The sequence below is a fragment of the Haliotis rufescens genome, unplaced genomic scaffold (assembly GCF_023055435.1).
Source record: "Haliotis rufescens isolate VD_foot unplaced genomic scaffold, xgHalRufe1.0.p SCAF_12, whole genome shotgun sequence".
NCBI lineage: Eukaryota > Metazoa > Mollusca > Gastropoda > Lepetellida > Haliotidae > Haliotis > Haliotis rufescens.
In genome coordinates this window covers 35,018,296-35,295,643 of record NW_025963802.1, presented here as the reverse complement: position 1 = coordinate 35,295,643, position 277,348 = coordinate 35,018,296, and the positions used below count along the sequence as shown (strand labels likewise).

The 277,348-nt window shown below is 41.5% G+C and overlaps 6 protein-coding genes and 139 non-coding genes across 146 annotated transcripts in view; 2 read left to right on the top strand and 143 right to left on the bottom strand.

Moving 5' to 3' along the window:
* LOC124136624 (mucin-12-like) overlaps positions 1–15,678 on the top strand; it is a 25,957-nt gene extending 10,279 nt beyond the window's left edge. Inside the window, exons 3-6 of the mRNA XM_048393747.1 lie at positions 1–176; positions 9,001–9,210; positions 10,325–14,458; positions 15,320–15,678. The exon at positions 1–176 is cut by the window's left edge and continues 160 nt beyond it. Coding sequence (XP_048249704.1) covers positions 1–176; positions 9,001–9,210; positions 10,325–14,458; positions 15,320–15,678 — 4,879 coding nt within the window. The remainder of the gene's footprint in view (positions 177–9,000; positions 9,211–10,324; positions 14,459–15,319) is intronic.
* A 674-nt stretch (positions 15,679–16,352) lies between these two features.
* On the bottom strand, positions 16,353–16,448 carry Trnak-uuu. Its single transcript has 2 exons — positions 16,412–16,448; positions 16,353–16,388 (listed from the first exon to the last, which is right to left on the bottom strand). It is a non-coding gene; the product is annotated as a tRNA-Lys (tRNA).
* Positions 16,449–17,022: 574 nt separating this feature from the next.
* Positions 17,023–17,118, bottom strand: Trnak-uuu. Its single transcript has 2 exons — positions 17,082–17,118; positions 17,023–17,058 (listed from the first exon to the last, which is right to left on the bottom strand). It is a non-coding gene; the product is annotated as a tRNA-Lys (tRNA).
* A 305-nt stretch (positions 17,119–17,423) lies between these two features.
* Positions 17,424–17,519, bottom strand: Trnak-uuu. Its single transcript has 2 exons — positions 17,483–17,519; positions 17,424–17,459 (listed from the first exon to the last, which is right to left on the bottom strand). It is a non-coding gene; the product is annotated as a tRNA-Lys (tRNA).
* A 574-nt stretch (positions 17,520–18,093) lies between these two features.
* Trnak-uuu lies at positions 18,094–18,189 on the bottom strand. The gene is made up of 2 exons: positions 18,153–18,189; positions 18,094–18,129 (listed from the first exon to the last, which is right to left on the bottom strand). It is a non-coding gene; the product is annotated as a tRNA-Lys (tRNA).
* A 305-nt stretch (positions 18,190–18,494) lies between these two features.
* Trnak-uuu lies at positions 18,495–18,590 on the bottom strand. The gene is made up of 2 exons: positions 18,554–18,590; positions 18,495–18,530 (listed from the first exon to the last, which is right to left on the bottom strand). It is a non-coding gene; the product is annotated as a tRNA-Lys (tRNA).
* Positions 18,591–19,164: 574 nt separating this feature from the next.
* Trnak-uuu lies at positions 19,165–19,260 on the bottom strand. Its single transcript has 2 exons — positions 19,224–19,260; positions 19,165–19,200 (listed from the first exon to the last, which is right to left on the bottom strand). It is a non-coding gene; the product is annotated as a tRNA-Lys (tRNA).
* A 305-nt stretch (positions 19,261–19,565) lies between these two features.
* Trnak-uuu lies at positions 19,566–19,661 on the bottom strand. Its single transcript has 2 exons — positions 19,625–19,661; positions 19,566–19,601 (listed from the first exon to the last, which is right to left on the bottom strand). It is a non-coding gene; the product is annotated as a tRNA-Lys (tRNA).
* Positions 19,662–20,235: 574 nt separating this feature from the next.
* On the bottom strand, positions 20,236–20,331 carry Trnak-uuu. The gene is made up of 2 exons: positions 20,295–20,331; positions 20,236–20,271 (listed from the first exon to the last, which is right to left on the bottom strand). It is a non-coding gene; the product is annotated as a tRNA-Lys (tRNA).
* A 305-nt stretch (positions 20,332–20,636) lies between these two features.
* On the bottom strand, positions 20,637–20,732 carry Trnak-uuu. The gene is made up of 2 exons: positions 20,696–20,732; positions 20,637–20,672 (listed from the first exon to the last, which is right to left on the bottom strand). It is a non-coding gene; the product is annotated as a tRNA-Lys (tRNA).
* A 574-nt stretch (positions 20,733–21,306) lies between these two features.
* Trnak-uuu lies at positions 21,307–21,402 on the bottom strand. Its single transcript has 2 exons — positions 21,366–21,402; positions 21,307–21,342 (listed from the first exon to the last, which is right to left on the bottom strand). It is a non-coding gene; the product is annotated as a tRNA-Lys (tRNA).
* A 305-nt stretch (positions 21,403–21,707) lies between these two features.
* On the bottom strand, positions 21,708–21,803 carry Trnak-uuu. The gene is made up of 2 exons: positions 21,767–21,803; positions 21,708–21,743 (listed from the first exon to the last, which is right to left on the bottom strand). It is a non-coding gene; the product is annotated as a tRNA-Lys (tRNA).
* Positions 21,804–22,377: 574 nt separating this feature from the next.
* Trnak-uuu lies at positions 22,378–22,473 on the bottom strand. Its single transcript has 2 exons — positions 22,437–22,473; positions 22,378–22,413 (listed from the first exon to the last, which is right to left on the bottom strand). It is a non-coding gene; the product is annotated as a tRNA-Lys (tRNA).
* Positions 22,474–22,778: 305 nt separating this feature from the next.
* Positions 22,779–22,874, bottom strand: Trnak-uuu. Its single transcript has 2 exons — positions 22,838–22,874; positions 22,779–22,814 (listed from the first exon to the last, which is right to left on the bottom strand). It is a non-coding gene; the product is annotated as a tRNA-Lys (tRNA).
* Positions 22,875–23,448: 574 nt separating this feature from the next.
* On the bottom strand, positions 23,449–23,544 carry Trnak-uuu. The gene is made up of 2 exons: positions 23,508–23,544; positions 23,449–23,484 (listed from the first exon to the last, which is right to left on the bottom strand). It is a non-coding gene; the product is annotated as a tRNA-Lys (tRNA).
* Positions 23,545–23,849: 305 nt separating this feature from the next.
* Trnak-uuu lies at positions 23,850–23,945 on the bottom strand. The gene is made up of 2 exons: positions 23,909–23,945; positions 23,850–23,885 (listed from the first exon to the last, which is right to left on the bottom strand). It is a non-coding gene; the product is annotated as a tRNA-Lys (tRNA).
* Positions 23,946–24,519: 574 nt separating this feature from the next.
* Positions 24,520–24,615, bottom strand: Trnak-uuu. The gene is made up of 2 exons: positions 24,579–24,615; positions 24,520–24,555 (listed from the first exon to the last, which is right to left on the bottom strand). It is a non-coding gene; the product is annotated as a tRNA-Lys (tRNA).
* A 305-nt stretch (positions 24,616–24,920) lies between these two features.
* Positions 24,921–25,016, bottom strand: Trnak-uuu. Its single transcript has 2 exons — positions 24,980–25,016; positions 24,921–24,956 (listed from the first exon to the last, which is right to left on the bottom strand). It is a non-coding gene; the product is annotated as a tRNA-Lys (tRNA).
* Positions 25,017–25,590: 574 nt separating this feature from the next.
* Trnak-uuu lies at positions 25,591–25,686 on the bottom strand. The gene is made up of 2 exons: positions 25,650–25,686; positions 25,591–25,626 (listed from the first exon to the last, which is right to left on the bottom strand). It is a non-coding gene; the product is annotated as a tRNA-Lys (tRNA).
* A 305-nt stretch (positions 25,687–25,991) lies between these two features.
* Trnak-uuu lies at positions 25,992–26,087 on the bottom strand. Its single transcript has 2 exons — positions 26,051–26,087; positions 25,992–26,027 (listed from the first exon to the last, which is right to left on the bottom strand). It is a non-coding gene; the product is annotated as a tRNA-Lys (tRNA).
* Positions 26,088–26,661: 574 nt separating this feature from the next.
* On the bottom strand, positions 26,662–26,757 carry Trnak-uuu. The gene is made up of 2 exons: positions 26,721–26,757; positions 26,662–26,697 (listed from the first exon to the last, which is right to left on the bottom strand). It is a non-coding gene; the product is annotated as a tRNA-Lys (tRNA).
* A 305-nt stretch (positions 26,758–27,062) lies between these two features.
* Trnak-uuu lies at positions 27,063–27,158 on the bottom strand. The gene is made up of 2 exons: positions 27,122–27,158; positions 27,063–27,098 (listed from the first exon to the last, which is right to left on the bottom strand). It is a non-coding gene; the product is annotated as a tRNA-Lys (tRNA).
* Positions 27,159–27,732: 574 nt separating this feature from the next.
* Positions 27,733–27,828, bottom strand: Trnak-uuu. Its single transcript has 2 exons — positions 27,792–27,828; positions 27,733–27,768 (listed from the first exon to the last, which is right to left on the bottom strand). It is a non-coding gene; the product is annotated as a tRNA-Lys (tRNA).
* Positions 27,829–28,134: 306 nt separating this feature from the next.
* On the bottom strand, positions 28,135–28,230 carry Trnak-uuu. The gene is made up of 2 exons: positions 28,194–28,230; positions 28,135–28,170 (listed from the first exon to the last, which is right to left on the bottom strand). It is a non-coding gene; the product is annotated as a tRNA-Lys (tRNA).
* A 574-nt stretch (positions 28,231–28,804) lies between these two features.
* Positions 28,805–28,900, bottom strand: Trnak-uuu. The gene is made up of 2 exons: positions 28,864–28,900; positions 28,805–28,840 (listed from the first exon to the last, which is right to left on the bottom strand). It is a non-coding gene; the product is annotated as a tRNA-Lys (tRNA).
* Positions 28,901–29,205: 305 nt separating this feature from the next.
* Positions 29,206–29,301, bottom strand: Trnak-uuu. The gene is made up of 2 exons: positions 29,265–29,301; positions 29,206–29,241 (listed from the first exon to the last, which is right to left on the bottom strand). It is a non-coding gene; the product is annotated as a tRNA-Lys (tRNA).
* A 574-nt stretch (positions 29,302–29,875) lies between these two features.
* On the bottom strand, positions 29,876–29,971 carry Trnak-uuu. The gene is made up of 2 exons: positions 29,935–29,971; positions 29,876–29,911 (listed from the first exon to the last, which is right to left on the bottom strand). It is a non-coding gene; the product is annotated as a tRNA-Lys (tRNA).
* Positions 29,972–30,276: 305 nt separating this feature from the next.
* On the bottom strand, positions 30,277–30,372 carry Trnak-uuu. The gene is made up of 2 exons: positions 30,336–30,372; positions 30,277–30,312 (listed from the first exon to the last, which is right to left on the bottom strand). It is a non-coding gene; the product is annotated as a tRNA-Lys (tRNA).
* Positions 30,373–30,677: 305 nt separating this feature from the next.
* On the bottom strand, positions 30,678–30,773 carry Trnak-uuu. The gene is made up of 2 exons: positions 30,737–30,773; positions 30,678–30,713 (listed from the first exon to the last, which is right to left on the bottom strand). It is a non-coding gene; the product is annotated as a tRNA-Lys (tRNA).
* A 574-nt stretch (positions 30,774–31,347) lies between these two features.
* Positions 31,348–31,443, bottom strand: Trnak-uuu. The gene is made up of 2 exons: positions 31,407–31,443; positions 31,348–31,383 (listed from the first exon to the last, which is right to left on the bottom strand). It is a non-coding gene; the product is annotated as a tRNA-Lys (tRNA).
* Positions 31,444–31,748: 305 nt separating this feature from the next.
* Positions 31,749–31,844, bottom strand: Trnak-uuu. Its single transcript has 2 exons — positions 31,808–31,844; positions 31,749–31,784 (listed from the first exon to the last, which is right to left on the bottom strand). It is a non-coding gene; the product is annotated as a tRNA-Lys (tRNA).
* A 574-nt stretch (positions 31,845–32,418) lies between these two features.
* Trnak-uuu lies at positions 32,419–32,514 on the bottom strand. The gene is made up of 2 exons: positions 32,478–32,514; positions 32,419–32,454 (listed from the first exon to the last, which is right to left on the bottom strand). It is a non-coding gene; the product is annotated as a tRNA-Lys (tRNA).
* A 305-nt stretch (positions 32,515–32,819) lies between these two features.
* Trnak-uuu lies at positions 32,820–32,915 on the bottom strand. Its single transcript has 2 exons — positions 32,879–32,915; positions 32,820–32,855 (listed from the first exon to the last, which is right to left on the bottom strand). It is a non-coding gene; the product is annotated as a tRNA-Lys (tRNA).
* Positions 32,916–33,220: 305 nt separating this feature from the next.
* Positions 33,221–33,316, bottom strand: Trnak-uuu. Its single transcript has 2 exons — positions 33,280–33,316; positions 33,221–33,256 (listed from the first exon to the last, which is right to left on the bottom strand). It is a non-coding gene; the product is annotated as a tRNA-Lys (tRNA).
* Positions 33,317–33,890: 574 nt separating this feature from the next.
* Trnak-uuu lies at positions 33,891–33,986 on the bottom strand. Its single transcript has 2 exons — positions 33,950–33,986; positions 33,891–33,926 (listed from the first exon to the last, which is right to left on the bottom strand). It is a non-coding gene; the product is annotated as a tRNA-Lys (tRNA).
* A 305-nt stretch (positions 33,987–34,291) lies between these two features.
* On the bottom strand, positions 34,292–34,387 carry Trnak-uuu. Its single transcript has 2 exons — positions 34,351–34,387; positions 34,292–34,327 (listed from the first exon to the last, which is right to left on the bottom strand). It is a non-coding gene; the product is annotated as a tRNA-Lys (tRNA).
* Positions 34,388–34,961: 574 nt separating this feature from the next.
* On the bottom strand, positions 34,962–35,057 carry Trnak-uuu. Its single transcript has 2 exons — positions 35,021–35,057; positions 34,962–34,997 (listed from the first exon to the last, which is right to left on the bottom strand). It is a non-coding gene; the product is annotated as a tRNA-Lys (tRNA).
* Positions 35,058–35,362: 305 nt separating this feature from the next.
* Positions 35,363–35,458, bottom strand: Trnak-uuu. The gene is made up of 2 exons: positions 35,422–35,458; positions 35,363–35,398 (listed from the first exon to the last, which is right to left on the bottom strand). It is a non-coding gene; the product is annotated as a tRNA-Lys (tRNA).
* Positions 35,459–36,032: 574 nt separating this feature from the next.
* Trnak-uuu lies at positions 36,033–36,128 on the bottom strand. Its single transcript has 2 exons — positions 36,092–36,128; positions 36,033–36,068 (listed from the first exon to the last, which is right to left on the bottom strand). It is a non-coding gene; the product is annotated as a tRNA-Lys (tRNA).
* Positions 36,129–36,433: 305 nt separating this feature from the next.
* On the bottom strand, positions 36,434–36,529 carry Trnak-uuu. The gene is made up of 2 exons: positions 36,493–36,529; positions 36,434–36,469 (listed from the first exon to the last, which is right to left on the bottom strand). It is a non-coding gene; the product is annotated as a tRNA-Lys (tRNA).
* A 305-nt stretch (positions 36,530–36,834) lies between these two features.
* Positions 36,835–36,930, bottom strand: Trnak-uuu. The gene is made up of 2 exons: positions 36,894–36,930; positions 36,835–36,870 (listed from the first exon to the last, which is right to left on the bottom strand). It is a non-coding gene; the product is annotated as a tRNA-Lys (tRNA).
* Positions 36,931–37,504: 574 nt separating this feature from the next.
* Positions 37,505–37,600, bottom strand: Trnak-uuu. Its single transcript has 2 exons — positions 37,564–37,600; positions 37,505–37,540 (listed from the first exon to the last, which is right to left on the bottom strand). It is a non-coding gene; the product is annotated as a tRNA-Lys (tRNA).
* A 305-nt stretch (positions 37,601–37,905) lies between these two features.
* Trnak-uuu lies at positions 37,906–38,001 on the bottom strand. Its single transcript has 2 exons — positions 37,965–38,001; positions 37,906–37,941 (listed from the first exon to the last, which is right to left on the bottom strand). It is a non-coding gene; the product is annotated as a tRNA-Lys (tRNA).
* Positions 38,002–38,575: 574 nt separating this feature from the next.
* Trnak-uuu lies at positions 38,576–38,671 on the bottom strand. The gene is made up of 2 exons: positions 38,635–38,671; positions 38,576–38,611 (listed from the first exon to the last, which is right to left on the bottom strand). It is a non-coding gene; the product is annotated as a tRNA-Lys (tRNA).
* A 305-nt stretch (positions 38,672–38,976) lies between these two features.
* On the bottom strand, positions 38,977–39,072 carry Trnak-uuu. Its single transcript has 2 exons — positions 39,036–39,072; positions 38,977–39,012 (listed from the first exon to the last, which is right to left on the bottom strand). It is a non-coding gene; the product is annotated as a tRNA-Lys (tRNA).
* A 574-nt stretch (positions 39,073–39,646) lies between these two features.
* On the bottom strand, positions 39,647–39,742 carry Trnak-uuu. Its single transcript has 2 exons — positions 39,706–39,742; positions 39,647–39,682 (listed from the first exon to the last, which is right to left on the bottom strand). It is a non-coding gene; the product is annotated as a tRNA-Lys (tRNA).
* Positions 39,743–40,047: 305 nt separating this feature from the next.
* Positions 40,048–40,143, bottom strand: Trnak-uuu. Its single transcript has 2 exons — positions 40,107–40,143; positions 40,048–40,083 (listed from the first exon to the last, which is right to left on the bottom strand). It is a non-coding gene; the product is annotated as a tRNA-Lys (tRNA).
* A 574-nt stretch (positions 40,144–40,717) lies between these two features.
* Positions 40,718–40,813, bottom strand: Trnak-uuu. Its single transcript has 2 exons — positions 40,777–40,813; positions 40,718–40,753 (listed from the first exon to the last, which is right to left on the bottom strand). It is a non-coding gene; the product is annotated as a tRNA-Lys (tRNA).
* Positions 40,814–41,118: 305 nt separating this feature from the next.
* Positions 41,119–41,214, bottom strand: Trnak-uuu. The gene is made up of 2 exons: positions 41,178–41,214; positions 41,119–41,154 (listed from the first exon to the last, which is right to left on the bottom strand). It is a non-coding gene; the product is annotated as a tRNA-Lys (tRNA).
* Positions 41,215–47,669: 6,455 nt separating this feature from the next.
* Positions 47,670–47,765, bottom strand: Trnak-uuu. Its single transcript has 2 exons — positions 47,729–47,765; positions 47,670–47,705 (listed from the first exon to the last, which is right to left on the bottom strand). It is a non-coding gene; the product is annotated as a tRNA-Lys (tRNA).
* A 573-nt stretch (positions 47,766–48,338) lies between these two features.
* On the bottom strand, positions 48,339–48,434 carry Trnak-uuu. The gene is made up of 2 exons: positions 48,398–48,434; positions 48,339–48,374 (listed from the first exon to the last, which is right to left on the bottom strand). It is a non-coding gene; the product is annotated as a tRNA-Lys (tRNA).
* A 305-nt stretch (positions 48,435–48,739) lies between these two features.
* Positions 48,740–48,835, bottom strand: Trnak-uuu. Its single transcript has 2 exons — positions 48,799–48,835; positions 48,740–48,775 (listed from the first exon to the last, which is right to left on the bottom strand). It is a non-coding gene; the product is annotated as a tRNA-Lys (tRNA).
* Positions 48,836–49,409: 574 nt separating this feature from the next.
* Positions 49,410–49,505, bottom strand: Trnak-uuu. The gene is made up of 2 exons: positions 49,469–49,505; positions 49,410–49,445 (listed from the first exon to the last, which is right to left on the bottom strand). It is a non-coding gene; the product is annotated as a tRNA-Lys (tRNA).
* Positions 49,506–49,810: 305 nt separating this feature from the next.
* Positions 49,811–49,906, bottom strand: Trnak-uuu. Its single transcript has 2 exons — positions 49,870–49,906; positions 49,811–49,846 (listed from the first exon to the last, which is right to left on the bottom strand). It is a non-coding gene; the product is annotated as a tRNA-Lys (tRNA).
* A 947-nt stretch (positions 49,907–50,853) lies between these two features.
* Positions 50,854–50,949, bottom strand: Trnak-uuu. The gene is made up of 2 exons: positions 50,913–50,949; positions 50,854–50,889 (listed from the first exon to the last, which is right to left on the bottom strand). It is a non-coding gene; the product is annotated as a tRNA-Lys (tRNA).
* A 574-nt stretch (positions 50,950–51,523) lies between these two features.
* Positions 51,524–51,619, bottom strand: Trnak-uuu. The gene is made up of 2 exons: positions 51,583–51,619; positions 51,524–51,559 (listed from the first exon to the last, which is right to left on the bottom strand). It is a non-coding gene; the product is annotated as a tRNA-Lys (tRNA).
* Positions 51,620–51,924: 305 nt separating this feature from the next.
* Trnak-uuu lies at positions 51,925–52,020 on the bottom strand. The gene is made up of 2 exons: positions 51,984–52,020; positions 51,925–51,960 (listed from the first exon to the last, which is right to left on the bottom strand). It is a non-coding gene; the product is annotated as a tRNA-Lys (tRNA).
* A 574-nt stretch (positions 52,021–52,594) lies between these two features.
* On the bottom strand, positions 52,595–52,690 carry Trnak-uuu. The gene is made up of 2 exons: positions 52,654–52,690; positions 52,595–52,630 (listed from the first exon to the last, which is right to left on the bottom strand). It is a non-coding gene; the product is annotated as a tRNA-Lys (tRNA).
* A 305-nt stretch (positions 52,691–52,995) lies between these two features.
* Positions 52,996–53,091, bottom strand: Trnak-uuu. The gene is made up of 2 exons: positions 53,055–53,091; positions 52,996–53,031 (listed from the first exon to the last, which is right to left on the bottom strand). It is a non-coding gene; the product is annotated as a tRNA-Lys (tRNA).
* A 574-nt stretch (positions 53,092–53,665) lies between these two features.
* Positions 53,666–53,761, bottom strand: Trnak-uuu. The gene is made up of 2 exons: positions 53,725–53,761; positions 53,666–53,701 (listed from the first exon to the last, which is right to left on the bottom strand). It is a non-coding gene; the product is annotated as a tRNA-Lys (tRNA).
* A 305-nt stretch (positions 53,762–54,066) lies between these two features.
* Trnak-uuu lies at positions 54,067–54,162 on the bottom strand. Its single transcript has 2 exons — positions 54,126–54,162; positions 54,067–54,102 (listed from the first exon to the last, which is right to left on the bottom strand). It is a non-coding gene; the product is annotated as a tRNA-Lys (tRNA).
* A 574-nt stretch (positions 54,163–54,736) lies between these two features.
* Trnak-uuu lies at positions 54,737–54,832 on the bottom strand. The gene is made up of 2 exons: positions 54,796–54,832; positions 54,737–54,772 (listed from the first exon to the last, which is right to left on the bottom strand). It is a non-coding gene; the product is annotated as a tRNA-Lys (tRNA).
* Positions 54,833–55,137: 305 nt separating this feature from the next.
* On the bottom strand, positions 55,138–55,233 carry Trnak-uuu. The gene is made up of 2 exons: positions 55,197–55,233; positions 55,138–55,173 (listed from the first exon to the last, which is right to left on the bottom strand). It is a non-coding gene; the product is annotated as a tRNA-Lys (tRNA).
* Positions 55,234–55,807: 574 nt separating this feature from the next.
* On the bottom strand, positions 55,808–55,903 carry Trnak-uuu. The gene is made up of 2 exons: positions 55,867–55,903; positions 55,808–55,843 (listed from the first exon to the last, which is right to left on the bottom strand). It is a non-coding gene; the product is annotated as a tRNA-Lys (tRNA).
* Positions 55,904–56,208: 305 nt separating this feature from the next.
* On the bottom strand, positions 56,209–56,304 carry Trnak-uuu. The gene is made up of 2 exons: positions 56,268–56,304; positions 56,209–56,244 (listed from the first exon to the last, which is right to left on the bottom strand). It is a non-coding gene; the product is annotated as a tRNA-Lys (tRNA).
* Positions 56,305–56,878: 574 nt separating this feature from the next.
* Trnak-uuu lies at positions 56,879–56,974 on the bottom strand. Its single transcript has 2 exons — positions 56,938–56,974; positions 56,879–56,914 (listed from the first exon to the last, which is right to left on the bottom strand). It is a non-coding gene; the product is annotated as a tRNA-Lys (tRNA).
* Positions 56,975–57,280: 306 nt separating this feature from the next.
* Trnak-uuu lies at positions 57,281–57,376 on the bottom strand. Its single transcript has 2 exons — positions 57,340–57,376; positions 57,281–57,316 (listed from the first exon to the last, which is right to left on the bottom strand). It is a non-coding gene; the product is annotated as a tRNA-Lys (tRNA).
* Positions 57,377–57,950: 574 nt separating this feature from the next.
* Positions 57,951–58,046, bottom strand: Trnak-uuu. Its single transcript has 2 exons — positions 58,010–58,046; positions 57,951–57,986 (listed from the first exon to the last, which is right to left on the bottom strand). It is a non-coding gene; the product is annotated as a tRNA-Lys (tRNA).
* Positions 58,047–58,352: 306 nt separating this feature from the next.
* Trnak-uuu lies at positions 58,353–58,448 on the bottom strand. Its single transcript has 2 exons — positions 58,412–58,448; positions 58,353–58,388 (listed from the first exon to the last, which is right to left on the bottom strand). It is a non-coding gene; the product is annotated as a tRNA-Lys (tRNA).
* Positions 58,449–59,022: 574 nt separating this feature from the next.
* Trnak-uuu lies at positions 59,023–59,118 on the bottom strand. Its single transcript has 2 exons — positions 59,082–59,118; positions 59,023–59,058 (listed from the first exon to the last, which is right to left on the bottom strand). It is a non-coding gene; the product is annotated as a tRNA-Lys (tRNA).
* Positions 59,119–59,424: 306 nt separating this feature from the next.
* Trnak-uuu lies at positions 59,425–59,520 on the bottom strand. Its single transcript has 2 exons — positions 59,484–59,520; positions 59,425–59,460 (listed from the first exon to the last, which is right to left on the bottom strand). It is a non-coding gene; the product is annotated as a tRNA-Lys (tRNA).
* A 573-nt stretch (positions 59,521–60,093) lies between these two features.
* Trnak-uuu lies at positions 60,094–60,189 on the bottom strand. Its single transcript has 2 exons — positions 60,153–60,189; positions 60,094–60,129 (listed from the first exon to the last, which is right to left on the bottom strand). It is a non-coding gene; the product is annotated as a tRNA-Lys (tRNA).
* A 306-nt stretch (positions 60,190–60,495) lies between these two features.
* Positions 60,496–60,591, bottom strand: Trnak-uuu. The gene is made up of 2 exons: positions 60,555–60,591; positions 60,496–60,531 (listed from the first exon to the last, which is right to left on the bottom strand). It is a non-coding gene; the product is annotated as a tRNA-Lys (tRNA).
* Positions 60,592–61,164: 573 nt separating this feature from the next.
* Positions 61,165–61,260, bottom strand: Trnak-uuu. Its single transcript has 2 exons — positions 61,224–61,260; positions 61,165–61,200 (listed from the first exon to the last, which is right to left on the bottom strand). It is a non-coding gene; the product is annotated as a tRNA-Lys (tRNA).
* Positions 61,261–61,566: 306 nt separating this feature from the next.
* On the bottom strand, positions 61,567–61,662 carry Trnak-uuu. Its single transcript has 2 exons — positions 61,626–61,662; positions 61,567–61,602 (listed from the first exon to the last, which is right to left on the bottom strand). It is a non-coding gene; the product is annotated as a tRNA-Lys (tRNA).
* Positions 61,663–62,236: 574 nt separating this feature from the next.
* Positions 62,237–62,332, bottom strand: Trnak-uuu. The gene is made up of 2 exons: positions 62,296–62,332; positions 62,237–62,272 (listed from the first exon to the last, which is right to left on the bottom strand). It is a non-coding gene; the product is annotated as a tRNA-Lys (tRNA).
* Positions 62,333–62,637: 305 nt separating this feature from the next.
* Trnak-uuu lies at positions 62,638–62,733 on the bottom strand. Its single transcript has 2 exons — positions 62,697–62,733; positions 62,638–62,673 (listed from the first exon to the last, which is right to left on the bottom strand). It is a non-coding gene; the product is annotated as a tRNA-Lys (tRNA).
* A 574-nt stretch (positions 62,734–63,307) lies between these two features.
* Positions 63,308–63,403, bottom strand: Trnak-uuu. The gene is made up of 2 exons: positions 63,367–63,403; positions 63,308–63,343 (listed from the first exon to the last, which is right to left on the bottom strand). It is a non-coding gene; the product is annotated as a tRNA-Lys (tRNA).
* A 305-nt stretch (positions 63,404–63,708) lies between these two features.
* On the bottom strand, positions 63,709–63,804 carry Trnak-uuu. Its single transcript has 2 exons — positions 63,768–63,804; positions 63,709–63,744 (listed from the first exon to the last, which is right to left on the bottom strand). It is a non-coding gene; the product is annotated as a tRNA-Lys (tRNA).
* A 574-nt stretch (positions 63,805–64,378) lies between these two features.
* Positions 64,379–64,474, bottom strand: Trnak-uuu. The gene is made up of 2 exons: positions 64,438–64,474; positions 64,379–64,414 (listed from the first exon to the last, which is right to left on the bottom strand). It is a non-coding gene; the product is annotated as a tRNA-Lys (tRNA).
* Positions 64,475–64,780: 306 nt separating this feature from the next.
* On the bottom strand, positions 64,781–64,876 carry Trnak-uuu. Its single transcript has 2 exons — positions 64,840–64,876; positions 64,781–64,816 (listed from the first exon to the last, which is right to left on the bottom strand). It is a non-coding gene; the product is annotated as a tRNA-Lys (tRNA).
* A 574-nt stretch (positions 64,877–65,450) lies between these two features.
* Positions 65,451–65,546, bottom strand: Trnak-uuu. The gene is made up of 2 exons: positions 65,510–65,546; positions 65,451–65,486 (listed from the first exon to the last, which is right to left on the bottom strand). It is a non-coding gene; the product is annotated as a tRNA-Lys (tRNA).
* Positions 65,547–66,120: 574 nt separating this feature from the next.
* On the bottom strand, positions 66,121–66,216 carry Trnan-guu. The gene is made up of 2 exons: positions 66,180–66,216; positions 66,121–66,156 (listed from the first exon to the last, which is right to left on the bottom strand). It is a non-coding gene; the product is annotated as a tRNA-Asn (tRNA).
* A 305-nt stretch (positions 66,217–66,521) lies between these two features.
* Trnak-uuu lies at positions 66,522–66,617 on the bottom strand. Its single transcript has 2 exons — positions 66,581–66,617; positions 66,522–66,557 (listed from the first exon to the last, which is right to left on the bottom strand). It is a non-coding gene; the product is annotated as a tRNA-Lys (tRNA).
* Positions 66,618–67,189: 572 nt separating this feature from the next.
* Positions 67,190–67,285, bottom strand: Trnak-uuu. The gene is made up of 2 exons: positions 67,249–67,285; positions 67,190–67,225 (listed from the first exon to the last, which is right to left on the bottom strand). It is a non-coding gene; the product is annotated as a tRNA-Lys (tRNA).
* A 574-nt stretch (positions 67,286–67,859) lies between these two features.
* Trnak-uuu lies at positions 67,860–67,955 on the bottom strand. Its single transcript has 2 exons — positions 67,919–67,955; positions 67,860–67,895 (listed from the first exon to the last, which is right to left on the bottom strand). It is a non-coding gene; the product is annotated as a tRNA-Lys (tRNA).
* Positions 67,956–68,529: 574 nt separating this feature from the next.
* Trnak-uuu lies at positions 68,530–68,625 on the bottom strand. Its single transcript has 2 exons — positions 68,589–68,625; positions 68,530–68,565 (listed from the first exon to the last, which is right to left on the bottom strand). It is a non-coding gene; the product is annotated as a tRNA-Lys (tRNA).
* A 305-nt stretch (positions 68,626–68,930) lies between these two features.
* Trnak-uuu lies at positions 68,931–69,026 on the bottom strand. The gene is made up of 2 exons: positions 68,990–69,026; positions 68,931–68,966 (listed from the first exon to the last, which is right to left on the bottom strand). It is a non-coding gene; the product is annotated as a tRNA-Lys (tRNA).
* Positions 69,027–69,600: 574 nt separating this feature from the next.
* Trnak-uuu lies at positions 69,601–69,696 on the bottom strand. The gene is made up of 2 exons: positions 69,660–69,696; positions 69,601–69,636 (listed from the first exon to the last, which is right to left on the bottom strand). It is a non-coding gene; the product is annotated as a tRNA-Lys (tRNA).
* Positions 69,697–70,001: 305 nt separating this feature from the next.
* Trnak-uuu lies at positions 70,002–70,097 on the bottom strand. The gene is made up of 2 exons: positions 70,061–70,097; positions 70,002–70,037 (listed from the first exon to the last, which is right to left on the bottom strand). It is a non-coding gene; the product is annotated as a tRNA-Lys (tRNA).
* A 574-nt stretch (positions 70,098–70,671) lies between these two features.
* On the bottom strand, positions 70,672–70,767 carry Trnak-uuu. Its single transcript has 2 exons — positions 70,731–70,767; positions 70,672–70,707 (listed from the first exon to the last, which is right to left on the bottom strand). It is a non-coding gene; the product is annotated as a tRNA-Lys (tRNA).
* A 305-nt stretch (positions 70,768–71,072) lies between these two features.
* On the bottom strand, positions 71,073–71,168 carry Trnak-uuu. Its single transcript has 2 exons — positions 71,132–71,168; positions 71,073–71,108 (listed from the first exon to the last, which is right to left on the bottom strand). It is a non-coding gene; the product is annotated as a tRNA-Lys (tRNA).
* A 574-nt stretch (positions 71,169–71,742) lies between these two features.
* On the bottom strand, positions 71,743–71,838 carry Trnak-uuu. Its single transcript has 2 exons — positions 71,802–71,838; positions 71,743–71,778 (listed from the first exon to the last, which is right to left on the bottom strand). It is a non-coding gene; the product is annotated as a tRNA-Lys (tRNA).
* A 306-nt stretch (positions 71,839–72,144) lies between these two features.
* Trnak-uuu lies at positions 72,145–72,240 on the bottom strand. Its single transcript has 2 exons — positions 72,204–72,240; positions 72,145–72,180 (listed from the first exon to the last, which is right to left on the bottom strand). It is a non-coding gene; the product is annotated as a tRNA-Lys (tRNA).
* A 574-nt stretch (positions 72,241–72,814) lies between these two features.
* Trnak-uuu lies at positions 72,815–72,910 on the bottom strand. The gene is made up of 2 exons: positions 72,874–72,910; positions 72,815–72,850 (listed from the first exon to the last, which is right to left on the bottom strand). It is a non-coding gene; the product is annotated as a tRNA-Lys (tRNA).
* A 305-nt stretch (positions 72,911–73,215) lies between these two features.
* Trnak-uuu lies at positions 73,216–73,311 on the bottom strand. Its single transcript has 2 exons — positions 73,275–73,311; positions 73,216–73,251 (listed from the first exon to the last, which is right to left on the bottom strand). It is a non-coding gene; the product is annotated as a tRNA-Lys (tRNA).
* Positions 73,312–73,885: 574 nt separating this feature from the next.
* Positions 73,886–73,981, bottom strand: Trnak-uuu. The gene is made up of 2 exons: positions 73,945–73,981; positions 73,886–73,921 (listed from the first exon to the last, which is right to left on the bottom strand). It is a non-coding gene; the product is annotated as a tRNA-Lys (tRNA).
* Positions 73,982–74,287: 306 nt separating this feature from the next.
* Trnak-uuu lies at positions 74,288–74,383 on the bottom strand. Its single transcript has 2 exons — positions 74,347–74,383; positions 74,288–74,323 (listed from the first exon to the last, which is right to left on the bottom strand). It is a non-coding gene; the product is annotated as a tRNA-Lys (tRNA).
* Positions 74,384–74,957: 574 nt separating this feature from the next.
* Trnak-uuu lies at positions 74,958–75,053 on the bottom strand. The gene is made up of 2 exons: positions 75,017–75,053; positions 74,958–74,993 (listed from the first exon to the last, which is right to left on the bottom strand). It is a non-coding gene; the product is annotated as a tRNA-Lys (tRNA).
* A 6,541-nt stretch (positions 75,054–81,594) lies between these two features.
* Positions 81,595–81,690, bottom strand: Trnak-uuu. The gene is made up of 2 exons: positions 81,654–81,690; positions 81,595–81,630 (listed from the first exon to the last, which is right to left on the bottom strand). It is a non-coding gene; the product is annotated as a tRNA-Lys (tRNA).
* A 574-nt stretch (positions 81,691–82,264) lies between these two features.
* On the bottom strand, positions 82,265–82,360 carry Trnak-uuu. Its single transcript has 2 exons — positions 82,324–82,360; positions 82,265–82,300 (listed from the first exon to the last, which is right to left on the bottom strand). It is a non-coding gene; the product is annotated as a tRNA-Lys (tRNA).
* Positions 82,361–82,665: 305 nt separating this feature from the next.
* On the bottom strand, positions 82,666–82,761 carry Trnak-uuu. Its single transcript has 2 exons — positions 82,725–82,761; positions 82,666–82,701 (listed from the first exon to the last, which is right to left on the bottom strand). It is a non-coding gene; the product is annotated as a tRNA-Lys (tRNA).
* Positions 82,762–83,335: 574 nt separating this feature from the next.
* On the bottom strand, positions 83,336–83,431 carry Trnak-uuu. The gene is made up of 2 exons: positions 83,395–83,431; positions 83,336–83,371 (listed from the first exon to the last, which is right to left on the bottom strand). It is a non-coding gene; the product is annotated as a tRNA-Lys (tRNA).
* Positions 83,432–83,737: 306 nt separating this feature from the next.
* Trnak-uuu lies at positions 83,738–83,833 on the bottom strand. The gene is made up of 2 exons: positions 83,797–83,833; positions 83,738–83,773 (listed from the first exon to the last, which is right to left on the bottom strand). It is a non-coding gene; the product is annotated as a tRNA-Lys (tRNA).
* A 574-nt stretch (positions 83,834–84,407) lies between these two features.
* On the bottom strand, positions 84,408–84,503 carry Trnak-uuu. The gene is made up of 2 exons: positions 84,467–84,503; positions 84,408–84,443 (listed from the first exon to the last, which is right to left on the bottom strand). It is a non-coding gene; the product is annotated as a tRNA-Lys (tRNA).
* Positions 84,504–84,808: 305 nt separating this feature from the next.
* Positions 84,809–84,904, bottom strand: Trnak-uuu. Its single transcript has 2 exons — positions 84,868–84,904; positions 84,809–84,844 (listed from the first exon to the last, which is right to left on the bottom strand). It is a non-coding gene; the product is annotated as a tRNA-Lys (tRNA).
* A 574-nt stretch (positions 84,905–85,478) lies between these two features.
* Positions 85,479–85,574, bottom strand: Trnak-uuu. Its single transcript has 2 exons — positions 85,538–85,574; positions 85,479–85,514 (listed from the first exon to the last, which is right to left on the bottom strand). It is a non-coding gene; the product is annotated as a tRNA-Lys (tRNA).
* A 305-nt stretch (positions 85,575–85,879) lies between these two features.
* Positions 85,880–85,975, bottom strand: Trnak-uuu. The gene is made up of 2 exons: positions 85,939–85,975; positions 85,880–85,915 (listed from the first exon to the last, which is right to left on the bottom strand). It is a non-coding gene; the product is annotated as a tRNA-Lys (tRNA).
* Positions 85,976–86,549: 574 nt separating this feature from the next.
* On the bottom strand, positions 86,550–86,645 carry Trnak-uuu. Its single transcript has 2 exons — positions 86,609–86,645; positions 86,550–86,585 (listed from the first exon to the last, which is right to left on the bottom strand). It is a non-coding gene; the product is annotated as a tRNA-Lys (tRNA).
* Positions 86,646–87,219: 574 nt separating this feature from the next.
* Positions 87,220–87,315, bottom strand: Trnak-uuu. The gene is made up of 2 exons: positions 87,279–87,315; positions 87,220–87,255 (listed from the first exon to the last, which is right to left on the bottom strand). It is a non-coding gene; the product is annotated as a tRNA-Lys (tRNA).
* Positions 87,316–87,620: 305 nt separating this feature from the next.
* Positions 87,621–87,716, bottom strand: Trnak-uuu. The gene is made up of 2 exons: positions 87,680–87,716; positions 87,621–87,656 (listed from the first exon to the last, which is right to left on the bottom strand). It is a non-coding gene; the product is annotated as a tRNA-Lys (tRNA).
* A 574-nt stretch (positions 87,717–88,290) lies between these two features.
* On the bottom strand, positions 88,291–88,386 carry Trnak-uuu. Its single transcript has 2 exons — positions 88,350–88,386; positions 88,291–88,326 (listed from the first exon to the last, which is right to left on the bottom strand). It is a non-coding gene; the product is annotated as a tRNA-Lys (tRNA).
* A 306-nt stretch (positions 88,387–88,692) lies between these two features.
* Trnak-uuu lies at positions 88,693–88,788 on the bottom strand. Its single transcript has 2 exons — positions 88,752–88,788; positions 88,693–88,728 (listed from the first exon to the last, which is right to left on the bottom strand). It is a non-coding gene; the product is annotated as a tRNA-Lys (tRNA).
* A 574-nt stretch (positions 88,789–89,362) lies between these two features.
* Positions 89,363–89,458, bottom strand: Trnak-uuu. The gene is made up of 2 exons: positions 89,422–89,458; positions 89,363–89,398 (listed from the first exon to the last, which is right to left on the bottom strand). It is a non-coding gene; the product is annotated as a tRNA-Lys (tRNA).
* A 305-nt stretch (positions 89,459–89,763) lies between these two features.
* On the bottom strand, positions 89,764–89,859 carry Trnak-uuu. Its single transcript has 2 exons — positions 89,823–89,859; positions 89,764–89,799 (listed from the first exon to the last, which is right to left on the bottom strand). It is a non-coding gene; the product is annotated as a tRNA-Lys (tRNA).
* A 574-nt stretch (positions 89,860–90,433) lies between these two features.
* Trnak-uuu lies at positions 90,434–90,529 on the bottom strand. The gene is made up of 2 exons: positions 90,493–90,529; positions 90,434–90,469 (listed from the first exon to the last, which is right to left on the bottom strand). It is a non-coding gene; the product is annotated as a tRNA-Lys (tRNA).
* Positions 90,530–91,103: 574 nt separating this feature from the next.
* On the bottom strand, positions 91,104–91,199 carry Trnak-uuu. The gene is made up of 2 exons: positions 91,163–91,199; positions 91,104–91,139 (listed from the first exon to the last, which is right to left on the bottom strand). It is a non-coding gene; the product is annotated as a tRNA-Lys (tRNA).
* A 305-nt stretch (positions 91,200–91,504) lies between these two features.
* Trnak-uuu lies at positions 91,505–91,600 on the bottom strand. The gene is made up of 2 exons: positions 91,564–91,600; positions 91,505–91,540 (listed from the first exon to the last, which is right to left on the bottom strand). It is a non-coding gene; the product is annotated as a tRNA-Lys (tRNA).
* A 574-nt stretch (positions 91,601–92,174) lies between these two features.
* Trnak-uuu lies at positions 92,175–92,270 on the bottom strand. The gene is made up of 2 exons: positions 92,234–92,270; positions 92,175–92,210 (listed from the first exon to the last, which is right to left on the bottom strand). It is a non-coding gene; the product is annotated as a tRNA-Lys (tRNA).
* Positions 92,271–92,576: 306 nt separating this feature from the next.
* Positions 92,577–92,672, bottom strand: Trnak-uuu. Its single transcript has 2 exons — positions 92,636–92,672; positions 92,577–92,612 (listed from the first exon to the last, which is right to left on the bottom strand). It is a non-coding gene; the product is annotated as a tRNA-Lys (tRNA).
* A 574-nt stretch (positions 92,673–93,246) lies between these two features.
* Trnak-uuu lies at positions 93,247–93,342 on the bottom strand. The gene is made up of 2 exons: positions 93,306–93,342; positions 93,247–93,282 (listed from the first exon to the last, which is right to left on the bottom strand). It is a non-coding gene; the product is annotated as a tRNA-Lys (tRNA).
* Positions 93,343–93,647: 305 nt separating this feature from the next.
* Positions 93,648–93,743, bottom strand: Trnak-uuu. Its single transcript has 2 exons — positions 93,707–93,743; positions 93,648–93,683 (listed from the first exon to the last, which is right to left on the bottom strand). It is a non-coding gene; the product is annotated as a tRNA-Lys (tRNA).
* A 574-nt stretch (positions 93,744–94,317) lies between these two features.
* Positions 94,318–94,413, bottom strand: Trnak-uuu. Its single transcript has 2 exons — positions 94,377–94,413; positions 94,318–94,353 (listed from the first exon to the last, which is right to left on the bottom strand). It is a non-coding gene; the product is annotated as a tRNA-Lys (tRNA).
* A 306-nt stretch (positions 94,414–94,719) lies between these two features.
* Positions 94,720–94,815, bottom strand: Trnak-uuu. Its single transcript has 2 exons — positions 94,779–94,815; positions 94,720–94,755 (listed from the first exon to the last, which is right to left on the bottom strand). It is a non-coding gene; the product is annotated as a tRNA-Lys (tRNA).
* Positions 94,816–95,389: 574 nt separating this feature from the next.
* Positions 95,390–95,485, bottom strand: Trnak-uuu. Its single transcript has 2 exons — positions 95,449–95,485; positions 95,390–95,425 (listed from the first exon to the last, which is right to left on the bottom strand). It is a non-coding gene; the product is annotated as a tRNA-Lys (tRNA).
* Positions 95,486–95,790: 305 nt separating this feature from the next.
* On the bottom strand, positions 95,791–95,887 carry Trnak-uuu. The gene is made up of 2 exons: positions 95,850–95,887; positions 95,791–95,826 (listed from the first exon to the last, which is right to left on the bottom strand). It is a non-coding gene; the product is annotated as a tRNA-Lys (tRNA).
* Positions 95,888–96,330: 443 nt separating this feature from the next.
* On the bottom strand, positions 96,331–96,426 carry Trnak-uuu. Its single transcript has 2 exons — positions 96,390–96,426; positions 96,331–96,366 (listed from the first exon to the last, which is right to left on the bottom strand). It is a non-coding gene; the product is annotated as a tRNA-Lys (tRNA).
* A 305-nt stretch (positions 96,427–96,731) lies between these two features.
* Positions 96,732–96,827, bottom strand: Trnak-uuu. Its single transcript has 2 exons — positions 96,791–96,827; positions 96,732–96,767 (listed from the first exon to the last, which is right to left on the bottom strand). It is a non-coding gene; the product is annotated as a tRNA-Lys (tRNA).
* Positions 96,828–97,401: 574 nt separating this feature from the next.
* Positions 97,402–97,497, bottom strand: Trnak-uuu. Its single transcript has 2 exons — positions 97,461–97,497; positions 97,402–97,437 (listed from the first exon to the last, which is right to left on the bottom strand). It is a non-coding gene; the product is annotated as a tRNA-Lys (tRNA).
* A 574-nt stretch (positions 97,498–98,071) lies between these two features.
* On the bottom strand, positions 98,072–98,167 carry Trnak-uuu. Its single transcript has 2 exons — positions 98,131–98,167; positions 98,072–98,107 (listed from the first exon to the last, which is right to left on the bottom strand). It is a non-coding gene; the product is annotated as a tRNA-Lys (tRNA).
* Positions 98,168–98,472: 305 nt separating this feature from the next.
* On the bottom strand, positions 98,473–98,568 carry Trnak-uuu. The gene is made up of 2 exons: positions 98,532–98,568; positions 98,473–98,508 (listed from the first exon to the last, which is right to left on the bottom strand). It is a non-coding gene; the product is annotated as a tRNA-Lys (tRNA).
* Positions 98,569–99,142: 574 nt separating this feature from the next.
* On the bottom strand, positions 99,143–99,238 carry Trnak-uuu. Its single transcript has 2 exons — positions 99,202–99,238; positions 99,143–99,178 (listed from the first exon to the last, which is right to left on the bottom strand). It is a non-coding gene; the product is annotated as a tRNA-Lys (tRNA).
* A 574-nt stretch (positions 99,239–99,812) lies between these two features.
* On the bottom strand, positions 99,813–99,908 carry Trnak-uuu. Its single transcript has 2 exons — positions 99,872–99,908; positions 99,813–99,848 (listed from the first exon to the last, which is right to left on the bottom strand). It is a non-coding gene; the product is annotated as a tRNA-Lys (tRNA).
* A 305-nt stretch (positions 99,909–100,213) lies between these two features.
* On the bottom strand, positions 100,214–100,309 carry Trnak-uuu. Its single transcript has 2 exons — positions 100,273–100,309; positions 100,214–100,249 (listed from the first exon to the last, which is right to left on the bottom strand). It is a non-coding gene; the product is annotated as a tRNA-Lys (tRNA).
* A 574-nt stretch (positions 100,310–100,883) lies between these two features.
* Trnak-uuu lies at positions 100,884–100,979 on the bottom strand. Its single transcript has 2 exons — positions 100,943–100,979; positions 100,884–100,919 (listed from the first exon to the last, which is right to left on the bottom strand). It is a non-coding gene; the product is annotated as a tRNA-Lys (tRNA).
* Positions 100,980–101,284: 305 nt separating this feature from the next.
* Trnak-uuu lies at positions 101,285–101,380 on the bottom strand. The gene is made up of 2 exons: positions 101,344–101,380; positions 101,285–101,320 (listed from the first exon to the last, which is right to left on the bottom strand). It is a non-coding gene; the product is annotated as a tRNA-Lys (tRNA).
* A 574-nt stretch (positions 101,381–101,954) lies between these two features.
* Trnak-uuu lies at positions 101,955–102,050 on the bottom strand. The gene is made up of 2 exons: positions 102,014–102,050; positions 101,955–101,990 (listed from the first exon to the last, which is right to left on the bottom strand). It is a non-coding gene; the product is annotated as a tRNA-Lys (tRNA).
* Positions 102,051–102,355: 305 nt separating this feature from the next.
* Trnak-uuu lies at positions 102,356–102,451 on the bottom strand. The gene is made up of 2 exons: positions 102,415–102,451; positions 102,356–102,391 (listed from the first exon to the last, which is right to left on the bottom strand). It is a non-coding gene; the product is annotated as a tRNA-Lys (tRNA).
* A 574-nt stretch (positions 102,452–103,025) lies between these two features.
* On the bottom strand, positions 103,026–103,121 carry Trnak-uuu. Its single transcript has 2 exons — positions 103,085–103,121; positions 103,026–103,061 (listed from the first exon to the last, which is right to left on the bottom strand). It is a non-coding gene; the product is annotated as a tRNA-Lys (tRNA).
* Positions 103,122–103,695: 574 nt separating this feature from the next.
* Trnak-uuu lies at positions 103,696–103,791 on the bottom strand. The gene is made up of 2 exons: positions 103,755–103,791; positions 103,696–103,731 (listed from the first exon to the last, which is right to left on the bottom strand). It is a non-coding gene; the product is annotated as a tRNA-Lys (tRNA).
* Positions 103,792–109,446: 5,655 nt separating this feature from the next.
* Positions 109,447–121,513, bottom strand: LOC124125099 (dye-decolorizing peroxidase YfeX-like). The gene is made up of 9 exons (XM_046488427.2): positions 121,358–121,513; positions 119,196–119,389; positions 117,939–118,130; positions 116,316–116,388; positions 115,900–116,061; positions 115,202–115,275; positions 114,192–114,240; positions 112,490–112,585; positions 109,447–110,709 (listed from the first exon to the last, which is right to left on the bottom strand). The coding sequence occupies exons 1-9, from the start codon at positions 121,416–121,418 to the stop codon at positions 110,459–110,461; spliced, it is 1,152 nt and encodes a 383-aa protein (XP_046344383.2). The 5' UTR covers positions 121,419–121,513; the 3' UTR covers positions 109,447–110,458.
* A 12,883-nt stretch (positions 121,514–134,396) lies between these two features.
* On the bottom strand, positions 134,397–142,067 carry LOC124125100 (grpE protein homolog 1, mitochondrial-like). The gene is made up of 3 exons (XM_046488428.2): positions 141,976–142,067; positions 138,472–138,649; positions 134,397–137,074 (listed from the first exon to the last, which is right to left on the bottom strand). The coding sequence occupies exons 1-3, from the start codon at positions 142,059–142,061 to the stop codon at positions 136,649–136,651; spliced, it is 690 nt and encodes a 229-aa protein (XP_046344384.2). The 5' UTR covers positions 142,062–142,067; the 3' UTR covers positions 134,397–136,648.
* Positions 142,068–147,933: 5,866 nt separating this feature from the next.
* On the bottom strand, positions 147,934–210,602 carry LOC124136548 (extensin-like). Its single transcript, XM_048393746.1, has 3 exons — positions 210,549–210,602; positions 148,723–149,364; positions 147,934–148,413 (listed from the first exon to the last, which is right to left on the bottom strand). Exons 1-3 carry the CDS (start codon positions 210,600–210,602, stop codon positions 147,934–147,936), a joined length of 1,176 nt encoding a protein of 391 aa, XP_048249703.1.
* On the top strand, positions 180,142–274,712 carry LOC124125101 (synaptic vesicular amine transporter-like). 2 transcript variants are annotated; one of them, XM_046488429.2, is made up of 16 exons: positions 180,142–180,292; positions 250,279–250,468; positions 250,987–251,380; positions 252,799–252,857; positions 254,615–254,698; positions 260,459–260,551; positions 261,187–261,276; positions 262,136–262,237; positions 263,211–263,306; positions 263,896–263,974; positions 266,558–266,609; positions 267,627–267,690; positions 269,354–269,473; positions 269,727–269,772; positions 271,097–271,184; positions 272,292–274,712. In XM_046488429.2, the coding sequence occupies exons 2-16, from the start codon at positions 250,309–250,311 to the stop codon at positions 272,394–272,396; spliced, it is 1,632 nt and encodes a 543-aa protein (XP_046344385.1). In that variant the 5' UTR covers positions 180,142–180,292; positions 250,279–250,308; the 3' UTR covers positions 272,397–274,712. The 2 variants fall into 2 exon arrangements, with proteins under 2 accessions (XP_046344385.1, XP_046344386.1); XM_046488430.2 differs by lacking the exon at positions 180,142–180,292 and adding an exon at positions 234,853–235,314.
* LOC124140175 lies at positions 219,658–220,717 on the bottom strand. The gene is made up of 2 exons (XM_048393570.1): positions 220,582–220,717; positions 219,658–220,429 (listed from the first exon to the last, which is right to left on the bottom strand). The coding sequence occupies exons 1-2, from the start codon at positions 220,674–220,676 to the stop codon at positions 220,012–220,014; spliced, it is 513 nt and encodes a 170-aa protein (XP_048249527.1). The 5' UTR covers positions 220,677–220,717; the 3' UTR covers positions 219,658–220,011.
* Positions 274,713–277,348: the final 2,636 nt, after the last annotated feature.

The window sequence follows — 277,348 nt, the reverse complement described above, 5'->3', positions numbered from 1 at the left end:
GCATAACAGGACTATCCCCAGAAGCTGTGATGGAAAGGGCAGTGTGTTTGATTTTATTGACAAAACGTGCTCTTCTGTAGACGTTGTGATAAAAAGACATTTCGGTTCGACCGATGTACCAGATGTTCTACGTCACCACCTGGTGACGTCATCGGCAACAACGACGACAACTACAGGTAATGTAGAGTGTATTTGTATTAACTGATGCGCAATTTCTGTAAGTGGCATGTTAGAAGCGGCAGTGCGAATGAGCGAGTGAGTGGTTTGGTTTTACGCCCCTTTTTGCAATATTACAACAATATCACGGCGGGGTACACCAGAAAAGGGCTTTGCACATTGTACCCATGACGGGAATCGAACTCGGGTCTTTGACGTTACGAGCGAACGCTTTAACTACTAAACTACCACACCTCCCCATAGTGAGTTGTCTTAAGGATTTAAAACTTAGTCTTACATATTTCCATGGTGGTTGGGTGAGGGGTGGGGGGGGGGTGGGGTTGGGTGGTGGGTGAGTGAATGAGCGAGTGTGTGGGGGTGAGAGAATGGAGTAGGAGTGTCTCGCTAACCTTACTAGCTACTCAGGTATTGAACATTCAGATTGACCAAAATGCATGTGTAATATCACGGACAAAACATCATTGATGTTGAACGTCTGAACAAGAAAAATTGCAGGGTAACATTATATGTTACATATCTATGATTGTATTGTTCCAGTCTCACCCCACATACCCAACGTGTACTGTCACCTACCTATGTGTGTGCTATTCCAGACTCACCCCCCATACCCAGCGTGTACTGTTACCTACCTATGTGTGTGCTATTCCAGCCTCACCCCACATTCCCAACGTGTACTGTTACCTACTTATGTCCGTGCTATTCCAGCCTCACCCCACATTCCCAACGTGTACTGTTACCTACCTATGTGTGTGCTATACCAGCCTCACCCCACATTCCCAACGTGTACTGTTACCTACTTATGTCCGTGCTATTCCAGCCTCACCCCACATTCCCAACGTGTACTGTTACCTACCTATGTGTGTGCTATTCCAGCCTCACCCCACATTCCCAACGTGTACTGTCACCTACCTATGTGTGTACTATTCCAGCCTCATCCCCCATACCCAGCGTGTACTGTTACCTACCTATGTGTGTGCTATTCCAGCCTCACCCCACATTCCCAACGTGTACTGTTACCTACTTATGTCCGTGCTATTCCAGCCTCACCCCACATTCCCAACGTGTACTGTCACTTACCTATGTGTGTGCTATTCCAGCCTCACCCCACATTCCCAACGTGTACTGTTACCTACCTATGTCCGTGCTATTCCAGCCTCACCCCACATTCCCAACGTGTACTGTTACCTACCTATGTGTGTGCTATTCCAGCCTCACCCCACATTCACAACGTGTACTGTTACCTACCTATGTGTGTGCTATACCAGCCTCACCCCACATTCCCAACGTGTACTGTTACCTACTTATGTCCGTGCTATTCCAGCCTCACCCCACATTCCCAACGTGTACTGTTACCTACCTATGTGTGTGCTATTCCAGCCTCACCCCACATACCCAGCGTGTACTGTTACCTACTTATGCGTGTGCTATTCCAGCCTCACCCAACATTCCCAACGTGTACTGTTACCTACTTATGTGTGTGCTATACCAGCCTCACCCCACATTCCCAACGTTTACTGTTACCTACCTATGTGTGTGCTATTCCAGCCTCACCCCACATTCCCAACGTGTACTGTTACCTATCTACGTGTGTGCTATTCCAGTCTCACCCCACATTTAGAACGTGTACTGTTACCTACCTATGTTTGTGCTATTCAAGCCTCACCCAACATTCCCAACGTGTACTGTTACCTACCTATGTGTGTGCTATTCCAGCCTCACCCCACATTCCCAACGTGTACTGTTACCTACTTATGTCCGTGCTATTCCAGCCTCACCCCACATTCCCAACGTGTACTGTTACCTACCTATGTGTGTGCTATTCCAGCCTCACCCCACATTCCCAACGTGTACTGTTACCTACCTATGTGTGTGCTATTCCAGCCTCACCCCACATTCCCAACGTGTACTGTTACCTACCTATGTGTGTGCTATTCCAGCCTCACCCCACATTCCCAACGTGTACTGTTACCTACCTATGTGTGTGCTATACCAGCCTCACCCCACATTCCCAACGTGTACTGTTACCTACTTATGTCCGTGCTATTCCAGCCTCACCCCACATTCCAAACGTGTACTGTTACCTACCTATGTGTGTGCTATTCCAGCCTCACCCCACATACCCAACGTGTACTGTTACCTACTTATGCGTGTGCTATTCCAGCCTCACCCCACATTCAGAACGTGTACTGTTACCTACCTATGTGTGTGCTATTCCAGTCTCACCCCACATTCCCAACGTGTACTGTCACCTACTTATGTCCGTGCTATTCCAGCCTCACCCAACATTCCCAACGTGTACTGTTACCTACTTATGTCCGTGCTATTCCAGCCTCACCCAACATTCCAAACGTGTACTGTCACCTACTTATGTCCGTGCTATTCCAGCCTCACCCAACATTCCCAACGTGTACTGTTACCTACTTATGTCCGTGCTATTCCAACCTCACCCCACATTCCCAACGTGTACTGTCACCTACTTATGTCCGTGCTATTCCAGCCTCACCCCACATTCCAAACGTGTACTGTTACCTACTTATGTCCGTGCTATTCCAGCCTCACCCCACATTCCCAACGTGTACTGTTACCTACTTATGTCCGTGCTATTCCAGCCTCACCCCACATTCCCAACGTGTACTGTTACCTACCTATGTGCGCGCTATTCCAGCCTCACCCTACATTCCCAACGTGTACTGTTACCTACCTATGTGTGTGCTATTCCAGCCTCACCCAACATTCCCAACGTGTACTGTCACCTACCTATGTGTGTGCTATTCCAGCCTCACCCCACATTCAGAACGTGTACTGTTACCTTTCTATGTGTGTGCTATTCCAGCCTCACCCCACATTCCCAACGTGTACTGTTACCTACCTATGTGTGTGCTATTCCAGCCTCACCCCACATTCCCAACGTGTACTGTTACCTACCTATGTGTGTGCTATTCCAGCCTCACCCCACATTCCCAACGTGTACTGTTACCTATCTACGTGTGTGCTATTCCAGCCTCACCCCACATTCCCAACGTGTACTGTTACCTACCTATGTTTGTGCTATTCAAGCCTCACCCAACATTCCCAACGTGTACTGTTACCTACCTATGTGTGTGCTATTCCAGCCTCACCCCACATTCCCAACGTGTACTGCTACCTACTTATGTCCGTGCTATTCCAGCCTCACCCCACATTCCCAACGTGTACTGTTACCTACCTATGTGTGTGCTATTCCAGCCTCATCCCACATTCCCAACGTGTACTGTTACCTACCTATGTGTGTGCTATTCCAGCCTCACCCCACATACCCAACGTGTACTGTTACCTACCTATGTGTGTGCTATACCAGCCTCACCCCACATTCCCAACGTGTACTGTTACCTACTTATGTCCGTGCTATTCCAGCCTCACCCCACATTCCCAACGTGTACTGTTACCTACCTATGTGTGTGCTATTCCAGCCTCACCCCACATACCCAACGTGTACTGTTACCTACTTATGTGTGTGCTATTCCAGCCTCACCCAACATTCCCAACGTGTACTGTTACCTACTTATGTGTGTGCTATACCAGCCTCACCCCACATTCCCAACGTTTACTGTCACCTACCTATGTGTGTGCTATTCCAGCCTCACCCCACATTCCCAACGTGTACTGTTACCTACCTATGTGTGTGCTATTCCAGCCTCACCCCACATTCCCAACGTGTACTGCTACCTACTTATGTCCGTGCTATTCCAGCCTCACCCCACATTCCCAACGTGTACTGTTACCTACCTATGTGTGTGCTATTCCAGCCTCACCCCACATTCCAAACGTGTACTGTTACCTACCTATGTGTGTGCTATTCCAGCCTCACCCCACATTCCCAACGTGTACTGTTACCTACCTATGTGCGCGCTATTCCAGCCTCACCCTACATTCCCAACGTGTACTGTTACCTACTTATGTGTGTGCTATTCCAGCCTCACCCCACATTCCCAACGTTTACTGTCACCTACCTATGTGTGTGCTATTCCAGCCTCACCCCACATTTAGAACGTGTACTGTTACCTACCTATGTGTGTGCTATTCCAGCCTCACCCCACATTCCCAACGTGTACTGCTACCTACCTATGTCCGTGCTATTCCAGCCTCACCCCACATTCCCAACGTGTACTGTTACCTACCTATGTGTGTGCTATTCCAGCCTCACCCCACATTCCCAACGTGTACTGTTACCTACCTATGTGTGTGCTATTCCAGCCTCACCCCACATTCCCAACGTTAACTGTCACCTACCTATGTGTGTGCTATTCCAGCCTCACCCCACATTCCCAACGTGTACTGTTACCTACCTATGTGTGTGCTATTCCAGCCTCACCCCACATTCCCAACGTGTACTGCTACCTACTTATGTCCGTGCTATTCCAGCCTCACCCCACATTCCCAACGTGTACTGTTACCTACCTATGTGTGTGCTATTCCAGCCTCACCCCACATTCCCAACGTGTACTGTTACCTACCTATGTGTGTGCTATTCCAGCCTCACCCCACATTCCCAACGTGTACTGTTACCTACCTATGTGTGTGCTATTCCAGCCTCACCCCACATTCCCAACGTGTACTGTTACCTACCTATGTGTGTGCTATACCAGCCTCACCCCACATTCCCAACGTGTACTGTTACCTACTTATGTGCGTGCTATTCCAGCCTCACCCCACATTCCAAACGTGTACTGTTACCTACCTATGTGTGTGCTATTACAGACTCACCCCACATTCCCAACGTGTACTGTTACCTATCTACGTGTGTGCTATTCCAGTCTCACCCCACATTCCCAACGTGTACTGTTACCTACTTATGTGTGTGCTATTCAAGCCTCACCCAACATTCCCAACGTGTACTGTCACCTACCTATGTGTGTGCTATTCCAGACTCACCCCACATACCCAGCGTGTACTGTTACCTACCTATGTGTGTGCTATTCCAGCCTCACCCCACATTCCCAACGTGTACTGTCACCTACTTATGTCCGTGCTATTCCAGCCTCACCCAACATTCCCAACGTGTACTGTCACCTACTTATGTCCGTGCTATTCCAGCCTCATCCCACATTCCCATCGTGTACTGTTACCTACCTATGTGTGTGCTATTCCAGCCTCACCCCACATTCCCAACGTGTACTGTTACCTACCTATGTGTGTGCTATTCCAGCCTCACCCCACATTCCCAACGTGTACTGTTACCTACCAATGTGTGTGGTTTTCCAGCCTCACCCAACTTTCCCAACGTGTACTGTCACCTACCTATGTGTGTGCTATTCCAGCCTCACCCCACATTCCCAACGTGTACTGTTACCTACCTATGTGCGCGCTATTCCAGCCTCACCCTACATTCCCAACGTGTACTGTTACCTACTTATGTGTGTGCTATTCCAGCCTCACCCCACATTCCAAACGTTTACTGTCACCTACCTTTGTGTGTGCTATCCTTGCCTCACCCCACATTCCCAACGTGTACTGTTACCTATCTACGTGTGTGCTATTCCAGCCTCACCCCACATTCAGAACGTGTACTGTTACCTACCTATGTGTGTGCTATTCCAGCCTCACCCCACATTCCCAACGTGTACTGTTACCTACCTATGTGTGTGCTATTCCAGCCTCACCCCACATTCCCAACGTCTACTGTTACCTACCTGTGTGTGTGCTATTCCAGACTCACCCCACAATCCCAACGTGTACTGTTACCTATCTACGTGTGTGCTATTCCAGTCTCACCCCACATTCCCAACGTGTACTGTTACCTACTTATTTGTGTGCTATTCAAGCCTCACCCAACATTCCCAACGTGTACTGTTACCTACCAATGTGTGTGGTATTCCAGCCTCACCCAACATTCCCAACGTGTACTGTCACCTACCTATGTGTGTGCTATTCCAGCCTCACCCCACATTCACAACGTGTACTGTTACCTACCTATGTGCGCGCTATTCCAGCCTCACCCTACATTCCCAACGTGTACTGTTACCTACTTATGTGTGTGCTATACCAGCCTCACCCCACATTCCCAACGTTTACTGTCACCTACCTTTGTGTGTGCTATCCTTGCCTCACCCCACATTCCCAACGTGTACTGTTACCTATCTACGTGTGTGCTATTCCAGCCTCACCCCACATTCAGAACGTGTTCTGTTACCTACCTATGTGTGTGCTATTCCAGCCTCACCCCACATTCCCAACGTGTACTGTTACCTACCTATGTGTGTGCTATTCCAGCCTCACCCAACATTCCCAACGTGTACTGTTACCTACCTGTGTGTGTGCTATTCCAGACTCACCCCACAATCCCAACGTGTACTGTTACCTATCTACGTGTGTGCTATTCCAGTCTCACCCCACATTCCCAACGTGTACTGTTACCTACTTATGTGTGTGCTATTCAAGCCTCACCCAACATTCCCAACGTGTACTGTCACCTACCTATGTGTGTGCTATTCCAGACTCACCCCACATACCCAGCGTGTACTGTTACCTACCTATGTGTGTGCTATTCCAGCCTCACCCCACATTCCCAACGTGTACTGTCACCTACTTATGTGTGTGCTATTCCAGCCTCACCCAACATTCCCAACGTGTACTGTCACCTACTTATGTCCGTGCTATTCCAGCCTCACCCCACATCCCCATCGTGTACTGTTACCTACCTATGTGTGTGCTATTCCAGCCTCACCCCAAATTCCCAACGTGTACTGTTACCTACCTATGTGTGTGCTATTCCAGCCTCACCCCACATTCCCAACGTGTACTGTTACCTACCAATGTGCGCGCTATTCCAGCCTCACCCCACATTCCCAACGTGTACTGTTACCTACCTATGTGTGTCGTATTCCAGCCTCACCCAACTTTCCCAACGTGTACTGTCACCTACCTATGTGTGTGCTATTCCAGCCTCACCCCACATTCCCAACGTGTACTGTTACCTATCTATGTGCGCGCTATTCCAGCCTCACCCTACATTCCCAACGTGTACTGTTACCTACCTATGTGTGTGCTATTCCAGCCTCACCCAACATTCCCAACGTGTACTGTCACCTACCTATGTGTGTGCTATTCCAGCCTCACCCCACATTCAGAACGTGTACTGTTACCTACCTATGTTTGTGCTATTCAAGCCTCACCCAACATTCCCAACTTGTACTGTTACCTACCTATGTGTGTGCTATTCCAGCCTCACCCCACATTCCCAACGTGTACTGCTACCTACTTATGTCCGTGCTATTCCAGCCTCACCCCACATTCACAACGTGTACTGTTACCTACTTATGTCCGTGCTATTCCAGCCTCACCCCACATTCCCAACGTGTACTGTTACCTACCTATGTGTGTGCTATTCCAGCCTCACCCCACATACCCAACGTGTACTGTCACCTACTTATGCGTGTGCTATTCCAGCCTCACCTAACATTCCCAACGTGTACTGTTACCTACTTATGTGTGTGCTATTCCAGCCTCACCCCACATTCCCAACGTTTACTGTCACCTACCTATGTGTGTGCTATTCCAGCCTCACCCAACATTCCCAACGTGTACTGTTACCTACCTATGTGTGTGCTATTCCAGCCTCACCCCACATTCAGAACGTGTACTGTTACCTTCCTATGTGTGTGCTATTCCAGCCTCACCCCACATTCCCAACGTGTACTGTTACCTACCTATGTTTGTGCTATTCCAGCCTCACCCCACATTCCCAACGTGTACTGCTACCTACCTGTGTGTGTGCTATTCCAGACTCACCCCACATTCCCAACGTGTACTGTTACCTATCTACGTGTGTGCTATTCCAGTCTCACCCCACATTCCCAACGTGTACTGTTACCTACTTGTGTGTGTGCTATTCCAGCCTCACCCAACATTCCCAACGTGTACTGTCACCTACCTATGTGTGTGCTATTCCAGACTCACCCCACATACCCAGCGTGCTGTTACCTACCTATGTGTGTGCTATTCCAGTCTCACCCCACATTCCAAACGTGTACTGTTACCTACTTATGTCCGTGCTATTCCAGCCTCACCCCACATTCCCAACGTGTACTGTCACCTACTTATGTCCGTGCTATTCCAGCCTCACCCAACATTCCCAACGTGTACTGTTACCTACTTATGTCCGTGCTATTCCAGCCTCACCCCGCATCCCCGTCGTGTACTGTTACCTACCTATGTGTGTGCTATTCCAGCCTCACCCCAAATTCCCAACGTGTACTGTTACCTACCTATGTGTGTGCTATTCCAGCCTCACCCCACATTCCCAACGTGTACTGTAACCTATCTATGTGTGTGCTATTCCAGCCTCACCCCACATACCCAACGTGTACTGTCACCTACCTATGTGTGTGCTATACCAGCCTCACCCCACATTCCCAACGTGTACTGTCACCTACCAATGTGTGTGCTATTCCAGCCTCACCCCACATTCCCAACGTGTACTGTTACCTATCTACGTGTGTGCTATTCCAGCCTCACCCCACATTCCCAACGTGTACTGTCACCTATCTATGTGTGTGCTATTCCAGTCTCACCCCACATTCACAACGTGTACTGTTACCTATCTATGTGTGTATTATTCCAGTCTCACCCCACATACCCAACGTGTACTGTTACCTATCTATGTGTGTGCTATTCCAGTCTCACCCCACATTCACAACGTGTACTGTTACCTACCTATGTGTGTGCTATTCCAGCCTCACCCAACATTCCCAACGTGTACTGTAACCTACCTATGTGTGTGCTATTCCAGCCTCACCCCACATACCCTACGTGTACTGTTACCTATCTATGTGTGTGCTATTCCAGTCTCACCCAACATTCACAACGGGTCCTGTCGCACATCCGACCCCCTGGTTCCTGGCAAAAACTGCGCCGTCTTCTACAAGTGTGATCCCACCACGCGGACCTGGCAGAAACAAACCTGTGTCTATCCGGAATTATTTTCAATGCTATCCCTTGGTTGTGAAGCCTTCAGCAAGGTGGACTGCGGTGGAAGAGAGATTTTCTACTCACCATGTAAGTCTTCAGGTTCTGACCTGGCATTTTCCGGGGTATATCACATCCCCAGTTATCTTTGATTGTCGTTAGAGGCGACGGAGATGTATCGTGTGATCAGGCTCGGTGATTTGATGCATTTCGTGTCATCGTACCCCGATGGCATTGAACGTTGCTCACAACGTCAACCACTGTTGGGGATTTCAGGCCGCTGTTATATAACAGGAATAGTGTTGACTGCGGCGTAAAACCACATTCACTCACCCAGTATGTATGGTACAGGGCGTTAGGGAACTTGGTGCCAAAATGCGCCGTGTAACGAGTAACCATATGATGGATCTTTATTTACTTTTATGTTGCAATCTGAAATATTCCTTGATTGCCCATTTGATGATTGTAAATATGCATTAAAAAAGATCTTTTCATTGATTTCATATAAATCGGGTCGAACTTGTGCTCAATAAACGTTATTGCACCTGTTACTGAATCCAAGAACACGACATTGTGAGTTGGTTTGTGTACCCTGACCTATGACCATTCTGGATTTATCGCATGCTTCTTAAAATCTAATTCCTATTGAAACAACGTAATACAACGTTTTAATTTATGCCTAACGATCTGAAACGGGAAATAAAAGCGACAAAGCCCTTTCCATTAGACACGGGGGATCTCTGCTACAAGCAGAGTCGATTTAAGATTTCGGCTTTGTCATGAGCATACGTTTATGAGTCTCTATGAAAGAGTGACGATGCCACGTGTTCGCGAAAGGTTGAGCATGTCCCTCACTCATCACAAACACACGCAAAGGCAAGTAAAATGTTCAGTTAAACAAATGGGAACATGTGGTACAAGTCAAAATAGGGTTTTGTCACTGATGCGTCAAATAAGGGAATGTCCTCCACATGTCTACCATAAACCTTTTTGAAAGATTTGCTGATGCCTTGAATGTTGTAGCTTCGATCAAACAAGTTTTGAGCAGGAGTTGAATGACGCTCTTTGAAATCGTGATAGAAAGAGCATGCTCAATTGTACTTTAAAAGAAATTCCGTAATTTTAATCATGCTATATAAATTGGAAGTTGACCAATGAGAGTCGAGTATCCTCCAAAGTCCTTCCCTTGATTCTACTGTTTCAGGCGACTACATGGACGACTGTAGCACCAACCAGACTGGCACGTGTCTGTGTCCAGACAACGCGATGTACCATGACGTGGACTGGAGCTTCTGTCGCGGCAAGACGGATGGCAACTACATCTACAGCGAGAGGCCCTTGTCGCCGTTCTATGTCACGTGTGACCGAAATAGAACGTTACCAACACGATGCAGGCAACGAGGAACGGTAATATTTGACAATAACCAACACAGATGTTCTCTTGTATACGAGGTGATTGCGAAATATTTTGTCCACAAGTCTCTGAGTACTATACCTGATTATATCAGGCAGTTCTTCACCACTTCTGGAGTTCCTGCTTCGTGGGTGACGCCTCAAGTGACGGCGTCAACTGTTAATACACACGTAGCACACAGTGGAATACCTACAGCGGGCCAAGGTTCAGAACATAGCAAAGCACCAACGTTGATACCTGGTACAGCCAGTCCAGACACAGGACAAAGTGGAATGCCCACAGCAAGTCCAGGAGTAGGACAGAGTGGAACGCCTACAGAAAGTCCAGAAACAGGACAAACTGGAATGCCTACAGCAAGTCCAGGAGTAAGTCAGGGCGGAATGCCTACAACAAGTCCAGGAGTAGGACACATAGGAATGCCTACAGCAAGTCCAGGTGTAGGACAGAGCGAAATGCCCACAGCAAGTCCAGGAGTAGGACAAAGTGGAATGCCTACAGCAAGTCCAGGAGTAGGACAAAGTGGAATGCCTACAGCAAGTCCAGGAGTAGGACAAAGTGGAATGCCTACAACAAGTCCAGGAGTAGGACAGAGTGGAACGCCGACAGCAACTCCAGGGGAAGGACAAAGTAAAATGCCTACAGCAAGTCCAGGAGTAGGACATAGTGGAGTGCCTACAGCAGGTCTAGGAGTAGGACAAAGTGGAATGCCTACAACAAGTCCAGGAGTGGGACAGAGTGGAACGCCCACAGCAAGTCAAGGAGTAGGACAAAGTGGAATGCCTACATCAAGTCCAGGAGTAGAACAGAGCGGAATGCCTACATCAAGTCCAGGAGTAGGACAAAGTGGAATGTCTACAGCAAGTCCAGGAGTAGGTCAGGGCGGAATGCCCACATCAAGTCCAAGAGTAGGACAGAGTGGAACGCCTACAGCAAGTCCAGGAGTAGGTCAGGGCGGAATGCCTGCAGCAAGTCCAGGAGTAGGTCAGGGCGGAATGCCTACAGCAAGTCCAGGAGTAGGTCAGGGCGGAATGCCTGCAGCAAGTCCAGGAGTAGGACAGAGCGGAATGCCTACAGCAAGTCCAGGAGTAGGACAAAGCGGAACGCCTACAGCAAGTCCAGGAGTAGGACAGAGTGGAACGCCCACAGCAACTCCAGGGGAACGACAAAGTAAAATGCCTACAGCAAGTCCAGGAGTAGGACATAGTGGAGTGCCTACAGCAGGCTTAGGAGTAGGACAAAGTGGAATGCCTACAACAAGTCCAGGAGTGGGACAGAGTGGAACGCCCACAGCAAGTCAAGGAGTAGGACAAAGTGGAATGCCTACATCAAGTCCAGGAGTAGAACAAAGTGGAATGCCCACATCAAGTCCAGGAGTAGGACAAAGCGGAATGCCTACAACAAGTCTAGAAACAGGACAAAGTGGAATGCCTTCAGCAAATCCAGAAACTGGCCAGAGCGGAATGCTTACACCAAGTCCAGAAACAGGACAGAGTGAAATACCCACAGCCGGCCAAGGTTCAGAACATAGCAAAGCACCAACGTCGATACCTGGTACAGCCAGGCCAGACACAGGACAGAGTGGAAATCCCACAGCAAGTCCAGGTGCAGGGCATAGCGGAATGTCTACATCAAATCCAACAAAAAGTCAAAGCAAAATGTCTACAGCAGGTCCAGGAACAGGACAGAGCGGAATGCCTACATCAAATCCAACAGAAAGTCAAAGCAAAATGTCTACAGCAGGTCCAGGAACAGGACAGAGCGGAATGCCTACATCAAATCCAACAAAAAGTCAAAGCGAAATGTCTACAGCAGGTCCAGGTACAGGACAGCGTGGATTGCCTACAGCAAGTCCAGGAAGAGCAGAGATTGATCATGCAACAGCATACAGCCATCCACAGATACCAGGTTTTGGAACAGCTAAAATTGTCCATGAAACACCAAGTGTGGAGATTGGACAAATCACTTCAATAATGACAAGTGGAACAGTGGATCATACTTTATTTCCAACAATTGTGTCAGTGGGACAGGGGTCATCAAATAAAGGCGGGCAGTCTACTACATTAGTGAACCTCCAGGGCTACTCACATACAGCATCTGCAGTGATGAGAACAAATTCTGATGCAAAAATGTCAAATTCGGAAATAGAACACACCGAAAGTGTACAAAATAAACCAACTGCAGGAGTTGTTCCTTCGCAATCATACTTCCGTGGTGTGATGTCAAGTGATCATGTTGTCCATGAAACGTTCCTTATGTCGACGGAAGAAACTACAACTGTTATACCTCAGATAATCAACAGTGAGGAGCTAACATTGAGTTCGTCACTGGGTGACATTGTCAATAACCTATCTGAATATAAAACAACCCACCTGCATGATATGTCTCGTGATTCTATCAGAACTTCCTCCATGGACGTCACCGAAACACTGCTTGCTCCCAGTTCATTATTTACTTCCACTGTGCCATTTTCTATATCTGGTACAGAACGTTCAGGTTCTACACCATCATTGCCAAGTGATGGTGATACTCAATCTCATTCTTTGAGAACAAATTTAAAAACGTCAGCGCTGAATGAAAAAATTGTAAGGAACAGTCGGTCGTTCACGTCACAAACATTAGTGCCAGATAGACATACACGAACTATCGAAACGTTCCTTGCAACACACATGCCTCCGATGTCGGTGTCAGACTCTGTCAAATCAGCACCGTTACCCACGTCTGGACTGTTTGTTGAACACAGTGAGCATCGTGTTGTCGCAGCTGGGTCAACATCACCTCCAACACAGGCTGTCACAAACGTTGATGTCACCAAGGGGGTTAATGAAGTAGCTGGGTCGACACGACAACACGCTGTGTCTGTTGTGGACATTAACCCTTCAACTGTAGGGAGTTCTATACCCTCTCTTACAAAGATCATCCTGGATATACAGCCGTCCCCACTTTCTCAGATAACCCAGAGTGTAGCCGCTACACCATCATATTTGAAAGATCTTCATTTGACAAGCTTGTCGTATGCATCTCCAACACATAACCACCAGTCCTCCATAACAAGAGCAGTAGAAAATGTGTTTGTTCTCACCTATCCAGACACAGTGTTGACTAGTGTTCCTGTCCACTCAAAACCAGTTTTGGCTAGTGTTCCTGTCCATTCAGAAACAGTGTTGGCTAGTGTTCCTGTCCATTCAGAAACAGTGCTGGGAAGTGTTCCTGTCCATTCAGAAACAGTGCTGGGAAGTGTTCCTGCCCATTCAGAAACAGTGTTGGGAAGTATTCCTGTCCATTCAGAAACAGTGGTGGGAAGTGTTCCTGTCCATCCAGAAACAGTGTTGGCTAGTGTCCCTATCCATTCAGAAACAGTGTTGGGAAGTGTCCCTGTCCATTTCGAAACAGTGGTGGGAAGTGTTCCTGTCCATCCAGAAACAGTGTTGGCTAGTGTCCCTATCCATTCAGAAACAGTGTTGGGAAGTGTCCCTGTCCATTCAGAAACAGTGTTGGCTAGTGTCCCTATCCATTCAGAAACAGTGTTGGGAAGTGTCCCTGTCCATTCAGAAACAGTGTTGGTTGGTGTCCCTGTTCAATCAGAAACAGTGTTGGGAAGTGTTCCTGTCCATTCAGAAACAGTGTTGGGAAGTGTTCCTGTCCATTCAGAAACAGTGCTGGAAAGTGTCCCTGTCCATTCAGAAACAGTGTTGGTTGGTGTCCCTGTTCAATCAGAAACAGTGTTGGGAAGTGTTCCTGCCCATTCAGAAACAGTGTTGGGTAGTGTTCCTGTCCATTCAGAAACAGTGTTGGTTGGTGTCCTTGTTCAATCAGAAACAGTGTTGGGAAGTGTCCCTGTCCATTCAGAAACAGTGTTGGGAAGTGTTCCTATCCATTCAGAAACAGTACTGGGAAGTGTCCCTGTCCATTCAGAAACAGTGTTGGGTAATGTTCCTGTCCATTCAGAAACAGTGTTGGTTGGTGTCCCTGTCCAATCAGAAACAGTGTTGGGAAGTGTTCCTGTCCATTTAGAAACAGTGTTGGGAAGTGTTCCTGTCCATTCAGAAACAGTGTTTGGAAGTGTCCCTATCCATTCAGAAACAGTGCTGGGAAGTGTCCCTGTCCATTCAGAAACAGTGTTGGCTAGTGTCCCTATCCATTCAGAAACAGTGTTGGGAAGTGTCCCTGTCCATTCAGAAACAGTGTTGGGTAGTGTTCCTGTCCATTCAGAAACAGTGTTGGTTGGTGTCCCTGTTCAATCAGAAACAGTGTTGGGAAGTGTTCCTGTCCATTCAGAAACAGTGTTGGGAAGTGTTCCTGTCCATTTAGAAACAGTGCTGGAAAGTGTCCCTGTCCATACAGAAACAGTGTTGGTTGGTGTCCCTGTTCAATCAGAAACAGTGTTGGGAAGTGTTCCTGCCCATTCAGAAACAGTGTTGGGTAGTGTTCCTGTCCATTCAGAAACAGTGTTGGTTGGTGTCCCTGTTCAATCAGAAACAGTGTTGGGAAGTGTCCCTGTCCATTCAGAAACAGTGTTGGGAAGTGTTCCTGTCCATTCAGAAACAGTACTGGGAAGTGTCCCTGTCCATTCAGAAACAGTGTTGGGTAGTGTTCCTGTCCATTCAGAAACAGTGTTGGTTGGTGTCCCTGTTCAATCAGAAACAGTGTTGGGAAGTGTTCCTGTCCATTCAGAAACAGTGTTTGGAAGTGTCCCTGTCCATTCAGAAACAGTGTTGGGTAGTGTTCCAACAAACACAGATATAGTAATCACTACTTTGAGTACGGATACCACCATGGATGCTTCAGGGTCAGGAACCAACAAACCAACAGCTCACCCTAAAACAGACCTCATCCATATTCAGCCAACATCCATCTCAGGACAATACGCTTCCAGTATCACTATACGCTATTCCTCCACAACCCCTCACGACAAAGGCGATAACTCTCGCCCGACATCAAACAACAGCGTTGGAAGAGATGATGACACTATTCTACTAGTACTAGCTGTTGTTGGTGGGTGTGTAGTGCTGATGGTGGCCCTAGTCTCGATCACAGTCAAATCACAAGGCGGTTGTGGGAGCAGACAGTCTCTGACACTCACTGAGTTTGTGGAGCCTAATGTCAGGCAAAGCTGGCAGGGCAAGGAAAGTGACCTTCTGTATTGATCATGCATTGTCATGAGAACTGAAGCTTGCTTAAACGATCATAAAGAGTTTAACATCTAACTGTCATGAGAACTGAACCTTGCTTAAACGTTCATAGAGAGTTTAACATCTAACTGTCGTGGAACTGAACCTCGCTTAAACATTCATAGAGAGTTTAACATCTAACTGTTATGGGAACTGAACCTTGCTTCAACGTTCATAGAGAGTTTAACATCAAACTGTCATGGATCTGAACCTTGCTTAAACATCCATAGAGAGTTTAAGATCAAACTGTTATGGGAACTGAACCTTGCTTAAACGTTCATAGAGAGTTTAACATCAAACTGTAATTGAGATCGATGACATGCATCAACCAAGTCAGTGATCCTGACTACCCGATCCCGTTAGTCGCCTCTTAAAACAAGCATAGTCGCCTTTTACGGCAAGCATTGGTTGCTGAAGACCTTACTCGGATCTTCACGGGTTCACCACTCAGGAGTTACATACAATGCAAGATATTTCATCATTCAATGAATTATTTCTCATACACGAAAATATATTCTCTCCCCATTCTGTTCTTCAGGTTCACAGATGTCGTCATATTGTATGGAATAGATTGGTTAAAATACTTTGTTTTTGAAATGTGAAACCGAAATATATTATGAAGAATAATGATTGTGAAATAAAAAGAGGACCGCCCGAACAGGGACTCGAACCCTGGACCCTCAGATCACTCTGATTGTGACAGACCGCTTAAAAGTCTGATGCTCTACCGACTGAGCTATCCGGGCACTCGGTAAGCTAGCCAGATGTTTCTGTTCAGCTGACAGACAAGCAAACACAAATGTTTGTTGACATTTCTGCTGCCTCAAGCGCCTTTTATCGTACATCATTCAGGTTTGTTGGTTGGCAAACACGCCGCACTCTGCAATATTCCATCTTATATGACGGCGGTCTGTAAATAATCGAGTCTGGACCAGACAATCCAGTGATTAATATGATGAGCATCGATCCACGTAATTGAGATCGATGACATGCATCAACCAAGTCAGTGATCCTGACTACCCGATCCCGTTAGTCACCTCTTAAAACAAGCATAGTCGCCTTTTACGGCAAGCATTGGTTGCTGAAGACCTTACTCGGATCTTCACGGGTCCACCATTCAGGAGTTACATACAATGCAAGCTATGTCATCATTCAATGAATTATTTCTCACAGACGAAAACATATTTTCTTCCCATTCTGTTCTTCAAGTGTACAGACGCCATCATATTGTATGGAATAGATTGGTTAAACTACTTTGTTTTTAAAATGTGAAACCGAAATATATTATGTAGAATAATGATTGTGAAATAAAAAGAGGACCGCCCGAACAGGGACTCGAACCCTGGACCCTCAGATCACTCTGATTGTGACAGACCGCTTAAAAGTCTGATGCTCTACCGACTGAGCTATCCTGGCTCTTGGCTAGCCAGCCAGATGTTTCTGTTCAGCTGACAGACAAGCAAACACAAATGTTTGTTAACATTTCTGCTTCCTTAAAGTCCTTTTGTCGTACACCACTCAGGAGTTACATACAATGCAAGATATTTCATCATTCAATGAATTATTTCTCATACACGAAAATATATTCTCTCCCCATTCTGTTCTTCAGGTTCACAGATGTCGTCATACTGTATGGAATAGATTGGTTAAAATACTTTGTTTTTGAAAAGTGAAACCGAAATATATTATGAAGAATAATGATTGTGAAATAAAAAGAGGACCGCCCGAACAGGGACTCGAACCCTGGACCCTCAGATCACTCTGATTGTGACAGACCGCTTAAAAGTCTGATGCTCTACCGACTGAGCTATCCGGGCATTGGGTAAGCTAGCCAGATGTTTCTGTTCAGGTGACAGACAAGCAAACACAAATGTTTGCTGATATTTCTGCTGCCTCAAGCGCCTTTTATCGTACATCATTCAGGTTGGTTGGTTGGCAAACACGCCGCACTCTGCAATATTCCATCTTATATGACGGCGGTCTGTAAATAATCGAGTCTGGACCAGACAATCCAGTGATTAATATGATGAGCATCGATCCACGTAATTGAGATCGATGACATGCATCAACCAAGTCAGTGATCCTGACTACCCGATCCCGTTAGTCGCCTCTTAAAACAAGCATAGTCGCCTTTTACGGCAAGCATTGGTTGCTGAAGACCTTACTCGGATCTTCACGGGTCCACCATTCAGGAGTTACATACAATGCAAGCTATGTCATCATTCAATGAATTATTTCTCACAGACGAAAACATATTTTCTTCCCATTCTGTTCTTCAAGTGTACAGACGCCATCATATTGTATGGAATAGATTGGTTAAACTACTTTGTTTTTAAAATGTGAAACCGAAATATATTATGTAGAATAATGATTGTGAAATAAAAAGAGGACCGCCCGAACAGGGACTCGAACCCTGGACCCTCAGATCACTCTGATTGTGACAGACCGCTTAAAAGTCTGATGCTCTACCGACTGAGCTATCCGGTCTCTTGGCTAGCCAGCCAGATGTTTCTGTTCAGCTGACAGACAAGCAAAGACAAATGTTTGTTAACATTTCTGCTTCCTCAAAGTCCTTTTGTCGTACACCACTCAGGAGTTACATACAATGCAAGATATTTCATCATTCAATGAATTATTTCTCATACACGAAAATATATTCTCTCCCCATTCTGTTCTTCAGGTTCACAGATGTCGTCATATTGTATGGAATAGATTGGTTAAAATACTTTGTTTTTGAAATGTGAAACCGAAATATATTATGAAGAATAATGATTGTGAAATAAAAAGAGGACCGCCCGAACAGGGACTCGAACCCTGGACCCTCAGATCACTCTGATTGTGACAGACCGCTTAAAAAACCGATGCTCTACCGACTGAGCTATCCGGGCACTCGGTAAGCTAGCCAGATGTTTCTGTTCAGGTGACAGACAAGCAAACACAAATGTTTGTTGACATTTCTGCTGCCTCAAGCGCCTTTTATCGTACATCATTCAGGTTGGTTGGTTGGCAAACACGCCGCACTCTGCAATATTCCATCTTATATGACGGCGGTCTGTAAATAATCGAGTCTGGACCAGACAATCCAGTGATTAATATGATGAGCATCGATCCACGTAATTGAGATCGATGACATGCATCAACCAAGTCAGTGATCCTGACTACCCGATCCCGTTAGTCGCCTCTTAAAACAAGCATAGTCGCCTTTTACGGCAAGCATTGGTTGCTGAAGACCTTACTCGGATCTTCACGGGTCCACCATTCAGGAGTTACATACAATGCAAGCTATGTCATCATTCAATGAATTATTTCTCACAGACGAAAACATATTTTCTTCCCATTCTGTTCTTCAAGTGTACAGACGCCATCATATTGTATGGAATAGATTGGTTAAACTACTTTGTTTTTAAAATGTGAAACCGAAATATATTATGTAGAATAATGATTGTGAAATAAAAAGAGGACCGCCCGAACAGGGACTCGAACCCTGGACCCTCAGATCACTCTGATTGTGACAGACCGCTTAAAAGTCTGATGCTCTACCGACTGAGCTATCCGGTCTCTTGGCTAGCCAGCCAGATGTTTCTGTTCAGCTGACAGACAAGCAAAGACAAATGTTTGTTAACATTTCTGCTTCCTCAAAGTCCTTTTGTCGTACACCACTCAGGAGTTACATACAATGCAAGATATTTCATCATTCAATGAATTATTTCTCATACACGAAAATATATTCTCTCCCCATTCTGTTCTTCAGGTTCACAGATGTCGTCATATTGTATGGAATAGATTGGTTAAAATACTTTGTTTTTGAAATGTGAAACCGAAATATATTATGAAGAATAATGATTGTGAAATAAAAAGAGGACCGCCCGAACAGGCACTCGAACCCTGGACCCTCAGATCACTCTGATTGTGACAGACCGCTTAAAAGTCTGATGCTCTACCGACTGAGCTATCCGGGCACTCGGTAAGCTAGCCAGATGTTTCTGTTCAGGTGATAGACAAGCAAACACAAATGTTTGTTGACATTTCTGCTGCCTCAAGCGCCTTTTATCCTACATCATTCAGGTTGGTTGGTTGGCAAACACGCCGCACTCTGCAATATTCCATCTTATATGACGGCGGTCTGTAAATAATCGAGTCTGGACCAGACAATCCAGTGATTAATATGATGAGCATCGATCCACGTAATTGAGATCGATGACATGCATCAACCAAGTCAGTGATCCTGACTACCCGATCCCGTTAGTCGCCTCTTAAAACAAGCATAGTCGCCTTTTACGGCAAGCATTGGTTGCTGAAGACCTTACTCGGATCTTCACGGGTCCACCATTCAGGAGTTACATACAATGCAAGCTATGTCATCATTCAATGAATTATTTCTCACAGACGAAAACATATTTTCTTCCCATTCTGTTCTTCAAGTGTACAGACGCCATCATATTGTATGGAATAGATTGGTTAAACTACTTTGTTTTTAAAATGTGAAACCGAAATATATTATGTAGAATAATGATTGTGAAATAAAAAGAGGACCGCCCGAACAGGGACACGAACCCTGGACCCTCAGATCACTCTGATTGTGACAGACCGCTTAAAAGTCTGATCCTCTACCGACTGAGCTATCCGGGCTCTTGGCTAGCCAGCCAGATGTTTCTGTTCAGGTGACAGACAAGCAAACACAAATGTTTGTTAACATTTCTGCTTCCTCAAAGTCCTTTTGTCGTACACCACTCAGGAGTTACATACAATGCAAGATATTTCATCATTCAATGAATTATTTCTCATACACGAAAATATATTCTCTCCCCATTCTGTTCTTCAGGTTCACAGATGTCGTCATATTGTATGGAATAGATTGGTTAAAATACTTTGTTTTTGAAATGTGAAACCGAAATACATTATGAAGAATAATGATTGTGAAATAAAAAGAGGACCGCCCGAACAGGCACTCGAACCCTGGACCCTCAGATCACTCTGATTGTGACAGACCGCTTAAAAGTCTGATGCTCTACCGACTGAGCTATCCGGGCTCTTGGCTAGCCAGCCAGATGTTTCTGTTCAGCTGACAGACAAGCAAACACAAATGTTTGTTGACATTTCTGCTGCCTCAAGCGCCTTTTATCGTACATCATTCAGGTTGGTTGGTTGGCAAACACGCCGCACTCTGCAATATTCCATCTTATATGACGGCGGTCTGTAAATAATCGAGTCTGGACCAGACAATCCAGTGATTAATATGATGAGCATCGATCCACGTAATTGAGATCGATGACATGCATCAACCAAGTCAGTGATCCTGACTACCCGATCCCGTTAGTCGCCTCTTAAAACAAGCATAGTCGCCTTTTACGGCAAGCATTGGTTGCTGAAGACCTTACTCGGATCTTCACGGGTCCACCATTCAGGAGTTACATACAATGCAAGCTATGTCATCATTCAATGAATTATTTCTCACAGACGAAAACATATTTTCTTCCCATTCTGTTCTTCAAGTGTACAGACGCCATCATATTGTATGGAATAGATTGGTTAAACTACTTTGTTTTTAAAATGTGAAACCGAAATATATTATGTAGAATAATGATTGTGAAATAAAAAGAGGACCGCCCGAACAGGGACACGAACCCTGGACCCTCAGATCACTCTGATTGTGACAGACCGCTTAAAAGTCTGATCCTCTACCGACTGAGCTATCCGGGCTCTTGGCTAGCCAGCCAGATGTTTCTGTTCAGGTGACAGACAAGCAAACACAAATGTTTGTTAACATTTCTGCTTCCTCAAAGTCCTTTTGTCGTACACCACTCAGGAGTTACATACAATGCAAGATATTTCATCATTCAATGAATTATTTCTCATACACGAAAATATATTCTCTCCCCATTCTGTTCTTCAGGTTCACAGATGTCGTCATATTGTATGGAATAGATTGGTTAAAATACTTTGTTTTTGAAATGTGAAACCGAAATACATTATGAAGAATAATGATTGTGAAATAAAAAGAGGACCGCCCGAACAGGCACTCGAACCCTGGACCCTCAGATCACTCTGATTGTGACAGACCGCTTAAAAGTCTGATGCTCTACCGACTGAGCTATCCGGGCTCTTGGCTAGCCAGCCAGATGTTTCTGTTCAGCTGACAGACAAGCAAACACAAATGTTTGTTGACATTTCTGCTGCCTCAAGCGCCTTTTATCGTACATCATTCAGGTTGGTTGGTTGGCAAACACGCCGCACTCTGCAATATTCCATCTTATATGACGGCGGTCTGTAAATAATCGAGTCTGGACCAGACAATCCAGTGATTAATATGATGAGCATCGATCCACGTAATTGAGATCGATGACATGCATCAACCAAGTCAGTGATCCTGACTACCCGATCCCGTTAGTCGCCTCTTAAAACAAGCATAGTCGCCTTTTACGGCAAGCATTGGTTGCTGAAGACCTTACTCGGATCTTCACGGGTCCACCATTCAGGAGTTACATACAATGCAAGCTATGTCATCATTCAATGAATTATTTCTCACAGACGAAAACATATTTTCTTCCCATTCTGTTCTTCAAGTGTACAGACGCCATCATATTGTATGGAATAGATTGGTTAAACTACTTTGTTTTTAAAATGTGAAACCGAAATATATTATGTAGAATAATGATTGTGAAATAAAAAGAGGACCGCCCGAACAGGGACTCGAACCCTGGACCCTCAGATCACTCTGATTGTGACAGACCGCTTAAAAGTCTGATGCTCTACCGACTGAGCTATCCGGGCTCTTGGCTAGCCAGCCAGATGTTTCTGTTCAGCTGACAGACAAGCAAAGACAAATGTTTGTTAACATTTCTGCTTCCTCAAAGTCCTTTTGTCGTACACCACTCAGGAGTTACATACAATGCAAGATATTTCATCATTCAATGAATTATTTCTCATACACGAAAATATATTCTCTCCCCATTCTGTTCTTCAGGTTCACAGATGTCGTCATATTGAATGGAATAGATTGGTTAAAATACTTTGTTTTTGAAATGTGAAACCGAAATATATTATGAAGAATAATGATTGTGAAATAAAAAGAAGACCGCCCGAACAGGGACTCGAACCCTGGACCCTCAGATCACTCTGATTGTGACAGACCGCTTAAAAGTCTGATGCTCTACCGACTGAGCTATCCGGGCACTCGGTAAGCTAGCCAGATGTTTCTGTTCAGGTGACAGACAAGCAAACACAAATGTTTGTTGACATTTCTGCTGCCTCAAGCGCCTTTTATCGTACATCATTCAGGTTGGTTGGTTGGCAAACACGCCGCACTCTGCAATATTCCATCTTATATGACGGCGGTCTGTAAATAATCGAGTCTGGACCAGACAATCCAGTGATTAATATGATGAGCATCGATCCACGTAATTGAGATCGATGACATGCATCAACCAAGTCAGTGATCCTGACTACCCGATCCCGTTAGTCGCCTCTTAAAACAAGCATAGTCGCCTTTTACGGCAAGCATTGGTTGCTGAAGACCTTACTCGGATCTTCACGGGTCCACCATTCAGGAGTTACATACAATGCAAGCTATGTTATCATTCAATGAATTATTTCTCACAGACGAAAACATATTTTCTTCCCATTCTGTTCTTCAAGTGTACAGACGCCATCATATTGTATGGAATAGATTGGTTAAACTACTTTGTTTTTAAAATGTGAAACCGAAATATATTATGTAGAATAATGATTGTGAAATAAAAAGAGGACCGCCCGAACAGGGACTCGAACCCTGGACCCTCAGATCACTCTGATTGTGACAGACCGCTTAAAAGTCTGATGCTCTACCGACTGAGCTATCCTGGCTCTTGGCTAGCCAGCCAGATGTTTCTGTTCAGCTGACAGACAAGCAAACACAAATGTTTGTTAACATTTCTGCTTCCTTAAAGTCCTTTTGTCGTACACCACTCAGGAGTTACATACAATGCAAGATATTTCATCATTCAATGAATTATTTCTCATACACGAAAATATATTCTCTCCCCATTCTGTTCTTCAGGTTCACAGATGTCGTCATACTGTATGGAATAGATTGGTTAAAATACTTTGTTTTTGAAAAGTGAAACCGAAATATATTATGAAGAATAATGATTGTGAAATAAAAAGAGGACCGCCCGAACAGGGACTCGAACCCTGGACCCTCAGATCACTCTGATTGTGACAGACCGCTTAAAAGTCTGATGCTCTACCGACTGAGCTATCCGGGCATTGGGTAAGCTAGCCAGATGTTTCTGTTCAGGTGACAGACAAGCAAACACAAATGTTTGCTGATATTTCTGCTGCCTCAAGCGCCTTTTATCGTACATCATTCAGGTTGGTTGGTTGGCAAACACGCCGCACTCTGCAATATTCCATCTTATATGACGGCGGTCTGTAAATAATCGAGTCTGGACCAGACAATCCAGTGATTAATATGATGAGCATCGATCCACGTAATTGAGATCGATGACATGCATCAACCAAGTCAGTGATCCTGACTACCCGATCCCGTTAGTCGCCTCTTAAAACAAGCATAGTCGCCTTTTACGGCAAGCATTGGTTGCTGAAGACCTTACTCGGATCTTCACGGGTCCACCATTCAGGAGTTACATACAATGCAAGCTATGTCATCATTCAATGAATTATTTCTCACAGACGAAAACATATTTTCTTCCCATTCTGTTCTTCAAGTGTACAGACGCCATCATATTGTATGGAATAGATTGGTTAAACTACTTTGTTTTTAAAATGTGAAACCGAAATATATTATGTAGAATAATGATTGTGAAATAAAAAGAGGACCGCCCGAACAGGGACTCGAACCCTGGACCCTCAGATCACTCTGATTGTGACAGACCGCTTAAAAGTCTGATGCTCTACCGACTGAGCTATCCGGTCTCTTGGCTAGCCAGCCAGATGTTTCTGTTCAGCTGACAGACAAGCAAAGACAAATGTTTGTTAACATTTCTGCTTCCTCAAAGTCCTTTTGTCGTACACCACTCAGGAGTTACATACAATGCAAGATATTTCATCATTCAATGAATTATTTCTCATACACGAAAATATATTCTCTCCCCATTCTGTTCTTCAGGTTCACAGATGTCGTCATATTGTATGGAATAGATTGGTTAAAATACTTTGTTTTTGAAATGTGAAACCGAAATATATTATGAAGAATAATGATTGTGAAATAAAAAGAGGACCGCCCGAACAGGGACTCGAACCCTGGACCCTCAGATCACTCTGATTGTGACAGACCGCTTAAAAAACCGATGCTCTACCGACTGAGCTATCCGGGCACTCGGTAAGCTAGCCAGATGTTTCTGTTCAGGTGACAGACAAGCAAACACAAATGTTTGTTGACATTTCTGCTGCCTCAAGCGCCTTTTATCGTACATCATTCAGGTTGGTTGGTTGGCAAACACGCCGCACTCTGCAATATTCCATCTTATATGACGGCGGTCTGTAAATAATCGAGTCTGGACCAGACAATCCAGTGATTAATATGATGAGCATCGATCCACGTAATTGAGATCGATGACATGCATCAACCAAGTCAGTGATCCTGACTACCCGATCCCGTTAGTCGCCTCTTAAAACAAGCATAGTCGCCTTTTACGGCAAGCATTGGTTGCTGAAGACCTTACTCGGATCTTCACGGGTCCACCATTCAGGAGTTACATACAATGCAAGCTATGTCATCATTCAATGAATTATTTCTCACAGACGAAAACATATTTTCTTCCCATTCTGTTCTTCAAGTGTACAGACGCCATCATATTGTATGGAATAGATTGGTTAAACTACTTTGTTTTTAAAATGTGAAACCGAAATATATTATGTAGAATAATGATTGTGAAATAAAAAGAGGACCGCCCGAACAGGGACTCGAACCCTGGACCCTCAGATCACTCTGATTGTGACAGACCGCTTAAAAGTCTGATGCTCTACCGACTGAGCTATCCGGTCTCTTGGCTAGCGAGCCAGATGTTTCTGTTCAGCTGACAGACAAGCAAAGACAAATGTTTGTTAACATTTCTGCTTCCTCAAAGTCCTTTTGTCGTACACCACTCAGGAGTTACATACAATGCAAGATATTTCATCATTCAATGAATTATTTCTCATACACGAAAATATATTCTCTCCCCATTCTGTTCTTCAGGTTCACAGATGTCGTCATATTGTATGGAATAGATTGGTTAAAATACTTTGTTTTTGAAATGTGAAACCGAAATATATTATGAAGAATAATGATTGTGAAATAAAAAGAGGACCGCCCGAACAGGCACTCGAACCCTGGACCCTCAGATCACTCTGATTGTGACAGACCGCTTAAAAGTCTGATGCTCTACCGACTGAGCTATCCGGGCACTCGGTAAGCTAGCCAGATGTTTCTGTTCAGGTGATAGACAAGCAAACACAAATGTTTGTTGACATTTCTGCTGCCTCAAGCGCCTTTTATCCTACATCATTCAGGTTGGTTGGTTGGCAAACACGCCGCACTCTGCAATATTCCATCTTATATGACGGCGGTCTGTAAATAATCGAGTCTGGACCAGACAATCCAGTGATTAATATGATGAGCATCGATCCACGTAATTGAGATCGATGACATGCATCAACCAAGTCAGTGATCCTGACTACCCGATCCCGTTAGTCGCCTCTTAAAACAAGCATAGTCGCCTTTTACGGCAAGCATTGGTTGCTGAAGACCTTACTCGGATCTTCACGGGTCCACCATTCAGGAGTTACATACAATGCAAGCTATGTCATCATTCAATGAATTATTTCTCACAGACGAAAACATATTTTCTTCCCATTCTGTTCTTCAAGTGTACAGACGCCATCATATTGTATGGAATAGATTGGTTAAACTACTTTGTTTTTAAAATGTGAAACCGAAATATATTATGTAGAATAATGATTGTGAAATAAAAAGAGGACCGCCCGAACAGGGACACGAACCCTGGACCCTCAGATCACTCTGATTGTGACAGACCGCTTAAAAGTCTGATCCTCTACCGACTGAGCTATCCGGGCTCTTGGCTAGCCAGCCAGATGTTTCTGTTCAGGTGACAGACAAGCAAACACAAATGTTTGTTAACATTTCTGCTTCCTCAAAGTCCTTTTGTCGTACACCACTCAGGAGTTACATACAATACAAGATATTTCATCATTCAATGAATTATTTCTCATACACGAAAATATATTCTCTCCCCATTCTGTTCTTCAGGTTCACAGATGTCGTCATATTGTATGGAATAGATTGGTTAAAATACTTTGTTTTTGAAATGTGAAACCGTAATATGTTATGAAGAATAATGATTGTGAAATAAAAAGAGGACCGCCCGAACAGGGACTCGAACCCTGGACCCTCAGATCACTCTGATTGTGACAGACCGCTTAAAAGTCTGATGCTCTACCGACTGAGCTATCCGGGCACTCGGTAAGCTAGCCAGATGTTTCTGTTCAGGTGACAGACAAGCAAACACAAATGTTTGTTGACATTTCTGCTGCCTCAAGCGCCTTTTATCGTACATCATTCAGGTTGGTTGGTTGGCAAACACGCCGCACTCTGCAATATTCCATCTTATATGACGGCGGTCTGTAAATAATCGAGTCTGGACCAGACAATCCTGTGGTTAGTATGATGAGCATCGATCCACGTAATTGAGATCGATGGCATGGATCAACCAAGTCAGTGATCCTGACTACCCGATCCCGTTAGTCGCCTCTTAAAACAAGCATAGTCGCCTTTTACGGCAAGCATAGGTTGCTGAAGACCTTACTCGGATCTTCACGGGTCCACCATTCAGGAGTTACATACAATGCAAGCTATGTCATCATTCAATGAATTATTTCTCACAGACGAAAACATATTTTCTTCCCATTCTGTTCTTCAAGTGTACAGACGCCATCATATTGTATGGAATAGATTGGTTAAACTACTTTGTTTTTAAAATGTGAAACCGAAATATATAATGTAGAATAATGATTGTGAAATAAAAAGAGGACCGCCCGAACAGGGACTCGAACCCTGGACCCTCAGATCACTCTGATTGTGACAGACCGCTTAAAAGTCTGATGCTCTACCGACTGAGCTATCCGGGCTCTTGGCTAGCCAGCCAGATGTTTCTGTTCAGCTGACAGACAAGCAAAGACAAATGTTTGTTAACATTTCTGCTTCCTCAAAGTCCTTTTGTCGTACACCACTCAGGAGTTACATACAATACAAGATATTTCATCATTCAATGAATTATTTCTCATACACGAAAATATATTCTCTCCCCATTCTGTTCTTCAGGTTCACAGATGTCGTCATATTGTATGGAATAGATTGGTTAAAATACTTTGTTTTTGAAATGTGAAACCGTAATATGTTATGAAGAATAATGATTGTGAAAATAAAAAGAGGACCGCCAGAACAGGGACTCGAACCCTGGACCCTCAGATTACTCTGATTGTGACAGACCGCTTAAAAGTCTGATGCTCTACCGACTGAGCTATCCCGGCACTCGGTAAGCTAGCCAGATGTTTCTGTTCAGGTGACAGACAAGCAAACACAAATGTTTGTTGACATTTCTGCTGCCTCAAGCGCCTTTTATCGTACATCATTCAGGTTGGTTGGTTGGCAAACACGCCGCACTCTGCAATATTCCATCTTATATGACGGCGGTCTGTAAATAATCGAGTCTGGACCAGACAATCCAGTGATTAATATGATGAGCATCGATCCACGTAATTGAGATCGATGACATGCATCAACCAAGTCAGTGATCCTGACTACCCGATCCCGTTAGTCGCCTCTTAAAACAAGCATAGTCGCCTTTTACGGCAAGCATTGGTTGCTGAAGACCTTACTCGGATCTTCACGGGTCCACCATTCAGGAGTTACATACAATGCAAGCTATGTCATCATTCAATGAATTATTTCTCACAGACGAAAACATATTTTCTTCCCATTCTGTTCTTCAAGTGTACAGACGCCATCATATTGTATGGAATAGATTGGTTAAACTACTTTGTTTTTAAAATGTGAAACCGAAATATATTATGTAGAATAATGATTGTGAAATAAAAAGAGGACCGCCCGAACAGGGACTCGAACCCTGGACCCTCAGATCACTCTGATTGTGACAGACCGCTTAAAAGTCTGATGCTCTACCGACTGAGCTATCCGGGCTCTTGGCTAGCCAGCCAGATGTTTCTGTTCAGCTGACAGACAAGCAAAGACAAATGTTTGTTAACATTTCTGCTTCCTCAAAGTCCTTTTGTCGTACACCACTCAGGAGTTACATACAATGCAAGATATTTCATCATTCAATGAATTATTTCTCATACACGAAAATATATTCTCTCCCCATTCTGTTCTTCAGGTTCACAGATGTCGTCATATTGAATGGAATAGATTGGTTAAAATACTTTGTTTTTGAAATGTGAAACCGAAATATATTATGAAGAATAATGATTGTGAAATAAAAAGAAGACCGCCCGAACAGGGACTCGAACCCTGGACCCTCAGATCACTCTGATTGCGACAGACCGCTTAAAAGTCTGATGCTCTACCGACTGAGCTATCCGGGCACTCGGTAAGCTAGCCAGATGTTTCTGTTCAGGTGACAGACAAGCAAACACAAATGTTTGTTGACATTTCTGCTGCCTCAAGCGCCTTTTATCGTACATCATTCAGGTTGGTTGGTTGGCAAACACGCCGCACTCTGCAATATTCCATCTTATATGACGGCGGTCTGTAAATAATCGAGTCTGGACCAGACAATCCAGTGATTAATATGATGAGCATCGATCCACGTAATTGAGATCGATGACATGCATCAACCAAGTCAGTGATCCTGACTACCCGATCCCGTTAGTCGCCTCTTAAAACAAGCATAGTCGCCTTTTACGGCAAGCATTGGTTGCTGAAGACCTTACTCGGATCTTCACGGGTCCACCATTCAGGAGTTACATACAATGCAAGCTATGTTATCATTCAATGAATTATTTCTCACAGACGAAAACATATTTTCTTCCCATTCTGTTCTTCAAGTGTACAGACGCCATCATATTGTATGGAATAGATTGGTTAAACTACTTTGTTTTTAAAATGTGAAACCGAAATATATAATGTAGAATAATGATTGTGAAATAAAAAGAGGACCGCCCGAACAGGGACTCGAACCCTGGACCCTCAGATCACTCTGATTGTGACAGACCGCTTAAAAGTCTGATGCTCTACCGACTGAGCTATCCGGGCTCTTGGCTAGCCAGCCAGATGTTTCTGTTCAGCTGACAGACAAGCAAAGACAAATGTTTGTTAACATTTCTGTTTCCTCAAAGTCCTTTTGTCGTACACCACTCAGGAGTTACATACAATACAAGATATTTCATCATTCAATGAATTATTTCTCATACACGAAAATATATTCTCTCCCCATTCTGTTCTTCAGGTTCACAGATGTCGTCATATTGTATGGAATAGATTGGTTAAAATACTTTGTTTTTGAAATGTGAAACCGAAATATATTATGAAGAATAATGATTGTGAAATAAAAAGAGGACCGCCCGAACAGGGACTCGAACCCTGGACCCTCAGATCACTCTGATTGTGACAGACCGCTTAAAAGTCTGATGCTCTACCGACTGAGCTATCCGGGCTCTTGGCTAGCCAGCCAGATGTTTCTGTTCAGCTGACAGACAAGCAAAGACAAATGTTTGTTAACATTTCTGCTTCCTCAAAGTCCTTTTGTCGTACACCACTCAGGAGTTACATACAATACAAGATATTTCATCATTCAATGAATTATTTCTCATACACGAAAATATATTCTCTCCCCATTCTGTTCTTCAGGTTCACAGATGTCGTCATATTGTATGGAATAGATTGGTTAAAATACTTTGTTTTTGAAATGTGAAACCGTAATATGTTATGAAGAATAATGATTGTGAAATAAAAAGAGGACCGCCCGAACAGGGACTCGAACCCTGGACCCTCAGATCACTCTGATTGTGACAGACCGCTTAAAAGTCTGATGCTGTACCGACTGAGCTATCCGGGCACTCGGTAGGCTAGCCAGATGTTTCTGTTCAGGTGACAGACAAGCAAACACAAATGTTTGTTGACATTTCTGCTGCCTCAAGCGCCTTTTATCGTACATCATTCAGGTTGGTTGGTTGGCAAACACGCCGCACTCTGCAATATTCCATCTTATATGACGGCGGTCTGTAAATAATCGAGTCTGGACCAGACAATCCAGTGATTAATATGATGAGCATCGATCCACGTAATTGAGATCGATGACATGCATCAACCAAGTCAGTGATCCTGACTACCCGATCCCGTTAGTCGCCTCTTAAAACAAGCATAGTCGCCTTTTACGGCAAGCATTGGTTGCTGAAGACCTTACTCGGATCTTTACGGGTCCACCATTCAGGAGTTACATACAATGCAAGCTATGTCATCATTCAATGAATTATTTCTCACAGACGAAAACATATTTTCTTCCCATTCTGTTCTTCAAGTGTACAGACGCCATCATATTGTATGGAATAGATTGGTTAAAATACTTTGTTTTTGAAATGTGAAACCGTAATATGTTATGAAGAATAATGATTGTGAAATAAAAAGAGGACCGCCCCAACAGGGACTCGAACCCTGGACCCTCAGATCACTCTGATTGTGACAGACCGCTTAAAAGTCTGATGCTCTACCGACTGAGCTATCCGGGCTCTTGGCTAGCCAGCCAGATGTTTCTGTTCAGCTGACAGACAAGCAAAGACAAATGTTTGTTAACATTTCTGTTTCCTCAAAGTCCTTTTGTCGTACACCACTCAGGAGTTACATACAATACAAGATATTTCATCATTCAATGAATTATTTCTCATACACGAAAATATATTCTCTCCCCATTCTGTTCTTCAGGTTCACAGATGTCGTCATATTGAATGGAATAGATTGGTTAAAATACTTTGTTTTTGAAATGTGAAACCGAAATATATTATGAAGAATAATGATTGTGAAATAAAAAGAAGACCGCCCGAACAGGGACTCGAACCCTGGACCCTCAGATCACTCTGATTGCGACAGACCGCTTAAAAGTCTGATGCTCTACCGACTGAGCTATCCGGGCACTCGGTAAGCTAGCCAGATGTTTCTGTTCAGGTGACAGACAAGCAAACACAAATGTTTGTTGACATTTCTGCTGCCTCAAGCGCCTTTTATCGTACATCATTCAGGTTGGTTGGTTGGCAAACACGCCGCACTCTGCAATATTCCATCTTATATGACGGCGGTCTGTAAATAATCGAGTCTGGACCAGACAATCCAGTGATTAATATGATGAGCATCGATCCACGTAATTGAGATCGATGACATGCATCAACCAAGTCAGTGATCCTGACTACCCGATCCCGTTAGTCGCCTCTTAAAACAAGCATAGTCGCCTTTTACGGCAAGCATTGGTTGCTGAAGACCTTACTCGGATCTTCACGGGTCCACCATTCAGGAGTTACATACAATGCAAGCTATGTTATCATTCAATGAATTATTTCTCACAGACGAAAACATATTTTCTTCCCATTCTGTTCTTCAAGTGTACAGACGCCATCATATTGTATGGAATAGATTGGTTAAACTACTTTGTTTTTAAAATGTGAAACCGAAATATATAATGTAGAATAATGATTGTGAAATAAAAAGAGGACCGCCCGAACAGGGACTCGAACCCTGGACCCTCAGATCACTCTGATTGTGACAGACCGCTTAAAAGTCTGATGCTCTACCGACTGAGCTATCCGGGCTCTTGGCTAGCCAGCCAGATGTTTCTGTTCAGCTGACAGACAAGCAAAGACAAATGTTTGTTAACATTTCTGTTTCCTCAAAGTCCTTTTGTCGTACACCACTCAGGAGTTACATACAATACAAGATATTTCATCATTCAATGAATTATTTCTCATACACGAAAATATATTCTCTCCCCATTCTGTTCTTCAGGTTCACAGATGTCGTCATATTGTATGGAATAGATTGGTTAAAATACTTTGTTTTTGAAATGTGAAACCGAAATATATTATGAAGAATAATGATTGTGAAATAAAAAGAGGACCGCCCGAACAGGGACTCGAACCCTGGACCCTCAGATCACTCTGATTGTGACAGACCGCTTAAAAGTCTGATGCTCTACCGACTGAGCTATCCGGGCTCTTGGCTAGCCAGCCAGATGTTTCTGTTCAGCTGACAGACAAGCAAAGACAAATGTTTGTTAACATTTCTGCTTCCTCAAAGTCCTTTTGTCGTACACCACTCAGGAGTTACATACAATACAAGATATTTCATCATTCAATGAATTATTTCTCATACACGAAAATATATTCTCTCCCCATTCTGTTCTTCAGGTTCACAGATGTCGTCATATTGTATGGAATAGATTGGTTAAAATACTTTGTTTTTGAAATGTGAAACCGTAATATGTTATGAAGAATAATGATTGTGAAATAAAAAGAGGACCGCCCGAACAGGGACTCGAACCCTGGACCCTCAGATCACTCTGATTGTGACAGACCGCTTAAAAGTCTGATGCTGTACCGACTGAGCTATCCGGGCACTCGGTAGGCTAGCCAGATGTTTCTGTTCAGGTGACAGACAAGCAAACACAAATGTTTGTTGACATTTCTGCTGCCTCAAGCGCCTTTTATCGTACATCATTCAGGTTGGTTGGTTGGCAAACACGCCGCACTCTGCAATATTCCATCTTATATGACGGCGGTCTGTAAATAATCGAGTCTGGACCAGACAATCCAGTGATTAATATGATGAGCATCGATCCACGTAATTGAGATCGATGACATGCATCAACCAAGTCAGTGATCCTGACTACCCGATCCCGTTAGTCGCCTCTTAAAACAAGCATAGTCGCCTTTTACGGCAAGCATTGGTTGCTGAAGACCTTACTCGGATCTTCACGGGTCCACCATTCAGGAGTTACATACAATGCAAGCTATGTCATCATTCAATGAATTATTTCTCACAGACGAAAACATATTTTCTTCCCATTCTGTTCTTCAAGTGTACAGACGCCATCATATTGTATGGAATAGATTGGTTAAAATACTTTGTTTTTGAAATGTGAAACCGTAATATGTTATGAAGAATAATGATTGTGAAATAAAAAGAGGACCGCCCGAACAGGGACTCGAACCCTGGACCCTCAGATCACTCTGATTGTGACAGACCGCTTAAAAGTCTGATGCTCTACCGACTGAGCTATCCGGGCTCTTGGCTAGCCAGCCAGATGTTTCTGTTCAGCTGACAGACAAGCAAAGACAAATGTTTGTTAACATTTCTGTTTCCTCAAAGTCCTTTTGTCGTACACCACTCAGGAGTTACATACAATACAAGATATTTCATCATTCAATGAATTATTTCTCATACACGAAAATATATTCTCTCCCCATTCTGTTCTTCAGGTTCACAGATGTCGTCATATTGTATGGAATAGATTGGTTAAAATACTTTGTTTTTGAAATGTGAAACCGTAATATGTTATGAAGAATAATGATTGTGAAATAAAAAGAGGACCGCCCGAACAGGGACTCGAACCCTGGACCCTCAGATCACTCTGATTGTGACAGACCGCTTAAAAGTCTGATGCTCTACCGACTGAGCTATCCTGGCACTCGGTAAGCTAGCCAGATGTTTCTGTTCAGGTGACAGACAAGCAAACACAAATGTTTGTTGACATTTCTGCTGCCTCAAGCGCCTTTTATCCTACATCATTCAGGTTGGTTGGTTGGCAAACACGCCGCACTCTGCAATATTCCATCTTATATGACGGCGGTCTGTAAATAATCGAGTCTGGACCAGACAATCCAGTGATTAATATGATGAGCATCGATCCACGTAATTGAGATCGATGACATGCATCAACCAAGTCAGTGATCCTGACTACCCGATCCCGTTAGTCGCCTCTTAAAACAAGCATAGTCGCCTTTTACGGCAAGCATTGGTTGCTGAAGACCTTACTCGGATCTTCACGGGCCCACCATTCAGGAGTTACATACAATGCAAGCTATGTCATCATTCAATGAATTATTTCTCACAGACGAAAACATATTTTCTTCCCATTCTGTTCTTCAAGTGTACAGACGCCATCATATTGTATGGAATAGATTGGTTAAACTACTTTGTTTTTAAAATGTGAAACCGAAATATATAATGTAGAATAATGATTGTGAAATAAAAAGAGGACCGCCCGAACAGGGACTCGAACCCTGGACCCTCAGATCACTCTGATTGTGACAGACCGCTTAAAAGTCTGATGCTCTACCGACTGAGCTATCCGGGCTCTTGGCTAGCCAGCCAGATGTTTCTGTTCAGCTGACAGACAAGCAAAGACAAATGTTTGTTAACATTTCTGCTTCCTCAAAGTCCTTTTGTCGTACACCACTCAGGAGTTACATACAATACAAGATATTTCATCATTCAATGAATTATTTCTCATACACGAAAATATATTCTCTCCCCATTCTGTTCTTCAGGTTCACAGATGTCGTCATATTGTATGGAATAGATTGGTTAAAATACTTTGTTTTTGAAATGTGAAACCGTAATATGTTATGAAGAATAATGATTGTGAAATAAAAAGAGGACCGCCCGAACAGGGACTCGAACCCTGGACCCTCATATCACTCTGATTGTGACAGACCACTTAAAAGTCTGATGCTCTACCGACTGAGCTATCCGGGCACTCGGTAAGCTAGCCAGATGTTTCTGTTCAGGTGACAGACAAGCAAACACAAATGTTTGTTGACATTTCTGCTGCCTCAAGCGCCTTTTATCGTACATCATTCAGGTTGGTTGGTTGGCAAACACGCCGCACTCTGCAATATTCCATCTTATATGACGGCGGTCTGTAAATAATCGAGTCTGGACCAGACAATCCAGTGATTAATATGATGAGCATCGATCCACGTAATTGAGATCGATGACATGCATCAACCAAGTCAGTGATCCTGACTACCCGATCCCGTTAGTCGCCTCTTAAAACAAGCATAGTCGCCTTTTACGGCAAGCATTGGTTGCTGAAGACCTTACTCGGATCTTCACGGGTCCACCATTCAGGAGTTACATACAATGCAAGCTATGTTATCATTCAATGAATTATTTCTCACAGACGAAAACATATTTTCTTCCCATTCTGTTCTTCAAGTGTACAGACGCCATCATATTGTATGGAATAGATTGGTTAAAATACTTTGTTTTTAAAATGTGAAACCGAAATATATAATGTAGAATAATGATTGTGAAATAAAAAGAGGACCGCCCGAACAGGGACTCGAACCCTGGACCCTCAGATCACTCTGATTGTGACAGACCGCTTAAAAGTCTGATGCTCTACCGACTGAGCTATCCGGTCTCTTGGCTAGCCAGCCAGATGTTTCTGTTCAGCTGACAGACAAGCAAAGACAAATGTTTGTTAACATTTCTGTTTCCTCAAAGTCCTTTTGTCGTACACCACTCAGGAGTTACATACAATACAAGATATTTCATCATTCAATGAATTATTTCTCATACACGAAAATATATTCTCTCCCCATTCTGTTCTTCAGGTTCACAGATGTCGTCATATTGTATGGAATAGATTGGTTAAAATACTTTGTTTTTGAAATGTGAAACCGAAATATATTATGAAGAATAATGATTGTGAAATAAAAAGAGGACCGCCCGAACAGGGACTCGAACCCTGGACCCTCAGATCACTCTGATTGTGACAGACCGCTTAAAAGTCTGATGCTCTACCGACTGAGCTATCCGGGCTCTTGGCTAGCCAGCCAGATGTTTCTGTTCAGCTGACAGACAAGCAAAGACAAATGTTTGTTAACATTTCTGCTTCCTCAAAGTCCTTTTGTCGTACACCACTCAGGAGTTACATACAATACAAGATATTTCATCATTCAATGAATTATTTCTCATACACGAAAATATATTCTCTCCCCATTCTGTTCTTCAGGTTCACAGATGTCGTCATATTGAATGGAATAGATTGGTTAAAATACTTTGTTTTTGAAATGTGAAACCGTAATATGTTATGAAGAATAATGATTGTGAAATAAAAAGAGGACCGCCCGAACAGGGACTCGAACCCTGGATCCTCAGATCACTCTGATTGTGACAGACCGCTTAAAAGTCTGATGCTCTACCGACTGAGCTATCCGGGCACTCGGTAAGCTAGCCAGATGTTTCTGTTCAGGTGACAGACAAGCAAACACAAATGTTTGTTGACATTTCTGTTGCCTCAAGCGCCTTTTATCGTACATCATTCAGGTTGGTTGGTTGGCAAACACGCCGCACTCTGCAATATTCCATCTTATATGACGGCGGTCTGTAAATAATCGAGTCTGGACCAGACAATCCAGTGATTAATATGATGAGCATCGATCCACGTAATTGAGATCGATGACATGCATCAACCAAGTCAGTGATCCTGACTACCCGATCCCGTTAGTTGCCTCTTAAAACAAGCATAGTCGCCTTTTACGGCAAGCATTGGTTGCTGAAGACCTTACTCGGATCTTCACGGGCCCACCATTCAGGAGTTACATACAATGCAAGCTATGTCATCATTCAATGAATTATTTCTCACAGACGAAAACATATTTTCTTCCCATTCTGTTCTTCAAGTGTACAGACGCCATCATATTGTATGGAATAGATTGGTTAAACTACTTTGTTTTTAAAATGTGAAACCGAAATATATAATGTAGAATAATGATTGTGAAATAAAAAGAGGACCGCCCGAACAGGGACTCGAACCCTGGACCCTCAGATCACTCTGATTGTGACAGACCGCTTAAAAGTCTGATGCTCTACCGACTGAGCTATCCGGGCTCTTGGCTAGCCAGCCAGATGTTTCTGTTCAGCTGACAGACAAGCAAAGACAAATGTTTGTTAACATTTCTGCTTCCTCAAAGTCCTTTTGTCGTACACCACTCAGGAGTTACATACAATGCAAGATATTTCATCATTCAATGAATTATTTCTCATACACGAAAATATATTCTCTCCCCATTCTGTTCTTCAGGTTCACAGATATCGTCATATTGTATGGAATAGATTGGTTAAAATACTTTGTTTTTGAAATGTGAAACCGAAATATATTATGAAGAATAATGATTGTGAAATAAAAAGAGGACCGCCCGAACAGGGACTCGAACCCTGGACCCTCAGATCACTCTGATTGTGACAGACCGCTTAAAAGTCTGATGCTCTACCGACTGAGCTATCCTGGCACTCGGTAAGCTAGCCAGATGTTTCTGTTCAGGTGACAGACAAGCAAACACAAATGTTTGTTGACATTTCTGCTGCCTCAAGCGCCTTTTATCGTACATCATTCAGGTTAGTTGGTTGGCAAACACGCCGCACTCTGCAATATTCCATCTTATATGACGGCGGTCTGTAAATAATCGAGTCTGGACCAGACAATCCAGTGATTAATATGATGAGCATCGATCCACGTAATTGAGATCGATGACATGCATCAACCAAGTCAGTGATCCTGACTACCCGATCCCGTTAGTCGCCTCTTAAAACAAGCATAGTCGCCTTTTACGGCAAGCATTGGTTGCTGAAGACCTTACTCGGATCTTCACGGGTCCACCATTCAGGAGTTACATACAATGCAAGCTATGTCATCATTCAATGAATTATTTCTCACAGACGAAAACATATTTTCTTCCCATTCTGTTCTTCAAGTGTACAGACGCCATCATATTGTATGGAATAGATTGGTTAAACTACTTTGTTTTTAAAATGTGAAACCGAAATATATAATGTAGAATAATGATTGTGAAATAAAAAGAGGACCGCCCGAACAGGGACTCGAACCCTGGACCCTCAGATCACTCTGATTGTGACAGACCGCTTAAAAGTCTGATGCTCTACCGACTGAGCTATCCGGGCTCTTGGCTAGCCAGCCAGATGTTTCTGTTCAGCTGACAGACAAGCAAAGACAAATGTTTGTTAACATTTCTGCTTCCTCAAAGTCCTTTTGTCGTACACCACTCAGGAGTTACATACAATACAAGATATTTCATCATTCAATGAATTATTTCTCATACACGAAAATATATTCTCTCCCCATTCTGTTCTTCAGGTTCACAGATGTCGTCATATTGTATGGAATAGATTGGTTAAAATACTTTGTTTTTGAAATGTGAAACCGTAATATGTTATGAAGAATAATGATTGTGAAATAAAAAGAGGACCGCCCGAACAGGGACTCGAACCCTGGACCCTCAGATCACTCTGATTGTGACAGACCGCTTAAAAGTCTGATGCTCTACCGACTGAGCTATCCTGGCACTCGGTAAGCTAGCCAGATGTTTCTGTTCAGGTGACAGACAAGCAAACACAAATGTTTGTTGACATTTCTGCTGCCTCAAGCGCCTTTTATCGTACATCATTCAGGTTAGTTGGTTGGCAAACACGCCGCACTCTGCAATATTCCATCTTATATGACGGCGGTCTGTAAATAATCGAGTCTGGACCAGACAATCCAGTGATTAATATGATGAGCATCGATCCACGTAATTGAGATCGATGACATGCATCAACCAAGTCAGTGATCCTGACTACCCGATCCCGTTAGTCGCCTCTTAAAACAAGCATAGTCGCCTTTTACGGCAAGCATTGGTTGCTGAAGACCTTACTCGGATCTTCACGGGTCCACCATTCAGGAGTTACATACAATGCAAGCTATGTCATCATTCAATGAATTATTTCTCACAGACGAAAACATATTTTCTTCCCATTCTGTTCTTCAAGTGTACAGACGCCATCATATTGTATGGAATAGATTGGTTAAACTACTTTGTTTTTAAAATGTGAAACCGAAATATATAATGTAGAATAATGATTGTGAAATAAAAAGAGGACCGCCCGAACAGGGACTCGAACCCTGGACCCTCAGATCACTCTGATTGTGACAGACCGCTTAAAAGTCTGATGCTCTACCGACTGAGCTATCCGGTCTCTTGGCTAGCCAGCCAGATGTTTCTGTTCAGCTGACAGACAAGCAAAGACAAATGTTTGTTAACATTTCTGCTTCCTCAAAGTCCTTTTGTCGTACACCACTCAGGAGTTACATACAATACAAGATATTTCATCATTCAATGAATTATTTCTCATACACGAAAATATATTCTCTCCCCATTCTGTTCTTCAGGTTCACAGATGTCGTCATATTGTATGGAATAGATTGGTTAAAATACTTTGTTTTTGAAATGTGAAACCGTAATATGTTATGAAGAATAATGATTGTGAAATAAAAAGAGGACCGCCCGAACAGGGACTCGAACCCTGGACCCTCAGATCACTCTGATTGTGACAGACCGCTTAAAAGTCTGATGCTCTACCGACTGAGCTATCCGGGCACTCGGTAAGCTAGCCAGATGTTTCTGTTCAGGTGACAGACAAGCAAACACAAATGTTTGTTGACATTTCTGCTGCCTCAAGCGCCTTTTATCGTACATCATTCAGGTTGGTTGGTTGGCAAACACGCCGCACTCTGCAATATTCCATCTTATATGACGGCGGTCTGTAAATAATCGAGTCTGGACCAGACAATCCAGTGATTAATATGATGAGCATCGATCCACGTAATTGAGATCGATGACATGCATCAACCAAGTCAGTGATCCTGACTACCCGATCCCGTTAGTCGCCTCTTAAAACAAGCATAGTCGCCTTTTACGGCAAGCATTGGTTGCTGAAGACCTTACTCGGATCTTCACGGGTCCACCATTCAGGAGTTACATACAATGCAAGCTATGTCATCATTCAATGAATTATTTCTCACAGACGAAAACATATTTTCTTCCCATTCTGTTCTTCAAGTGTACAGACGCCATCATATTGTATGGAATAGATTGGTTAAAATACTTTGTTTTTAAAATGTGAAACCGAAATATATTATGTAGAATAATGATTGTGAAATAAAAAGAGGACCGCCCGAACAGGGACTCGAACCCTGGACCCTCAGATCACTCTGATTGTGACAGACCGCTTAAAAGTCTGATGCTCTACCGACTGAGCTATCCGGGCTCTTGGCTAGCCAGCCAGATGTTTCTGTTCAGCTGACAGACAAGCAAAGACAAATGTTTGTTAACATTTCTGCTTCCTCAAAGTCCTTTTGTCGTACACCACTCAGGAGTTACATACAATACAAGATATTTCATCATTCAATGAATTATTTCTCATACACGAAAATATATTCTCTCCCCATTCTGTTCTTCAGGTTCACAGATATCGTCATATTGTATGGAATAGATTGGTTAAACTACTTTGTTTTTAAAATGTGAAACCGAAATATATAATGTAGAATAATGATTGTGAAATAAAAAGAGGACCGCCCGAACAGGGACTCGAACCCTGGACCCTCAGATCACTCTGATTGTGACAGACCGCTTAAAAGTCTGATGCTCTACCGACTGAGCTATCCGGGCTCTTGGCTAGCCAGCCAGATGTTTCTGTTCAGCTGACAGACAAGCAAAGACAAATGTTTGTTAACATTTCTGCTTCCTCAAAGTCCTTTTGTCGTACACCACTCAGGAGTTACATACAATACAAGATATTTCATCATTCAATGAATTATTTCTCATACACGAAAATATATTCTCTCCCCATTCTGTTCTTCAGGTTCACAGATATCGTCATATTGTATGGAATAGATTGGTTAAACTACTTTGTTTTTAAAATGTGAAACCGAAATATATAATGTAGAATAATGATTGTGAAATAAAAAGAGGACCGCCCGAACAGGGACTCGAACCCTGGACCCTCAGATCACTCTGATTGTGACAGACCGCTTAAAAGTCTGATGCTCTTTTTTTTTTTTTTTTTTTTTTCTTGATAAAATTTATTCACAGGAATATAATACAAACGCAGACAGTGCTGACACTGCCACCACAAAGATAAAAAGGGTATCACAGAAGTTGGGTGGCAGTGGTTAACATTTGAATTCTAAAGACAGAAATATGAGAAATAGATATTTACATTTGATTATGTACACACAACTTTGTAATTGATTTATTTTTCAATAGTGAACAATCATTCAACTAAAATGACACTTTATGAAAGATTTGAAAAAAGCTTTCATGTGAAATGAAATAGTATAAGTGACTTATAATTGAGCTAATCAAGAGGATGTTTCAAAAGAATGTCATTCCCATCTAACTCGATGAGGTTATTAGACATTATGTATTTTTGAATAAAGACATGCAATCTTTTCATTTTTGTGTAATGATACAAAAGAAATGTGAGATGTCTTTTTACCAAGGATTTGAAAAATGTGTTTATGTGAAAAGAGACTGTACCTAGGCTTATAACAACTCTTCTCTTAAATACTGCCAACCGATAAATTGATAACAGTATATCTAACAATGGTTTTGCCGACACACTTCTCTCAGGAAGAAATCCAAACAATAACCACAGCGAGAATTGTCCAAGAGTGAACCCAGTATCTTGACACACATCAGTGAGGATGTCAACAAATAGTGATTGTAAGAACGATAACTCTTTACAGAAGATGAACAAGTGCAGAACATCTTCTTTTTCATTTTGACAAACTGGACAAATATCTGTGTCTGTCAAACCAAATTGGCTGAGTCTGTCATATGTGTAAATAATGTTATGGGCAATCTTAAAATCTAGTTGTATACATTCGGCTGATTTGTCATTTTGATACACATTAACCCAAACATCTTTCCAGTTGATGTCAAGAGATATATTATTCCACCAATTTATGGCAACTGGTTTTTTAAAATATTTTGTTCTGAAAATTTCATAACAATATTTCACCGTAAACAGCTGCACTGATACATCTTCGTTCGCTATAGGACAAAGTATTTCTTTACAAGGAGGATTTATGACAGCATCAGACAATATGATCTGTTTCCAATCTGTTGGAAGCGCATATAAAATAACAGCATAACCATTCTTGATAGTGGCCACATCAACATCAGGTATTGTTTCTTGTACAATTTCAACAATACTATCAGGTGACAAAAATTGTGGTATAACTTCATAGCAAATATCTTTTATGCAAGTGATTCCACCGTCAATGAATGATTTAAACAACAAAGTTTTGTTCATATACAAAATTAGAGGGTTGTTGAATAAAGGCTGACACATTATATCCGGTAAAGTGGTAGGTTTGCTTCTCTTACCACCACTGATGTCCTCCCAGGCAAGCAACAACTCAGCATAAAAAGGATTTACATGCAACATATCTTTTTTGTCAAACTTTAAACATAGTATGTTTGATTGTAATCCCATATTTAAATATTTTGAAAAGAAGAAAGACATAGTTGCTTTCCATAATGAGTCTAATTTACAATCTAAGAAAGCTTTTAACAGTTTCAATCTTAAAGCATACTTTTTAAGGCACAAATTGGGTATATTTAAACCACCTTCTGTACATTTGCCCATGCATGTCACAGCTGCTATTTTTGGCTTTTTATTTACCCATAAGAATTTTGAAAACATTTTGGAAAAGGCTACTTCTACCCAGTGTGGCACTGGTAACACTGTAAAAGAGTACCATAATCTAGAGGCAATGAGGATTTTTAAAACCGTGGCTCTGCCCTGCAGTGTGAGTTGACGTTGAATCCATGAATTAAGTAGAGTTTGAATTTTATTTATCTTTTTCGTCCAATTTAGTGTCTCACAAGTGGCCAAGTCAGAGCCAAGATATATTCCCAGAAGTTCAACACAATCTTTTTTAACCTTCACGGGAAGACTAATGTTACATTTATTGAACTTGGCTTTACCAAGAAGTAACACCTCCGACTTTTGTAAATTGATCTTGGCTTGAGTTGCTTCGCAATAATATTTAATTGTTTCAAAAGTATTTTCCACTGACTGTGAGTTGCACACTGTAATAGTAGTGTCATCGGCATGTTGATATATTAAAGATGAAACATTGCCAATGTTGATGCCTTGAATATGTGGGTTCTCTTTTATTAACAAATTTAATGGTTCAGAAATAAGCACAAACAGCATGGAACTCATCGGGTCCCCTTGCCTTACTCCACGGGATAGTTTGAAATATGGACTTAAATGTCCATTACACTTGACAGAACTTTTAATGTCTGTATACAAAATTCTAATCCAGGATATAAAATTAGTCCCAAAATTGAATTTTTGTAAAATATCCAACAAGTAATTATGTGAAACTCTATCGAAAGCTTTCTCTTGATCTACTTTAATTAAAAATGCATCTTTATCTTCACTATCCACTATATCAACTACATCCCTGACCGAATGTAAATTGTGTGCAATGTCTCTCCCTGGTACACAGCAGGATTGTTCGGGGGAGATAATATCTGACATTACAGACTTGAGTCTAAGCGACAATGTGCGTGATATTAATTTACAGTCAACATTGATCAGTGAAATGGGTCTGTAACATTTTAAATCTCTTTTATCACCTTTATTTTTATAGAATAAGCTGATAATACTGGTTTTCATAGAACGAGATAATTCCTTCTCTTCAAAGATACTCTGTGTAACATGATGGAAAAGAGGACATAAAATCTCCCAAAACTTGAGGAAGAATTCAACAGTTAAACCATCTGGACCTGGTGTCTTGTTATGTTTCATTCCTTTCAGTGCCTCTGTCAACTGTTTTTCAGAAATGGGAAGATCGCATTTAACTTTTTGTTCATCATTAATCGATTTCTGAATCATATTTACAACTACTTGTTCTTTTACTTGATCAAATCCCTCATCTGTATATAACTTGGCATAAAATGATTGTGCTGCGTCTATAATGTCCTCTGTATTCCGTATCGTTGTTCCATCTTCAGTTATAAGTTCTTTGATTGAATTAGCTTGCTGTTTTGACTTTTCTAAATTTAAGAAATAGGAAGTGCATCTGTCAGATTCAAGAGTAAATTGTGCTTTTGATCTCAGGATAGCACCCCTACAGGTGTTGTTGTCATATTCTTCTAATTTATGTTCTAAATCACACAGTTGTGTAGATTGATACCCCGGTGTTGAAGCTAATTTTTGATATTCAATTCTAAGTTTATTTTGAATGTTGTAATAATCATTTTTTGCCAGTCTACTTTTTTTGCTTGAATAAGATTTTGAAAACTTTTTAAATTGATATTTCAAGTTGTCCCACCACATAAGTGGCTCTGATGTAAAAAGTGGACATACTTTTGCTTCCTCAATAATATGACGAATTTTATTATAAAACATACCATCTTCTAACAGCTGATTATTAAAAATCCAAACTCCTGGACCCTTTTCTATGTTACTGAGATCAACCTTCAGTGAAACAATGTTGTGATCGCTCATTTTACAGTATTTGATATAACAATGTATAGCACTATGTAAAAGATGTCTGGATAATAGAAAAAAGTCAATTCTGGATTGTTTTAAAACACCATTTACTGTTTGGGTTCTGGAGAACTCCTTTTTATCATAATTTTTGTGTCTCCATACATCAACCATACAATATTTTTTAATTATGGAAATAAGAGTGTCACTACTTCTTAGATTGAATGTTTTATTGTTAATGCCTTTATCCAAAACAGGATCTACTATATCATTAAAATCTCCCCCTACAAACATATTACTTGGTTCTAACCATCCTTCTAGCTCTTTGTAAAATGTTAACTTTTCTTCTAAACCATTAGGAGCATAAACATTGAGTAAATAATATTTTTTATCATCCACATCAATTTCTGCTTTTAATAGTCTGCCTTCAGAATCGTGTGCTATCATTCTAACTTCATGTTGAAAATTTTCGGATACTAATATAGCTACACCCCTGCGATTTATGTTGGTTGAATTACAAAATAAAATTTTCCCGGCCCACATATGTTGATAGTTTTCAACAAATGTTGTGTCCCAAAACGTTTCCTGTAAGAATGTTATATCAACATGTGAACTGTTTATAAGTGACATCACTTTTTCAAATTTACCAACATCTCTCAAACCATTGACATTCCATGACCATATACTGAACATGATGAGCAATGAGAGATGCATATTATACTTCAACATGTGTTTCATCTATATTTTTTCCCTTTTCGAGATTTAACAACATTCTTTTTTCTAGGGGCTCTTCCCCCAACATGTGCCTTAATTACCTCTTCATCAGGCTTGGATATTCTCCATTTGCCTTTCACGCTTCCTGGGGCACCATCCCCACGGTATGGCTGTGAAAGAACATTGTGATTGATCTCATTCGAGGCTGCCATGCCATCATGAACATCTACAACCTCACTATTGTCATGATGTTCAAGATTAACTTTCTGTACAATATCTAACAGTGTGTCTTTCACATCATTTACTAAGTGAGCATTACACGGAGATACATGTTTTTTGGCATCAGAACTACATTGGCCAACATGTACACTTCTGTCAATGATTTCAAATAGTAGTTCATTGACAAGATTTTGAGTTTCATTGTTCGAGTCAGTCACAAAATTCGTCACATGTTTATCTGGTGACATTTCCTCGTTGTCTTCCTCGGGGATATCTACAATTGTATCAACCCCTTCTTGATCCTCGTCATCTTCAACTGTTAATTCATTAAGAATAGGCCACCTTGCTAGAGTTGCATCCGTCTCTGTGTCCATGATGCCAACATCAAGGTCATTTTCCTCATCCTTATCATGATCATCATGATTATCATTATCAATGTCATCAGAAGCATCATCATACCCATAGCAATCACAGTCTACCGGCTTCAGTTTACATCTGTGGCATTTTGGAACACGACAGTTGTTTTGAAGATGTCCTTGGTTCCCGCAGTTTCTACATACAATGTTTGGACACATCTTTTTTTCGTGTTGGTCTGAAAGGCAGTGGTAGCACACTTTGATTTGCTCGTTGTGAATAACTCTGAAAAAATCAAAACCTTCATGTGTCCTGAATTTGACGCTATAGGGAAGACTGCGGATCCCTGTTGGAAATTTTACTTGTGTATATCTTGTACCATCTTCCCAATTAGTGCCATGGATTTTCCTCCTGTGGATGGTATCCACTTCAATTATTCCAAACGCATGTAGGACGTTTCTGATTTCCTCATCTGTGGTATAGCTGGGCAAGTTCATAAATGAAACTACAACTCTATTATTCATAAGAGGCGAAAGTTTGTATATTTCATGATCAACAACAACAGACTCTCCAAGTGATTTTACTAGCGCATTTTCCGCTAGAGTAATTTCATAATAATTGTTGTTTCTAGGTGTACAGCAGTACACAGTATTGTCTCCCAGTTCTTGCTCTAACACCTTGCAAAGCTCAAATGCTTTAGGGCGAATCTGGTTGTCATAATGAACCCGAACAATGTTTTCTTTTTGATAGACACGATGGCGGCCATTGTTGTTGATGACCTGACTAGGGGGTGGCCTTTGCCCCCCAGCCTGGCGGCTCATGGTTTCTATTTCCTCCAATTACACGTTCAGATGTAATCTTGAAACATATATGAACACACCTTCATAACAACAGTCAAATATTTCCACAAAGGTAGAAGTACTTACAATAAATAGCAGAGCACTTGCAAATTGCTTCCACGTTGCGCCTCAACAAGGGAGGTAACCTCAAGTCTGATGCTCTACCGACTGAGCTATCCGGGCTCTTGGCTAGCCAGCCAGATGTTTCTGTTCAGCTGACAGACAAGCAAAGACAAATGTTTGTTAACATTTCTGTTTCCTCAAAGTCCTTTTGTCGTACACCACTCAGGAGTTACATACAATGCAAGATATTTCATCATTCAATGAATTATTTCTCATACACGAAAATATATTCTCTCCCCATTCTGTTCTTCAGGTTCACAGATGTCGTCATATTGTATGGAATAGATTGGTTAAAATACTTTGTTTTTGAAATGTGAAACCGTAATATGTTATGAAGAATAATGATTGTGAAATAAAAAGAGGACCGCCCGAACAGGGACTCGAACCCTGGACCCTCAGATCACTCTGATTGTGACAGACCGCTTAAAAGTCTGATGCTCTACCGACTGAGCTATCCGGGCACTCGGTAAGCTAGCCAGATGTTTCTGTTCAGGTGACAGACAAGCAAACACAAATGTTTGTTGACATTTCTGCTGCCTCAAGCGCCTTTTATCGTACATCATTCAGGTTGGTTGGTTGGCAAACACGCCGCACTCTGCAATATTCCATCTTATATGACGGCGGTCTGTAAATAATCGAGTCTGGACCAGAAAATCCAGTGATTAATATGATGAGCATCGATCCACGTAATTGAGATCGATGACATGCATCAACCAAGTCAGTGATCTGACTACCCGATCCCGTTAGTCGCCTCTTAAAACAAGCATAGTCGCCTTTTACGGCAAGCATTGGTTGCTGAAGACCTTACTCGGATCTTCACGGGTCCACCATTCAGGAGTTACATACAATGCAAGCTATGTCATCATTCAATGAATTATTTCTCACAGACGAAAACATATTTTCTTCCCATTCTGTTCTTCAAGTGTACAGACGCCATCATATTGTATGGAATAGATTGGTTAAACTACTTTGTTTTTAAAATGTGAAACCGAAATATATAATGTAGAATAATGATTGTGAAATAAAAAGAGGACCGCCCGAACAGGGACTCGAACCCTGGACCCTCAGATCACTCTGATTGTGACAGACCGCTTAAAAGTCTGATGCTCTACCGACTGAGCTATCCGGTCTCTTGGCTAGCCAGCCAGATGTTTCTGTTCAGCTGACAGACAAGCAAAGACAAATGTTTGTTAACATTTCTGCTTCCTCAAAGTCCTTTTGTCGTACACCACTCAGGAGTTACATACAATACAAGATATTTCATCATTCAATGAATTATTTCTAATACACGAAAATATATTCTCTCCCCATTCTGTTCTTCAGGTTCACAGATGTCGTCATATTGTATGGAATAGATTGGTTAAAATACTTTGTTTTTGAAATGTGAAACCGTAATATGTTATGAAGAATAATGATTGTGAAATAAAAAGAGGACCGCCCGAACAGGGACTCGAACCCTGGACCCTCAGATCACTCTGATTGTGACAGACCGCTTAAAAGTCTGATGCTCTACCGACTGAGCTATCCGGGCACTCGGTAAGCTAGCCAGATGTTTCTGTTCAGGTGACAGACAAGCAAACACAAATGTTTGTTGACATTTCTGCTGCCTCAAGCGCCTTTTATCGTACATCATTCAGGTTGGTTGGTTGGCAAACACGCCGCACTCTGCAATATTCCATCTTATATGACGGCGGTCTGTAAATAATCGAGTCTGGACCAGACAATCCAGTGATTAATATGATGAGCATCGATCCACGTAATTGAGATCGATGACATGCATCAACCAAGTCAGTGATCCTGACTACCCGATCCCGTTAGTCGCCTCTTAAAACAAGCATAGTCGCCTTTTACGGCAAGCATTGGTTGCTGAAGACCTTACTCGGATCTTCACGGGTCCACCATTCAGGAGTTACATACAATGCAAGCTATGTCATCATTCAATGAATTATTTCTCACAGACGAAAACATATTTTCTTCCCATTCTGTTCTTCAAGTGTACAGACGCCATCATATTGTATGGAATAGATTGGTTAAACTACTTTGTTTTTAAAATGTGAAACCGAAATATATAATGTAGAATAATGATTGTGAAATAAAAAGAGGACCGCCCGAACAGGTACTCGAACCCTGGACCCTCAGATCACTCTGATTGTGACAGACCGCTTAAAAGTCTGATGCTCTACCGACTGAGCTATCCGGTCTCTTGGCTAGCCAGCCAGATGTTTCTGTTCAGCTGACAGACAAGCAAAGACAAATGTTTGTTAACATTTCTGCTTCCTCAAAGTCCTTTTGTCGTACACCACTCAGGAGTTACATACAATACAAGATATTTCATCATTCAATGAATTATTTCTCATACACGAAAATATATTCTCTCCCCATTCTGTTCTTCAGGTTCACAGATGTCGTCATATTGTATGGAATAGATTGGTTAAAATACTTTGTTTTTGAAATGTGAAACCGTAATATGTTATGAAGAATAATGATTGTGAAATAAAAAGAGGACCGCCCGAACAGGGACTCGAACCCTGGACCCTCAGATCACTCTGATTGTGACAGACCGCTTAAAAGTCTGATGCTCTACCGACTGAGCTATCCGGGCACTCGGTAAGCTAGCCAGATGTTTCTGTTCAGGTGACAGACAAGCAAACACAAATGTTTGTTGACATTTCTGCTGCCTCAAGCGCCTTTTATCGTACATCATTCAGGTTGGTTGGTTGGCAAACACGCCGCACTCTGCAATATTCCATCTTATATGACGGCGGTCTGTAAATAATCGAGTCTGGACCAGACAATCCAGTGATTAATATGATGAGCATCGATCCACGTAATTGAGATCGATGACATGCATCAACCAAGTCAGTGATCCTGACTACCCGATCCCGTTAGTCGCCTCTTAAAACAAGCATAGTCGCCTTTTACGGCAAGCATTGGTTGCTGAAGACCTTACTCGTATCTAGACGGGTCCGCCATTCAGGAATTACATACAATGCAAGCTATGTCATCATTCAATGAATTATTTCTCACAGACGAAAACATATTTTCTTCCCATTCTGTTCTTCAAGTGTACAGACGCCATCATATTGTATGGAATAGATTGGTTAAACTACTTTGTTTTTAAAATGTGAAACCGAAATATATAATGTAGAATAATGATTGTGAAATAAAAAGAGGACCGCCCGATCACTCTGATTGTGACAGACCGCTTAAAAGTCTGATGCTCTACCGACTGAGCTATCCGGGCTCTTGGCTAGCCAGCCAGATGTTTCTGTTCAGCTGACAGACAAGCAAAGACAAATGTTTGTTAACATTTCTGCTTCCTCAAAGTCCTTTTGTCGTACACCACTCAGGAGTTACATACAATACAAGATATTTCATCATTCAATGAATTATTTCTCATACACGAAAATATATTCTCTCCCCATTCTGTTCTTCAGGTTCACAGATGTCGTCATATTGTATGGAATAGATTGGTTAAAATACTTTGTTTTTGAAATGTGAAACCGTAATATGTTATGAAGAATAATGATTGTGAAATAAAAAGAGGACCGCCCGAACAGGGACTCGAACCCTGGACCCTCAGATCACTCTGATTGTGACAGACCGCTTAAAAGTCTGATGCTCTACCGACTGAGCTATCCGGGCACTCGGTAAGCTAGCCAGATGTTTCTGTTCAGGTGACAGACAAGCAAACACAAATGTTTGTTGACATTTCTGCTGCCTCAAGCGCCTTTTATCGTACATCATTCAGGTTGGTTGGTTGGCAAACACGCCGCACTCTGCAATATTCCATCTTATATGACGGCGGTCTGTAAATAATCGAGTCTGGACCAGACAATCCAGTGATTAATATGATGAGCATCGATCCACGTAATTGAGATCGATGACATGCATCAACCAAGTCAGTGATCCTGACTACCCGATCCCGTAAGTCGCCTCTTAAAACAAGCATAGTCGCCTTTTACGGCAAGCATTGGTTGCTGAAGACCTTACTCGGATCTTCACGGGTCCACCATTCAGGAGTTACATACAATGCAAGCTATGTCATCATTCAATGAATTATTTCTCACAGACGAAAACATATTTTCTTCCCATTCTGTTCTTCAAGTGTACAGACGCCATCATATTGTATGGAATAGATTGGTTAAACTACTTTGTTTTTAAAATGTGAAACCGAAATATATAATGTAGAATAATGATTGTGAAATAAAAAGAGGACCGCCCGAACAGGGACTCGAACCCTGGACCCTCAGATCACTCTGATTGTGACAGACCGCTTAAAAGTCTGATGCTCTACCGACTGAGCTATCCGGGCTCTTGGCTAGCCAGCCAGATGTTTCTGTTCAGCTGACAGACAAGCAAAGACAAATGTTTGTTAACATTTCTGCTTCCTCAAAGTCCTTTTGTCGTACACCACTCAGGAGTTACATACAATACAAGATATTTCATCATTCAATGAATTATTTCTCATACACGAAAATATATTCTCTCCCCATTCTGTTCTTCAGGTTCACAGATGTCGTCATATTGTATGGAATAGATTGGTTAAAATACTTTGTTTTTGAAATGTGAAACCGTAATATGTTATGAAGAATAATGATTGTGAAATAAAAAGAGGACCGCCCGAACAGGGACTCGAACCCTGGACCCTCAGATCACTCTGATTGTGACAGACCGCTTAAAAGTCTGATGCTCTACCGACTGAGCTATCCGGGCACTCGGTAAGCTAGCCAGATGTTTCTGTTCAGGTGACAGACAAGCAAACACAAATGTTTGTTGACATTTCTGCTGCCTCAAGCGCCTTTTATCGTACATCATTCAGGTTGGTTGGTTGGCAAACACGCCGCACTCTGCAATATTCCATCTTATATGACGGCGGTCTGTAAATAATCGAGTCTGGACCAGACAATCCAGTGATTAATATGATGAGCATCGATCCACGTAATTGAGATCGATGACATGCATCAACCAAGTCAGTGATCCTGACTACCCGATCCCGTTAGTCGCCTCTTAAAACAAGCATAGTCGCCTTTTACGGCAAGCATTGGTTGCTGAAGACCTTACTCGTATCTAGACGGGTCCGCCATTCAGGAATTACATACAATGCAAGCTATGTCATCATTCAATGAATTATTTCTCACAGACGAAAACATATTTTCTTCCCATTCTGTTCTTCAAGTGTACAGACGCCATCATATTGTATGGAATAGATTGGTTAAACTACTTTGTTTTTAAAATGTGAAACCGAAATATATAATGTAGAATAATGATTGTGAAATAAAAAGAGGACCGCCCGAACAGGGACTCGAACCCTGGACCCTCAGATCACTCTGATTGTGACAGACCGCTTAAAAGTCTGATGCTCTACCGACTGAGCTATCCGGGCTCTTGGCTAGCCAGCCAGATGTTTCTGTTCAGCTGACAGACAAGCAAAGACAAATGTTTGTTAACATTTCTGCTTCCTCAAAGTCCTTTTGTCGTACACCACTCAGGAGTTACATACAATACAAGATATTTCATCATTCAATGAATTATTTCTCATACACGAAAATATATTCTCTCCCCATTCTGTTCTTCAGGTTCACAGATGTCGTCATATTGTATGGAATAGATTGGTTAAAATACTTTGTTTTTGAAATGTGAAACCGTAATATGTTATGAAGAATAATGATTGTGAAATAAAAAGAGGACCGCCCGAACAGGGACTCGAACCCTGGACCCTCAGATCACTCTGATTGTGACAGACCGCTTAAAAGTCTGATGCTCTACCGACTGAGCTATCCGGGCACTCGGTAAGCTAGCCAGATGTTTCTGTTCAGGTGACAGACAAGCAAACACAAATGTTTGTTGACATTTCTGCTGCCTCAAGCGCCTTTTATCGTACATCATTCAGGTTGGTTGGTTGGCAAACACGCCGCACTCTGCAATATTCCATCTTATATGACGGCGGTCTGTAAATAATCGAGTCTGGACCAGACAATCCAGTGATTAGTATGATGAGCATCGATCCACGTAATTGAGATCGATGGCATGGATCAACCAAGTCAGTGATCCTGACTACCCGATCCCGTTAGTCGCCTCTTAAAACAAGCATAGTCGCCTTTTACGGCAAGCATTGGTTGCTGAAGACCTTACTCGTATCTAGACGGGTCCGCCATTCAGGAATTACATACAATGCAAGCTATGTCATCATTCAATGAATTATTTCTCACAGACGAAAACATATTTTCTTCCCATTCTGTTCTTCAAGTGTACAGACGCCATCATATTGTATGGAATAGATTGGTTAAACTACTTTGTTTTTAAAATGTGAAACCGAAATATATAATGTAGAATAATGATTGTGAAATAAAAAGAGGACCGCCCGAACAGGGACTCGAACCCTGGACCCTCAGATCACTCTGATTGTGACAGACCGCTTAAAAGTCTGATGCTCTACCGACTGAGCTATCCGGGCTCTTGGCTAGCCAGCCAGATGTTTCTGTTCAGCTGACAGACAAGCAAAGACAAATGTTTGTTAACATTTCTGCTTCCTCAAAGTCCTTTTGTCGTACACCACTCAGGAGTTACATACAATACAAGATATTTCATCATTCAATGAATTATTTCTCATACACGAAAATATATTCTCTCCCCATTCTGTTCTTCAGGTTCACAGATGTCGTCATATTGTATGGAATAGATTGGTTAAAATACTTTGTTTTTGAAATGTGAAACCGTAATATGTTATGAAGAATAATGATTGTGAAATAAAAAGAGGACCGCCCGAACAGGGACTCGAACCCTGGACCCTCAGATCACTCTGATTGTGACAGACCGCTTAAAAGTCTGATGCTCTACCGACTGAGCTATCCGGGCACTCGGTAAGCTAGCCAGATGCTTCTGTTCAGGTGACAGACAAGCAAACACAAATGTTTGTTGACATTTCTGCTGCCTCAAGCGCCTTTTATCGTACATCATTCAGGTTGGTTGGTTGGCAAACACGCCGCACTCTGCAATATTCCATCTTATATGACGGCGGTCTGTAAATAATCGAGTCTGGACCAGACAATCCAGTGATTAATATGATGAGCATCGATCCACGTAATTGAGATCGATGACATGCATCAACCAAGTCAGTGATCCTGACTACCCGATCCCGTTAGTCGCCTCTTAAAACAAGCATAGTCGCCTTTTACGGCAAGCATTGGTTGCTGAAGACCTTACTCGTATCTAGACGGGTCCGCCATTCAGGAATTACATACAATGCAAGCTATGTCATCATTCAATGAATTATTTCTCACAGACGAAAACATATTTTCTTCCCATTCTGTTCTTCAAGTGTACAGACGCCATCATATTGTATGGAATAGATTGGTTAAACTACTTTGTTTTTAAAATGTGAAACCGAAATATATAATGTAGAATAATGATTGTGAAATAAAAAGAGGACCGCCCGAACAGGGACTCGAACCCTGGACCCTCAGATCACTCTGATTGTGACAGACCGCTTAAAAGTCTGATGCTCTACCGACTGAGCTATCCGGGCTCTTGGCTAGCCAGCCAGATGTTTCTGTTCAGCTGACAGACAAGCAAAGACAAATGTTTGTTAACATTTCTGCTTCCTCAAAGTCCTTTTGTCGTACACCACTCAGGAGTTACATACAATACAAGATATTTCATCATTCAATGAATTATTTCTCATACACGAAAATATATTCTCTCCCCATTCTGTTCTTCAGGTTCACAGATGTCGTCATATTGTATGGAATAGATTGGTTAAAATACTTTGTTTTTGAAATGTGAAACCGTAATATGTTATGAAGAATAATGATTGTGAAATAAAAAGAGGACCGCCCGAACAGGGACTCGAACCCTGGACCCTCAGATCACTCTGATTGTGACAGACCGCTTAAAAGTCTGATGCTCTACCGACTGAGCTATCCGGGCACTCGGTAAGCTAGCCAGATGTTTCTGTTCAGGTGACAGACAAGCAAACACAAATGTTTGTTGACATTTCTGCTGCCTCAAGCGCCTTTTATCGTACATCATTCAGGTTGGTTGGTTGGCAAACACGCCGCACTCTGCAATATTCCATCTTATATGACGGCGGTCTGTAAATAATCGAGTCTGGACCAGACAATCCAGTGATTAGTATGATGAGCATCGATCCACGTAATTGAGATCGATGGCATGGATCAACCAAGTCAGTGATCCTGACTACCCGATCCCGTTAGTCGCCTCTTAAAACAAGCATAGTCGCCTTTTACGGCAAGCATAGGTTGCTGAAGACCTTACTCGTATCTAGACGGGTCCGCCATTCAGGAATTACATACAATGCAAGCTATGTCATCATTCAATGAATTATTTCTCACAGACGAAAACATATTTTCTTCCCATTCTGTTCTTCAAGTGTACAGACGCCATCATATTGTATGGAATAGATTGGTTAAACTACTTTGTTTTTAAAATGTGAAACCGAAATATATAATGTAGAATAATGATTGTGAAATAAAAAGAGGACCGCCCGAACAGGGACTCGAACCCTGGACCCTCAGATCACTCTGATTGTGACAGACCGCTTAAAAGTCTGATGCTCTACCGACTGAGCTATCCGGGCTCTTGGCTAGCCAGCCAGATGTTTCTGTTCAGCTGACAGACAAGCAAAGACAAATGTTTGTTAACATTTCTGCTTCCTCAAAGTCCTTTTGTCGTACACCACTCAGGAGTTACATACAATACAAGATATTTCATCATTCAATGAATTATTTCTCATACACGAAAATATATTCTCTCCCCATTCTGTTCTTCAGGTTCACAGATGTCGTCATATTGTATGGAATAGATTGGTTAAAATACTTTGTTTTTGAAATGTGAAACCGTAATATGTTATGAAGAATAATGATTGTGAAATAAAAAGAGGACCGCCCGAACAGGGACTCGAACCCTGGACCCTCAGATCACTCTGATTGTGACAGACCGCTTAAAAGTCTGATGCTCTACCGACTGAGCTATCCGGGCACTCGGTAAGCTAGCCAGATGTTTCTGTTCAGGTGACAGACAAGCAAACACAAATGTTTGTTGACATTTCTGCTGCCTCAAGCGCCTTTTATCGTACATCATTCAGGTTGGTTGGTTGGCAAACACGCCGCACTCTGCAATATTCCATCTTATATGACGGCGGTCTGTAAATAATCGAGTCTGGACCAGACAATCCTGTGGTTAGTATGATGAGCATCGATCCACGTAATTGAGATCGATGGCATGGATCAACCAAGTCAGTGATCCTGACTACCCGATCCCGTTAGTCGCCTCTTAAAACAAGCATAGTCGCCTTTTACGGCAAGCATAGGTTGCTGAAGACCTTACTCGGATCTTCACGGGTCCACCATTCAGGAGTTACATACAATGCAAGCTATGTCATCATTCAATGAATTATTTCTCACAGACGAAAACATATTTTCTTCCCATTCTGTTCTTCAAGTGTACAGACGCCATCATATTGTATGGAATAGATTGGTTAAACTACTTTGTTTTTAAAATGTGAGACCGAAATATATAATGTAGAATAATGATTGTGAAATAAAAAGAGGACCGCCCGAACAGGGACTCGAACCCTGGACCCTCAGATCACTCTGATTGTGACAGACCGCTTAAAAGTCTGATGCTCTACCGACTGAGCTATCCGGGCTCTTGGCTAGCCAGCCAGATGTTTCTGTTCAGCTGACAGACAAGCAAAGACAAATGTTTGTTAACATTTCTGCTTCCTCAAAGTCCTTTTGTCGTACACCACTCAGGAGTTACATACAATACAAGATATTTCATCATTCAATGAATTATTTCTCATACACGAAAATATATTCTCTCCCCATTCTGTTCTTCAGGTTCACAGATGTCGTCATATTGTATGGAATAGATTGGTTAAAATACTTTGTTTTTGAAATGTGAAACCGTAATATGTTATGAAGAATAATGATTGTGAAAATAAAAAGAGGACCGCCAGAACAGGGACTCGAACCCTGGACCCTCAGATCACTCTGATTGTGACAGACCGCTTAAAAGTCTGATGCTCTACCGACTGAGCTATCCGGGCACTCGGTAAGCTAGCCAGATGTTTCTGTTCAGGTGACAGACAAGCAAAGACAAATGTTTGTTGACATTTCTGCTGCCTCAAGCGCCTTTTATCGTACATCATTCAGGTTGGTTGGTTGGCAAACACGCCGCACTCTGCAATATTCCATCTTATATGACGGCGGTCTGTAAATAATCGAGTCTGGACCAGACAATCCAGTGATTAATATGATGAGCATCGATCCACGTAATTGAGATCGATGACATGCATCAACCAAGTCAGTGATCCTGACTAACCGATCCCGTTAGTCGCCTCTTAAAACAAGCATAGTCGCCTTTTACGGCAAGCATTGGTTGCTGAAGACCTTACTCGTATCTAGACGGGTCCGCCATTCAGGAATTACATACAATGCAAGCTATGTCATCATTCAATGAATTATTTCTCACAGACGAAAACATATTTTCTTCCCATTCTGTTCTTCAAGTGTACAGACGCCATCATATTGTATGGAATAGATTGGTTAAACTACTTTGTTTTTAAAATGTGAAACCGAAATATATAATGTAGAATAATGATTGTGAAATAAAAAGAGGACCGCCCGAACAGGGACTCGAACCCTGGACCCTCAGATCACTCTGATTGTGACAGACCGCTTAAAAGTCTGATGCTCTACCGACTGAGCTATCCGGGCTCTTGGCTAGCCAGCCAGATGTTTCTGTTCAGCTGACAGACAAGCAAAGACAAATGTTTGTTAACATTTCTGCTTCCTCAAAGTCCTTTTGTCGTACACCACTCAGGAGTTACATACAATACAAGATATTTCATCATTCAATGAATTATTTCTCATACACGAAAATATATTCTCTCCCCATTCTGTTCTTCAGGTTCACAGATGTCGTCATATTGTATGGAATAGATTGGTTAAAATACTTTGTTTTTGAAATGTGAAACCGTAATATGTTATGAAGAATAATGATTGTGAAAATAAAAAGAGGACCGCCCGAACAGGGACTCGAACCCTGGACCCTCAGATCACTCTGATTGTGACAGACCGCTTAAAAGTCTGATGCTCTACCGACTGAGCTATCCGGGCACTCGGTAAGCTAGCCAGATGTTTCTGTTCAGGTGACAGACAAGCAAACACAAATGTTTGTTGACATTTCTGCTGCCTCAAGCGCCTTTTATCGTACATCATTCAGGTTGGTTGGTTGGCAAACACGCCGCACTCTGCAATATTCCATCTTATATGACGGCGGTCTGTAAATAATCGAGTCTGGACCAGACAATCCTGTGGTTAGTATGATGAGCATCGATCCACGTAATTGAGATCGATGGCATGGATCAACCAAGTCAGTGATCCTGACTACCCGATCCCGTTAGTCGCCTCTTAAAACAAGCATAGTCGCCTTTTACGGCAAGCATAGGTTGCTGAAGACCTTACTCGGATCTTCACGGGTCCACCATTCAGGAGTTACATACAATGCAAGCTATGTCATCATTCAATGAATTATTTCTCACAGACGAAAACATATTTTCTTCCCATTCTGTTCTTCAAGTGTACAGACGCCATCATATTGTATGGAATAGATTGGTTAAACTACTTTGTTTTTAAAATGTGAAACCGAAATATATAATGTAGAATAATGATTGTGAAATAAAAAGAGGACCGCCCGAACAGGGACTCGAACCCTGGACCCTCAGATCACTCTGATTGTGACAGACCGCTTAAAAGTCTGATGCTCTACCGACTGAGCTATCCGGGCTCTTGGCTAGCCAGCCAGATGTTTCTGTTCAGCTGACAGACAAGCAAAGACAAATGTTTGTTAACATTTCTGCTTCCTCAAAGTCCTTTTGTCGTACACCACTCAGGAGTTACATACAATACAAGATATTTCATCATTCAATGAATTATTTCTCATACACGAAAATATATTCTCTCCCCATTCTGTTCTTCAGGTTCACAGATGTCGTCATATTGTATGGAATAGATTGGTTAAAATACTTTGTTTTTGAAATGTGAAACCGTAATATGTTATGAAGAATAATGATTGTGAAAATAAAAAGAGGACCGCCCGAACAGGGACTCGAACCCTGGACCCTCAGATCACTCTGATTGTGACAGACCGCTTAAAAGTCTGATGCTCTACCGACTGAGCTATCCGGGCACTCGGTAAGCTAGCCAGATGTTTCTGTTCAGGTGACAGACAAGCAAACAAAATGTTTGTTGACATTTCTGCTGCCTCAAGCGCCTTTTATCGTACATCATTCAGGTTGGTTGGTTGGCAAACACGCCGCACTCTGCAATATTCCATCTTATATGACGGCGGTCTGTAAATAATCGAGTCTGGACCAGACAATCCTGTGGTTAGTATGATGAGCATCGATCCACGTAATTGAGATCGATGGCATGGATCAACCAAGTCAGTGATCCTGACTACCCGATCCCGTTAGTCGCCTCTTAAAACAAGCATAGTCGCCTTTTACGGCAAGCATAGGTTGCTGAAGACCTTACTCGTATCTAGACAGGTCCGCCATTCAGGAATTACATACAATGCAAGCTATGTCATCATTCAATGAATTATTTCTCACAGACGAAAACATATTTTCTTCCCATTCTGTTCTTCAAGTGTACAGACGCCATCATATTGTATGGAATAGATTGGTTAAACTACTTTGTTTTTAAAATGTGAAACCGAAATATATAATGTAGAATAATGATTGTGAAATAAAAAGAGGACCGCCCGAACAGGGACTCGAACCCTGGACCCTCAGATCACTCTGATTGTGACAGACCGCTTAAAAGTCTGATGCTCTACCGACTGAGCTATCCGGGCTCTTGGCTAGCCAGCCAGATGTTTCTGTTCAGCTGACAGACAAGCAAAGACAAATGTTTGTTAACATTTCTGCTTCCTCAAAGTCCTTTTGTCGTACACCACTCAGGAGTTACATACAATACAAGATATTTCATCATTCAATGAATTATTTCTCATACACGAAAATATATTCTCTCCCCATTCTGTTCTTCAGGTTCACAGATGTCGTCATATTGTATGGAATAGATTGGTTAAAATACTTTGTTTTTGAAATGTGAAACCGTAATATGTTATGAAGAATAATGATTGTGAAAATAAAAAGAGGACCGCCCGAACAGGGACTCGAACCCTGGACCCTCAGATCACTCTGATTGTGACAGACCGCTTAAAAGTCTGATGCTCTACCGACTGAGCTATCCGGGCACTCGGTAAGCTAGCCAGATGTTTCTGTTCAGCTGACAGACAAGCAAACAAAATGTTTGTTGACATTTCTGCTGCCTCAAGCGCCTTTTATCGTACATCATTCAGGTTGGTTGGTTGGCAAACACGCCGCACTCTGCAATATTCCATCTTATATGACGGCGGTCTGTAAATAATCGAGTCTGGACCAGACAATCCTGTGGTTAGTATGATGAGCATCGATCCACGTAATTGAGATCGATGGCATGGATCAACCAAGTCAGTGATCCTGACTACCCGATCCCGTTAGTCGCCTCTTAAAACAAGCATAGTCGCCTTTTACGGCAAGCATAGGTTGCTGAAGACCTTACTCGTATCTAGACAGGTCCGCCATTCAGGAATTACATACAATGCAAGCTATGTCATCATTCAATGAATTATTTCTCACAGACGAAAACATATTTTCTTCCCATTCTGTTCTTCAAGTGTACAGACGCCATCATATTGTATGGAATAGATTGGTTAAACTACTTTGTTTTTAAAATGTGAAACCGAAATATATAATGTAGAATAATGATTGTGAAATAAAAAGAGGACCGCCCGAACAGGGACTCGAACCCTGGACCCTCAGATCACTCTGATTGTGACAGACCGCTTAAAAGTCTGATGCTCTACCGACTGAGCTATCCGGGCTCTTGGCTAGCCAGCCAGATGTTTCTGTTCAGCTGACAGACAAGCAAAGACAAATGTTTGTTAACATTTCTGCTTCCTCAAAGTCCTTTTGTCGTACACCACTCAGGAGTTACATACAATACAAGATATTTCATCATTCAATGAATTATTTCTCATACACGAAAATATATTCTCTCCCCATTCTGTTCTTCAGGTTCACAGATGTCGTCATATTGTATGGAATAGATTGGTTAAAATACTTTGTTTTTGAAATGTGAAACCGTAATATGTTATGAAGAATAATGATTGTGAAAATAAAAAGAGGACCGCCCGAACAGGGACTCGAACCCTGGACCCTCAGATCACTCTGATTGTGACAGACCGCTTAAAAGTCTGATGCTCTACCGACTGAGCTATCCGGGCACTCGGTAAGCTAGCCAGATGTTTCTGTTCAGGTGACAGACAAGCAAACACAAATGTTTGTTGACATTTCTGCTGCCTCAAGCGCCTTTTATCGTACATCATTCAGGTTGGTTGGTTGGCAAACACGCCGCACTCTGCAATATTCCATCTTATATGACGGCGGTCTGTAAATAATCGAGTCTGGACCAGACAATCCTGTGGTTAGTATGATGAGCATCGATCCACGTAATTGAGATCGATGGCATGGATCAACCAAGTCAGTGATCCTGACTACCCGATCCCGTTAGTCGCCTCTTAAAACAAGCATAGTCGCCTTTTACGGCAAGCATAGGTTGCTGAAGACCTTACTCGTATCTAGACAGGTCCGCCATTCAGGAATTACATACAATGCAAGCTATGTCATCATTCAATGAATTATTTCTCACAGACGAAAACATATTTTCTTCCCATTCTGTTCTTCAAGTGTACAGACGCCATCATATTGTATGGAATAGATTGGTTAAACTACTTTGTTTTTAAAATGTGAAACCGAAATATATAATGTAGAATAATGATTGTGAAATAGAAAGAGGACCGCCCGAACAGGGACTCGAACCCTGGACCCTCAGATCACTCTGATTGTGACAGACCGCTTAAAAGTCTGATGCTCTACCGACTGAGCTATCCGGGCTCTTGGCTAGCCAGCCAGATGTTTCTGTTCAGCTGACAGACAAGCAAAGACAAATGTTTGTTAACATTTCTGCTTCCTCAAAGTCCTTTTGTCGTACACCACTCAGGAGTTACATACAATACAAGATATTTCATCATTCAATGAATTATTTCTCATACACGAAAATATATTCTCTCCCCATTCTGTTCTTCAGGTTCACAGATGTCGTCATATTGTATGGAATAGATTGGTTAAAATACTTTGTTTTTGAAATGTGAAACCGTAATATGTTATGAAGAATAATGATTGTGAAATAAAAAGAGGACCGCCCGAACAGGGACTCGAACCCTGGACCCTCAGATCACTCTGATTGTGACAGACCGCTTAAAAGTCTGATGCTCTACCGACTGAGCTATCCGGGCACTCGGTAAGCTAGCCAGATGTTTCTGTTCAGGTGACAGACAAGCAAACACAAATGTTTGTTGACATTTCTGCTGCCTCAAGCGCCTTTTATCGTACATCATTCAGGTTGGTTGGTTGGCAAACACGCCGCACTCTGCAATATTCCATCTTATATGACGGCGGTCTGTAAATAATCGAGTCTGGACCAGACAATCCAGTGATTAATATGATGAGCATCGATCCACGTAATTGAGATCGATGGCATGGATCAACCAAGTCAGTGATCCTGACTACCCGATCCCGTTAGTCGCCTCTTAAAACAAGCATAGTCGCCTTTTACGGCAAGCATTGGTTGCTGAAGACCTTACTCGGATCTAGACGGGTCCGCCATTCAGGAATTACATACAATGCAAGCTATGTCATCATTCAATGAATTATTTCTCATACAGGAAAATATATTCTCTCCCCATTCTGTTCTTCAGGTTCACAGATGTCGTCATATTGTATGGAATAGATTGGTTAAAATACTTTGTTTTTGAAATGTGAAACCGAAATATATAATGTAGAATAATGATTGTGAAATAAAAAGAGGACCGCCCGAACAGGGACTCGAACCCTGGACCCTCAGATCACTCTGATTGTGACAGACCGCTTAAAAGTCTGATGCTCTACCGACTGAGCTATCCGGGCTCTTGGCTAGCCAGCCAGATGTTTCTGTTCAGCTGACAGACAAGCAAAGACAAATGTTTGTTAACATTTCTGCTTCCTCAAAGTCCTTTTGTCGTACACCACTCAGGAGTTACATACAATACAAGATATTTCATCATTCAATGAATTATTTCTCATACACGAAAATATATTCTCTCCCCATTCTGTTCTTCAGGTTCACAGATGTCGTCATATTGTATGGAATAGATTGGTTAAAATACTTTGTTTTTGAAATGTGAAACCGTAATATGTTATGAAGAATAATGATTGTGAAATAAAAAGAGGACCGCCCGAACAGGGACTCGAACCCTGGACCCTCAGATCACTCTGATTGTGACAGACCGCTTAAAAGTCTGATGCTCTACCGACTGAGCTATCCGGGCACTCGGTAAGCTAGCCAGATGTTTCTGTTCAGGTGACAGACAAGCAAACACAAATGTTTGTTGACATTTCTGCTGCCTCAAGCGCCTTTTATCGTACATCATTCAGGTTGGTTGGTTGGCAAACACGCCGCACTCTGCAATATTCCATCTTATATGACGGCGGTCTGTAAATAATCGAGTCTGGACCAGACAATCCAGTGATTAATATGATGAGCATCGATCCACGTAATTGAGATCGATGACATGCATCAACCAAGTCAGTGATCCTGACTACCCGATCCCGTTAGTCGCCTCTTAAAACAAGCATAGTCGCCTTTTACGGCAAGCATTGGTTGCTGAAGACCATACTCGGATCTTCACGGGTCCACCATTCAGGAGTTACATACAATGCAAGCTATGTCATCATTCAATGAATTATTTCTCACAGACGAAAACATATTTTCTTCCCATTCTGTTCTTCAAGTGTACAGACGCCATCATATTGTATGGAATAGATTGGTTAAACTACTTTGTTTTTAAAATGTGAAACCGAAATATATAATGTAGAATAATGATTGTGAAATAAAAAGAGGACCGCCCGAACAGGGACTCGAACCCTGGACCCTCAGATCACTCTGATTGTGACAGACCGCTTAAAAGTCTGATGCTCTACCGACTGAGCTATCCGGGCTCTTGGCTAGCCAGCCAGATGTTTCTGTTCAGCTGACAGACAAGCAAAGACAAATGTTTGTTAACATTTCTGCTTCCTCAAAGTCCTTTTGTCGTACACCACTCAGGAGTTACATACAATACAAGATATTTCATCATTCAATGAATTATTTCTCATACACGAAAATATATTCTCTCCCCATTCTGTTCTTCAGGTTCACAGATGTCGTCATATTGTATGGAATAGATTGGTTAAAATACTTTGTTTTTGAAATGTGAAACCGTAATATGTTATGAAGAATAATGATTGTGAAAATAAAAAGATGACCGCCCGAACAGGGACTCAAACCCTGGACCCTCAGATCACTCTGATTGTGACAGACCGCTTAAAAGTCTGATGCTCTACCGACTGAGCTATCCGGGCACTCGGTAAGCTAGCCAGATGTTTCTGTTCAGATGACAGACAAGCAAACACAAATGTTTGTTGACATTTCTGCTGCCTCAAGCGCCTTTTATCGTACATCATTCAGGTTGGTTGGTTGGCAAACACGCCGCACTCTGCAATATTCCATCTTATATGACGGCGGTCTGTAAATAATCGAGTCTGGACCAGACAATCCAGTGATTAATATGATGAGCATCGATCCACGTAATTGAGATCGATGACATGCATCAACCAAGTCAGTGATCCTGACTACCCGATCCCGTTAGTCGCCTCTTAAAACAAGCATAGTCGCCTTTTACGGCAAGCATAGGTTGCTGAAGACCTTACTCGTATCTAGACGGGTCCGCCATTCAGGAATTACATACAATGCAAGCTATGTCATCATTCAATGAATTATTTCTCACAGACGAAAACATATTTTCTTCCCATTCTGTTCTTCAAGTGTACAGACGCCATCATATTGTATGGAATAGATTGGTTAAACTACTTTGTTTTTAAAATGTGAAACCGAAATATATAATGTAGAATAATGATTGTGAAATAAAAAGAGGACCGCCCGAACAGGGACTCGAACCCTGGACCCTCAGATCACTCTGATTGTGACAGACCGCTTAAAAGTCTGATGCTCTACCGACTGAGCTATCCGGGCACTCGGTAAGCTAGCCAGATGTTTCTGTTCAGGTGACAGACAAGCAAACACAAATGTTTGTTGACATTTCTGCTGCCTCAAGCGCCTTTTATCGTACATCATTCAGGTTGGTTGGTTGGCAAACACGCCGCACTCTGCAATATTCCATCTTATATGACGGCGGTCTGTAAATAATCGAGTCTGGACCAGACAATCCAGTGATTAATATGATGAGCATCGATCCACGTAATTGAGATCGATGACATGCATCAACCAAGTCAGTGATCCTGACTACCCGATCCCGTTAGTCGCCTCTTAAAACAAGCATAGTCGCCTTTTACGGCAAGCATTGGTTGCTGAAGACCATACTCGGATCTTCACGGGTCCACCATTCAGGAGTTACATACAATGCAAGCTATGTCATCATTCAATGAATTATTTCTCACAGACGAAAACATATTTTCTTCCCATTCTGTTCTTCAAGTGTACAGACGCCATCATATTGTATGGAATAGATTGGTTAAACTACTTTGTTTTTAAAATGTGAAACCGAAATATATAATGTAGAATAATGATTGTGAAATAAAAAGAGGACCGCCCGAACAGGGACTCGAACCCTGGACCCTCAGATCACTCTGATTGTGACAGACCGCTTAACAGTCTGATGCTCTACCGACTGAGCTATCCGGGCTCTTGGCTAGCCAGCCAGATGTTTCTGTTCAGCTGACAGACAAGCAAAGACAAATGTTTGTTAACATTTCTGCTTCCTCAAAGTCCTTTTGTCGTACACCACTCAGGAGTTACATACAATACAAGATATTTCATCATTCAATGAATTATTTCTCATACACGAAAATATATTCTCTCCCCATTCTGTTCTTCAGGTTCACAGATGTCGTCATATTGTATGGAATAGATTGGTTAAAATACTTTGTTTTTGAAATGTGAAACCGTAATATGTTATGAAGAATAATGATTGTGAAATAAAAAGAGGACCGCCCGAACAGGGACTCGAACCCTGGACCCTCAGATTACTCTGATTGTGACAGACCGCTTAAAAGTCTGATGCTCTACCGACTGAGCTATCCGGGCACTCGGTAAGCTAGCCAGATGTTTCTGTTCAGGTGACAGACAAGCAAACACAAATGTTTGTTGACATTTCTGCTGCCTCAAGCGCCTTTTATCGTACATCATTCAGGTTGGTTGGTTGGCAAACACGCCGCACTCTGCAATATTCCATCTTATATGACGGCGGTCTGTAAATAATCGAGTCTGGACCAGACAATCCTGTGGTTAGTATGATGAGCATCGATCCACGTAATTGAGATCGATGGCATGGATCAACCAAGTCAGTGATCCTGACTACCCGATCCCGTTAGTCGCCTCTTAAAACAAGCATAGTCGCCTTTTACGGCAAGCATAGGTTGCTGAAGACCTTACTCGTATCTAGACGGGTCCGCCATTCAGGAATTACATACAATGCAAGCTATGTCATCATTCAATGAATTATTTCTCATACACGAAAATATGTTCTCTCCCCATTCTGTTCTTCAGGTTCACAGATGTCGTCATATTGTATGGAATAGTGGTTAAAATACTTTGTTTTTGAAATGTGAAACCGTAATATGTTATGAAGAATAATGATTGTGAAATAAAAAGAGGACCGCCCGAACAGGGACTCGAACCCTGGACCCTCAGATCACTCTGATTGTGACAGACCGCTTAAAAGTCTGATGCTCTACCGACTGAGCTATCCGGGCACTCGGTAAGCTAGCCAGATGTTTCTGTTCAGGTGACAGACAAGCAAACACAAATGTTTGTTGACATTTCTGCTGCCTCAAGCGCCTTTTATCGTACATCATTCAGGTTGGTTGGTTGGCAAACACGCCGCACTCTGCAATATTCCATCTTATATGACGGCGGTCTGTAAATAATCGAGTCTGGACCAGACAATCCTGTGGTTAGTATGATGAGCATCGATCCACGTAATTGAGATCGATGGCATGGATCAACCAAGTCAGTGATCCTGACTACCCGATCCCGTTAGTCGCCTCTTAAAACAAGCATAGTCGCCTTTTACGGCAAGCATTGGTTGCTGAAGACCTTACTCGGATCTAGACGGGTCCGCCATTCAGGAATTACATACAATGCAAGCTATGTCATCATTCAATGAATTATTTCTCATACAGGAAAATATATTCTCTCCCCATTCTGTTCTTCAGGTTCACAGATGTCGTCATATTGTATGGAATAGATTGGTTAAAATACTTTGTTTTTGAAATGTGAAACCGTAATATGTTATGAAGAATAATGATTGTGAAATAAAAAGAGGACCGCCCGAACAGGGACTCGAACCCTGGACCCTCAGATCACTCTGATTGTGACAGACCGCTTAAAAGTCTGATGCTCTACCGACTGAGCTATCCGGGCACTCGGTAAGCTAGCCAGATGTTTCTGTTCAGGTGACAGACAAGCAAACACAAATGTTTGTTGACATTTCTGCTGCCTCAAGCGCCTTTTATCGTACATCATTCAGGTTGGTTGGTTGGCAAACACGCCGCACTCTGCAATATTCCATCTTATATGACGGCGGTCTGTAAATAATCGAGTCTGGACCAGACAATCCAGTGATTAATATGATGAGCATCGATCCACGTAATTGAGATCGATGACATGCATCAACCAAGTCAGTGATCCTGACTAACCGATCCCGTTAGTCGCCTCTTAAAACAAGCATAGTCGCCTTTTACGGCAAGCATTGGTTGCTGAAGACCTTACTCGTATCTAGACGGGTCCGCCATTCAGGAATTACATACAATGCAAGCTATGTCATCATTCAATGAATTATTTCTCACAGACGAAAACATATTTTCTTCCCATTCTGTTCTTCAAGTGTACAGACGCCATCATATTGTATGGAATAGATTGGTTAAACTACTTTGTTTTTAAAATGTGAAACCGAAATATATAATGTAGAATAATGATTGTGAAATAAAAAGAGGACCGCCCGAACAGGGACTCGAACCCTGGACCCTCAGATCACTCTGATTGTGACAGACCGCTTAAAAGTCTGATGCTCTACCGACTGAGCTATCCGGGCTCTTGGCTAGCCAGCCAGATGTTTCTGTTCAGCTGACAGACAAGCAAAGACAAATGTTTGTTAACATTTCTGCTTCCTCAAAGTCCTTTTGTCGTACACCACTCAGGAGTTACATACAATACAAGATATTTCATCATTCAATGAATTATTTCTCATACACGAAAATATATTCTCTCCCCATTCTGTTCTTCAGGTTCACAGATGTCGTCATATTGTATGGAATAGATTGGTTAAAATACTTTGTTTTTGAAATGTGAAACCGTAATATGTTATGAAGAATAATGATTGTGAAATAAAAAGAGGACCGCCCGAACAGGGACTCGAACCCTGGACCCTCAGATCACTCTGATTGTGACAGACCGCTTAAAAGTCTGATGCTCTACCGACTGAGCTATCCGGGCACTCGGTAAGCTAGCCAGATGTTTCTGTTCAGGTGACAGACAAGCAAACACAAATGTTTGTTGACATTTCTGCTGCCTCAAGCGCCTTTTATCGTACATCATTCAGGTTGGTTGGTTGGCAAACACGCCGCACTCTGCAATATTCCATCTTATATGACGGCGGTCTGTAAATAATCGAGTCTGGACCAGACAATCCTGTGGTTAGTATGATGAGCATCGATCCACGTAATTGAGATCGATGGCATGGATCAACCAAGTCAGTGATCCTGACTACCCGATCCCGTTAGTCGCCTCTTAAAACAAGCATAGTCGCCTTTTACGGCAAGCATAGGTTGCTGAAGACCTTACTCGGATCTTCACGGGTCCACCATTCAGGAGTTACATACAATGCAAGCTATGTCATCATTCAATGAATTATTTCTCACAGACGAAAACATATTTTCTTCCCATTCTGTTCTTCAAGTGTACAGACGCCATCATATTGTATGGAATAGATTGGTTAAACTACTTTGTTTTTAAAATGTGAAACCGAAATATATAATGTAGAATAATGATTGTGAAATAAAAAGAGGACCGCCCGAACAGGGACTCGAACCCTGGACCCTCAGATCACTCTGATTGTGACAGACCGCTTAAAAGTCTGATGCTCTACCGACTGAGCTATCCGGGCTCTTGGCTAGCCAGCCAGATGTTTCTGTTCAGCTGACAGACAAGCAAAGACAAATGTTTGTTAACATTTCTGCTTCCTCAAAGTCCTTTTGTCGTACACCACTCAGGAGTTACATACAATACAAGATATTTCATCATTCAATGAATTATTTCTCATACACGAAAATATATTCTCTCCCCATTCTGTTCTTCAGGTTCACAGATGTCGTCATATTGTATGGAATAGATTGGTTAAAATACTTTGTTTTTGAAATGTGAAACCGTAATATGTTATGAAGAATAATGATTGTGAAATAAAAAGAGGACCGCCCGAACAGGGACTCGAACCCTGGACCCTCAGATCACTCTGATTGTGACAGACCGCTTAAAAGTCTGATGCTCTACCGACTGAGCTATCCGGGCACTCGGTAAGCTAGCCAGATGTTTCTGTTCAGGTGACAGACAAGCAAACACAAATGTTTGTTGACATTTCTGCTGCCTCAAGCGCCTTTTATCGTACATCATTCAGGTTGGTTGGTTGGCAAACACCCCGCACTCTGCAATATTCCATCTTATATGACGGCGGTCTGTAAATAATCGAGTCTGGACCAGACAATCCTGTGGTTAGTATGATGAGCATCGATCCACGTAATTGAGATCGATGGCATGGATCAACCAAGTCAGTGATCCTGACTACCCGATCCCGTTAGTCGCCTCTTAAAACAAGCATAGTCGCCTTTTACGGCAAGCATTGGTTGCTGAAGACCTTACTCGTATCTAGACGGGTCCGCCATTCAGGAATTACATACAATGCAAGCTATGTCATCATTCAATGAATTATTTCTCACAGACGAAAACATATTTTCTTCCCATTCTGTTCTTCAAGTGTACAGACGCCATCATATTGTATGGAATAGATTGGTTAAACTACTTTGTTTTTAAAATGTGAAACCGAAATATATAATGTAGAATAATGATTGTGAAATAAAAAGAGGACCGCCCGAACAGGGACTCGAACCCTGGACCCTCAGATCACTCTGATTGTGACAGACCGCTTAAAAGTCTGATGCTCTACCGACTGAGCTATCCGGGCTCTTGGCTAGCCAGCCAGATGTTTCTGTTCAGCTGACAGACAAGCAAAGACAAATGTTTGTTAACATTTCTGCTTCCTCAAAGTCCTTTTGTCGTACACCACTCAGGAGTTACATACAATACAAGATATTTCATCATTCAATGAATTATTTCTCATACACGAAAATATATTCTCTCCCCATTCTGTTCTTCAGGTTCACAGATGTCGTCATATTGTATGGAATAGATTGGTTAAAATACTTTGTTTTTGAAATGTGAAACCGTAATATGTTATGAAGAATAATGATTGTGAAATAAAAAGAGGACCGCCCGAACAGGGACTCGAACCCTGGACCCTCAGATCACTCTGATTGTGACAGACCGCTTAAAAGTCTGATGCTCTACCGACTGAGCTATCCGGGCACTCGGTAAGCTAGCCAGATGTTTCTGTTCAGGTGACAGACAAGCAAACACAAATGTTTGTTGACATTTCTGCTGCCTCAAGCGCCTTTTATCGTACATCATTCAGGTTGGTTGGTTGGCAAACACCCCGCACTCTGCAATATTCCATCTTATATGACGGCGGTCTGTAAATAATCGAGTCTGGACCAGACAATCCTGTGGTTAGTATGATGAGCATCGATCCACGTAATTGAGATCGATGGCATGGATCAACCAAGTCAGTGATCCTGACTACCCGATCCCGTTAGTCGCCTCTTAAAACAAGCATAGTCGCCTTTTACGGCAAGCATAGGTTGCTGAAGACCTTACTCGGATCTTCACGGGTCCACCATTCAGGAGTTACATACAATGCAAGCTATGTCATCATTCAATGAATTATTTCTCACAGACGAAAACATATTTTCTTCCCATTCTGTTCTTCAAGTGTACAGACGCCATCATATTGTATGGAATAGATTGGTTAAACTACTTTGTTTTTAAAATGTGAAACCGAAATATATAATGTAGAATAATGATTGTGAAATAAAAAGAGGACCGCCCGAACAGGGACTCGAACCCTGGACCCTCAGATCACTCTGATTGTGACAGACCGCTTAAAAGTCTGATGCTCTACCGACTGAGCTATCCGGGCTCTTGGCTAGCCAGCCAGATGTTTCTGTTCAGCTGACAGACAAGCAAAGACAAATGTTTGCTAACATTTCTGCTTCCTCAAAGTCCTTTTGTCGTACACCACTCAGGAGTTACATACAATACAAGATATTTCATCATTCAATGAATTATTTCTCATACACGAAAATATATTCTCTCCCCATTCTGTTCTTCAGGTTCACAGATGTCGTCATATTGTATGGAATAGATTGGTTAAAATACTTTGTTTTTGAAATGTGAAACCGTAATATGTTATGAAGAATAATGATTGTGAAAATAAAAAGAGGACCGCCAGAACAGGGACTCGAACCCTGGACCCTCAGATCACTCTGATTGTGACAGACCGCTTAAAAGTCTGATGCTCTACCGACTGAGCTATCCGGGCACTCGGTAAGCTAGCCAGATGTTTCTGTTCAGGTGACAGACAAGCAAACACAAATGTTTGTTGACATTTCTGCTGCCTCAAGCGCCTTTTATCGTACATCATTCAGGTTGGTTGGTTGGCAAACACGCCGCACTCTGCAATATTCCATCTTATATGACGGCGGTCTGTAAATAATCGAGTCTGGACCAGACAATCCAGTGATTAATATGATGAGCATCGATCCACGTAATTGAGATCGATGACATGCATCAACCAAGTCAGTGATCCTGACTACCCGATCCCGTTAGTCGCCTCTTAAAACAAGCATAGTCGCCTTTTACGGCAAGCATTGGTTGCTGAAGACCTTACTCGTATCTAGACGGGTCCGCCATTCAGGAATTACATACAATGCAAGCTATGTCATCATTCAATGAATTATTTCTCACAGACGAAAACATATTTTCTTCCCATTCTGTTCTTCAAGTGTACAGACGCCATCATATTGTATGGAATAGATTGGTTAAACTACTTTGTTTTTAAAATGTGAAACCGAAATATATAATGTAGAATAATGATTGTGAAATAAAAAGAGGACCGCCCGAACAGGGACTCGAACCCTGGACCCTCAGATCACTCTGATTGTGACAGACCGCTTAAAAGTCTGATGCTCTACCGACTGAGCTATCCGGGCTCTTGGCTAGCCAGCCAGATGTTTCTGTTCAGCTGACAGACAAGCAAAGACAAATGTTTGTTAACATTTCTGCTTCCTCAAAGTCCTTTTGTCGTACACCACTCAGGAGTTACATACAATACAAGATATTTCATCATTCAATGAATTATTTCTCATACACGAAAATATATTCTCTCCCCATTCTGTTCTTCAGGTTCACAGATGTCGTCATATTGTATGGAATAGATTGGTTAAAATACTTTGTTTTTGAAATGTGAAACCGTAATATGTTATGAAGAATAATGATTGTGAAATAAAAAGAGGACCGCCCGAACAGGGACTCGAACCCTGGACCCTCAGATCACTCTGATTGTGACAGACTGCTTAAAAGTCTGATGCTCTACCGACTGAGCTATCCGGGCACTCGGTAAGCTAGCCAGATGTTTCTGTTCAGGTGACAGACAAGCAAACACAAATGTTTGTTGACATTTCTGCTGCCTCAAGCGCCTTTTATCGTACATCATTCAGGTTGGTTGGTTGGCAAACACGCCGCACTCTGCAATATTCCATCTTATATGACGGCGGTCTGTAAATAATCGAGTCTGGACCAGACAATCCTGTGGTTAGTATGATGAGCATCGATCCACGTAATTGAGATCGATGGCATGGATCAACCAAGTCAGTGATCCTGACTACCCTATCCCGTTAGTCGCCTCTTAAAACAAGCATAGTCGCCTTTTACGGCAAGCATAGGTTGCTGAAGACCTTACTCGGATCTTCACGGGTCCACCATTCAGGAGTTACATACAATGCAAGCTATGTCATCATTCAATGAATTATTTCTCACAGACGAAAACATATTTTCTTCCCATTCTGTTCTTCAAGTGTACAGACGCCATCATATTGTATGGAATAGATTGGTTAAACTACTTTGTTTTTAAAATGTGAAACCGAAATATATAATGTAGAATAATGATTGTGAAATAAAAAGAGGACCGCCCGAACAGGGACTCGAACCCTGGACCCTCAGATCACTCTGATTGTGACAGACCGCTTAAAAGTCTGATGCTCTACCGACTGAGCTATCCGGGCTCTTGGCTAGCCAGCCAGATGTTTCTGTTCAGCTGACAGACAAGCAAAGACAAATGTTTGTTAACATTTCTGCTTCCTCAAAGTCCTTTTGTCGTACACCACTCAGGAGTTACATACAATACAAGATATTTCATCATTCAATGAATTATTTCTCATACACGAAAATATATTCTCTCCCCATTCTGTTCTTCAGGTTCACAGATGTCGTCATATTGTATGGAATAGATTGGTTAAAATACTTTGTTTTTGAAATGTGAAACCGTAATATGTTATGAAGAATAATGATTGTGAAAATAAAAAGAGGACCGCCAGAACAGGGACTCGAACCCTGGACCCTCAGATCACTCTGATTGTGACAGACCGCTTAAAAGTCTGATGCTCTACCGACTGAGCTATCCGGGCACTCGGTAAGTTAGCCAGATGTTTCTGTTCAGGTGACAGACAAGCAAACACAAATGTTTGTTGACATTTCTGCTGCCTCAAGCGCCTTTTATCGTACATCATTCAGGTTGGTTGGTTGGCAAACACGCCGCACTCTGCAATATTCCATCTTATATGACGGCGGTCTGTAAATAATCGAGTCTGGACCAGACAATCCAGTGATTAATATGATGAGCATCGATCCACGTAATTGAGATCGATGACATGCATCAACCAAGTCAGTGATCCTGACTACCCGATCCCGTTAGTCGCCTCTTAAAACAAGCATAGTCGCCTTTTACGGCAAGCATTGGTTGCTGAAGACCTTACTCGTATCTAGACGGGTCCGCCATTCAGGAATTACATACAATGCAAGCTATGTCATCATTCAATGAATTATTTCTCACAGACGAAAACATATTTTCTTCCCATTCTGTTCTTCAAGTGTACAGACGCCATCATATTGTATGGAATAGATTGGTTAAACTACTTTGTTTTTAAAATGTGAAACCGAAATATATAATGTAGAATAATGATTGTGAAATAAAAAGAGGACCGCCCGAACAGGGACTCGAACCCTGGACCCTCAGATCACTCTGATTGTGACAGACCGCTTAAAAGTCTGATGCTCTACCGACTGAGCTATCCGGGCTCTTGGCTAGCCAGCCAGATGTTTCTGTTCAGCTGACAGACAAGCAAAGACAAATGTTTGTTAACATTTCTGCTTCCTCAAAGTCCTTTTGTCGTACACCACTCAGGAGTTACATACAATACAAGATATTTCATCATTCAATGAATTATTTCTCATACACGAAAATATATTCTCTCCCCATTCTGTTCTTCAGGTTCGCAGATGTCGTCATATTGTATGGAATAGATTGGTTAAAATACTTTGTTTTTGAAATGTGAAACCGTAATATGTTATGAAGAATAATGATTGTGAAATAAAAAGAGGACCGCCCGAACAGGGACTCGAACCCTGGACCCTCAGATCACTCTGATTGTGACAGACCACTTAAAAGTCTGATGCTCTTTTTTTTTTCTTGATAAAATTTATTCACGGGAACTTATTACAGTCGCAGACAGTGCTGCCACTGCCACCACATTAATAAAAAGGTTATCACAGAAGTAGGGTGGCAGTGGATAACATTCCGATTCTACAGACAGAAAATATGAGAAATAGTTTTTTACATTTGATTATCTAAACACGTCTTTACATATACAAAAAGAGGATTGCAGATTGAACATGCTCTTTACACGTTACATGTTACATGTTTCTATTCTAGAGGAGGTTTGAGAACAATCTCATTTCCATCTAATGTGATAAATGTATTGGTCATTATATATCTTTGAATAAAGATATGTAATTGATTCATTTTTGAATAGTGAAACAACAAAAGGCTGAAATGACGCTTAATCAAAGATTTGAAAAAAGCTTTCATGTGAAATGAGATTGTTTCCTGACTCATAATAACTCTTCTTTTAAATACAGCAATTCGATATATTGACAATACAATGTTCATGAAGGGTTTACATGACAACTTCTTTTCTGGCAGGAATCCAAACAGTAACCAGAGGTATAACTGTCCAAGACTAAACCCTGAATCTTGACAAACGTCTGTCAACATGTCAATTAATAGAGATTGCAAGGAAGATAACTCTTGGCAGAAGATAAACAAATGTAAAATGTCCTCTGTTTCATTTTGACATACAGGACAAACATCAGTGTTTGACAATCCAATTTTGCACAGTTTATCATATGTAAAGATAATATTGTGAGCAATTTTAAAATCCAACTGTATAGAGTCTGTTGATTTATCTTTCTGCCACACATTCAGCCAAATATCTTTCCAATTAATGTCCAAAGCAATATTATTCCAAAAAGAAATAGCAACTGGCTTTTTGAAGTGTTTTTGTCTGAATATTTCGTAGCAAAATTTAGCTGTTAAAACTTCAACTGACATGTCCTGTCCATCAATCGTGCAGAAGATGTCTCCCGAGGGAAGGTTTTTGCCAACATCAGACAAAATGATATTTTTCCATTCTGATGGAAGCGCGTATAAAATGATTGCATAGCATTGTTGTATAGTGTTTATGTCCATTTCAGGTAAAGTATCATGTACAATGTCTACAATAATTTGTGAGGACATGAATTTTGGAATAACTTCAAAACAAATATGTTTAATACAAATAATTCCACTTGAAACAAACGATTGAAACATCAGAGTTTTTCCATTGAAAGTAATTAATGGATTTTTGAAAAGTGGTTGATTCATGATATCACCTACATTTTGAAGCAAGGGTCTTTTCCCTCCAGTAATTTCATTCCATGCAGATAATAGCTCAGCATAAAATGGGCTTTTGTCTTGTAAATCACCCTTATTATGTTCAAGAGATAAAACATGAATTCCCAAGTTCATTTTCAGAAGATGTGACATAAAATATAGCATTGTTTGTTTCCAAATACAATTAAGCTGGGAATTAGCAAAAGCCCTCAGCAACTTAAGTCTCAGTGCATATTTTTTAAAACACAACTTTGGTATATTCAGACCACCATCTAAACAAATACCAATACAGGTATCTGATGTTATTTTGGCAGTTTTATTATGCCACAAGAATTTACTAAACATCTGAGTAAATCTATGCTCAACCCATTGTGGGACAGGTAGTACAGTAAACGCATACCATAAGCGGGAACTCATAAGGATATTTATTACAACTGCTCTACCCTGTAGAGTAAGTTGTCTACGTAACCATGAATTTAACAATGTTTGAATTTTGTCCATTTTCTTTCTCCAATTCAACGTTTCACACATTGCTTTATCCTTGCCGAAATAAATGCCTAATATTTCAACACAATCTTTTTTGATTTTAACCGGGACGTTGATTGAACAGCCACGAAGGTTATTTTTACCCAATAACAAAACTTCTGATTTTTCGATGTTGATTTTTGCTCCCGTTCCTTCACAGTATGAGTTAACTGTGCTAAATGTTTCTTCGACGGAGTTGACATCTGAAACAGTGATTGAAGTGTCATCAGCATGTTGATATATCAAAGAATAAATGTCATTGTTGATACTTATTCCGTGGATTTCAGGATTGTTCTTAACTAGGAGATTAAGTGGCTCTGACACCAAAACGTACAGCATGGAGCTCATTGGATCTCCTTGACGAACACCACGAGTTAAAGGAAAATAAGGCGACAAATGGCCATTGCATTTAACAGAACTATGCATATCAGTATAGAGAATTTTAATCCATGAAATGAAGGAATCTCCAAAGTTAAATTTTCTGAGAATTTGAAATAAGTATTGATGTGAGACCCTGTCAAATGCTTTCTCTTGATCTATTTTGATGAGATATGAATCATCATCATCACGATTATTTACAATGTCAATAACATCTCTTAGGGAGTGAAGGTTGTTAGCTATGTCTCTTCCTGGTACACAGCAAGATTGTTCAGGGGAGACAATTGAGGACATGACATTTCGTAATCTTAATGACAACACTCTGGATATTAGTTTACAATCTACATTTATCAATGAAATAGGCCTGTAACATTTAATGTCTCTCTTGTCACCTTTCTTTTTATAAAATAAACTAATTATACTCTTTTTCATGGTACGTGAAAGACTGTTTTCTTTGTGTACACAATCGACAACTTGTATGAAGAAGGGGCATAAAATGTTCCAAAACTTCAAATAAAACTCAACTGTTAGACCATCTGGGCCTGGTGATTTATTTTTCTGCATACCTTTGAGTGCCACGGTAAGCTCACTCTGAGAAATATGTACTTCGCATGAATTCCTCTCATCTTCGGAAAGCTTGTCCTTGATATTATTAACTATGTCCTGTTGTTTTTCTACATTACAGTGTTCAGCAGTGAATAAAGAGGAGTAAAATTGTTGAGCAGTATCCAAGATATCCTCTGTGTTGTTGGCTATTGTACCATCTCCTCTAAATAATTCTTTGATCGAGTTTGCTTGCTGTTTTGTTTTTTCTAGATTTAAAAAGTATGAGGTATTTCTGTCGGAATCGAGAGTCCACTTTGCCTTTGACCTGAGAATAGCTCCTTTGCATTTGTTAATCTCGTATGTCTCCAGCTCATTTTCTATTGATTGTAAAACAGAAGATACATAGCCAGGAATGGAGGATATCTTATGATATTCTTTTCTAAGCTTATTTTGAATTTTAAAATAATCAGCTTTTTCATGATTGCTTTTTTTAGATGCATAGTACCTGGAAAACTTTTTGAACTGATATTTCAAGTTATCCCACCATATCAATGGTTCAGTTTTAAGTAAAGGGCACCCTTTTGCCTCTTCTATTATTTCAGTGATCTTTTGATAAAATGCGCAATCGTCAAGAAGCTGATTATTAAAAATCCATACACCAGGACCCCTTTCTATAGGAGAAAAGTCTAACCTTGATACAACAATATTGTGATCACTCACAGAGGAATATCTAATGTAACAGTTGATAATATTTGAAATAAGGTTTCTTGAAACAAATATCAAATCAATCCGAGATTGTTTAATAACTCCTAATACAGACTGTATTCGAGAAAACTCTTTTTTGTCATAGTTCTTGTACCTCCATATATCGATTAGGTTGTTTTTGTGAAGAAAGGTGTTTAACACATTACTACTTTGGATGTTAAACGTTGTGTTATTGGGACCTTTATCAAGTGAAGGATCAAGAATTTCATTAAAATCTCCAGCGCAAATTAAATGCTCATGATTAACCCATTTCATTAAATTATTGAAAAAAGGTATTCTCTCTCTAGGATCGTTTGGGGCATACACATTTAATAAAATCACTGTTTTATCTTCAAGAGATAGAGACGCCTTTAGTAGTCTTCCATCATTGTCTTTTTCAAGCATGGCCACCTTTTGTTCAAAGTCAGGAGAGATCAAAAGAGCAACGCCTTTTCTATTATTACCAGCATTAGAGTATAAAATTGTTCCTGGCCATAAATATTTATATTTTTCAATGAATTCATCAGACCAAAAGGTCTCCTGCAAAAAGGCAATATTGACGTGGGAATTCGTTAGTATAGAGAATACATTTTGTATTTTAGTGACATCACGGAGTCCATTCACATTCCATGACCATGTTGTGACCATTGCAAATATAAATATGAAATGTATGTACAAACACATTGTTAGTTTATACACCATTCTCAGACACGCCAGATATTTCTCGTCGATCGTTAACCTTTTCTTCTTTCTTCTTCTTTTGTTCATCTTTTTTACTTTCTCTCAATTTATTTTTTAAGTCATTGTTCTGAATTACACAGTCTGTGATCTTGGGTTGTAGTTTATTTCTTCTTCCTCTTTTCTTCGAAGATTTGTTCCATTTAGAAGGTGTTATATTTTCATGTCCATCTTGAGGCAACGACTGTCTCATTGTCTTATCATCACTCTCCATGTCATCTCCAACACGGTTTGTACAAGGAATTTCAGAGGCTTCATCAAGTTTTTCCTCTTCATTTTCTTCTCCTTTTCCCTCTATTGGTCCATCTTTGTTTCTTTTCTTTTCTTCAGTTTCAAAGTCCTCAACAGATGTATCATCGTTATCCAAAGGTTCTTCATCCCATGACCTTTCTGGGGCAAGTTCCTTTTCTAGCTCAGACTCCTCTGACATGCTGTACTGACATTTGTCCTCCTCGTCTAGGAAACAGCTGCAGCTACCAATAGGTAGAGAGCACAGTTCACAACTACGTTTAAGTGTTCTTCCTTCGTTGCAGTTTTTGGCAATGTGGCCATGTCCGTTGCACTTAAAGCATTTGGTATTTGGGCATTCTTTAACCATATGGTCTCCCGAGTTGCATTTAAAACACAACCGTTCTTGATTATTATGAATCACACGAAAGTATCGATAACCATCTAATGTGTTGAAGCCCATGGAGTATGGCAAGGATGTACACTCGGGGGGGAAAGCGACGCGCACATACCTGGTACCATCAAAAATGCTGGTGCCTTTCAGGGTCCTGTGTTTAATATCACTTTTCAAAGTGATACCCCTTTTGATCAACATGTTTACAATTTCCTCATCATCAATGTAGGGTGGAAGGTGTAGGAATGACACTACGACGCTTTCACTATGAAGTAACCTGAAGTTAACCAGTGTACCTCCTATTTTCAAGTCATCAGTTTCTGCAAGAATCCTTGCCTCGTTACTGTCTGGGACAGTGACATCATAGCATTCTGTACCTTTTAGGACGCACGCCCATACATCGGACACATATTCCAATAGCGCACAAGATAATACACTAGCACTAATCACTTTGTTGTTACCAACATTCACTTCAATCGTGCAATCTTTCAGATATTTTCTTTTCTGTTTGGTGTCCGCCATTTTGAACCCAGCGAGCGTGGGAGATTCAGAGACAAACAATGTCAATAGCATGCACAAACGTGCATGCAAATGTTTAAGGTCCTCACACAACTACATATCAAAGTGTTGCCTACCTTGTTAGCGTAAATCTGGTATTCTACGGAACTTGTGAACGATTTAATCTGAGAATCTGTGTTGCTCGATAGTCAGCACGTCCACACACCTCCGAAGCAAGGGAGGTAACCCAAGTCTGATGCTCTACCGACTGAGCTATCCGGGCACTCGGTAAGCTAGCCAGATGTTTTTGTTCAGGTGACAGACAAGCAAACACAAATGTTTGTTGACATTTCTGCTGCCTCAAGCGCCTTTTATCGTACATCATTCAGGTTGGTTGGTTGGCAAACACCCCGCACTCTGCAATATTCCATCTTATATGACGGCGGTCTGTAAATAATCGAGTCTGGACCAGACAATCCTGTGGTTAGTATGATGAGCATCGATCCACGTAATTGAGATCCATGGCATGGATCAACCAAGTCAGTGATCCTGACTACCCGATCCCGTTAGTCGCCTCTTAAAACAAGCATAGTCACCTTTTACGGCAAGCATAGGTTGCTGAAGACCTTACTCGTATCTAGACGGGTCCGCCATTCAGGAATTACATACAATGCAAGCTATGTCATCATTCAATGAATTATTTCTCATACACGAAAATATATTCTCTCCCCATTCTGTTCTTCAGGTTCACAGATGTCGTCATATTGTATGGAATAGATTGGTTAAAATACTTTGTTTTTGAAATGTGAAACCGTAATATGTTATGAAGAATAATGATTGTGAAATAAAAAGAGGACCGCCCGAACAGGGACTCGAACCCTGGACCCTCAGATCACTCTGATTGTGACAGACCGCTTAAAAGTCTGATGCTCTACCGACTGAGCTATCCGGGCACTCGGTAAGCTAGCCAGATGTTTCTGTTCAGGTGACAGACAAGCAAACACAAATGTTTGTTGACATTTCTGCTGCCTCAAGCGCCTTTTATCGTACATCATTCAGGTTGGTTGGTTGGCAAACACGCCGCACTCTGCAATATTCCATCTTATATGACGGCGGTCTGTAAATAATCGAGTCTGGACCAGACAATCCTGTGATTAATATGATGAGCATCGATCCACGTAATTGAGATCGATGACATGCATCAACCAAGTCAGTGATCCTGACTAACCGATCCCGTTAGTCGCCTCTTAAAACAAGCATAGTCGCCTTTTACGGCAAGCATTGGTTGCTGAAGACCTTACTCGTATCTAGACGGGTCCGCCATTCAGGAATTACATACAATGCAAGCTATGTCATCATTCAATGAATTATTTCTCACAGACGAAAACATATTTTCTTCCCATTCTGTTCTTCAAGTGTACAGACGCCATCATATTGTATGGAATAGATTGGTTAAACTACTTTGTTTTTAAAATGTGAAACCGAAATATATAATGTAGAATAATGATTGTGAAATAAAAAGAGGACCGCCCGAACAGGGACTCGAACCCTGGACCCTCAGATCACTCTGATTGTGACAGACCGCTTAAAAGTCTGATGCTCTACCGACTGAGCTATCCGGGCTCTTGGCTAGCCAGCCAGATGTTTCTGTTCAGCTGACAGACAAGCAAAGACAAATGTTTGTTAACATTTCTGCTTCCTCAAAGTCCTTTTGTCGTACACCACTCAGGAGTTACATACAATACAAGATATTTCATCATTCAATGAATTATTTCTCATGCACGAAAATATATTCTCTCCCCATTCTGTTCTTCAGGTTCACAGATGTCGTCATATTGTATGGAATAGATTGGTTAAAATACTTTGTTTTTGAAATGTGAAACCGTAATATGTTATGAAGAATAATGATTGTGAAATAAAAAGAGGACCGCCCGAACAGGGACTCGAACCCTGGACCCTCAGATCACTCTGATTGTGACAGACTGCTTAAAAGTCTGATGCTCTACCGACTGAGCTATCCGGGCACTCGGTAAGCTAGCCAGATGTTTCTGTTCAGGTGACAGACAAGCAAACACAAATGTTTGTTGACATTTCTGCTGCCTCAAGCGCATTTTATCGTACATCATTCAGGTTGGTTGGTTGGCAAACACGCCGCACTCTGCAATATTCCATCTTATATGACGGCGGTCTGTAAATAATCGAGTCTGGACCAGACAATCCTGTGGTTAGTATGATGAGCATCGATCCACGTAATTGAGATCGATGGCATGGATCAACCAAGTCAGTGATCCTGACTAACCGATCCCGTTAGTCGCCTCTTAAAACAAGCATAGTCGCCTTTTACGGCAAGCATAGGTTGCTGAAGACCTTACTCGGATCTTCACGGGTCCACCATTCAGGAGTTACATACAATGCAAGCTATGTCATCATTCAATGAATTATTTCTCACAGACGAAAACATATTTTCTTCCCATTCTGTTCTTCAAGTGTACAGACGCCATCATATTGTATGGAATAGATTGGTTAAACTACTTTGTTTTTAAAATGTGAAACCGAAATATATAATGTAGAATAATGATTGTGAAATAAAAAGAGGACCGCCCGAACAGGGACTCGAACCCTGGACCCTCAGATCACTCTGATTGTGACAGACCGCTTAAAAGTCTGATGCTCTACCGACTGAGCTATCCGGGCTCTTGGCTAGCCAGCCAGATGTTTCTGTTCAGCTGACAGACAAGCAAAGACAAATGTTTGTTAACATTTCTGCTTCCTCAAAGTCCTTTTGTCGTACACCACTCAGGAGTTACATACAATACAAGATATTTCATCATTCAATGAATTATTTCTCATACACGAAAATATATTCTCTCCCCATTCTGTTCTTCAGGTTCACAGATGTCGTCATATTGTATGGAATAGATTGGTTAAAATACTTTGTTTTTGAAATGTGAAACCGTAATATGTTATGAAGAATAATGATTGTGAAAATAAAAAGAGGACCGCCCGAACAGGGACTCGAACCCTGGACCCTCAGATCACTCTGATTGTGACAGACCGCTTAAAAGTCTGATGCTCTACCGACTGAGCTATCCGGGCACTCGGTAAGCTAGCCAGATGTTTCTGTTCAGGTGACAGACAAGCAAACACAAATGTTTGTTGACATTTCTGCTGCCTCAAGCGCCTTTTATCGTACATCATTCAGGTTGGTTGGTTGGCAAACACGCCGCACTCTGCAATATTCCATCTTATATGACGGCGGTCTGTAAATAATCGAGTCTGGACCAGACAATCCAGTGATTAATATGATGAGCATCGATCCACGTAATTGAGATCGATGACATGCATCAACCAAGTCAGTGATCCTGACTACCCGATCCCGTTAGTCGCCTCTTAAAACAAGCATAGTCGCCTTTTACGGCAAGCATTGGTTGCTGAAGACCTTACTCGTATCTAGACGGGTCCGCCATTCAGGAATTACATACAATGCAAGCTATGTCATCATTCAATGAATTATTTCTCACAGACGAAAACATATTTTCTTCCCATTCTGTTCTTCAAGTGTACAGACGCCATCATATTGTATGGAATAGATTGGTTAAACTACTTTGTTTTTAAAATGTGAAACCGAAATATATAATGTAGAATAATGATTGTGAAATAAAAAGAGGACCGCCCGAACAGGGACTCGAACCCTGGACCCTCAGATCACTCTGATTGTGACAGACCGCTTAAAAGTCTGATGCTCTACCGACTGAGCTATCCGGGCTCTTGGCTAGCCAGCCAGATGTTTCTGTTCAGCTGACAGACAAGCAAAGACAAATGTTTGTTAACATTTCTGCTTCCTCAAAGTCCTTTTGTCGTACACCACTCAGGAGTTACATACAATACAAGATATTTCATCATTCAATGAATTATTTCTCATACACGAAAATATATTCTCTCCCCATTCTGTTCTTCAGGTTCACAGATGTCGTCATATTGTATGGAATAGATTGGTTAAAATACTTTGTTTTTGAAATGTGAAACCGTAATATGTTATGAAGAATAATGATTGTGAAATAAAAAGAGGACCGCCCGAACAGGGACTCGAACCCTGGACCCTCAGATCACTCTGATTGTGACAGACCGCTTAAAAGTCTGATGCTCTACCGACTGAGCTATCCGGGCACTCGGTAAGCTAGCCAGATGTTTCTGTTCAGGTGACAGACAAGCAAACACAAATGTTTGTTGACATTTCTGCTGCCTCAAGCGCCTTTTATCGTACATCATTCAGGTTGGTTGGTTGGCAAACACGCCGCACTCTGCAATATTCCATCTTATATGACGGCGGTCTGTAAATAATCGAGTCTGGACCAGACAATCCAGTGATTAATATGATGAGCATCGATCCACGTAATTGAGATCGATGACATGCATCAACCAAGTCAGTGATCCTGACTACCCGATCCCGTTAGTCGCCTCTTAAAACAAGCATAGTCGCCTTTTACGGCAAGCATTGGTTGCTGAAGACCTTACTCGTATCTAGACGGGTCCGCCATTCAGGAATTACATACAATGCAAGCTATGTCATCATTCAATGAATTATTTCTCACAGACGAAAACATATTTTCTTCCCATTCTGTTCTTCAAGTGTACAGACGCCATCATATTGTATGGAATAGATTGGTTAAACTACTTTGTTTTTAAAATGTGAAACCGAAATATATAATGTAGAATAATGATTGTGAAATAAAAAGAGGACCGCCCGAAAAAGGACTCGAACCCTGGACCCTCAGATCACTCTGATTGTGACAGACCGCTTAAAAGTCTGATGCTCTACCGACTGAGCTATCCGGGCTCTTGGCTAGCCAGCCAGATGTTTCTGTTCAGCTGACAGACAAGCAAAGACAAATGTTTGTTAACATTTCTGCTTCCTCAAAGTCCTTTTGTCGTACACCACTCAGGAGTTACATACAATACAAGATATTTCATCATTCAATGAATTATTTCTCATACACGAAAATATATTCTCTCCCCATTCTGTTCTTCAGGTTCACAGATGTCGTCATATTGTATGGAATAGATTGGTTAAAATACTTTGTTTTTGAAATGTGAAACCGTAATATGTTATGAAGAATAATAATTGTGAAATAAAAAGAGGACCGCCCGAACAGGGACTCGAACCCTGGACCCTCAGATCACTCTGATTGTGACAGACCGCTTAAAAGTCTGATGCTCTACCGACTGAGCTATCCGGGCACTCGGTAAGCTAGCCAGATGTTTCTGTTCAGGTGACAGACAAGCAAACACAAATGTTTGTTGACATTTCTGCTGCCTCAAGCGCCTTTTATCGTACATCATTCAGGTTGGTTGGTTGGCAAACACGCCGCACTCTGCAATATTCCATCTTATATGACGGCGGTCTGTAAATAATCGAGTCTGGACCAGACAATCCTGTGGTTAGTATGATGAGCATCGATCCACGTAATTGAGATCGATGGCATGGATCAACCAAGTCAGTGATCCTGACTACCCGATCCCGTTAGTCGCCTCTTAAAACAAGCATAGTCGCCTTTTACGGCAAGCATAGGTTGCTGAAGACCTTACTCGTATCTAGACGGGTCCGCCATTCAGGAATTACATACAATGCAAGCTATGTCATCATTCAATGAATTATTTCTCATACACGAAAATATATTCTCTCCCCATTCTGTTCTTCAGGTTCACAGATGTCGTCATATTGTATGGAATAGATTGGTTAAAATACTTTGTTTTTGAAATGTGAAACCGTAATATGTTATGAAGAATAATGATTGTGAAATAAAAAGAGGACCGCCCGAACAGGGACTCGAACCCTGGACCCTCAGATCACTCTGATTGTGACAGACCGCTTAAAAGTCTGATGCTCTACCGACTGAGCTATCCGGGCACTCGGTAAGCTAGCCAGATGTTTCTGTTCAGGTGACAGACAAGCAAACACAAATGTTTGTTGACATTTCTGCTGCCTCAAGCGCCTTTTATCGTACATCATTCAGGTTGGTTGGTTGGCAAACACGCAGCACTGTGCAATATTCCATCTTATATGACGGCGGTCTGTAAATAATCGAGTCTGGACCAGACAATCCAGTGATTAATATGATGAGCATCGATCCACGTAATTGAGATCGATGACATGCATCAACCAAGTCAGTGATCCTGACTAACCGATCCCGTTAGTCGCCTCTTAAAACAAGCATAGTCGCCTTTTACGGCAAGCATTGGTTGCTGAAGACCTTACTCGTATCTAGACGGGTCCGCCATTCAGGAATTACATACAATGCAAGCTATGTCATCATTCAATGAATTATTTCTCACAGACGAAAACATATTTTCTTCCCATTCTGTTCTTCAAGTGTACAGACGCCATCATATTGTATGGAATAGATTGGTTAAACTACTTTGTTTTTAAAATGTGAAACCGAAATATATAATGTAGAATAATGATTGTGAAATAAAAAGAGGACCGCCCGAACAGGGACTCGAACCCTGGACCCTCAGATCACTCTGATTGTGACAGACCGCTTAAAAGTCTGATGCTCTACCGACTGAGCTATCCGGGCTCTTGGCTAGCCAGCCAGATGTTTCTGTTCAGCTGACAGACAAGCAAAGACAAATGTTTGTTAACATTTCTGCTTCCTCAAAGTCCTTTTGTCGTACACCACTCAGGAGTTACATACAATACAAGATATTTCATCATTCAATGAATTATTTCTCATACACGAAAATATATTCTCTCCCCATTCTGTTCTTCAGGTTCACAGATGTCGTCATATTGTATGGAATAGATTGGTTAAAATACTTTGTTTTTGAAATGTGAAACCGTAATATGTTATGAAGAATAATGATTGTGAAATAAAAAGAGGACCGCCCGAACAGGGACTCGAACCCTGGACCCTCAGATCACTCTGATTGTGACAGACCGCTTAAAAGTCTGATGCTCTACCGACTGAGCTATCCGGGCACTCGGTAAGCTAGCCAGATGTTTCTGTTCAGGTGACAGACAAGCAAACACAAATGTTTGTTGACATTTCTGCTGCCTCAAGCGCCTTTTATCGTACATCATTCAGGTTGGTTGGTTGGCAAACACGCCGCACTCTGCAATATTCCATCTTATATGACGGCGGTCTGTAAATAATCGAGTCTGGACCAGACAATCCTGTGGTTAGTATGATGAGCATCGATCCACGTAATTGAGATCGATGGCATGGATCAACCAAGTCAGTGATCCTGACTACCCGATCCCGTTAGTCGCCTCTTAAAACAAGCATAGTCGCCTTTTACGGCAAGCATAGGTTGCTGAAGACCTTACTCGGATCTTCACGGGTCCACCATTCAGGAGTTACATACAATGCAAGCTATGTCATCATTCAATGAATTATTTCTCACAGACGAAAACATATTTTCTTCCCATTCTGTTCTTCAAGTGTACAGACGCCATCATATTGTATGGAATAGATTGGTTAAACTACTTTGTTTTTAAAATGTGAAACCGAAATATATAATGTAGAATAATGATTGTGAAATAAAAAGAGGACCGCCCGAACAGGGACTCGAACCCTGGACCCTCAGATCACTCTGATTGTGACAGACCGCTTAAAAGTCTGATGCTCTACCGACTGAGCTATCCGGGCTCTTGGCTAGCCAGCCAGATGTTTCTGTTCAGCTGACAGACAAGCAAAGACAAATGTTTGTTAACATTTCTGCTTCCTCAAAGTCCTTTTGTCGTACACCACTCAGGAGTTACATACAATACAAGATATTTCATCATTCAATGAATTATTTCTCATACACGAAAATATATTCTCTCCCCATTCTGTTCTTCAGGTTCACAGATGTCGTCATATTGTATGGAATAGATTGGTTAAAATACTTTGTTTTTGAAATGTGAAACCGTAATATGTTATGAAGAATAATGATTGTGAAAATAAAAAGAGGACCGCCAGAACAGGGACTCGAACCCTGGACCCTCAGATTACTCTGATTGTGACAGACCGCTTAAAAGTCTGATGCTCTACCGACTGAGCTATCCCGGCACTCGGTAAGCTAGCCAGATGTTTCTGTTCAGGTGACAGACAAGCAAACACAAATGTTTGTTGACATTTCTGCTGCCTCAAGCGCCTTTTATCGTACATCATTCAGGTTGGTTGGTTGGCAAACACGCCGCACTCTGCAATATTCCATCTTATATGACGGCGGTCTGTAAATAATCGAGTCTGGACCAGACAATCCAGTGATTAATATGATGAGCATCGATCCACGTAATTGAGATCGATGACATGCATCAACCAAGTCAGTGATCCTGACTACCCGATCCCGTTAGTCGCCTCTTAAAACAAGCATAGTCGCCTTTTACGGCAAGCATTGGTTGCTGAAGACCTTACTCGTATCTAGACGGGTCCGCCATTCAGGAATTACATACAATGCAAGCTATGTCATCATTCAATGAATTATTTCTCACAGACGAAAACATATTTTCTTCCCATTCTGTTCTTCAAGTGTACAGACGCCATCATATTGTATGGAATAGATTGGTTAAACTACTTTGTTTTTAAAATGTGAAACCGAAATATATAATGTAGAATAATGATTGTGAAATAAAAAGAGGACCGCCCGAACAGGGACTCGAACCCTGGACCCTCAGATCACTCTTATTGTGACAGACCGCTTAAAAGTCTGATGCTCTACCGACTGAGCTATCCGGGCTCTTGGCTAGCCAGCCAGATGTTTCTGTTCAGCTGACAGACAAGCAAAGACAAATGTTTGTTAACATTTCTGCTTCCTCAAAGTCCTTTTGTCGTACACCACTCAGGAGTTACATACAATACAAGATATTTCATCATTCAATGAATTATTTCTCATACACGAAAATATATTCTCTCCCCATTCTGTTCTTCAGGTTCACAGATGTCGTCATATTGTATGGAATAGATTGGTTAAAATACTTTGTTTTTGAAATGTGAAACCGTAATATGTTATGAAGAATAATGATTGTGAAATAAAAAGAGGACCGCCCGAACAGGGACTCGAACCCTGGACCCTCAGATCACTCTGATTGTGACAGACCGCTTAAAAGTCTGATGCTCTACCGACTGAGCTATCCGGGCACTCGGTAAGCTAGCCAGATGTTTTTGTTCAGGTGACAGACAAGCAAACACAAATGTTTGTTGACATTTCTGCTGCCTCAAGCGCCTTTTATCGTACATCATTCAGGTTGGTTGGTTGGCAAACACGCCGCACTCTGCAATATTCCATCTTATATGACGGCGGTCTGTAAATAATCGAGTCTGGACCAGACAATCCTGTGGTTAGTATGATGAGCATCGATCCACGTAATTGAGATCGATGGCATGGATCAACCAAGTCAGTGATCCTGACTACCCGATCCCGTTAGTCGCCTCTTAAAACAAGCATAGTCGCCTTTTACGGCAAGCATAGGTTGCTGAAGACCTTACTCGTATCTAGACGGGTCCGCCATTCAGGAATTACATACAATGCAAGCTATGTCATCATTCAATGAATTATTTCTCATACACGAAAATATATTCTCTCCCCATTCTGTTCTTCAGGTTCACAGATGTCGTCATATTGTATGGAATAGATTGGTTAAAATACTTTGTTTTTGAAATGTGAAACCGTAATATGTTATGAAGAATAATGATTGTGAAATAAAAAGAGGACCGCCCGAACAGGGACTCGAACCCTGGACCCTCAGATCACTCTGATTGTGACAGACCGCTTAAAAGTCTGATGCTCTACCGACTGAGCTATCCGGGCACTCGGTAAGCTAGCCAGATGTTTCTGTTCAGGTGACAGACAAGCAAACACAAATGTTTGTTGACATTTCTGCTGCCTCAAGCGCCTTTTATCGTACATCATTCAGGTTGGTTGGTTGGCAAACACGCCGCACTCTGCAATATTCCATCTTATATGACGGCGGTCTGTAAATAATCGAGTCTGGACCAGACAATCCAGTGATTAATATGATGAGCATCGATCCACGTAATTGAGATCGATGACATGCATCAACCAAGTCAGTGATCCTGACTAACCGATCCCGTTAGTCGCCTCTTAAAACAAGCATAGTCGCCTTTTACGGCAAGCATTGGTTGCTGAAGACCTTACTCGTATCTAGACGGGTCCGCCATTCAGGAATTACATACAATGCAAGCTATGTCATCATTCAATGAATTATTTCTCACAGACGAAAACATATTTTCTTCCCATTCTGTTCTTCAAGTGTACAGACGCCATCATATTGTATGGAATAGATTGGTTAAACTACTTTGTTTTTAAAATGTGAAACCGAAATATATAATGTAGAATAATGATTGTGAAATAAAAAGAGGACCGCCCGAACAGGGACTCGAACCCTGGACCCTCAGATCACTCTGATTGTGACAGACCGCTTAAAAGTCTGATGCTCTACCGACTGAGCTATCCGGGCTCTTGGCTAGCCAGCCAGATGTTTCTGTTCAGCTGACAGACAAGCAAAGACAAATGTTTGTTAACATTTCTGCTTCCTCAAAGTCCTTTTGTCGTACACCACTCAGGAGTTACATACAATACAAGATATTTCATCATTCAATGAATTATTTCTCATACACGAAAATATATTCTCTCCCCATTCTGTTCTTCAGGTTCACAGATGTCGTCATATTGTATGGAATAGATTGGTTAAAATACTTTGTTTTTGAAATGTGAAACCGTAATATGTTATGAAGAATAATGATTGTGAAATAAAAAGAGGACCGCCAGAACAGGGACTCGAACCCTGGACCCTCAGATCACTCTGATTGTGACAGACCGCTTAAAAGTCTGATGCTCTACCGACTGAGCTATCCGGGCACTCGGTAAGCTAGCCAGATGTTTCTGTTCAGGTGACAGACAAGCAAACACAAATGTTTGTTGACATTTCTGCTGCCTCAAGCGCCTTTTATCGTACATCATTCAGGTTGGTTGGTTGGCAAACACGCCGCACTCTGCAATATTCCATCTTATATGACGGCGGTCTGTAAATAATCGAGTCTGGACCAGACAATCCTGTGGTTAGTATGATGAGCATCGATCCACGTAATTGAGATCGATGGCATGGATCAACCAAGTCAGTGATCCTGACTACCCGATCCCGTTAGTCGCCTCTTAAAACAAGCATAGTCGCCTTTTACGGCAAGCATAGGTTGCTGAAGACCTTACTCGGATCTTCACGGGTCCACCATTCAGGAGTTACATACAATGCAAGCTATGTCATCATTCAATGAATTATTTCTCACAGACGAAAACATATTTTCTTCCCATTCTGTTCTTCAAGTGTACAGACGCCATCATATTGTATGGAATAGATTGGTTAAACTACTTTGTTTTTAAAATGTGAAACCGAAATATATAATGTAGAATAATGATTGTGAAATAAAAAGAGGACCGCCCGAACAGGGACTCGAACCCTGGACCCTCAGATCACTCTGATTGTGACAGACCGCTTAAAAGTCTGATGCTCTACCGACTGAGCTATCCGGGCTCTTGGCTAGCCAGCCAGATGTTTCTGTTCAGCTGACAGACAAGCAAAGACAAATGTTTGTTAACATTTCTGCTTCCTCAAAGTCCTTTTGTCGTACACCACTCAGGAGTTACATACAATACAAGATATTTCATCATTCAATGAATTATTTCTCATACACGAAAATATATTCTCTCCCCATTCTGTTCTTCAGGTTCACAGATGTCGTCATATTGTATGGAATAGATTGGTTAAAATACTTTGTTTTTGAAATGTGAAACCGTAATATGTTATGAAGAATAATGATTGTGAAAATAAAAAGAGGACCGCCCGAACAGGGACTCGAACCCTGGACCCTCAGATCACTCTGATTGTGACAGACCGCTTAAAAGTCTGATGCTCTACCGACTGAGCTATCCGGGCACTCGGTAAGCTAGCCAGATGTTTCTGTTCAGGTGACAGACAAGCAAACACAAATGTTTGTTGACATTTCTGCTGCCTCAAGCGCCTTTTATCGTACATCATTCAGGTTGGTTGGTTGGCAAACACGCCGCACTCTGCAATATTCCATCTTATATGACGGCGGTCTGTAAATAATCGAGTCTGGACCAGACAATCCAGTGATTAATATGATGAGCATCGATCCACGTAATTGAGATCGATGACATGCATCAACCAAGTCAGTGATCCTGACTACCCGATCCCGTTAGTCGCCTCTTAAAACAAGCATAGTCGCCTTTTACGGCAAGCATTGGTTGCTGAAGACCTTACTCGTATCTAGACGGGTCCGCCATTCAGGAATTACATACAATGCAAGCTATGTCATCATTCAATGAATTATTTCTCACAGACGAAAACATATTTTCTTCCCATTCTGTTCTTCAAGTGTACAGACGCCATCATATTGTATGGAATAGATTGGTTAAACTACTTTGTTTTTAAAATGTGAAACCGAAATATATAATGTAGAATAATGATTGTGAAATAAAAAGAGGACCGCCCGAACAGGGACTCGAACCCTGGACCCTCAGATCACTCTGATTGTGACAGACCGCTTAAAAGTCTGATGCTCTACCGACTGAGCTATCCGGGCTCTTGGCTAGCCAGCCAGATGTTTCTGTTCAGCTGACAGACAAGCAAAGACAAATGTTTGTTAACATTTCTGCTTCCTCAAAGTCCTTTTGTCGTACACCACTCAGGAGTTACATACAATACAAGATATTTCATCATTCAATGAATTATTTCTCATACACGAAAATATATTCTCTCCCCATTCTGTTCTTCAGGTTCACAGATGTCGTCATATTGTATGGAATAGATTGGTTAAAATACTTTGTTTTTGAAATGTGAAACCGTAATATGTTATGAAGAATAATGATTGTGAAATAAAAAGAGGACCGCCCGAACAGGGACTCGAACCCTGGACCCTCAGATCACTCTGATTGTGACAGACCGCTTAAAAGTCTGATGCTCTACCGACTGAGCTATCCCGGCACTCGGTAAGCTAGCCAGATGTTTCTGTTCAGGTGACAGACAAGCAAACACAAATGTTTGTTGACATTTCTGCTGCCTCAAGCGCCTTTTATCGTACATCATTCAGGTTGGTTGGTTGGCAAACACGCCGCACTCTGCAATATTCCATCTTATATGACGGCGGTCTGTAAATAATCGAGTCTGGACCAGACAATCCTGTGGTTAGTATGATGAGCATCGATCCACGTAATTGAGATCGATGGCATGGATCAACCAAGTCAGTGATCCTGACTACCCGATCCCGTTAGTCGCCTCTTAAAACAAGCATAGTCGCCTTTTACGGCAAGCATAGGTTGCTGAAGACCTTACTCGGATCTTCACGGGTCCACCATTCAGGAGTTACATACAATGCAAGCTATGTCATCATTCAATGAATTATTTCTCACAGACGAAAACATATTTTCTTCCCATTCTGTTCTTCAAGTGTACAGACGCCATCATATTGTATGGAATAGATTGGTTAAACTACTTTGTTTTTAAAATGTGAAACCGAAATATATAATGTAGAATAATGATTGTGAAATAAAAAGAGGACCGCCCGAACAGGGACTCGAACCCTGGACCCTCAGATCACTCTGATTGTGACAGACCGCTTAAAAGTCTGATGCTCTACCGACTGAGCTATCCGGGCTCTTGGCTAGCCAGCCAGATGTTTCTGTTCAGCTGACAGACAAGCAAAGACAAATGTTTGTTAACATTTCTGCTTCCTCAAAGTCCTTTTGTCGTACACCACTCAGGAGTTACATACAATACAAGATATTTCATCATTCAATGAATTATTTCTCATACACGAAAATATATTCTCTCCCCATTCTGTTCTTCAGGTTCACAGATGTCGTCATATTGTATGGAATAGATTGGTTAAAATACTTTGTTTTTGAAATGTGAAACCGTAATATGTTATGAAGAATAATGATTGTGAAAATAAAAAGAGGACCGCCAGAACAGGGACTCGAACCCTGGACCCTCAGATCACTCTGATTGTGACAGACCGCTTAAAAGTCTGATGCTCTACCGACTGAGCTATCCGGGCACTCGGTAAGCTAGCCAGATGTTTCTGTTCAGCTGACAGACAAGCAAACACAAATGTTTGTTGACATTTCTGCTGCCTCAAGCGCCTTTTATCGTACATCATTCAGGTTGGTTGGTTGGCAAACACGCCGCACTCTGCAATATTCCATCTTATATGACGGCGGTCTGTAAATAATCGAGTCTGGACCAGACAATCCAGTGATTAATATGATGAGCATCGATCCACGTAATTGAGATCGATGACATGCATCAACCAAGTCAGTGATCCTGACTACCCGATTCCGTTAGTCGCCTCTTAAAACAAGCATAGTCGCCTTTTACGGCAAGCATTGGTTGCTGAAGACCTTACTCGTATCTAGACGGGTCCGCCATTCAGGAATTACATACAATGCAAGCTATGTCATCATTCAATGAATTATTTCTCACAGACGAAAACATATTTTCTTCCCATTCTGTTCTTCAAGTGTACAGACGCCATCATATTGTATGGAATAGATTGGTTAAACTACTTTGTTTTTAAAATGTGAAACCGAAATATATAATGTAGAATAATGATTGTGAAATAAAAAGAGGACCGCCCGAACAGGGACTCGAACCCTGGACCCTCAGATCACTCTGATTGTGACAGACCGCTTAAAAGTCTGATGCTCTACCGACTGAGCTATCCGGGCTCTTGGCTAGCCAGCCAGATGTTTCTGTTCAGCTGACAGACAAGCAAAGACAAATGTTTGTTAACATTTCTGCTTCCTCAAAGTCCTTTTGTCGTACACCACTCAGGAGTTACATACAATACAAGATATTTCATCATTCAATGAATTATTTCTCATACACGAAAATATATTCTCTCCCCATTCTGTTCTTCAGGTTCACAGATGTCGTCATATTGTATGGAATAGATTGGTTAAAATACTTTGTTTTTGAAATGTGAAACCGTAATATGTTATGAAGAATAATGATTGTGAAATAAAAAGAGGACCGCCCGAACAGGGACTCGAACCCTGGACCCTCAGATCACTCTGATTGTGACAGACCGCTTAAAAGTCTGATGCTCTACCGACTGAGCTATCCGCCGCACTCTGCAATATTCCATCTTATATGACGGCGGTCTGTAAATAATCGAGTCTGGACCAGACAATCCAGTGATTAATATGATGAGCATCGATCCACGTAATTGAGATCGATGACATGCATCAACCAAGTCAGTGATCCTGACTACCCGATCCCGTTAGTCGCCTCTTAAAACAAGCATAGTCGCCTTTTACGGCAAGCATTGGTTGCTGAAGACCTTACTCGTATCTAGACGGGTCCGCCATTCAGGAATTACATACAATGCAAGCTATGTCATCATTCAATGAATTATTTCTCACAGACGAAAACATATTTTCTTCCCATTCTGTTCTTCAAGTGTACAGACGCCATCATATTGTATGGAATAGATTGGTTAAACTACTTTGTTTTTAAAATGTGAAACCGAAATATATAATGTAGAATAATGATTGTGAAATAAAAAGAGGACCGCCCGAACAGGGACTCGAACCCTGGACCCTCAGATCACTCTGATTGTGACAGACCGCTTAAAAGTCTGATGCTCTACCGACTGAGCTATCCGGGCTCTTGGCTAGCCAGCCAGATGTTTCTGTTCAGCTGACAGACAAGCAAAGACAAATGTTTGTTAACATTTCTGCTTCCTCAAAGTCCTTTTGTCGTACACCACTCAGGAGTTACATACAATACAAGATATTTCATCATTCAATGAATTATTTCTCATACACGAAAATATATTCTCTCCCCATTCTGTTCTTCAGGTTCACAGATGTCGTCATATTGTATGGAATAGATTGATTAAAATACTTTGTTTTTGAAATGTGAAACCGTAATATGTTATGAAGAATAATGATTGTGAAATAAAAAGAGGACCGCCCGAACAGGGACTCGAACCCTGGACCCTCAGATCACTCTGATTGTGACAGACCGCTTAAAAGTCTGATGCTCTACCGACTGAGCTATCCGGGCACTCGGTAAGCTAGCCAGATGTTTCTGTTCAGGTGACAGACAAGCAAACACAAATGTTTGTTGACATTTCTGCTGCCTCAAGCGCCTTTTATCGTACATCATTCAGGTTGGTTGGTTGGCAAACACGCCGCACTCTGCAATATTCCATCTTATATGACGGCGGTCTGTAAATAATCGAGTCTGGACCAGACAATCCTGTGGTTAGTATGATGAGCATCGATCCACGTAATTGAGATCGATGGCATGGATCAACCAAGTCAGTGATCCTGACTACCCGATCCCGTTAGTCGCCTCTTAAAACAAGCATAGTCGCCTTTTACGGCAAGCATAGGTTGCTGAAGACCTTACTCGTATCTAGACGGGTCCGCCATTCAGGAATTACATACAATGCAAGCTATGTCATCATTCAATGAATTATTTCTCATACACGAAAATATATTCTCTCCCCATTCTGTTCTTCAGGTTCACAGATGTCGTCATATTGTATGGAATAGATTGGTTAAAATACTTTGTTTTTGAAATGTGAAACCGTAATATGTTATGAAGAATAATGATTGTGAAATAAAAAGAGGACCGCCCGAACAGGGACTCGAACCCTGGACCCTCAGATCACTCTGATTGTGACAGACCGCTTAAAAGTCTGATGCTCTACCGACTGAGCTATCCGGGCACTCGGTAAGCTAGCCAGATGTTTCTGTTCAGGTGACAGACAAGCAAACACAAATGTTTGTTGACATTTCTGCTGCCTCAAGCGCCTTTTATCGTACATCATTCAGGTTGGTTGGTTGGCAAACACGCCGCACTCTGCAATATTCCATCTTATATGACGGCGGTCTGTAAATAATCGAGTCTGGACCAGACAATCCAGTGATTAATATGATGAGCATCGATCCACGTAATTGAGATCGATGACATGCATCAACCAAGTCAGTGATCCTGACTAACCGATCCCGTTAGTCGCCTCTTAAAACAAGCATAGTCGCCTTTTACGGCAAGCATTGGTTGCTGAAGACCTTACTCGTATCTAGACGGGTCCGCCATTCAGGAATTACATACAATGCAAGCTATGTCATCATTCAATGAATTATTTCTCACAGACGAAAACATATTTTCTTCCCATTCTGTTCTTCAAGTGTACAGACGCCATCATATTGTATGGAATAGATTGGTTAAACTACTTTGTTTTTAAAATGTGAAACCGAAATATATAATGTAGAATAATGATTGTGAAATAAAAAGAGGACCGCCCGAACAGGGACTCGAACCCTGGACCCTCAGATCACTCTGATTGTGACAGACCGCTTAAAAGTCTGATGCTCTACCGACTGAGCTATCCGGGCTCTTGGCTAGCCAGCCAGATGTTTCTGTTCAGCTGACAGACAAGCAAAGACAAATGTTTGTTAACATTTCTGCTTCCTCAAAGTCCTTTTGTCGTACACCACTCAGGAGTTACATACAATACAAGATATTTCATCATTCAATGAATTATTTCTCATACACGAAAATATATTCTCTCCCCATTCTGTTCTTCAGGTTCACAGATGTCGTCATATTGTATGGAATAGATTGGTTAAAATACTTTGTTTTTGAAATGTGAAACCGTAATATGTTATGAAGAATAATGATTGTGAAATAAAAAGAGGACCGCCCGAACAGGGACTCGAACCCTGGACCCTCAGATCACTCTGATTGTGACAGACCGCTTAAAAGTCTGATGCTGTACCGACTGAGCTATCCCGGCACTCGGTAAGCTAGCCAGATGTTTCTGTTCAGGTGACAGACAAGCAAACACAAATGTTTGTTGACATTTCTGCTGCCTCAAGCGCCTTTTATCGTACATCATTCAGGTTGGTTGGTTGGCAAACACGCCGCACTCTGCAATATTCCATCTTATATGACGGCGGTCTGTAAATAATCGAGTCTGGACCAGACAATCCTGTGGTTAGTATGATGAGCATCTATCCACGTAATTGAGATCGATGGCATGGATCAACCAAGTCAGTGATCCTGACTACCCGATCCCGTTAGTCGCCTCTTAAAACAAGCATAGTCGCCTTTTACGGCAAGCATAGGTTGCTGAAGACCTTACTCGTATCTAGACGGGTCCGCCATTCAGGAATTACATACAATGCAAGCTATGTCATCATTCAATGAATTATTTCTCATACAGGAAAATATATTCTCTCCCCATTCTGTTCTTCAGGTTCACAGATGTCGTCATATTGTATGGAATGGATTGGTTAAAATACTTTGTTTTTGAAATGTGAAACCGTAATATGTTATGAAGAATAATGATTGTGAAATAAAAAGAGGACCGCCCGAACAGGGACTCGAACCCTGGACCCTCAGATCACTCTGATTGTGACAGACCGCTTAAAAGTCTGATGCTCTACCGACTGAGCTATCCGGGCACTCGGTAAGCTAGCCAGATGTTTCTGTTCAGGTGACAGACAAGCAAACACAAATGTTTGTTGACATTTCTGCTGCCTCAAGCGCCTTTTATCGTACATCATTCAGGTTGGTTGGTTGGCAAACACGCCGCACTCTGCAATATTCCATCTTATATGACGGCGGTCTGTAAATAATCGAGTCTGGACCAGACAATCCAGTGATTAATATGATGAGCATCGATCCACGTAATTGAGATCGATGACATGCATCAACCAAGTCAGTGATCCTGACTACCCGATCCCGTTAGTCGCCTCTTAAAACAAGCATAGTCGCCTTTTACGGCAAGCATTGGTTGCTGAAGACCTTACTCGTATCTAGACGGGTCCGCCATTCAGGAATTACATACAATGCAAGCTATGTCATCATTCAATGAATTATTTCTCACAGACGAAAACATATTTTCTTCCCATTCTGTTCTTCAAGTGTACAGACGCCATCATATTGTATGGAATAGATTGGTTAAACTACTTTGTTTTTAAAAAGTGAAACCGAAATATATAATGTAGAATAATGATTGTGAAATAAAAAGAGGACCGCCCGAACAGGGACTCGAACCCTGGACCCTCAGATCACTCTGATTGTGACAGACCGCTTAAAAGTCTGATGCTCTACCGACTGAGCTATCCGGGCTCTTGGCTAGCCAGCCAGATGTTTCTGTTCAGCTGACAGACAAGCAAAGACAAATGTTTGTTAACATTTCTGCTTCCTCAAAGTCCTTTTGTCGTACACCACTCAGGAGTTACATACAATACAAGATATTTCATCATTCAATGAATTATTTCTCATACAGGAAAATATATTCTCTCCCCATTCTGTTCTTCAGGTTCACAGATGTCGTCATATTGTATGGAATGGATTGGTTAAAATACTTTGTTTTTGAAATGTGAAACCGTAATATGTTATGAAGAATAATGATTGTGAAATAAAAAGAGGACCGCCCGAACAGGGACTCGAACCCTGGACCCTCAGATCACTCTGATTGTGACAGACCGCTTAAAAGTCTGATGCTCTACCGACTGAGCTATCCGGGCACTCGGTAAGCTAGCCAGATGTTTCTGTTCAGGTGACAGACAAGCAAACACAAATGTTTGTTGACATTTCTGCTGCCTCAAGCGCCTTTTATCGTACATCATTCAGGTTGGTTGGTTGGCAAACACGCCGCACTCTGCAATATTCCATCTTATATGACGGCGGTCTGTAAATAATCGAGTCTGGACCAGACAATCCAGTGATTAATATGATGAGCATCGATCCACGTAATTGAGATCGATGACATGCATCAACCAAGTCAGTGATCCTGACTACCCGATCCCGTTAGTCGCCTCTTAAAACAAGCATAGTCGCCTTTTACGGCAAGCATTGGTTGCTGAAGACCTTACTCGTATCTAGACGGGTCCGCCATTCAGGAATTACATACAATGCAAGCTATGTCATCATTCAATGAATTATTTCTCACAGACGAAAACATATTTTCTTCCCATTCTGTTCTTCAAGTGTACAGACGCCATCATATTGTATGGAATAGATTGGTTAAACTACTTTGTTTTTAAAAAGTGAAACCGAAATATATAATGTAGAATAATGATTGTGAAATAAAAAGAGGACCGCCCGAACAGGGACTCGAACCCTGGACCCTCAGATCACTCTGATTGTGACAGACCGCTTAAAAGTCTGATGCTCTACCGACTGAGCTATCCGGGCTCTTGGCTAGCCAGCCAGATGTTTCTGTTCAGCTGACAGACAAGCAAAGACAAATGTTTGTTAACATTTCTGCTTCCTCAAAGTCCTTTTGTCGTACACCACTCAGGAGTTACATACAATACAAGATATTTCATCATTCAATGAATTATTTCTCATACACGAAAATATATTCTCTCCCCATTCTGTTCTTCAGGTTCACAGATGTCGTCATATTGTATGGAATAGATTGGTTAAAATACTTTGTTTTTGAAATGTGAAACCGTAATATGTTATGAAGAATAATGATTGTGAAATAAAAAGAGGACCGCCCGAACAGGGACTCGAACCCTGGACCCTCAGATCACTCTGATTGTGACAGACCGCTTAAAAGTCTGATGCTCTACCGACTGAGCTATCCGGGCACTCGGTAAGCTAGCCAGATGTTTCTGTTCAGGTGACAGACAAGCAAACACAAATGTTTGTTGACATTTCTGCTGCCTCAAGCGCCTTTTATCGTACATCATTCAGGTTGGTTGGTTGGCAAACACGCCGCACTCTGCAATATTCCATCTTATATGACGGCGGTCTGTAAATAATCGAGTCTGGACCAGACAATCCTGTGGTTAGTATGATGAGCATCGATCCACGTAATTGAGATCGATGGCATGGATCAACCAAGTCAGTGATCCTGACTACCCGATCCCGTTAGTCGCCTCTTAAAACAAGCATAGTCGCCTTTTACGGCAAGCATAGGTTGCTGAAGACCTTACTCGGATCTTCACGGGTCCACCATTCAGGAGTTACATACAATGCAAGCTATGTCATCATTCAATGAATTATTTCTCACAGACGAAAACATATTTTCTTCCCATTCTGTTCTTCAAGTGTACAGACGCCATCATATTGTATGGAATAAATTGGTTAAACTACTTTGTTTTTAAAATGTGAAACCGAAATATATAATGTAGAATAATGATTGTGAAATAAAAAGAGGACCGCCCGAACAGGGACTCGAACCCTGGACCCTCAGATCACTCTGATTGTGACAGACCGCTTAAAAGTCTGATGCTCTACCGACTGAGCTATCCGGGCTCTTGGCTAGCCAGCCAGATGTTTCTGTTCAGCTGACAGACAAGCAAAGACAAATGTTTGTTAACATTTCTGCTTCCTCAAAGTCCTTTTGTCGTACACCACTCAGGAGTTACATACAATACAAGATATTTCATCATTCAATGAATTATTTCTCATACACGAAAATATATTCTCTCCCCATTCTGTTCTTCAGGTTCACAGATGTCGTCATATTGTATGGAATAGATTGGTTAAAATACTTTGTTTTTGAAATGTGAAACCGTAATATGTTATGAAGAATAATGATTGTGAAATAAAAAGAGGACCGCCCGAACAGGGACTCGAACCCTGGACCCTCAGATCACTCTGATTGTGACAGACCGCTTAAAAGTCTGATGCTGTACCGACTGAGCTATCCCGGCACTCGGTAAGCTAGCCAGATGTTTCTGTTCAGGTGACAGACAAGCAAACACAAATGTTTGTTGACATTTCTGCTGCCTCAAGCGCCTTTTATCGTACATCATTCAGGTTGGTTGGTTGGCAAACACGCCGCACTCTGCAATATTCCATCTTATATGACGGCGGTCTGTAAATAATCGAGTCTGGACCAGACAATCCTGTGGTTAGTATGATGAGCATCTATCCACGTAATTGAGATCGATGGCATGGATCAACCAAGTCAGTGATCCTGACTACCCGATCCCGTTAGTCGCCTCTTAAAACAAGCATAGTCGCCTTTTACGGCAAGCATAGGTTGCTGAAGACCTTACTCGTATCTAGACGGGTCCGCCATTCAGGAATTACATACAATGCAAGCTATGTCATCATTCAATGAATTATTTCTCATACACGAAAATATATTCTCTCCCCATTCTGTTCTTCAGGTTCACAGATGTCGTCATATTGTATGGAATGGATTGGTTAAAATACTTTGTTTTTGAAATGTGAAACCGTAATATGTTATGAAGAATAATGATTGTGAAATAAAAAGAGGACCGCCCGAACAGGGACTCGAACCCTGGACCCTCAGATCACTCTGATTGTGACAGACCGCTTAAAAGTCTGATGCTCTACCGACTGAGCTATCCGGGCACTCGGTAAGCTAGCCAGATGTTTCTGTTCAGGTGACAGACAAGCAAACACAAATGTTTGTTGACATTTCTGCTGCCTCAAGCGCCTTTTATCGTACATCATTCAGGTTGGTTGGTTGGCAAACACGCCGCACTCTGCAATATTCCATCTTATATGACGGCGGTCTGTAAATAATCGAGTCTGGACCAGACAATCCAGTGATTAATATGATGAGCATCGATCCACGTAATTGAGATCGATGACATGCATCAACCAAGTCAGTGATCCTGACTACCCGATCCCGTTAGTCGCCTCTTAAAACAAGCATAGTCGCCTTTTACGGCAAGCATTGGTTGCTGAAGACCTTACTCGTATCTAGACGGGTCCGCCATTCAGGAATTACATACAATGCAAGCTATGTCATCATTCAATGAATTATTTCTCACAGACGAAAACATATTTTCTTCCCATTCTGTTCTTCAAGTGTACAGACGCCATCATATTGTATGGAATAGATTGGTTAAACTACTTTGTTTTTAAAAAGTGAAACCGAAATATATAATGTAGAATAATGATTGTGAAATAAAAAGAGGACCGCCCGAACAGGGACTCGAACCCTGGACCCTCAGATCACTCTGATTGTGACAGACCGCTTAAAAGTCTGATGCTCTACCGACTGAGCTATCCGGGCCGTGGTGAAAAGAAAGAAATTCAAACCTATCAACGGATATTACTACTCAAGATATATTTGCAAATGACTGTGTTTGGATAACTACAATGTCAGTGCGATCTCGGTAGAAAGTAATATGGTTATATTTCTGAGGAAATAGACGCTGCTCGGGTGATGAATGGTTAGGTGTAATGCCTTGCCAATCGCTTTCGAATGTGTCGTCATTTGTATCGACCCCGCGCTGTTTCAGTCTGTTTGAAATGTAGAAATCAGTTACCTCCCTTGTAGTAACTGCGGAAGAGCACGACCTGAATAAGATCTAATTTGTCATTGTTTGTTCAGTAAAAAGTATGCTTTGTCTTTTTCTGAACGCTCAATGAAGAACATTTTAATCTGACATGGAATGAACATGAAAGTAGTACGCATTCCAGTAACGAGGTGTAAGTGTGCACGAAGAGGGAACACAAGTTGTTGGTGGTGTTTTCAGCTTGGCAGGTCAGGTAAAGGTTCTCTCCCTTGGATCAAAAGTGAACCTGATTGGCCAAGTCCCTTTGAACTTTTGATACAAATTGAAACAGATACATTTTGGGGCATAAGTGTAGGCGTAATTGTTTTGATATAATTTTTTAATGACAGTTGTTCAGTGTTTACTAATTAATCAAAAATATAAAAAAACCCTCGAAAATTCATGCAGAGATCAAAGGTTTTTTCAAGACCTGGGCCCACTTGCACAAAGCGATCTTAGCGCTAAGACTATCGTAAGCCTTTGTTAAAGTATGGGAGTTACGATCATCTTAGCGCTAAGACTATCGTAAGCCTTTGTTAAAGTATGGGAGTTACGATCATCTTAGCGCTAAGATCGCTTTGTGCAAGTGGGCCCTGGTTTTCACCATATTGCTGTCAGTTTTCTCCACAGTAAAAAAGAAATTTGCATATCCTTGAGACATTGGGTAAAGGTGAAGTAAAGTCAACATAGCAACTTTGCAGATTTTAATACTTAAGGGATACTAATCACGACAACTTGACTAAAATTAAATAAATAACGGAAATAGCCTAAAATAATTTATAAAAAGCGACAGGCGAAATTGTCCCCCAAAAGAAAACATCCGTCACTGAGGGGGTTCAAACGGGTGTTATTTTCCTCATCCATTTGATCACTGTGTCCACAAATTATGTCACCTTGGTAACAACACCGAATCTGCCATCGGTTGTTTACTCAGGGGATTAATCCCTGACAGCCATTTATTGTGTGGAATAGGGCCCCGGGTGATAGTAATTAAGCGCTAATTACCGATTGTGAATTGTTATTTTAATTATTCACAATGTCAAGATCAAGGGCCGTTTCACACATTCAACAATGTTTGTTTTGTTGTTTAACGCCACGCTCAGCGATATTCAGGGTACATGACGGTGGTGTGTAAATAATGGAGTCTGGACCACACAATCCACTGATTGACATCATGAGCATCGATCTACGCAATTGGGATCCGATGACATGCATCAACAAAGTCACCGAGTCTGACCACCCGATCCCGTTAGTCGCACAAATAGGTTTGTTTTGGGAGCCGATAATGGAGCGTGCAATTTCAGCACTTTTACTTGGACATTTAATTACTTTCAACGAATATTATGAATTTTTCTTCTCTCGAAAATAGACTAAATGTATCAAGACAAAAATTTATTCGCAATCATTTTTTTTCACTTTACTTGCCCTTTCAAGGGTAAAAAGGAATCTGAAATTAAAAAAAGAAATACACCAAAAAATTCACAAAGACATTTTTGACCGTCAAAGTATGGATGCCGAGAGGGGACATCGCTTTCTCGCTTTCTCGTTCTATCGCTTTATCGCTCTATCGCTCTATCGCTTTGTCGCTCTATCGCTTTGTCGCTTCCTCTAATGACTAACCATAGTCATATGAAGGAATCGGGTGTTCCTTAACTTCTTTTGAATAGTATGTACTGTAAATCTTGAAATTAACGTTAGGGTTAATTACAAATGCAAAAACATTAGCGTAGACTTAATTACCGGTAATAATACTTTGCATTTATGTCTCAGAAATGACTGTTGATAAGACGGCCTCACTGAACACTTTGAATAGCGGAAATGCCAACTTGAATATAAAACCAATCAACTATCTATTTCCACATTATGGTAACTGAGAACAATATGTCATCCCAAAACTAAAAATTACATAATGGACATCCGGTAGTATTACCATTGCTTGGTGAAGACTTCCACTTTGATGACATCTACTCCGCAAACAGAATAAACATTGATATAAGCGTTGTTTTTAGGAAAACACTATTGCTTTTTAGGAAGTACGTACTACTCAGCGCTATTGAGCGGTGTGATTTGCTATTTGTTTTGATAACTTGGCCTGGGGGCGGGGATCCAATAGCTAAATAGGGCCATAAATCAATCAAATTCTTTTTTACGCAGAAATACGTGGATTGTTATAAAAGCACATATGTCTGTACTGTTAAATTATATTTAAGTAGATAGTGAGAAAATTTCAAAAACCGTCCATATGTATAATTTGAAATGCGACTGGAAAAATCTACGCTCTCTTTTCTGATTAAAACCCTCGTCACACCCCAAAATTTTTAGGCATTCAGAGTATTTTACTAAATGAGACAAGTCGCTTGTCAACGTGATGCAATCTCACATTTTGACTTACTGTCACGTGGAGTTTTTACACCTCCTTCTCCACTGGCACATACATTTTTTCACGAACAATGTGAGAGTGGCGGGTACTACCAGGTGCATTTGCATTGTATTGTATTGTATTGTATTGTTAGTTTAACGCCGCACTCAGCAATATTCAATGGATCAATCAGATCGATTATGTACACACCACCGTCATATAGCTTGAATATTGCTGAGTGCGGCGTTAAACAACAAACAAACAAATCTGAAGGCTATACGACCAGGACTGGGACCAGCCTTCAACGTCACAAGCGACACAGAACATTCCGTCCCCTAACAGGTACAGTTCAGTATACACGCGTATCTATGTATGATGGGAACCGCAGTGATGGATTCTTGACACCACCGATCGGTTGTTTACCAAAATACGTCTTGAAAAAAGAATGACATATTGTTCCAGCCGACGACTTGCTGGTGTCACGTGACTGATGTGCACATTGCCGCGGCATTGGGTTTAACACCGCTTTTAACACTATTACAGTTATATCACGGCGTTTCAGCTTAATGTGGGAGGAAAGCCCGAAGTGATGCAGGTCTCAGACGTTTACCACTTCTGTGAAACCCCACGAGCACGGGTATGGTGCTTACAAACCTAGAAACATAATCGGGGCGAACCCACAATCGTAGGTTTCTGGTGTGCCCAATGGACGCGTATCGCGGCGCCTTAGACGACTGGGCCACCCGTGCCCTAGACTAACATCTAGTCTCTGAAATGAACATATCGTACAGAAAAAACAGTTGTTCAGTTATCTTATTAAAAATACAATAAAAGGGAGCCCAGTGACTCTCTTCATTTTCAGATACTGCAGTAATCTAGACTTGCCGAACATTATAGACTTGCATGGGCTGTATTTGATATATATTTGTATCAGGGTCTGTAAGACAGGCTACCCGTGCCCTTCTTTTGACGAGAAACATGTCTGACTGCATCATCTGGGCCAGAGCTAAACCTGTGGGTGAAGCAACTATATTTGTTTGAACGATAAATACCATGATGAGACTGATAATACCGTAGTCACTGGAGACATAGTCACGCTATGCAACACCGTCGTCTCGTTTCGCACACTTTCCCTGACGCACCTCGTGATGCGACATTTTTCTATCGCACAATATGCCGCCTTATCGCTCCAACTAAAATGTGTAAAATAGGTGTTAAAGATATACGACACCGCGATCCTTTTTGGATTCCATCGAATGACCTTGATTCGGTAAAACACTTGTCAGTAAAGGCCAAGTCATTAGGACCCGTGAAAATCCGGGGTAGAAGAGGTCTCCAGCAACCCATGCTTGCCGTAAAAGGCGACAGTGTTTGTCTTAAGAGGCGACTAACGGGATCGGGTGGCGAGGCTCTCTGATTGGTTGATGTATGTCACCGTATCCCAATTGCGTGGATGGATGCTCATGATGTTAACCACTGGATTGTATGGTCCAGACTTGATTATTTACAGATCGCCGTCATTTTTCTGACTGTGGCGTTAAACAAACAAACAAACAAAAGTGAGTGAACGTTAACACCACATTCAGCAAACCGAAGCCCTAGACACCACTATCTCGGGCATGCGTTGGTTGTGGAAGCGTGATCGACATTGCGAGCGAGTGACTGCGGGTTAACGTCGTTTTGAACATTATTTCTGTTACATCACATCATGTCGGCCTACATGTGCGAGACAAACCCGAAATATGGCAGACCACAGATGTTTTCATCTTTGAAATCCACGAATGTAGTATGCGGACATACATTTAATCACCATCAGGGCGAGGTCAACCCACTGTGCCAGATGCATCTACCCGAGGCAAGAGAGTTAACTGACTATTAAAGTCCAGTTTCCACCCTTGCCGAACTAGGCTGGTATTATGGAGTTACATTTTGGCTGGACTAACGAGTCTATGCATAGTCCAATCAAAATCGCGCAACGAAATCGAAATCGGGTTCGTAAACTTTCGTGCAGATTTCGGTCGATTGCAGGATTTGTGAAGCGTGTGCACCGCCAACTCGTTGTCGACAGATTTTTTCTGAATCTTTTCATGTTTTTGATCAAGGTGCTCACGTGAGTTGATGCACTTCGCGATGTAAGACCCGTTTTATCACAATTTAGCTCTGATTATCGATCAGATCGTCTTGTCTGGGCGCTGCCATTTTGTTTGAAACAAATGTTGGTGATACAAGAGGTGGAATCTGATCAGAGGCTTAGAAGGGACATAACTCCTAATAACCAATGGTGGCGCTACGATCGAGCCCAGGAATCCCAGCCAAGTTCGGCAAAGGTGGAAAATTGGACTTTAATAGTCAGTTAACTCTCTTGCCTCGGGAAGATGTGCCAGATGTGGCATTGCTACCACAAAGACGCACAGAGTAATCGGATTTAACAAGTTAATCCTGCGGGGATTCCGTGTTAAAATAAGTCCCCAGCAACCTATGCTTGTCGAGGCGACTAATGGATCAGGCGATCTGACTCGGTGACATAGGTGATAGCGTGTCACTTTATCCGAACTCGAGGGTCGTTGTTCACAAAATCAATCCCTGGTTTGTCTGGTCCAGACTTGATAAAATGACTTGCGAAATGCGGTATTAACAAGACACAACTCGGATATAAATTACGAGATATGTAGCTGTACGTCATCCACGTCACACGTACCCAAAGGTGGTTGGTTGGTTTGTTGCTTAACTCCGCACTCAGCAATTTTCCAGCTACATGACGGCGGTCACGACCAGACAATCCAGTGATTGACATCTTGAGCATCGATTCACGCAATTGGGATCGACGACATGCATCAACCAAGTCAGCGAGCCTGACCACCCAATCCCGTTAGTCGCCTTTTACGACAAAGATAGTCGCCTTTTACGGCAAGCATGGGTTGCTGAAGACCTATTCCCCTCCGGATCTTCGCGGGTCTACCCATAGGTGGATTCGAACTCGTTCTTGGTGTGACTAACTACAAGGCAACCAACACAACATTAAAACAAGGTGTAACATTTAACATTTTATTTATGACAATATAATATGGACATCGTCAACTTTCATATTTTTTCAAGAAATTCAAATTGAAATAAACGTAAGCAAGCATGAAGAATAATACTTTGTCTCCTTGCTTCAGGGGAGTACAGTACAGTGCATAAATGTGTTGCCACCATGGAGGGACCTAATACGGGTTGAGTTTTTTCAGCAGAGGTAACAGAAGGACTTAATGGCGGTTCACCCGTCGAAAACGAAATCATCTGACTAAGAAGGCGCGCTGAAAAACAACCCTGACTAAAGCACTCCCAGGACGTTTGAGGTCACACACAAGACACAACATTCATACAGTACTACATGGACATGCATCAAGACGAACTCATGTCAGGTTATTACGGGTAAATACAAAACCGCCTCATCTTCACATTGTTTATGATAGTCCAAGTCCACAAAAAATGTTCAAGGACTAAATTAATTCGAAGAGTATATAAGTGGCAAGAGTCGCCCTAAACCAGTATGTCCAGTTTACTTTTGTCAAGTGTAAACGATAGAAATGTCCATATGTAACAGTACTGAAGCCCCATGTCACAGCAAACGCAAATCATTAGACCTAAACCAAATCCTCACGTAATAAACAAGTCTATTCTGTTCTTTCGTTCCCCTACACATGCATGCAAGGTTACTGGCTTCACTACTAGCAGTTCTAGTCATGGACCTCCCTCCTCCCCATCTTAAGTAAAGGATCTCCCCCTAAGAAAATAATCCCCATCTCGTGTAAGGATCCCTGTTTCAAAGGATCTCCCCTAAAATAAAGGATCTCCCTCTCGAGTAAAGGATCCCAGTCACAAGTAAAGGATCTCCCGTATGGTGTTAAGGAACTTCCCCGAGAGTAAAGGATCCCCAGTCACAAGTAAAGGATCTCCCTTTTAATCAAGGATCTCCCCTCCCTGTCTCAATCCAAGGATCTCACCAAACCAATGCTTCCCCTTCAAGGACCCCCCCCCGCCTTAATGATCCCCTGTACGTCCTACTCCAGCTTCTTGAGCTCCTGGGCGCCAGGGAAGTACCAGTACGTCCCCTTGACGTTCGTGGTGACTTTCATGATGTCGTCACTGTGGCCGTCCCCACCGGCACCCACCATCCGGTCAAGCATGAACTCGAAGTTCTCGGGTGACGCTGCGTAGCCGATGAAGAAGAGGCCAGCCCCGCCGGCGTGGCTACCAAAGGGCATCGACTGACGAACGATCTCGAACTTCTTTGCCTGGTTGAAGGCGCTACCTGTAAAACATTCGTATACTTGCCAATAGTATGTTTAAGAAATACATGACCGGTGGTCGTTGTTTATCGTACAATAAAACACTGCATGGAGAATAAACCATGAGGGGCGCCTGCAGTATTCTATTGTTCGATAAACAACGACCACGAGTCGTTTATTTCTCATATGAGATATCAACATCATATACAGCCTTTTTAGGGTGATGATAAAATGTACAAGCTATAACAAATATTTTCCCGTATTTTAATAATGATGACTCCCTGAATAGAATCCGACCTCGGCAATGTCGGACAAGTCCATTTCATGAACAGATGGTTTTGGTAATGGTATTTCCCAGATATTCTAACAATCCTCACGTCGATTATCTGTACCTTTTCTCCCGATACCTATTGTCATATCCCTTCCACTTCTGTTCTTTGCGATTTATCTTATATTTGCCAATAATATACTTGCCGCCAGAGTCGCTTGATTTTCTCGTGAATGCATACGCAAACATTAAACGGATGACACGTTATACCTGGGTATGTTCAGTATCTAAAAGACGTTTGTTTGTTTGTTTGCTTGTTGTTTAACGCCGCACTTTGCAATATTCCAGCTAAATGACGGCGGTCTGTGTTAATAATCGAGTCTGTACCAGACAATCCAGTGATTGATATCATGAGCATCGATCAACGCAATTGGGATCGATGACATGCATTAACCAAGTCAGCGAGCCTGATCCCGTTAGTCGCCTCTTATGACAAGCATAGTCGCCTTTTACAGCAAGCATGGGTTGCTGAAGACCTATTCTACTCAAGATCTTCACGAGTCTATAAGATGTGACAGTAGTGTACAGTAGTTCCAGAGGGAAAGAAAATCTGGCGTGTGACCTTTCTTTCGGTGAGTTTAGTTTAACGTCTCTTTAAGCAGTATTTTAGTTACACCAGGATGTGTCAGCTTTATGTATAAGGAAAGCCGAAAGTGATGCAGGAGTAAGGCAGTACAGTGTTGAAACTTTCTCTTTGGCCGTATAAGCATTTATTTGTTTGTTTATTTCTCTCTTTCTTTGTTGTTTAATTTATTCCAGCTACATGAAAGCGGTCTGTAAATAATTGAGTCTGGACCAGACAATCCAGTAATTGACATCACGAGCATCGATACACGCAACTGGGATACGATGACATTCATCAACCAAGTCAGGGAGCCTGGCCACTTGATCGCGTTAGTCGCCTTTTACGGCAAGCATGGGTTGCTGAAGACCTATTCTACCCCGGATCTTCGCGGTCCCGTATAAGCATTGAAACAGCAACACACTACCCGTCTAACATGAAAATGGTTTGTCTTGGGAAACAATTTAGGAATGGTCATGTGAAGGGTCGCAAAATAGGACATATTTATGTTTCCTGATCAAACTCGCAGGAGACTATGCTTGTAGAGAATGAAGTCACAGCTCCATAACTCGAAACAGTGGATATCCTCCAGAATATTAGGTATCTGTTGTAGGCAGCGGCCACGACTCGGAATAAGACCGTCCCGATAAGACCGTCGATATAAGACGACTGTGTCGATACACGACTACAAGACCACTCTGTCCATAAGAATAAAACCCGGACTATAAATGAATCAATCTCCATGGAGACATTTATATGAATACATATCTAACGAAATCCCCGGCCCTTCTCCGCATATTCTCCGCCTGCAGCCTGGTTCCCTAGGTATGCTGCGCTGGCGCTACAATGTAGCGCTAGCGCAGCATACCCAGGAAACCAGGCTGGTTCGTCTGACCCACGGGAGGACGCATACCTCCAGTCATCCTGGCCACATGGGACGTGATCGACTTGCGGCTGAGTTCCGTGCTGTCGCCTTTCTGACGACCGACCCACCCTTCCAGCGTCTTGTCTGAAAACAAGAAGAATATTTTGAAACATTTTTTAAAAAGTTTTACTGTTCCCTTCAGCAGCAAAGCTGTGTACTTTAGGCAACAACAAATTAATTATTTCTTCAGTCAAAATCGTTGCATCGTTTTGAAAAAAGGGATTTTAACAGTTTCAAAGGGGGTGATTTTAAGATGAAATTTAATGTTTTCAAAAGGTTAGTTTTCGGATGATATAACCTAAATACTAATATTCCCAAGAAAGCGTAAAGCCGACCTATATGAATTATTAATGCATACTTTCAGTAATGAAGAGCAAAATATTACTTTGGGGATTCAATCGGACGAATCGCTATTCAAATATGTACCTATATACACCTGGAGGAATCGGGGTTCAAATATGTACATATACACCTGGAGGAATCGGGGTTCAAATATGTACCTATATACCTGGAGGAATCGGGGTTCAAATATGTACATATACACCTGGAGGAAACAGGGTTCAAATATGTACTTATATACCTGGAGGAATCGGGGTTCAAATATGTACCTATATACCTGGAGGTATATACACCTGGAGGAATCGGGGTTCAAATATGTACATACAGTGTATATACCTGGAGGAATCGGGGTTCAAATATGTACATATACACCTGGAGGAATCGGGGTTCAAATATGTACCTATATACTTGGAGGAATCGGGGTTCAAATATGTACATATACACCTAGGGGAATCGGGGTTCAAATATGTACCTATATACCTGGAGGAATCGGGGTTCAAATATGTACCTATATACCTAGAGGATTCGGGGTTCAAATATGTACATATACACCTGGAGGAATCGGGGTTCAAATATGTACATATACACCTGGAGGAATCGGGGTTCAAATATGTACCTATATACCTGGAGGAATCGGGGTTCAAATATGTATCTATATACCTGGAGGAATCGGGGTTCAAATATGTACATATACACCTGGAGGAATCGGGGTTCAAATATGTACATACAGTGTATATACCTTGGGGAATCGGGGTTCAAATATGTACATATACACCTGGAGGAATCGGGGTTCAAATATGTACCTATATACCTGAAGGAATCGGTGTTCAAATATGTACATATACACCTGGAGGAATCGGGGTTCAAATATGTACCTATATACCTGGAGGAATCGGGGTTCAAATATGTATCTATATACCTGGAGGAATCGGGGTTCAAATATGTACATATATACCTAGGGGAATCGGGGTTCAAATATGTACATATACACCTGGAGGAATCGGTGTTCAAATATGTACCTATATACCTTGAGGAATCGGTGTTCAAATATGTACCTATATACCTAGAGGATTCGGGGTTCAAATATGTACATATACACCTGGAGGAATCGGGGTTCAAATATGTACCTATATACTTGGAGGAATCGACTTGTTGGTTAGATAATTTTATTCACAGGGTTCCTTCTGAAATATATCGCGGCGAGTTTCCTACTTTTCATCACACAACACAAATGTATTCTTGATAGCAATGTCCCATGTCAACAAACAAGCATGCCATGGAAACTTATCGGCTACATAATAGGACTATTGTGAATGTCTGCCGTTAAAATACATGGGTTATCTGCCCTTACCCTTTTCGGTATGGATTACATCCAACTTATGGAGCCATTTCTGAGTTATCTGAAATGCAAGGAAAAAATCACAAGGTGAATCTTTGTTTTTAACACATTCATGTACATAAAACAGAAAACTAAATAGGCGAAAGAGTTAGTTCCCCTGTGGTTAGAGTGAGTGCGTGAGCGAGTAAGTGAGTGAGTGTGGTTTTACGCCTATTTTAGCAATGGGCTTCACACATAGTACCCAGGGGGGGGGGGGGGGGGGGGGGGGGGGGGGAGGCACGGGTGGCCCAGTCGTCTAAGGCGCCGCGATTCGCTGTGCAGAGTTGCGTCCCTTGGACACGCCAGAAACCTATGATTGTGGGTTCGAATCCCGGTTCGCCCCGATTATGTTTCTAGGTTTGTCAGCACCATCCCCGTGCTCGTGGGTTTCACCGAAGTGGTAAACGTCTGAGACCTGCATCACTTCGGGCTTTCCTCCTACATTAAGCTGACACGCCGTGATATAACTAGAATACTGTTAAAAGCGGCGTTAAACCCAACTCACGCACTCACTCACTCACTAGTACCCATGTGGGGAATCGAACCCGTGACTTCAGGGTGACGAGCGAACGCTTTACCCACTAGGCTACGCTACCATCCCTCGTTAGAATGAGAATGAGCTACACCGGAAACGCCAGCGAGTGAGTATGTTTGGCTTAGTGCACCTTTGAACAGCATTGGTGTTATATCACTGCATGTCAGTTAAATGTGGGAACGTAGCACACAGTAATGAAAGTTGTCACGTTGGTAAAACACACAAGCACGGGTGTGGTACTGACAAACTAAGGTTCATAAACGAAGCGAATTTTGGAATCGATCATAGGATAATCGGAACCGGGCGCGGCAAAGGGAGGCAACCCATAACCTCAATATTGCTGCGCCTTACCATGCCATTGAGGTAGCGGTTACCTAACAGTCCACCCAATACTCATCGTCTCTATGAGTAAACAACCAATACACATTTTATGGAGATATAGACTCACCACGTAGCTGCCTCCAGTCTCCTTTTCCACTGCAACACTCTGGCGGCTGTCGTCATCAGCGGGGTTCTCGGTGCCTGGCAACGTAATGTTTCCATGGTAACAACAATCAGAATGTGGTCAATTCATAAGATAAGAACCTGGATGGGAATATGTATGTTGTTAATGACAATCCTAGGGCCAATGAGACAGACTGACAGTAGTTCCAGTATCAAATATAATTTCACTCAAGTGAAAATGTATGTAATATTTCAGAACACAGACATAGTATTTTATTTGTTCTTAGGTCACAGTATACTATCGGAGAAAATGGAGGCGAAAAATATACTATTCAAGAGTCGAGCGGTGTATACATGTTAAAACACAGGACATCACAATAGTATAGTGTACATCGCCATGCGGACTAGAAGATACCAGGCACTTATAACCCTGTTACGGACAAAAATATTAGTAGCACTATTTAGTGGTAAAATACGGTAGGACATTTCACCTGTACATATGGTATTACTACTCTTAAAAAGCCAATAACGACTCCCTATAAATAACGTGGGCCTGGGGGAAGACAGCACACATCACCTTCTGGTCACATATCAAAACCACCCGATTCTGACTAATGGAGCTTTTCTGCCCAGGAATCCCACGGGTATAGCATTGGGTACTGGGGACATGTTCTGCCTCTGGTTTCCATGGGATTTACCTACCATCAATGAAGCCCGACAGATCTCGCCCGTTCTGGTAGACGAAGCTGTAGATGTCCTCGTAGCTGGCCACGCTGTCCTTGGGGAGGCCTCTGAGGACGACGTTGGCAAGCTCGAACAACTTGCTTACTTGGTTGGACTTGGCATGGATGAAGACATCACCGCCTGTCGACAGAGAGGGTTGTTTGGATGTCAAATCTCCACAGCACACTCAACTGTAGCTCATACTATAGCTATATTTGAATATATAGATAGTCCCTGTTTATAAAATGAATCTAATTTGTTTAAGAAAAAAAACGAGATATAATTTATCCTCTTGCCATGCGGCCGGGATTCGAACCCGAGACCTACTGTCCCGGCGGACTCTTCATTCACTTAAGAACATCGGCGGTACATATAAGGATTAGCTCCCCTCTCACCTGAGCTCGGCATTTCTCCCAGGGCGCCTTTCCTGTAGGGGTATGTGAAGTTCTTCCTGGTCTTCCCCGCGACCTAGGCAGACATAACGTAGAGGTTAGTGGGAATCAAACATCAATGTCAGAGTGTTTGAGTTCGCAGTGAACATGTATCAGCAATATGGCAGCGGCCTGTATATAAGCGAGTCTGGGCAAGACTATCCAGTGTTTGATATTATGAGCGCCAATCCACATCCTCATGACACGATGACACGCAATGAACCAGTGAGTGAGTATGGTTTTACGCCGCTTTTAGCAATATTCCAGCAATATCACGGCGGGGGACACCTGAAATGGGCTTCACACATTGTACCCATTTCGGGAATCGAACCCGGGTCTTCCGCGTGACGAGCAAACGCTTTGACCACTTGGCTTCCCGACCGCCCCCGCAATGAACCAAGTCATCTAATCAGACCACACGATGTTTTTAGCGGCCTCGTTATGACCAGCATGTGGTACTGGGCCGCGTTGCACGCGGCGATCTTAGCGCTACGACTATCGTAAGCCTGTATTAAAGTTTGAGTTACGATCACCTTAGCTCTAAGTTAGCTTCATGAATGGGGCCCCTGGGGTCCTATTCTAACACGGACACTAAATCGGGTTGTAAAACTTTGGTCTGGTCCCGTGGGTTGAGTCGTGAAACACTGGAGACCAACTTAACCAAATATTAAAGTCATGGTGACCAACCCTGTCATCGTTCGATCAATAAAGTTATTATTTCAGCTATTCCAAAAACGACCAGGTGAGCTAACAAATGAAATAGTGCCACCACTTTATTGTGAAACTAGTCTTCACTCCCATGAGTGACAAGCTATAAGGTGTTACTTTCAAAGAAAAGCAGAGTTAGATATGTAATCTTCTGATACATACCATCCTCGAGTATCCAGGCTATAACATCTCTATTCTATGATAAATACCCTGGACCCACTCACCATCAAAGCTTTGTTTCGGAAGTGTGGTCGTCATCTCAATCTCTCTTATCACTTACTTACCAGATAGTTTCTCTCACCAAGAGTGTAATTTGATTGCCTTAAAATGTTTGTATAATGACATTTAAATCAGATTTAAAACGAAGCTGTGTTAAGGAATGGGTCCAGGGTATTCAGCATGTAGATGTGGAGATATAATTTCCTGGATAACCGAGGATACATACAAATGAGTGAGTAAGTCGGAATAGTCCTGCACCATGACCGTGGAATATATTTATTTTATGAAAAAAAATAATCTAGAAATACATACAAAAGCAAGTCTAGCCAGCTCAAACTAGCTCTATTCCACATCAGCATAGGGAACTGTCTTTTATTTTTAAGAGTCAAGAAGAATATTGCGTAATATAAGATTTCAGAGACTAAATGTTAGTCTAGAGTCGGAACAGTAACCTATATAGCAGGCTGGAATAAAAAAAAAACCAGGACCAATTAGGCTTGGATCGAATCACTCAATGGAATGTGAGCATCGAACTCGGAAACTCTTCAGTAGTTCCCTTCAAGGATATACATCTGTCTCCCTAGCCAATTAACCAGCCGCCATTCTATCCATCTAATCACCATTCTACACGCAAAGGGCCAGCAGAGAGAGACAACACACCTGTCCATAAAAGTTGGGTCCGAATCCGACTCCTGCCCAGATCTCGTCGTCCTCGTCTCGCATGCTTGGGTCAACGACCTGGTCGACATACTTCTGCAGCTTGGCCACAGATCGTGCCACCTCGCGGGAGTTAGCTGTGGGTTTCAGGTGGATCCACAGGTAGACAGCGTGGTCCTTGCCCTGGGAGTACACCTGGGGGAGGAGAGTGAATGTTGTTTTACGGCTTAGTCAGTTATTTCAGTATTTAGCGAAGAAGCAATATGTTGAAAAATGTGGAACTGGTGTTACTGCATATCCTTAATGCGGGGATATCTGATTCCTCGGAATCATCAACTACTTAAACACTGACGTCAACATTTATTTCCTAATATGGAGGTCAAAACGTAAAGCCGGTGTGCATACCATGTAAATCCGCCGCAAAGTGCGCACATCGGTTTTTACGTTAACAACTATGTTGAAGTAACTTCTTATAAATATATACGTCAACAATGATAACATCACACAATGGAAATTTAATCACTACCACACAAAATGTAGACAAACATATGAAATCGTTCAGCGCAATAATATTATCAACCAATAAGGAAACAGTAGACTGCTAGCGGGCGTGGCCTAAATAACTTTTGGTTCATGGAAACAAACAAACAAAATCTGTTTGGCTTGCCAGTAAAATGCCACAGTATCACTGACAATGTATTTCCACAGATTTATCCGCAGTTCAAGACAGGCGGGTTGTTGGACGTATTCCAAATAAGAATTTAGAGTAACAAATATTATATTTGGGATAACACTTCCTCACTGAAGTGCAAATTCAAGTACTTTATAGGGTTGAGTTCCATCCGGGATTCGAACACACCACTCTCAGAGTTAGACACCAAAACACCAGCACACAAAGTCAGCGATCTAACCCACTCTACCACCGAGGTTTCCACAAAATTGAACTTCCGACAACTGGTAGTCTATATCACGTACTTTGTGTATCCCTCTGATAAGTGTAAATTAGCACGGCTCCCATGGCATCGTGCATTCAAAGAACTTAGAGGACAACAACGTCATAATTTCTTAAGGGACATAGCAAATTCGAGTAAACGAGCTTTCAGTATCTATGTGTAATAATAGTATCTTACAAGCCAAATCTGGCAGTGTTGGACTGGTTTCTACGGTGGCTCATAAGGGACATGGAGTCTGTTTTTCAATATTTTGAAAAACAGACTCCATGTCTCTTATGGGCCACCGTAGGTTACTATAATCACTTACAGACGGTTGGCTCTGTGGAACATTGGCAGCATGTACTTTCATTGGCTGGATGAACTTGAGGGTGTCACGCGCCCCCTCCGGGAACGTCTTGTACGCCCCGTACCCCAGCGCACCTGCGGTAATGGCGCCCAGTAGGAGGGGTCGCGCGCTCCTGTAGGCGCCTGAACTCGCCTTCCCACTGATGGGGCGGCTGGCTGTTAAAAAAACCAAACATGGTACAAAGACGATGATGATCAGTGACAAACGATAGTTATCTAATTAGGTCACACAAGCAAAAACATTTATTAGTTGCATATAGATGCCTATTACAGCATTCACAGGTACTTGTATCGCGAAGATTAGCAGCAATACATATATACCGTCACTAACATGGTCATAGCATCATATGCGTCTTTTATATAGTACTATGACCCCGTCAGTGACCGTATATATCTTGCTATTTAATGCGTTACAGGCCCCTGTGACTGCATTTGGGAAGAGTAATATATAACGGAGGGAGGGAGGGGGGAGGGGTGGGGGGGGGGGGGGGGGGGGGGGGAGGGGGGGGAGAAGATAGTCAACATGTACGCGCAATAATTGCACATAAATAATAAATGCGATTGTTGTAATTAACCATCAAGACATGTGAGGTCAGGTGCACATTTCTATATTTAAGCCAAAATGATATAATGATTACCATTGTTTAAATACATGCACTAATATGCTTTAGTTTATTGCGTTTATTGAACAGTTTATTACGATGAAAACACTTTAAACTTGAGTCCCTTAATAAATACATGACCGATATTGTTATCTCATGAAGCTTTACAGGGAAACTAGACTCAAGGGTCAAGGCCACAGGGTCAAGGCCCCATTTGCTATCTGGGCCGAGACGTAATTATAGTGACTTGTGACAAACGGAGACATTATCTCTGGGTGATTAGGTAATTGTACCTGACAGATAAACACCCAACATGTTGTGATTTTTGTAGGTTTTTATAACTTTTGAATATCTTCATAAAACGTGCAAGGACTCACACTTACAACCTAGGCCCCTATAACACAGTTTCTTTTGCGTGACTTCCATCATTCTTTGACACTAGTTGCGTCAATAAAGTTAGAAATAGCCCCCAAAAATACAGAAAACGTAGGGCCATTTTAAGCATCACAGTATAACACATTCGTTCATGCTTTTGTAAGCATGTTTATGCACATCGGAACATGTCGTAGAAATGCAACTCGGGGATTGTCTGCTTGCATTGGAATTTGGATTGGGCTCGTTGTGTGAAAGCCGGCTTCATGTCCGGGTCTGCATGACATATGTATAGCACACACTTGTATAACAAAATCTGAATATCTTCTCATTTTGAAGCCTATGGGTTGGTGATAAATGCTTTAAGGTTAAAACCCACAACAAACACTCACGCTAATGTACCCCTTAAGCGGGTTTGTGTGGGTCGTGAACTTTTCACCTAAATTAACACAAAGCTGGCCCGTATATCATATAGAGCAGTTATACAATCGTGACGAAGCAAAATGGGCCGACGTGCGTATTGAGAAGGGAAAAATCACTTCATGTTAAAAATAGTTTTTTAATGTAAATATTTAAAAATGTAAGTAACATTTATAAGATAAATGTATTCGGCAAAAAAGTGAACTTGTGGTAAGTTTATCTCGAGTGAATACGAAGAGGCGTGTTAGGGTATGTGAGTCTACGACGATACATTAATCCCATGCAAGATACAGCGTGTTGATTGAGTGTTGATTGACAGACTGGGTGTTGACTGACAGATCTGACAACTGCTATAAATAATACGAATGCGTTGTCGATACACATTTTTTTAATAACCATTTACATTTAACAGACTGCTGATATAGCATTTACTCGCCTCCACCGTATATTCAATCTCGAATCGTGGCAATAATTCAGGAAAACCCCACGTGAAATACGCGTTGACAAAGTACACGCGGACTCGTCTGTACGTGCGTGAGAAGCTCGATCAAGCACCGCCGTATAGACGTACATGTTGTAACTGTTGTTATAACAGGGAAATAGGTCGAATCGTCCTGCATGTCACGTCCCAGCTCTTTTACCAAGTCCGGCTCATTTCAACCCTGTCAACCACATAGAATTGTACCTCTACGTTCAATTTCCGATGCATGGTAATCGTACTCAATCTTACCTGCTCTGCCGAACCGTACCGCCTGTCTCAACAAGCTGTGCGTTGAACGAAGGGTCGACATGTTTGTCTGCTCGCTAACGGGGAAGCTTCCAGGTTTGTGGGAGAACGCTGCGGTCACGTGGGATGTAAGGACAAGCTAGACTGGTTTGGGATCGCTTCGAATATTCAGTGACTTGCAGTGTTGGTGGTGCATGAAACAAATCAATGAATGATCAACTATTTACGACCGAATATTTCATTTTATGATCTATTCAGCCCGATATAGCCCGGGGGTGACATCTGGGGGAGAATGACATAAGATGACACTCGGTTTTATAAGCCATATAAGGGTTGTAAATATATATCGGTGACCTAGCAACGCTTCAGATTGATGGGAATAATTATAGGTCATGTGACCATTACCTGTGAATATAATAGTCCAGGCACTTAACATGCTTAAATCCCCTGGGACTCCGTGTTGCTCAGAAAAAGATGGAAATTAAGTTACCCTAACACACACACACCCGCCCCAACGGGTATCGGAAACTTCAATTAATGTAGCTTTTCCGTGTGAGCCGGGTTAGAACCCAGACTGCACCTCGATGCTTCTTGGCTGATGACGTGTTATTGTGACCCAATGGCGTGGATCATTGCTCAGGTTTAAAGTTACTGGATAAAACTGATCCAGACGTTATATTGATCCACGTAGTTTTAAATATCCGAGTACCCACATTATTGTATTTGTAAATATATGGGGGGAACAGGCAGTTGTAACCAACCCGACGATACACCGAACCAAAGACACCCCGAGGTTGCCTTGCCCCGACAGAAGCATGTACTAGAGCAGGTGCGTGGATCATCGCCTCCGTTGTTACGTGGGTTGAATCACATTCTCCAATGACAGGGTATTATCGGTGTATCCGGGTAGAAATCGTTCAAACAATTACAAACGAAAAAAACCGGACTGTTTAATACACGGAGAAAATCATTTCAGCGGAGTGGAACCAGCTTTGTGTCGGGTTTAACACGCTTTGAGGGAAAGATTTTTATGCCCGTAACTCCTGCTCAGAATTGTTGACCCTCACCCTAAATTCGAATACTTGTATCGTTTGTTTGTTCCATGTCGTGTTTAAGTCTTTTATGAAATATATTTTAACATTTCTAGCCAGGGGTTATGATTAAAAACAGATCGAGTTTTTTTTGGTTTGGTTTGGTTTGGTTTGTTGTTTTACGTCGCACTCAGCAATATTCCAGCTATCACGGGTTGAAGTTTTACTGCGTTGTGTCTTTCACTTGTAAGCTTGAGGTAGGGAAAGAGAGGAAAGCCCGAAGTGATGCAGGTTGATGCTGGAGTGCATTATTTTCACGGATAGCCATAGGAGAAGGACAGATATGAAGATGTTTTTTGTTTACATGACATAGCTTTAATTATGAAATTTCAATTGTAGCATTTGAAAGTTCTCAGTCAAAAGCGCACAGCTCAAGAATCCCGTGGGCAGAGGGATTTTCGGAGAAAAGAACAACCTGTTGTAACAATGGCAATGCATCACTGGAGTTTATAAGTTCGTCTACTACTGTGGTCAAACCCACGAACACGGTATGGTGCTTAGACATAGAATTATACTCAGGACGAATATAGGATTCGAACACACGATCGTGAGGGTCCAACTCACCCCAACGACATGGTTTGTTTGTTTGTTTGTTGTTTAACGCCGCACTCCGCAACATTCCAGCTCTATGACGGCGGTCTGTAAATAATCGCGTCTGGACCAGACAATCCAGTTATTCACATCACGAGCATCAATCTACGCAATGGGATACGACATGCATGGACCAAGTCAGCGAGCCTGACCACCCGATCCCGTTAGTCGCCTCCTACGACAAGCATGGGTTCTTGAGGACCTATTCTCTACCACAACAACATGCGACGCCTTGGGCTACTGAGCCACCCGTACCTGCTATAGTTTGAAAGAAGGGGTGCATTTATTCAGGCCTCTAGATCACCTACTTACAAAAATGATTCACAGCAAGAAGTGGGTGAATGCGTAGTCAGTTTAATCGACACTTGCAACAAGCTGAGCGTGCTAAGAACGTTCTGTTATAGAAAACTCATGAGAATCTGTGGATTCTACTTCTGGAATCACAAGATATCGAGTGATTTCTCCGACTAAAACCATGTTAAGTTGATATATATTTTCTCTATAATTCTGCTCAAATCCCTATAGTTTTTCGTAAGTTGTTCTTGTTTAAGATGCACGTTTAGAATGGCAAGTGCATTCCTGGTTCTGAATCAATTGCCACAACAATAGCGTGTCGTCATCATAATGATTTAAACAAGGAAACTGTTCTGCCCTGGAGCCTTCATTGGCTTCTTGGAACCCGATTAGTACCACAGAGCAGGGTGCACGTGCGATAGGCACAAATGTCACGTGCATCACGCAGGGGCCTATTCTCACTGTTAGGCATACACGTCTTGAACAGCTCTTTTTATAGGTTACGAAAACAATGTTGTTAAACATGTTAGATTCTAAGGATGTGTTGGCCATGGTCAAATAGGTTAGATCTCACGGATCCAATGTTAAATAATTGAAATGTTCCGCGCCTAGTGGTTTAACCATTTCAACGACTAAACATTCGACCCTCGTTGTCAGACCTATAATTACGTCATGTAAGTTGATTACTTGAAAACGACAATACAATCAGGCTCACTCGAGAGTGCTGTAAATTACTAATGGGCATTTGGACTATTTAGAAACATTTTAATACCATATCGCTGAGCCAATACAGGGTTATATTCGACATGACAATAAACAACAATACACGTGAATGTGAATGTGAATTTAATAACGAGGAGAATATCCTTGCATCGTAAAATGGATGCTCTAATTCGACAGCTGTGTTCACATTGAATCTTAATGTCATTTATTGTGACATACTAAAGTAATAATGTTGAATTCAAAGACAATGACCAATTGACTGATCCATGTATGGATGATGGCATGGCCATTGCTTATCTCATGTATATTGAAAGTACATGTCGCTACACTGGCGACATCTGGCCTGCGGATGTCACAACCCAGCGTGCAGAGAGCAGTAACGCTGGAAACAAGGTGGGTGGGTGACCGCAGCCTGACTCCTGGGGGTACCGAGGGAAATGGTCCTGACCCCTGAGGGTAACGAGGGAAATGGTCCTGACCCCTGATGGTACCGAGGGAAATGGTCCTGACCCCTGATGGTACCGAGGGAAATGGTCCTGACTCCTGAGGGTACCGAGGGAAATGGTCCTCACTCCTGAGGATACCGAGGGAAATGGCCCTGACTCCTGAGGATACCGAGGGAAATGGTCCTGACTCCTGAGGGTACCGAGGGAAATGGTCCTGACTCCTGAGGGTACCGAGGGAAATATTCCTGACTCCTGATGGTACCGAGGGAAATGGTCCTGACTCCTGATGGTACCGAGGGAAATGGTCCTGACCCCTGAGGGTACCGAGGGAAATGGTCCTGACCCCTGATGGTACCGAGGGAAATGGTCCTGACTCCTGATGGTACCGAGGGAAATGGTCCTGACTCCTGAGGGTACCGAGGGAAATGGTCCTGACTCCTGAGGATACCGAGGCAAATATTCCTGACTCCTGAAGGTACGGAGGGAAATATTCCTGACTCCTGAGGATAACGAGGGAAATGGTCCTCACTCCTGGGGGTACCGAGGGAAATGGTCCTCACTCCTGGGGGTAACTAGGGAAATGGTCCTCACTCCTGGGGGGACCGAGGTCCTTTCCCACGTTGAATCACTTAATTAGTTAAGCAACTTTGGATGTATACACCCAAGAGAGCTGAGGATGCAGGTTCAGTACTTACTGCTGACGGGGGTAATGTCACTTGGTTTCACCATCATCTTCTGTAGTGTTGAGGGGGGGGGGGGGGGGGGGGGGGGGACCTTCTATAATATCGACCTCCTATCAGTGTTATCAAGAGCTGTCAGCACATGTGACCTTTGACTTATTATTTGTCCTACTTCGAAAATAGGATGAGTGAGGGAGCCGAACGGTGAAGTGATTTGGCAAAATACACCTCACCAGAACAGATCGTTCGTGGCCGCTCGTGTCATTCCGCTTACGGACAAAGGCAAGCGGGAACGAATGCTGTACACATATCTCACTCTGAACATGATCGGCCATTTCTGCTGAAAATAGGCTTTCCGGTAACGAAAAAGGGCGAGGTTAGCCGAAAGTAGATATCTGTGTGAATATTTATAGTTTAAAGTCGTCAAATGAAATATGTCTGAAATACTTAGCTTTTCTTAACTTTTATAAAAAAAAAAATCATTTTATATATACATTTCCAATTTTACAATAAAAGCTGATTTTATCAGGTATATCAAATGGACAAGGTGAATCGGTTCAACAACCAGCATTTCTTAAAAATATCCACTTTTGAGCTTAAAATTGCCGTACATTTTGTGATGGTGTGAGATTGATACAATTCCCGCTGTAGGAACTGGAAAGTGGGAATTCTTGTTGTGATTGTCTATTTGTGAATATTAGTTGTTTTGAGAGTATTAGTATCACGTTTAATGGGCCGTTGTTTCTTTGTTGGAATCCGAGCAACATGTGTTGTTTGATAAATTGTATTCTAACATCTGTTTTTTTTGTAAAAATGGAATAAATAAATAGAGTGGCAAAACCTTCACCTTCACCTAAACCTAGTCTTTTTTGCGCATGTATAATCATGATAACAATGTATAATCTAAAATAGTGATACAAGTAGCACAAGCGGTTCCAGCATGTGTAGGAATAACAGACAGACAGACAGACAGACAGACAGAGAGACAGACACAATGTATTCAGTAACATAATATAATAACAGCATGACATACCACACTGTCTGCCTGTCTGTGTTTCTGTTTGAATAACAAAAAGAATATTTGAAGTAGTGATGTATTTTTGAAAAGAAGCATTTAAACTTTGCTCATTTTCCAAATTTTAACTTTGATAAAATACCTTTCTGCATTCAGGGGACCTTGACCTTTGACCTTGACCAAAGTTAATGTAACTAGAGATACGTTGCTTGTGAGGTCATGTATATCAATACATAAAATCTCCAGTTATCCGGGGCAAAAGCTGTTTGTATGATTATTTCATAAGCAGTGATCTTGACACCGTGTCAGCCTATCATATTTCAGAACTATCATCTTTGCATATATTTGATCAGTTTAATAGCCGGAAACCTCGCAAGCACAATGCGCAGTGGCTCACTAAGTTGGATGTACAGCTGGGGTCAGGCTTTTACTATGGCGGCCATTTTGATTTTTTTTACATATGGAAACGATGCTCTTTTGTAAAGGGAGTTGTTATGAACAACCTCAAAATATTTGAAAGCAGTTTGTCCAAAATATTTACAGAATGACGTTGGCGAGAAGGTTGTATTTTGTCAATAAAATGTGGTGTGGCGGCGACCATTTTAAATGATAAAGTTTTCCCTTCTAAACGGCTGTCTGCTGCAGGCGGATCTGGAACACGTGTCATGGAGGATATTGGATTGCGAGAGTTTTCCGGTTGGACGGACTGATGGAAGACGGACGAAGCTACATGACATAAGCTAACTTTGACATTAGGAAGGTGAGTAGACTAACATTTAGTCTCTGAAATCTTATATTACACAATATCCTTCTTGACTTAAAAAAAATCAAAAAAAATCCCAATAGCTTGAGCTGGCTAGGCTTGCTTTTGTATGCATTTCTAGATTATTTTTTTTTTCATAAAATAAATATATTCCACGGTCATGGTGCAGGACTACAAGGTGAGCTAAGACGGACATCACTCACAACCGTTAACACTATGTGCGTTACAACAGAGAAGCGTGGATCAGCAGTCTGTGTCATCCAATCTAATTCATCAGTTGTGCTGACACAATACAGTCTAATTGAATCTAAATATGTTCGGTGAATTCATGCAAATTTCCTAATCTTGAATGCAGTCATTCTCATGATTATCACTCGTGTCTATCTAGCTCTGAATGTAAAATGTTATTATCCACGACTGGCTCCCAATAGGGATATTGACCAGGGGGATAATTTTGCATACATGAATATGCAGGAAATGTTTTTGAAAATTATTGAAAGTATTGTATTTTTTAATTAAACATTTCAGTTTTTCAGCATGGAGTGAGTGGGTGAGCGAGCGAGCGAGTAGTTTTAAACAATACCCAGCCATACATCATGGCGGGGGACTAGACACGCCAGAAACGTATGATTGTGGGTTCGAATCCCGGTTCGCCCGGATTATGTTTCTAGGTTTGTAAGCACCATACCCGTGCTCGTGGGTTTCACCGAAGAGGTAAACGTCTGAGACCTGCATTACTTCGGGCCTTCCTCCCACATTAAGCTGACACGCCGTGATATAACTGGAATACTGTTAAAAGCGGCGTTAAACCAAACTCACTCACTCACTCATTTGGTTCACTGTGTGGACCATGCACGTACCTGAATGTTAAAGCTGTACAGATACTATTCACATGAATATTCCCATCTCTTAAATACTTTATACTCAGGCATGCTAAATACCTTGCCTAATTCATATAAAAAAATACCACGCGTCGAAATAAAATTAGGAACCACACATGAGGTAATGAAAAAAACAATATTGTAATTAACTTATTTTATATACAGTAATTATTCAACACCAACATAACACTGAATCACGCTTGGTAACAATTAACATACAGTATAACGGTATAGTTTTTAGAGGAACATGACCTCTTTACTGCGCCGCTTGTTCTTATCGTAGCCAGTTATGTCAGGTTATAGGCAGTTTAATCACGAAATTCACACAACACGAGGTTTATGTAAAAGTATCCTGATTCAGATTACGAAATTCAGACTTTGTTGTTTAGAATGTGAATGCGGTTAAAGAGTCCCTAATCTCTATCGTTGCATTGTTGTGACTGACATAATGACCGCTGATGTAGTCGGATGTGGATCATGCTGACCGCGTTTGTGTGTGTTATGAACGACCTGCAGCATAACGCATCTAGACTTGCTGAGTCTTCCTAATATTTCAGGGGACCGCCTCCGTGGTCTAGTGGTAGAGCGTCCGCCCGGAAGAGCGGAAGGTCCGGGGTTCGATCATACCAAAAAACGTTAAAAGATGGAACTTGTTGTTACCCTGTCTGGCGCTCGGCATTAAGGGACTAAAACATGACTGGTCGGCTCGGAGTCAGTATACTGTGTCTGAGTGGGGTATTCATGTTAAACTGCGGCATGGTAACTCAGTGGGCTTGGCACTATAAATCGGCATCAGTCCGGACTAGTACAAGCAGCCACACACACACACACACACACACACACACACACACAGAGGCGCGCGCGCACGCACACATGCATACACACACACGTATGTATAAAGTTTACACATGCAGTACGTGATAGGTAACCTCCCGATGTGCCTGCAGTTAAAAACAACACGAAATGGTCTGATGGTCAGGATGTAGTATAACCCTTTGCACCTAATTTACCCATAATAAATGAACTTGTCCATGCACTGACCAAAGTAAAGTCAGTCTGGGAAATGGATAAAAATAGAGAACAATGTCAATGCCATGTGCGTTTTTAAAACATATATAATTGTATATTGATGTATCTACTCAGGGTAAGGACCTCATTCATTGTTCTACCCCTCTATCCGATTAGAATGTATAAATGTATTTGGATATGAGTCCTCCACTTCGTGTAATTACAGGACACTTTTCAGGGATGTTCCCTTGTTCTGAGATATGACGTCTTCCACTTCATGTAATTGATGATACTCACAGCGATAAGGGATGTTCCATTATTCTAAGAGGGGAGAAAGTCATATCCCATTGTGCGTACACTACTTTTGGAGGCACAATGGGATGTAGTTGGATAGTTGTTTAACGCCGCACTCTGCAATATTCCAGTTATGTGGCGGCGGTCTGTAAATAATCGAGTCTGGACCAGACAATCCAGTGATTAATATCATGAGCATCGATCCACGCAATTGGGATCGATGACATGCATCAATCAAGTCAGCGAGCCTGACCACCCGATCCCGTAAGTCGCCTCTTACGACAAGCATAGTCGCCTTTTACGGCAAGCATAGGTTGATGAAGACATTCTACCCCGGATCTTCACGTGTTTCATATTTCTAAATATTGACCCAAATGCACAGAAGACAAAATGTACCGACTGCTTTCAAGAAGGTCATTTAGATGTCCACAATGACTGCTGAATATGTGCTATTATGATGGGTGACTTGTGCAGGATGTGTAGGAATGCTTATAATGAAAACAGTGATAGGTCTGATCACATTTCCATTGCTGTTTGATGTATTGAATGATACAACAAAAGAACACTAATTTTTAATGAATAGTGTGAATAGTGTCGAATGTGAGAAGAGAAGAGAAGGTGCATTTATGCCTGTTCCAGGAAATATTGAAGAATGCGCAATGGGACCTAACGACGTGGCCCAGTCCCCAACCTTCGTTGATGCTGTGGTTCCCCACCGGGTCCTATTGTGAGGCCTGAAAACATCGCGCTGTTGTGACCAGACGGACCGGTGTCACGTCTACAGCTGGGTCATATCGAGGTCAGGGTCCCGCCCCACAAAGAGGCCGCAGCTCCTCAAGCCGACCGCTAGACTAACATCTAGTCTCTGAAATGAACATATCGTACAGAAAAAACAGTTGTTCAATTATCTTAATAAAAATATAATAAAAGGGAGCCCAGTGACTCTCTTCATTTTCCTGATACTGCAGTAATCTAGACTTGCCAAACATTATAGACTTGCATGGGTTGTATTGGATAAATTTGTAGCAGGGTCTGCATGACAGACAAGTAGTTTACATTACGAAATATAAACTTTGTTTCAACATAGACAATGACAGTCGTAATTGAGGCTGGTATCATTTTGCGTGGCGGTGTCTGGCGGAGTGATTTGTCTCGACAGCTGTGGTCGGGGTGTGTACATGACATGATAAAGCACCTTCACTGTCCCGTGTATTGTGCAAGCACATATATCATTTGTCAAACCAGCCATAAATTCGGCGTCGCGATAAATTGAACCCCACACTTGGCAATATTCCGGCTATATGGCGGCGACCTAATAATAGCGGAGCCTGGGTAAGACAATCCAGTGACTGGTATTGTAGGCAACGATGTTCTCCGTATGGTTACGTTGACACGCCGTCAACCAAATCACCGACGCTAATCACCCAATCTATTAAGTCGCCTTTCACGTCCAGCAAAGAGGTAAAACCTCCCACCTTAACCCCTGCCCCTGTATTAAAACATAATTTAATAATAAGTTACAAATATTTTATTGTAGTGTCAGTTTAAAATTTGAAGCAGGGGTAATGCGGAAATCTTTCAAGCATCGGTTGATTGGGACCAATTCTAACCCTGAATTCCCAAGGGATTGTGACACTGGGAATTTAGTCCCAGATTGATAGACGGATGGACGGATGGACGGATGTGTGGATGGACGGCTGGACGGCTGGATGGACGGATGTGTGGATGGCCGGCTGGCCGGATGATGAATTGGTGGACGGATGGGCGGTGGATGGATGGATGTACGGACACTTTAACCTGTACGATCTCGGCGCATCTCAGAGATGGATGGCTGGATGTGTGTCTGGTTGGCCGGCTGGCCGAACGAATGGATGGATGGATGGACGGCTGGACGGCTGGATGGACGGATGAGTGGATGGACGGTTGGCCGGACGATGAATTGGTGGATGGATGGATGGTAGATGGATGGATGTACGGACACTTTAACCTGTACGATCTCGGTGCATCTCAGAGATGGATGGATGGATGTGTGGCTGGCTGGCTGACCGAACGCATGGATGGATGGATGGATGGATGGATGTAGGGACACTTAAACCTGTACGATCAAGGCGCATCTCAGAGATGGCTCAATTTGCAGCCCTGTGATGTTTCTCAGATGTTAAAGAGAGTCTTGATCTGGGATATTGGCCGTCCCAACAAATTTGATGCAGGTCAATCTAAACCAACTTTGTAAACTTAAATTTTATTACGTTTATCAATTTAGCTGATCCAGATCTGCGGCATCAAATCGTACTGCGATGCGACAAAAGTTCTAAACATTTGAACACTGAAACGCAGTCGTGATATTGAGATATGCATTGGTTCAATAAAACCAACATGGCCCCACATGTACTACTCAAAAGAAGTTAAGGACCACCCAATTCTTTCATATTACTATATTCCTTAACATCTTTTGAGTAGTATGCATGATATAGACAAGGGCGACACATGCTTACGCGTGACACGTGTTCTTAAATACATAGACAGTGAGTTCATGTTTCGTCACCCTGGCGGAAAGTACATCCGAGAGTGCATCCACTTATGCACTGCCTTATATCAGCCTAACGGTGCTTCTTTACACAAAATATACTTATATTTTATGCTTATTAAACGGGTCACCAAACTTGACATATAACTTTCTTTAAAGGACAGTTTACGCCCGAGTGATTGAGTTCGTGTTATACAACTACAACCCTACCAGCTCACTACGCTACCCCGACATGCAGGGCTTCAGGTAAACTCATCTTGATGACACTGTACTCAATTATGAAACCCCTTTCCACGCCACGCGTGACTGCCAGTCCACAGGTGACATGCTATACCGGGGGCGTGTCAATACAATGTCAGGTATGTGTATTAATGGCTTGGTTGACATGCCAGAACAGGTGGTCCTCTACGCTGTAACCTCGCTATAAGGCGAGCATTTGTGTCGATGTTGTGAAGACAGAATTTCCATCTGAAAAGATGAATTATTTTTTCATATATTTTAGTTTTTTTAAGACATCCGTGTCTCGTAAGGCTTTTTATGATTATTAGGTTTGATTTTTATCTGTCTTCAAATATATGGCACGTGGTAATCTTTTTCTTCTGTATTTTACCCTAGTTCTACCGTGTGTTCTGTCTTTCGTCACTATGTTCCCGCTATATTAAGGAGACCGCCTCCGTGGTCTAGTGGTAGAGCGTCCGCCCGGAATGCGGAAGGTCCGGGGTTCGATCCCCGGCCGCGTCATACCAAAAGACGTTAAAAGATGGTACTTGTTGTTACCCTGTCTGGCGCTCGGCATTAAGGGGCTAAAAAAAGGACTGGTCGGCTCGGAGTCAGTATACTGTGTCTGAGTGGGGTATTCATGTTAAACTGCGGCATGGCATCTCAGTGAGCTAGCACTATAAACCGGCATCAGTCCGGACTAGCACAAGCAGCCACACACACACGTACATGCACGTCGCTATAGAAGTGCAATAATCTTGGACGCGACGTTAACCCCCATTTCACCTCACCTCACCTATATTAAGGCGTCAATCAAATACCAAAGAAAACCAGATTCCTGGATGACTTCAAACAGCTATTGGGGCGGTCGGGTAGCCTAGTGGTTAAAGTGTTCGCTCGTCACGCCGAAGACCCGAGTTCGATTCCCGACATGGGTACAATGTGTGAAGCCCATTTCTGGTGTCCCCAGTCGTGATATTGCTGGAATATTGCAAAAAGCGGCGTAAAACCATACTCACTCACTCAATCAGTTATTAAACCCTAACACAACAATAAATGGCAAATCAACAGAATATTCAAATGACGTGACAGTGTACTTGTCAAACCACGATTGTTCAAGCTGTGTCAAGTGTCTAGAAGGTGATGACATCTTCGCAGCGAGATTACGGAAAAAGATATTATCAACTCCATGACTTGTATACATCCTTATCAGTTTCCAAAACATTTTACAATATCTCCTTCCGTCTGCTTCAAATATGGATGACACAACGTTCTTCTTGTTATCGTCTTGTGTGCGTTTACGTAAAGTTCTAAATACGGACCTTGCTATTCTATACTTTTCTAGTGACTCTGGTGACGGTTAACTTCTGAAGATGTTCAGCGTTTTATATTTGTTGTGTTTGCTACCTTATAATAGTTGGAGTTCAATATCACACAAACTCGAACGGGAACCATTAGGGGCTAGTCAATCACACCCTCTGCATTCTCATCTCAGCTCACACAGTCTCATTACTTCTGAAATAGGAGACGAAGTTAATATTCGATGGTTCATTTAACAGATTTGTTTTAGTACTTCTTATTCATAACTTTATTTCGGTGACTGTGTTAGTCTAATCAAAGTATGTTCCGCAATGAGACATCCTTGGTTGTTTAAGCGTAATAACGCTGCACTCAGCAACATTCCAACGGTATGACGTCTGTGTGTAAATAATCAAAATCTTGACCAGACAACCCAGTTATGAACAACGACCACGCTATCGGGATACGACAACGACATCGGTGTACGATGACAAGCTACCAACTCGCCGAGCCACGGGATGGCTTCTGCTCACTATAGTCTATTTAGTTACACGAAATGGATCCTACAGCTTTTAGCCACAAATCAGTTGGGTAAACTGCTGGGCGTCACTTGTTTTAGCTAGACTGTAACCATCGTTTTGATATTATTTCGATGATGGTTTATGGATTTAATGCATGTCAACAGCCGGCGGTCTTTATCAAGCCAAACAGAATTATCTCCCTTGGTTAAAATAATCCTCCGACGCAAGCTGACGGTGGCAACTTCTGTGCATGTACTTTGGGAGAATAGAAGAGTCCATGACACGACTCAGTTTGCGGAGCTGAGTCAGTGATTCATACAGGTACTTGCAGCAACACTTCTCACTGGGAGAAGAGCAACCTGTTTCAAGATCACCCATCACTGTACACATTCTACCAGGGCAGAATAGGTCTTCAGCAACCCATGCTTGCCCCACAAGTCGACTTTGCCTGTCCTAAGAGGCGACTATCGGGTTCGGGTGGCCAGAGTCACTGACCTGGTTATTGCATGTCATTGTATCCCAAATGCGTGGACCGATGCTCATGATGTCAGTCACTGGATTGTCTGGTCCAGATTCGAGTGCGACGATAAAAACAAACACTGTATCCCACTAGCTTCTCTAATGTTTTCCTGTTCAGTGGCAATCATGATAACAGCTTGAAGGTGACAACTGAGGCAAAACAAAGGCATATTTTCTTACTGTTTGATTTATTCCTGACACACATCATGTTATATGTTTCTGTACCTAGGTATGGACAAAAGAACATCACTGGAATGACACAACACCATACTGAAGTAGATGATCTCCAACACTCATATTTAGGCAAGACCAGTTTACTTTCTCACTTTACTGACCAAACAGTTTTCAAGATAAAAAACAACAACCCTAAAAACCTTCTTTTGACATAAAAGTATGCTTCAAGATATCGCTTGAAGAAATTAACCTCAAATATTTTTGATCAATTGCTCTTGGTCTCTTGAAAACTGAACTCAGTAAAACAAAAAAATAAAATGGTCTTGTCTTAGTTGAGAAGGAAAAACATGCATAGAATATAATGATGTTTCATGTGTACTGAGAGGAAGAAGATATGAGAATCATGTCCCTACATTACCATGATTACAAAATTCACCATTGGAACTGACCATGGTTTTGATTCTGTCTATTAAGGTCATTCATAGTGAGTTGTGTTTTTTTGCCACTTTTAGCAATATTCCAGCAATATCACAGCTGGCACACTAATAATGGCCTTCTGTCTTTGTAGACATGTAAATGAATCATTGAACAAGCCGAAAGCTTCGTGATACAAATTACAGAACATGTTTCAGTATGGTCAAAGGACAGTTTTAAGATCATTCGCCACTAGAAAAAGGGAACAAGAAAATTACTATTTGAGAATACAGGCGTTCATTTTTGATTACATGATGTTTCAAACATGTGTTGATAGTGTGATTGTGTGTAATCATGGTAATAGAGTTCAACATTCATCACGGATCATAATGAAAATTGTACCAAACAAACATTTGACAGCCATCAGTACTACTCTCCCTGTAGAATAAAATAATGTAATTGAGTTTCACAACAACCCTAAGAACTTTAGCTGAAGATCCACAAGGCTGACGACACAAGTACACAGTTAAGCAGTTTAGTATCACAAACCAACTGATCACACAGCTCAAACCTCACTCTCATTTAAAAAGAAAATACTGAGGTTAGCTTTAACACCTCTACCTCTTTTCAATGTCAATATAATATCTTGCATCTATTACCCTCCTCAAATTTCATCACCATTTGTTGTCAATCTACGCTGGCAATCAGGAACATCTGGGATACTGGCTAAATATGTAATTTACTAAAAATATTAGCATGTCTTACTTCATGATGTTGTTGAAAATAGATCAACTTCTGCAGTGTATTGTATCACAACTAAAACATGATTATTAATTTGAGTATTAATTGGTTGCGTATGTGATGATGAGTGTAGCCAGATGAATATCTAGTTTAAATTACAGGTGACAAAACTTATCAAATACTTCACGTAAAACTTGCTGGAATTAAGTTCAAAGTATGATTATTCTGAGAAATTCAGAATGGTTGGCATCTCTGTAGATGCAGGGTTTTACAGATGCCATTGGGGAGGATCAAACCCCTTCTGCATGACAAGCAAGTGCATGAACCACTCGACTACCCCTATGTCCCATAATGTCATTTGAAGACATACAAGGACCAAACCATTAGTCAGTCCCAAAGCAACACACTCCATGAGATAAACATTACATGTAACAGCGATAGCATCCTTGACTTTATTACTCTATTACACCGATATGATATCTCTCTGAACTCTCTAACTGGGTGTCTAAATTCTCGGTATATCTGATTTTTCTATCTCTAAAATAAACAACTAGCTCTGAACGTCGCTGAACAGGGCCGGTCCATTATATTGTTGTAGACATTTTATACACAGTGTTGCCTCTGAGTGACATCTCATCTACACCCAATGGTAGTACTATAACTGAATAACTGTGTTCTGTGTGGGTTTTCAAAGTGGTAAAGATATGAAGCGGAATCCTTTTAAAAAGCTGACTTCTGATTGGCTCAAGAACACACACAGCCTTCATTTAGACCTGACTTCTGATTGGCTCAAGAACACACACAGCCTTCATTTAGACTTGGTGGTCAAAGTTTGCTGAAGTTGACACCGCCTCCGATGCAGAGAGAGAGGTATCGTATCGGAGTAAAGATCTGGTTTTAATGATTGTTCCACAGTATAACATGGTGTTTCATGATGTATCACACCCTTACTATAAGAGGTCTAACATTGTACACATTATATAGCAGTGTATAACTTGCTGTATCGTTACACCCATACAGTATAACACGTAACAAAAAATTACAGTCTGTACTTTCACGCCATCATATCACATTCAAACTACAGCATGCAAACCTCAGGACTTAAACACCCCGACAAGCGCTGGTCTGATTGTCCGTTCTTGCAGCTTATAGCCAATTTTCTGTACCACTGCTACCGTTCCGCCCTCCTTATCAGACGTTGGCACCTCGAACAGCGCTTCATGGAGGAAGGGGTCAAACTTCTCCCCTTCTGATGGAGCTATCTTGTGCAATCCGTGTCTGACGAATACTTTCTGTAGCTGTGATTCTGTCATTGTCAGTCCATCGAACAAGTTCTTGAGATGAGGGTTACTAGAGATCTCCTGTTGCGGGACACTCTCGTTTGCCTTGGACAGGATGTCGGCCACCTCCAACATGTCCTTACAGAAAGCTTGGATGCCGAATATCTTCGCATCGTCCACCTGCTTCTTCATCCTCTGTCGGACATTTTCTGTTTCGGCGAGGGAACGCATGTATTTGTCCTGAAGAAACAAGGAATTAGTGAGTGAGTGTGTTTTTACACTTCTTTATGCATTATTCTAACTACATCATGACACAATCTCATTAAGATCAGATCTTGGTGCTCGCTACTGCCATACTGAAGGTCAGGACATCCTGATACTTTTCGTGAACTTTAACTGACCAATGAGATGACTAACATGAAAACAACAGTTTCGAAACAGCGACTTCCATTCTAGACTACGCTTCGTAAAATATTTTGACAAAGTTCTCGAGTTAAACTGAATAAAAATAGTTCCGGAAAGTCTAAGATGGCTAAGATTGTATGGCAGTTCATCCCACGAGCTATAGATAGTGTCTTTCATTTCAAATGTTACCTAATCAAAGTGCATATTTCAACATAAGCTTGTTTGTTTGTTGTTTAACGCAGCACTCCGCAATATTCCAGCTATTTGACGGCAGACTGTATATAATCGAGTCTGGACCAGACAATCCAGTGGTTTACATCATAAGCATCAATTCACGCCATTGGGAAGCAATGACATGCGAGTCTGACCACCTGATCCCGTAAGTCGCCTCTTAGGACAAGCTCGGTCACCTCTTACGACAAGTGTGGGTTGCTAGAGACCTATTCTACTATCAGGCACCCGCCTCAAGAAAACTGGACAAACGGGCTGTGACTTCAGCATTGTTCAGGTGGTCTAAGTCTGCAACCTCCATCACTTGTCTGAAGCCCAGGTGTAATATAAGTAATGTTGGTCCAGTAATGTTAGAATCCCACTTTCAGAAAATACATGCACTGAAAAACAATCCTCATGGAAAGTTTAAGTAGACTTTCCTCTGTAGACCAGTGCAACATCATTGGTTACTGTGATGTTACAATGAAATGACATAACTAATCTCTCTGCCACTGAAGCTGGTTTGTTGCACATAAGACTAGCTTATTACTGTTCACTAAATGACAACATTAAAAGAATGATGTTGTACCGTAAGTAGAATCTCTCCCGAGTGCCTGTTGATATCAAATACATTAACATGAGTCAATAAAAGTTCAAAGATGTTAAAATGTAAATCTTCAAGGCTTTCATCAGTGATATCAAAAGGCACTTGAGTGAGATTCAATTTATCACGCCCTGTCAACCTGATGTGGGAGGAAAGCCTGAAGTGATCTGCCACATCTACCACAATCATGAGTTGGTGCTGACAAACCAGAAACATAATCAGAGTGAATTTGGGATGTGAACCCACAATCAGGTTTTTGCCCAAGGCACACAACTCTGCATGACTTCTTGCAACTCAGTAAGCCAACTTGACAACCAATGTCCTTTGTGAATAAATCCTTGGAATAGATATCTTAACTTTAGTAGATTATTATTTTTGCAGGGTAACCATGGTAATTGAGGCAGCAGTTCAGTCCTACCTTAAAGTCGGACACCTGCGCCTCCAGTTTGGCCTTGTCCTCCATCAGCTGTTTCTCCACGGCTGATGGGTCTTCCGCGGTGGTAGACTCAGATGGCTTCTCCTCTGCCGGCTTCTGCTCTGACGTTGTCGAGGGCTTACCATCTGTAGCAGTTGTTGTCATCCTGACTCGGCAACATCTGCAGGAACCAGTAAGGGAAGATAAAAGTGACTCGACGAAGGAACTAGTGGGAAGAGTTTTGTCTATTGCAATGAAACACTTATTGATATAGGCACCATGTTCTGCATGAACATACAATGCCCCTTTCACATAATAATCACATCAATGACTGTCGATAAATCTGAATGGTTCCATTACTTAAAAATAAGTAGGAATTAATCATGGTAACAAACAAACTACATTAGTGCAGACAAAATACCTTCAACGACCCTTCAGGTACTTGTGAAACTACTGATGCTTGGGGGCTTAGCTGCCTTTTCTATCAGCATTGTTAGGGGATTTTTTTACCAGTTGGTGATGAACACGATAAAGAAAACAACTGAACACAATTTGTGACCCAGGGTGACAGCTCGTCTGACACTTATTTCTGAACAAACGCATAGTTTGTTTTTGTTTGTTTGCTGTCGCACTTAGCATTTTGCTCAGCAATATTCCAGCTTTAGGACGGCAGAGTGTAAATAATTGGGTCTGAACTAGACAATCCAGTGATTGACTTCATGAGCATCGATCCACACAATTGGAAAATGATGACATGCATCAACCAAGCGAGCCTGACAACCAATCCTGTTAGTTGCCTCATATGACAAGCACAGTCACCTTTTACGACAAATGGGTTGCTGAAGACCTATTCTACCCCGGATCTTCATGGGTCAACAGACGAATAGTATTATGATTATACTCCAGGATGTCTATGACCCTGGAGCAGGGGTCCGGAAAATTTAAAATCCCAATCGGACATTTACATTTATGCCACGCCCCCTTCAAACAGCGTATTTTAGTACGACTTTTTACACACAAATTACAAGTTGTTACGTATTCATAATATGATGAATTATGAATTGTTTCAATTTAAATTGTTTAATTCACCGGACAATTAATAACAAATAATATCATTTCAGATATATATGGAAAACATACGTTTGTTTCTGTTATAATAACGATCTGTTAACGTTGTGAACGGTCTAATTAATATTCATGAGTCTGGAGGTTTGGTGGACGAACAGATAAGCTTTTGGTGTTGTGGGTATTTTACCCATGCATTTTAAAATCATTGGGTATCAGTAATTCTATCTGGTTATTCAAATTTCTGTTACCCACTAGTTTTTACACATGTGGGTATTTAAGTTAAATATTTGAAAACACTATTCATCTAGTACCTGCAAACTGGTGTCGTGTGGGTTCGAGAGCTTTATAGGGCTCAAAAATACCACGATTCTTCCACAAGAAAGTGTGATGGCAAATGTTCATGATGTAACTGTCATCGTGGATTTTGGCAAGGTTGATGGAATGCCTGTTTGTAATTTCAAAATAAGTTGCTGATTTGCTAATCGAATACGCAGGGTTACTTCACAATATTGTGATGATACGCACAAGTTTTATTTTCGTAGCGTATCTGTAATGTTTGTTGTGTATTTGATACGCTTGGATTCTATTTTACGCAGATACGCAGCTTATCTGGAGCTCTGTAGCAGTGTTCATTCTTGTGTGAGGCATCACGGCACAGCCGCATCTTCTTCAAGAATGACACAATAATCACCGACATGCAGCTCAACATACATTAGACCCATGTTATGATATTTAAATTCATCAACATACTTCTTTTGCAGGTGTTTATGCTGAAGTGAGCAGTGTGCAATTTTATGAAGCAAGCTCCATCACAATGTGTGGGACCTTCTTTCCACTATCATATTATAGCACAGGGAATGAAGTATTGTTGTAAGGAGCTTTGTTGAACAAGCTGACACGCAAACCAGGTATTTGATAAGCTCTTGTCAGTTATAGAAAATCTTATTTTGGGCTTACTCCAACATGGGTAAAGCTTTTAATATGGATGTCGGAAAATCAGCAACACAGCGGTAGTGGAAAGCTTCTAAAGACACAACTGAGTTTTTGACTAAAACAATTTATGGCAAAATCTTGCGATGGGACAGTCAAAGGCATACTCTCCAGAAATAGAAACTAACAGTTTTAGTCAACTAGTCCTTATAATGATAACATATAGCAAAGACCATTAAAAGGGCAATCCTTATCATACCTTAACTATTGGGCAGTTTGGCAAGGACTATAGGATGAGTGCCAATTTCTAACGCTGCTCTTCCATTCATGTTTGTTTGTTGTTTAAAGCCGCACTCAGCAACCTTTCAAGCTATTTGATAAATAAATCATTTGGGGAAATACATGATCCTGGACCGGGCAATCCAGTGATTGATATCATGAGCATCGATTTACAAAATTGGATACAATAACAAGCATCAACCAAGTCAGCCTGACCACATGATCCCGCTAGTTGCCTCTTACAACAGCATAGTCGCCTTTTAAGGCAAATATGGGTTGCTGAAGATCTAATCTAACCCAGATCTTCACAGTTCCTACCGTCCATGAGTTTTTGATCAGAAAACCAAAAAGCATATGAAAGAGTCAGCCAATTACAGCTTGCTGTCTGGGTAAAACATTGTCGTGGACTGACAACTTTTTGTTTTGGTTGCAGTATGATCAAAATAGGAAATTAATGACGTTAAATTGCATTAAAAAGATCAAATTCAATCATATGATAAACTGTAAATTTTCCTGAACAAGCAAACTGAGATGCTACGTTGAGAGTAAAGATTACCAAGTAATTTGCGGATCTCCACAGCCCCCATTTATTTTATATCTTCAGTGATGTCAACTTAATGTAAACAATGTTGCATTAGACCTATCCACAAGGGATCCATATCTAGATTTTCACTAGTCTTGGACTAACAGGCTAGCTGAAATGTTTATCCCTTCCTTCATGAAATATCCCCCAGTGTGGACATGGTGGAACAGCAGACAATTTGGGCCGACAATTTACATAACATATAACATATCAAATAACACTCATTTCCAGTTAAGATTAACAATCATGAATTTGCTGCTTTTGAAATAGCACCCATGATTTATGTACAACATACTAGAAACAGGATCATACGGCCTAGTCATATTCTAAAGTTTTACTCTAACTTTTGACCGACTTTTCCTTGTTTAGATAATTTGGCTAAACATGAAATTAAAAGAAATATTTCCCTTAACTATTTAAACACTGTTGATATGATAAATATATACAGCTGCCAGTGAGAAGGAATTGTCTGTTTTTCCTCGTATACCAGTCAACGAAACTTTGTAAAAACTGAAAAAGTGCAGTTTCTGGAACACTCAACCAGTGAATGTCATCGGGAGAACTGCGCCTATCGATCGTTTATGTATGCCTATAGATTGCCACTCTTGTACGTTCTAAAAGTAACTTGACGTAATCAAATGACATACCTTGAAGGACTTCGAATCAAAACAGATTGTGAAAAATAAGGAATCTTCATCACTTGACGAACACACATGCTCATCGTGGCAGCCATGTTGAAAGTCACGTTAGCTAAAGGGGGCTAACTCAAATATAGAATTATTCTCTCATTCTTGCATCACGCTAGAAAAATCTAGAACGCCCAAAGGTTACATAAGCAATGAACCCGATTTCTTTCAGCATACTTTGCAAACTAACGTTATAAGTCTCCATGATTTATTGATAAAGTAAACAATACTATCCACCTATAATAGGGTATGTAAGTCTACATCTAATGTATCGTTAATGGAAGTGATCTGTCATGATTTATCGTTATTCAGACAATTGTCATTATCGAATTATCTGATAACTACAAAGAAAACAGATTTGAAATACAAACAAACAATAGTAACAATCGCCTCCGAAACATTGCAAACGTCTTTGATTCCAGACAGACCAAGGTTTGAAGCGGTGGTAAAATCTATTACATTTCTCATTCCAGTTGCATTTCTGATCTGTTTGTTGGTCAAATATTTTCTGTTGAGAGAGAGAATTGCTTTTTTTTACTATTTACTTGCTGAGCTACGGCTATACTACAGATGTATTACTGTAGGTATATTACTACAATCTATTACTACAGTATAATAGGGCTATATACAACTGCAGCCTACAGCCTGATTAAAACGTCATTTTTAGATTTTCAATAGTGAGTGGGTAATGGACTATGGAAGCTTTGAGTAATACTCTCACAATATAATATCGGGTGACCACAGATATTGGCTTCACATTGTACCCATGTGGGGAATCGAAACCGGGCATTCGGCGTTCAGGGGAAGGCTTTAACCACTAGGCTACCCTAGCGCACAAGGAACCCTCAATAGAAACACACACGCGAAACACAAGATCCTAGATTTCAACATTTTGTAATTACTAGTGTGACTGTCTACCTATGTCGGTCTATGCAGTGCTTTGTTAAAAGGGAGACTAGTTGGTCTGTGTTGTGTTACGTTTAAAGGGAGACTGCGTTGGTCTAAGCTGTGTTACGTTTAAAGGGAGAGTGTGTTGATCCATGCTGTGCTAGGTTTAAAGGGGGACTGTGATGGCCTTATGCTGTGCGATGTTTAAAGGAAGACTGTTGGCTTATGTTGTGCAATGTTTAAAGGGAGACTGGGTTGGTCTATGCTGTTCTATGTTTGAAGGTGACTGTGTTGGTCTATGCTGTGCTGTGTTTAAAAGGAGAGTGTGTGGTCTCTGTTGTGCTATTATAAAGGGAGAGTGTGTGGTCTCTGTTGTGCTGTGTTTAAAAGGAGAGTGTTTGGTCTCTGTTGTGCTGCGTTCAAAAGGAGAGTGTGTTGGTCTATGCTGTGCTATTAAAAAGGAAGTGTGTGTGGTCTCTGTTGTGCTGTGTTCAAAATAAGAATGTGTTGGTCTATGCTGTGCTATTAAAAAGGAGAGTGTGTTTGTCTATGCTGTGCTATTAAAAAGGAAGAGTGTGTGGTCTCTGTTGTGCTGTGTTCCAAAGGAGAGTGTGTTGGTCTATGCTGTGCTATTATAAAGGGAGAGTGTGTGGTCTCTGTTGTGCTAAATTTACAGGGAGACTGTGTTGATCTATGCTGTGCTAGGTTTGAAGGGAGACTATGTTGGTCTCTGTTGTTCTATGTTTAAAGGGAGAGTGTGTTTGTCTCTATTGTGCTATTTTTAAAAGAAGAATGCGTTGGCATATGTTGCGTTACTTTTAAAAGGAGGCTATGTTTGTCTATGTTGTGCCAGATTGAAAAGGAGAGTGTGTTGGTCTATACTGTGTTATGTTTAAAGGGAGACTGTGTTAGTCTATGCTGATGCTCCACTGACTGGTACCCATGTTCTGCCTGAGTCTAGACGCTGTAATTAATACCATATTTTAAATGTGTAGACATTGTCCCTGTATTTGTGGGGTTATCATTAGTTGCTGATGTGGTATACCTCATAAACTGTGAGTGAGTGAGTGAGTGAGTGAGTATGGTTTTACGCCGCTTTTAGCAATATTCCAGCAATATCACGGCGGGGGACACCAGAAATGAGCTTCACACATTATACCCATGTCGGGAATCGAACCCGGGTCTTCGGCGTGACGCTTTAACCATTAGGCTACCCGACCGCCCCCCATAAACTGTGAACTAGCAGACCAATAAACCATTACTTGGGGGACGTAAATCAAATGTGCAATGACTGCTAATTAGTCGAGCCTAGGCCTCTTTACATCACCAAGCTTGTAGGTGTCATTTCACCTGGCACTCAAGCCAAGCTGTTCTAAATGACACGAAATTACGTTAAGAATTGAAACTATTGTTCAAGTTGAACCAGTAGCAGAGAGAGTTAGTTTACTATATAACCGACTTCTTGTTCACGAAGGGGGCACGGGTGGCCAAGTCGTCTAAGGCGCCGCGATTCGCTGTGCAGAGTTGCGTCCCTTGGACACGCCAGAAACCTATGATTGTGGGTTCGAATCCGGGTTCGCCCCGATTATGTTTCTAGGTTTGTCAGCACCATACCTGTGCTCGTGGGTTTCACCGAAGTGGTAAACGCCTGAGACCTGCATCACTTCGTGCTTTCCACCCACATTAAGCTAACACGCCGCGATATAACTGGAATACTGTTAAAAGCGGCGTAGAACCCAACTCACTCACTCTTGTTTCACGAAGGTATGAATGTACACCTTCAGAGACGCAAACAACATATTGAAGTCAATTCTTACAAATGAATCGCCAATCTGCAAAAGGTAGTACCGTTAGTGGGATTTGCCTAATATTTCTTTCGGTTTATGGAAATATAAACGCAGAACAAATTACTTGGTCAGCCAACCAAGCTCCACGGAATCCTCAGTAATTTATTTAGATGGCTTTGAACAAGTTAGGTAATATCTGGTGCATTAGAATACTTGTGAGGGGACATGACGCAAGAGGTTTACAAATTAGATGACCCGGGAAGATCCAGTGTAGAATAGGTCTTCGCAAACCCATGCTTGCCATAAAAGGCGACAATGCTTGTCGTAAGAGGCGACTAACGGGATAGGGTGGTCAGGCTCGCTGACATGGTTGATGCATGTCATCGTATTCCAATTGCGTGGATCGATGATCATGATGTCAATCACTGAATTGTCTGTTCCAGACTCGATTATTTACAGACCGCCGTCATATGGCTGGAATATTGCTGAGTGCGGCGTTAAACAACAAACAAACAAACAAACAACAAATAAGATGAATCCAATAAGCATCGGTGTGGTGGTGACAAACCAAAGGGCGACCGTCACATGACCGAAAACGGCATTAAATCAAACTCACTCACTTACTCAATGAAGGATATCTCATTGCTGTCACCCGAAATGATCAGCAACACCTATTTATAACAATCCAGCCATTGCATGACTTTACAAGTACCCTGGTATATGCCATGGTTAATACGTTGCGGGTATGGAGAAACCTGACGTCAATTTATTATGAAAAGTATGACCTGGCTAAAATTAGTATCTGAAGACGTAACATTATTCTGGATAACCTGACATTTACAACACTTTCTGGTGAGTTTTACAGAAATCATATCCAAAAGAGGTTTGATCAAAGCAGTAGGATCAAGTTCAGAGTGGGTATAATTCATAATGCAACAGATTATTGCTTTACAGAAATTTGTAACACTGTTCTTTGTTTTTCGTCGCGTTTTTTCTTCCAGTAGAAAATAGTTTTTACAGTGTTATTCCAGTGTAGGATTCCAGTAGGACACTTATCAGGTAAAATTGGTAGGAACCCCGTGAAGATGCGGGTTAGAATAGGTCTTCAGCAACTTATGGTTATATAACCGGATCGGGTGGTCAGGCTCGATAACTTGGTTGATACATATAATCGTATCCCAGTGGTGTGGATCGATGCTCATGATGTCAATCACTGGATTGTCTGGTCAAGAGGCGATTATTTACAGACCGCCGTCATATAGCTGGAATATTGCTGCGTGCGGCGTTAAACAACAAACATACAAACAATTGGTAGTAATGATGTTCAACAGTCCAATAACAAATGCGAGTGAGTTGGAGGGTGGGTTAGTAGAGTGTGCGTGTGTGGGTGAGTGCGTGCGTGCGTGCGTGCGTGCGTGCGTGCGTGCATGCGCGCGTGAGCTGACTGAACAGATGGATGATTGATAGATGGATGTGTGGATGGATGATTGACAGATGGATCTGTCGGTGGCTAGCACAACTGTGATACCCGTGTAAAGTACATCACAATCAAACACCCATTTCTTGTTTGTTTTATTTTTAGCCACCACCAAACATGGGTGTATAGTTTCCTTTGCCCGGCAGTGTATGTACGGAATGAATGTCAGCCGCACTGTGCCTCGTACTGATGGTGGTAGTGGCGCGTCCTACTTCAGGCGTGGGGAGGACCGGGGCCTAACAGTCCAGTATGCAATCTTGATAATTCTTAATGGCGGAGCCATTGGTGCGCTCGTCTGTATAACTGCTTTTCGTGACTTGTGCTTTCAGATATAAATTTCTGATAAAACAATAGCACATTACATTTCCATACAAAATACATCTCCAGGAAGCAGAACTAACCGGTTCATTGTTCCATAGTTCCATGCCCTCGGGTTTTACCAAACATAGATCAACAGGTTTTACCAAACATAGATAAACAGGTTTTACCAAACATAGACAAACAGGTTTTACCAAACATAGATAGACAGGTTTTACCAAACATAAGCAAATTGTTCGCTGGATATGATGGAGTCCCTGACACATGTGTGTTTCAGACAAACATCGCTTTTCTTGAAGAAGTGGCGGGGAAAATATTCTTTCTCCAAATAGTCAAATAGTCTATTACATTCACACATCCACCTGTCAATCATCCATCCACACATCTACCTGTCAATCATCCATCCACATATCCACCTGTCAATCATCTATCCACACATCTATCTGTCAATCATCCATCCACACATCCACCTGTCAATCATCCATCCAAACATATATCTGTCAATCATCCATCAACACATCTATCTGTCAATCACCATTTACTGGTGTCTATCTTTCTGTTCATTTATCCATCTTTCTGGCTATTTATCCTTAGCTCTCTTCATTTATCCATCTATCTGTTTATTTATCCACTAACATTCTTCCATCTATCCGTTCATTTATCATCTATGTTTATTCATCCATCTTTCTGTTTATTTATCTATCTGTCTGTTCATTTATTAATCAATTACCATTCATATCGGTCCATCCTCCATCCATCAGTCGTCCTCCATCAATATGTCTGTCTGTCTGTCTGTGGCCTTGTACCCTTCCCAACACCCAGTCTCACCCTCATGGGAAACACGTAAACAGACGCCATTCTATCCATACAACCACCAACCATTAACGCCACAAGCAGACCAATGCTGTCATTACAATGTAAATCCAAGTTGCATAAAAGTTTTCTAGCTTGATGAATTAACACACAACATTCCTATCTGTTTTATAATGCACAGTCAGCATAGCCTATTGACCAGCAAACCCTAGCCCACCCCCACCCCCACCCCCACACCCAACCCCCTATCCCCGGGTTATCTGCCTGAGCGGAGATGAGAAAACTGGGGAAGGACATCAGTGCATCGTCTGGGTTGAAGGCTCGTCAAGAGAGACGGGCGGAATCGTGAATAAAACGCCAAGGCTTCCCCAAATCCGAGCGTCTCTCAGTTCCCACATTCGAAGAAAAACAGCCTTGATTACCATAAATACTATGAATATTTATCAACACACTTATGACTTCCATTATGGGAAATCTATAACGGGCATGACAAGGCTTATGACTGGACGCCATTGATTGGTGAAACAAGGGAAGTACCGCGAGGCCCCACAGGGGTGGTCGTAGGGCGGGATTTTACATAAATGACCATTAGTATTTTTGTTCGTAAATTATTACAATGAATGAACTTGCATATGTCTACTCTACCTTATCCTCGGTGTGGCTTGGTGTGGCTTGTCGTGGCTGGGTGTGGCTGGGTGTGGCTGGGTGTGGCTTGTGGCTTGGTCGGTGTGGCTTGGTGTGGCTTGTCGTGGCTGGGTGTGCCTGGGTGTGGCTTGTGGCTTGGTCGGTGTGGCTTGGTGTGGTTTGTCGTGGCTGGGTGTGGCTGGGTGTGGCTTGTGGCTTGGTCGGTGTGGCTTGGTGTGGCTTGTCGTGGCTGGGTGTGGCTGGGTGTGGCTGGGTGTGGCTGGGTGTGGCTTGTGGCTTGGTCGGTGTGGCTTGGTGTGGTTTGTCGTGGCTGGGTGTGGCTTGGTGTGGCTTGTGGCTTGGTCGGTGTGGGTTGTTGAGGTTCTGTTTGTTTTGGTGTAGCTGGGTGTGGCTTGCTGTGGCTGGGTGTGGCTTGATGCCGCTGGGTGCGGCTTGGTGTGGCTTGGTGTGTTTCAGTGTGTTTCGGTGTGGCTGGGTGTGGCTCGGTGTGGCTTGGTGTGTTTCATTGTGTTTCGGTGTGGCTGGGTGTGGCTCGGTGTGGCTTGGTGTGTTTCATTGTGTTTCGGTGTGTTTCGGTGTGGCTGGGTGTGGCTCGGTGTGGCTTGGTGTGTTTCATTGTGTTTCGGTGTGGCTGGGTGTTGCTTTGTGTGGCTTGGCGGCTCGCTGTGGATTGGTGTGACTTGGTGCGGCCTGGTGTAACGCGGTGTGGCTTGGTGTGGCTTGGTGTGGCTAGATGTGGCTCGGTGTGGCTAGGTGTGGGTGTAGCTGGGTGTGGTTTGCTGTGGCTTGGCTTGGTGTGGCTGGGTGTAACGCGGTGTGGCTGGGCGTGGCTTGGTGTGGCTTGGCTTGGCTTGGTGTGGCTTGGCTTGGTGTGGCTTGGTGTGGTTTGGCTTGGTGTTGCTGGGTGTGGCTTGGTGTAACGCGGTGTGGCTTGGTGTTGCTGGGTGTGGCTTGGTGTAACGCGGTGTGGAGCTTGGTGTGGCTAGGCGTGGCTAGGCGTGGCTGGGTGTGGGTGTAGTTTGGTGTGGCTGGGTGTAACTCGGTGTGGGGGTGTGTGGGTGTTGCTGGGTGTGGTTGGGGTGGCCTGGTGTGACTCGGTGTGGCTGGGTGTGGCTGGGTGTCGCTGTTGTGGTTCGGTGTGGCTTGTGTGGCAAGGTGTGCCTGGGTGTGGCTGGATGTGGCTTGGTGTGGCTGGATGTGGCTGGATGTGGCTTGGTGTCGCTGGATGTGGCTTGGTGTCGCTGGATGTGACTTGGTGTCGCTGGATGTGGCTTGGTGTCGCTGGGTGTGACTTGGTGTGGCTCGGTGTGATTCGGTGTGGCTTGTGTGGCAAGGTGTGGCTGGGTGTGTCTGGATGTGGCTGGGTGTGCCTGGGTGTCGCTGGGTGTGACTCGGTGTGGTTCGGTGGGGCTGGGAGCGGCTCTGTGTAGTGATACACACACATTCACAGGAGCAAGTGTCAATTAAACAAAATAGGTGTTTTTTAGTACTTGTATTTTTATATTATTTTGATTTTAATTACTCTGAATATGTCTTAGTGAACAGAACAATCACCGTATGTTGACAGGAAATCTACTTATATTTGTACAATATGTTCCTTTAAAAGCAATCATTTCATGAGTTTTTACTCAATATTCTACACCGAAACTCTGTCAAAGTGCTGGCTCGGCTTAGAGATGAAGGTTACCAATGATATTAGGTCCAAAATGCATGTATGCAGTTGCTGCTTAACGCACGCACGCACGCACGTCCGCGAGCATGTATGACTGTATACTATGTTTGATGCATACCAATCTCTGTCACTCGCGGGTGTTGTGCTCACCTATACGCATGCGCAGTGAACGCACATAAGCCAGGGCTAAACACTGAAACACTCACCCGGCTGCCACCTCAAGTCCATACTGAATGTGGCTAGCCCCTCGAGACAAGTTCATTTAAAGGGCGAAGACAAGGATAAATATTGAGCCCCGAGCTGTTTAAAATGACTATGAATTAAAACAGTTGATAAGGATGAACTTGATCTATAACTGTTTGCCCGCCTCTTGGAAACAAATATTGAATTTCAAAACAGGAGAAAAGAAAATGTGATGATTTCTTTGAAAAAAAAGCATAAAAATGTAATCCAATCGATATCATAAATGAAAGTTTATTTGTATTTTATGTGCGATAAATCTGAACAAATCGATTACTGATTAATGTCGGTGTGAAAAACAGTCGGAGGTTTCTCAGCTGTTAACATTAGGCTTGTTAAGGTCGAGCCTATTCTTTAAAATGTTTCTACATTCAAATCAACCCCGTACTTTCATATTGATTTGATGTTTAAGAGTTTCAAAGTTTTGAATAAAATCGAAAAAGTACATCAGTTTCCTTGTACAAATCAACGCCCTGCTATATTGGATTTCACGCTGTGGTTGGCCAACCTCCTACGTCAAGTCATGTGAAATGCCTGAACAAAATAAATAATTTTTTTTTTTATAGTTTTACGTTCATTTCAGATGTGCAATACTCTTTTGTTATAATGTATTTTGTAGTCGTCACCGCGGCAGACATGACACTGTTTAACTGATTGCACGCTGAGAGAAAATATGTCCTATTTCCATCATTAAATGAGACAACACGGATTACTCCTAATATGCATGTGTTAATGGTATACACTATTTCAGTATGCCTATCAAAAGTTTAGTGATATGTATTACCACCCGACAGTGTTAGTTTGTTCGCTGTTTGAGACCGCACTGACAATATTCCAGCTATGTGACGGCGGTCTGTAAATAATCGAATCTGGACCAGACAATCCAGTGATTGACACCATGAGCAGCAATCCACGCAATTTGGGATGCGATGACATGCATCAACCATGTCAGCGAGCCTGACCACCCGGTCCTGTTAGTCAGCTCTTACGACAAGCATAGTCACGTTTTACGGCAAGCATGCTGAAGACCCATTCTACCCCGGATCTTCACGGATCCCACCCGACAGTGAACAGTTTTATGCGTACGTGTATACTTTAAAGAATTATTCTACAGAATGTTCTCAATACACATGTGTGTCTTCCAAACGCAGTGCGGTGTCCCCCGAGATGAGATTACTGGAATATTGGTAAAAGCGGCGAAAACCCATACTCACTCACTCACTCTGGACTAATTGTATTTGAATGGAGCCAAAATCTTGAATACATTATTAATATATAGTCAGAAATCCCATGGGTGTTATTTTTAGGGCTGCAAAGAATAAACGATAAGGCGAATACGATTCGTATAATGAATATAGGGTAACGAATAAGAATATTTATTCACGAATAAAAACAAGTCAGCAGTTGATGTATTATTTATGATATTCAGTGAAACAAAAACAAAATACATTATTTGACATGGTTTGTTAATTATTAATTTATTATACATTGATATGCTTCACTTATCCAGGTACTGGTGTCTGCTCAAATGCGACAATGACCAGTGACTAAAATACTGTCACTGAAGAAATCTATGCATATAACATGTTCTTATGGATATTTTAAGGGTCAGGGTATGTAAATGCACATGAATGCATATTCATGAATATTCGATTCTAGTGACCGCGAATAACGAATTCAATTCATGAATGGATACGGTTCGATTCACCAAATACGCGAGTGAATCGTAACAGCCCTAGACCGCCTCCGTGGTCTAATGGTAGAGCGTCCGCCCGGAGAGCGGAAGGTCCGGGGTTCGATCCCCAGCCGCGTCATACCAAAAGACGTTAAAGATGGTACTTGTTGTTACCCTGTCTGGCGCTCGGCATTAAGGGGGTAAAACAAGGACTGGTCGGCTCGGAGTCAGTATACTGTGTCTGAGTGGGGTATTCATGTTAAACTGCGGCATGTTATCTCAGTGTGCTAGCACTATAAATCGGCATCAGTCCGGACTAGTTCAAGCAGCCACACACACACACACGTCCATGCACGTCGCTATATAAGTGCAATAATCTTGGACGCGACGTTAAATCCCATTTCACCTCACCTCACCCGTAACAGCCCTAGGTGTTAAATAAGATGACATGCGTACTGTTTCCGCGAACACCGGGCGTCATCACTTTAACCTTACAACGATTTGTAGGTACAGGTTCTTGATTTTGTCGCCACGGTTTTCTTTTGTCGTTGTACTGTTTCTTGTACCCGGGAGACGAAAATGAAAACCCTTAATCCTAAAGTATATAAAACGCCAATGTAAGAGAATAACCAGTCTTCATTATCCGCCGAAACTGACCCCATTTGGCATAAGTGACAAAAGGTTTATCTTATTCAATTCCCTATTTTGATTTGTACCATATGGTCTCCTGTTTTCTTAAGTGAACATTTGACTTGCCTTGCCTGTGCATGTGTTTGTGACGCGTGCCACCGATGGGACCGGGTACGCTCACCTTTTCGCGAACACCTGGTATCATCGCTATTTGGTTCATAAACACATGATCATGATATAGTCGGACTCGCACGGCGGACTCTGCTTATGGCAGATATTTCTTATGATTATGTTAAAGATTTTGTGGCTTTTATTTACCACTCCGACGTATGAGAAGGTATTGACAGTGACACCGGTTGTGAGTGAGTGAGTGAGTGAGTATGGTCTTACGCCGCTTTTAGCAATAATCCAGCAATATCACAGCAGGGGACACCAGAAACGGGCTTCACACATTGTACCCATGTCGGGTATCGAACCCGGGTCTTCGGCGTGACGAGCGAACGCTTCAACCACTGGGCTACCCGACCGCCCCTGACACCGGTTGTCCATCAGCACTGTTCAATATAAAAAGTACATTTGTCTTTCCATGTCAAATAATATATTTATCGCACCGTGTGATCAACAAAGGTTGATATTTTGATGAACATAGCTGATATTTATGCTTCTACTCTGAAACCCATTGCGTTATTGAGGAAACCTGCAAGTGGCACCGGTATAACGTCTTTTTTCCAAAGAACTGTCGATTTTATGTTTTCAGATAACGATTTCATCCGAGAAAGCATGATTAGATCTGTCATTTATAACCTTCTTCACAAGATGGTTCATCTGACGTTACCCTTATAGCCATGAGAATACACATCTGACGCTCTGTGTACAATACATGGTTCATCTGACCTTGCTGTGACATGTCACAAGGATATATGTCCGGGAAAATACCAGATGGTGTATTTGTTTACAGAAGAAGCAATCGCAGGCATGTCTTTTATGAAATTTCCTTAGGTGTTCACATTAATTCACATGTAACATTTATTGATGCCTTTCTCCTTGACTTGTCTTAACGACGTCACCATATTCTTCCACCCGCTCTAACGACGTCATCATGTTCACACATCCGGTCTAACGACGTCACCATGTTCACCCATCCGCTCTTACGAGGTCACTATGTTCACCCACCCGCTCTAACGACGTCACCATCTTCAACCACCCGCTCTTACGACGTCAGTATGTTTACCCACCCGGTCTAACGACGTCACCATGTTCACCCACCCGCTCTAACGACGTCACCATGTTCAACAACACGCTCTAAACGAAGTCAGTATGTTCACCCACCCGGTCTAACGACGTCACCATGTTCACCCACCCGCTCTAACGACGTCAGTATGTTCACCCACCCGCTCTAACGACGTCACCATGTTCACCAAACCGCTCTAACGACGTCAGTATGTTCACCCACCCGCTCTTACGACGTCACCATGTTCACCCACCCGCTCTAACGACGACAGTATGTTCACCCACCCGCTCTAACGACGTCACCATGTTCACCAAACCGCTCTAACGACGTCACCATGTTCACCAACACGCTCTAACGACGTCACCATGTTCACCAAACCGCTCTAACGACGTCACCATGTTCACCCACCCGCTCTTACGACGTCACCATGTTCACCCACCCGCTCTTACGACGTCACCATGTTCACCCACCCGGTCTAACGACGTCACCATGTTCACCCACCCGCTCTAACGACGTCAGTATGTTCACCCACCCGCTCTGACGACGTCAGTATGTTCACCCACCCGCTCTTACGACGTCACCATGTTCACCCACCCGCTCTAACGACGTCAGAATGTTCACCCACCCGGTCTAACGACGTCACCATGTTCACCCACCCGCTCTAACGACGTCAGTATGTTCACCCTACCGCTCTGACGACGTTAGTATGTTCACCCACCCGCTCTTACGACGTCAGTATGTTCACCCACCCGGTCTAACGACGTCACCATGTTCACCCACCCGCTCTAACGACGTCAGTATGTTCACCCACCCGTTCTAACGACGTCACCATGTTCACTTAACCGCTCTAACGACGTCACCATGTTCACCCACCCGCTCTAACGACGTCACCATGTTCACCCACCCGCTCTAACGACGTCACTATGTTCACCCACCCGCTCTAACGACGTCAGTATGTTCAACCACCCGCTCTGACGACGTCAGTATGTTCACACACCCGCTCTTACGACGTCACCATGTTCACCCACCCGCTCTTACGACGTCACCATGTTCACCAAACCGCTCTGACGACGTCAGTATGTTCACACACCCGCTCAACGACGTCACCATGTTCACCCACCCGCTCTAACGACGTCAACATGTACACCCTTCCGCTCTTACGACGTCACCATGTTCATCCACCCGCTCTAAACGACGTCAGTATGTTCATCCACCCGCTCTAACGACGTCGCCATGTACACCCTGTAACGGGTATGATAATAATCATATACATTATATTCACAATAATGATGATAATAATAATGATGCTTGTACCGCGCTCAAAGTGCAACAAATGAAACATGCGCAGTATGTAGTCGAAAAACCTGAAGAAGTAATTTTTCAATAGATGCTTGAACTGAAATGGTGACGTGTCAGACTTCAGCTGTTTTGGCATGGGGTTCCAAAGGTCGCCAGAGAAATGGGCAAATGTTTTTGTTTGTTATTTAACGCCGCACTCAGTAATATTCCAGCTATATGACGGCGGTCTGTAAATATTCCAGTCTTGACCAGACAATCTAGTGATTGACATCATGAGCATCGATCCACGCAATTGGGATACGATCACATGCATCAACCAAGTCAGCGAGCCTGACCACCCGATCCCGTTAGTCGTCTCTTACGACAAGCATACTCGCCTCTTACCGTAAGCATGGGTTGCTGAAGACCTATTCTACCCCGGGTCTTCCCGGGTAACAAATAAACTAACAACCAGTGTATTTAAGCACCACTCCACCAACGAGACACTGACAAGGGTCCATACATCAAAGAACATGTTGTTATCCCGTGTATTCATGTACATATATCCATATCAATATGCCACTTTTCTTGTGTTCAACTCATAGTATGAGTTAACGCTGACAGTTTGTGGTTCCCTCGAAGAGACAACTTCCTATTTCAGCTGGAAGACAGCTTTGACATCCGTGATCTACGCATCAAACACGGGAACAGCTATGAATGTGTATATATGTATATCGATGTTCGGATACAAATCTGGAGAATCTGATCTGGAGAATTATTCATAATGTTCCCGAGCATCGAAACTTTGAATGAATGAGTCAGTGAGTGCAGTTTTCGGTGGCAATAATTACAGTTATGTCACGGTACCCAGTACCTAAAATTTAGGGCCCACATATCAGCGGTTTATGGCACGAGCAAGGTATTCTGTGTGGACACACGTCATACACAACAACAAGTCCTCGTTCCACAAAACTGCTCGATTATCGTAAGTCTATGTTAACGTGTGGGAGCTGCGATTATCGTAAGTGTATGTTAATGTGATGGGGGCTGCGATTATCGTAAGTCTATGTTAACGTGTGGGAGCTGCGATTATCGTTTGTCTATATTAACGTGTGGGAGCTGCGATTATCGTAAGTCTATATTAACGTGTAGGAGCTGGGATTATCGTAAGTCTATGTTAACGTGTTGGAGCTGCGATTATCGTAAGTCCATGTTAACGTATGGGAGCTGCGATTATCGTACGTCTATGTCAATGTGTGGGAGCTGCAATTATCGTACGTCTATGTCCATGTGTGGGAGCTGCGATTATCGTAAGTCTATGTTTACGTGTGGGAGCTGCGATTATCGTAAGTCTATGTTAACGTGTGGGTGCTGCGATCATCGTAAGTCTATGTCCATGTGTGGGAGCTGCAATTATCGTACGTCTATGTCTATGTTTGGGAGCTGCGATTTTCGTAAGTCTATGTTAACGTGTGGGAGCTGGGATTATCGTAAGTCTATGTTAACGTGTGGGTGCTGCGATTATCGTAAGTATATGTTAACGTGTGGGAGCTCCGATTATCGTAAGCCTATGTTAACGTGTGGGTGCTGCGATTATCGTAAGTATATGTTAACGTGTGGGAGCTCCGATTATCGTAAGCGTATGTTAACGTGTGGGTGCTGCGATTATCGTAAGTCTATGTCCATGTGTGGGAGCTGCAATTATCGTACGTCTATGTCCATGTTTGGGAGCTGCGATTTTCGTAAGTCTATGTTAACGCGTGGGAGCTGGGATTATCGTAAGTCTATGTTAACGTGTGGGAGCTGCGTTTTTTGTAAGTCTATGTTAACGTGTGGGAGCTGCGATTATCGTAAGTCTATGTTAATGTGTGGGTGCTGCGATTATCGTAAGTCTATGTTAACGTGTGGGAGCTGCGATTATCCTAAGTCTATGTCAATGTGTGGGAGCTGCGATTATCCTAAGTCTATGTTAACGTATGTGAGCTGCGACATCAAAGTTTACATTAACGTCTGGAAGTTACGATTATCGTAAGTATATCTTGGGGAATGTGAGTTACGATATCGTGAGTCTATGTAATATGTGTGACTTACAATTATCGCAAGACTATGTTATTATATTTGAGCGAAGATGTATAGTCTATATGAACATATACGATTATCGCAAGTGTATGTTAATACATGTTCATATATGGGAGTTAAGATATCGTAAGTCTATGTTAATGTATTGTAGTTACGATACCGTATGTCTGTATTAACGTGTGGTAGTTACGATATACGATAATGCAAGTCTATTTCGAGTTTCGACAGTCGGGCACAGCATTACAATGAGGAAATGAGGCCGGTCATTCATGGTTGTATGTCTCTTGTATAATGCGCACCCCCTCTAGGGTATTCGGATTTTTTATGTGTGTGTGTGTGTGTGTGTGTGTGTGTGTGTGTGTGTGTGTGTGTGTGTGTGTGTGTGTGTGTGTGTGTGTGTGTGTGTGTGTGTGTGTGTGTGTGTGCTTGGACTGGTCCGGACTAATGCCGATTTTATAGTGCTTGCCCACTGATATACCATAGGTTTAACATAAATACCCCACTCAGACACGCATACTGACTCCGAGCAGACCAGTCCTCGTTTTAGCCCCTTAATGCCGAGCGCCAGGCAGGGTAACAACAAGTACCATCTTTTAACGCTTGAGGGGATCGAAGCTCCGTGCGGACGCCACGGACGCGGCCGCAGTCATTAAACACAACACGGACATGAATACTTGGTGACATCTAGAATGAGTATATTTTGTAATTACAAACTCCTTGTACAATGGTAGTGGTATAAACCTGACGTGTCGTCTATTGTAACATAAAACAGTATTCCTATGTGTGTGTGTGAGGGTGGGATTCGAGTATCATGAGCAGATTTACTTTACATCGTATCCCTTTAGCAAAGTCATGTAAACGAACAGGTGATAATAAACTTGGTCAATGCAAATTTGAAATTTGAGATAAAATATCACTCGACAGGATGGTTTACCGTTTAAACTGTATTTCCTGCTCTCCACGGCATTGTATTATATCCAGGGATTAAGATTACCGTGTGCATTTTCTCATAAACTTCAGCTTTACTATATATATATATATGCGTAGCAATAACTTTGGTACAGCTGATCGCTATTATATTATATACGTATTAAACAGTCACCGTCGAGGCTCCCGCGCTCGCGAAAACTCTATGTCAACATATAACAGTCGAACTATAACAAATATGACTGTCAAAGTATGGAATTTATGATATATGCATCTATTCTATGTCAACTTAAGTTCGTTTCAATGCGTCAATACCGGTAATCCGACCGTGGTTGCTGTAAATCACGGTGAATTGTGTGATCTACCGATCACTTCACACACGATTTCGCCAAAATTAATGTAAGCAATATTGAATGAAATTTTGAACAAAATTAATAAAGTAGGTAACAAACATAAGTCCAGGTATACAATGAGGACTTTTTGTAATTACATGTTTATTTTGCGTACTGCAGTACAGATTTTTTTACAAGGTATTTCCGGTGTTACGTGCTCACGGTAATATCTTTGCGTTGGGGAAAAGCCCCATCAAAACTCGTTATGGCGTGTAAAATGCGCACTTCCTCTATACAGCTGTGTCTTTGGGAAAACAAAGTGCGCGCTATACTCAAGAAATTACGCTGCTTGAAATCAGAATAGAAATTGGGGGAAATACGTCTTTAAATGAATGTTAGACAGTACATGTATGCTGTGATGCGTATCTGATACGTTTCAAATAATCCCCCCAGCGCCCCACCCCACCCCCCAACCCACCCACCCACCCCCCACCCCACCCACGCACCCCTCCACCCCCCGCATCGTGCATGTTTTCATCCGTACATACGCCAATACGGCCTTTATCTGGAGCCCTGATAACGTGTCACTGTCAACCAACATTATTATATACGGCAATATTTCACCGCAAGCGTAATGTAATCCCCCTGTGGAGAGCCTCACAATTCAGGAGGTCCCTGTGACGTCATAGCAGCTGACCCCTGACCCTAAGAGAAGGGCAATGAGACAAAGGGTTCGATCAGGGATACTGATATGAAGGGTAGATTGCGGCGTAGGAGGGGGGTCACCATCATTGATTGGGAATGACGGTTGTACTATTGTTGGATTAATATTGGAACACATGAACATCCATTAACATTCGTCTTAATTACGAAAGTTTTTCTGCACAAATCATCACCATTGATTGATATTACAGTTTTCATGGAAGGTAGCAACTTGACACCATTGAACAAGTCATCAAATACAAACAAGGAATGTAAAGAAACAGCCGTACACGAGTTTCATATTTGAAGACGTTATTTAGTATACCATTGGTTTCATCTGAGAAACGACCTGTTAAGATCCGGGGTAGAACAGGACTTAGAATGATGCAGGATTCTGTCTTATACCGTATGTTCCCATGTTTAATACACTTGCCTTTGCATGTGTTTATGACAGGTGCCACCGATGGTGCAGGATACGCTCATTTCTTAGCGAACACATGTATCGTCACATGATTGGGATTAATAAACACATGTGACCCGTGAAGATCTGGGGTAGAAAAGTTTTCACAAACCCATGCTTGCCGCAAAAGGCGACTATGCTTGTCGTAACGGGCGACTAACGGGATCGGGTGGTTTGGTTGATGCATGTCATCGTATCCCAGTTGCGTAGATCGATGCTCATGATGTCAGTCACTGGATTGTCTGGTCCAGACTCAATCATTTACAGACCGCCGTCATATGGCTGGAATATGGAATACTGTAAGGGACATTCTCACGATCTTGCATTCTCGCGATCTCGACCTATGGACACGAGCTAAATATGCCCAAAACACGAGAATGCGAGATCGCGAGGAATGTCCCGTACAGTATTCCATACTGGAATATTTCTAAGTGCGGCGTTAAACAACAAACAAAAAATCACCTTAGGAACATTGGCTCTTTTGAGAACCTTCTCCCTCCACAGCATCCCTATGAACGAGACCCCTCTTTCTATCCAGGCTTGGTTACTAGTCTCCTAGTCGGAACGTCACCACGACCCATGCTTAAACTACACAGCATCCAGAACAATGCCTCACGGATTGTAAACAGGTCAAAGATTGTCATGTTACACCCTTCAAAAACTCTTCACTGGCCACCCATCAGAGAAGCAACTTCAGAATATTATCACTGATTTATCAATGTTTCCATCAGCTCCTGGCGTCCTGTGTGACCTCGACCTTGCACTTCCTCACAGATCAAGCTCTCAATTTAAACTGTGTGTTCCTTTTTTAAAACTGAAGACATTCGGATCTTGTACATCTTTCCGCGACCCGTGAAGATCCGGGATAGAAAAGGTCTTCAGCAATCCCATGCTTGCCATTGAAGGCGACTATGCTTGTAAAAGGCGACTAACGGGATCGGGTGGTCAGGCTCGCTGACTTTGTTTATGCATGTCATCGTATCCGAGTTGCGTAGATCGATGCTCATGATGTCAGTCACTGGATTGTCTGGTCAAGACTCGATTATTTACAGACCGCCGTCATATAGCTGGAATATAACTGAGTGCGGCGTTAAATAACAAACAAACAAACAAACAAAAAATTTGCCCATTTCTCTGGCGACCTTTGGAACCCCCTGACAAAGCAGCTGAAGTCTGACACGTCACCGTTTCAGTTCAAGCATCTATTGAAAACTGTCTTCTTCAGGTGTTTCGACTAAATACTGCGCATGTTTTATTTGTTGCACTTTGAGCGCGGTACAGGCATCATTATTATTATCATCATTATTGTGATTATAATGTATATGATCATTATCATACCCGTTATTCCAATCTGCAACTGACAGACAGAAGGGTAGATAACCCGCACATCAAACATTGGTTGTTCAGCAATACAGGAGTCGTTAACGTTAACGTATGTGTTTGTAACCGTATTGGTTCCTTAATGTTACAGTCGCTTAAAGTTTCATGCAGTTATCAGAGGCGGTGGGGTAGCCAAGTGGCTAATACGAGGGCTCTCGCCACGCCTAAGATCCGGGTTTGAGTCCCTACACAATCTCATTAAAATCAGACCTTAGTTCTCGCTACCGCTAAACAAAGATCTGAAGACATCCCACTAAGGGTCACCACAGAACGACCTTTCATCCGACCAATCAGTGCGCCGCTTACCAGATTATGAAAGTGTCAGTCGGAATGTGATTTCTAATCATGCAATCTCGAAAACTTTAACATGTGGTATTCCGAACGATAAATACGGGTTTAACGACTGAATCCTTACAATCTAGACCATCGATTAGCCATTCCAGAAGTTTTTTTGTTCAGGTTTCAAATTTGTAATCGAACCGACCAGTCCTTTTTTAGCCACTTAATGCCCAGTGCCAGACAGGGTGACAACAAGTACCATCTTTTAACGTCTTTTGGTATGACGCGGCCGGAGATCGTACCCCGGACCTTCCGCTCTCCGGCGGACGCTCTACCACTAGACCACGGAGGCGGTCGTCACATCTGAGAAGAGAGCACAATATGTTTTTACATGCATAGGGAAACAATTGTTTCATAAACATTTTAAATTTTTATGTTAACAATTTTCGTCTTTCGAAACAGTGTTTCATATTGGAATCGTCATAATCCATTACGTCTTCCTTTCAGGTCGTCGTTGTTGCTTACATTTCACGCTAATCGTAGAAAGAAAAATCGTTTATCGACACAAACGATAAATGGAATCGATTTCTGGGACAAATTGGCACATTTCACTGTTAACTTTCTGCACTAGTGTTCGTCCATTACTTCTCAACAAAAGCGTTGGACCATTTGTCGTCTGGAGTTATTCTACTTCCGTTTCTTGCGCAATGTATCATTGAGTTATAAGTCATGAATATCGTATTTTTCAACCATGTACCGCTGAAAGATTCTGACGTTTATGTCTAGCTGTCACATTTTACGCTTGATAACGAACGCGTTATGGAAATGTATATGCCAATTTGACCAAATTAGAGGCGAAATTATCGAACATGCTCTCCAAGGAGTGAAACAGCATTTAATATATTTGATCAATACGTGATATTTTAGAAGTTTTTTTTTCAAGTTATCTACTTAATTCCCAGTTGTATGTCTTTGATGGGAAAGTGCATTTTAATGCACTTCCGGTTGGCCTCGTGGAGTGGCGACATGGCGGCGTTTCTCTGTCCGCCACGACACTGGGACACACAGATTTAGACTTATTGATTCGAATCCACATTGGAAATGTGTGTGTGTGTGTGTTCATATATTAATTTCCTTATTCGCATTGGTTTGAAGTTAGAGCGAATTTCCCTGTTTCCACGTAACAACACTGTATACCTACGCTAATGGCTCCGAATGCTAGTTCCATTAAGGTGACACTATTAATAAATAAAAGCGAAAAAAAAACACCCCACATTACCATAATCGTAAGAGTGGGTGAGTGAGTTTATGCTTTACGTCACATCGGCAATATTTCAGCCATATCGTGACGATATAATCGTAAGAAATTTCATAGTCCATTGTACAATTTCGAGTATATCATGAACATGTGTTTATTATTGTTTGTTTGTTGTTTAACGCCACACTCAGTAATATTCAAGCTATTTGACGGCGATCTGTAAATAATCTAGTCTGGACAATCCAGTAATTGACATCATGAGCATCGATCCACGCAATTGGGATACGATGACATGCATCAACCAGGTCAGCGAGCTTGACCACCCGATCCCGTTAGGCGCCTCTTACGACTAGCATAGTCGCCTTATGCGGCAAGCATGGGTTTGTGAAGACCTTTTCTACCCCCAGATCTTCACGGGTCACATGTGTTTATTAATCCCAAGCATGTGACGATACATGTGTTTGCTGAGAAATGAGCGTATCCTGCACCATCGGTGGCACCTGTCATAAACACATGCAAAGGCAAGTGAATTAAACATGGGAACATACGATACAAGACAGAATAAGGAATTGCATCTGACATCAGGCTCGGGAAATGCTGCCGCGTTATTTGGGAGCTGGGGTTTTGCATGTTTGTCTCTTCAAATGTCACAGGTGACAGATGGTGGATTTCATCCTCAACCCTACAAAAAAGCACTTTATCTGACAATCGTTTTTGGGTTCAAAACATGAAGCAAATTTTCTCGAAGGGAACATGTCAATGTCATCGACGTGGCCTCCCCTCGTCAGATGAGATGCCTTCACTGAACATCTTTCCCGTGATCCGGAAAATGCATGATGAAAGAATTAGTTACATTTGCGTTCAGTGATATTGGCCCAGTTGTGCAGAGTCGCGTCCCTTTGTCGGGTCATGATCCGCTGGTCGTGTGTTCCATTTTGGAACACGAACTCACTCTTTGTACTAATGTGATAGGCTATCTTGGTTGTGATGCGATATGTGGCATGGGTTGTGACACGATATTTGCCATGGGTTGTTTTGCGATATCTGGCATGGATTGTGTTTCGATATCTAGGTTATGGGCACCACCCGAGCCTTCCTCCATGTCGGGCTGACACGACGTGATATATGTGAAATACTATTCCAAGAATATGTTGAAAACAGCTACCTCACTCGTTCGGGCGTCTTTGGTTACAGGGCAATATTACATAATCATTTCAATAATTCACACAGCTACAGTCGATTCAATGAATATGTTTTGGTTTTTTAGATGGGTTTAATTATCAAAATTCCATTTGACTTTAGTTCTAAAATATGAGTTTAAGAGTTTTGTTGATTTTCCCGGTATCCGCAATATCAGAGTCTGCACACAAGGGGCAGTCGGGTAGCCTAGTGGTTAAAGCGTTCGCTCGTCACGCCGAAGACCCGGGTTCGATTCCCGACATGGGTACAATGTGTGAAGCCCATTTCTGGTGTCCCCCGCCGTGATATTGCGGGAATATTGCTAAAAGCGGCGTAAAACCATACTCACTCACTCACTCACTGCACACAAGACCGTTGTAAGAACGGAATAAAACAGTATGACTTACTGAGCACGAGGGTAGTTTCAACAAATGGTTTGTCTGGTCCAGACACCACTACATTTAGTTTTGACTGTGGTGTAAAACAAAATTCATCCCCACTTAAAGTTGAGATGTTCTTTGAAGACATGGTCCTTGGAAACATCGTTCAAATTTTGACCGCCTCCGTGGTCTTGTGGTAGAGCGTCCGCCCGGAGAGCGGAAGGTCCAGGGTTCGATCCCGGGCCGCGTCATACCAAAAGACGTTAAAAGATTGTACTTGTTGTTACCCTGTCTGGCGCTCGGCATTAAGGGGCTAAAACAAGGACTGGTCGGCTCGGAGTCAGTATACTGTGTCTGAGTGGGGTATTCATGTTAAACTGCGGCATGGTATCTCAGTGAGCTAGCACTATAAATCGGCATCAGTCCGGACTAGTACAAGCAGCCACACACACATACACGTGCATGCACGTCGCTATATAAGTGCAATAATCTTGGACGCGACGTTAAACCCAATTTCACCTCACCTCGTTCAAATTTGGTGAACCATCTTTGTCTTTTTTTGTTTTTTTGTTTTATACATTTTATTTCACCTTTTCCCCGTTACATGAGGAGGATGGCTATCCAGGGCAATGGTCACCCTCACATTCCGAAGACAATGTTTGTATACATTTGGGAAAAACTCAATACAAGTATTGGAAATGGTGCCAAGGTGATTTTTAAGAAAGAGCCATCTTTGTCTTGATGTCTGCGTCAAGATCAACGTCACCTCCACAGAACCTGCCAAAAACCCCAACAGGGCACATGGTAAGACGACATGACTTCTGAGTTGATGAAATATTAATATTGTTTTTGTGTCTTTGAAAGGCATTGAGAAGTGCTACACATAAGGAAGAGAGCATATGCTTACTCCTTCATCAGATGAATTGGACTCCATCTTCACCTGATGAAGGAGTAAGCATATACCCCGAAACGTTGTCTTCCTCATAATAAAGAAATTGACATCCATATATTCTCTTCCTTTTGTTTTTGTGTGTAACATCTTTCTAGTTTGGAACGTGGTCATTAATACACCTTCGTGCATGTTCACAAACGACAGTATGTAAAAAATACCCACAATGCGTGACAGATCTTCAGGTAAGATTGTGATGAGATTTTGATTGGTTTCTACGAAAACTCCATCTCCCCCAGGCGAGCGTATCCACTAGCGTATATCAAAGCCTAGTTTTGGGGGCGACTTGATTTAAAACTTGGAGAGACTCAGAAAAAAACTTGTCTTCGCTTAATTGTTGAAAAGACTTCAGCACAAATTCGATTATCTATGGCAGCGGCCATGTTTTCGGAACCCGGGTGTTGATTTTGTGAAATGTTCTCTGATTGGACTATTGATATGTGCGATAGTCCAATCATATTTAGCACAGGAGCGTGGGCCTGATTTGGCAAGGGTGGACACTATACTTTGATAAATAGGCTGGTGGAAGCTCTTGCCTCGGGAAGATGCGGAAACTAATGAATGACTCACTATTTATTCTGAAAAAAGATCAAATGTGTGTCTTCAACGAAATTATGTCTTTGTTTGAAATGATCTTTCTTAACAGCTAATAATAAGTACCAAAATTGTGTGGAATATCGAAAATAAGCGTTTACATTAATCTATTATACTTTACAAATATCTCAAGATATCCCACCGTCCTTTCTGTTAGATTATACGATACGTGTCATTGCAGATTTAGACGGTTACAAATGTCGCACGCATGTATACCGGCCTCTAACTTAATTATATCAATAATCTGCAATCAGGAATGAAGTGTGTTTCGTTGACAGGATTAAATGATCAATGACCAATTGTTATTTGTAGATCAAAGTTCCTGATTAGCATCGTGCCTGCCCTTAATCGATACATCACGTATCAATAACACCCAACCAGCGTATTATATAATCTTAGCCATCGGCAGCAAGCCATTATGTCACAGTTGTTTTATCACAACCATCACTCCCACCGGGTAGACTCAATAAAACATCATTTGTATTGCTGTCTTGTTTGCAGTGAGTCGGAAAATTAATTTCTGTTGCTGCGCAAATACTTCAATAAAGTGGGACTTATTCCCGTCGAGGATTAAACACAATGGTGATAAAATGTTTTGGACAGGTAATAATTTCATTTTGTTTTAGTAAATTAGCATCCGGAAATAGAACTTTTGTTATTGACAGCTCACAAAATGAAACGATTTTGTGTGGAGTATTTCTGTTTGAAGCGGGTCATCTTGATTTACACTAAATGTTACTAACAGCCAGGTTAGTGAATGAATAATTGCATTACTCAGAAATGTGTTGTACTGTCGATGAAATAAACATATTGATGTCATTTATTTCTGTTTGCTTAGCAGCGTCCATACGGTTGCCATCAAATAGGAGTGGAGGGGAAGTCGATATTCATCAACTACATAAAATATGACTGTTAATCAAGGCACTATCATTATTTGCGACACGATAGAAACCGAGAACACTCCTTAATTTGTTATGCCCTTGATATTAGTTGAACTCCAGTTATACTAAGCCTCATGTCACTATGGGACATAGTTTCCAAAGCTCTGTTAACAAATATGCTAAATGTCACATTTATTACACTCATGAGTATAAAACAAATGTGTTTTTTTTATCTCTTCAGTATTCCAGCTATATGACGGCGGTCTGTAAATAATCGAATCTGGACATGGCAATCCAGTGATTGACATCATGAGCATCGATCTACCCAATTGACATTCATCAATCAGCCCTGGCCACCCGATCCCGTTACGACAAGCATAGGTTGCTGAGAACAAATTCTAAACCGGATGTTCATGGGGGAAGCATGGGTTGCCAAAGACCAATTCTAACCCGGATGTTCACGGGGGACAAGCATAAGTTGCTGAAGATCAATTCTAACCCAGATCTTCACAGGGGTCAAGCATAGGTTGCTGAAGACCAATTCTAAGCCGGATGTTCACAGGGGACAAGCATGGGTTATACGTATCAATTCTTAAAATCAATTCAAACCCGATTCTTCACGGGACAAAATTATGATTTTCTTCGTTTGTTATGACCGAATTCAATCTGATATATACAGAATTAAGGAACCCGTTGATCTGGAAGCCCAAAATATGGACGTCCAGACATAAAACATAGGACAATATTTCATACCCATGTTTTGTTCTGAAATTGGTTAATCTGGCGGCTTTTATTCGGAACGGTACCGTCCGTGTTAACGGGGTTACACTGGACAATGTAGAATATGTGATTGGGTCGTCCAGAGCCATTGCGACTGCAGCTCTGAATTGTTGGCGTGTGTCCAAAACAAAGGTCATTTTTCTTTGCGAGTATTCGAGAACTAGATGTGAGGTGAAATGCACTTATATAGCGACGTGCATGGACGTGTGTGTGTGTGGCTGCTTGAACTAGTCCGGACTGATGCCGATTTATAGTCCTAGCACACTGAGATACTATGCCGCAGTTTAACATGAATACCCCACTCAGACACAGTATACTGACTCCGAGCCGATCAGTCCTTGTTTTACCCCCTTAATGCCGAGCGCCAGACAGGGTAACAACAAGTGCCATCTTTTAACGTCTTTTGGTATGACGCGGCGGGGATCGAACCCCGGACCTTCCGCTCTCCTGGCGGACGCTCTACCACTAGACCACGGAGGCGGTCGGGAACTAGACATGGAACACCTGGTGTTGAAGCAATTGTCACCACTGTTTTGCCTTATGAGCCCGATGGTGTCTGTTTGGGCTCATAATCGAGACTGATTATTCTCTGGCGTCGATGTTTTATATTTTCCAGTGCTTAATAACAGCCCAGTGAAACCTCCTCATCAGTGTCATCCTCATTTAGATTCAGAGTGACAAAAAGGATTAACAAGATGGATTTCAGCTTTCCAAAAGTCGGCTCTCCCTTTATGTCGAGCAATATCCAAGCAGCTCCCGTCTTTGGTGTTTACAAATTTCACAACTTTGGAGGTATTGTGCATGCCCTTTCTACGAAGACTTCAAAGAGCGTCATACGACTCAAAAGCTCCTTAATCAAGACCATAACATTCAAGGTCTCAGCAATGCTTTCAAAACGTTTAATGGAAGACATGTTGGGGACAGGTTCCCGTGTTTTTTTTCTGGTGAACAGTTAACATGCCTTGCATGTGTTTGTGACGAACGTCAACAGTGGGGCAGGATCCGCTCACCTTTCGCGAACATGCACCTGGTATCATCACTATGTAATCAACACTTGCCTATGATATAGTCGCGCGTGTACCAGTGACTCCAAATTTATAATAACGATTAATCAACCATTTAATGATTCCCCTGATTGCATAGAGACAATGTGTCTAAATCGTCTTTTACCCTGATTACATAGAGACCATGTGTCTAGACCGTAAATTACCCTGATTACATAGAGACAATGTATCTAGACCGTCAATTACCCCGATTACATAGAGACCGTGTGTCTAGACCGTCTATTACCCTGATGTCATAGATACAGTGTGTCTAGACTCTCATTTCATAGAGATAATGTTTCTTGACCGTCTATGCCCTGGTTTCATAGAGACAATGTGTCTAGACCGTCTAGACCGTCACTGGAAGTTTGACTGCTTCCTTACCTCAATTGCCAAAGAGTGTCCGAAATGTTGACGGTTGTTCCCTATTCTTATCACCACTGATTTATCAGGTTAATTCATTTTAATATTTTTAATGGATATTGATATAGATGCGATAATCAAGTCCGTTAGACTCTGAAACAGTAGCCAATAAATGTGCAAATGAGGTCATCGAACTTTCAGTGTTACTTTTAGTGTTACTTTTAGTGTGACTTTCAGTGTTACTTTTAATGATACTTTCAGTGTTACTTTCAGTGTTACTTTCAGTGTTACTTTTAGTGTTTCTTTTAGTGTTACTTTTAGTGTTACTTTTAGTGTTACTTTCAGTGTTACTTTTAGTGTTACTTTTAGTGTTTCTTTTAGTGTTACTTTTAGTGTGACTTTTAGTGTGACTTTCAGTGTTACTTTTAGTGTTTCTTTTAGTGTTACTTTTAGTGTTACTTTCAGTGTTACTTTTAGTGTTACTTTCAGTGTTACTTTTAGTGTTACTTTTAGTGTCACTATAAGTGAAAATATGTCTAAAACTTCGATAGGTTTGACATGATACAGCGTTTGTTACACTCGCATGTTTCCGTACAGTAAATATTACATATAAGGAATAAAAATACTATTTTATGTATTATGCTCGCTGATTTCCCCTTAGCCACAGCGGTTGTACATGGACATCATTTACCATCGACACTCAACATATTGCCCGATCTATGAGGCAAAAATGTATACCCAACGAAGTTTTTTACAAGATGATGACCTTGGTCAACTGTAAGACCTTCTTCACCATTTGTCGGTTTTGCTCGCCATCATATTACAGTACCATGCATAATTCATATTCTTGGTCTCCTTCCCTTGCTGTAGGCGAATAAAGCCGCCAATAGTCTTCCTGTCGTTAGCGCAGACCACATTCTGTAGACGAAACCCAGCCAATAAGCTCGTCACTTCCAGGACTCTGCCCCGTTGTCCTGTCAGGGTGAAGTCAGTCGAGAGGAAGAGAGTCGGGGCCCGTCTCCCTCCATGTCCGACTACACGGTAGGGCCACACAATGGCGACAATGGCCAGGCAAGTGAACACGGATCTTAAGAGAATGGTCAACAATGCCGCTGTTGAGATCTCCCAGTTACGTTAGATTTGACAGAAGCGAAAACTAAGAACGATTAGAGGACGCTGATGGAGAAATCTAGTTTTGCAGCGCAATCAATGCCGAATCATCAGCACTGGGATGAAAATATACATCTTTTGTACATGGAACATTGTGCTGGTAGCTGAATATCAGAGGCAACGTCGGTGCGCTGTCTCCAGGGTGCGTTTCGGCGATTTGACCCGAAGCGGTGGGCGTGCAAGAACATTCAGAATGGCAAACTGTATAATAGTTTCAGTTTTTGAGTTTGGACTGATACTGTTTTTGTAACTTTTATCAGAGACCATAAAATATTTTTTTGGTCTCTGTTTTACTGACACTGACACTAAATAAAAGTCAATTTGTGAACCGTTCACATTTAGGTTGCCCTATATCAGAAATGAAGAGACATTGGCACACTTGTATGTTTAGAATCACATGTCGAGGAAAGAGAACAAACACTTACAATGCTCTGTAGCTCACCAGCACAATCAGACTGAGCTGGATGGTACTTGTAGTGAACTCTTTAGGAAACAAATAAGAACAGTTGAGACGGCAGATGAAAGAAAAGCATTCTGACCAACCACTCGACTCTTCGTAAAACGCCTAAGAACGTATAAATAAGAACGTCGCTTAATTCATAATCTAGTGAGTAATTTAAAATTTAACGTCACATCGGCAATATTTCAGCCACATAGTGACGAGTAATTCATAATCTAAATGTCACGATTAAACAACATTCCCCGCGAAAAAAACTAGCGTACTTTGCCTTTTGTTTTCTGAGAAGATTAGTTTTTAATTTCATAAAATACAAATGAAGTAGAAAATTCCAAATCACATTATGATCCTGCGCAAATGAATAAAGTTCAGCTTCTGTGGGCCTTGTGGTTTCAAAAGTTTGAATGAATTTTTTGGACTGACAAATCTGAGCAAATCTGAAACACTGAGTGTTGCTTCAAATTCCTGAACTGTGCGGTTCCTTAGAAGACGACGCTGAAAATATTTTACACAGTTTCATTTTGTGTCAACTTACTTTAATAAAAGACACCACTCGCAACAACAGGCGGGCAATGGGCAGACGGTGAGCTCAACTCTCTGCACAGACCACCCGTGTGAGCTCAACTCTCTGCACAGACCACCCGTGTGAGCTCAACTCCCTACACAGACCAACCTTGTGAGCTCAACTCTCTGCACAGACCACCCTTGTGAGCTCAACTCTCAACACAGACCACCCTTGTGAGCTCAACTCTCTACTCAAACCACCCGTGTGAGCTCAACACTCTACACAGACCACACTTGGGAGCTCAACTCTCTACACAGACCACACTTGGGAGCTAAACTCTCTACACGGACCCCCCTTGAAGCTGAACTGTAAAAGCCACCCAGACCACCCGTGTGAGCTCAACTCTCTACACAAACCACCCGTGTGAGCTCAACACTCTACACAGACCACACTTGGGAGTTCAACTCTCTACACAGACCACCCTTGTGAGCTAAACTCTCTGTTCCCACCACGCGTGTGAACACACCTATACACAGACCACCCGTGTGAGCTCAACACTCTACACAGACCACACTTGGGAGCTCAACTCTCTACACAGACCACCCTTGTGAGCTCAACTCTCTGTTCCCAACACGCGTGTGAACACACCTATACACAGACCACCCGTGTGAGCTCAACTCTCTACACAAACCACCCTTGTGAGCTCAACTCTCTGCACAGACCACCCTTGTGAGCTCAACTCTCTACACAAACCACCCTTGTGAGCTCAACTCTCTGCACAGACCACCCTTGTGAGCTCAACTCTCTGCAGAGACCACCCTTGTGAGCTAACTCTCTACACAGACCACCCTTGTGAGCTCAACTCTCTACACAGACCACCCTAGTGAGCTCAACTCTCTACACAGGCCACCCTTGTGAGCTCAACTCTCTGTTCCCACCACGCATGTGAACACACCTATACACAGACCACCCGTGTGAGCTCAACTCTCTACACAGACCACCCTTGTGAGCTCAACTCTCTGTTCCCACCACGCATGTGAACACACCTATACACAGACCAACCGTAGTGAGCTCAACGCTGCCCTAAAGAGTCGGCCACGATACTGGTTACATCGGATATTAAGTCACAACTCTATCGATGAAACTCGCAATGTAACAGTTGACGGGGTAACTCTGACACGCCGATAGATTTCTCTCTAAACCCCCACCAGGAAACTCCCACCCAGCAAGTCTCGTCTTGCTGATGTACTGAAGTATACGTACTCGATAAATCTATCGGCTTAGAGCAAAAAATGTCCATGTTCTGACAAGATGTGATTCCAGCCATAACGCTTCGATAGTCAATATTCGATACAAAGACAGCAAAAAGAGGCACTGCCACTGGCGTCCGGTTGTCATGACGACAAAAACTGCAAGTGTCAAAACCTGGAATACTGTCCGCCATGTCGCGGGAAGGCGGATACAAATGAAGGATCCCACTCGGCCTCACTTACCGCTAATAGGCGGATTGAGCAGGCGCTATTGATCTTACTGAAAAGACCTCAATAAAGTCTATTTCACAATTAAATAAGCCATTTGAAGGATACTTAGCGATGGGCTTTTCAATGAGATTTAATTGTCAGTCACCAAGCTTTTGAGTGTTCTCTGAATTTGCTCGCATTTAAGCCGGAAGTCGGCGATTCCGCCATTTTAGCCAATGGAATTGGGCATCGGGTAGAATGGGTCACGTGATTAAAGAATTACAAAAATAGGTCCGAAACTGGCCGATTTATCGGTGCCTTACAAGCATCCTCTATTTGTTAATCACGGCGCTTGTCCCTGCCTATAGCACGCTAGATATATGACACCGAAGTGCTCTTTATACAGAAAGGGTCGACACATTAGGGGGTCTAGACAAACTGCCCTTGTTTCGCTTGGAAACCGAATTACAACTCCTTCACAATACAGTAAACTACGGTTATAACGAACTCAAAGGGACTACAAATTTTAGTTCGTTATAACCGTAGTTCGTTATTAGCACATATAAAGGAAAGCTACAGCAAGTCGTCGGGACCAACAAAGCAAGTTCGTTATATCCGTCAGTTCGTTATAAGCGTGTTCGTTATAACCGTAGTTTACTGTACTTGATTTTCGTCATGCATTTGCTTTTCGCAGCTGAAACTATTTGGACTGGTCTGCAGAATTTGGTTTATGATACCCATGCATCGTGGCACCACATACAAGTTCTCAAAATACATGAAAAAGCTGTAGACACGTCTTTTGGTACGTTTTTTTCTATATTTATTTTTGACCACCGGGACGATCTGAATAAGCTTAGGGTCTTATTCAGAAAAAATCTAGGGTTCGAATTGACCAGATCCTTGCATGCACAAGGGACGTAACTGTGGGAAACGATATTGCCAGTGGAGCATCTGGAAGAAAGTCGATTGTATGAAAACATCATTACAAAAGAAAACAATTTCTACAAAAATGCGATCCGTAAACGCAGTTTACCTGAAACAACAAGTAGAAATTTTCTAAAAATATAAAAACTATCATTTAATAGTGGTTACGAACGACGATGTTGATTCACCATACGACATATGTATGTTTGTTTCTTGGTTTGATGTTTAACGCCGCACTCAGCAATATCCCAGCTATATGACGGCTGTCTGTAAATAATCGAGTCTGGACCAGACAATCCAGATGACGAATATTCTGGGATGTATGACATGTAAGTCTAATACTGGTGAACATGGTTCATGATCGGGGGCAACTCATTTGGTGTAGCAGCTGTTGTTTTAAGGGATTACCATGCTCCAGTGACCTGGAACCTGTAACAATAGGAACTGGCAAAGTGAGAACCCCCCCCTGAAGACCTATTCTACCGCGGATCTTCACGGGTCTGCCACAGGGTCTCAAGTATCAAAAGGAAGGGGCCCAATTCAGTTTCACTATTAAAAATAATTAATTATTACCAAAACCTACAACTATTCAATATTTGCACAATTGCGATACAATCTGACAAAATACATTTGGTGAATGAAGACCAAGAACCATGATTGTAGTTTCAGGGAAGGTGATTGTGAAACTGGATATAACCAGACCTCGATATTGCTGTAAATATTGCATGCATTTCGTGCAGTTGTTCGTCAGAGGTGTTCCACGAGGTGAAGCCACTTGTGCAATGGGGAATACGTGAATGAGTCGAATAAGACTTCAGGGTTAACTTGTTATTTCCAGATGCAAGTAGGCAGACTCATATAACTTGTAGTGTTGCAGAGATACCAGATTGTCTTTGGACATCATGAGTCGATTATAGCAGCAAGTGAGTGAGTGAGTATGGTTTTACGCCGCTTTTAGCAATATTCCAGCAATATCACGGCAGGACAGCAGAAATGGGCTTCACACATTGTACCCATGTCGGGAATCGAACCCGGGTCTTCGGCGTGACGAGCGAACGCTTTAACCACTAGGCTACCCGACCGCCCCTTGTGGCAGCAAAGCTCCAAGGGTTGCCAAGGATGTATTCTACTTTTATTGACCAATGGTGGTGCTTTCTTAATTATCTTCCATCATTCTCAACCACTGAGTACAAACACCATGTATTAAATTGAAGAGCTTAGCACCATAAAGGCCAATGTCATGTGGAGTCTGTTTTGAGAAAAGTAATGAAAACCATAACCATATGCCTACTAACGAACATTTTGTATTCACTGATAAATTCCTAAATTTTAACACTCCTACCACGTGTTCATTACGGTCAACCTAGCACCTCTGCCACAGGTCCTGTAAGATATTGTTTGCTTTCACATATTCAACATCTGTGAGAGTCAGTTGATCACGAGTCCTGTAAGATAGTGTTTGCTTTCACACATTCAACATCTCCTGTGAGCCAGTTGGACAATGAATAATTTTCTAAAACACTCAGCGTGTTCTTTTATTTCATTAACTGTAAGGTCATAGAACACTTTTCCTTTTTAGGAAGAAATTGTACATCTATATCCCAGATAAATCAATCAATCAGTCACTCCATCCATCCATACATCAATCAATCTATCCATCCATCCATCCATCCATCCATCCATCCATCCATCCGTCCATCAATCAATCAATCAATCAATCAATCAATGTAAATACTAGTCTTTCTATTGCAGATTCTTTTTTATATCTAAAGACTTGGGTCGCTCATAAATAGAGGTTATCACGCGAGTGTGTTTGGGGATGGCAAATGTCCTGTATTAGGAATACATATTGTATGAAGTGAGACTTGGCGAAGTAAACTGTCTCCAAAATGTGTTAACTTGCTGTCAGGAAGGTGCAGGTGAGGGTTAAAAGCATGCAAGTAAAGGGTCCACCACTCAACCGGAACAACTAACTTGGCTGAAACAATGAGTCTGGTAGGGTAGTGACTCTTCAAAAGGAAAATAATATCGACGTAAAGAAAACTTTACCCTTTAATCTACGAAGATTCACCCTTTAATATACGAAGATTTGCCCTTTAATCTACGAAGGTGGTTAACAAGAATTAGAACTACAAATCATAGACTCCCAATAGTAACTGGTCGCTGGCAAAATATTCTTATTAAAATTAGATTCTGTCCTTTATGTAACTTAAACGCTTTGTGTGACGAGTATCATTTTATGCTTGTTTGTCCTATTCTCAACGAAGGCCGTGTCTTGTACATTCCAAATTATTTTACCACATATCCAAGTATTGAAAAGTTTGTGAAGTTACTAATGTCTGATTAAGTCCCCTTATTATTGTTATTATTTTATAAGATTATTATGCAAAATTGGTAACAAAAATGTCTACCCCTATTTTATCTGTCTCAACAAATGTATATGTATATAGAACATAGCTGTATGTTCACCGTATCACTTTGTGTGATTTTTGTGAATAAAGCTTCTGTTCTGTTCTGACTCAAGGATAACCAACTTAAAATATCGCCTCTTCATTAAAATCCTTAAAACCGATACTGCAAACTAAGCACTATGTGCTATCTGAAATACATACTACCAACTAAATTTTATATGCTAATTGTAGTACTAAGACTAACATTTTACAACACTATATGGGTTATTCTTGTTTAGATGACACATTCATGTAAAATGTGTGACACATAGTTGCATAAACTGCATCACTAATGTCCTTTTACATCACATCATGTTAGCATGGTGTTTGTTTGTTTTTTTGGTTTGTTGTTTAACCCCTCACTCAGCAATATTCCAGCTTTATGACGGCGGTCTGTAAATTATCGAGTCTGGACCAGACAATCTGGTGATTGACATCATGAGCATCAACTCGGATACGATGACAAGAATGAACCAAATCAGCGAGCCTGACCACCCGATCCCGTCAGTCGCCTCTTACGACAAGCATAGTCGCCTTTTATGGCAAGCATGGGTTGCTGAAGACCTATTCAACTACGGATCTTCACGGGTGTTTATGCTTGTAAAATATATGCATCAAGTATAAAGTAAAAAGTCATTGGAAAGCATAAAAAAGATTTTAACTGATATATTTCGGATTGATAATAAATAAAATCGATTGAACGATTCCGAGTATAAATCAATTGCGCAAATAGTAGACACAATTAATGGATAACAACTTCTTTATTTACTGTAATCTTAATTTGCTTGACAACCGTATAAGGATCTATACCGAAACGTCGCCTTTACAGTAAAATAAAGAAGTGCCTGTCAAACAACAATATTACATGCTACTTTATGTGAAAATAAAATAAATAACATCATCTACTAAACTGAAATATAAAAGAAAGAAAGAAAAAAGAAGTTACATTTACATAATGGTTTTGGATGACAAAGCAAATTTAGATGCTTTTGTACATAAAGCATTTTGGACATATGAGTGAGCATGGTTTTACGCCGCTTTTAGCAATATTCCAGCAATATCAAGCGGCGGGGGAAAACCAGAAATAGGCCCACCGACCCTTAATTAGTTTTTGAGCATATAAACTGACGGCAAAATATAATATACATCCCTGTTTGATGGTTGCCAAAAATGAAACAAACCAGAATTGGTTATTCGATGGTGATGCATTGCATACGGGTATGATATGCGATAATACGTACATACATCATATCAATGAGCATCTCACAACAGGTCCACCAAGAAACGTTTTCATAATGTTTGTATATTGGGGTCAAATCCAATTTTCAAGTGTTTATTTTATTTTGTCCGGCAGTTTATAAGGGAGAGCCAACATCAGCAGCAGGAACAATGATGAAATCTGATTCCGACTGTACCCAGAGATAAAAACGTCCTGGGTAACCTCTGCAAGTAGACGAAATGTTGATCTAAGATAAATTGGTTTTGGTTATTTTACCTTGAATTCTGTCACCTGACGGAGGAAAATACGTTTTATTTATCCGTGATACTATTTTGTTTTATCGATGAATTGAAATAGTTTACGTTACTATCAAAGCAGATGATGATCGTGGTAACGAATATAGTTTCTTAACTCTCAATAACATTCATGTGAAAGTACTGAAGGTAAGGTAAGATTGTTGTTTGTTTGTTGTTTGTTTCCAGCTATATGACAACGGTCTATAAATAATCGAGTCTGGACCAGACAGTCTTGCGAATGACATCGTGAGCATCGATGCACGCAATTGGAAAACGATGACATGCATCAACCAAGTCAGCGAGCCTGACCACCCGATCCCGTCAGTCGCCTTTTACGACAAGCATAGTCGCCTCTTACGACAAGCATAGACGCCTCTTACGACAAGCATAGTCACCTCTTACGACAAGCATAGTTACCTCTTACGACAAGCATAGAACAGATAAGAAGCCCGAAGCAGATTTCTACTTGGTATATGGTGCCAGCAGACCAGGCATCGGGGAGAATCTGGGATTCGAACCCAAATCTAGCGGATCCTGTCATCGGTAAGGGTCACAGCTTTTCATTACCAAGTGCGAAAACCTGACACACCTTGGGCATCCGTACATCCGTGCCAAGTTGAGGACTTTTCTATCTGCAAACCGGTTTTATAATGTAACGCTTGTTTACTACCTAACACATAAATTTCCCTGTTTTCCTGGTAATGGCTAGCCAACTATTTGCGATCTCTTACATCGCGCTATCAAAAGGAACTTCAACATTTACCGAGAGATCCTCCTTTGTTCTGGCACGACTGCTAATGTGTGCTACTGGTCTTCACACAGCCCACTGTCTGCCACGTGTCTCATACGCGGGATTCCAAAATGACGTCTTCGCACGCACGCCTTATCCAGCCTCCAAGATAGCCAAATTGGCGGATCTTGCGGGCATGTTGATTCATAAATGTATATCCAATACAATCTGTTTGCTGAACACTTTCAGTTTATATGCACGGCTTGGAGATGGTCGTGATTGCGTCGGACGCGGCTGAGAGCGGTGTTCCAGGCAAAGCATGTCCTTTTCTCTACTTTGTTTCCTGAAATAAATAAATGTGATTTCTAACACATTAACATCGACCCGTATACCATAATACCAGGTGTCTCCATTGGAACATAATCTGTCTGGCTGTCCTGTTGTAAAGCATGTACCCGATATCCCCAATCGCATGTCCGCACCATCGGGCACTGAGTGAGTGAGTGAATGAGTTGGGTTTAACGCCGCTTTTAGCAATATTCCAGTTATATCGCGGCGTGTCAGCTTAATGTGGGAAAGCCCGAAGTTACGCAGGTCTCAGACGTTTACCACTTTGGTGAAACCCACGAGCACGGGTATGGTGCTGACAAACCTAGAAACAATCGGGGCGAACCTGGATTCGAACCCACAATCATAGGTTTCTGGCGTGCCCAAGGGACACAACTCTGCACGGCGAATCGCGGCGCCTTAGACGACTGGGCCACCCGTGCCCCCCACCATCGGTCACTGAATTGTGGGTATTGCTACCTAGGTCTTTTCGGTTTTTTAAAATTGTTTTCCAGCATTTCGGAACAGTGGTTTTGGAATAAAGCACGGGGATTTCTACAGTAATGTATTAATTTAAGAATAGGAATTGTTACGGTAGTCGTAAATATCTCAACTGAAGAATGGGAATTACGATAGTCGTAAGTCTGTAATTAAATGTGGGAATGTGTTCTGGTTCACTGGTATTCCGCTTCCTATATACGACCTCAGGCAGCACCAGCGTAGTGACACTGTACGATATCAATCTGAACTCCATAAATCAACCCCTCCGCATATATTTTGTGCAACATAGTGGCCGAATTTGAGAAGCGTTTATGAGAGTGGTTAATATAAATAAGATATCCAATTAAATTGCCGTCACGATTGTGTCGTGTAATGGGAAACTCCCGTGAAGATCCGAGTTAGAATAGGTCTTCGACAACCCATGGTTGTCGTAAAAGGTGACTATGATTGTCGTAAGACACGATAAACGGAATCGGGTGGTCAGGCTCGCTGACTCAGTTGATGCATGTCATCATACCCTAATTGAGCAGATCAATGCTCATGATGTTAATCACTAGATTGTCTGGCCCTAACTCGATGTTTTACAGACATCCGTCATCGACAGGACAAGACAAAGTTTATTTCATTGACCGAAGGCCAAAAACTATATACATAGAAAAAAGAATTTCGCACGACACGGCAAGGAGTAATACTTAGAGCTAATCCCACCGTTAAACAACGAACCAACAAAATGAATAACGTGATAGTCACTTGAACGAGTGAAACTAGTAAATCTAGTTCCAATATGGATTTACCTCTCTGATGGTCGAGGATACCTATGATATTGACGTTAGCCAAGTAAATTGGACTTCACCAATCTTGCTACGTCGGTAGTACACAGAAAACTATGCTGGTGGTAAGAGATGACCAGTTGGATCGGGTGGTCAGGCTCGGTGAGTTGGTTGATAGAGTGACCCGTACCCCGGATCAGTGTTCATGACATCAACCACGGGATTGTCTTTCCATACTTGATTATTTACAAGCCGTCGTCATATAGATGGAATGTTGCAGAATGCGGCGTTAAACAACATACAATAACACACCAATAGTGGTATGGCGGTGTTGGTGAGTGAGTGAGTTAAAATTTAACGTCGCATCAGCATTATTTTAGCCATATATCGACGACCGTGTGGGGCGGGGGCAGATTGTGCACCCTCATGTCAGTGAGTAATCTGTTCTAAAACAGATTTGATGTGAAATGAATGTAGCAGCACAACGTATCGCCACATGGCATGAAATAAGTATTGATTCGGGGACAATTCATTTGGGCACACCATCTGTCCAAGGGGCAACTCGTTTAAAAAAAATTCATCCTAATTTCTGATCATGTAAATGATTGCATTTGATTCCAACCAACATCTAGGTCCTTCTCTCAGATCACTAATCATGTCAATTTTATATCCATTTTAGGAAGTACTTAACAAAGCCGCCTTGAGTAAAATAGCTTCTATCAAAGTTTGTGCCTTGAAATTTTAACAAGTACTATTCAATATTCTACCCCCTCCCCCCTCAAAAAAACATGTTCTGTGGTCCGAAGGTCAGCCAAGGAAAAGGTCCATGACATACATCTTGACTATCACATGGTCATCTGGACCCAGAGGTGACCTGCCACCATCCCACCTTCAGATGCATGTGGTTCTGTCAGCGGGGACCCGGGGATGCTAGCGTCATTCTGATCAATAGTCCCTCCATTGAAAGCCAATTACTACGACAGGCTTAAGGAAGACGGAAGGCACGCTTTTAGCGTCCCTCGCCAACGAGTCACGTGACTCTTTAGCGACTTCCGTTCCGATATATAACGGCATTTGATCCATCGGCCGTCCCAAAGTGTGTAGGGAACTGACCGTGCATTGAGCTTTGATTAGTGTCGAGGTGCGGAGCTTCTCTGAAAACACACGTTATGAAAGAGGACGACAGGACGTACTAGCTAGTGTATTGGAAACAGCCAGAGGCAGTTCAGGTAGGACTTATTTACACTTGTCAATAAAGATAGCTTCGGTTAGAGCAGATTAAAGTATAAGAAATCAGGCTGCTTTTAGATCTTAAATAATATTTAACTTGCTAAGTAGGATCGGCAATTTGCAACTTAACGCTTTTATCACAAAACATTGCAAGGTGCTTGCTATGTTTCTTAACTTAAACCAAACACGGCTTTTTCATGTGGGTTGACGAATTCACGGTTTTTACTTTAAAACATGTCAAAGTTCTAATTTTAAAAGTTGAGTTTATCTAATCTTTAAGACCGGAGCGGCGTTGGATTTGCAGACATGTGCAATTTCGCCCCATTTGAATTTCATGTTTATATTGTCACTCAAAATTTGAATTTTCAAATAATGAAAGAAAAACCATGCAGTATGTTTTACCCTTAAGTACATATATATCTGTCTGCATGATTATTTCTGAATGGGATGCAGACGGTTATAGGGTGTGCAAGGGTGGATGTAGATCTGAAGGGTAGGACACTGTCTTTGTCACTTTGAAAGAGCGAGCGAACCTTGATGCGTGTCTATAATAATACTCCGTGTGTTTAAGCAGGGATTTCTTATGAATATTGAAAGGATTTTGTGGCTTATATTTCACTATATATGAGGATTACACGGTGAATATTATTTCGTTTTTGAAAAATTACCTCTATTTCGTCTCTTATTTTGTTGGATTGAAAATAAACGTTTGAATTTAGAAACCCGAGACCGTAGACTAAACCTCCTCTTAGAACTATCAGGACTGGGGACTCCCAGTGCACCCATTCATTCAGTAATCTACGAGGTGCAATGATAAAGTACCACACCAACATCCAACGTTATAGTTGTGGTAATCATAAAAAGAAATCCTAAAACCCTTTGCGTTATTTGTTGTGTCATGTTTTGTGAAACATCACATACAGAAGGCAGTCTATATTTTGTGAAAAGACGGATGCTATAGTTTGGGGGTAGCCTAATAATTTAAAAAAAAATTGTATTTCCAATTTTGCGACACTACCAGATTTGCTGTGAGCAAAGGTTTACTGTAAGGATATTTGCCTAAAATTTCATCCTAATTCAAAGATCATCTCATGATAATTTTGTGAAATATGTGAAATACGACTTTCAAACCGTAGCGATGTACCATATAATGTCATTTCTAAATACATATAAGTTTTATTTTCGTTTCAAACAATTTTTATGATGGTGGGCTGAAAAGCCTCTTCATAAATATAAACCTTTTGTGATTTCAATTTCATAATGTTCATAATAAACTACCAAACTATGGCCGTATTGTGTAACTGGATGACTGTGTATCATGTCATGTTGTGGCAAATACTGTCAGGCCAAGGCAATGCGGCGCCGAATTTATCATTTAACTCCAGTAAAACGATCGTAAACCATCATTTCGAAACTGATATTTTGTCATGTTAACGTCAATCAGTACAACAACATGTGTAGATTGTAAATCGTTTTCATTTTCAATTACGCGTCGTCGAATTTTTTGTTTAGATTGTTTCTAATTATTCAACTGGGAATAACGTACGTATGTATTTGAACATTCTAGTAACTAGAGCAAGTATAGAGTTACATTACAATGCTTGATAACATCTCATCTTTTCATTCTCTATTTTATACAAATGTGTAACATGTAATAATATTCAACGTGTGTTTGTGCAGTTAGTGTAAAACCACACACATGCAGATCAAATAGAAATAACATTCCGATTGTACAGTGACTGAGCAGTTTTCAAAACTTTGTCACACCTAAACGGAATTTCGAACAGACACGTGATATCATTGTAATTATTTTTCTTAGTGAGCGCTTCTGCTTTTTGTAGTGGTTTTCTTACCAGATAAGATTCATGATTATCTCCCTTTCAACGGGTGTGCCCCAAAACCTTTCCCATTGCATTAAAGAGGAAAGATTTTAAGAAATCCGTTTTAATCAGTGACAAATATTTAGCTGTGATATATTGTGGAAGAAATAATTGTCAGCGCTTAAGAGAACACAAATCATTGACAGACATCGTATCGACACCCGACGAGCAGATAATTCGCTTGTTGTTGCCTCAGCATCGAAGTTATCCAGAAGGCCGGGTCGCTTTAAACTGGTATTCGTGCCTGCTGTTGCAATTTCCGGTACTCGTTGCTCTCAAGGTCACGACGGCAGGTCAAACAGCGTGTCGTTGAATGCGTGCACTGTCTTGTCTGTTGTTGGGGAGTAGTTTAGATCAAGGTGACGTGGGTATTACGACAGGGGCAATAGTGTAGCCTAGTGGTTAAAGCGCCCGCACGTTACGCTGAAGGACAGGGTTCGATTCCCCACAAGGATACATGTGATTCCCATTTCTGGCGTCCCCTGCCGTCATATTGCTGGAATATTGCAAAAAATAACATAAAACCATTCACTGTATTGGGAGATTTTATTTTCGATAGAAAGCATTGGGCTGAATGTTGAAATCACGAAATAAATAAGAAATAGTTCATGATAGTTCATGATAATTCATGATAGTTCATGATTGCTATTTAAACATCCCTGCTGCAAACGGACCTGAAAACGATAGTATAATAAATGACACCGTGACGTTGTATTTGAATACAGGTGTTGTGTAAAAACAGGATTTTTGTTTTACAGAGAGAGAAAGGACGCCCTAGGTTAACTTAGAAATATGTGTTTTACTCTTCAAAGATGACGGAGAGCGTTGGGGTCTGCTCAGCTGACATGTTTGAGGGCTTACTCCTCATGGCTGGGAAGAGAGCGTATTTAACTAAATTTCGTTTCCAGGATTAACCAATCTACAAAAGAAGTCAGACACGCAGTTGACTTTGCATTGACCGATTTTTCTCCAATCCAACAATTGCATGTTTAGCCGTAAGGAGAGAAAACAGTTTTCATCATAAAATATAAGATAGCTACGCGATAAATCGCAAAGAACAATGAAAAACGAAGTGTGTTTTATTTCACGATCAAACATTGCTCTATCATGACGTCATTTCTGGAGATTCCAATATGAACTCGCAACTTGATGACGTCATATATTGGACGACGTTATTTTTGAGAGGGGAGTGTCTAGTGAGTTGTTCCCCATAGATATAGCTTGGCTACGCAGATAAACGCGATGGCCGAACGATCGCACCCAAAAGCGGGAGCACTATGACATTGGGTGTTGGGAGAAAAGGTACAGATAACCGACGTGGGGATTGTGTGAATATGCGGAAAATTCCCACCTATGCATAAAATGGACTTGTCCGACATTGCCGAGTCGCCATTATAAAATACGGGAAACTATTTTTAAAGTTTTTACATTTTATCATCATCATTAAAGAGGATCTACATAATGTTGATATCTCTTATAAGAAATAAACAACTCGTGGTCGTTGTTTATCGTAGAATAACACACTGCAGGGAGAATAAACCAGTCGGGTCCGTGTTTAGTTTAGTTCTTAATAGAAGCATTCGTGTACAGCCAGGTTCATCTGGGGACTTGGACAAGGGGCTGGGGTACAGGGGCTAGAGACAGGACGGGGAACGGCCGACTGGGGACAGAGGACGGAGGATTGGGGACGGGCCAGTCTACCCTTCATCCTAGATATCACCATTAATGAACAAGGAAATAATATCTTGGAAATTATTAAATGATGAATATTTGTAGTGATACAAAGTATTAACTGATTGGGATATTTTCGTATTGGGGATTGTGATATGTTTATATGAATACTATTCTTGCAGCCGGACATTCGGGTACTGTGTCGGTGGTAGCCAAAGTCTCATGTCTCATGATGTTTCACTTTACCCCTGAGTAAAACAATAATTTCGGATATATCGAGTTGATCTTACACACATGATCACACATTACTAAGATGGTCGTAACTGACAAACTATTAACATCGACTTACGAAGGCAAAGCCGTTGGATCCTATGTCCACAAAGTTATCTTAGTACTACGATTGTTGTAGAGTACGACTTATCTTATCGCTAAGATCGCTTTGTGGAACAGGGCCCTGATCGTGTTCGCTTCGAGCACTGGAAAATCGAAGTCGGTTATACCGAATTCAGTCGGTTATACCGAATTGTCACCTGCAATGCCGCCACAGCACAGTGGCTGTTAACGGGACATATTGATGCGGATGTAGGCGGCGGTTGTACAGGTCCCTTGAGAGTCGGTTCAATGATAGCTGCCATCCTACTTCAAGGTGGTTAGGTGAGGTGAAATGGGGTTTAACGTCGCGTCCAAGATTATTGCACTTATATAGCAACGTGTATGCACATGGCTGCTTGTACTAGTCCGGACTGATGGCGATTTATAGTGCTAGCACGCTGAGATACCATGCCGCGGTTAAACATGAATACCCCTCGTTTTAGCCCCTTAATGCCGAGCGCCAGACAGGGTAACAACAAGTACCATCTTTTAACGTCTTTTGTATAACGCGCCCGGGGATCAAACACCGGACCTTCCGCTCTCCGGGCGGACGCTCTACCACTAGACCACGGAGGCTTTCTCCTCCGTCAAGGGGCAACACGTTATCAATAGGACTTCACTCGCTACATTTACTAATTATCACTCCCATTTAACAAAATAAACACAAACAAAAGCTGTTATGTAACTATCAATATTATTCATTAGATGCAGCAAGAAAAAGCTATTATGAAATGACAGCATGAACTGAAGATATAAACATACTTCAATTTATGTTTATTATTTTAGTTCATTCGTGTGTTATCAAGTGCATTCGTTTGAGGCGAGGGTACGGTTTTCAATACTACAACATAGATAACAAGTGGAATTCTCTGGATGTCGCAATTGATTCACGACAGGGAGCTTCACTTCACAAGCTCATTCTCGACTGTTCAAAAGAGATGCAAACGTAACGGCGTCTTGACGTCAAAACAAAAGTGAAAATAACGGTATTCATTGCTCCGTGTGGGTCGAGAATGGGAAACGCTTCAGATAATGCATCTGCAATTTTTTATTGATGCATGTAGCAATGTGATCGATGGCTCCCGATTTTTATGTTTGATAATGTTTTGCTTGACATTTGGGATTGATAAAAGCGGTGTCTTCGTGGATGGGAACTGAAGGGCGATTTGTTAGGAGCGACACGGGAACGATCCAGGCTTGCTACCCAAATCAAATTGGCAATTGCGACCGTCAGTGAATCATGACAAGGAGTATAACCTCAGACATTGTTATATCTCCATTTTATGCCAATTTCAGATTTCCTTTGTACTGTCGATGTGTGTCCGATTGTTCTTCCTTTGACGGGTACGTACGGAACATACCGATTGACGCCGAGTATTCAGGGCGGATGGGTAGCCTAGTGGTTAATGCTTTCTCGATATAGGTTCGATTCCCCACATGGGTACAATGTGTGAAGCCCATTTGTGGTGTCCGCCGGCAAAGAACAATGAAGAATGAAGCGTGGTTCATTTCACGATAAAACATTGTTCTATCGAGACGTCATTTGTGAAGATTCGAATATTCGTTCGCAACTTGATGACGTCATATATTGGATGACGTTTTTTTTGTGAGGTCAGTGTCCAGTCAGTTGCTCCCCTTAGATGTAGTTGGGCTACGCAGATAAACGCATCCAAAAGTGGGAGTGATATGACAATCGGTATGAGGAGAAAAGGTTCAGATGATTGACGTGAGGGTTGGGAGAATATGCAGGAAATACCATACTTAACCCACCTGTTCGTAAAATGGACTTGTCCGACATTGCCGAGGGCGGATTCTATTCAGGGAGAATTCATTATTTAATAGGGTAAATAGTTTTAAAGCTTGTAAATTTTAGTAAAATCCTTGAAAAGGCTGTACATAATATTGATATCTTATATAAAAAATTATCGACTCATGGTCGTTGTTTATCGTACGAAAAAAACACGGCAGGGAGAATAAACCACTCGGGGCTGTGTCCGTCGTGGTTTATTCTCACTGCAGTGTTTCATGCGACTCTTGGGCGGTCGGGTAGCCTAGTGGTTAAAGCGTTCGCTCGTCACGCCAAAGACCCGGGTTCGATTCCCGACATGGGTACAATGTGTGAAGCCCATTTCTTGTGACCCCCGCCGTGATATTGCTGGAATATTGCTAAAAGCTGCGTAAAACCATACTCACTCACTCACTCATACGACTCTTGCTCAAAAGATTTTGTTTGTTTGTCAGCAATACTCAAGCTATATGACGGCGATCTGTAAATAGTCGAGTCTGCATCAGACAATCCAATGATTGACATCATGAGCCGATGGTCGATCCACGCAACTGGGATACGATGACATGCATCAACCATGTAAACGAGCCAGACCGCCCGATCCCGTTAGTCGCCTTTTACGGCAAGCATGAGTTGCTGATGACCTGTTCTAACCCGGGTCTTCACGGGTCTCAAAAGATGCCTTATCAAGGTAATGACCTCAGTAAAGCTTTTAAAATCTTTTATGGTAGACATGTGGAGGACATTTCCAAAATTGACACATTAATGACAAAAGTGATGTCCGATGCAATACCCTTTTCAACTTGTTACATATGTTCCCGTGTTATTTCAGCTGAACAATCGACTTGCCTTTGCATGTGTTTGTGACGGGTGCCACCGGTGGGGCAGGATGTGCTTACCTTTTCGCAAACACCTGGTATCATCACTGTTTGATAGTTATTTATAAACACATGCTCATGATATAGTCGGAATCGTTCAATCGACTGCTTTTGGCAGAGATTTCTTATGGATGTGGGAGAGGCTGTAATCTACACACAATTACGAATAAATTAACAAAAACTATGTTACAGTAAAACATCGGAATGAAAGTTGTAATTGATAAAGTAATGCATCTACATGTATTCAGAGGGAACGCAAGCTGTCCAACGAATAAAATTTCGCCATTGCTCTCAAAGTCATACCGAGTTCAACTCGGATTATAAAAAACTCCAGACCAAAAAGCAAACTCGGAGATACGACTATATCGAATCCATATTAAACCAACAGTCTTGACATTTAGATCTCGTTCCGGAAAGAGGCATTGTCCAACTGGCACACACTGATAGTAATTATATGACTATAACACGTCCCATTTTAATTCTGGAAACCCAAAAGTCCAGAAACTCTACGGTCTTTGCCCAGTCTCGGTTAAAGGTATTTACAAAATTAAACATGCCGTTTTCATGGGAGCATACCAAGGAAGAAAAAATGAAAAAAAAATTGTTTAAAAACTCAATATTTAGACTATGTCGCCCATGGGCCTGCCCATGGGCGAAGTCTGGCCCATGGGTTAGCCCATGGGCAGGCCCATGGGCGAGAATATGTTCCTTTACTTAAAACTCATGTTTTTGTTTCGCAAATACATTTAATGTATTCATTCAAGTATCATGACACAAAATTTAACTCATTTTAACTTAATTCAACGATTTTATAGCGATATTGAAATATTTCGCCCATGGGCGAGAAAAAGGGTTTGGCCCATGGGCGAGTATATGTTCCTTTACTCAAAACTCATGGTTTTTTTTCGCAAATACATTAAATGTATTTATTGAAGTATCATGACACAAAATTTAACTAATTTTTACTTAATTCAACTATTTTACGGCGTTATTAAAATATTTCGTCCATGTTTACGTCAGTCCCTTTCAAGCATCAACTAACTGTTTGCAAAGTATATTGTATCATGTGAAATATACTTTATATTATATCATTACATTACTATTTAAAAAGGGCATTTGGTTGGATGTTTCCTTTAGTTCTACAAATTTCACCTGTTTTACATATTGTAGCGATCTTTAATGAACCCGGCCTTACCTCTCAAAACGTTTTGACAGTTTATCATACGAATTCATGTGCGTGTACTCCAATTCATTGGAGTTATTTTCCACAACATTAAATTTTAGTTAGTTTCTATTTCATTTCCCATTTAATGTCCCGTTGATACATCACACTGGGCAATTACGTGACACCAGGTATGCAATATACAGGTACGCGTGCGCGTATTTTAATGAAAAAAAATATTCGTCTTTTATTGCATAACGTTTGGCTGAATATCTTACATTCTAACGAAATCTCGAAATAATTATTTAATTACATGCGGTTTCGAACTGACCAGTGGGAATTATGTTTCAATGCGATTGAGGAAAACGTGAGTGAATATTGTGACACTAAAGCAACTTTTAACTGCATTGTCACTTTTGGTATGAAAATGGTAACAGTTCAGAAAAAACAACAGCCTCCTTATGATAATTCTCATTAGTACGTTGTATCTAATTACAGTGTCGGCCTTATTTACAGGTGATTCTACAATACCTGCTCTCGGTCAATTACAATCTACCACACCACGCGTGAATAAACAGTTATGCAGGTGTTGCTGTGGGCAAATACCTAGCCTGAAAATGTTTATTTTTTTTAGGATACATGTTTTACAAATGTTCGTTGATATGTGGATATATTAAGCACAAAGACAAAAAAATGTTTATGAAAGATGAATTAGTGCCTTGATATATTCATCGAGATGTGTATTATCGTTTAAGGGGGTCATTCAATAAACGTATGTTTGGAGGAGATATCAAAGGAGCCGCCCAATATACACAGTGTCGTCCGGTGAACTACCACCCCACCCTGTCCATTAGAGTTATGTAATCGGTACACAAATATATTTGATGCGGTGTCAGTGCGGAAGGAGTTTGAATTACGTCCGCCAGTTGTCACAGAAATCCTCAAAGTATAGAAACAATAAACAAGGTCAATCCGTACTAATTACCTAGTGACGCACGTAACAACGACTGTCAATAGGGAAAATGGTGAAAACAAATTGAAATAGATTTTAATAAAACATTACTGTACTACATAACTCGCAAAAGCGGTGCCTAAAATTTTTGACCGTGTTATGTGTGTTGTAAACTGACGAATAGCAAGTAATTGTCATGCTGTACGCATGGTTCCATATACAAATTCAGTTATACAACCGGTATGAAACTGAGAACTGAGATACCAAGTACAACCTGCATTCACACACGGAAGCAATATACTTGTGTGTATGCCCTCTCCTCTAAAAAATGTATCACTAAAGTATTTGCATTGTAATAAATATAGTAATGATAAAACTTGGTAATTTGGTAGGTCTCCGACAGATATGATTTTCAGATTTTTTTACACCTTTGATTGATACGGATTACGTACCTGTAGTCTAGTCACTGTCTCTAATGTATCTGCTTGTTAGAAATTCCAAATGTCTTGTTATAGCACTGTTCCTAAAATACGGCAGTTTCTTTTATCGGGTATAAATAGTTGATTCGTCTTGTCACGCAGTCATTTTTTACTTGATCGAATGATTTCCACGAAAAATTACGGCAGAGAGTTTTGTATTTTATTATATTTTTAGAAGATTTTAGAAGATGCTTACATCACTGTATCTCAGAACGTAAAACTGATAACATTCAAACATGTAATTAGTACACAGTTAATTGTTACATATAATTTCCTGCATATTCCTTTTTGAACAAAAAGCCTACATGTATACTGATATCGGTGTCCACTGTTAAAAGGGTATTAGTGCAGTCAGCCATGGTAAATGGAGAGACAATAATAAGGTGATTAATTATAGTCTGTTGCGGTATAAGTGTAGTCATTGATACATATACACATTACACATATACAGATGAAATACACGATATGATGCAGTGCAAGAACAAATTAAGATACGGTTTCTATTAAAAATAATTTTGAGAAAGGTCTCAGCATGGGACTGTTAATTACTTGTAGATGTTGGGTGCGGTTAGGACCAAACTTTTTCAGCTCAGAGTGTTAGTGGTCCTGGAACCCATAGTGTCAAACAGGTTCTGCACAAAACGTCCATCAGATTCTATTGTTCAGCAACATTGTCACTGAATTTCAGAACTCTGGCATGATATAATAATCAAGGATTTCGAAGGTGAACGATGGGGAAAGGCAGACGCACGTGGATTTACCCTCAGGTTATTATTGTCTGGAGTTCACATTTTGGGGCATTTCATATACTAATTGAACAGAGTTCACCTGCATATGTCCACTTTAGTGATACAGACTGTAACCAAAAATGCAATGAGCCGTAGCTCTTAATCCCTTATAACAACGGTAACAACAACCAGGGTGAGGACACAGTAAGGTTAAACCGTGTCCAACAGACAATCTGAGGTGGCTATCTCCCATCAAGTCAGCTCTGTTTTTAAGCGCATAGTTATGTTTTTACATATTGAAATAAAAGGAATGAAAAAAATTATATTAAACAAACCTACACATTACCAAATACAAAGCTGTATAACCCTCTCTAGACTTCGTTCCAATTAACCTGGATCATTCAACTCGCTCGCGAAGGTCGTATGCGACTTTAAAGTGAATACGTCTACAGTGTACAAGTAACTTTTAACTGTATCATATATACTCATGATAAGCAATTATTTTCGTTCCTAATTCGAATGAGCACATTCTGAGGCTAAATCTGCAAAAGGACAGATAAAATATTTCTTTGTACAATGCAAACGATACAAACGTAGCGGCTGATAATAGAGACAATGATTTAATAATCTGCAATATATCAAGTGTTCTCGTTCAATCTATTGTACATATTGAAGTGATTGTAAAGTTTCAAGGAGTACTAAAATGTTGTGGTATTATGAATGTATTTAGAATATGAATAGCGAAAAACAGTCACCATATCGGATGTACATGTATAACTTGTCTTCCAACACCACGCTTGTGCCGAGGCCCATGGTCATAAAACTAATCGGTCCCATAAAAGGAGCAAATAGTTTCGCAGATACTTCTTGCTATGGTTCACTCACAATTGTCAGACGACCTAATCATCAGTCAGACCAGTCAAGTGTGACCAGCGTACCTGCCTGGTTTTGGCTCCTAATTACTGAACTGCCCAATACTTTCATACTGTGGGCAAAGTAAGCGGCCTCGTTGAGTGATACAGACTAACCAGATTATGATTGTGTTTGTAAGTGCGTTTAATCTGTGTCGGGTTGCAGTTGTTTTATTAGTCAAGACTACGGGTAGTTTTTTCAATGAAACCTTTTAGCCGTTGAGTTTGTTTTGCATTCATTTCATTAAATACATTGTTAGGTAGAATAATAACACGTTATACGGATAAAACATCTCCCTAATCTGAGTATAATCTCACATGTACTCTAAGTACCGTACTATATTACTTTGCGGAGACACTGAGTATAATTTTTTAGTTGTCATTGTATGCTGTCTGAATGACTTTACACAAATCCCTGCATTCAATAGACCCGTGAAGATCTTCATCAAACCATTCTTGGCGTAAAAGGGCGACAGCGCTTGTCGTAAGAAGCGACTACCGGGATCGGGTGGTCAGGCTCGCTGACTTGGTTGATGCATGTCATCGTATCCCAATTGCGTGGATCGATGCACATGATGTCAATCACTGGATTGTCTGGTCCAGAATCGATTATTTACAGACCGCCGTCATACAGCTGAAATATTGCTAAGTGTGGCGTTATACAACTAACAAACAAACAAAACACAAAAAGAGAAAGTGTATGAGTACTAAAACTTGCAATAGATATGCCTACCCTACGTACACACATGTGTCCCATTCGACAGTCTACAACACACGAATAACTGTCAAACAAGTTTGGGTACCCTTTCTGTTCAGGCAAGTTATTTAGTTCGATAATTTTATATTAAAATCCTTTTCAATTTGTTTTCATCCTTTTTCCCTATTCCATGCATGTTTATGTTGCTACATCTTATTGCTCATGTTTCCAAGTATTGTAAAACACTTTAATGTTTCTCCTTCTTAATCTAACGTTATAATATTTCCGGTCATTGCCATCATCTAATACACAAGAGATGATACCAAGACATATTTTATTCGGTTTTATGGTCTATGCGGTCTTACAATTGATTTTATTAGTCTTTAAATCTTATGTCTAGTAAATATTTTCACAAACAGGGCTGTTAACTGATATAAGGAATGTAACATCCAGTTGAGGACTGAATACGACGTACGTTAGTCTGGTAACGACATTTCTACAATTAATATTTTGAATAAGCCGTTAATACGCCAGTTGTGACAGGGATGATGGTATGGTAGATGTAGCAGACATATTGACAGCCGTTGTAACGCGAGTCACTAGGTTATTAGTACGGCATTGGCCTTGTTGATTGGTACTATACTTTCTGTGGCCACTGGCGGACGTAATTCAAACTCCTTCCACACTGACATCGCACCAAATATATTTGTGTACCGATTACATAACTCTTACTGACAGGGTAGGGTGGTAGTTCACGCGAAACGGACGACACTGCGTATATTGAGCGGCTCCTTTGATATCGCCTCACAACATACTTTTAATGAATGACCAATTAAACGATAATACACATCAGGATCGCGGAGAAAATACAAGCTTCGTTCGCGTTGAATATATATATCAAGGCACAAATTCATCTTTCATAAACTTTTTGTGTCTTGGTGTTTAATATATCCACATATCAACGAAAATATGTAATACATGTATCCACAAAAATATACATGTACAGGCTAGGTATTTGCCCACAGCAACACCTGCATAACTGTTTATTCACGCGTGGTGTGGCAGATTGTAATTGACCGACAACAAGTATTGTAGAATCACCTGTAAATAAGGCCGACACTGTAATTAGACACAACGTACTAATGAGAATATGAGAATTATCATAAGAAGGCTGTTACGTTTTTCTTAACTATTACCATTTTCATACCAAAAGTGACAATGCAGTTAAAAGTTGCTTTAGTGTCACAATATTCACTCACGTTTTCCTCAATCGCATTGAAACATAATTCCTACTGGTCAGTTCGACACTGCTTGTAATTAAATAATTATTTCGAGATTTCGTTAGAATGTAAGATATTCAGCCAAACGTTATGCAATAAAAGACGAATAGTTTCTTTCCATTAAAATACGCGCACGCGTACCTGTCACGTAATTGCCCAGTGTGATGTATCAACGGGTCATAAAATGGGAAATGAAATAGAAACTAACTAACATTTAATGTTGTACACGCACATGAATTCGTATGATAAACTGCCAAAACGTTTTGAGAGATAAGGCCGGGTTCATTAAAGATGTTGGGTGCGGTTAGGACCAAACTTTTTCAGCTCAGAGTGTTAGTGGTCCTGGAACCCATAGTGTCAAACAGGTTCTGCAAAATACGTCAATCAGATTCTACTGTTCAACAGCATTGTCACTGAATTTCAGAACTCTGGCATGATATAATAATCAAGGAATTCGAAGGCAAAACCTTTTCTCGCCCAAGTGCGAAATATTTCAATAAATCTGTAAAATAGCTGAATTGAGTAAAATTGTGTTACATTATGTGCCATGAAAATAGTTAGAACTCCTGCATGTATTTACGAAACAAAAACATAAGTTTTAAGTAAAGGAAAATATTCTCGCCCATGGGCCAAACCCTTTTCTCGCCCATGGGCGAAATATTTCAATATCGTTATGAAATCGTTGAATTAAGTTAAAATGAGTTAAATTTTGTGTCATGATACTTAAATAAATACATTTAATGTATTCGCGAAACAAAAACATGAGTTTTAAGTAAAGGAACATATTCTCGCCCATGGGCCTGCCCATGGGCCTACCCATGGGCCAAACCTTTTTCTCGCCCATGGGCGAAATATTTCAATATCGCTATAAATCGTTGAATTAAGTTAAAATGAGTTAAATTTTGTGTCATGATACTTCAATAAATACATTTAATGTATTTGCGAAACAAAATCATGAGTTTTAAGTACAGGAACATATTCTCGCCCATGGGCGAAATATTTCAATATCGCTATAAAATCGTTGAATTAAGTTAAAATGAGTTAAATTTTGTGTCATGATACTTCAATAAATACATTTAATGTATTTGCGAAACAAAATCATGAGTCTTAAGTACAGGAACATATACTCGCCCATGGGCCAAACCTTTTTCTCGCCCATGGGCGAAATATTTCAATATCGCTATAAAATCGTTGAATTAAGTTAAAATGAGTTAAATATTGTGTCATGATACTTGAATGAATACATTAAATGTATTTGCGAATCAAAAACATGAGTTTTAAATAAAGGAACATATTCTCGCCCATGGGCCTGCCCATGGGCCTACCCATGGGCCAGACTTCGCCCATGGGCAGGCCCATGGGCCACACTTCGCCCATGGGCAGGCCCATGGGCGACATAGTCTAAATATTGAGTTTTTAAACAATTTTTTTTTCATTTTTTCTTCCTTGGTATGTTCCCATGAAAACGGCATGTTTAATTTTGTAAATACCTTTAACCGAGACTGGGCAAAGAGCGTAGAGTTTCTGGACTTTTGGGTTTCCAGAATTAAAATGGGACGTGTTCTATCCATAAATCTATGCTAAAATACTGGACTTACGACAGTATTATCGCTAAGATACCTTTGTGAACGGAACCCTTAGCCTATATGTTCAAATTGATCTTACAGTTATGACCATCGTAAATCTATTGTTGATTATTGTAGTTACGACAATCGTACGCATAACGCTAACATCGCATTGTGGAAGGGACCCTTGGCCTATATGTTCAAATTGATCTTACAGTTATGACCATCGTAAATCTATTGTTGATTATCGGAGTTACGACAATCGTACGCATAACGCTAACATCGCATTGTGGAAGGACCCTTAACCTATAGGTTCAAATTGATCGTCCTGACACGACTATCGTAAATCTATGTTAGGTATAGGAGTTATACAGGTGTACGTGAAGCCCAATCACCGATTTGCAAAGCGTGGTCCCCTTTCCGCTATGTAAGCGCAACGACGATATATCCCTGGTAAATAGTTTATGCATCCGACTCAAGTTACAGACAATATTCTTATGTCCTCTCAACACGAATCTTTACCAGTAATTTAACATGCTTCATATTACAAGCAATGAATCCACGTCAGCGATTGCTTCTTTTGTAGCTATAACTACAATTTTTAAGTTAAAATGACCGCCTCCGTGGTCTAGTGGTAGAGCGTCCGCCCCGAAGGTCCGGGGTTCGATCCCCGGCCGCGTCATACCAACAGACGTTAAAAGATGGTACTTGTTGTTACCCTGTCTGGCGCTCGGCATTTAGGGGCTAAAACAAGGACTGGTCGGCTCGGAGTCAGTATACTGTGTCTGAGTGGGGTATTCATGTAAAACTGCGGCATGGTATCTCAGTGGGCTAGCACTATAAATCGGCATCAGTCCGGACTAGTACAAGCAGCCACACACACACACACACACACACACACACACACGCTATAAGTGCAATAATCTTGGACGCGACGTTAAACCCCATTTCACCTCACCTTTAAGTTAAATTATTCATTGTTATCTCATCTGCATGTGTGATGGACCAACTATTGTGTTTTGTTTGTTGTTTGTTGTTAAACGCCGCACATATTCCAGCTATATGACGGCGGTCTGTCAATAATCGAGTCTGGACCAGACAATCCAGTGATTGACATCATGAGCATCGATCCACGCAATTGGGATAGGATGACATGCGTCAACCAAGTCAGCGAGCCTGACCACCCGATCCCGTTAGTCGCCTCTTCCGACAAGCATAGTCGCCTTTTACGGCAAGCATGGGTTGCTGAAGACCTCTTCCACCCCGGATCTCCAAGGGTCCCAACTATTGTGTGGTGGACCAACTATTACACCAAGAGCCCATACAAGTACCGAAATAAAGACTTGAATTGACACTGGCATGGGTGTGGTAGTTACGATGGTGATAGTGCTAACATCGCTTCGCGGAACCGCGCCCTGGGTTTGTGCACACGGTCTAGAGTGAGTGAGTATGGTTTTACGCCGCTTTTAGCAATATTCCAGCAATATCACGGCGGGGGACATGTTCAAGAAGATCTGAATGTGTTTCAGTGTCCTTGCTGGTGTTTCCCTTGGGTATCATTACACGCATACCTTATCGATATCGTTAATATTTTTGTAGTCCTGCTGTCATTACCGTTATCGATATCTGATTGGCTAATAATGGAATATTCTTTAACAATGTGGAAACGCTTCACGTTTATATCACAAGTGGGTTTACATGGGTTTTAAAAAAATTGTAATCCAAGAATTTTGTAAATTCATAGAAGCTTTGCATTTGACGGATGAAGATGTGATTATTCTTTAATTATTTTATCGTTAAATTCCAGAATCTCGTCTTGCTGAAAACATGAGTACATGCAACTGCATAGGTCGTACAACCGTAATACACATGTACTTGGAAGTCGATTTCTATAAAAATAGTTATCAAAATATTTTCGAATCGAAAAACCCAGGGAACAGCCACTTAATGTTTCAATCAATATATCTCTCGCTATTGTTTCAAACAAAATCAGCCATTTTCACATCATATTTTCAGCTTGATCTAAAAGTAGATCCATAATTATCTAATCGATCATCTACCACTGCGGCATGCCGATGTCGTTGTTATAATCCACACGTGTCGATTTCCCATTTTGACACCTATAACACTCCGCTACCCTTTATAGAGCATGTCTGTGATGAAATCAACATCGGTCAATTGCAGCGTCACTCAGTCGTTAAGCATATTCATTTAGAAATTGATAACCAAAGATTTGGTGAAATATTCATCGGAGTGTGTGATTTGTTGTACTAATAGCGCAGGGGTATTGACAGTGAGTGCGCTGTGTTATTAGGGTCGTGTGTTATTCCCGATAATAATCCACAAGAAGGAGAACGAAGGTACTGTTCTTCAGATAGAGATACAGCCACGTGACAATATTGAAACACACATGAGTCTGAAAGGGAAATTACCCGTCATCCTTCACTGTTGAGGTGAAACAAATATCCATGGTTCTTGTGATTGATGCTGTTTTGGTGATGTAAAACTGTAATTGCAAGACACTGTGAAATTGACACAAACATTGTTCTATCTCAAATTGTCGAGCAGATAACCGGTATAATTTAGCAAATGATGATATAAACACATTTGCCTGGTCGGTCTCCTTTGGAGAAATGATATAAAACCCGTTAGCTACAGAAAATCCAAGATGGCCGCCAATTTTCCTTACAAATGTCCATATTTTTCACAACATATAATGGTAATGTATATTTTTCACTGGGAATGAATATGCTTGCTATTCTGCTCAGTCTAAATCTTTATTGTATTGTTCTGGATATTTTGGGTACATGGGTACAATGTGTGAAGCCCATTTCTGGCGTCCCCCGCCGTGCTGGATATTTTGTAAATCCTGCAGCCATATTTTCCTCAAAACCGCCTCAATTGATTTTCATACACAGAACAATATTTTCATGCAAATTTCTTTGTATTAATACTGATAGATGTTTCTATACCAAGAGCGATCGAAACTATATTCATTAGTTATATCCATATTGTCCTGATATAGACATCTGCATCTTCATGTATATAATTGTTTGCGTAAAAAGAACTTGAGACAAATGAAGCCCTTTTTTGTATTTCTATTATGTTTTTTGCGTGAAAGGTTGTCGCAACATTCTATACATATATTAGTAGAATTTTTCAGATTCAAAGTACAAATGGATACTTTTTTTTTACCAGTTTTCAATATGATATTAACAGTTTTGTAAACATGAAATGTTTTACATTTCACCGATTTCCACGTTTGCGTTGACAAATAATTCCAACAGATGAAGCTCATTTCGAATTTCACCAGACCTTAGCCGTTCATTGTGTTTATGTTAATATTAATATGATGAGCAGTTTCAAATTTCCTCACAAAAATGAGACCGTAATGTTATTCACGTCTTTTGAAGTAACTTGAGTCGACATCTGCACAATTAAATTATACTGTGTTGATATATTTGTACAATATTTTTGCGATTGAATTACATTTTGTTTGTTTGTTTGTTGTTTAACGCCGCACTCAGCAATATTCCAGCTATATGGCAGCGGTCTGTAAATTATCGAGTCTGGACCAGACAATCCAGTGATTAATATCACGAACATCGATCCACACAATTGGGATCGATGACATGCATCAACCAAGTCAGCGAGCCTGACCACCCGATCCCGTTAGTCGCCTCTTACGACAAGCACAGTCGCCTTTTACGGCAAGCATGGGTTGCTGAAGACCTATTCTACCCCGGATCTTCACGTGTCGATTGTATTACATTGGGACTATTATATATGTGTAGGAATGTTGCAACTGTCATTGCCTGTCGCGGGATAGAACACACTAGGCTGATACATGAGTGAGTGAGTGAGTTGGGTTTAACGCCGCTTGTAACAGTATTCCAGTTATAAAACGGCGTGATGATAATGAAGTAGGTTTGTTGCTGATGCGATGCAACAGGCGAACGCCAGTCGTTTTCTGACGTAGAACAGACCGGGGCGATACAAAACATTTAATGGCGTTTTTTCCATAACCCTTCATCATGTCTGTTCGTGTTCTACCTGTAATCTAAAAAAGCTATATATTATTTAAAAAATCGACGTCAACATTGGTATGAACGTTAAAGCGGATGAGCGCATAGTAGTGGGAACACCAGTTCTTCCGTTTATAACTCCTTGAACATAAACACATATGAAGGTCAAAATAACATGTTTAAATAAGTACGTCAACAATAAATATAACAACGACGCAAAATCAGTGAAATCGGTCAGCGCAAAGATCAAGCCCGCTCTTTCTGTTATCAGCCAATTAAGAAACGGTAGTCCGTTAGTGGGCGTGGCAAAATGTTTTAGGTTTATCGAAACAAACGCTGAACTATTTGCTTGATTAGCCGATCAAATGTCACGGAATCTTTGCAATATATTTATTAACCAATAATCATTACATAATATATTCTATTTTCCTATAATCAGCAGTAAATTACGGTTCTAATTTTTCAGTGAGTGAGTGAGAGAGTTGGGTTTAACGCCGCTTTTAACAAAATTCCAGTTATATCAAGCGTGTCAGCTGAATGCGGGAGGAAAGCACGAAGTGATGCAGGTCTCAGACGTTTACTTACCACTTCGGTGAAACCCACGAGTACGGGTTAGTGCTGACACACCTAGAAATATAATCGGGGCGAACCGTGATTCGAACCCACAATCATAGGTTTCTGGCGTGCCCGAGGGACGCAACTCTGCACAGCGAATCGCGGCGCCTTAAACGAGTGGGCCACCCGTGCCCCCTAATTTTTCAGTGAAAGGGCAAACTGGAACTTAATAAGCCAAGCCGCGTGTATCATTCGTCACCACTCGCCCCTTTCCGTAACCTGCAGGAGACTCGTCCCCCTATCGATGAATGTTATGTGCGAAAATACGACAAACCAATCAGAATGCGCGTATGAGTTCGAGTTCTTTGTCAAATAATCCCACAGAAATAATTTTTGATTTTACATATGTCTTGCACCTAAAAATATACCCAAGACACAGTTAAATGTGTTCAATCATACTGTATAATCCCAGTGTCCCGATGTGCTTTAAATTGCATCTGAAATATATTATAACATATGGGGAAATATATATGTGAACCATTACGCAACGAGTTGACAATAGATTTACGTATGCCCGTTTGCGCTAAGACGGAACCCAGTCGCAAAAATGGCCATGAGAGGGGCACGAGTCACTATTCGGCTTGTCCCGGAAAAACACGAGTTGGTCACGAATGCCGCGTGTATGTGTTACAGGATGTCGCCGCGCATCTTGAGACGGCTACAGCCCAACCGACTCACTTTCTTATCTCCATGACTTCTGAACACTGTATTTTTATTCAATCTGCAAGCTCACATCACAAATGTAAGGAGGAATTTTAACACTATTATACAGTGTCAAAACAAGGGAAAAGGATAGGAAAGATCAAAATCAATTTCCATTGGAAGATATTTGTCGTTAATGAGTCAAAACGATATGTCATTGGCGATCTATGTTTTAATGAAAGTTTGCTGAAATGATGAAAATGTCAGTCTGAGATGTTTCAAAGTTGAGGAATGGTTATTAACATTGTTACCTTTTCGCCAACCCATGGTACCATTACTATTTGATAGTGATTCATAAACACTTGCTCATGATATAGTCGGAATCGTATTTCGACTCTGCTTTATGCAGAGATTTCTCTTGGACATGGAAAGGGTTTTGACGTTGTATTTACAGACATGCACTACAGCACATTAGGAAATTGTATGGATTCGAAAAAAGTTGAACTGACCTATTCCATGTGAACAATTCAATTAAAAGTATGACATGGAACGAATCAACGATCAACGAATTTGGTAGTGTGTGTGTGTGTGTGTGTGTGTGTGTGTGTGTGTGTGTGTGTGTGTGTGTGTGTGTGTGTGTATATCATTTTTGAACTGAAACTGATATCAAGCTTATATATATGAACTGAGTGAGTGAGTTGGGTTTTACGCCGCTTTTAACAGTATTCCAGTTATATCACGGCGTGTCAGCTTAATGTGGGAGGGAAGCCCGAAGTGATGCAGGTCTCAGACGTTTACCACTTCGGTGAAACCCACGAGCACGGGTATGGTGCTGACAAACCTAGAAACATAATCGGGGCGAACCTGGATTCGAACCCACAATCATAGGTTTCTGGCGTGCAACCCTGCACAGCGAATCGCGGCGCCTTAGACGACTGGGCCAACCGTGCCCCCATTTTGAACTGAAGCTGAATTCAAATAATTGAATTCATATCTGAACTTTAAGTTTGAATTCAGTTTCAGTTCAAATGTGTTAATTTGATAAATATAAATATGATAGGATATGTAACGACACTCCACGTCAGCTTCTTCCATCAGCCATTTTATTAGCAGTCGTGTATTGTTGACTGAAGCATTTTAAAATCAATATTTGTCGGAACATTAATGACATGTAGTTAGCTCACGACAACAGCAAATGACAAAATCCCCCCTGCCACCCTTCCAAGTCACAGCCTTCAATGCTGTTCTGGGCTATTACATGCCATCGACGTTCCAATTCTTGGGGATCCGTCTGACTGAAACTTCATTTTATCGCTATTTAAGATGAAAGCCTTTGTTTAAAGAAGCATCAATGCAAATGTTTACAAGCGAATTTTTTACTCATCATATTTAGCCAGTATAGAAATCTATTATTTCTAGTTGTATGTTGTTGAACCAATTTGAAGTAAATAGCTTTTGCATGTCCAGCCCGCTGTTGTAAATTAACCTGTTTACACTGGCAATAACTACAAACGAGGGAGAAATCGAATACCGGCTTCTGAAGTGATCAAAGTTTTTGAAGTGTGCCCAGTCCTGTGTTTTAAGCAACGTTAGCAAACCTACACTCAAAGTCGGTAGACAAGGCATCGATGTATTGTTCAAGGCAAATATTTACTGTCGGTTAACTAACATTATTTCCACGCAAGTAAATGAATCAAGCGTTAATAATCTCTTCAGATTGAAAGTATTAACAGTCGCAAATTAATAATTCAAGGGGTGAGCCCTGTCAGGAAGGCAAAACTATTCCAGTGTTCGTATTGAGCCGCTGTTATATGACTAATGATTTCAATTTGAGCTAATTTAAGTAGTGTGGACTATTAGATAGGTATTGATAAGTATTTTGTGTCGTAAACAATAAATTATGAAATTTGGAGACAATGGAATTTTACTGTTACAGTTTACACGTGCTTGTCTCCTAACGCTGTCATGTCTTAAGAACACAATAATAATGTTCATAGCATAATAGAGTGAGTGAGTTGTGTTTAATGCCGCTTTTAACAGTATTCCATTCATATCATGGCGTGTCAGCTTAATGTGGGAGGAAAGAACGGAGAGATGCAGGTCTTAGACGTTTACCCCTTCGGTTAAACCCTCGTGCACGGGTATTGGTCTGACAAACTTAGAGACATAATCGGGGCGAACCGGGATTCGAACCCACAACCATAGGTTTCTGGTGTGTCCAAAGGACGACTTGGCCCCCCAAGATTATTGCACTTATATAGCAACGTGTATGCACGTGTGTGCGTGTGTGGCTGCTTGTACTAGTCCGGACTGATGCCTATTTGTAGCTCTAGCACACTGAAATACCATGCCGCAGTTTAACATGAATACCCCACTCAGACACAGTATACTGACTCCGAGCCGACCAGTCCTTGTTTTAGCTCCTTAATGTCGAGCGCCAGACAACAATTACCATCCTTTAACGTCTTTTGGTATGGCGCGGGGGGGATCGAACCCTGAACCTTCCGCTCTCCGGTAGGACACTCTACCACTAGACCACGGAGGCGGTAGTGCCATATTAAGCACAACGGGGAACTAATTTAGTCATAGTATATAGTAACGCCATTTATTACTTGCCCGTGAAGAGATCACCCGTTTAATAAACATACAGCTGTATTACACATTGTGTAATACCAAAACGCGTGCTTATGTACTCTCGGAACACGTTTCACGAAAAATATTGAAAGCTCTCAACATCCCTTGGCTTATTGAACGACATTGCGCCATTTATGACCTACGAGGGCAAACATATCGGTGTTCATAAAAATCGTATGTGCCCTGGGGTCATATCACGTCACGAGACAACAGTGTATTGTTTCCGTCATCCGGACGGCATTGTTGACGTCATTCGAATCTTATTGTGACATGACGTCGGAATGACGTCACACTAGAAAGACGTCATAGGTGAAGATTGTTGACGTTATTCGACAAATTGTGGTTCAGCTGCTGTTGCGACTTGCTGTCCTTATAGGTAAACATTAAAAAATTCGTCTCTGTATGTGGACATCCTCATCTGTAATAACTAGAACATTATATTCGTGTTCACGTCATACTATGTTTACGACACGAGTGTCTAATTTCCGGTATTTCCGAGCCAGAGCGAGGACTCTTTATTCACTTAGTCGTTCACAGGCCTTTCATTTTGCTTATGCACATATCGTTGTTGGTATTATGCGAAAATATAGTGGAGTGAGTGAGTAAGTTTAACGCCGCTTTTAACAGTATTCCTGTTAAATCGCGGCGTGTCAGCTTAATGTGGGAGGAAAGCCCAAGGTGATGCAGGTCCCAGACGTTTACCACTTTGGTGAAACCCACGAGCACGGGTATGGTGCTGACAAACATAATCGGGGCGAACCGGAATTCGAACCCACACTCATAGGTTTCTGGCGTGCCCAAGGGACGCAACTCTGCACAGCGAAAATCGCTGCGCCTTAGACGACTTGCCCCCCCCTCCCGTGCCCCCACATATAGTAGAGGGAATGTGTTCCTGACTCTACTGCAGTGGTACTTAGTGGACAGACATTCTACCCTGTGACCCACATGTTAACTAACAGGAATAAAGCACAAAAGAGTTCTAGACATTGAAAAAAGCTGTTTTCACATTCAAACGAACTTGGAAAAAGTGAGACTACACGAGTCCAATCCAATTTACATGTCCTGTCATGATGTTAGTACTCCTTTTTGCACGTGTCTCGCATTAGATACATTAGGCAAATAAAATGGCAAAAAGTCAACAGGTTTTACGGAAGAAGACAAGCACATCTCCGCACGAAGGATCGCGTGTCCGAACTCACATGGGACAAACGAAATTAGGAGACATCGTTATCTAGATTGTCTTGCACTATAGTGAGCTTTAGTCTCCCCACCCCCGCCGGGTCGGGCACGGAGGGGCCTTCTCCCGCGTGGCGTTAATGCTAATTATATTATGTCTGATCAAGTGTCATTGCATAACGGTACATCAAGACATGACCTACATTGAGGCGGGGTCAGATGGCGTGTCTGGCTTCATCACAATTCCCACGCTGAGATGCACGTGGCACACTGATAGAAAACCATCTGTATGTGGTTTGCATACGTGGATCTAGAGGGTGTGTTACCCCCTCGTTATATGTACAATGTTGTCATAAAGTTAGAGTACACCGAAACGTCAAACTGGCGTAACGGTATCTATCTATCTATCTATCTATCTATCTATCTATCTATCTATCTATCTATCTATCTATCTATCTATCACCGTCTGCTGTCTCATCAACTGGGAACAAAATCCCACCCCTTCGAAAAAAGAAAATAAGGAATCAGTGAAGCGTAATAAAAACAGATATATTCCGACCTACTGTGGTTTGTGTAGTTCATGTTGACCCGATGGACTGGTGGGGGGAGATTTATCTATTATTATTTATAATTTAAAACCTTGTTATTGAATGTATATTTAAAAGGTGTTCTTTTCCGTTGTAAAACTAAATCCAATACAATCTCTGGGGATCTCTGGGGATCTCCCCAGTGTCTCGTGATGTTACTCTCTCCGGTGTCTACTTGTCCCAATGTTTCCTCGTTTTGACCTTCCGCCATTGTAACGTCCAAAAGATGACGTCACAATGGACCAACTTCCAGAATCCAACAGTGGTTCCAGGAGTGGCATATCGGCCCTGGGAAATACGGACTATATCGTGCCTCGAGCTCGTGCTGGTATTTCCCCCACGTCATTATTTCAGTGTTTACGTAGTCTCAACATTATGTAACGCGTCTTCAGCCCACTCACGTCACGACGATGAACAGCAATCTCGGCTGTGAGACACGCGATCCAGATATGTTCAGATGATTATACAAACCGGATATATTTGCTTCCGTGGTAATGAATTGTTATGATATGAAAGGGAATAAAAAATGAGTTTTGGTGTTATCATGATTGTGGGCGTCATTACTGACGTCATTTGAGCGCCATTGTTCCCAATGCAAGTATACGACTCTGCTCCAACACTGTTACAGAGGTGAGACCGCCTCCGTGGTCTAGTGGTAGATCGGCCGCGCCATACCAAAAGACGTTAAAAGATGGTACTTGTTGTTACCCTGTCTGGCGCTCGGCATTAAGGGGCTAAAACAAGGATTGGTGTCTGAGTGGGGTATTCATGTTAAACTGCGGCATGGTATCTCAGTGAGCTAGCACTATAAATCGGCATTAGTCCGGACTAGTACAAGCAGCCACACACACAAACACGTGCATGCACGTCGCTATATAAGTGCAATAATCTTGGACGCGACGTTAAGCCCAATTTCACCTCACCACACCTGTTAAGGAGGTAGATGAGTGTGTGAGTGAGTGAGCTGGAGTTTAATGATGCCTTGACAATATTCTAGTTGTATCACACCGTGCCAGGGTCATACCAAAAGACGTTAAAAGATGGTACTTGTTGTTACCCTGTCTGGCGCCAGGCAATAAGGGGTTAAAACAAGGACTGGTCGGTTCGGAGTATACTGTGTCTGAGTGGGGTAGTCAAACTGCGGCATCTCAGTGGGCTTGCACTATAAATCGGCATCAGTCTGGTCTAGTAGAAGCAGCCACAGACATGTACATTAGTCAAGACACACCTGCTTGACGTATAATGCAAATGACGTGATGATATAGACATGTACATTAGTCAAGACACACCTGCTTGACGTATAATGCAAATGACGTGATGATAGAGACGTGCATATTAGTCAAGACACACCTGTATAATACAAATGACGTGACGATATAGACAATCATGAACATCAGTCAAAACACACCTGTTTGACGTATAATGCAAATGACGTGATAATAGAGACATGTACATTAGTCAAGACACACCTGTATAATACAAATGACGTGACGATATAGACAATCATGAACATTAGTCAAGACACACCTGTATGACGTATAATGCAAATGACGTGATGATAGAGACATGCACATAAGTCAAGACACACCTGTATGACGTATAATGCAATTGACGTGATGATAGAGACATGCACATAAGTCAAGACACACCTGTATGACGTATAATGCAAATGACGTGATGATAGAGACATGTGCATTAGTAAAGACACACCTGTATGACGTATAATGCAAATGACGTGATGATAGAGACATGCACATTAGTCAAGACACACCTGTATAATACAAATGACGTGATGATAGAGACATGTACATTAGTCAAAACACACCTGCTTGACGTATAATACAAATGACGTGATGATAGAGACATGTACATCATTCAAGACACACCTGTATGACGTATAATGCAAAAGACGTGATGATAGAGACATGCACATTAGTCAAGACACACCTGTATAATACAAATGACGTGATGATAGAGACATGTACATTAGTCAAGACACACCTGTATAATACAAATGACGTGATGATAGAGACATGTACATCAGTCAAGACACACCTGTATGACGTATAATGCAAAAGACGTGATGATAGAGACATGCACATTAGTCAAGACACACCTGTATAATACAAATGACGTGATGATAGAGACATGTACATTAGTCAAGACACACCTGTATGACGTATAATACAAATGACGTGATGATAGAGACATGTGCATTAGTCAAGACACACCTGTATAATACAAATGACGTGATGATAGAGACATGTGCATTAGTCAAGACACATGTACACCTGTATAATATAAATGACGTGATGATAGAGACATGCACATTAGTCAAGACACACCTGTATAATACAAATGACGTGATGATAGAGACATGTACATTAGTCAAGACACACCTGTATGACGTATAATACAAATGACGTGATGATAGAGACATGTACATTAGTCAAGACACACCTGTATAATACAAATGACGTGATGATAGAGACATGCACATTAGTCAAGACACACCGGTATAATACAAATGACGTGGTGATAGAGACATGTGCATTAGTCAAGACACACCTGTATGACGTATAATGCAAATGACGTGATGATAGAGACATGTGCATTAGTCAAGACACACCTGTATAATACAAATGACGTGATGATAGAGACATGTACATTAGTCAAGACACACCTGCATGACGTATAATGCAAATGACGTGATGATAGAGCCATGTACATTAGTCAAGACACACCTGCATGACGTATAATGCAAATGACGTGATGATAGAGACATGTACATTAGTCAAGACACACCTGTATAATACAAATGACGTGATGATAGAGACATGTACATTTGTCAAGACACACCTGCATGACGTATAATGCAAATGACGTGATGATAGAGACATGTACATTAGTCAAGACACACCTGTATGACGTATAATGCAAATGACGTGATGATAGAGACATATGCTTTAGTCAAGACACACCTGTATAATATAAATGACGTGATGATAGAGACACGTACATTAGTCAAGACACACCTGTATGACGTATAATGCAAATGACGTGATGATAGAGACATGTACATTAGTCAAGACACACCTGTATAATATAAATGACGTGATGATAGAGACATGTACATTAGTCAAGACACACCTGTATTATACAAATGACGTGATGATAGAGACATGTACATTAGTCAAGACACATCTGTATGACGTATAATACAAATGCCGTGATGATAGAGACGTGTACATCAGTCAAGACACACCTGTATGACGTATAATGCAAAAGACGTGATGATAGAGACATGTACATCAGTCAAGACACACCTGTATAATACAAATGACGTGATGATAGAGACATGTACATTAGTCAAGACACACCTGTATGACGTATAATGCAAATGACGTGATGATAGAGACATGTGCATTAGTCAAGACACACCTGTATAATGCAAATGACGTGATGATAGAGACATGCACATTAGTCAAGACACACCTGTATGACGTATAATGCAATTGACGTGATGATAGAGACATGTGCATTAGTCAAGACACACCTGTATAATACAAATGACGTGATGATAGAGACATGTGCATTAGTCAAGACACACCTGTATGACGTATAATGCAAATGACGTGATGATAGAGACATGTGGATTAGTCAAGACACACCTGTATAAAGGAAATGACGTGATGATAGAGACATGTACATTAGTCAAGACACACCTGCATGACGTATAATACAAATGACGTGATGATAGAGACATGTACATTAGTCAAGACACACCTGCATGACGTATAATGCAAATGACGTGATGATAGAGACATGTACATTAGTCAAGACACACCTGTATGACGTATAATGCAAATGACGTGATGATAGAGACATGTGCATTAGTCAAGACACACCTGTATAATATAAATGACGTGATGATAGAGACATGTACATTAGTCAAGACACACCTGTATAATATAAATGACGTGATGATATAGTCATGTACATCAGTCAAGACACACCTGTATGACGTATAATGCAAATGATGTGATGATAGAGACGTGCATATTAGTCAAAACACACCTGTATGACGTATAATACAAATGACGTGATGATAGAGACATGCATATTAGTCAAGACACACCTGTATAATACAAATGACGTGATGATAGAGACATGTACATTAGTCAAGACACACCTGTATGACGTATAATACAAATGACGTGATGATAGAGACATGTGCATTAGTCAAGACACACCTGTATAATGCAAATGACGTGATGATAGAGACATGCACATTAGTCAAGACACACCTGTATGACGTATAATATAAATGACGTGATGATAGAGACATGTGCATTAGTCAAGACACACCTGTATAATGCAAATGACGTGATGATAGAGACATGCACATTAGTCAAGACACACCTGTATGACGTATAATGCAAATGACGTGATGATAGAGACATGTGCATTAGTCATTGCGAGTAATATAGTCTGGCAAAATGAAATCATTTATCACATTGATTCTCTGCGGACCTACATGATGAGGCTTGAGTGTTTATTTCGTCGTTACATTTTATCCAGTGTTCCTGTGTCTGGTAATTGTGCGTGGGCGATATTGGTTAGACAGCGTTATGGTGCTTTGTTTTCAAGCTTTTTTCCTTATTGACGACGATGACGTCACAATACATATCCAGAATCAACAAATGTAAAACAGAGTCGGTCAAATAAGGGAATTTGTGACATTGGCAAAGGTGCGGAAATAGTATTTCCTTTTAATTCTCCTGACATTTGTTTATGCAAGCACAGGGGGATTTTCAGAGGCATCAAAATGTCGTGATGGTGCGAATGAAAAGCTGTTCCGATTGAACTGTGTTTGATATATTTTGTTTGTTTGGTTATTATGCATAAGATTCAATATGAGCGAGCTCATAAATATTCATACGAAACACGTGATAATAATTTCACACTATTGTTGAGGTAATACAATCGTCATTGTTGGCGTGAAATGAGAAATTGCGTCACAATGGTTGTGACGCCATTTCCCTTCATCGTCAATGTTTATTGCATTAGCTTCCCAACATGGTTTTTGATATAGATATCATCTTTACATCTTATTATGAAATATTAAAGATAAATATATGATTATAATAAACAAATAAAAATACATATATGCAGAAAAGAGAGTTTGGGTGATCCTGGCACGGTCAGGCTGGTTAGGCTCATCATCAACTCAGGGCTCTTGCACCCTCTACACGCAGCCCAGGCAGCGAATGGGACTTCTCCCAGGAAGCGCTACCTTCTTTCTTTCTTTCTTCTTCTTCTTCGTCTTCTTCTTCGTCGTCTTCTTCTTCTTCAATGCCTCTCTTGCGTGCTCGCTGGACTGTTGGTATTTTAATCTGATCCTTCCAGTGGTTGACAGTACGCCATTGTGGCCTCTATATCCTTATGTATCCACTAGTCCTTATCAACACCACTAGGAATCTGGGGAACGGAAAAGTCTCGGATTTACACAGAAATGATAGCGTTTGGTTTCACTGCCTTCTGAAACATCCAAACAATCACCAGGTACCACCTTAAAATATTGTTCCCATGTGGGGATAAAATATTGTTTGTTTGTTGTTTAACGCCGCACTCAGCAATATTCCATCTATATGACGGCGGTCTGTAAATAATCGAGTCTGGACCAGACAATCCAGTGATTGACAACATGAGCATCGATCCATGGGATTGGGATCGATATTATGCATCAACCAAGTCAGCAAGCCTGACCACCTGATTCCGTTAGGATAAAATATTGTACCCATGTGGGATTTCGGACGCGGTGCGCAAAAGCGCTTACCACTGCCTTACCCCCAAAAGTTGTTTATGCAAAGTCATAATGATATACAACAGGTAAAAGTACACAACAATCATAACTAAGAATTAAATAAGTAACTTCAATCGTGAGATTTTGTCGATTAAGAGTTACGAGTTGTTTAACACGGAGCTATTTGAAAACATATTTTATGCATACCCCCAAACTTATTCCACGCGGGATGGAGAGACAGACAAACCAAGATGTTGCTGTTAGTATGGCGATGGAACATCAGTGAAACATTAATTACCAAAAATGTTATGGACCACCAGATTATTTCATTTTACCATACTAAATCTGTTAAGGCGCCTTAAAGTTTAGATGGTATTTAATTTTGTTGTAATATATCTGAGTTTCTCACCTCACTGTCCCACACGCCAAGTCTCGTCTGCAACCGTGACGTTGGCAACAGCATCGTGTACCAGAAACAGTCAACTACGAGTATTATTCAATCACCGGCAAATATTTGCTCAGCATATTATCTTTCAACATCCACAGACATCGAAGGTATGTTCCATATAATTCAGCTGACATAATGACGACCTATTTACTTTCGAGATCATGTGGTTTGGAAATTATTTCTGGTCCACAATCAAATTGATTGCATAGATGCGTGTATCTCCTCCTCGGATCAGATCGAGGCTGCCTTTTCAAAAATATTTGTATCCATAGAATGCTTGATGTTTGTTCAACGGGTAAGCTAACAAGCCATGATATTTCTGTCTTTCCCTTATGGGGATATCGTTTTAACGCAAATCAGCACAATCGAACGTCCCATTGTCCAGACTCTTTGTTTAAGCGTACGGTGCGTGTTAACATTTGGATTTCGATTAAAATAATCGATTTTGGTACATTAAATACTACAGTGTAGTCACAGCGCTTGTTTCTATGTCATGAACTTTAGACGTGTATTGGAAATGCAATGTTTTTGTCTCGGAGTTTAGTGTGTCTTGAGTACGGAGCAGAACGGTGTGAAGTTGCAGTTCGTTCATGCATTGTTCATCCATCTAATGGCCAGGTTCCATCCCCAGATTGGAGTGAGCGAGTGAGTATGGTTTTACGCCGCTTCTTGAGAAATATCACAGCGGGAAACACCAGAAATGCGCTTCACACATTGTACCCATGTTGGGAATCGAACCCGGGTCTTCGGCGTGAAGAAAGAATGCTTTAACCACTAGGCTACTATGCTCCCCCGAAGCGGCGTTAAACACAACTCACTCACTCACTTGGTGGATGCCAGAGATGCAAAAGATGCCATGGCGTTAACGCCAGATATAATTTTCCTTTCCGTTTGTGTTAAGCCCATTTCTGGTGTCCCCACCCCCTCCTGCCGTGACATTGCTGGAATATTGCTAAAAGCAGTATAAAACCATACTTACTCAATCATATTGAACAAAGTATAACAATGTCTTTAAATAAAGTTAAGCTTAAATGTAAGACAGTAGACATATTTGTGTTAGTTTAAAAAAAAAAGCAAGTTCTTCAATGTTGGATTATAGATAAAGAGCATTACAATGTCGAAATATAGGAAATATGTAAACGATATCTCAATATATCTGTAGTGTCATCCCTTTAATAAAATCTTATAGAAAATATTTTTCCACATTGAGGTAACACAGTAATATATCAGGAACCCCAAACAGCTCATTCATTGATGAAGACCAGTAAGACATCTCACATCCAACATGCGATAAAGTTAAACTCAGTTCAGTAAACCGAACATCAACGTGGTTGAAGGTATTACTCAAAGTCGTAAAGAAAAAAATACCAAAGACTATATGCTCGCAAAGGAAGTATTCATAAAATTGTTTGACATTATCTCCAATACACTGCCAATCAAAGGGGGGTAAGTGGTGGGGGAGTTGCTGAATGTCCACCCGACCTTGTAAATTTCAATCTCGCAGGCCGACGTTCGTGGTGTCATTTCAACCTGTGAAACAAGCTGTTAAGAATTTGATTCTCTTCATTAGATGCTGTGACGTCAGTAAGTTTGATTTTCTGAAATCAGCGTTGATCACACAGACCTTAGAAAGGGTATCAATAAGAAGCCAATTATATCTCTTCCCACTCAGCATAGCAGCACCTTCTGGCCGTTCTCTGTGATATCATCTGGCCGCCAGTTGCTATGTTCTTTGTCGCCAACCGATCGTCTTTGTTGAAAATAGAAAAATCCCAGAAAACATGTTACGCAAGATGTCAATCAAATATTGCAAATAACTTTGTACATTGATCCCATCATGTGTCATGTAAACATATCATGTATATAATCAGTATTCACCCGACCCGTGAAGATCCAGGTTAGAATAGGTCTTCAGCAACTCCTGCTTGCCGTAAAAGGCGACTATGCTTGTCATAAGAGGCAACTAACGGGATCGGGTGGTCTGGTGGTGATGCATGTCATCGTATCTCAATTGCGTGGATCGATGCTCATAATATCAATCACTGGATTGTCTGGTCCAAACTCGATTATTTACAGACCGCCGTCATATAGCTGGAATATTGCTGAGGGCGACGTTAAACAAACAAACAAACAAACAAACAAACAAACAGTACTCTTCCGGTGAAGGAGCAGGAGGCATGAATACACAATGCCATTTAGAAAGTGGTTAAATGTAACAAATGTTATGTTTTGGATAACACTTTCTTCGTACAGATTCTAGTACCTTTTTGGACGCACATTCTCAGAGTGAGGCACCTAATCGCCAGCACACAAAGTCAGCGGTCTTGCCCACTCAACCACCGAGGGGTCCGACAACTGGTAGTCTAGATCATGTACTTTGTGTACCCCTCGGAGTAGCGTAAATTGGCTGTACTTTACTAAGAAAGTGTTATCCTAAATATAACATTCGTAACATTTGACCACATTCCAAATGACTTTGTGTATTCAAAGCTTTCGGCCATGGAAGCCGTGCCAATATACACTTGTCAGAGGGGTACACAAAAAACGTGATCTAGACTACCAGTTGTCGGACTTTCATTTTTTAGGAAACCCGGACACCAGGTGTTCGCGGAAAGGTGTGAGCGTAAAGCGCCATCGGTGGCACCCTAGCCTGTCTCCCTGACCCTTGAGAATATAATAAAACGGCAATCCAAATCAGGTCTAGGATAATTTGGCAAGTCTAGATTGCCTCAGCTACAGGAAATGAAACATTGTTCTGGGCTCCATTTGGATTTAATCTATTATTTTGAAGATCTATATGTTGAAATAAGATAACTATATTCCTGGGACTAAATGTTAGCCCAGTGGCACCCATCACGCCCTATGTCAGCATAGCGTCTATATACAGCCGCTAAGTCAGTGAGATAGATAAGACTTGGAAGGAGCATCTGCCCCTGTATAACATTAGACGTAGCACAGAAATCCTACTTAATTCAACCGTGCATTAGCCGAATCAACAAATCTCAGACAATCGTGATTTCAAGCTCCCAGACACGCCCAGGGTACAACTTCCGGCTCTTTCGCTTTGATTTGTTCCTAACCAAAGCTCCGTACAGAGAACAAAGGGTTCATTTAACTGTTGTAGCTTGTTGATTGTGTAAATACATGTATGTGTATAATGTATATTTGTACAAATAAAACACTCCTTCATGTCATATTAGTGTACATGATAAAATTGATTAATTTGGTTTTTAATGTAACTTTATACTATATACAGTAAACTGCGGTTATAACGTACACGCTTATAACGAACTGACGGACATAACATTTGCTGTATATTTGCTGTACATATGCTTATAACGAACTACGGTTATAACGAACTAAGATTAGTGGTCCCTTTGAGTTCGTTATAACCGTTGTTTACTGTATACATGTATAGGACAATGAATACGATTTTGTGGATAGAATTATGTGCATTGATAATGTAATCATATTTGGTACTAATTTCTAAGTATTAATTAATAAATATATAATTACATAAATTAAGAACAAGCCGAGAAAACGATAACATCAAATTAAATAAGGGTGGGTATTAATATTGATTCAAATAACACTGTTTCCTATAAAAAAATGCCCCCGCCACCCGGCTGGCTACGGCACTGGTAAGAGGTCATCTGAGGTTAGCTGATGAAACGATACTCCAACATCGTTGTACAGCGTGTAAATCAGTATTTTTGTTTTCACACAAAAAAAACCACAAAAAATGACAGAGGGACTGAAGCGCTTTCACGCGGTAGGTCTCTGAAAAAAAAGACACTGATAATATAAGTTTTACATTCCTTATTGCCATTTACTAGTTAACATTCTCACTTGGTAACAGCGGAAGTAAATGTAAGATGGAGGCATGACGATTACACACCTGTATAGCCGATGACGTCATCAAGTGGGCGGGATGATTGTGCCACTATTTTTAAAGCGAGATATATTAAAAATAAAAATATGTGAAGGGTATTCTGTCGACCGCTTGTTTCAAGTCCATGTTTCAAGTGCATGGTGGGGCCGACGTTAGTTGAAATCAACACTTACATCTTCAGCTCTAATGAAAACTGCAGCCAAGCATTTTGCTCAAATTCAAAATCAAACAAGAACTTTTACCCTCACTTGTGTTTTCCCTCGCTAATATTGAAGTTTAGGTCGTCTCAATGGATTAGTTCTTCATTTTTGCTTGCAAACAACCTTTGATTCTTGTTTTTATAAGATAAAAAAATGAAGATTTAACCTTTTAACAAATTCAAACACGAGACCATATCTCTAAAAACATGGACGACGGGCGGTCAAGCATGCGGGTCCAATGACGGTTATTTCAAGCTGACTGAAATCCGCATCAATCGATAAGCAATCTGTCCGTCATTAGCTTTAAATCAGGCCCGATCTTTTATTAAAGCAGTTATAATTCAGACAGTGGATTGAGTGAAACCTATCGACCCGAAAACAAACAAAGGATCAACGACGTGATCATCGACCCCATCCATAGTTAAGAGGGTGTGGAATGACATCCTTATCTCGTCCCATCAGTTCTGTCAACTGTGGTCGTGTGTGTGAGGAAATTAAGGGTGAATGGTGTGATTAAACACTTAAGGTTGTTAAGACCATCAATTGTTTATTGTTTATAGACAGGTTAAAGAGGGGCTGCATTATTGATGGGAGATGTTGTCAAAGAAAGTCAAGAAGTGTTTTGTTGTGTTAATACTCCCACTCAGTAAATATTAATGACGAGAGGTTGTACCGGATAGTCCTGGTTTGTTAATGAAGGCATTACTGTTATATGGATTAACCCCAAACTGGAGTTACAACTGATACGTTTATTTGATAATGGCTGAATATTGTATTAACACAAACTTTAAATTAGAAGCAAGTTGTGGAGTGTTTGACCTTGCAAGTACTCTGACGTTATACTGGTCGGTGAGGTGAGGTGACGTGACGTGCGGTTTAACGTCGCGTCCATGATTATTGCATTATAGCGACGTGCATGCACGTGTGTGTGTGTGTGTGCGTGTGTGCGTGTGTGCGTGCGTGCGTGTGCGTGTGCGTGTGCGTGTGTGTGTGTGTGTGTGTGTGTGTGTGTGTGTGTGTGTACTAGTTCGGAGTGATGCCGATTTTTTAGCACTAGCCCAGTGAGACACCATGCCGCAGTTTAACATGAATACCCCATTCAGACACCGTATACTGACTCCGAGTCCTTGTTTGCCGAGCGCCAGACAGGGTGACAACAAGTACCATCTTTTAACGTCTTATGGTGTGAGGCGGCCGGGGATCGAACCCCGGACCTTCCGCTCTCCTGGCGGACGCACTAGCACCTTACCACGGAGGCGAACTATACTGTTCGGTCGTGTATGGAGAGTGACACGCACGCACGCACGCACGCACGCACGCACGCACGCGCACGCACACACACACACACACACACACACACACACACACACACACACACACACACACACACACACACACACACACACACACACACACACACACACACACACACACACACACACACACACACACACACACACATGGTTACTGTCCTGTCCCCTAGTCTTGAAGCAGACTATTTCCACTGAATTTCAGAAATGATATAATGTTTCTACTCCTTGGTGTTTAAAGCCCTATGGAAACATTTCTATTTTATAACGAGTCGAAGTATGTTTAATTTCTTGTGTTGTTTACACGTTTACACGTTATCATTGTAAAGGGGACACGGGTGGCCCAGTCGTCGAAGGCGCCGCAAATCGCTGTGCAGAGATGCGTCCTTGGGGACGCCAGAAATATTTGATCGTGGGTTCGAATCCCGGTCCGTCCCGATTATGTTTCTAGGTTTGTCAGGACCATACCCGTGCCTTTGGCTTTAATCAAAGTTGTCAACGTCCAAAACCTGCGTTTTCTCTGACAAGCGTTAGTAGGCCGACGCTCACATTAAAGCAGCATAAAACACAACTCACTCACACAAGGTCGATGGAACCCTCGTTAAAGTCCATACAACATGAGAAACGCAACACGCAACATGAGACATGAGAAAACGTCGCAACAACCTAATTCCATTATTGCTTTACCAGTTTTGATTTGTGTTTTTTACGACATTTTGACTATTTTTAAAAAAAATAATGTGATCTAACATGAGCACCCCACAGTTGCAAACTAAAGCAACGTTTCCATGTTAAATAGCGGCGCCGAGATTCTGCATAGCGTATGATTAACACTAATTACCACACCCGGAGTGGATTGGGACGTCTCCTTCAGCCATCTGATAGTGGCTATGAAGTAATGACCACAAACCGAGCCAGGTAATCATCTGTTCACGGGATCCTGACGCTGAAACAGACTTAACGAGGCGTGTCTTGACTTATTGGTCAAATGGAACCAATTCGATTATTTTACGCCCGACCGCTGGCGTTGTTTCTGTGAGGCCGTTAAGTGTGCAGAGGTACAGTACCTGGCGACAGGAGCGGACAGCAGCAGCCGACGACACAATGTTAAAGGGGCACTCAGGCTGCTAATAGGCCGGTCACGTCTCATACACTGGAAGAAATGTGTACCTTTACATACTTGTAAATGTTTGCAAATCACGCCTTTACACGCTTAATCATTGGAAAATACCTAATTTTCAGCGTTCCATGTAATAGTTGTCACCACTATTTTACCTTTTACGCCCGAATCTGTTTCGTCGGATAATCGAGACTGGTTATTACCTGTCGTTGGTGTTATATAGTATGTTGTAAATATGAAATGTACATGCCTAAGCATATATTCTGATACATTTATGTATGAATGTACGTAAATGTACGTACATTTATATTTAAATATATATAAATATTTAGATAAATTTATGTCTAAATTTACAAATTGGAATTTTGAAGACGAGACTGGTTGCCACCTTGGCTACTTTACGGTCAACCATTTTGGAAGTTTTTATGTTAACCATTAGGGGAAAGACACTTATATCAAATAATGTTTGCATTCTTGAATGTGCTGACCTGTTTGAGACTGTTCCACGAGGTTGCAGTGGGATCATCTGTTTAACTTACACAGTGACAATGAGGTTACAGAGGGACTGTGAGGTTACAGAGGGACTATGAGGTTACAGAGGGACTACGAGGTTACAGATGGACAATGGGGTTACATATGGACAATGGGGTTACAGATGGACAATGGGGTTACAGATGGACAATGGGGTTACAGATGGACAATGAGGTTACAGAGGGACTATGAGGTTACAGAGGGACTACGAGGTTACAGATGGACAATGGGGTTACATATGGACAATGGGGTTACAGATGGACAATGGGGTTACAGATGGACAATGGGGTTACAGATGGAGAATGGGGTTACAGATGGACAATGGGGTTACAGATGGACCATGAGGTTACAGGTGGACAATGGGGCTAGAGATGGAGAATGGGGTTACAGATGGACAATGAGGTTACAGATGGACCATGAGGTTACAGATGGACAATGGGGTTACAGGTGGACAATGGGGTTACAGATGGACAATGGGGTTACAGATGGACCATGAAGTTACAGATGGATCATGGTTTTTTCGGATGGACAATGGGTTACAGATGGACAATGGGGTTACAGATGGACAATGAGGTTACAGATGGACAATGGGGTTACAGACGGACCATGAGATTACAGATGGACAATGGGGTTACAGATGGACCATGAGATTACAGATGGACAATGGGGTTACAGATGGACCATGAGATTACAGATGGACAATGGGGTTACAGATGGACCATGAGATAACAGATGGACAATGAGGTTACAGATGGACAATGGGGTTACAGACGGACCATGAGATTACAGATGGACAATGGGGATACAGATGGACCATGTGTGGGTCAATAAGGAGGTGTAGCAAATCCTTTTCGAAATGCTCCAACTCAATGCCCATGCCAATGTAGCATGTAAGGAGCATGTGAGGAGTCCTAATGACAAAGTAAGGAGTCCTAATGACAATGTAAAGAGTCCTTATGACAATGTAAGGAGTCCTAGTGACAATTCTCCACACAGGACATCGTTACAAGACCTAGACCCAAACTCGGAATAAAGACCGTATCGTGGACCAAAGTCCCCCTGAAGTGAAATGTCCCAGTAAGCTAGCCATAGGGGTTCCACTTCGAGGCGATTCCTCTTGTAAGTTACACGGCCATGGCCTGTTGTGGTGGCCGCAGATTCATATTTACTCGTTTTGTACAGACTGGTCTATTTACATTCAGTTCCACACTTTGCCCAAGTGCGTTCTTTGTTCTGAGTATGAGGTAATTCACAGTGTTTATATTTGATGCAGTCATACTCACAGACACCAGCCTTCATTCAGGTGCACAACACTGTACGACAAACTATGATCTTCCGGTGAACCCTACTTTACGACATCAACATGGCCGCCGGTACTTTACGACATCACTTTACCACACAAAGGTCGTTGTCAATGAACAATACTTAACGACATAAAGATATTTGTCGACGAACGACCCTTTACGACATATAGGTGGCCATTTGACGAGCGATATTTTACGACATCTCTCTACCACAAAAAGGTCATTGTCAACGAACAATACTTTTCGACATAAAGATAGCTGTCGACGAACGACCCTTTACGACGGTGTCCTCCCATTAGTTAGACGTCCCAATAGTTAGACAGCTTATAACAACACTTTAAACGGTTGAGTGCACACTAATCCTTATGCTTGTTACCTCAGGCTTTAAAATGGAATAGTCCAGATAAGATCTGACAAACAAAGCAAAGCAGCTTTAAACAGATAGTTTAATATTATACTTCACATTTAATGACACTTTACATTTAATAAATTTTATACAGTTTTTAACAACACTTTGTGACAGTTTTTGATAATGTAAACGTTACATTTAATAACTTTTACAGTTTTATCCCAAACGAGTGAGTGAGTGATATGGTTTTACGCCGCTTTTAGCAATATTCCAGCAATATCACGGCGGGGGACACCAGAAATTGGCTTCAGACAATGTACCCATGTCGGGATTCCGCCCTTATCCCAAACGAAGCGAGTGTCCACAAGCATCTAAATACTCAATAGCAGACTTGTCACCCTGCTGCAGCTGATCTTTGAGGCGTACCAGGCGGTTCTCTGTCTCTCTGTAGATTCTCTTGCGGCAGCGTGGTGCCGCACCAAAGTTCAATTGCATCACCTTAGTCCTTTCACTGAACTCGACTTTCTGGATGACTTCAATGAATCTGTAGATGTTAGGGTGAACATGTGGCAGTAGGTGGTTCAGTCGGCTGTGGAATCCTTCAAGGTTGTTGTTGGTTCTGGGTCCATCAGTTTCGAAATGGTTCCACATGCGCATTGAGAATCTGGCGTCATCATCCACCCAGGTTCTCACAATATAGTCGTTAAAGTCCACAGCTCTAGGCACATCTGGTGTCGACTCCATAGCTTGAACCCATGCATCCTGAACAAAGGGAATGGGCAGCAGAGCTAGCCCAGCTGCTCGTCGAATCCATAGGTCGACGGCCATAGGTTGTTGCTTGACGATCTGGCAAAAGGGCGAACACTAGAGGGAAGGTGTTTTGACCAACTCTGGCATGAATGATATATACTTGATCCCATAAACCTGGACATGCTGTGAAGGTACCATCCATGTAAAGGGTGTCAGCTTCCTGGAGGGCGAGTATCTGTTCTGCAGTGGAGAACGCCAAGATCTTGTCATCGTCGCCGTCGCTGAACAGTAGAAAGGGACGTCCATCTGTTGTCTCGGACCATTTGTCTTCAATGTCTACTGCTGACCGCGACCCGGGTAACGCTGGAATGGTCTTGCGACGATGCCTGACAAAGAGCAAAGAAACAGTTACACATATGTTACATGAAATATTGATAATGATTTCATTCACTTGAAATGGTTAACAGCGAAACAAGTTAGGTGGGACCTAAAAAAAAGGTTAATTCTAACCAAGTCAAAAATACGGGATGATATTTACCTGTAAAGCGCACTTTTCACGCTCTGAAATGATGGCATCGCTGGGATGCTGGCTTCATCTACTTGAGTGACTTGCTCCTCGTACAATGCCTGCATCTGTGTGGTTTCTTCTCGCGCTCTTTTACGAAGATTGCTGACAAAGGTCTCTCTGGTTTCATCTTCAGGTGGATGGTTATGTTCCGACTGATTGCGAAGAAAGTCACCGACAGTCGTACATTTCCCATTGCATGTCTTGACGACACATCTCCAATGTGTGCAGGTTTGCCTCTCACGGTTTCTGTTGTAAAGATATCCATCTGATATCAACTGCTTACTTCCACGCCGAGAGGTGATGTACTCTACTTTCCTTAAACCAGCCATCATCGATACTGATAATGATACGTACCCCAAGATCATTTTTATTTGTTTGATGAGTAGATAATCTCAACTCAACTCCTTCAACTGATCATACAGTAAGACAATTAAGCTACTCCATTGTTTACATAGTTAATCTCATGCCTATTGAACCTGTGCTGAGAGTAAGGTATTTTAGATTAATTAAAGGAAATTGTAACATATATACTCCCTAAACAGTGAGTCCCCTATCCCTACTCAGTACTTTAATCTAATAAGGACTGATCCATTACACCTGTAGGTATAATCCCTCTTTGCCTAGGTAAAATTGTCTAACAATTGGGACGTCTAACTAATGGGACGTCTAACAAGTGGCAATTTGACGAGCGATACTTTACGACATTAAACTTGACGGGTTAAAGGTGTGACGTTGAAGGTGTGATGCGACCTTAAAGGTGTTAATGGAATACAAATACGCCGATATTAGCTTTTAGTGAGGTATTTTAAAAATAAATAAATAGCACATCAACCCACAAGGCTCGTCCGTTCTTTGACCTAAAGCAATACATGCCATCAATCTCTGTGTCGCACACGTATTATTAAACCAAAATTGTGAAATACTCACGTGATTTCAAACAGATTACAGCAAGTATTGACAATAGATGCTGCTTTCGAGCACATGGTTCTATTTTAAGATTCATCTATACTTTGCCGATCACTGTTTTAGTTAGCGTAGGTTGTATCAGTTACAAGAGGTATATGATTCCATGGTTAGATAACGGTCGACGAAGGCTTAAAGAACCTAGACATAACTTCCCACACCTTGACGGGCCTCCTTCCACTAACGCTATTTACGACCCCATCCCATATCAATATTTATTGTGCTCAATGTGGTATAATTAGCAATAAAGCGACTGGGTTCACGGAAAGATCGAAGTTGGCGGAAAAAGCTTAAGTAGAGAACCTTGTAGTAGGTTTGTCCTACCTTTGATACGCAACTCTCGAGAAATCTCGCACAATGACTGCTCCCGTCAACGTCATGCGTGGCTTCACAATTTGGGAGGCTGGAATATAGTTACAAGGTTTCTGCCGTTCTTTTCGCTGAAAAGCTAACGGTGATGCATGTTTTAATTTTTATTGGATATTCAGAAACCTGAATTTACGGGCTTTAATGGAATGAGGTTGATATTTGTGCCTGATCTAGTGAAAGTGGTTTTTTTTCTTCTGACGGAATCTCTCTCAAGTTGTAAGACGTGATAAGTGGAGTACCTGGCGTCAGTGCCGCCATGATGGGGGTTCAATGATACTCAAGTGCGTTGTTATTCTTCCGTTTATGTAAAGAAGGGAATGCTTTTGTTATGGCGCACAGAACATTACTTTTCGAAAGGCACAATATATGTAGAAATAACACATCTCGAAATCGATTGTGTCAAATTGCCACACATTCACTTCAGAGAAGTGGCGTACGAGAATTAAATTATGTTAAGAGCGACATAAATTATGTTTTTTTTATATGAATTGAGAAAGTACGATACGAAACCTCATGCATACACTAATGGCAATTTGTATTGTTAAGCACATATATGTCTTTTACAAACATATTTGTATCATTACCGATAGAGCCAAAACGGTCACAAATTGAGTTACATTTTTACAGACACAAAATAATATCTACATACTGTACTGCGCAAAAGAAACGTCCCCTCTGTCGCGGTGTGGACGTTACATGGTTACAGTGTTATGGTGATCATAGAACGTTTGGTTTATTTTCGACCACGTCATCTGACGCCACCATGACCGTCACGCACAAGTCGCGATCGGCGGAGTGTGACTTTGAACAGTCATGTAGCTGAGCTGCTAGATATTTCGTTGACTGGAAATAAACATAGGAGCAAACTACAAATAAATAGAAACGACAAAACTCTTAAATTTCCATAATCAATCTGAGCTGAAATCACAGTCCGTTGTCCGATTCCGTCGATATCATGAGCATGTGTTTATAAATCACTATCAAATACTGATGATATATTACCAGGTGATCGCAAAAAAGTGGACGTTTCCAGTCCCACCGGTAACAGACCCGTGAAGATCCGGGGTATAATAGGTCTTCAGCAACCCATGCTTGCCGTAAAAGGCGACTATACTTATCGTAAAAGGCGACTAACGGTATCGGGTGGTCAGGCTCGCTGACTTGGTTGATGCATGTCATCGATCCCAATTGCGTGGATCAATGCTCATGATGTCAATCACTGGATTGTCTGGTCCAGACTCGATTATTTACAGACCGCCGTCGTATAGCTGGGATATTGCTGAGTACGGCGTAAAACAACCAACCAACCAACCAAACAACCACCGGTAACACCGTCACAAACACATGCAAAGGAAAGTCAATTTGTCAACGTCAACCAACAAGTTGATATAATAGAGCGTTCCTGCTGCATAGACATACACATACGTGCAGGCAATGTATGACAGGACATGCTCATATATACTGAACAAAACAAGTTAGGGATCATGACTATTTTTGGGATTTTTGTAAGTAAATTATTCCCAAATATATTCATGATCCCTAACTTGTGTGTTCAGTATATATCCGACTTCCGTTAAACCTACGTCACTGATACACTGACGCGTAGCAGACCACATGCGTGTACTGTCTTTATGGTTTCATAATGGATATCCTCAACAACGACTATCGACTTAGCAGAAATAGAATTATCAATTCGTAACCATTAATCCAAAGCGAGTTTATTACCTGATCGGTGTAGCCACGGAGTGGTTCGGTACTCCTGGCTTTGTGAATGGCGCTGATGGGAACACATTTACACAAATAACTGTTGATGACAACTAATCACAACTGAAACACTTCCACGTAGAGCTATGCTGTTTGCAAGCTAACAATTAATCTAATCCACAGCAAACAGTCATTGTGCAATGATTGATATTGTGATAAAAGCATTAACATGACTGTGTGGCCTACCTCCACGAGTACGCAAATTACAAGGTTATTAATAAGAGTGAATGAGTATGGTTTTACGCTTTTAGCAATATTCCAGCAATATCACGGCGGGGGACACCAGAAATGGGCTTCACACATTGTACCCATGTTGGGAATCGAACCCGGGTCTTCGGCGTGACGAGCGGACGCTTTAACCACTAGGCTACCCGACCGCCCCTGTTATTAATAAGAACATTAACCTGTAGAGAGAAGAGGGTGAAAATACAAGATGCCAAATTCTTGTCTTTGTGTTAATTTTTGTCTTAATTAATATATTAAAACCCAACAAATTATATAAAAATACATATACTGTCCTGCTCACACGAATCGGGTGTTAAAGAAAATCTCGCTTTAAATCGTGATAAAGATGGCGCAGCGCTAATACAGCAAGTAGGAATGTCTGTGCTGGGCTTCGTTGCAGCATGTGACACTGTTTCTGTTTAACGCTGGTCGCTACTGTGGCTCTGTTTCAACCGAGACTGCTCCCTTGACATTTGTGTAAAATCGTGTTTTATCTCGAATTTTGATAATTCATTCTGTTTCTTAGGCCACACTGTGTATGTAATAAAGGCTGACTTCTTTTCGAGTGTTTGTGTACTTAATAATGTATGTATAAATCTTTAACAATAAGAACGTGAATAAAGCGGCAAAACCCTTTTATTTCCATTTCCAATAAAAATCGGTGTGTTTATGAATCACTATGAAATAGTAACGATACCAGGTATTCGCGGAAAGGTGAGCGTACCCTGAAAAACCGGTGGCACTCATCACAAACACATGCAAAGGCAAGTCAATTGTTCACCTGAAAAAAACTTTGGAACATATGGTACAAGTCAAATTAGGGAATTGCATCTGACATCATTTTTGTCACTGATGCGTCAAATTTGGAAATGCCCTCTGCACGTGTACCATAAAACTTATTGAAAGCTTTACTGAGGCCTTGAATGTTGTTACCTTGATCAAACATCTTCTGAGCAAGCGTCGTATGACGCTCTTTGAAATCTTGGCAGAAAGAGCATGCTCGATTGTATTTCAAAAGTTGCGAAATGTAAACACCAAAGGCTGGAGCTGCTCGAATACTGCTCGACATGAAGGAAAAGTTGACTATTGGAAAGTTGAGGTCATCCCTCTTGTCAAACAGTCTTGTGGAGAGTGTTTTGTCAATCTGAGCTCTCTGTAGAGCCATAACACCCTCTCTCTCTCTCTCAGGGGCGGTCGGGTAGCCTAGTGGTTAAAGCGTTCGCTCGTCACGCCGATGACCCGGGTTCGATTCCCGACATGGGTACAATGTGTGAAGCCCATTTCTGGTGTCCCCCGCCGTGATATTGCTGGAATATTGCTAAAAGCAGCGTAAAACCTCACTCACTCACTCACTCTCTCTCTCAAGGCTCAGAAACGGAGACCATCTTAAATCGCGTTAAAAGGATGTGACTTCATATCTTATTTGGGCCCTTTAAATGTTAGTGCTCTGTCAGTTTGTGAGAAATACTAATAATTATGACGACTTAATCACACTCAGAATGAGTGAGTGAGTTGGGTAAATGCCGCTTTTAACAGTATTCCAGTTATATCAGGACGTGTCAGCTTAATGTGGGAAGAAAGCCCGAAGTGATGCAGGTCTCAGATGTTTACCACTTCGGTGAAACCCGCGAGCATGGGTATGGTGCTGACAAACTTAGAAACATAATCGGGGCGAACCGGGATTCGAACCCACAATCATAGGTTTATGACGAGCCCAAGGGACGCAACTCTGCACAGCGAATCGCGGCGCCTCACGCTACTGGGCCACCCGTGCCCCCTGGCCAGAATCATATAGAAAAATATACAACTTATTCCTAGTCTGAAACAAACCAGCCAACGGTCAAGCATAATCGTTGTTCACAATACATAAGTGGTCCCCCTACTGAAACTATCTGGATCAGCAAGAAAGTTGCAGCAACTGACGTTAATCCGCATCAATACGCCCATCATCATGCACCCTACCCGAGTCGGTTAGGACAGTCAGGTGAGTTTCCTCGACTGTCAATTAATCCAAAATAGACCTCACTCAGACCGATATGTTGGCATAGGCTCACGTTAGCATTATGGGAAATCGGCTTGTGAGACACAGGCAACGACTGTGATCGATTCCAATCACAGAGGGCCACGATGTTCTAATGAGGGGACTATCTGGGATCACACATGATCCGGCATGGTCTCGGATACGGCGTTCTTCTGATACCATCTTTGCCGGACAAATTCCTGACGATGTACGCTTTAAAGTTTAAACTCTAATGCATAGTGAATAGTGCTTGCCAGCGTCGATCGCGTCGTAATCTGTTTCTAGTGTTTGCTTGGCAATGCCAGAGCTATGTATAGAGCTGTGTGTAGCGCTGTGTCAGAGCTATGTCATACCAGTGTTCGGAGCTTTGTGTAAAGCTGTGTGTTGGTCGGAGCTGTGTCATCACAGTCTACTGTGCTTTGTGCGGCGCTATGTCATAATGTGTAGTGGGTGAGTGAGTATGGTTTTACGCCGCTTTTAGCAATATTCCAGCAATATCACGGCGGGGGGCACCAGAAATGGGCTTCACACATTGCACCCATGTCGGGAATCGAACCCGGGTCTTCGGCGTGACGAGCGAACGCTTTAACAACTAGGCTACCCGACAGCCCCCATAATGTGTAGACCTCAGTGTAGGGCTATATGTAGAACCGGTGCCTGAAACTCAGCAGCGTAAACCGAGAGCCTTAAGGGCCAGCGCATTTAAAAAAACTGTAGTCCCAGTGGAAAAAAAACCCTGTGGGCCCAAACATTTCAGCTGAAGCAGGGAGACATACCCTTGCAATATAAATTACAAAACACAACCAGTCACTCAGAGGCTTTTACTGCTATCATGTCAAGTTCCCAGAGACTCAGTGGTGATAAGTGAAGCCTACATTTGTCAGGAAAACATCTTTGCGACTACATGTCATATACCATTTGAAAGGTCTAATCCTACTGTTTATAAATATGAAAGTTATGTTTATCACATTACTTAAATAATGTTTATTAAATAGTTAAATAAACTGCAGACCGAAATTTCCTGATGAAATTTAAAACTATCAGCCTGAGGACAAATCTCAAGAAATCCTCGGGCCTACGGGCCGATGTCTGTTTCGAATATTGTCTATAGCTATGTGTAGAGCTATGTCAATGCTATGTGAAGAACTGTGTGTAGTTTAACCGTTGGTTCACTCCGCGGTATTCATGATCTCCCAAATGAATAACTTTAGTGTTTACGTTATTGGTTGGTACTTGAATACACACGCATCTTGCTCTGTTCAGTGCTGGGGGCGGTCGGGTAGCCTAGTGGTTAAAGCGTTCGCTCGTCACGACGTAGACCCGGGTTCGATTCCCGACATGGGTACAATGTGTGAAACCCATTTCTGGTGTCCCCCGCCGTGATATTGCTGGAATATTGCTAAAAGCGGCGTAAAACAACACTCACTGACTCACTCACTGTTTAGTGCGGCTTCGGATGTTCGCAATCATGACACCTTCTATTTCCCATAACATCAAAATAAATATCTGTCTAATTAAAGCTTTATGAATATTAAATATTACATATACCTAATATGTAATACAAGTTGACAAATCTTGACAGTTTATACACTTGACATTTCCCGAAGTTACTATGACTAAAGGATAACAGACACCAGATGACAGATTTAACAGCCATCTTGTCCCTTTTGTGGAAGGAATTCACACATAGACGACACAATCTGCTCTCGCCTGGACGAGCAAATGGAGTAACCATTGCTGTGACAACAGTTACTATACTCAATCCATTGCTGGTACCAGTACATGGAGCGAAGATATGTCTACTTTTGATAACAATAATGAAGTTTCTTAATCGGTCGAGGATAAAATACTTGGGAAAAACTCAAGAACAAAATTAGTGCATGTATTGGATACTCTGGAAACGCAATTTGCGTGAGTGAGTGAGTGAGTGAGTGAGTGAGTGAGTGAGTGAGTGAGTGAGTGACTCTAACAATTGGCTTCACACACTGTACCCATGTGGAAATCGAATCCGTGTTTTCGGCTTGATGATCAAATGCTTTACTCATTACTAAAAAAGAAACATGTTAATATATATATTCGAGCCATAACTACTTTACACAGTTAAAAGCGTCATGCCAATCAGACAGTATTCATTATCCCATAAATATTAATAATGCCAGATATTAAAATACTTCTGTAGTACTGTTTCTTAACCTATTCTGTTACGGACTATCCATCAACTGAAGAATACAAATCAGATCTTAAGGAAATAGAAGTCGCGCGTGTTGCTTGTTAGGATTAGAGTCCAAATTTATAATATAATAATTTATCACAACGTACACATATAGGCCACAAGGGTACCCTCATAAGTAACGTCCTGAAAAAACTACATTACTTTTCCCTACATCATGTACAAGCAGCCTCTGGACCAGCCTTGTTATGCCACACGAGCAATACATCCTTCAGTGGAGATGTAAGGAGATGTGACCGTATTGTGTACTTTGTACTAAACCAAAGTTAAATACAACGCGTTCAGTGCTAAAGTCAATAGTGTAAGTCAATATTCCGAAACTTTGCCAACCATGTTATACAGTTACTTACAATCTACAATCACTAAAACCATTGATTTCCACCTAGTTTGTTTATCCAACTTTCTGAATCAGGAAATCGATACAGATTGAAGCAAAAACATGTCAAAATTCAACATGAAAAGTATTCGATTTTGTTCATTGTGTAAAGGTCCCTCAGTTGATAAAATCTACTGGTGTTGAGTAGAAACTAGTGATGGACAACGGACTCAGCGTTCAGCAAGCTTTCAAAGCCACAAGAGCGGAAACGAGCTAAAGAATGTTGGTTCAAGTGTCCACATCGGTAGAAATACTTCTGGGAGTAGAGTCGAGATCTCTGGCAATCTTTGTATTCCGACTTGCCTTTCTCCCTGTTTTGCTATTGTAGTTAACGATTGACTTAAACAAGGCTTTATTCGCCTGCCTGTTATAGTCGGGGCAGCTGAAAGACCAACTCGGGGTTAACCAGGAGTACTCCCAAGCATTGATGAAGAGGGGGAATAATTTCCTGTCTGCTTTAAGCCATTAAGATTTCGCCAATCTTCATCGATGTCGCCTCCGTATGTCCGGAGAAAAGCCGGTGCGGCTTTTTGGCCCTCCCTATCGTCAAAACGAGGCTGTAGAACCAACCTTGATCGTTGTCTAAACGGTGCTTTGGTGTCTTCAAGTAGGCGATGACGTCATGGGCATGGTGTTTGAATGGCTCTTCCTGTCTAGGAAGTCGTTGTATTCTTGGGTTGACATCAGATGTTAACCCTGTTCTGTTCTTCAGACACGACAAACTGCATAATTCATCCAGAAGGGATTATTTTTCTATTATTGACATTTTGACAAGACGACCATGCGAGCTTCTGTAAAACCGATGAGGCATTTCTGCATGGGAGTGATACATATTCGTCTTCAGCGAGGCAAGATCGAACTTCACTTAGCTATGCGCCCTTATTCAAATACTTCCAGAGAAAAGAAACATTGCACCCGTAAGGTTAATAACTGTACATATATTTTCATCTATTAAGAATTACATTTCAACAAAATCATCATACAGACGTATCTTTATCAATAGGGCGGACAAAGAAGGTTTGTAATGTATCAACAAAAACACGAAGAAACAACTCCCCAAAACAATAAAAAAACACATCACTTTAAACGTTGCCATTTATTTTAAGCCTGTTAATCAGTGTATCCATATGGAACTACGACTTGCAAAATAAAATTGTTTCTGAAGTTCGCTTTAAGGTGTTTACTATATCTTCATGGAACTGTGCTATGTGACTGTGACCCGTTAAAATATGTACTTATTATTGCCACATAACCCTGAGGGAAGCCATGACTGCATCTAGCGGGTAGACATGCACTGAGTGAGTGGGTGGTGGAGTGAGTGAGTGAGTGAGTGAGTGAGTGAGTGAGTGAGTGAGTGAGCGAGCTAGTGAGTGAGTGAGTGAGTGAATGTAACAATGGGCTTCACACATAGTACCCATGTGGAAATCGAATCCGTGTTTTCGGCTTGATGATCAAAATGCTTTACTCATTTGTCAGCTAAATAAAAACATGTTAATATATTGTCATTCGAGTGACATCTACTTTACACAGTTAAAAGCCTCATGCCGGTTGGTTATCCAGTATACATTATCCCATGGGTCTGGGTGGGTGGGTGGGTGGGTGTGTACCTGGGTTGGTTTGAGTGAGTGAGTGAGTGAGTGAGTGAGTGAGTGACAAATCTTGACAGTTTATACACTTCTGACATTTACCGAGGTCACTATGACTAAAGGATAACAGACACCAGATGACAGATTAAACAGCCAGCTTGTCTCTTTTGTGGAAGGAATTCTCACATAGACGACACAATCTGCCCTCGCCTGGACGAGCAACTGGAGTGACCATTGCTGTAACAACAGTTACTACACCCAATCCATTGTTTGTAGCAGTACGTGGAGCGAAGATATGTCTACTTTTGATCACAATAATGTAATTTCTTAATCGGTCGAGGATAAAGTACTTGGAAAAACTCAAGAACAAAATTAGTGCATGTATTGGATGCACTGGGAATGCAATTTGAGTGAGTGTACCCATACATGCGCACGTAGACAGCGCGCACATGTACATCCACGAACAAGGCAAATGCCGACTTTAACCTTTAATCTCAACATACATGGTCACATTCACCAGGATTTGGGTGTCATATAAGTGAAGATGCTAGTCCTAAAGGCTCATGTGTGTGTCGCAAGCCGATCAGCGCCCCCTCGCGAGAGACTGACGACACACACCAGGTGCGTTAAGCCCAATTACCCACATACTTAATCCGCCGACATGGTTCATTGTCGTTTCTGAAACGTAATGTTATTCAACGTGGCGACACCAGACACCTTCCGCTTGACAGGGATATTCTAACTCGCCTTGTAAACGCCAGGTGGCACTACGAGCATGGTTGACAAAGGTTTCTTCGTTTTGTACGTGATTGTAAATACAGCATAATTGATGCAATGAGGTACCTTACTGGTTGAAATGTTGCCTTGTCATGCTGAATAATTAGGTTCGTGTCCAGCACGGGTTTAGCCTTCTAATTCTTTACTCGTCGGCTTATTGCGGCCGAAACCAATATTCACTCACCCTACTTTGATACTGATCCGATGTATTGATGAATGACCTTCACGATTTCTGAAACAATTTAAAAAAATATTAATAGGAGGAACACCGTCCCTTGGATTGGCTAGTCAATTTAATTTATACGGGTATGATATTGCGATAGTTTGCATCCCAAATCAATGCTTGCCTGTTTTCATATGCATCTGTTGTATTGTATATACCCAATTCTCTGAACAGGAGATCAAATATGAAGTTAAGGAATGTTTACAAAAAGTACATGTAATTAAATTTCATTTTTCATGAGATTGATATATGCAAGTAGATGCCCAATGCGTACAATAATATTAATGTACACGAGCGACATCACAACCAGGCGGTCAGCTGTACATGACTGGACTTCTCTGGACATGGCGTTACAGTCTAGACAAGGAAGTAACTGATTGGAGAATGTTCCGGAAGACTTCAAAGAACTACCAGCTTATTGATTTGTGGCATGTATGCAAACATATGTCTGAACCTTTAAACGTGTTTCATGTAGAGTGTTATATACTAATGCCAAATCCAGTATGAGACTTAATGCAAGACAAGAATAAGAACCTAGGCGGATGAATATGAGGGAGGGCTGAATATGAGGTAATGCAGATGGATATGACGGAAGGCAGATGAATATGAGGGAAGGCAGATGAATATGAGGGAAGGTAGATGAATATGAGGTATTGCAGATGAATATGAGGGAGGGCAAATGAATATGCCGGAAAGCAAATGAATGTGACGGAAGGCAGAAGAATATGAGGGAAGGCAGATGAATATGAGGGAAGGCAGATGAATATAAGGGAAGGTAGATGAATATGAGGTAATGCAGGTGAATATGAGGGAGGGCAAATGAATATGACGGAAAGCAAATGAATGTGACGGAAGGCAGAAGAATATGAGGGAAGGCAGATGAATATGAGGGAAGGCAGATGAATATAAGGGAAGGTAGATGAATATGAGGTAATGCAGATGAATATGAGGGAGGGCAAATGAATATGCCGGAAAGCAAATGAATGTGACGGAAGGCAGAAGAATATGAGGGAAGGCAGATGAATATGAGGGAAGGCAGATGAATATGAGGTAATGCAGATGAATATGAGGGAGGGCAAATGAATATGCCGGAAAGCAAATGAATGTGACGGAAGGCAGAAGAATATGAGGGAAGGCAGATGAATATGAGGGAAGGCAGATGAATATAAGGGAAGGTAGATGAATATGAGGTAATGCAGATGAATATGAGGGAGGGCAAATGAATACGACGGAAAGCAAATGAATGTGACGGAAGGCAGAAGAATATGAGGGAAGGCAGATGAATATGAGGGAAGGCAGATGAATATAAGGGAAGGTAGATGAATATGAGGTAATGCAGATGAATATGAGGGAGGGCAAATGAATATGCCGGAAAGCAAATGAATGTGACGGAAGGCAGAAGAATATGAGGGAAGGCAGATGAATATGAGGGAAGGCAGATGAATATGAGGTAATGCAGATGAATATGAGGGAGGGCAAATGAATATGCCGGAAAGCAAATGAATGTGACGGAAGGCAGAAGAATATGAGGGAAGGCAGATGAATATGAGGGAAGGCAGATGAATATAAGGGAAGGTAGATGAATATGAGGTAATGCAGATGAATATGAGGGAGGGCAAATGAATATGACGGAAAGCAAATGAATGTGACGGAAGGCAGAAGAATATGAGGGAAGGCAGATGAATATGGGGGAAGGCAGATGAATATGAGGGAAGGCAGATGGATATGACGGAAGGCAGATGAATATGACGGAAGGCAGATGAATATGAGGGGGGCAAATGAATATGAGGGGGGCAGATGAATATGAGGGAAGGCAGATGAATATGAGGGAAGGCAGATGAATATGAGGGAAGGCAGATGAATATGAGTTAATGAGAGATGATAATAAAGGCCAAAGCGTTATTTGAAGAATAAAGGACTAACGTGAGATTTCAAAGTAACGGTATTACTCACCCAATGCATTAAAGACGCTAAGATCATCGAGGAGACATGGTGTCTTGTGACGTCATACATGAAAGGGAAATAACCTCAGTTGCAATTACTGACGAGGTCAGACTGCTGATTGTGAAGATGTTGGTGGTTGTTTAAGTTGCCTAATGGTCTTGTTCACTGGATCTAAGGCACGCTTTGTTACAAATATTTTTTTTACATTCATTTCGAATGATATTGATGGAACGTAATTCCATGAAAGTATTAGCGGGGCATAGTAACCCTGTCTGAATCTATCATTTACTACCCAAGGTAGGAGTTCGCAGCACAAGTCGTCTTATTTTTTAAGAATGTGTTTTCTATAAAAAGAATACATTGAAGTGATTGCCTAAAGTCGTTAAGGTCAATTAAGTGGCATAATTGTAACTTCCACGATCTTCACGCACATTATAAAAATTAACATACATAAATACAACATTGCTTTGAAAGTACACCAAGCGCGAAAGGTCAAAATTGATTAAAATAACATTCCAGTTGAAATGATTTTAGCTCTTTTTGGAAGTTTTGCCAAACCAGTGATGTCTTCAACTTCAGTAGAGTACCTTCGACGCTATCTGAAAGCACAAAAAATACCGGTTATAAAAGTAATTAATTTGATACTGTTATGTTCCCAAATAGACATCCTATCATAGACAATGACTTTAATTTGCCAATCAAACATGTCATTGACGCAGCGGATGTGTAATTCTAGATTTAAAAGAGAAAATACTAGTTAAGTTCTTGGAATCGATAGCGCAAGCATCGGGGTCTCGCCTCGTGTGCGAGAACATAGGGTCTTTCATCCTTTCCGTTCCTGACGCTTTATTTCACATGCCGTTTGGCACATCTAATGATTCCTAGATTGAAGGGCCAATATAATTGCAAATAGCTCGTGCTTCCTCTGGCCAAGACCAACTTTTATTCCGTGCCGTCATTTAGATTCAACTCTTGCCGATGGGCGGGTGATCGTTGACTCTCGGATTTGTTCCTATACGATAGCTTTGAATGAGCGAATCAAAAATCTACATGTATGAATATGGCTTGTTTAAAAAGAGGAATTGTGTAATGCCGTCGCGACAAAAACGAACCAAGATTGTGATTTCAGTGCCTAATGTAAATGTGCTTGAGAATTCAAATGAAATGCGGTTTTTGATAGCTAAAAGCGATAAAAACACAAAACAGAAGACGGTGCATTGAAAGGGTTTGTAGTTTTAATGCTTTGTGACGTTGCTAAGCAACAAGAAGTTACAGCTGCACAGAATTAACGCGTGTGCTTGTTTGTCTCACACACATTGTCTCACTCAATGCCAGGAAAACACAATATATACCGTATTGATTAGAAATAGTCTTTGATCATTTGTTGTTTATCACAGTCGGATACCACGTCATCCTCATCCCTAGCTACATCCCCAAGCATGTCATCAATTATTAAGCTATTCTGCTATAAGTTTCTTAAATAGAAATGAAAATTAAGTAAATAAATAAATAAAATAATGAAAAACTCCTAACATTACTCCCCACCTTTTAAATAGTTATATGTGCATTTTTCTTACTTGCGTCGATCCCAATGTAATAATTATTTTATTCGATATAATACTATTCAGATGCAATTTGTTGTGTTTGTTGTTTACGTCACGTCCTGTCAATAGGTCTTTCTGAATTGGGTCGATTATAACCATGAGGAAAAATCACTACCGAAGGTCCGGTGACTTCCTTATCGTCAGATGCTTAGCGGCCGTGAGTTGGTGGGACATATGCATTGTTCTATGTTTAGTACACGCGGAAGAGTCAACATAAGGTTTCACATAAAAGAAGTGTTTGCACAAGTGGCATTAATCGATTTGGTTCAACTAAACACGGCAATACTAGTAAGCGTGTAAAAGACTCCGTTTTTGAAACAGACACTTGGCTGTCCACAGTGACTAGATTTTACGATAACCGAAAAGTGACGGCACGAGCCGTAGTCCACATCAGAAGTGTTCTGCACTCTCGCACTCCGCACCAAATGGAATCGACTGTTCTGATTGGCTGTAATTATCGACACATTTGAGGAGCGGTGATATTAGAATCCCCAACGTTGTTACATCACATTTATCAGAATGAAGTCAAGCAATAGGGAAGCATGCTAGTAATTTGTAATTCACATGGCTCGTGGAATTGATTGACAGTGCTCGGCTGTAGGACTACAGTTGATTCTGAGAGGTGAGTGATATAGACATCTTGACACTAGAAATTGACATGAGATGGATACTGCTTTTAAGTGTTTATATACAGGTCTCCAGTGAACGGTATTGGCAGTGTTACCGGGAACAACAGTTCGTGATTCCTAATCTATTAAAAAAAGCAAACTAGTTAACTGTCGGAATACCAGACGTTTGTTCATCAGCACCAACAAATAGTAACAGATGATCAGCTGATTTAATCAATTTAGATCGGGCAATAGAACTCTGTCTGTAACAGACCTTCATTGCACGTTTGCCTCCGCGCGGCGAAGTGCATTTCATCACGGTAGTATTGGAAAGTACATTACCCGAGTATATCCTGAGTAAGGGCCCCACGTTGGACATCATCAGCCAGGATATTGCATTAGTATGTTAAAACAGTATCAGTGGGATAGATTCTAGAATGAAATTGTGCAGTTCGTCACTACTCGTCTCAACGGAGAGTTTACCCCATTGGAATGGCGATTAATGTATGTGTTCTGTATAATGGTTCCGTCTGTGTTTATGAACCCTGGTTGGAGTCCGATATCCGCGCGCGTGAGTGTGTGTACCAAGACGAGCAATGTCCACCGTCAGTTGTGATTGCAAAGGTTTGTATTATCATTAGTGGCAGTCCCGATCTGATCAGTTTGACCTCCTGTCTCAATGGGCCCGGTTTACATTATAACAGTGAACCCCGTTTATCCGAACAATAACATTCCCACTGACATTCCCCGGATAACAGATATACGGATAATCGAATAAGTGTATAAAGTAACGTCCTTTTGTTTGAGGCACATGCATATTGGTAGACCTTCACATTTATCCCGGTATTCGGATTAACGAGGTTTCGGTTTAAGAAGGTCTCACTCGTCAAATTGGCGGAAGCGTTCATGTCCAACTATATTTTTTTGTCTTTCCGTTTTATTTAATGTACATTGAAATGACTGTGCTGTTGATGTATTAAGCTCGTGTTTCGATCACGCGAAGCCAGCGGGTGTGTTTTAGTTTATTTGTTGTCAGCTCCGTATACTGTCATACCTGAGTTGAAAGAGAGGTGATTGTGGACGAGGTGTAACGTTCGCTGTAAAATGAATGTAGGCTTGCATTTGGTGTTCTTCGCCTGACCCCAATCATTATCGCTAAGTGTAGCAAATCATTTTCAGTTAATTTTCGAGATTGGAATCCCCTTAATGGCTATACAGTGGATTGATTGTGGCGTGTCTCGTCATCTTTCATTGCACATCCATCACATCGGTGAGGTAGACGTATCCCCTGCTGCTGAATCCGGGTTGATGTTTATATAGCAAGCGCTGACATTCATCATAAGCATGATTCCACTAGAATATAAAATGGTTACACACCTAAGACCAAGGGTAGAATGACGGTTGCCTGGGGTAACTAGGTTGTGTTCCATAGGGCAGGACATGCTTATCCTTTTCGCGAACACCTGGTGTCATCACTGATTTTCTGTGGTTTATGGGGGGGGGGGGGGGTGTAAAAAAGGGTCACGACTAACATTGGGTATATAAATCATCTCTGCATGTTTTAGCACATACTGAAGGCACATGCTGATCATATTTATCATTGCTGTTTACAATGTGTGAAGCCATGTCCGGTGTCCCCCGCCGTGATATTGCTGGAATATTGCTAAAGGCGGCGTAAAACCTCACTCACTAACTCACTCACTCATTCACTCACTCACTCGTAGCTCACCCCCGCATCACCTGTCAGTCAGTGATTCAGTGGAGGTGATGACACAAATTGCTGAATCCATTGTAACCTGTATCTCCCCTTCCTGTTTTCTCGGGTAAGTAAACGTGTTAATCTACCCGTAATGAATCTATAAATACTGACCGTCCAGTGTATCGCCTGAGGCAGGAATCGTTAACGCCACGCGTTCTCACCACAGTGTTATTATGAAGCAATGGCACAACATACTCTGAATGTTTATAGACAATAATCATTCAGTTTCTTTGTCACCTGATAAAATCGTCAAAGCATAGATCAGCGGAATGACAGAAAATAGAGCATGAGTGAGTTGTGCTTAACGTCTCTTTTAACAGTATTTCAGTCATATCACGGCGCGTCAGCTTAATGTGGGAGGAAAGCCCGAAGTGATGCAGGTCTTAGACGTTAACCACTTCGGTGAAACCCACGAGCACGGGTATGGTGCTGACAGACCTACAAACATAATCGGGGCGAGCCGGGATTTCTGGCGTGCCCAAGGGACGCAACTCTTCACAGAGAATTGCGGCGCCTTAGACGACTGGGCCACCCGTGCCCCCAAATAGAGCATGAGGACCAATTAGATATTGTGAAGTAGTATTTGTAACACAATGAACCATCTTATAAAGTAACATACATTGATCTTGCGTTAAACGACTGGTATACTAGCAGTGCAACGTTCAAAGGCAGTATCGACTAACGATGCCGACTAGATCAGTTGTTTAGTAATCACTATCGAATAGTGATGATACCAGTGTTCGAAAAGGTGAGAGTATCTAGCCCCACTGGTGCACCCATCACATTAAACGTCACTGAACGTTATCAGATCATCGATATACCTGAAGTTTTTGTTCTTTACCAAGTTACCTTGTTTTACCAATCCGAGCAGAACCGATTCATGTGTATAAGGTAACAGATCAACAAGAAGGGAGCTCAGTTACTGCCCATGGGGATGCCGACTCCTTGCCTAAATGTCTTACCCCCAAATTTCGCTTGGATGTTATCAATGAGGAAGTTCAGCATTTCACATATTTATTTCTCAGTAAACTTCAGATGACCTTTGCTGTCATTTTTAGACAAATTGTCTTGAACCTCTGAAGAAAAACTATCACAACGTTCAAACGAGGAGTTACTCTCATCCGCATCTTGAAATATTAAGGCGAATGGAGCTTTGTGATGGAAAACAGATGCCTTCTAATAAGAATCATTGTTTGAGGAATTTATGCATGTCTAGACTAACGAATGCTACAAAAATGGTCGTGGTGTCCCGTTGTCTGCATGATGTGTCAAAACTAATGATCATGTTGTAGAGTAGTACTCTAATGTAACGGTTAAGATGATTTACTGTCATTTAAGGTCGGTGCTAAGAAATTCCAACATACCCTGCTTCATCAATAGAACCCAAACTGAAGATTATTTTGAGAAATAGAAAATTGTATCTTGCAATAGACCACCGATGCAATAGACTTATTGAGAAGGTCCATTATAACTGGTGGAAATAGCAGGTGCTACAAAAACAGAAAGGAAGCAAAATATTATGACACAAATTGATGGCCCTTGTGTCTGTATAAAATAGGGGAGGTTGTGTTATCATCATATGACCTTACACAGAGAACTGTTTAACACTCCATTTCCCTCCCTGCCAGCTATTCCGATTAACACAATCCATTTCATAGAAATTAAGCACGTTATATGCCTTTATAAAAAAATAATCTCGATTAAAATCACATCAGTAGAATAACTCTGAAATAGTGGAAGGAAACATGTTTCAGGAAATAATGCTTATGAAAACATATGGTGCACTCAGTATTGACAAAAGCTGCGCCCGCTTTTTGTAGATTTGCACATGTGCTTTCGTCATCTCTTATCCGGAAGTGTTGATCTAGTGCATGACGGGACGGCCCCGAAAGTCCCATGGTGCGTGACATTTCCATCGATTCTTTTGACGTTGATTAAAAACACACACGCACGTACAATTCTGGCACTGGTCGTAAGAAAAAATGGGCAAAAGTCACAGGAGAATATATTGAAGTGAAAAGAGCTAGATGATCATGAATTCAAACAGCTGGCTCTGAAGAGAGGATTGTACACGATGAATGTGCTTCAAAATACATGTTAACATCTCCATTGACACATAAACGCACACATCTAAACACACAAACATGGTGAAGTACTGGGTTTTAATGATGCCTGATTTCTGTGATTGGTATTTTGTTAGCGTTTCTTTGAGTTTGAAAATATACTTTACAATTTAACTCACTACTTAATGACAGATCTGGCTCTGGGAACAATTGACTAAGTTACATTCCCGATTTACAAAAATACCAACCATAAACCACTGTATAATTAAACCTAATCATGCAGAGTGTGTCAACAAAACTACGCTTCGCGATGTTTCTGTTATCGTACTTTACAGTTTAATACTGTCTAGATTCCGAGATGCTAGACATACACAATGCGTTAAATCGGGGTGGATGCCGGTTTGTTCAATGGATTTAACCGTTATCGGCCCCCCAGTCTCGGAAATATTTTATTACATATTTTGTTCTTCTGAAAGTGATTTTACAGTTGTGGCTTAGGCTTTTTTTTATCATTTAGACAATTGTTAGTTATGAAATTAAAATCCGATATTCCGCAATGAGTGCATGCAGGACTAGGAGACTGAGAGCTGCTACGGCCTGCTGTGCAGTGCCAGGGAGGAGATGCACACGGGGGTACTCCCAGTAGCAATGAAGACAGATTGGTTGGTCATTGCTGCTTTGAAATGTATCTGGGGAAACGTGACTGGGTTATATAATTCGTGTTTTTAACAGGACAAGTACTTTAATTTTGAGATAAAGTCGCCCTTTGCGTTTGAATGTTCCTGGGAAGCTTTTCTCCATTTTGTAGAACCGTATGAGAACTGTTGATACTTCAGAAAGGTTGCCAAACGTCGTTCCAATGTAGCAACGCATGTATAACATTCTCCAATGAAGCATATTCAGAATCTTGAGTATATCGTTATAAGTTTCAACAAAATCAGTAAATACGGTATCGTGTGACTGGATTTCTGGTCCATCACTTGATTGTCTGGTTTGTTAAAATGCCGCCGTCACATGGAGGGCGACTGTGCGGTGTCAGGCAACAAAAATATACTTTTTATGCACATTATATATAGAGAGATAGTGTTTTTACTAAAATATCTAGGCAAGTCTAGATCAAACTAAACCAAGTCTAGTTTCCTTGATTACAGCAGAAGAGGAAATGTTCTTTTGATGAAGTAAAGGATAATTATTTTAAAGTGTTTACAGTGTTAGTCTATTTATTGTCTATTACGCCCAATAGAATCTGTTTCGTAGGATAATGGAGACTGGTTATTCTATGGCTTTGTCGTTTTAAATGTACCTATAGTAACTGTTTTTATTCTGACGCAAAAAGTGTATATATTATTCATTCTCGCCGTAAATGGATTTTATGTCTCACATTGGAGTGGCTCTATGCAGTGTACATGTATATATTATGTATTATTTTGTGCAAGTTTGTATATTTAAGGACTAAAGGGAGGTAAGACAACCCCACCCACACAAACACACCTGGCCCACACGCTTACACAATGTAGCACCTGCATGTACGTGTGATGCTCCAATGTTAATGAATGCGTGCCGGTGGGTCCAGGTAATGACATTGTTTGTCTCGCCTGCAGTGGTAATCATCAACCACACAAGGGAGTATAGGACAGGTGTATTGACACAATTAAGCTTGTACACTGTTGTGACAGATGACCTAACTTGGTGAACTTGCGCATCAAACATCTTTGATTTGGTTCGTGCATTTGGTTCTTCATCGTCGTCGTCGTCATCATCATCATCATCATCATCATCATCATCATCATCATCATCATTATTTGATACAGATAAAAATAAATGAATGTAGCCAAGAGGGTTTGGGTGATCCTGGCACAGTCAGGCTCATTAGGCTCATCATCAGCGCAGGGCCCTTGCCCCCTTTACACGCAGCCCAGACAGCGAATGGGACTTCTCCCAGGAAGCGCTGCCTAGTCAAACCCACCCAGAACCTTTCGGAGAATGTGAAACTCCCCCACACTTCAGCCTTCTGCATTACCCAGATTGTCAGAAGGGCTGTATTCTCTCCCAATTTCAGTCAACAGGTTGGGAGGTACCAATCCTAAGGCACAGAGAACGATGGGGAGTCGGACAACTTGGTACTTCGGTTGCAAGCGTGACATTAGAGTCAAAAGGGACAAAAATTACAATGATATAAATGATTTCATTGGATTAATCCAAAAGGACAAGATCAGGTTTGTTGGCCTGGACACGTTTGAGGTTGTAAACGGGCCTATTCCAAAGAATTATTATTATTATTACACAATGTTTGCGATGTTGACAGGTGATAGCAATCGTATCAGTAGACAAAAGCTTTCAGGTAGTGTCGAAATCATATCCGAACACTGTGTTATTTCATCATTCATCTTCTGGCGACGCACCATACTAATGTCGACGGTGATACTAATGGCTTCGCGTGCCACGTAACTGAGATCAAGGACACCGTATTGACCAATGCCTACAGCTATTGTCAAATACTCGTGTTGACAATACCCGGTGACATCCGAAAATATGGTTGCTAATTGAATCAGTTACATAATGATTATTACAACGATTGTTTATTGACATAGTTTGTGGACATTGTTTACTGACATTGTTTATTTACTCGCATGATACATAATAATACGTAATCAGCATGAACCGAGTGAGAGATTACAGTGATGGAAGCGTGCGCAGTATTGCAGTCTTTCGGGTACCTCGGGGCAGGTGATAAGGAATATTGCAGTCTGTCGGGTACCTTGGGGTAGGTGATGGGGGATATTGCAGTCTGTCGGGTACCTCGGGGTAGGTGATGGGAGATTTTGCAGTCTGTCGGGTCCCTCGGGGTTGGTTATGGGGGATATTGCAGTCTAACGGGTACTTCGGGGTAGGTGATGGGGGATATTGCAGTCTGTCGGGTACCTCGGGGTAGGTGATGGGGGATATTGCAGTCTTTCGGGTACCTCGGGGTAGGTGGTGGGGAATATTGCAGTCTGTCGGGTACCTCGGGGTAGGTGATGGGGGAGATTGCAGTCTGTCGGGTACCTCGGGGTAGATGATGGGGGATATTGCAGTCTGTCGGGTACCTCGGCGTATGTGATGAGGAATATTCTTAGTCTGTCGGGTACCTCGGGCTGGGGTGATGGTGGAGATTGCAGTCTGTCGGGTACTTCGGGGTAGATGATGGGGGATATTGCAGTCTGTCGGGTACCTCGGGGTATGTGATGAGGAATATTCTTAGTCTGTCGGGTACCTCGGGGTTGCTGATGGGGGATACTGCTAAAAAGAGTATTTGTCACTCTGAATCGTTACTTATAGATCTAACTATGTAACCGACGAGGTACTCACCTTTCCGCGAACACCTGGTGTCATCACTATTTGATAGTAATTCATGAACACATGCTCATGATATAGCCGGAATTGAACAATCGACTCGGCTTTTATCAGGTATGTCGGTTGATTATGGAAAGGGTTTTGTCGCTTTTATTTAGACTTTATTAATGTCTATACAGTAAACCTTTCTCATTCCATAAGCACGTCATGTACAAGTTGAGGTGATATCAGTGTCAATGGTGTTCTACAGGTCCCCAGATTTACAAGCAAGTTATGATGTGATGAACTTAACATGTTAGGTGAGGTGAGGTAAAATTGGGTTTAACGTCGCGTCCAAGATTATCGCACTTATGTAGCGACGTGCTGTACGTGTGTGTGTGGCTGCTTGTACTAGTCCGGACTCATGCCGATTTATAGTGCTAGCTCACTGAGATACCATGCCGCAGTTTAACATGAATACCCCACTCAGACACAGTATACTGACTCCGAGCCGACCAGTCCTTGTTTTAGCCCCTTAATGCCGAGCGCCAGGCAGGGTAACAAGTAGTACCATCTTTTAACGTCTTTTGGAATGACGCGGCTGGACCTTCCGCTCTCCGGGCTGACGCTCTACCTCTTAACATGTTAACATCATGCATTAAAGACAAGGCCAGTAATCCACGTTTTTTATTACAATAAAATGCATTATCAACATATAAAATGTCATATTGGCAACAAAATATGTTGAATGTTTAAGCCCACTGTATAAATTATGCGGTTTATTTCATATGAATAATTCCATCTATAAACAACATACGATGTATGAATATATCCAGAACCCTTCAATGCGTGCTGGTTGCCATGGAAACAGCATGTTCGAACCTGAAGACACAAATACTATATTCATCGCGACTAATATTTATGAAAACATCACTAATTGGCGAGCATTTAGATTTGTAAATATCCCGTCCACCACCTTGCATGGACACTTCTAATCATTGATTGGTGATTGGGATGAAGTTAGGACTAGTACCCCGGGGGATACTTTCCCCGACTGAGTGTAGTGAGTCTGTTTAATTGAGTGCTGGTTACCGTACAACTATTTACTAATCAATGACCACCTCACGCGGATTGGTTTTTTATCATTGGCGGCCACGAAAGACAATAAAGCCACAACATTGGTCGTTGATTCTGTTGACGCTGTGTATTGACGTCGACTCCCCACAAGAATGTAAATACTGATTTTTCTCATACACAATTAAGTGGTGCTTCGATTTTTGGCGGACAAAACAATGTGGTTTATTAAGCTTTTTGCCTTGTTAATGGGCTCATTTTAGCACAAGTTTATTTATTGTTACCGTTTTGAATGACATTTGATACATTGACATTTCTACACTGACTGTTATCAGTCATTATACAGCGTCCTATTATGACCGTATATATTATTACTATATAATATTGCTGGAATAGTAGCACAGGTGGCCCGGTTGTCCAAGACGGCGCTATTCGCTTTGGAGAATTGCGTCCCTTCGGCTTGCCAGAAACCTGTGACTATGGGTTCGACTCACTCACTCACTCACTCACTCACTCACTCACTCACTCACTCACTCACTCACTCACTCACTCACTCACTCACTCACCCACCCACCCACCCACCCACCCACTCACTCACTCACTCACTCACTCACTCACTCACTCACCCACCCACCCTTTCCCTCCCTCACTCACTCATTCACTCACTCACTCACTCACTCGAAATTCTACTACTCCACCGGCGATGTCAACAGACGCGATTACTCGAACTCCACCTGAGATATAGTTCGAGACAATGATGTATGCTCCTAACTTGAGATATAATAGCTAGAATTAGCAACCATGTTACCGTAAAAAAACATTCTCGTGAACTAAACGTTGACTATTAATAAGGAATTGAGAAGCGTTAAGAAAATGGGGTCATTTAGGAGACCGAACTGGGAGTTTATAGGACATAATGTTTCATTTTGCAGTCTATGTGTCGATGTTACTAAGGCCAACACGTCTCTTGTTTATGCGTAATAATAATTAATCACAGAATTAATGTTGAAAAGCACCCCATAACAAACTTTAGCGAATGCCAACGTTTGACAAAACCGACAAACATTACCAGATCTGGAACAGATCATTAACAGTCACAACATCACAACGTCACGTCACAAGAACACAACGTCCCTACATCACAGCGTCACAACATTACAACATGAGAACGTCACAACACCACAACGTAATAACACCACAACGTCACAACATCGCAACGTCACAACATCGCAACGTAACGACATCACAACGTCACGATATCACAACGTCACAACATCACAACGTTACAACAATAACCGTAATAACACCACAACGCCACACCATCGCAACGTCACAACATCGCAACGTAATGACATCACAACGTCACAATGTCACAACATCACAACGTCACAATATCGTCACAAAAACGTCACAACACCGTGAAAGCCTCCGGACAAAAACGCTTGAGTCCGCTTCCAAATGGTTTACAATCAATACCACAAGTGTCATCACGTCATACACCACTCAACACTATATCGGTAGACTGGCGCATGAAGTGCTCTCACACCTATACCTCGTATCGATACGTCTTGAAAAGGCAGTTGGACAACAACTCTAGTCCGTCACGTCGCTACCCAGAAGCTGCACCATAACACAGCAGCTATTTACGGCCTTATTGACGCATTATATTTTGAAACACTTCCCGAAATAGACTGTAACTATGAAACATATGTATGCACACAACATGTCGTGGCAGTGTTTTGTGCGGTCTTGATTGTGTTCAAGTTTGTGTAGCCTACTTTTCAGGAAACCCAAACACCAATGTGAAACCCTACAGGTTTGATGTTTCAATTACTGTTGCCAAAGTGTTTTATATATTCGGAACCATCTTAATCGTCAGACATATAAGGTATTGTCTGAGTAAAACTAGATTGTTTACAGGCCGCGTCGTATTGCTGTGAGGCGTTAGGCAAAAAACAAGCGCTTATTTTTTTTATATCATTCACTGCTGGTGGCGTTTGGCAACACGCACTTACTTTTTAATCCATATTGTGTAAGTGGCGGGTGCTGCCGGTAGAGCAGGACTTGATACCTTTTTCGCGAACACCTGGTGTCATCACTGATTTTCATTGATCAATATAAATATTTTCACCACTATTTTGCTTTTTGCGCTCAGTGGAATCGAAAGGGGTTTCCTTCCCTTCCGTAACTGTCCCACGGCAACTAAAGGGGTCGCCCGCCGGGTTCTTAGAGGCGTTTCGAATACTTACCCAATCTGCGTCCTCGTTCTCGTGCTTAAACTGTAATACTTCAGGGCAGCACTATACTTTATCACACTATACATGGGGGTAGAGCAACTTTATTTCCTAATTTCCTAACAGCTAACATTGTCAATTATGAAAACGTATAAAGTATATTATACTTTCCATTTTAATTCGGGAAACCCATTTGTCCAGAAACTCTCCACGCTGTGGCCAGTCTTGGTCAAAGGTATTTACAAACTTCAGCAAGCTGTTTCATTAGCACATACTAAGGAAGAAATATATAAAGGTGTTTCTACAAATATCATGACACATAATTCAAATCAGTTTACTTAATCCTACTAATTTGTGGCAATTTTAAAGAAAATTTAAGATTTTCATGTATGCTCAAATGTGGCCTGACCACGTTTCATCAATAAGTTATATTGTTTATATCAAAGCATCATTACAGCATGTGGTATTTCACATCAAAGTTTTCTACATCTTTTGATATTCTCAATCCTTGCTATCGGCAAAATCCACCAGTTGCCCTTTGACGGTTGATTAACTGTATGTTAATACGCTTCTACAGTTATGTATATAAATGTCAACAAGTAGTATATCTTACACCCAAGTGCCCTATGTCGCGCTATAGGTTTGCACCAAGTGCGCATCTTTTGAAAACAGCGTACATCGGCATCGATTTCTTGATAAAGCAGAACGTTCCCACCGGTCGGTGTATAGTCATGTCGAAGTGGGTAATGATCTTTTCGTGTTTCTGTGACAGGTTTCCACTCTGACAAATATTTGAACTCTAGTTCTCATCATGGTCGTCTGTGTTATAACCCCCCCTCGAACTCGGGTGCGATGACATTGTATGGCTGTGACCAGGCTCAGCAACATACGGCCCGGGATGATGAAAGGCTTGGGTAGGACTGTTAGATTCAGATCGTTATCCATCAGTCGATCTTGTCAAACGGCCCGCCCTCCGATCCGACCACTGTTTCCACGCTTCAGTGAACCCCAGTGCTCACCCTTAGACAAATACCTCCTACGTGAGAGGTGGACCTTGTGGTCGGAGGAGGTAGAATGGGAACAGACACGATACAGCCTGTACGATGGACGCACTTTGTTGATAAAGCACATGAGCAATATAAACTGCCTGGAAAAAGAAAGTTGGATTTGACCGATAAAGGCATAAAATACTTTGATATTGCTCGTCAGTATATATATATATAGTGCACTTGTGATATAAACATCTATCTATCTATCTATCTATCTATCTATCTATCTATCTATCTATCTATCTATCTATCTATCTACCTATCTATCTATCTATCTATCTATCTATCTATCTATCTATCTATCTATGTATATACACACATACATACATATATATATATATATCTGTATATATATATATCTATCTATAATATATATATCTATATATCTATATCTATATCTATACAACACACACACACACACACACACACACACACACACACACACACACACACACACACACACACACACACACACACACACACACACACACACACACACACTCACACACACACACACACACACACACACATGAGCAATATAAACTGCCTGGTAAAAGGAAGTTGGATTTGACCGATAAAGGCATAAAATACTTTGATATTGCTCGTCAGTATATATATATATATAGTGCACTTGTGATATAAACATCTATCTATCTATCTATCTATCTATCTATCTATCTATCTATCTATGTATATACACACATACATACATATATATATATATCTGTATATATCTATCTATCTATAATATATATATCTATATATCTATATCTATATCTATACAACACACACACACACACACACACACACACACACACACACACACACACACACACACACACACACACACACACACACACACACCACACACACACACACACACACACACACACACACACACACACACACACACATGAGCAATATAAACTGCCTGGAAAAAGAAAGTTTGATTTGACCGATAAAGGTATAAAATACTTTGATATTGCTCGTCAGTATATATATATATATAGTGCACTTGTGATATAAACATCTATCTATCTATCTATCTATCTATCTATCTATCTATCTATCTATCTATCTATCTATCTATCTATCTTTCTACCTATCTATCTATCTATGTATATAAACACATACGTACATATATATATATATATCTGTATATATATCTATATCTATAATATATATATCTATATATCTATATCTATACAACACACACACACACACACACACACACACACACACACACACACACACACACACACACACACACACACACACACACACACACACCTGTCGTTATATGACACGAACATAGCGGTAGCCCTGTGGTCACAGTGTTCGCTTATTGTCCGGGTTCTATTCCGTACATGGTCAAAGTGAAGCCTAAATTTGGTCAATCGCCAGGTGACTCAATCATTTAACAAAGGCAGTACACGGAATAAAGCTATCCTGAACTGTGATGACATTTGTGAAAGGATTACTCATGACAAAACAACCCACCATCCCATGTAAACAGCCAACACACCTTGTAACAGTACCGCTTGCACAGTAAACCAAGAAATAAAATACGCTGTTGATAAAACCGAGCCTCCAAATCAACTGTTAGCATTTCCATAGGCCGGGACTGTATATGTGCACTACATGCTAAGATGAGCACGTCACTATCGATTGCCCTGAACATACACAGTAGCAACCCAGTGTCTATTTGTGATTACTGCCAGTAGGTATAGCACTTAGCTAATGAGAAACAAGGTCATGCTTACTGTCATCGTGTACATATTTTACTGTCACGGCAAATGGTACACCGAGTGGTGGAATTTCGACGTATAATTAACGTTTAGCGCCCCCTTTCAGTGCAGACACATATTACTTTGCAGCCATTTAGATGGATTCTCCAAGAGCGTGCGTCAAGGGTGCGGTTCAGTCGTGGTAAAAGCTTTGTTGCCACAGAACAACCTGTCATGATTTCACATCGACTCACCCAGTGTCTCTTTCCCCAACACCCGGGCCCACTTGCACAAAGCGATATTAGCGCTAAGATGATCATAACTCCCATACTTTAACATTGGCTTACAATAATCTTAGCGCTAAGATCGCTTTGTGCAAGTGGGCCCCGGTGTTAAAACGCAGCTTCTGAACACCGTCTCATTGCGGTGTTGAATGTTGATGGTGTCACCGATACGTACCTTTGATTGGCGTAGCCCAGTAGTTAAAGTGGTCGCTCGTCACGCTGAAGGGCCATGTTCGATTCTCCCTCGCATGGGAACAGTGTATCAATGTATCAATGTAGCAATGTATCGATGTATTTCTGGTGTTGTTGGAATACTGCTACAACCAGACTCGCCTTACCTTTGGGACCCGTGAAGATCCGGGTTTGAAGAGGTCTTCAGCAAGCATCGTTGTCGTACGAGGCGACAAACGGGATCGGGTCGTCAGGCTCGCTGACGTGGTTGATGCATATCATCGTATCCTGATAGCATGGATCGATGCTCATGATGTCAATCACTGGATTGTCTGATCCAGACTCGATTATTTACAGACCGTCATATAGCTGGAATATTGCCGAGAGCGGCGTTAAATAACAACAAACACTATATCTTTAGTTCTTGGTTCTTTCTGGGCAATTTAGATCAATTGTTTGGCAGCACAGTATTATCAATGTTACTAATACAACGTAAACGCCATAGAGGCACCCATCGTCGCATCTATTATATAACATGAACTGCATCCCCAAAACAGAAGCAATACTTTCCAAACAAATTCTCTCACGTGTAAAATAATGATAACCCCTTGTTGTCAACACCTATCTATGTTATCCCACTCCCCTTGTTGGCAACACCTTACCTATGTTATCCCACTCATATATGCAATTGTTGTTACTGTTAATCCTCCACCTACAATACATATCCTGTACTAAGTCCCTCATTCACTCTTGCTTGACAACGGTATAAGGATCTACACCGAAACGTCGCTTTTTACAGTATTAAAGAAGTTGTTATCCATAAAATTGTGTCTACCTTATAATGATAACACCCTGGACACGTCCTACCTAACGTCATCAAAAGTCGAGGTCAAGGTGAATGTCACAGTGACTTTAAATTTCCCTGAGAAATCTAATTTGAAAACCTTAATAAACTCAAATTAAAATTCATCACGCATAAGGCAAGGGTTGAATTGCATGATATGGATACAATGTATTCTGCCCATTCTTGGTGCCCATCGCGTAACATTGCTGTAGTAACTAATACCAGTAATGAACGTATTATTGTAAGCAGCGGGGGCCGTCGGGGAGCCTAGTGGTTAAAGTGTTCGCTCGTCACGCCGAAGACCCGGGTTCGATTCCCGACATGGGTACAATGTGTGAAGCCCATTTCTGGTGTCCCCTGCCGTGATATTGCTGGAATATTGCTAAAAGCGGCGTAAAACCATACTCACTCATTCACTGTAAGCTGCGGTACACCCAACTCAACACTACCTTTTCTTGCAGGTTCTACACGAGCAGCTCCACCTAGACACGATGACGGTGAAGGAGTTCCTGTCCACCACCAACATTAAGGAGTGTATCTCCACCTCCAGCTGGGGAGGGTGTGTAGCCAAATGCCGTCAGTCCCGGCGCCTCGTTCTCATCATAGTCTTCATCGCGTTGTTCCTCGACAACATGCTCCTCACAACTGTCGGTAGGTGGCGCTTGCGCAAGTTAATATTTGAGATATTAGATTAATATAAACTCGAACCCCGTTGTCTCGAACTCCTGGATACCAGATAATTGTTCGACTTATCCGAGATTCGACACACCCGACTGAACCATGAAGCCGTCTGAAAACATAACGCAAACATACCCCATAGTGTATTTATACGTGACAAGTTAAGTGACAACACATAATTAGGAATTGAATTAGTTACAGTTTGTATAATAAATACACAAAGATGTATGAATGTAGAAATGACAAATGCTTCTGGTTTTTTTCTTGTCACGGAAATGAAAAAAATGTAATTACATGCACGATGGCTAGATGAGCCGTAATGTTTTGAAGTCGAGTTAAGAAAAACATAAATCTGTACTTCAGATAAATTCAAAACGTAAATTCAGAGGAAATGCAAGTATTAAGTGGTAGTGGTCAGCAAGGACCTTTATCATGCCCCATCCTTTTCGTCAACGACAGCCATGCTCACTGTATCCTTTCCTTGTTGTCAGTTCCGGTTGTGCCGAACTTTCTGAGGAGGCTGGAGAAGAGCCACAGGAAGAATACGACGACAGTTAAAGTTATAAACCAGACGGTTACAGTGTGTACGCTGGTCCCAGATGAAAGATATTTTCCTACAACTGATATTAAAAATAGTTCAGAGGATTCTCGTGGTTATTCATGGGATGGACTTTCGGATATTCCCCGCCATTACGTCATGACGACGTCAGTGCCGTATATATGTGTATATAGCAATGAAACAAACCTTACCAACGTCATCACGACTGACAATAAACTCGATCATAAGGCCCTTGCGAATGAAAATGTGCAAGTTGGGCTTATGTTTGCTTCTAAAGCTATAATGCAGTTGCTTACCAACCCGTTTATTGGACCTCTGACGAACAGGTATGTGTGCAGTATATCACATAGGTAGTTTAGCGCAACGTGTCATACATATGGCTATATACCACTTAGGCAGGGCAATATATCAGGAAGCGAGGGAAATATATCTCATCGATGTATCTTACATAGAGAGGACAATGTATCACATTGAGAGGACTATATATTACACACGACAATTTATCACAGAGGACAATATATCACAAAGAGGGTAATGTTTTACACAGAGAGAGTGGGCAATGTATCACATAGAGAGGACAATATATTACACAGGCTAATTTATCACACAGGACAATATATTACAAAGACAGGGCAATGTATTACAGAGAGAGGGCAATGTATCACATAGAGAGGACAATATATATCACAGCCCAATTTATCACTCAGGACGATATATTACAAAGAGAGGGTAATGTTTCACATAGAGAGGCCAATGTATCGCACAAGACAATATATTACAAAGAGAAGGCAATGTTTGACACAGAAAGGGCAATGTATGACGTAAAGAGGGCAATGTATGACGTAAAGAGGGCAATGTATGACGTAAAGAGGGAAATGTATCACATTGAGTATAATGCAATGCATAGAGAGTATTAAATCACACACGCATAGGGGTAATATGTCAAAAATAGATTAATATGTCACACATAGAGGGTAATATATCACGCATAGGGGTAATATGTCACACATAGAGTGTAATGTATCACACATAGAGGGTAATATATCACACATAGAGGGTAAGATATCACACATGGAAGGTAATACATTACACACATAGAGTGTAATATATCACACATAGAGTGTAATATATCACACGTAGAGGGTAATATATCACGCATAGGGGTAATATGTCACACATAGAGTGTAATGTATCACACATAGAGGGTAATATATCACACATAGAGGGTAATATATCACACATAGAGGGTAAGATATCACACATGGAAGGTAATACATTACACACATAGAGTGTAATATATCACACATAGAGTGTAATATATCACACGTAGAGGGTAATATATCACGCATAGGGGTAATATGTCACACATAGAGTGTAATGTATCACACATAGAGGGTAATATATCACACATAGAGGGTAAGATATCACACATGGAAGGTAATACATTACACACATAGAGTTTAATATATCACACATAGAGTGTAATATATCACACGTAGAGGGTAATATATCACACATAGAGGGTAATGTATCACACGTAGAGGGTAATATATCACACAAAGAGGACAATATATCACACAAAGAGGACAATATAGATATATTTTACAAAATAATTGTATGTATATGAACTGCTCTATTAACTTTACAAACTTATATTATTGAAAGAGAAAGTTTAAATTGAAATTATATCAAGACATCACTTTGTATATGTGTACAGTCTCATCATGCTTTTCTATCTCCGCAGGGTTGGTTACAGTATTCCAATGTTTGTTGGATTCTTTGTCATGACAGTGTCAACTATTAGTAAGTATTCGAGTACACATTGCCATGTCAGTATCAACTATTAGTAAGTATTCGAGTATACATTGCCATGTTAGTATCAACTATTAGTAAGTATTCGAGTATACATTGCCATGTCAGTATCAACTATTAGTAAGTATTCGAGTATACATTGCAATGATAGTATCAACTATTAGTAAGTATTCGAGTATACATTGCCATGTCAATATCAACTATTAGTAAGTATTCGAGTACACACTGCCATGTCAGTATCAACTATTAGTAAGTATTCGAGTACACATTGCCATGTCAGTATCAACTATTAGAAAGTATTCGAGTATACATTGCCATGTCAGTATGAACTATTAGTAAGAATTCGAGTATACATTGCCATGTCAGTATCAACTATTAGTAAGAATTCGAGTACACATTGCCATGTCAGTATCAACTATTAGTAAGTATTCGAGTATACATTGCAATGATAGTATCAACTATTAGTAAGTATTCGAGTATACATTGCCATATCAGTATGAACTATTAGTAAGTATTCGAGTACACACTGCCATGTCAGTATGAACTATTAGTAAGTATTCGAATACACACTGCCATGTCAGTATCAACTATTAGTAAGTATTCGAGTATACATTGCCATGTCAGTATCAACTATTAGTAAGTATTCGAGTATACATTGCCATGATAGTATCAACTATTAGTAAGTATTCGAGTATACATTGCCATGTCAGTATCAACTATTAGTAAGTATTCGAGTATACATTGCCATGATAGTATCAACTGTTAGTAAGTATTCGAGTATACATTGCCATGTCAGTATCAACTATTAGTAAGTATTCGAGTATACATTGCAATGATAGTATCAACTATTAGTAAGTATTCTAGTACACATTACCATGATAGTATCAACTATTTGTAAATATTGGAGTTCACGTCGTCATGACACTTGCAACTATTGAAACCTATATGTTTTAACTTCAAGAGTTTCATAGTGGCGTAATGTTTTTTTTTTTAATATTAAACGGGAGTTACAATTTAATGTTTCATAATTGTGTAAATAACATTACACTTCTTCAGGCATGGTCTCAGTTCATAGCAGATTGTATCCTTCATTCACTCATTGCCATGTGACATCAGGGCAGTGGAGTAGCCGTGTGGTTAATCCGTTCGCTTGTTGTGCCGAAGGCCCGGGTTCGAATCAACTCATTGGTACAATTTATAAAACCCATTTCTGGTGTTTCCCTCCTTGATATAGATGGAATATTACTAAAGCTGGGGGAAGCCTAACTCACTCACTCAGCTATATGAGGTCATCGCTATGAACGTGAGACTTACATATATGCTTACCCGTCGATACCACGGGGAAGTAGCCTTTACCTATCGCGCCCTTTAAAGGTGATCGGATGGTCAGGCTCGGTGACTTGCGCGTCATCATTCCCTGGTCGATTGTTGCTCATGCTTTCAGTCACTGGGTTGTCTGACCCAGACTTGATTGTTACCCGCTGCCGTGATATAGCTGGGATAGTGCCACTGTGGCATTAAATATTCATTTACTCATACTGATATGTGTATACTCCCCAGGGAGCTGAGAATGAAAATCGAGTGCTCACTGATCCATTGACCGGGTAATAATAGCGTAGCGTTATGAGCATCTTCTTGGTGAATGGAATCTGGCGCATTATTAATGCACTTATTATTTTTATATGTATGATTGAGATAATTGTAGATCTGTGTAGTGCCCTTCTATTTCATACACTCTTTCATTTCAGTTTTTGCCTTTGGACAGAGTTACACCGTGTTGTTTATAGCTCGAACTGTACAGGGAATAGGGTCCTCGTGTTCCAGTGTCGCCGGTGAGTATACTCTGCCTCTGTCTGTAGTATAGCCATGCCCAAGAACAAAAAAGGGAACTTGACCAAGGTCACGACAGCATTTTGAATCTAATAATGTGTTACTCTCGTGAGTTAAGTCTTTACTTGGCATATGTTGAGTCAAAAGTCAGACTGACATATTCCTGAAGGTAAAAATGAGATGAGGTGAAATAGGGTTTAACGTCGCGTCCAAGATTATTGCACTTATGTGCATGCACGTGGGTGTGGCTGCTTGTACTAGTCCGGACTGATGCCGACTTATAGTGCTAGCCCAATGAGATACCATGCCGCAGTTTAACACGAATACCCCACTCAAACACAGTATACTGACTCCGAGCCCACCAGTCATTGTTTTAGCCCCTTAATGCAGAGCGCTAGACAGGGTAACAACAAGTACCATCTTTTAACGTCTTTTGGTATGACGCGACCGGGGATCGAACCCCGGACATTCCGCTCTCCGGGCGGACGCTAGGTAAAAAAGTGTTCATATTAATTGAAAGTATAGATATATATTCGTAGCAAACCTTTATATTTCTTATTTGTATTTTTGAAAGTAAGGCACTGGTTGCCATTACAGTGATCCATTCATATAGGACTCCACTATTTTGCCTATAGAATCTGTTTCTGCAGATAGTCCGAGACTGATTATTCTCTGGCAGTGACGTTTTATATTTACATAGATCTATACATACAAAAGCACAAGTGTAACATCTAAATATCTACTGTCTGAGACCGACCATCTTTCATAAAACACAACACCCCATCAGAACGATATAAGAAGTTGTTACAAGTTTGACGAGGTAGCGTCATCATTATCAAAGACAAAATACGCCATCTTACCAAGTACTGGAGTCAAGCCCGGGCTCAATGGTTAAACTTTAGGCCAAGGGGTGGTGAAGCTCACGATACAAATAGATGGCTCAATCACGATAAAAAAGAGTCCATCTTTATTTTTGGGGACGATGAAAAGGAATGAGAGTAATAGACGCCATAATTGAATGTCTCTAGAGGTGACCTTCGTCATGTCATTTCTATCGTCCATTCCTGGTCATACACAGACGTCTAAAGCTGTTAATTTGTCTTTTCACGAAGCCTACCGGGGCCTCCTTACAAGATGGCTTTTAACGCAAGCCTACTCCATACACTCGATTCGTACATAGTCGACGGGAAGATTTTAATCCCAGCGTAAATAAATCCTTTTAATCCAGATCTGTCACTCTGACCTTTCGTCAAAGAAGTAACCGGAAGTAGTGTGAGACCGAAGCGGGGTTCTTGAGTAGTCGCATAGAACATGGGTAAATCAATATCGGTATTTATCTCCCTTTGGTAGGAACTGTTGGCGTCTTTTTCGGTTAGACTTTCTAGACGTGAATTATTCAGGAGTAACCACCGAATACTTTATTGACCAATAAATGGATCCCGTTGTCTGTTGGTGCGGGACATATGTGACCGGAAATAGTTTATGACGATGTCTTGAACAAACAGTATCTTAAAACAGCATTGACATTTGCAGATGGGACAAGTGCCCAGAATGGCCTAGCTATATGACAAACACAACGACAGAAATGTCTTAATTAAATATCATGCGTCTATTTCGTGACATTTGAATATATTACGTCAAACAATATTTCGAACCTACCGTGAAGACCAAAATTAATTACTATTTGCTTATGTAGAAGTCTCATTGATTTGCTTCCCTAAACAATATCGGGTAGCAATATGAAATTACAGTCATGATTACAGCATTATTTTAATATGAAGCATTACGTTAATGTGAATCCTTATATTAATATGCATCACTACTTTCATATGAATCAGTACTTTCATATGAATCTGTAATAAATATGAATGATAACTTTAATGTGAATAATTACTTTAATATGAATCACTACTTTAGTATGAATCACTTCTTGATTATGAATCATTACTTTTTATATGAATCGTTACTTCATATGAACCGTTTCTTTAATATGAAACTGAAACTTACTGTGTAATCATTCCTCATTATTTTACATTTACGTAGAAGATATGTTGTTCAGAACCAACGACAGGCTCCGATAATGACAATGGTGTTACACACATCAAAGACATCAATAACATAATTGAGCACGATGACGACGATGACAAATGTAATGTTCTCGATGATAACGATGACAAATGTAATGTTCTCGATGATAACGATGACAAATGTCACGTTCTCATTGACGACGATGACAAAATAATGTTCTCAATGACGATGATGACAAATGAAATGTTCTCGATGACGACGATGACAAATGTAATGTTCTCGATGACGACGAAGACATATGAAATGTTCAAAATCATGAAAATGACATATGAAATGGTTTCGATGACGATGATGACAAATGTTATGTTCTCAATGACGACGATGACAAATGTTTGGTTCTCGATGATGATGATGATGACAAATGTAATGTTCTCGATGACGACGATGACAAATGTAGTGTCCTCAATGACGATGATGACAAATGTAATGTTCTCGATGACAATGATGACATATGAAATGTTCTCAATCATGAAAATGACATATGAAATGGTTTCGATGACGATGATAACTTTTAATATTCATGATGACGGCGATGAAAAATGATAATGACAAATGTAATGTTCACGGTAACGATGATGACATATGTAAAATTGTCGATGATGACGATGATGACGATGTCATATGTAATGTTCCCGATGACGATGATGACATATGAAATGGTTTCTATGTCGATTAAACAAATGTAATATTCTAATGACGATGATGAAAATGAAAATTAATGTTCTCTACGATTATGGTGATGACATATGTAATATTAATGTTCTCTATGACAAAAATGATAAATGTAATGTTCCCGATGATGACGATGACATATGTTATGTTCTCGATGACGATGATGACGGATGTAATGTTCTCGATGACGACAATGGTGTATGTAATGATCTCGATGACGACGATGAAATGTGTAAAGTTCTCGATAAAGTTGACAAATGTATTAATCACAATACCAATACCAAAGCTATTGCCGATGCGACAGTGACGACAAAGGTGCTGGTCGTGATGAAAGTGAAGCGTTGAATTAAAAATCCTGATCACAAAGAATTGGATAGCAACAGTGATAATGGTGGCAGTGGCGACACGGACATCGACCACGGCGATCGGAATATTAATCACGATGACAGTCATTACGAGCATATGGATCACGATGACGTAAATGGCAGATACTGATCAAGGGATGGCTTTAGTATTGATCAGGACGAAGATGCTGTAAGAGATACTAATCATTGAATGAGAATGATAGGGTGATTCTTATTTCGCCGAAGACAAGAACCGTTACCATTTGTCGTTTTCATAACATACCTAATATATGGAATAAAAGGGAAAACGGGGGTCCAACGTAGCTCTGTATGTTATTAATTTTGTTCTCGGAAATCTCAGAGAATCTTGGTGTATTATAACTCGATGTAATTTTCTGGGTTTCATTTTAAGGTGAATTTTAGAAATGTTCATATGTACCCAGGTGAGTATAAAATTTGTTAAGAGGTCACGATGCAATATCTCAAAGCAAGGAAATGTGGGAAGGTTGAGAAGAAATTAGCAAATGAATTAACATTGAAAGTAGACCGTCTAGAAATAACGTTGACGCTGGCGTCCAACGGCTGTTTGTTCTGAAGACCACTTGGACTTCCACAGGGGCCCTGCCGAGTAGTTGTTATGGCGCGGGCCAATTGCAGGGGCAATTCAGGCCATTATTCTCCGTTCTCGCAGTTTCACGTCTACCGAGCAGGGTTTACAGTGATTTGGCGTTATCAATACATCCTTTGAATATATTCCATTATTTCTGAGGGCCGGTGTCACCAAACACAAACCCTTCACAGACAGGCATATGCAATTCTGATTTTTGATTACTTCACAATTATTCTGTGTAGTCATGCGCATCAGATTCAATCAAGAAATGCCGCTTGCTATTCAGAAAAGGGCAAAGAATCGATGGGCTGTGAGCCAGCCATACGGCGTGTTACAATCAGATCACGGCATCAGGGTCTCCGTTTAACATGAGAGGGGAGCAAGGAAAAGGGGTGAAGGGGGTGAGGGTAAGATAGAGGGAGGATTTCGGATGGGGGGGGGGGGGGGGGGATTGAGTAAGGAGATATGGGGGTAGGGGAAGATAGCAGGGAGAGCTGGGGATGTGAGAGGGGGAAGGGGTGCCAGTGAGAAGAGCTCAGGGCGTGAGGGTGATAGGGAGAGAAGTGAGGGTGACAGGGAGAGAAGTGGATAGGGGAAGATAGCAAGAAGAGCTGGGGATGTGAGGGGATCGTGAGAAGAGCTCAGGGCCTGCGGGGGTAGTATGAAAAACTGTTGGGGATAGTGAGAAAATCTGAGCTGTTGCTGGGAGATTGTGACAAGAGTTGAGAGGTGATGGGGATGATGAAAGGAGCTGAGAGATGAGGGATAGAGTGAAGAGCTGAGAGATGAGGGGATAGAGAGAAGAGCTGAGAGATGAGGGGATAAAGAGAAGAGCTGAGAGATGAGGGGACAGAGAGAAGAGCTGAGAGATGATGGGATAGAAAGAAGAGCTGAGAGATGAGGGGATAAAGGGAAGAGCTGAGAGATGAGGGGATAGAGAGAAGAGCTGAGAGATAAAGGGATAGAGAGAAGAGATGAGAGATGAGGGGATAGAGAGAAGAGCTGAGAGATGAGGGGATAAAGAGAAGAGCTGAGAGATGAGGGGACAGAGAGAAGAGCTGAGAGATGATGGGATAGAAAGAAGAGCTGAGAGATGAGGGGATAAAGGGAAGAGCTGAGAGATGAGGGGATAGAGAGAAGAGCTGAGAGATAAAGGGATAGAGAGAAGAGATGAGAGATGAGGGGATAGAGAGAAAAGCTGATAGATGAGGGATAGAGAGAAGAGCTGAGAGATGAGGGGATAGAGAGTAGAGCTGAGAGATGAGGGATAGAGAGAAGAGCTGAGAGATGAGGGGATAGAGAGAAGAGCTGAGAGATGAGGGGATAGAGAGAAGAGCTGAGAGATGAGGGGGATAGTGAGAGAAACTAGAGAGGCATGGAGGACTGATATAGAGTAGAGAGGAAATAAGGAAAGGCAGGAAGATAGAAGGGTGAATAATGCGTGGGGAGGGAGAGAGCAAATAAATGATGAGAGGAATAGAGAGTGAAGTGCAGAGTGTGTGCTCGGTTTGTGTAAATGAACAAAGACGTTGAGAGGAATAAAAGCATCTTGCAGAAGGGACATTCCGGCCCTGAGGTTTGTACGTGTGGGTTTTGGAATTAGAACGCATCGAAGATCTCGAATGTATTTTTGTCACAAATACACGCTTCTAGGTCTTTCACTGACACACACATATATTTAGTTAAACAGTTATGAGAAACATGTGCAAGAACTCAGCCTTTGGCCCTTGTGTCAATGACAGGTTGCGGGAGGAAAACCCGAAGTGATGCCAATTTTTGACATTAACAACTTTGGGGAAACCTACGAGCGCAGGTGTGGTGCTGACGGGTCTAGAAGCATATCAGAGCGAACCGGGATTCGAACCACGATCACAGTGTCTGTGAAACGTAAGGGGCGCAACTCTGCACAGCGAGTAGCTGCGGCTTAGCCGATGTGTCCAGTCCAACCATGCCCTCATAAGCTTGTAATATGCTATTGTAGCTGTTATAATATTCATACAGTATGAGATGTTGTAAACACTTTGACGAAGGTGCTGATGTTGTTTCAGGCATGGGGATGCTGGCAGACAGATACCCGGATGACAAGGAGAGGGGGAACGCCATGGGCATAGCGCTTGGAGGGTTGGCCATGGGGGTTCTTGGTAAGTCATATCGCCATCTGTTTGTGTGTCCATGGTCACCAGACTACGTCCACCGGCTCCACAGGACAGACGGAGCAGCACCGTTGTTTTCTGTACTGGTTTCAGAGTTGTTCATACTCACGGCGATCTGCCGACGGACATTCGGGTCAAACATTTGCTCACTCCCCGTAATTTAGAATCAGTTTGTGAAATTACGGTTCTCGGTGAGCATCTTGTGTGTTACACTGTTCGAAAAGTGACTCTGGTTGTTAACCTTCTAGCGCCTAAAAGGCAGCTTGGGTTGTATACTCCCCAGGGAGCGGAGAATGATTCTTGAATGACCGGGGTAATAATAGCGCTTTGAGTGGTGTGCGCAATATGAATTGTCTATTAATAATAATAATAATAATAATAATAATAATAATAATAATAATAATGAACCTTTAGATTTACAAAATTCCAAAACAGCAAAATAAAATGGTTCCAGTTTCAGGTATTTCTTCTTGTGTGTTAAACGATTTATAAACGATTTAAAACATGCTTCAACAGTAAAATATAATTGTTCCGTTATCAGGTATATGTTCTGACTGACGCCGGTTATTGTCTCGTATGCCAGGTGTCTTGTACAAAGATACAAGCGTGTTGTATGTTTACAGTTGGGCCCCCCTTTGGCGGAGTGATGTACGAGTTCACGGGGAAGGCGGTCCCCTTCCTCATCCTTGCTGCTCTAGCCCTCCTTGACGGATGTACGTACCCTTCATCTTCCTTTCCCTATGCCATCGTGTATACCGCCAATACAGCAGGAGCATTCAGTTTATCTTTGGAGAAGTGATTTGAGTTGTTGAAACAATAATGCTGTAGATAGGGACCTTGATTCAATTGATCGAACAAAATAATTCTGACAAGTAAGTAATGTATATAATGAACAGAAAGAAAAATGTTGAAATATAGTTAAAATCACCAAGAATCCTTCGAATAAAAATCCTAATCTTCACTCATAAAATAAGCTGGGAAAGAATTCTTCTAGAATCTGTCACAAAGTGTAAGATTACCCGCAAATCTTCTATAGCAACAGAAACAATGCAGTTTTTATGTAGACACGGTCTAACGAATGTATTGATATGTCACTATTCTGTTCCACTCTAAAGATATATCTGTGTCAGTGTAGTTTTTCAGTTCCTGATCCGGGGCGGTCGGGTAGCCCAGTGGTTAAAGCGTTCGCTCGTCACGCCGAAGACCCGGGTTCGATTCCCAACATGGGAACAATGTGTGAAGCCCATTTCCTGTGTCCCCCGCCGTGATATTGCTGGAATATTGCTAAAAGCGGCGTAAAACCATACTCACTCACTCACTCAGTTCCTGATCCAAAGCTAAGAAAGGTTATTTAATTGATCGATCCGGGTGTATAATTACTATAACTCTTGCCTGTAATTGTTGGGACTTGCTATGCTTAAACATAATTCGTTCCAGACAATACTAGGAAAAGTTACCAGGAATATTAAATGTGAAAGATGGAAATTCTTATTTCGGTGCGAAATTCAGTTGAAGGGATATCTTGAGTCTTGTGTTTTCATTCAGTGTTGTGTAATGCTGATTTCATTGTAGGTCTGCAGCTTCTGGTTCTTCAGCCATCCGTCAAGCCGGAGTCGCAGGAAGGATCCTCTCTGAAGAACCTCCTCAAGGATCCCTACATCCTTCTGGCTGCAGGTGAGGATTTGGGGTTAAAATTAGTCCCTAGCATCAATGCTGGTCGTAGGATGCGATTCTACATCAAGGGATCGAGGACTGGTTTCGCGAATATTCGTAACATCACTATGTGACAGTGATTCATAAACACATACTCGTGATATAGTCGGAATCGTACAATCGACTCTGTTTTATGCAGAGATTTCTATTGGATATGCAAAGGATTTTGTTGCTTTATTGTCAAGTTATCGTACCTCGACGACGTTGATCGTTACTTATAACATCAATCATTGGATTGTATGGTCCAGACTCGATTATGTACGGGCCGCCATCATGTAGCTGGAATATTGCCGAGTCCGGCTTTGAAAACAAACAAACAAACAACAAACACTGCAGGAACAGTTAATGCTGATAGTCCGAATGGGACAAGAGAAGAGAGTTAATAAAGCTTCGCGCATCCTACAGCAATGTTGACGTAAAGAGACACATTTTGTGACGTTACTGTGTACTGACGCCACATCCATTGTGACACTGTCGCTGAATAACACACATGCTTGGGTAATAATCTCGGTATGGTTTGGTTCGGGGGATGTTCTTAGCGTTTAAGATTCCACTGTCTTGGGGATTGGATGGGTAGTGTGGCTATTGAATGTGGGCGGCATTGTTCAATGGATGTCATGTGGGAATATATATTGAATCAGTTCATCCACTAAGACTTCCATCAATCGGATGGTTAGCGAAGTTCTCTAAAAGAGATGCATTCAATACTGACGCATAGCATATGTGCTTGTCATGGCGTGTCGTGTCGCGAAGCCAAATTGAAATTGAAATATTTTGTAATTCTAGAAGGTGTTTATGTCCATTATTGCAAGCATAAATATTTAAAAAAACCCACATGACCAACGACTTTGTTGCTGTTTATGCTTCACAAAGAATGAGAAAGTCTAATCAAACAATTATATTTTACGTCATCGCTTTATGGTTATCGCTTCAGGATCCATCACGTTCGCCAACATGGGTATCGCCATGATGGAACCATCCCTGCCAATCTGGATGTACGAAACCATGGGTGCCAAGGAATGGCAACAGGGTAGGTTAACTGTGGCTTAAACTCATAACGGGGGGCACAGGTGGTCCAGTCGTCAAAGGCGCCGCGATTCGCTGTGCAGAGTTGCGTCCCAGAAACCTCTGATTGTGGGTTCGAATCCAGGTTCGCCCCGATTATGTTTCTAGGTTTTTCAGCACCATACCCGTGCTCGTGGGTTTCACGTCTGAGACCTGCATCACTTCGGGCTTTCCTCCCAAATTAATCTGACACGCCTTGATATACTGGAATACAGTTAGAAGTGGTGTTAAACCCAACTCACTCACTTACTCACTCACTTAAACGCATTAGCAGCAAATAACTTGCAAGTGATGCATCACTGCTCGAGTTTCATCAATCAGAATTCAGAGGTTTTAAAGGCCCCATTGTTATTTATTAGGTTGAGAGAATAATGAACTGATGTGTTATCGTATTTTGCAGTTCTTTCACCGTTTTGTCAGATTAAGGATAGGAAGGTTAAACCACCCCTTCGTTATCAACCATATTAAATGTTGTGATAATAAAATGGAACTGTGCAAAATATTAATATTTTTCCACATTTTCAGAATAATTTTCAACTGATTTTCTGTTACAGGGGTGGCCTTCTTACCAGCAAGCTTGTCCTATCTCATTGGTACCAATATATTTGGTCCTCTGGCCCACAAAATGGGGAGGTGGGTACAATATGAGCGCTTTGGTTTTTGGATTAGAATTGGAACTACGTCTGGTCGTAAGAGGCGACTAAATGGAGCGAGTGGTCAGGCTCGGTGACTTGGTTGAACGCGTGTTTCTGTACCCCGACGGCATGCATTTGTGCTTAAGATATCAATCACTGGATTGTTTGGTCCAGACTCGATTATGTACAGACAGTCGTCGTATGGCTGGAATATTGATGTGTGTGGTGACAAACAAAAAATAAATGAATTAAGCTTGTTGAGGGCAGACCAACATGGCATAACAGGTTTGGAATGAGATATTCAAGTGGATTTTCAGTTATCCAGTACTGACCTGTCAGAAGCAATAGGTATCAAACCATATGAACATTTAAAATTATTTTTATAACATTAAATGTTGTGTATTTATAGCATCACAAGTTGAATATCCACTTTGAATATGTAGCAAAATGTGGGTTGTTATAAATTGTGAATTGTTATCTAAGAACTGTCAGTTTTGCAGTAATTAATCGTAAAAATGTCTGTTTGACTTTATCACTTTATAAGGTTATCCATGGGGGTATTTTCCTTTAGAATAATTTTTTTATAACCAGCGAGTATTTTGTTGTCAGTGCAATTAACGAAGCAGTCAGTGCTCATTTCCCTTGCTCAGTAGCATATACAGACACGCCATGCAATTTATGTTCAGTAAACAAACACTTACTCTTTTACGCAAACAACGTCAGTGGCGGGTGCTATCGGTAGAGCAGGACATGCTTACCCTTTTCGCGAACACCTGGTGACATCACTGACTTCTGTGATCCATTTATATACATATATGTTCTTTTCACCACTGTTTTGCTTTTACGCCCCATGGAATCTGTTTCGGCAGGGCGATTCATAATGCCGTCTTCTAGTAGGACTAATCAGGAATGACTTGAACCAAACGTGTAAGAAATGCCTTTTGATCCAAGTGGAGGCCTCCTTTAAAGAGTCACTCACTGATTATTCTCTAGCGTTAACGTTTAATATTTATATTATATTTAGTAGATCTAATCATGATGCCGTCTTCTAGTAGGACTAATCAGGAATGACTTGAACCAAACGTGTAAGAAATGCCTTTTGATCCAAGTGGAGGCCCCCTTTAAAGAGTCACTCACTGATTATTCTCTAGCGTTAACGTTTAATATTTATATTATATTTAGTAGATCTAATCATGATGCCGTCTTCTAGTAGGACTAATCAGGAATGACTTGAACCAAACGTGTAAGAAATGCCTTTTGATCCAAGTGGAGGCCCCCTTTAAAGAGTCACTCACTGATTATTCTCTAGCGTTAACGTTTAATATTTATATTATATTTAGTAGATCTAATCATGATGCCGTCTTTATAGTAGGACTAATCAGGAATGACTTGAACCAAACGTGTAAGAAATGCCTTTTGATCCAAGTGGAGGCCTCCTTTAAAGAGTCACTCACTGATTATTCTCTAGCGTTAACGTTTAATATTTATATTATATTTAGTAGATCTAATCATGATGCCGTCTTTATAGTAGGACTAATCAGGAATGACTTGAACCAAACGTGTAAGAAATGCCTTTTGATCCAAGTGGAGGCCCCCTTTAAAGAGTCACTCACTGATTATTCTCTAGCGTTAACGTTTAATATTTATATTATATTTAGTAGATCTAATCATGATGCCGTCTTTATAGTAGGACTAATCAGGAATGACTTGAACCAAACGTGAAGAAATGCCTTTTGATCCAAGTGGAGGCCCCCTTTAAAGGGTCACTCACTGATTATTCTCTAGCGTTAACGTTTAATATTTATATTATATTTAGTAGGACTAATCATAATGCCGTCTTGTAGTAGGACTAATCAGGAATGACTTGAACCAAACGTGTAAGAAATGCCTTTTGATCCAAGTGGAGGCCCCCTTTAAAGAGTCACTCACTGATTATTCTCTAGCGTTAACGTTTAATATTTATATTATATTTAGTAGATCTAATCATGATGCCGTCTTTATAGTAGGACTAATCAGGAATGACTTGAACCAAACGTGTAAGAAATGCCTTTTGATCCAAGTGGAGGCCCCCTTTAAAGAGTCACTCACTGATTATTCTCTAGCGTTAACGTTTAATATTTATATTATATTTAGTAGGACTAATCATAATGCCGTGTTGTAGTAGGACTAATCAGGAATGACTTGAACCAAACGTGTAAGAAATGCCTTTTGATCCAAGTGGAGGCCTCCTTTAAAGAGTCCCTCACTGATTATTCTCTAGCGTTAACGTTTAATATTTATATTATATTTAGTAGGACTAATCATGATGCCGTCTTGTAGTAGGACTAATCAGGAATGACGTGAACTAAACGTGGTAGAAATGCCTTTTGATCCAAGTGGAGGCCCCCTTTAAAGAGTCACTCACTGATTATTCTCTAGCGTTAACGTTTAATATTTATATTATATTTAGTAGGACTAATCATGATGCCGTCTTGCAGTAGGACTAATCAGGAATGACTTGAACCAAACGTGGTAGAAATGCCTTTTAATCCAAGTGGAGGCCCCCTTTAAAGAGTCACTCACTCACTCATTCTTGTTTCAGGTGGCTGAGTGCAATGATCGGCATGTTTGTTATTGGAGTATGTCTTTTCTTCGTAAGTATTCACGGCCAAGTGAACACGTCACCACAACAATTATGACCCACTAGAACGAGCTTCCAATAACTGCACTACTTACACCACTGTAGCCTTTACTGAAACAACGGAATGGTAGGGACATGAATGGAGGCCATTAACTGAGAACAAGGCAACACATCAGACGTGCTTTAATTAAAAAAACAAATACGTTTGATGACATATTAAGTGGAAGTATCGTATACCACCTAACTTACCGGGGCAATGGAGTTCACTGACTGTAAAAGTTTCCACCCTTGCCGAACTAGGCTGGAATTATGGAGTTATATTTTGTCTAGACTAACGATTATATGCATTATCCAATCAGAATCGCGTAACGAAATCGACATCCGGTTTGTAAACAACATGGATTTCAACCTGCAGATTTCTGTCGACTGCAGGATTTGCGAAGGATGTGTACCGTTAACTGGTCGTCGACAGATATTTTCCAAATCTGTTCATGTTTTTAATCAAGGTGCTCACGTGATTTGATTCACTGCGCGAGATAAGACCAGTTTTATCACAATACAGATCTTGATCATCGATCAGATCGGTTTCACTGGGCACGGCCATTTGGTTTGAAACAAATGCAAGTGATTCGAGAGGTGGAATCTGATTGGTCATTAGTAGAAGCATAGAATTAGGGACATCACTCGTAATAGCCACTGGTGGAAACTGGACTTTCAGAGTCAGTTGACTCCCTTGCCTCGGGAAGATACCATCCCGTAAAGAAAGTTTAACAATTTTTCATAAGAGAATAAAAAACGAGCAGAATTGGCCAGGCATTAGAACCGACAGCGACTACATGTGATGCGAAGTGCTCTGGCTAATCAATTGCTTCCAGTTGGGTTATTCATCATAGGATCGGGTCTTTACGAGACGTGTACTTTTCAACAGCTTAAACCGAATGTAAATCCTTTTGTAGCCCTGTACACCTGGTCTCAATATAGACACTGACAGACCCACATCTATCACGTCATTTTATGCTATTTATTTCAGATCCCATTCTCCAAAAACATCGGGCACCTTATAGCGCCGAATTTTGGACTAGGTTTTGCAATTGGTAAGTATCAATTCCTTGCGTAAGAGCTTTACCTGGTAGCCGGAAATGGATCGTTAACAAACCGGAAAGGAACTCTTCTGCGTCTGAGATTGATAGATCGGGGCTTTTACTTCAACAAGACACACGCCCTCCGTTAAGGAGTCGGATTATGTTTTGAGCTATGAATGATGGGACGCTTGTCACAAGGGTGGATGTGGGTTGGGTAAAGGGTGACCTTGAGTCTCTTGTTATAAGGTGGAATATTGAAGCTGGGTGTTGACACAGTTGATGGGGCCAGGCGAGGTGATGTGGGATGTAGGCACCGATTGTTGATTGTTTAAACTGTACTGTTAATACCTGCACTGCGCTCACGTCTCTTCATCCAACAAGGACTATTGCACTAACAACACCTGCAGCAACTTTTACTTTAGGAAATTCTCCCTTAACAAGAACTAAGTTCCATCTGCTACTGTAACCATCTTACTACTACTACTACTACTACTACTACTACTACTACTACTAAATCCACCTCACCATCACCATCACCGCTGCTACTATTATTGCTACTAATACTACTTCTACCACTACCACTACCACTACCACTACCACTACTACTACTACTATTGCTACGACTACTACTACTACATCCACCTCACCATCACCATCACCACTACTCCTATTATTGCTACTAATACTACTTCTACTACTACCACTACTACTACTACTTCTACGACTACTACTACTACTACTGCTACTGCTACATTCACCTCACCATCACCATCACCACTACTCCTATTATTGCTACTAATACTACTTCTACTACTACCACTACTACTACTTCTACGACGACGACTACTACTACTGCCACCACCACCACTACTACAACCATCCCATAACCACCACCAGTACAACTATTGCGACTACGACTACTACTGCTACTACTACCCCAACCAAACCACTACTACTACTAGTACTACTACTACTACTACTACTACTTGCTACTACCACAACCACCACTACTACTATTGCTACGACTACTACTACTACATCCACCTCACCATCACCATCACCACTACTACTATTATTGGTACTAATATTGCTTCTACTACTACTACTACTACTAGTACTGCTACTACGACTACTACTACTGCGACTACTACTACTACGACTACTACTACTACGACTATTACTTCTACTACTACTACCACTACCACTACTACTACTACTACTACTACTACTACAACAACTACTACTACTACTACTGCTACATCCACCTCACCATCACCATCACCACTTCTCCTTTTATTGCTACTAATACTACTACTACTACTTCTACTACTACTACCACTACTACTACTACTTCTACGACTACTACTACTACTACCACCACTACTACTACCACTACTACTACTACTACTGCTACATCCACCTCACCATCACCACTACTAGTACTACTACTACTACCACTACTACTACCACTACTACTACTACTACTACTACCACTACTACTACTACTACTACTCTACAACGAGAACTACCTACTGCTACAACTATACGTCTACTAAAAATAGGACTTCGACTACAACTGCTACTACCACACGACCAACTACCACATTACCTCGTTATATATATATGTATTGTCACGGCTACGTTGGCCCATGCACTGATGTCCCACTGCTTGCAGGTATGGTGGACTCGTCGATGATGCCGCACATGGCCTACTTGGTGGACCTCCGTCACGTCTCCGTCTACGGCAGTGTCTACGCCATCGCTGACGTCGCCTTCTGTCTCGGATTTGCAATAGGTGTGTCTTTTTTCCTTATACACCGAAGTACTGAACGCCATTCCCTTCCATGAATTTCACGCACGTTTAATTGCCACAGCAAGCCCTTCAGAGGGTCCCACTTACAAAAGAGCGACCTCTACGCCGTGACTACTTTCCTTTTTCTGTTGCATCTTTAGTTCCATGCAGTATAACAACCGGGGTCTTTGACACTCGGAAACGTTTTTGTAAATGCACATGTATCAGTTTTTCAGTGTGTTGGTCCTCTTTTCAGGTCCAGCCATAAGCGGGTCCATTGTGCAGACAATTGGTTTCTCGTGGTATGTATTACTAAACGCTTGCAGTCGGTAGATCATGATTAACATATTATGACGTCACGAGTGATGAATCAGCTTAACACCATAGACACTATCTCCTCTACCACCAAGAGTGAGTGAGTGAGTTTGATTTTACGCCGCTTTTAGCAATATTCCAGCAATATCACGGCGGGGGACACCAGAAATGGGCTTCACACATTGTACCCATGTCGGGAATCGAACCCGGGTCTTCAGCGTGACGAGCGAACGCTTTAACCATCAGGCTACCCGACCGCCCTCCTCTACCACCAACAAGTTTGTTCACTTGCATTATATATATTTGATGTGTATTACTGAACCAGATTATCGAAAGCCACATATCGGTGCATTTTTAATTTATCTTATAAATCAGTTGATCTTTCATGAAACAATAAGTGCTTTGATAGTGATTCAACGATTTATGATTTCATCTAACATTATTTATTGTAGCTTCATCATGCAATAATGCTTGTAGTTTCATGAATCGATAATACTTTAACGACAGTTTTCACCCTAGGAGGGGTGGTCGGGTAGCCTAGTGGTTAAAGCGTTCGCTCGTCACGCCGAAAACCCCGGTTCGAATCCCGACATGGGTACAACGTGTGAAGCCCATTTGTGATGTCCCCTGTCGTAATATTGCTGGAATATTGCTAAAAGCGGCGTAAAACCTCACTCACTCACCCTAGTAACGTTTTGCAGTTTTCAAGTGTATGTTTGTTTTGCCCGCCAGGTAAATCGACAAGACCTGGTTAATGAACGTCACTGTCATTTAACAAACATGGGACACAAGTATAATGTTCAGTTTCCTATTTTAGTGATGGACCGACCATATAATATTCTGGGGTGTGGATGTGGTTGGTTCTGTATTGAGACAGATATTTTTTTTTTTTAAATTTAAAGTATTAGCCAAAATGTTGGTTTTTTTTCTGAAAAACACATTGCAACAATGTGAGGTGAGGTGAAATGGGGTTTAACGACGCGTCCAAGATTATTGCACTTATATAGCGACGTGCTGTACGTGTGTGTGTGGCTGCTTGTACTAACGTCTTTTGGTATGACGCAGCCGGGGATAAAACCCTAAACCTTCCGCTCTCCGGGCGGACGCTCTACCACTAGACCACGGAGGCGGTCTGCAACAATGTACTACATACCAACAATGTGAAGCATAATCATTCTTTTCAAGAATATAAGGGGGTATTATGTGACCACAACTCATCAAGCCATACCCTTGAAACATTTATGTTTTACATGCAAATCTGTCAACTGTCAAGAGAAAGACGTTATTTTTTTAAATGTTGATTTTTCCCAGGTTGCTGTGGATCATCGCCATTGTGAACATCCTGTACGCCCCACTCATGTACTTCCTGCGCAACCCCCAGGGTCGGGAGGAGAAGATGGTAAGACGCATCACACGGTCACGTGACATTAAAGGCAACACAGCCAGAAATATCACTATATCAATTGCAATTACGTTCAGTGGAAGACTGTCGATGTTGTCAATACATCCTGAAATAGAGGCGCTTTGATAGATATCGAGTCGTACTTTTTTACCAAAGGCAATGCTGCGTTTTCTTGAAGTGATGAGAGTTGCAGCTTCCGTTTTACATGCAGGGTAAACTTGCTGAATGCGGACCACTATATTGAGCTGAAAGTGATTGTCACGTTGTGACGCTGTCTTTGATTTATTGCTAGTGGCCATTAGGCGAGCTGACATGCGTCATGCGTCAAAACGTGCTGATGTGAAACACGCTTGTCAAGATTTAGATGAAAAGCCATCTGCGTTCATGTCTAAAAGAAGAACATTGCTTCAGCCACAGGTCATAGGTCAAAATATTGACCAGTATACAGATGGTTTTTGGTTTGATTTGTTGTTTAACGCCGCACTCAACAATATTCAAGCTATATGGCGGCGGTCTGTAAATAATCGAGTCTGAACCAGACAGTCCAGTGATTAATATCATGAGCATCGATCCACGCAATTGGGATCGATGACATGTATCAACCAAGTCAGCGAGCCTGACCACCCGATCCCGTTAGTCGCCTTTTATGACAAGCAGAGTCACTTTTTTACGGCAAGTATGGGTTGCTGAAGACCTATACAGATGGAAACATTCGGATATGTCAACGTTTAAAGAAACCTTTCAAATTTAAACTATTTTGGTCAAAATAGATGGGCATTGGTGGGTCTGGACTTTCATAGTCAATAAACTTAGCTGCCCTGGGAAGATGCTATATGCACGCCATCAGTTGTCATTTTCAAACTGTATTAAGATTCATGCGGTAGTTATATACCAAGGAGTTGAATATCAAATAGATATCTAAACCAAAATATTTTTCTTCTGTATGAATGTTATAGAATGATGTATGCCACTGGCCAATCATACTGTCACGCATTGTCCCGTCAATAACGCCACCTAATCACGACATTTAAGCATACATTGGATGGCACTGTGAACTCCGATTCCGCATTTATTTACTTTAAACATTTCGCTTTCTGTTCCCAGTCGCTGATCATGAATGACCAATGTCCAGTGCAGTACGTGACCTACAATCAGACCACGCGCAGCAACGCCAACTCGGATGAAGAAGATGGCTACTTTGAAGATTAGCCGAGGCAACACAGGCATTCGGAATAGATCGTTATGTTCCGGAAACTAAAGAACGTCTTTGACTTCAAACTGATTACTAGTGTTGGAATAATGACCTTAGTTTGTAAGGAATTGATAAGGATACAAAGAGTTACCTAGATCGGATTGTATTGGTTGGATTGAAGAGAATATAAAATATTTATGAACAACGTACGGACGTTTGATGGTTGCTTGTGAATATGATTCATTGCGTGGGCGACATATATTTTCACAATTTTATTCTGTAATATATTGCAAAAACTCCATTTCGAGATCATTTGTGAAAAATCGACTCATTCCGGAACAGGCATTTTGTTTTATTGCAAATTACGGAAAGACCCGAGTGACAACGGATGGTAAACGAATGGACTTGCATGAATTTGAACGTAATTATTGTTGACAAACAAAGTGGTATCGGATGATGACAATGATCACGTTTCAGGGTACTGGCATTTCTTGGAGTGACTTAAGAACAGGGTTGTTCGTTAATCCGTAGTCATATTGATTCCTTGTCCTGATGTAAATTCCGATGTAGAGCAAATCAAACAAATATGCATGACGTTTCTAGGTGTTTGTGATACATGTAGATGATTAGACGTAGAGCAAATCCCCAGTTAGTCACCTGTTGGCATGGAAACCCATATATGTTTATAAAACGGTGTATATTTATATGATGTATTACATGTATATAGATTTATGATATCGGCGTCTTTATGATGTAAATGAAATAGATTTCGTAATCATATTTATATTTCTGTGATGGTTACAGCTTCTGTTTAGTATATGACAAGTGTCCGTATTCATAGCCACTTCATTTTTCATTAATTCATAAACATATATTTACTACAATTGTATCCCCAATATTGCTGCAAATGTTGCAACGTTTCATTTCGTTGTAGGACAGTTACAGAATAAGGAAAAGAAATTGTAAGAATGTTAATATGAAATGTCACATACATGTAAAGTAAACTATGTCATTAAAGGCCTTACACCTCTCCCTTCATCACAATTAGTACCAAATCACCGATGACTAATAATCTTATTGACGCAGGGGTTATGATAAATGTCCTTTTATAGAGTAATTTTGATAATTTGTACCAATATTAAATGTCATATCTAGAAATTAATTTCATTAATCTTTAGTGAAAGTTACATAACATGGATGTCAATACCCAAAATGGAGGAAAAGAACAAGCCTTGTGTAGGGAATTCTTGTAAATACCACTGAAAATTAAAAAGGCTCGATCAGGGTCGTAGTGCGGCAATACACGGCCCATACCGAGTAGTAATAAGTGCTGAGAGTGGTAGAACAAATATAGTATGTCATCTCTCTGATATGGATGACGGACTTGTTGTGTAGTCTTATTTGGGGCCCAAGGTATATCGTCGGCATATTGTAGAAGTGTATAGTATATGGTACATGTATATACCATAAATTGACAGCTCTATATATCCATATTCAGGGCGGGCGGAGAGAAGCGTGAAAAGACCATGTGAATGTATTATAACAAATAGTAGAATATGTATTGTCTGGTTCAAATGTCTCTGGTCACCTGAAAGCCCTTGTTCATGACAATGCAGTGCCCCAAACGAGGATTATGTATCGTACTAGTCTAGTTGGCTGGCGTATTCAGTATGTCAGCTTGTAGCTATATGTAAACCTTGTTCAGGGCTGAAGAACAGCTAAACAAAACGTCTAATGAGGATATAACGTTGTAATCTTACCATATAAAGTACTTTCTCTTTGACATAAATAATTTGCCCGTATGACAGTACAATGTTAATCCTTGCTCGGAGCCAAAAGGCGGAAATGTATCGCTGTGATCTAAGTATACTTTTTTTTCTCTTTGACATACATAGACCGGATGGCTGACCTATTTAACTCTCGTTCGGGGACAAAAGGTGGTACCAGAAGACCTTAAAAGAGATTATGTAAAATCTTGATAGGAACGGCATGATGTCTGATACAACATATAAAGCACTCGCGCTTATAACCATGTTCAGGGCCAAACATCAGTAATACACGGCTCGTAATTAGGAACTATCGTTAAATATTGACAGGAACTGTATAGTGTTATATATATTTAACAGGCGACAACCCAGCGTGCTATAGCAATAATGACTGTGTTGTTAATAAAACCCTGTGCTTACAAGCGTCCCATGTGATATTCCGTGTAGACTACACCAGGCGTGTACAATGTACCTATCATCTAGTTGTGTGTACAGAGAGAGTATGTAGTGATGAAGCTGCTGTGGCTGCTGAGACATTGTTTCAATAAAAGCAATTTCCCTACAGTCGCTGGTCGTTATTTATAATTTCAGTATCTATTTAGAGACTAGCCATGAGACAATGACAAGTTGGAAAACATTTTTCATCATCGTTTCTGTCTTTATAAAAGGCAGTGAGTGAGTAAATATTACTTTATTTGTTTGTTTGTTTGTTTGTTTATCGCCACACGCAATATTTCAGCTATATGACGGCGGTCTGTAAATAATCGTGTCTTGACCAGACAATCTAGTGATTGATATCGTGAGCATCGATCCAAACGATTGTGATCCACGCATCAACCAAGTCAGCGAGCCTGACCACCCAATCCCGTTAATCGCCTCTTGAAATTTTTTCTGAAAACCTATTCTAACCCGGATCTAAACGGGGGAAATATTTCTTTAAGCCGCATCAGCAGTATTGCAGCTGCCCACGGCTATAAAAGACATGTAACGGTATATTGGGCTATCAAAACGAGTTTGTTTTGTTTTTGTTCGGTACTGATATAATCGTTCAGTGATCGTTCCCATTGCCTGAATGCCTTAATGCCGTCACGATTGCTGTCAAGTGTTTCTGCGTACGGGGGAGACATCTGTTGATCATGTCATTCTGACAATAAACTGAGGAGCAAACGAAACTATACCTCTCAATTGATTTTATCGTATGTTAGATTTGCAAATGAAAATATCTTAAAGGGCAAATGAAAAAAAGGATTGCGATTTTGATGCGAATATAATTTTTTTCAAGATACTTGAAGTCAATTCCCAAGAGAACAAATATCATAACATTCGCAGAAAGTATTTAAATGTCCAAGTGAACGTGCTGAAATCACACGCTCCGTAATCGGATTCCAAAACAAAACTATTTGGGAGCGTGGCCTAAAGCTACCGGTGCAACGATGCGTGATGAATGTTTACATAAGCTGATATGTCGACTTGTGATGCTTAGCAGCGTCAGGAAGCGGTCAATCTAAAAGTGTTGCTGTTTCTGTTAATCCTACAAAAAAAAACCTTGCATACATTGCTGTGGATGTGAAACAATCTTCGATTTTGACATTGTGAATAATTAGAATTTAATAATAACAACAAATAATGTCTGCGAGGTGATGTGATACTGGGTTTAACATCGCGTCCAAGATTATTGCATTATAGCGACGTGTGCATGCACGTGTGTTTGTGTGTGTGTGACTGCTTGTACTAGTCCGGACTGATGCCGATTTATAGTGCTAGCCCAATGAGATACCATGCCGCAGTTTAACATGAATACCCCATTCAGACACAGTATACTGACTCCGAGCCGACCAGTCCTTGTTTTAGCCCCTTAATGCCGAGCGCCAGACAGGGTAAGAACAAGTACCATCTTTTAACTTCTTTTGGTATGACGCGGCCGGGGACCGAACCCCGGACCTTCCGCTCTCCGGGCGGACGCTCTACCACTAGACCACGGAGGCGGTCACAAATAATGTCTGTAACGAACTGTTTATGACTAATATCCTTTGTAACATATGTCATATTTGAGATAGCACTTTCTTAGTAAAGTACAAATTCTTGTACCTTTTGGGTTAAGTCCCATCCAGGACTCGAACCCACACTCTCAGAGTGAGGCATCTAACCGCAAGCACACAAAGTCAGCAATGTAGCCAACGCAGCCACCGAGGCATCCACAGAATGGAAGTGGGACAACTGGTAGTCTAGATCCGGTTTGGGTACCATGAACGGTGACTTCCTGTTTGTTCAGCAGCTGGCCAAGGCATAATCCCCATCGTGTTTGTTTTAGCAACATACCTTGTATACATTCGTAAAAGCGTACATCCAGCATTCATTTACTTTAATATTTAAAACAAATAATTGATAAAAATTATTATCACTGTACAAAATATTGTCTTTTTTGTCGAATTTCTATTTAACATTTCAATTGTCATAATTCACAGTCCAACTAGATGAGAAACGGCAATCGTTCACTGGTTTCTGGTTGGCAAGAAGTTGTCGCTTCTTCCTGACAAGGGCATGGCCTAAGTTCCGATAATCTTCTTCTGGGGTGACATCGAACTACCTGATCGAAGCTTGATGATTGTGGTCTCAGTATTGTCTTCCTCAACCTGTAGTATCTCCATGGATTTAGATGGCTACTTCAAGTCTTCTCAGGTTTGAATGCCACCCCTCGAGGTGATTTGTTTGTTGGTAGTTTGTCAGAAACTTCACCAGTGATTCATCAGCCTAATGCTGATAGATAAGATTGTGCTTCGTGACAAAGTCATCGTTAGTGTTAATGGTATCTGGACATTCTCTTTGAGAACATTTCGAGTTTGAAAAAATTTGGAAGTATGACGTCCGGTCTTGACCATGAACTTGTATCCGACTAAAATCAAGCGCCGACCCCTCATACAACTGGGAATAATCTCTGAAATTAACCTGTGCATTTGCCACAGTGGAATACCAGTTCCTGTTTGTAAAGTGAATTGTCTTAGTAGACACTCAAAGAATGCTTCTACAAGGTTGTATTTAATTGTAAAATATAATTTGATTTAAAACTTTTAAAAATAAAACAACATTATACACAACTTCTCTTTATGAATAAATATATTTCCTTTTTTCGACACACATTTCCAACATTTCGAACGTTGAAGGGGTCAAGTGGTTGTAAGTTTATTTCCTTACCCCAGTCTTCA

Coding starts and splice junctions, on each gene's coding strand:
- LOC124125100 (XM_046488428.2), bottom strand. CDS start 142,061: ATGGCTGCCACGATGAGCATGTGTGTTCGTCAAGTGATGAAGATTCCT. Junction 138,650..141,975: donor TTGATTCGAAGTCCTTCAAG/GTATGTCATTTG, acceptor TGGTTCCTGCAG/ATGTTGCCGAGTCAGGATGA. Junction 137,075..138,471: donor CGCAGGTGTCCGACTTTAAG/GTAGGACTGAAC, acceptor TTGTTTCTTCAG/GACAAATACATGCGTTCCCT.
- LOC124125099 (XM_046488427.2), bottom strand. CDS start 121,418: ATGTCGACCCTTCGTTCAACGCACAGCTTGTTGAGACAGGCGGTACGG. Junction 119,390..121,357: donor GGTACGGTTCGGCAGAGCAG/GTAAGATTGAGT, acceptor TTTTTTTAACAG/CCAGCCGCCCCATCAGTGGG. Junction 118,131..119,195: donor TTCCACAGAGCCAACCGTCT/GTAAGTGATTAT, acceptor CTCCTCCCCCAG/GTGTACTCCCAGGGCAAGGA.
- LOC124125101 (XM_046488429.2), top strand. CDS start 250,309: ATGACGGTGAAGGAGTTCCTGTCCACCACCAACATTAAGGAGTGTATC. Junction 251,381..252,798: donor ATTGGACCTCTGACGAACAG/GTATGTGTGCAG, acceptor CTATCTCCGCAG/GGTTGGTTACAGTATTCCAA. Junction 269,773..271,096: donor CAGACAATTGGTTTCTCGTG/GTATGTATTACT, acceptor GATTTTTCCCAG/GTTGCTGTGGATCATCGCCA.
- LOC124140175 (XM_048393570.1), bottom strand. CDS start 220,676: ATGCAGGCATTGTACGAGGAGCAAGTCACTCAAGTAGATGAAGCCAGC. Junction 220,430..220,581: donor GTGAAAAGTGCGCTTTACAG/GTAAATATCATC, acceptor GCTCTTTGTCAG/GCATCGTCGCAAGACCATTC.
- LOC124136548 (XM_048393746.1), bottom strand. CDS start 210,602: ATGCTGTTGCCAACGTCACGGTTGCAGACGAGACTTGGCGTGTGGGAC. Junction 149,365..210,548: donor TTGGCGTGTGGGACAGTGAG/GTGAGAAACTCA, acceptor ATCACTACACAG/AGCCGCTCCCAGCCCCACCG. Junction 148,414..148,722: donor CCACACCAAGCCAAGCCACA/GCAAACCACACC, acceptor AGCCACACCCAG/CCACACCGAAACACACTGAA.